Source organism: Trichoplax adhaerens, genomic scaffold, assembly GCF_000150275.1.
Source record: "Trichoplax adhaerens TRIADscaffold_2 genomic scaffold, whole genome shotgun sequence".
NCBI lineage: Eukaryota > Metazoa > Placozoa > Uniplacotomia > Trichoplacea > Trichoplacidae > Trichoplax > Trichoplax adhaerens.
Window position 1 is genome coordinate 9,028,977 of NW_002060944.1, and position 251,245 is coordinate 9,280,221.

General features: G+C 33.4%; 31 protein-coding genes across 31 annotated transcripts in view; 16 read left to right on the top strand and 15 right to left on the bottom strand.

Annotated features, from left to right (window-relative positions):
• The window catches only part of TRIADDRAFT_53920 (uncharacterized protein), a gene marked incomplete at both ends in the record, with an annotated part of 8,953 nt that extends 8,951 nt beyond the window's left edge, over positions 1-2 (top strand). Inside the window, one exon of the mRNA XM_002109632.1 lies at positions 1-2. This exon is cut by the window's left edge and continues 99 nt beyond it. Within this exon, the coding sequence (XP_002109668.1) occupies positions 1-2 (2 nt within the window).
• A 38,715-nt stretch (positions 3-38,717) lies between these two features.
• On the top strand, positions 38,718-43,257 carry TRIADDRAFT_53924 (uncharacterized protein; the record flags this gene model as incomplete). The annotated part of the gene is made up of 11 exons (XM_002109633.1): positions 38,718-38,789; positions 39,431-39,490; positions 39,664-39,747; positions 39,954-40,024; positions 40,274-40,412; positions 40,603-40,707; positions 40,867-41,025; positions 41,915-42,100; positions 42,620-42,799; positions 42,893-43,032; positions 43,176-43,257. 11 exons carry the CDS (start codon positions 38,718-38,720, stop codon positions 43,255-43,257), a joined length of 1,278 nt encoding a protein of 425 aa, XP_002109669.1.
• Positions 43,258-64,313: 21,056 nt separating this feature from the next.
• On the top strand, positions 64,314-68,880 carry TRIADDRAFT_53926 (uncharacterized protein; the record flags this gene model as incomplete). The annotated part of the gene is made up of 10 exons (XM_002109634.1): positions 64,314-64,556; positions 65,934-66,114; positions 66,691-66,869; positions 67,070-67,189; positions 67,370-67,478; positions 67,572-67,663; positions 67,888-67,962; positions 68,067-68,240; positions 68,441-68,635; positions 68,785-68,880. 10 exons carry the CDS (start codon positions 64,314-64,316, stop codon positions 68,878-68,880), a joined length of 1,464 nt encoding a protein of 487 aa, XP_002109670.1.
• Positions 68,881-75,674: 6,794 nt separating this feature from the next.
• TRIADDRAFT_53928 (uncharacterized protein) lies at positions 75,675-78,017 on the bottom strand (the record flags this gene model as incomplete). Its single annotated transcript, XM_002110151.1, has 5 exons — positions 75,675-75,868; positions 76,425-76,467; positions 76,639-76,748; positions 77,614-77,648; positions 77,908-78,017. 5 exons carry the CDS (start codon positions 78,015-78,017, stop codon positions 75,675-75,677), a joined length of 492 nt encoding a protein of 163 aa, XP_002110187.1.
• Positions 78,018-80,630: 2,613 nt separating this feature from the next.
• On the bottom strand, positions 80,631-81,713 carry TRIADDRAFT_53929 (uncharacterized protein; the record flags this gene model as incomplete). Its single annotated transcript, XM_002110152.1, has 1 exon — positions 80,631-81,713. One exon carries the CDS (start codon positions 81,711-81,713, stop codon positions 80,631-80,633), a length of 1,083 nt encoding a protein of 360 aa, XP_002110188.1.
• A 1,270-nt stretch (positions 81,714-82,983) lies between these two features.
• On the top strand, positions 82,984-88,609 carry TRIADDRAFT_53930 (uncharacterized protein; the record flags this gene model as incomplete). Its single annotated transcript, XM_002109635.1, has 20 exons — positions 82,984-82,998; positions 83,811-83,880; positions 83,972-84,003; positions 84,192-84,297; positions 84,837-84,960; positions 85,157-85,205; positions 85,334-85,381; positions 85,492-85,665; positions 85,876-85,961; positions 86,075-86,143; positions 86,261-86,456; positions 86,564-86,652; positions 86,825-86,902; positions 86,978-87,044; positions 87,140-87,190; positions 87,301-87,399; positions 87,482-87,637; positions 87,775-87,933; positions 88,182-88,356; positions 88,491-88,609. 20 exons carry the CDS (start codon positions 82,984-82,986, stop codon positions 88,607-88,609), a joined length of 1,962 nt encoding a protein of 653 aa, XP_002109671.1.
• A 5,420-nt stretch (positions 88,610-94,029) lies between these two features.
• Positions 94,030-96,878, top strand: TRIADDRAFT_21879 (uncharacterized protein; the record flags this gene model as incomplete). Its single annotated transcript, XM_002109636.1, has 3 exons — positions 94,030-94,105; positions 95,193-95,465; positions 95,533-96,878. Coding segments are annotated over 3 exons (1,695 nt in total), but the record flags the coding sequence as incomplete, so codon positions are not given.
• A 2,809-nt stretch (positions 96,879-99,687) lies between these two features.
• TRIADDRAFT_53932 (uncharacterized protein) lies at positions 99,688-107,234 on the top strand (the record flags this gene model as incomplete). Its single annotated transcript, XM_002109637.1, has 17 exons — positions 99,688-99,729; positions 99,920-100,078; positions 102,226-102,305; positions 102,624-102,739; positions 102,840-102,924; positions 103,161-103,242; positions 104,601-104,678; positions 104,972-105,091; positions 105,284-105,406; positions 105,559-105,627; positions 105,774-105,844; positions 106,105-106,189; positions 106,285-106,384; positions 106,516-106,559; positions 106,659-106,770; positions 106,902-107,009; positions 107,110-107,234. The coding sequence occupies 17 exons, from the start codon at positions 99,688-99,690 to the stop codon at positions 107,232-107,234; spliced, it is 1,599 nt and encodes a 532-aa protein (XP_002109673.1).
• A 1,589-nt stretch (positions 107,235-108,823) lies between these two features.
• On the bottom strand, positions 108,824-111,377 carry TRIADDRAFT_21659 (uncharacterized protein; the record flags this gene model as incomplete). Its single annotated transcript, XM_002110153.1, has 8 exons — positions 108,824-109,030; positions 109,137-109,243; positions 109,357-109,480; positions 109,570-109,623; positions 109,712-109,849; positions 109,997-110,124; positions 110,478-110,581; positions 111,295-111,377. 8 exons carry the CDS (start codon positions 111,375-111,377, stop codon positions 108,824-108,826), a joined length of 945 nt encoding a protein of 314 aa, XP_002110189.1.
• Positions 111,378-116,843: 5,466 nt separating this feature from the next.
• On the top strand, positions 116,844-118,028 carry TRIADDRAFT_53934 (uncharacterized protein; the record flags this gene model as incomplete). Its single annotated transcript, XM_002109638.1, has 1 exon — positions 116,844-118,028. One exon carries the CDS (start codon positions 116,844-116,846, stop codon positions 118,026-118,028), a length of 1,185 nt encoding a protein of 394 aa, XP_002109674.1.
• Positions 118,029-123,258: 5,230 nt separating this feature from the next.
• TRIADDRAFT_5186 (uncharacterized protein) lies at positions 123,259-123,888 on the top strand (the record flags this gene model as incomplete). Its single annotated transcript, XM_002109639.1, has 1 exon — positions 123,259-123,888. A coding segment is annotated over one exon (630 nt), but the record flags the coding sequence as incomplete, so codon positions are not given.
• A 2,965-nt stretch (positions 123,889-126,853) lies between these two features.
• On the top strand, positions 126,854-127,462 carry TRIADDRAFT_3790 (uncharacterized protein; the record flags this gene model as incomplete). The annotated part of the gene is made up of 1 exon (XM_002109640.1): positions 126,854-127,462. A coding segment is annotated over one exon (609 nt), but the record flags the coding sequence as incomplete, so codon positions are not given.
• Positions 127,463-128,377: 915 nt separating this feature from the next.
• Positions 128,378-133,479, bottom strand: TRIADDRAFT_53937 (uncharacterized protein; the record flags this gene model as incomplete). Its single annotated transcript, XM_002110154.1, has 10 exons — positions 128,378-128,541; positions 128,624-128,824; positions 128,907-129,143; positions 129,238-129,464; positions 129,568-129,709; positions 129,857-130,019; positions 130,190-130,288; positions 131,954-132,382; positions 132,995-133,037; positions 133,367-133,479. The coding sequence occupies 10 exons, from the start codon at positions 133,477-133,479 to the stop codon at positions 128,378-128,380; spliced, it is 1,818 nt and encodes a 605-aa protein (XP_002110190.1).
• A 526-nt stretch (positions 133,480-134,005) lies between these two features.
• Positions 134,006-136,876, top strand: TRIADDRAFT_63698 (expressed hypothetical protein; the record flags this gene model as incomplete). Its single annotated transcript, XM_002109641.1, has 9 exons — positions 134,006-134,061; positions 134,155-134,260; positions 134,772-134,852; positions 135,575-135,638; positions 135,849-135,941; positions 136,041-136,111; positions 136,207-136,294; positions 136,541-136,623; positions 136,705-136,876. The coding sequence occupies 9 exons, from the start codon at positions 134,006-134,008 to the stop codon at positions 136,744-136,746; spliced, it is 684 nt and encodes a 227-aa protein (XP_002109677.1). The 3' UTR covers positions 136,747-136,876.
• A 3,042-nt stretch (positions 136,877-139,918) lies between these two features.
• TRIADDRAFT_37276 (expressed hypothetical protein) lies at positions 139,919-141,400 on the top strand. The gene is made up of 6 exons (XM_002109642.1): positions 139,919-139,987; positions 140,108-140,169; positions 140,575-140,687; positions 140,846-140,923; positions 141,018-141,090; positions 141,276-141,400. Exons 1-6 carry the CDS (start codon positions 139,921-139,923, stop codon positions 141,360-141,362), a joined length of 480 nt encoding a protein of 159 aa, XP_002109678.1. The 5' UTR covers positions 139,919-139,920; the 3' UTR covers positions 141,363-141,400.
• A 568-nt stretch (positions 141,401-141,968) lies between these two features.
• Positions 141,969-146,833, bottom strand: TRIADDRAFT_63700 (uncharacterized protein; the record flags this gene model as incomplete). The annotated part of the gene is made up of 17 exons (XM_002110155.1): positions 141,969-142,144; positions 142,325-142,433; positions 142,594-142,710; positions 142,855-142,950; positions 143,034-143,105; positions 143,176-143,298; positions 143,413-143,450; positions 143,591-143,789; positions 143,875-144,054; positions 144,138-144,224; positions 144,311-144,434; positions 144,515-144,609; positions 144,716-144,764; positions 144,947-145,153; positions 145,428-145,537; positions 146,339-146,419; positions 146,816-146,833. 17 exons carry the CDS (start codon positions 146,831-146,833, stop codon positions 142,029-142,031), a joined length of 1,821 nt encoding a protein of 606 aa, XP_002110191.1. The 3' UTR covers positions 141,969-142,028.
• A 2,974-nt stretch (positions 146,834-149,807) lies between these two features.
• TRIADDRAFT_53941 (uncharacterized protein) lies at positions 149,808-154,433 on the bottom strand (the record flags this gene model as incomplete). The annotated part of the gene is made up of 13 exons (XM_002110156.1): positions 149,808-149,854; positions 150,581-150,605; positions 151,129-151,188; positions 151,340-151,639; positions 151,848-151,904; positions 152,022-152,136; positions 152,374-152,426; positions 152,703-152,761; positions 152,910-152,952; positions 153,074-153,181; positions 153,417-153,468; positions 153,622-153,706; positions 154,196-154,433. The coding sequence occupies 13 exons, from the start codon at positions 154,431-154,433 to the stop codon at positions 149,808-149,810; spliced, it is 1,242 nt and encodes a 413-aa protein (XP_002110192.1).
• Positions 154,434-158,789: 4,356 nt separating this feature from the next.
• Positions 158,790-161,263, top strand: TRIADDRAFT_53942 (uncharacterized protein; the record flags this gene model as incomplete). The annotated part of the gene is made up of 11 exons (XM_002109643.1): positions 158,790-158,887; positions 159,276-159,326; positions 159,444-159,520; positions 159,622-159,692; positions 160,066-160,186; positions 160,270-160,302; positions 160,391-160,512; positions 160,699-160,757; positions 160,849-160,909; positions 161,028-161,079; positions 161,193-161,263. 11 exons carry the CDS (start codon positions 158,790-158,792, stop codon positions 161,261-161,263), a joined length of 816 nt encoding a protein of 271 aa, XP_002109679.1.
• Positions 161,264-161,503: 240 nt separating this feature from the next.
• On the top strand, positions 161,504-163,906 carry TRIADDRAFT_53943 (uncharacterized protein; the record flags this gene model as incomplete). The annotated part of the gene is made up of 11 exons (XM_002109644.1): positions 161,504-161,512; positions 161,799-161,887; positions 161,969-162,220; positions 162,343-162,481; positions 162,547-162,588; positions 162,747-162,847; positions 162,947-163,025; positions 163,114-163,234; positions 163,332-163,410; positions 163,573-163,717; positions 163,820-163,906. 11 exons carry the CDS (start codon positions 161,504-161,506, stop codon positions 163,904-163,906), a joined length of 1,143 nt encoding a protein of 380 aa, XP_002109680.1.
• A 2,452-nt stretch (positions 163,907-166,358) lies between these two features.
• On the bottom strand, positions 166,359-167,507 carry TRIADDRAFT_53944 (uncharacterized protein; the record flags this gene model as incomplete). Its single annotated transcript, XM_002110157.1, has 3 exons — positions 166,359-166,384; positions 166,512-166,638; positions 167,247-167,507. 3 exons carry the CDS (start codon positions 167,505-167,507, stop codon positions 166,359-166,361), a joined length of 414 nt encoding a protein of 137 aa, XP_002110193.1.
• Positions 167,508-169,823: 2,316 nt separating this feature from the next.
• Positions 169,824-173,986, top strand: TRIADDRAFT_37279 (uncharacterized protein; the record flags this gene model as incomplete). The annotated part of the gene is made up of 10 exons (XM_002109645.1): positions 169,824-170,018; positions 171,953-172,108; positions 172,338-172,429; positions 172,536-172,597; positions 172,783-172,829; positions 172,904-173,002; positions 173,229-173,288; positions 173,366-173,426; positions 173,524-173,727; positions 173,814-173,986. The coding sequence occupies 10 exons, from the start codon at positions 169,824-169,826 to the stop codon at positions 173,984-173,986; spliced, it is 1,149 nt and encodes a 382-aa protein (XP_002109681.1).
• Positions 173,987-176,144: 2,158 nt separating this feature from the next.
• On the top strand, positions 176,145-179,302 carry TRIADDRAFT_21456 (uncharacterized protein; the record flags this gene model as incomplete). The annotated part of the gene is made up of 10 exons (XM_002109646.1): positions 176,145-176,321; positions 176,715-176,810; positions 177,017-177,074; positions 177,603-177,718; positions 177,797-177,872; positions 177,954-178,036; positions 178,218-178,355; positions 178,463-178,528; positions 178,702-178,765; positions 179,004-179,302. The coding sequence occupies 10 exons, from the start codon at positions 176,145-176,147 to the stop codon at positions 179,300-179,302; spliced, it is 1,173 nt and encodes a 390-aa protein (XP_002109682.1).
• A 1,692-nt stretch (positions 179,303-180,994) lies between these two features.
• On the bottom strand, positions 180,995-189,733 carry TRIADDRAFT_53947 (uncharacterized protein; the record flags this gene model as incomplete). The annotated part of the gene is made up of 19 exons (XM_002110158.1): positions 180,995-181,041; positions 181,200-181,294; positions 181,802-181,914; positions 182,051-182,115; positions 182,302-182,431; positions 182,760-182,864; positions 183,523-183,597; positions 183,685-183,789; positions 183,948-183,984; positions 184,296-184,352; positions 184,586-184,654; positions 184,787-184,902; positions 185,328-185,379; positions 185,495-185,658; positions 186,196-186,417; positions 186,878-186,946; positions 187,148-187,198; positions 187,592-187,679; positions 189,585-189,733. The coding sequence occupies 19 exons, from the start codon at positions 189,731-189,733 to the stop codon at positions 180,995-180,997; spliced, it is 1,809 nt and encodes a 602-aa protein (XP_002110194.1).
• An 8,527-nt stretch (positions 189,734-198,260) lies between these two features.
• TRIADDRAFT_53948 (uncharacterized protein) lies at positions 198,261-199,361 on the bottom strand (the record flags this gene model as incomplete). Its single annotated transcript, XM_002110159.1, has 6 exons — positions 198,261-198,325; positions 198,410-198,469; positions 198,594-198,657; positions 198,760-198,831; positions 198,994-199,028; positions 199,274-199,361. 6 exons carry the CDS (start codon positions 199,359-199,361, stop codon positions 198,261-198,263), a joined length of 384 nt encoding a protein of 127 aa, XP_002110195.1.
• A 2,454-nt stretch (positions 199,362-201,815) lies between these two features.
• Positions 201,816-203,228, top strand: TRIADDRAFT_20682 (uncharacterized protein; the record flags this gene model as incomplete). Its single annotated transcript, XM_002109647.1, has 1 exon — positions 201,816-203,228. The coding sequence occupies one exon, from the start codon at positions 201,816-201,818 to the stop codon at positions 203,226-203,228; it is 1,413 nt and encodes a 470-aa protein (XP_002109683.1).
• Positions 203,229-203,827: 599 nt separating this feature from the next.
• Positions 203,828-206,038, bottom strand: TRIADDRAFT_53950 (uncharacterized protein; the record flags this gene model as incomplete). Its single annotated transcript, XM_002110160.1, has 9 exons — positions 203,828-203,972; positions 204,046-204,147; positions 204,249-204,315; positions 204,422-204,525; positions 204,609-204,664; positions 204,929-205,024; positions 205,346-205,409; positions 205,538-205,708; positions 206,019-206,038. The coding sequence occupies 9 exons, from the start codon at positions 206,036-206,038 to the stop codon at positions 203,828-203,830; spliced, it is 825 nt and encodes a 274-aa protein (XP_002110196.1).
• A 2,265-nt stretch (positions 206,039-208,303) lies between these two features.
• Positions 208,304-219,378, bottom strand: TRIADDRAFT_53951 (uncharacterized protein; the record flags this gene model as incomplete). The annotated part of the gene is made up of 30 exons (XM_002110161.1): positions 208,304-208,333; positions 209,175-209,308; positions 209,422-209,524; positions 209,717-209,834; positions 209,959-210,156; positions 210,335-210,493; positions 210,574-210,613; positions 210,697-210,796; positions 211,284-211,349; positions 211,454-211,554; positions 211,677-211,734; positions 211,849-211,929; positions 212,057-212,108; positions 212,232-212,288; positions 212,390-212,433; positions 212,525-212,597; positions 212,672-212,769; positions 212,871-212,962; positions 213,034-213,256; positions 213,370-213,500; positions 213,673-213,799; positions 213,943-214,046; positions 214,182-214,266; positions 214,401-214,475; positions 214,553-214,630; positions 214,721-214,817; positions 215,075-215,250; positions 215,381-215,496; positions 215,660-215,782; positions 218,841-219,378. The coding sequence occupies 30 exons, from the start codon at positions 219,376-219,378 to the stop codon at positions 208,304-208,306; spliced, it is 3,477 nt and encodes a 1,158-aa protein (XP_002110197.1).
• A 5,075-nt stretch (positions 219,379-224,453) lies between these two features.
• Positions 224,454-228,989, bottom strand: TRIADDRAFT_53952 (uncharacterized protein; the record flags this gene model as incomplete). Its single annotated transcript, XM_002110162.1, has 11 exons — positions 224,454-224,730; positions 224,839-224,919; positions 225,115-225,168; positions 225,379-225,468; positions 225,631-225,710; positions 225,909-226,001; positions 226,262-226,351; positions 226,524-226,855; positions 226,980-227,580; positions 227,655-227,792; positions 228,912-228,989. The coding sequence occupies 11 exons, from the start codon at positions 228,987-228,989 to the stop codon at positions 224,454-224,456; spliced, it is 1,914 nt and encodes a 637-aa protein (XP_002110198.1).
• A 3,221-nt stretch (positions 228,990-232,210) lies between these two features.
• TRIADDRAFT_53953 (uncharacterized protein) lies at positions 232,211-233,855 on the bottom strand (the record flags this gene model as incomplete). The annotated part of the gene is made up of 2 exons (XM_002110163.1): positions 232,211-232,978; positions 233,808-233,855. The coding sequence occupies 2 exons, from the start codon at positions 233,853-233,855 to the stop codon at positions 232,211-232,213; spliced, it is 816 nt and encodes a 271-aa protein (XP_002110199.1).
• Positions 233,856-241,227: 7,372 nt separating this feature from the next.
• Positions 241,228-243,347, bottom strand: TRIADDRAFT_63702 (uncharacterized protein; the record flags this gene model as incomplete). Its single annotated transcript, XM_002110164.1, has 2 exons — positions 243,243-243,347; positions 241,228-242,001 (listed from the first exon to the last, which is right to left on the bottom strand). Exons 1-2 carry the CDS (start codon positions 243,294-243,296, stop codon positions 241,228-241,230), a joined length of 828 nt encoding a protein of 275 aa, XP_002110200.1. The 5' UTR covers positions 243,297-243,347.
• Positions 243,348-245,597: 2,250 nt separating this feature from the next.
• On the bottom strand, positions 245,598-246,141 carry TRIADDRAFT_21840 (uncharacterized protein; the record flags this gene model as incomplete). The annotated part of the gene is made up of 3 exons (XM_002110165.1): positions 245,598-245,771; positions 245,857-245,925; positions 246,043-246,141. Coding segments are annotated over 3 exons (342 nt in total), but the record flags the coding sequence as incomplete, so codon positions are not given.
• Between the last annotated feature and the right edge of the window lie 5,104 nt (positions 246,142-251,245).

Sequence of the window (251,245 nt, forward strand, 5' to 3'; positions counted from 1 at the left end):
AAAAACTAAACTTGCAATGATGAGCTCATCTTAAACATCGTATATTGCTAATATTAGACACCCTTTAGTTGTTACTGCTCGATATGGCAGTGTGACAGTGTTATATACTGTATTAGAGTAGAAATATCTATGTTAGGATAATTCTCTTAACCTATCCTTATTTAGTTAACTTCTAATTTGGATAAACTGTGTTTTAATATAGCACTGACTTTTTATGACAGTGACACTTATACATATACTGAAATTAATAGTTATAATAGGGAATGCAAATCATCTACTTACAGTTCGAATCATTGTGATTGTACCTTACTTATAGTAGATTGTAAATCATCGTGGAAATGTTCCGTGATAGGACATATCGTAATCTGACTATTGTGTATTAGTCATCAGATGTCTATGTTCGTAAATACTGATGTCTGCATTAAGGGAGCAGTAGCTAAAATTAATATCTAATTCAGTAAATGATTCCAAAGTTAATCGTACTAACTATGACTCATGAACTACTGAGGAAGAATATATAAATGCAGTATATCGTGTAATAAAGAAGATTCTCAAACTTAGTGTTTAACGTTAAATACGATACGTTTAAGTCTTTGTGTAGTCTGCTAGTAGAGCAAAAGTGTTTCTGATAGTGCAGATATCGTTCCTTGATACGTGGTTCAAGGAGTTGACTTATTGATCGTTTATTACGTTATCTTGTTGCAAAGCTGTTTTGTGACAGGCAGCCTTGCTAAAATATCGATTACTGATATTAGATACTATTGACTACTAACGATGGTTGATTATTCAAGTAGAAGACATCAGTCTACAATATTGTATTTATGAAGATATACTACACTTTGCTGAGTTATCCATTAGTGGAGGAGCAATTGTATCTTAACCAGGTAGACTCGTACTGAATGATCTAATAAGAATCTCTATCCATAATTTTTTCTATCAATCATTTAATTGCAACGGTAAGAAATCTTTGAGCAGTCAATAGATTAAACAAACTATATCTAATTACAATTCTGGATCCGTCATTTCTTTGCGTTTAAGATGCTTGCATATTAGATTTTTCATTTTGTTATGATTATGCAATGCTATCATATAATTAACTAATATATCAGCGTTATGCTTAAATGATGCTTATTAACGTCCATGTAGATTTACTTCTTCTCGATTCAATATAAAGTTGTGATTATGCGGAATCGATCCCTCTAGAAATTAATTTAGAAATTGCTAATTAATAAAGACGCTAAATAGTAGATGAATAAGTTTCACGGTACGAACTACCATGAAGAGTCAAATGACTAAATTTAGTGAGCTAACATTTATGTATGGCGATAACTATTAATGCCTTACAGTGTGAACCACGGTAGTTATTATTTCCTACAGTAAATTATGTTGCACTATAGTAAGAGTTCTCATTTAGTAACTGATGCTAATTGATTATAATTATAGTGCTATGTCTTGTGACACTTATCATTAATATTGCTAAGATATTCAATTATAGATGATAACATAAATAATTCTGTGAATGAACAAACTGTAGTCTAATTATCTGGAATCATTCTGTAAAGGTCTACGACTATAAATATCTCTGTATTAATTTAGCTGTCCAGTATAAATTATATTTCATAATCTTATGATAACTCATTCATGCTAGCTGCTGCCAAAGGGTATTTAAGCTCGGCAGATAGCTGAATAAAATCAAAATCCTTTAGTCGCTTAACGTAGAATCTAAGGCATCTAAATTCTTATGGGATAGTTAGGAGATACTGAATCCCGTAGACTTTAGCAATTTAAAGATTATTTTTACGATATCCTCGACATGAAGCTGGTTTGTGGCAATAATTCATACGTTAACCGGAGTATTTCGAGCAATTAGCCACTACCGCAATTAAACCGATAAATATTTATAGATAGATGCAAATAATCACTAGTATCCCAGGTTTCCCGTACAACACTTATTTAACAATAAAACTACAACATGCTTACTCATTCAAAGAGTGATTGTACTGGCTGAACACTTGAATAAACTCCTTTAAATCCTATCCAAACTTGGTCTAAAAGCTTCGATGAGATTAAAACTGCTTTCGGATTAGCTATTATACTAGTCTGTAGTGGCTTTCGCTAATTACTTTAGCAACGCGTGTTAAAGTTCTACAGTAATTTTGAAAGTCTGCGTAGCATAAATTATTCTGTTATAATTCATAAAGCAATTCGCGGTCGAGCTGACTAATTAGTGGATTAGCGAGTTAGTTGTTCTGAAAGTAACTTTTATGCCAGATTGAGGATTCGTGAAATAAAATTGCTGCAGTACTTATTTAAGAAGTAATTAGGGTACTGCAGCAGCTAAGCTAATTTGTCAATGGAGTTAAGAAGATTACTACAAAGTATCTAAAGCTCCAAGTAATAATTACGAGCAGTTGTTTTAGAATCACTGTATGTATTCGATACTAAGATAGCATACTTTATACTTAGAATGGTCTTGGATGTCAAGACCAAGCTTACAATAAAGTAATTTAAAGCTATGACTGTTGTAGGTGACTACGATATAACCGATCAAGAAATTCCAAAATTCGAAAAAAATTAGAACTTTAACAGACCTTTATACAAAGACAATCCACACAACCCTCTACAATAGATGAATACAGCTACTAGAAACAAATGCTACACAATCCAAATTTGCCTGCTTAAATACTTTTCGTATCATTTGCAGCTACAATCTGCATAGCAACTCTCTACCTTAATTTATACATCTATGCACATTATTATTAGTAACAACGTTTTGCGACCATCTATAATCGAATATGATTACTGCTGTGTTAATGTAGATATTAATTTAACCAGCTGAAGTACTATGAAATAGCCATATCCTAATACATGAGCTACATATCTATCTTCAATAGTGATTCAACATCCTACATTATACGCGTATGTTCATCTGCATTCTAATATATAATCTTCAGTTAAAGTCAATGACTATGTAATGAAAGTATCTCATAATTAACTATCGTAGTTAAACTAAGCTCAAAGGGAAGTGAAGTCTTTCCTCATATGAGGTCATCTTCGCAATTCTTGAATACATTTCGTTAAATCCATTTTGACAATATAATTAATTACAATCAGGCTAGAGTCATCAAACGGAATACTTTTCTAAAATAGAACATCATTATCTTCTACAATCCGAATCATCCTACTTAAAACATCACTATTCTTCTATTAATGTCCAGCACCATTTCCACTATTATAGTATATCATGTCAAATATAACTTGTACCACAACCAGCCAATTGGCTAATATTAGTCATCAACAACTTTTAATATACTGTAGTAGTAAACAATCATCTAATATTAGCATCGCGATAATATTTATTCTTAGTAACCTGACTATATCAAATAGAGCTAGCCTTGTAATCAAATATAGGATGCCTCGCTATAGATTATGAGCTAATAAATAAGACTTTTGAAAACATAGAAAGCTACTGTATTGTACATCATAATAAACTTGGCTAGTAATCTAAAATCCAACACTAAGTTACGTTACAGTGGTATGAATCTGTTATAGATTACTTAATATCGTACCCTAGCGTATTAATCTTAACTTTTAGATTTTAGTATTCTTGTTACAAGCAAATAATGATGATAAAGTCTATATGTTTTGAGTTTTAGGTCGACATTTTTGTTCGTTATCGACGATCGCTAAATCGCTGTTAAAATGTTTCGAAAGGCATTACATTATTAAACTAATCGAACTGTAGAAATATTTTACAGTATCAATGTCACAATTTCACTTCTGCAACAAGGTAACGTACAGTAAACGTCTATAAGTAGCTACTGACTTAAACGCCCTTATACTTAACGTTAAACACAAAGCAAAATACTGTAAAGATGAAACTTTTATTAGCAAAGATACATCTACAGCTTTTTACCACACCACTCAACTCAGATGTTCCCGTTTATATAGGAACCGTCTAATTTGTAAACAACAACAGTATTATTATTATACCTTACTAAAAGAAACATCTCGAACTGAGATGTTCCTTACATAGCTTTTCTATCAGTATATATTTTGAATCTCTTACTCATACTTAATCTTAATCTAAGCTCGTAGGTAGTCTAATTCAACTATCATCAACTAGAACTTGAATCATCTTACTGCTTTCTATCACACAATAACAATCAATATCAAATATGTAATGAACTATCACAAACAACATCCACGTTAAGGCATTACTTATCTTACCTAGCACTACAAATATGATTATTCTCCATACTAGCTACTACTGTACTTATTAAACTATCCTAATGACAAGGCAACACCGTAACAATCAACTATAGCAGAGAAATTCAGTATCTAAGTGTAGTAAAAGGACTAAAAGTAGAGTCCTTTCTAGTTTTTTTTGTATGTAATTAGTATTATTTTACTATGCAAAATACCTAGAAAGTGATAGTGTCTTTAAGTTTTACCCTGCCAAATCATCATGTCGCCATCTTTTCTTCTTCATTATTTTACAAGGTATTATATAGATTACTATAGAAGTAGCCCTATAGAGCAAATGCCTAATCTAAAGAAAGGGCGTTTGATCGTCTATTCAAATTGTAAAGAAATTTGACTTAGTAGCAAAACCCTATCCTTAGAGAAAGGGGATTTATAACATGACGATAAAGTACTGTAATGTAGTCTATGCTCGTACAGTTACAGTACAATCTGACGCTAAAACATCAACTGTCAATACTCGCGAATACTAAGCGATACTAATGTCAGAAAAGTAGTCGTAGTAGTCATATAAATTTTTTTGATAAGCGATTACTGTGATCTTCATAAAAAGCGAATTTTTCCGGATTTGTGTCCGATATAGTTTTCGGATTCTGGGACCGGTCGGGTTTGTGTCCGATATAATTTTCCTGTTTTGGAACCGGTCGGGTTTATTTTTAATTTATGTCTGAATTATAATTTTTCTGTTTTAATTTTTGGATTTTTGTTCATGAAAAATATCGTAAGAGTTGATTTTTGAGATTTGGACATTTTGTTACGAATTTGAAACTTTGGAATTTTATGACGTGACTTGAAGTCTCATTAGGAGATTTAGTGAGGAAAATAGAAAATAAGATGGAAATTGGCAGAGGTTGTGTTGATTGCTAGGTAGTTAGAATGTTGTTTTTATGACTAAATCTTGATGTTTAAAGGTTGATTTTTAGACTTTTATAGCGTATTAATGATAGAAATTATGTTAGAAATGAATTTTGATGTATTTTTATAGTTAGCTTGTTACTTTTATAGTGTTTTGTAAGGGAATCGTAAGGTAAATTGTGTCTGAACTTTGAATGATTTTTGTTTTCTTAAATGGTGCAAAGTAGTTTTCTAAAACGGATCTTAAGAGCGATTGGTTAGCAAATGTTTAGTTTTAAATACCTTTGACGGCTCTACGAAGCCTATAAATGATAGTGCAATTAGAAAATTTAGAGAGCGAGTAGAAGAAGATTTTATTTGAAGAACTTGTTGAATTTAAAAGGCCTTCGGGGTCGAATTGTCGTAAGTTAAAACGTTCTTCTTTTTGAAAGGTTGTTTGGTCGTTGACAGTTTTTAAGTCTGTCATTTATTTTAATAATACTTAAAGCTAAGTATTTGTAAGGTTGTTCGGTTTATACTTCTCTCCATTTTTGTTTTGAAATAAATTGTTGTTCGGTTATTTCCCCAAATTTTATTTGGTGTCAAAGTATTAGCGTTAAGTCGACCGGAGTGCAACGAAAGTAGAATCAAAGTTTGTTAAAGTTTCGTAGCTTGATCTCTACACTTTTTATTTCATTACATAAGAATGTGAAAGAGATTTGCGGTTAGATTAAATCTTTTTCCTTAATATGCATTTAGATATATTAATTATCGCCTATTGCATGCCATTGATCATGATCCTATTCATGTTACATTACTTATTGCTCTAATATATGCAAATAAATTATTAGTTTATGTTGCTTCAGTTAATTAATTGCCGTATATGTCATGTAGAGATTTAATGGAAAGTATTAAAGCTCAACAATCAAGCCTATCTGTCTCTCATCGTTTCCTCTACAAATTTGTTATCGATAATCTTATACACATTATCATCATTTTTAACCTACCAATCAGTCATTTGGCGCAGTAATTTACGGAATTCTGGGTTCCATCACGCTATTTTGATTCTATCACTATACTCGCATACGTATAAATAAGAAACGGTGAGCTTAAAGTTTATGAAATAATATACTCTGCTAGCAGTTAATTGATTCGATACTTACATTTTATCCTAACATATGATCTCAATCATATGTATAATCTATGGCAGTAATTCTTAATGCCTTCTGTACGATTTTTGGCTAATAAATACCCTTCACAGCAAGATCATTCGAAAATTATTTTAGTTATCAGTGAAAAATAATTAAGGATGACAATTAAACAGGTATGGAACGTAGTAAGAAATCTGAAATGTATTAAAATTAATGCTATCATTGTTACGCGTCTGTAACTGAATCTTATGCAATCTTACACATGAAATATGAAGAATATTAGGAGTATCTATCTGGAATAATTACTCCATAATTAGTTAGATCGGCTATTGCATTATGAAAGAATTTAAATAATAGTTATTTGACTAGAATAGTATTATATTCTTGCTACATCTATAGTAGCAATACTAATTGTAAATAATCGCGCAGTTATAAATTATTCATAAAGTTAAAATGGTGTGATTAAGTAGAACAATAAGCCCTAAGCAGCCATGATAAATGACTCATTTATTAATGAAATGAAATCATTAGTAACGATAGCAACTCCTTTCAAAGCAAGGTTACCGTAGTCTAACAGAATTGATATAGTGTGAACCGTATAAAGCACATATGCTATATGCTAAATTGATGAAATGCTATTGTCTCTTTCGTCACATTGAAAACTATTAAAGGGTGTCTCTGCTTGAATTAAATCAATTTTTCAAAATCTTCTCTTGAGAACTTTCAGCAAAAGCCAGTTTTACTACCTATACTGACTTTTAATTTGACTTAGCAAAGTACTGGATGATTCATTATGATTAAGCCAAAACTAGCAAGTGATGTTGAAAATAAATTTCAGCATAAAGTTGTTAGTAGTAGTAGTAGCAAAGTTATGGAATTAGAAACTATACCTGAGAAAGAGGATCGAAATTTCTTATCAAGCCCTCCAATTAAGTTAAAATTTTTTTCTAAGTTTAACAAAACTTATCCATCAACGTTAACGAGAATTACGACTAAAAATTTCGTCGATCCTGACTTGATCCCTCTTTACCAGGTTAGCCAAAATATACTGTCTATGATATCAGAATTTGTAAGCAAACAAAGTTACGCATCAAATGAGTCATTTTCATAGACTACCTATACGAGTAGTCATTAGAGACTGATAGTTATATATCTTACACTTGATATGGTAACTCCTCTAAACAATTATGAACTAATTTGCACTGAGATTTACAAATAATTTACAATTCATTTTCTGTATTTAAAATATGTTGGTAGTAATACGATAGCGAGCCACATAGCTTATTGCCTTTCTAAAACGCCTTTTGATGGATTTTTCGATGCTTTTCCTATCAATTAAGTATTTTATTCTACAGGATATTATTTATTCTATTACTTCAGCGACTGCAAGTATGATATTGATTTCTTTAAAAACTTATACTAATTATATGGTTAAATTCCTTTTGATTGGGAAATTACGAAATAGAATTTTATCGTAACACTTCAGCTCCCCAGCTACTATATTAAATTTTCAAGCCTAATAATGAACTCGACCTTGTTACATTCAAATATTTTAATTAACAAGCAATTATGAAGTATAAGAATTAGTATGAGCTTAAGCTTGAGATAAAATTAAAGATATTAAATCAACTCTACTGAAAGAAAGAGTCTCTTGTATATCTTATATCGATTCAGTCTTCGTTTTTCCCAATTAATCAACTAGTTTATTCTATAGGATATTGTTTCATTAATTCAATGGCTACAATCATGATATCAGTTTCTTTAGGAGCATATACTAGTTATATGTATAACTTTCTTTTGATTAGGAAATCACAAAATATAATCTTACCTATTCAGTCCTTTAGCTGCTATATTAAATTTCCAAGCTTGACAATAAACTCCAACTTGTTACTTTCAAACATTTTAATTACCTAGTAATTGCAGAATATTATAGCTTATATGAGCTTTAGCATAAGATAATGAAGTAAAGATAACAGATGAACATTACTTAAACAGCAATCTCTTGCACAGAAGAATAGTTTTTGAAAAATATGTTTCATAGACGAACGTTCTACATACACACACTAGAACGACACGAGAAACGAAATAGCTCTCTCAGTTTTCAATCTGTTAGCAATTAAGTCAATATTTCGTATAATCTTTGACTTTCTAATATTTAATATACCAGTGTTACAGTGTTATAGACAGTAATATCCAGATTATAGTGGAAATATATATACATACAGCATACTAAAAGTAGTAGTTAAATTTACAGAATCGAGAATAATCTTCTTACGTTATAAATCGCTATAATTTTAACGAACTTATGGTAGATTGTAGATTATCATGGAAATGTTCCGTAACAGGACATATCGTAATCTGACTATTTCGCAGTAGTCATTAGATATCTATATTTGTAAATATTGTTGTTTTCGTTAGGTAGCTGTAGATAAAATTAGCTTTTGATTCATTAGAAGGTTTCAATGTTAAATTAATATTACCAACTAGGATGTCTAATTATTGTAAAAGAGCATAAAAATGCTGTATATCATATAATAAAGAGAGTTCTTAAATTAGTGTCTAACGTAAAATACGAGGCGTCTAAGTCTTTGTGCAATCTACTAGTATAGGAAAAGTGGTCCTGATAGGGTAGACATTTCTCCCTGATATGAGGTTCAGGGAATCGCCTTATTGATCGAACATTACGATATCTTGTTACAGAGCTGTTTGTTAACAACCAGTAACTGATTACAATTATTTGAAATAATTACAATGATCACCTCTATCAAGTAAGGGATCTTATTGGAAAAGAGAATAACTAGAAATAATTGACTTGAAAGATTTACAAAGTACCAAATGTTCATTACTTTCATAAGTCACTGCCTCTAATGTAACAACAATCATTAAGTAAGCCATTTTTCATCAATCATAAAGGTTTAGTTTATGGAAAAAAGGGAATAGAATACGAAAATATAAGGCAGAATGATTTGCGGCCTATACGATATCATCAAATTTGACTCTATAAATCAATTCTTATCATTCTAATACTAAACCTCAAAGGCCTGATAAAACTGAAGATAGTAGAGATTATCTCAGTAGTTAATTACTTTTATAGAGATTAATAGAATTTTTTTATATTTTCTTTCATAATAACGAAATATTAATTTAAAATGTTTAACAACGCTGCTATTCATATAATGTTATCAGGCCTGTAAAACCGGAAATTCAGCAGAATTAGAAGATATTATTGGAAAAAAATACGAGCATAGACGTAAGACGTTCAAACTCGTTAATACTTTGGATGAACAACTTTTAACTCCTTTACATCATGCCACCGTCAATCAAAATCTTGATATCATGGCTTTTCTCCTCTCTAAAGGCGCTAGTAAATATAAATTAACTTTAAATAATTTTTAGTACTAGCATTTCAGTATTGTTAACTGTAATTTTAAAAATCCCATACGAATTTTTTATACTTTAGATATTAATGCTGTAGGCGGTAAGCTAAATAGAACTGCTCTGCTAATGGCAGTCAATTCTAATCAGTATGAAGCTGTCCGCCATCTACTGGATGAAAACGCAGATATTTTCGCTAAGGACAGTAACTATCAGCATGTCCTGCATCTTGCCGCTCAACAAGGCAATATTCCTATAACTCGAGTATGTAGCTAGCTAAAAAAATATCTATAGGTATAACTAAGCAGTGTTACATAATTCAATTCTGCACTACCATAAATATTGTATTCAAATGGTATTGAACTATATTGACTAATAATCGTAAAGTACCAGTACTAACGATAAGTTGACTTACTAGTTGATTTTCTGAAATTACTTTATAGCTTATCCTTGGTCACCTAAAGCAATTTGATCTATCCTTATTAAATACCTGTGATAACGAAGAAATGGTTCCGCTGCATTATGCAGCAGATCATTGCCATTTAGAAATTTGTCAGCTGTTGGTAAGATCTAAGTAATAATGGTTAAGATGATATCGTAATAGATTAAAATCTAAAGTTTTCAGAAGTTTTATTAAGCGTTTTTAACCTAACACTGCTTTCAAATGTAAGATTCAGCATGGAAGTGAAATATCACTTCAGGCCAAGGATGGCAGTACACCTTTACATTTAGCCGCTTATCGTAAACAAATCCATATTTCAAAGTTCTTATTATCCGTCGGTAATTATTACTCGACTAATCAATCGTGCATCATTTAATACCTTCAAACCATCAATTGACAGCTATATTTCTCTCTGCTTTATTCCTTTAGCAACTAAGCATAAAAATAATCATTTTGTGGATATTCGCGATAACGATGGTAAAACTGCTCTCTATATCGCTATTGAAATGAATCATTACGAGGTTATAACGCATTGCTAGTATTAATACATTATTAAACAACATATTTTAACTTATTAACATTTTCTGTGGAGTAAAATATTCAATAAATCAAACGTAAATGAATGGAATATGTTTCTTTATAGATGATAAAATTATGTCTGGATCATGGAGCTAGTCCAATACAAATACAAGATATGGAAAATTTGATGTTTCAGCAGGTGAACAAATCTTTATTATTCTCATGAAATTATTCATATTAGCATTCCTAATAAACGTATACCAGCTGTTGTTTTTTGGATTAACAATAAGCATTTTACTTTTATATTTTATATATCTAGGGCAAAACAAAGCCAATGCTACACCTTGCTGCTAATAATGGAAATATTGATATAGCCAAGTTACTTCTGAATCATGGCGCAAAAATAGATAGTCTAGACGAGGATAATTATACAGCAATGCATTATGCAGCCTTAGGAAACCATGCAGACATGATTACTTTCTTACATGAACAGGTAATAAAGTAAACACTCTACTGTACAAATAAAATAAAGCAAATATTCCAGGGAAAGATTGAACTTTTGCTATTTTCATTTTCATTACTTATAACTCAATAGATAGCAATTTAACTATCAAAATACAGATGAAGCAATATTCACTTATAAAAATTAATTACTTAAACTGTAAGAAACTACTCTTGACTTGTTTGTTGCCCATAAATATTTATTGATATAGAATGCGCAATGCGTATTTGTGTATGGGTTAGCTCAGAAAGTCATCCAATCATCTTTATAAATTTTACCTTTATTCCTGATTGCATGTTTGAAAGTATTCAGGAATAGTATCTCATTTCTAATTTATTCCATTCTTCTACCGGCATATGGTACAGTAAAGTCAATCATCCATAAATATTGCCATTTGAAACACGAATCGACCCTCATATTCGTTATATAACACAATATAGCTAGAATTTAGCTGTAGGGACGCTTCCAAATTTCTTTTAAATTTGGTATTAATATATGAAGATTTAATTATTTGCGGTATATTTGGTAGGAATGAGAATACGAATATTCCTTCACATATCTAGTATGAAAATATTCGCGATCTCAAGCTAGAAAAAGACCGAAATAATTATATTACAATTCAGCAAGTTAAATTCTAATGCAATAATCTATAATACATTATACAGGGTCTATTTTTGGATCATATCTGCAATAAAGGGACGACTCCGTTACTTTTATCCATCCAGAAGGGATACATTGAAGTATCTTGCAAACTATTAAATTTAGGTGCTAATATATCAGTGGTTGATACAGAAAAGAGGACATGCTTGCATTTCGCAATTTATTCTCCGGATACAAATATTTTGCAGATGCTGCTCAAGGTCAGTATTATTCCCTATGAGCTAGCTCTTAGCTTACTAATTTATTTTAAAAGACAAAAAATCATTTAACCAAAGACAAATTTCTTTTCATCATATTCTAGAATGGTGCTGCATCTCTTATTAATAATCAAGATAGTAAAGGCTATACTCCTTTTCTTGCATCAGTTCGTAATAGAGATTCAAAAGTTAGTCATATTCTAGGTGGAATCTTTCGGGCTAATCGAAATAATTTTATAGTGATATTGAATCCAAATTCTCTTTGATTCGTAATTATCAATTATCGTAGGTTATGAATCTACTACTTGATCATGGCGCAAATGCAGCCACGCTGAATAAAAATGGCGATAATTTTTTGCATCTCTCTGCTATCCATGATTGTCATCATCTAATCAAACAGTCAATAAAATTTGTTAAAACTACTATTAATGTTAAAAATAATGATGGAAAAACTCCATTACATATCGCTGCACGCCTAGGTTACAGTAAAACAGTCGAAGTTCTTCTAAGGTGTGGTGCTTACGTCAATACTTGGTGAGTATATCAAGAAAAATGCATCGTTTAAAATTTGTCAATAGATGTCAATATTTAAACTCTTTATAAATAAATTTTTCCTAAGTACAAATTGCTGCTTTTCAATTTTACAGTCATATCATATAGTAAGCTATAATTATGTTACCCATTTAATTCTAGTGACATTATGGGGAATACTCCATTGCATGATGCAGCAGAAGCCAATCAAATGGCCGTCGTCGAAACATTGATAGACCAGAAAGCAGCAGTTAATTACACGAATCGGAAATTGGTAAGTTTGCACACGACATAAAATTTATTCGTAATTCTTAATTACTTAAATTAAATATTTCATAAAAGTGAAATTACACCTAGTGACTCTCAATTCATTACTCACAGAAGACTATAAATTAATTAGAACTAAGCAGAAAGTTTTAAAACGAGATCAGCGTCAGATACTGAGAGCAACTAATTTCAAAATAGTGGCTAAAAATAACTTAAGATTTGTAATTTATCTCATACTAGTTAGATTGATAACAGCCTCATGCATGTACTGTATATAGAATATATTTAAATGATGTTAAAATAGCTACTAGATAAAATAATATTTGCTCGTTTTGTCTAGATATTTTTTAAGAACTCAGTGATTCCCTAATAACTAAGTTTCCTGATAAACTCTTTAATTAAATTCAACCAAATATAAACTTATAAGTCTTAAAACTTCAATCAATCGCATTTTATTATTTAAATTTCTCCAGCTTTACAGAAAGTATTGTTATCTAGAACTTACTAAAAAGGCTTTGTATTTGCAATTTAAAATAACATTTAAAATTTTTAATTATATTTTAAGTATTTACAAATCAATTACCTATTGACTTATTAGGAAACACCTCTACACTTGGCTTGTAAGCAAAATGCTCTTAACGCCGTCAAAATCTTGATAGCAAATCATGCAGATATTTCTATCACAAATACAGCTGGGCATACCTGCTTTAATATTGCTATTGAAAACAGTAACACAGAGGTGGCACTTGAAATGATAAACAGTGATAAGTAATTAATCTATCCTCCAAATTACTGCTAGAACATTATTATTTACACAATATCTCCTGCAACTAAAATATTCTGATCAAGTTTCTGCTATAACTTTGTTAACTGCACTAATTGACACATATAGTTGGAAGGCAGTTATGGAGCATCGAGGCGCTGATGGTTATACACCTATGAAACGTTTAATTGAAAAGATACCTGAAGCAGCACAAGTAAGATTGAATATCAAATACTAAATAGAGTATATACTATATCTCTGTTCATTCAATAGCCCAAAAATGATCAGATATAATTGTATACTGTATCTTTAGAATCAAAATCCTAACTATTTTTATAAGCTTTTACATCAAATACTTTTCAGGCGGTATTGGATCGATGCATAGTGCAGTCTAATCATTCCGAAACTCATCCTGATGCTTTTGTATGAATTTATGTATTTGTAAATGTATATATTAATTTTATGTATTGTTTTTCCATTTGATTTATAAAAACATATATTATAGCGAAGTTAATCAATGCAACTAATTTTAGTAAAGCCATTTATGACACTCAAGGATCTGATGATTTTACCAATATAGTACTGAAGTACATATAATTTATGTAATCATTTAGATCACATTCAATTATGAATATATTGAGTCTTCTCCAGAAAAAACTGAATTAAAAGAAGTTCAAGACAACTATTTAGCAATTTCGGTAAAAAGCCAAATGTTTTAAAATTGCAATAGTTAAAACCCGATAATATGAAACATAAAATCATAAATTTAGATTATTCTATCTAGTTTTCTTATATCTATGATAAATGCAAATGATTACTTATAACTTGATACAGTCGCAAATACCTTAGCTTCGAAATTTTAGTTTGTTAAAAATAATCAATGAGTTAGCGTCTATAATATTCGCTAACCCAATTTATTTTGTAAGCATTTAAATGCAAAGATATTAATATTAAAGATATATGTATGTAGTTCTTTATTCTAGATTATTAATCATTATAGCTGAAAAAGTAACAGTAGTAAATTAGTAAAGCATTAAATAGCAAATGATAGTTTTATGCATTTATAGATATTCAAGGCAGTTATTCTGTACCTTCTGTATAAATACCATACTCGTCCGAAAATTGCTTTATTTAGCTCACAATTTCTATGATAAATTTACAGACTATCCTGTGGCTTTTAAATATAGCGTTTAGGAACGTATAAAGATCAGTAATATTTAGTATTGGCAATCAAGAGTTATCGGCCCTTAATTAGAAAGGTTAAAGAAACAACTATAAAATCATAATTCATTCACTGCATTGCACATCAATGTAGTTAGACCAAATAGTATATTTACTTGCCTTTTCCTTAATTTCATGAAATCAAACCATTTAATTTTATAATTATTATGTATGTCAGCAAGGAAACAGATCTTATCAACATTAATAACTATTATTTTTCCTCAATAGAGTATGGTCGAATATAACCGAGATTCCCTGCTGTGTCATCCACTCATTATGGCATACAGAATGGATAAATGGTAAAAAAGTTGCCTTTTAATACAACAAAATTTCAATTGAATATTTCTACTGAAACTATTAATTTCATTTATAAACCTCTTACAGGAAAAATGGTATAGGTGCCACTTTCTACTTTCAAATACTCTTATATATCATTTTAATATCCGCATATGTAGTAACTATGGGAATTGACCTACTTTGCAATTCACCCAATGCAACAAACAACTCCTATCTGGTATTTGTTTACATCAAAAATAAAGATTATTTTATACATTAATGAGGATCTCTATTGATCACGTCCTTTCTTCCTATACAGAATCGCACATATATAAAAAAATTTATCTATTACAGATCTTTCGGAATAAAAATCAATAGCCCAATATAAGTTGCATTTATCTTTTCGTAGGATTGCAAAACGGTTCCTCCAGGAGTGGTCGAAGCTGCACCAATATTAGTCCTAACGTTTGGAGCAATTGTATTCACAACTCATAGTATCCACTTCTATTTAAGAGTAAGCAGTATAACATATTATTTACTCCACGATCATGATAAAATTTAGTTAATAATTTTTAGAGACCTGTATTAAAACAGAAAAAAAGAAAGTTATTTCAGTCGTTCAAATAAGAAATACATTTCAAAGTAATAAATTTTATGGCTTATAACTTTATTAAGCCTAATAAATATCTTGGAGCAATTCTCCAGTTTACTATATGTCTACGAGATACTAAGACTTAGAGATAAAAAGTTCAGGGATAAATTATATTAATTTTACAGTTCAAATTAAAATTGCATGAATATTTAGAAATATAAATATCTTTTATTATATTCTGATAGCATTTTAAATAGATTACAGATAATATTTTAACTTTTATGTCTAAGACTTGTTACATTTAAACCTCGTAGCCAATGGAGGCCCTGAAAAGTTCTTCTGTCAACATTGCTGAAACTATGATTGGGTTTTGTTCAGTTATATTTGGTATTTTATCGTTAGTCTTTGGTAGTAATATAATCAACTCACAGGCTGGTGCTTTACTTATATTTGCGTCATTAATGGTCATAATAGTTCAATTACAGAGGTAAATTTTAATTCCCTCTCATTTTTTGTTATAATTTCAAATAATGCAATCTGCATCCATGAAATGGCTATATCTTACTTTCAATGCCTTTATAACTAGAACATCACTTCTTGGTAATTATATTCTCATGTTTTTAACCGTCTTGAAGACGGTGTGTAAAGTCATGGTATTAGTTTTTATGATTCTCATCATATTTGGAGTATCTTTCCAGTTTGCGTTTAATGCTGCTGAAGTAAGTATACTATATAAATTATTAGATATTACTTAAATGACAAAATTTTAATTCTGATGATATAAAGAATAATAATGCTAATGCGTAAGCCACAATCAATCGATCAATAGGTTACTCCATTCAACGAACTGATTAGATCAGCTCTAAGTATCATAGTTATGTTCCTTGGAGAAATTAATTTCTTTGAGATATTTGAACCAAAACTTCGTGGACTACCAGCTGCTCATCTAATAGCTATAGGACTTTTACTAATTGCCTTTATTGTACTCCTGAATGTTACTCTTACCAACTTATTGGTAAGTTCGCTTCTATTTTACTTCTACATTGGACAAAAAATTTTCTGTCCTCTCTAAGTAAATCTTATAGCGTTCAATATTGTATTATAGCGCCTGAATTACGTAGTTTAACAAGTCATGAACTTTTTTATTTATTCCAGTCGCTTATGCTCAAAAAGGAATTAAATTTTGTGCAAGCTTTCAATTTAGTTTCTGACTGCATTTGAATAGTATCAAACAAGTAGGATTATGATGAAATTAAATTAGAAGCCCAAGTATAAATCTTCGGATCTTAATTTGTTCGTGACAAACATTGCTGTTGCATTTGAGTCAACAGCACAGCAAAATATAACCGAATGAGCTATAATTCCCGTATTATCATTTACTATAATCTTGAATAAGTAATACATAAATTAATTTTAACTAATGAAACTTAATTTAAAACACAACCATAAATTTTCTTATCTTAATCTAGTTTTGACAGGCATCACAAGTACATTTGCGTCAATAGCTTAGAATTTTATGTAAATTTCAAGCTAATCGTTACTTTATACTGTACTGTGACTGAGCTAGTGAAAAAGAGCAGGTGATAAGATTGAACTAATAACGGCAAAATTGAGCCGAATTAGACAACAATCCCGTAAGATCATTGGCTGTAATTTCTAATAAAAACACATAAATTAATTTGTAGCAAAACCAGAGTAAAGATTATTTTTCTTCCACTACCACTACAATAACTATTTTCAACTTAGAAACTACTTTACGACAGTGATCAACTAATCTAATACCACGTATTAAAATAATATATCCTTCATGCTACTAAAATTGCTTCTATACAACATATTAAATTAACTATTTTGAACTATTCCTTTAAAAAAAATTAGAGTCACAGAATTAAATTAAACAATCTTTTCTCTTTCTTTAAAAACAATAATTTTAACATCCCAGAATGAAATTGCACGGTCTTGGCTCTTTCTTAAAAAAAATAATTCAAAATTACAGAGTGAGAATACTTATCATTTGCTCTTTAATTTCTTTTAGACTGCTCTAGCTGTTGGCGATATCAACGAATTGCAGCAGACTGCTAAAACAAATGGTATTATCCATGCGTTGGTGCTAATTGATGAGGTGAATAAACATTCTCTAACATTCTTAAGAAAAAAACTCTACAAGCCGCTTAGTGTTTATCGGATTCAAGGACCGAAGGGTAAATTTAGAAATGTAAGCAGCGTAATATTTTTATTCAGACATATATCAATAAGTTTATATAGCCTATTGAGTTTCCTGATACATTCAATCCAAGGTACTGTACACACTGTAATACTCATAGTCATATTGTTACAAATGAAACTGTGTCAAGAGATATTCCTTCGATATTCTCCTAATTGATCCTAGCATAACTACCCGGATATTGTGCTTAAATTGTCAAATATTATTGTCTTATGCTAATTCTTTACAATTATTCTCGATAGTACTTATGGAGCAGCATGTCAGAAAGTGCAGCTCTTGTGAAATGTACTCAGGACAGATTTTCAACGATTCGAAATAAAAATCGTCCATTAAGCAAATTGCAATCAAATGATGAAGGAATTGCCTGCAACGATGTGTATGTAGACTGAACATAAATGAAATTCTTTCGGCATTAATTTATGTTCATTTTATCTAACTATGATTGATCTACATATTACCTTACATATATTAACATTAATATGAGATAAATTTTTAAAATTAGGCATGCGAAGCTGAACGAATCTATTTCTGAGCTAAAGCAGATGATAGATAACTTAAAGGCTAAGTTTGATGCTTTAGCAAGACCTTGAATGATTCTAACCAAGAAAATTTTAAAGCAACTACATTCATTGAAGCATGTACCGTACTTAGTGCATCTTATTTCTCGCAAAAAATTGTAAATATTTAGATAAATACATTGATGATATGAAATAATATATGCTTGTAAATCAATAAGTACATGACTCTACAAATTGGCGAGGACAAATGATGACTTTAATGTAGAAAATCAAATACATGCTAAGCTATTAATCCATTTCAATGATTTATTCATGTTTAAATTAAAATATATGAGCGAACATAAATGTACCAAACGCAAATTTTTTAATATTTTCATATTCCAGATCAATAATTTCATTATATGCCTCTTATTGATCCAGAAAGATGAGGCAAGTGCTCTTGATTCAAATTCCGTATTTTATCTTAATAAATTAGTGTTTTTGTTACGACAAAACCACTAAGAATATGAGATCAACGAAAACTATCTCTATTCTTTCTTTAAGCTACCTATCATAATTAGAAAAAAAACATGGAATATAAAAAACACTACAGTATCCGATTGCATTGCTAATATTATTTTTATTCTTGAAAGAATATGAGACCGATCAGAACCATCTCTAATTATTCTCTAAACTTTATATCATAATTAGAAAACAGAAATGACGTAGACAAACACTACTTATACAATGATGTATTCGACTGCAATACTAATACTGCTATTATCACTACATGACAATAAGCTATGTCATATTATTACTAACTATGTCATTATCCAAGCAATAAAAAATTGTTATTTCTGAAGCTATACTATAAATGGGTTGACTTTTAATTATACTAATGTTCCATAATATAGCCTAAGATAGTGGTTACAGTCTGTACTTAATGGTAGGACATCTATGGTCAGTGTCTAAGTTGTGCTGTAGGTAATTGTGGACGAGGAAAGACCTTAAGATATCTTCGCAGGTTTTATTTCACGTTGAAATTCTCAATTTATGACAAGAAGATTGAGTAGGACCAAGGATTAAGTGAAAGTATAATTACTTGAAAGACAGAAATAATTCTGAATAGAAGACTGCAACACTCATTTACAGTAATGATCTGCGTTCATTGTAAAGTAGATTTAAATTACAGTTATTTCTTCGCTTAATATCACAAACATCAATTTTTCACTTTAATTCTTTAGAAAAATAATCTTAAACATTACTATTATGATCTAGCTTTATAAATGCATATCAGGCAAAAGCAAGAGATCGCAACAATCTGTTACTACGGGTAATAACAACAATTATCTATCAGTATGCCGTATATTATACCCACAGCGTAAATTAAAATCATGTTATTCATGCGAGATGTTGATTTCGTTATAAAGCTACAGTAGCTGTTGAACTACCGATAACATTGAGATACCAATCACTGAAATTGTTCCTATTGAATGATTTAGATAATAATGTGACTGCTTAAGAATGTAACAAAATGAATTATTCATTATGATATCACAATGAGCTAATTAACTTTAACAATAATTATTAATGGTGACAATTACTTTATCTTTGCATTGGACTTATTTATTGTTCTGAAAAGTAAATTGCTATATCATATAAGATTGGGGTAATACTATAGTTGATTTCATCACATTTTTAGTCCTTTTAATATTCCTTACGGACCAAAGACGGACTGTTGTAAGCTGTGTTCTAAGGAGATTTTATTTAAGTTTGATTGCATCTGCTACTATTCTCTTTATTTTGAAGTCTGTATACGGCAATTTTCTTAGTAATAAATCATGATTAAGCCAATCTTATCAAGAAATAGCGAGGACAAATTATTCTATCGACGTGACGTTAGTTATAGAAACAATCGAAGTATGGAAATGGGAACTATACCCGAGCAAAGCAATAATTACACTTCATCAGCAAATCCTTTTAGCTCGAAATTTGTTGGAAAAATCAGAAAAACCTATCGACCAACCCTGTCTAGAACAGCGACAACTAACTTTGTCGATCCTGACATGCTACCACTATATCAGGTCTGTCTTAACTGAGTAATTATTAATTTAAAAGTATTTCAAGTACATGTAATCAATGCTCGTTTATTTCAGTCGTAATTTTTCGATTAATTAGACGATAATGGTAGAAAAAACATTTTCATATGGAATTTATCGTCTTATTTGAAGTCAAAGTTCTTTTCACAGTTCAGTTACCTTTTAACTCTTAATTGGAACTGTTTATATGCCTTAATTTGCGCTAGATTTTACCCTTTAAATTTTTTATAACATATCCTCTGACTGACTTATAAAGTAAAAATCCATCTAAAAAGTAAAATCCCACCAAGATGGCTTCTAACTACATAAAAAATAATTACGAGGGTTTATAGCCGATTTCTAACTCTATAATATTCTAAGAATTTAATAATCGGAAAGAAATACAGTTTTGTTAATTATAAATTTCTTTCAAAAGCCTTGATATCAGCCTAAATGAATAGATGGATTTCAGTGCGGTACTCAATTGAAGTCTAATTTTTAAGACTGTACAGTACTAGCAACGGCAATTATAAAAGTTTATATTCTTTACCTATCACTAAGAGTAGACAAGCTACTCTCTACAATATTTTGAAATGGTGTTTAACCTAAATTTGTTTCAGTTGCTAAGTTTTTGTGCTATGTAATTATACATTTGTTAGTAGATACTGTAGATAGAATTTATCAGTTTGGAGCTAACTGAGTTTGTAATGCTTATAGTTTACATTTGCACATAGCGATAAATATAATGGTCGTTTACTACATTCTATGCAGGAACGACTTTATAAACATAAACTTTTAGTTTAATAACCACTTACGTTATCTAATTTACTTAATAGATAAATCGAAGCGATCAGTCTGAATCCACTTCAGTTTTAACCCTGTCACTAGGAATTGACTGATAGTCCCCGTTTACTAGCTCAAAATATCAGATCATTTCTTCATCATAAATAAAGTTCAACTTAATTGAAAATACCGCCCTAAATATAGATTAAATAAAAATTTTTAATTTAATAATTATGCTATCTAGTCCATTTAATAGATAATTCGAGGCAATCATTCCGAATCCAATTTAGTTTCTGACCCTATCACAAGGAGTGGGATTAATAGTCAGGTTTTCCAGTCTAAAACATCAGATCTTTTCTCATGATATTGTTATATCAATGCAGGTCAATTTAACTGAAAAAATTGCCCAAACTACAGGTTATTGCCGTCGTGAGCGAATTCTAATGTCATTGCCACGCCTTGATAATTACATTAAACATCTGTCATTTACAGTGCAAGCAGTTTTTTTTATATCCTTCCGTATTGTTATTATTATTAATTAGTTCTAGTTCTAAAAGTACATATCTTTGACATATTCTATCGTTAACATTATCGAATTAAAACCACAAGTATTTCTTTGTTTCGATGATGATTATCACTCAGTATTCATTTATTTTGAAACCATTCTTAATAGCTTTAGCCTTTTAAATTTTATGAGAAAAGATAATCGATTTATTATTCTTAAAGTTCTAAAAGTCAACATTTAGCATGTACCTTGTCTTTTATGATTCTACATATAGCACGTACGTAACTGCGAACTTAAGTGATCCTTCTAAATTGAATCAACTTTAGCAGCATTCAATTAATTTTAAGACATTGATAATGATAGCGAGATAATATAAAAATTGTCAACAATTAGTAGATGTAATTAACTTCTATCCTTAATTAGTTAATCTGTGTCAGTAACATCCTTAATTAAAGTCATCAGTAGCTAGAAAATGGCTTTTGCATTTCGTTTTACACTTAATTTAAAACAAATGATAATAAACTTTACTTCTTTTCACGACGGTCAATTTCATTATCCTACCCTTGCTCCTTCATTTGAACCTTCATAATGGCTTGTTAACGTGATTAATCTTCAACTTTAAGACTTTTTGAAATCGATATGATCACACAGGCTTGTAAAATCGGGAATTCAGAAAAAGTAAGAGCAATTCTAGGCAGGAAATACAAGAAATCCGATCGAAAGACTAACAAACTCATTAACACCTTGGATGAACAGTTGTTAACTCCAATACATCATGCAACCATGAATCAACATATTGATATTATAACATATCTCTTATCCAAAGGCGCCAGTAAATTCTATATTTAATCAACGTTTATATGGTTCAGTAGACTTTCAATTTAGCCCTGTTGTCTATCTTAAATTAAAGAAATTTAATTATTTCAGATATTGATGCTATCGGTGGACAATTAAATAGAACACCTTTACTCATGGCAATCGAAGCAAATCAATCTAAAGCTGTCCGTCATCTACTCGATAGAAATGCAGATATTTTGGCCAAGGATTGCAATAATCAGCATGTGCTCCACCTTGCCGCTCAGCAAGGCAATATCCAAATAGCACAGGTAAGTAGCGTTCTCAAAAATTAAATATCGTCTGGTGGAGTGGCCTCCAACTAGATCAAATGGTCACTGAGCTATTACACCATGTTTTAATATCAAATACGAACATTAAAATGTATTTATTGCTCAATCTTATCGTCTAAGGTATAACTAAAAGATCTTTATGCCACACGTACCCTGTTTTTATTTTCTAGGCTATTCTTGATCACCTCAAACACTATGACATTTCCTTACTAAACGATGGTGATAATTATGACATGACGCCATTGCACTATGCGGTTGAAAATGGTCATTATGAGATTTGCCAGCTCTTGGTAAGTTGTTTATTAAATTAATAAGTACTCGCAAATAATCAATTCATTATATTGCAACTACATATAAGCAACACTTCGAAAAATTAAGCATAAAACTTCTTTCCTTCCTATGCAAGTTAAACTATAGATGCAGAATAGCACTGACTACTAAAGATGGGAGTACACCTTTACATTTGGCAGCCTATCGCAACGATATGCGTGTTTTAAGGCTATTGCTGTCTACTGGTAAAGTTCAATCAGACTCTATTCTTAATGACATCCAGTTATTAGCTATTTATTAATGCTAATTTCACCTAAATGTGATCTATAGCTTCGCAGCAAAATATTAAGAATTTTGTGGACATTCGAGACGATGACGGCAAAACTGCTCTCTATATTGCTGTCGAAATGAGCCATTACGAGGTTTGATTACGTCTATATCCAGTACGAAATATATTGATTTACTTACTCAAATATATCGTATCTTCTTTTCCGTTAAGGAATGTTTATCACAGCATCAATATCATCATTACGTAAATATTTATCAATAAATTTTTTTCAGATGGCGAAATTATGTCTCGATTATGGAGCAAGCACGGCACAAATTCAAAATATTACAAATTCAACATTTAAGCAAGTAAATATACTTTCAAGTCGATCATTAGTCGGAAATTTTCGATATTTTTGTTACACATTGCGTAACAATCCTTAACTAAACTGAAATGGATTGAATATGTAGACTATCCTTTGTCTTGTAATATAAAAATAGGGGAAAACGAAATCCATGCTACATATCGCGGCTATTAGCGGAAATATTGACATAGCCAAACTACTACTGAGTCATAAAGCACAAACTAATACTCTGGATGAAGATAACTACTCAGTGATGCACTATGCAACTTTAGGGAAAAGCAAAGATATGATTCAATTTTTGCATCAAGAGGTAAATGAGCATCTCTTAGGCTATTTTTAGGACTGTGCCGCAGGTGTTTACTAAATTTCGAAACCGGATCTATGCTTATCACTTGATTATACTTATATTTCGTAGGGTCTACCCTTAAATTGCGAAGGTCATGATGGCATGACTCCATTACTGCTATCAGTTCAGAAAGGATATGTCGAGGTCACTAACAAACTGCTAGACCTGGGAGTTGATATCACCGCAACCGATCATAATAACAAAAATTGCCTACATTACGCTACATATCATCAAAATAATGCAATTTTATGTACACTATTGAAGGTGATTCTCCATAAATTAATAGAATTAATGACCAGCGTACGAATTTTTCTAAGACTTTAAGGCATTCATCAGAATTTTATTTCTTTTTACCATAGAATGGCGCAATATCTCTTATTAACAATCAAGACTATGAAGGACATACTCCTTTGTTAACATCTATTCATAGAAGAGATATTAAGGTTAGCTACGTACCTAATCTGCAACAAGCAATTCAAATAGAAATGGAATCATACTTTGTCGGCTAAAATTTCATTGCCATCGATGTAGATCGTAAGAATTTTATTAGATCATGGGGCTGATACAGCCATTCCCAAGAACAACGGCGATACAATTTTGCACCTGGCAGCTATCCACAACAGTCATCATATCATTCAATCTGCAATAGACAGCCTTAAAACTACAGTGGATATTAAAAATAATGATGGAAAAACACCGTTGCATATTGCTGCACAATTAGGCCATCGAAAAATTGTGCAAATCCTTCTAGAATCAGGAGCATATGTCAATAACTGGTATATATTTCATAGCACTCTATTCATTTTTGCGGTAGTAAGCCTAATTTACTGAAAAATTATTGATTTTCTGCGGGCAGTAACTAATTTAAAACTCTATGAAAGTAGCCATGATGTTCAATAGACAATATCTATCCATTTAAACTTAGTGATACTACGGGAAATACTCCAGTCCATGACGCAGCGGAAAATGATCAGAAAGAGGTTATTGAGTTATTGATTCAACATAGAGCAGCCGTAAATTATACAAACCGGAAAAAGGTACAAATATTTGTTTTAGAACTGTAGCTCATTCGTAGTTTAAATGAACTAATTTATAAATATACAATTTTCGACTCCAGCAAATGCATTAATTTCTTTTGTTCAAGTCTATAATATGCTACAGATATTCAATCTAGTCTAGGAGTGCGTAATCGAAATTTTAGAAAATAATAGCGCTAGGCTACATAGTATCTTATAAAAAAATCTTCGATCACGTTATGCGTATTAGAATAGTAAAATTTGAATGCCTTATTAAGAATTTAAGGTTTCATTAGCTTTATTAATCACAAGCTCTATCTAGTGGCTCTTACATAGATATTTAGCTCAATCTAATTGTAGCAAAAAAGTTGTTTGTGATTACTATTAGATCATCGATAGAACGCTTCTCTTCGAATAGCTACTATATCCTAGCGCACGAATCTATATACTTAACATATAGCTAATCTTCTATTAATATCCAACAGAGTAAGTTATTAGGCAGTGGGGCATCTATATAACAACAATTTTTAAAATAATGTAATATAATTAAACACCTTATTCGATTATTAATTATCAGTAGTCAATAATAAATAATACTGATAATCAACATTTTCTAATTAAGCAATACCGTAATAGTAAATATTAGTAGCTCAACAACATCAAATATTGAGTACATTAGTACAGTGATAGTTGTAATTTTGTATAAAATAAATAGTCTGACGAACAATTACCCATGCTTTATGCCAGTTTCTTTAATAGTAGCAGATTCATTTTTGCCTTTCATTGTCATCAACAAGTTACTATTGCAGTAAGCTGTGCACTTACGGTGCACAGCAATTCTCCTGATTTAGCAGACCAATATCAGCAGAAGATGATTCATTTTTGACTTCAATTTTAATCAATCTATCTGTCATTTTAGGAAACTCCTTTACACTTAGCATGCAAGAAAAATGCTCTTAATGCCGTTAAAACTCTAATATCCAATAATGCGGACATTTCTATAACGGATTTTACTGGAAATACATGCTTCAACATTGCTATCGAGAACTGCAATACAGAAGTCGGACTTGAAATGATACGCAATCAGAAGTATGTAATAAATTATTTGCTTTACCGCCCTAATATCACCGTTCTTAATACCGAGCAATGTTGTTACCCTATTATTAAATTATGATACCGTAAGAAATAAATTCATACTAACTAAAAATTATCATTTTCTAATCTCACATTCTGTAACTCTTATTAAATTACTAAAGCTGGAGAGCAGTCATGGAGCATCGAGGTAGCGACGGGTATTTGCCGATGAAAAAGTTAATTGAAAAAACTCCTAAAGTAGCCGAAGTAAGAGAATAAAATATCATTAGATTTTGTAGCACTAATTTACTATTGCAATATTACCTAATATTACTACTATTGCCTGTACTTATTAAACACCTTTGCAAAGTAAATATGAAGACGTTTAAATAAGCGAAGAATCCAGCATTACTATGCACATGTAATCATTATCATGTTTGCCAATTAAGCGCCGAAAACTTTCATAACTATAGTCACAATTTAAGTTACAAGCAATCAAAGCAAACACTTCTCATAAAATTAAACAGCACTATTGTGCACATTTTATATATTATCATTATCCTGTTTGTCAATCAAGCGCCGAAAAATTTCTATAATTTTAGTCACAATTTAAGTTAGTACCAATTGAAGTAGAAACTTCTACTAAAATTAAATAGCACTATTATGTATACCCAATCATTATCATGTATTTATTTTCAGGCCGTGATGGATAGATGTGTTGTATTATCTAATCATTCTGAAAATCACCCTGACGCTTTCGTAAGAATTAGCTTTAAATAGATAAGTTTTAATTTGCATATCTTTAAAGTATGTAACCTATATTTTTACATCATTATTGAACTTCATACCTAGTTATAATAATAACCTCAAAATTACAGCTACTCTGAGAAAATTTTAATTATAGCACTTAAGTAATTTCACTTCAATTGATAGATCACATTCAATTATCAATACATCGAATCACCGCCTCAAAATTCTGAACTGAAGGAAATTAAAGATAAATATTTAGCAATTTCGGTAAAGAGATCTATGTCATTAGCCTTTCTCTCTGCTATTAATCGGGATTTAGTTTGCAGAAGCTTGTACATATTATTTCCAAATTTACAACACAATATTTCTATCAGGTTTTAAGTCATAACAGTTTTTCTATATTAAACAAATCTTTTCAATTTTAAGTTATCTTTTTCTATCTATCTAAGTGTGCATGAAAATAAAGTAACGTATCTTCTTAAATACTATACGGAGCCTATATTATCTTTTTAAAGCTATAATCGCTTTCTGCATTGGATAAATATTTCAATCTTAAATTATCTTTCTCTATCTATTTAATTATCAATGCAAAATGAAGCTAATTCTCATCTTAAACTATCTTATTTCTGTGTGATTAATTTTAACAGTTTGAATGTAGCTACCATATTACGGCCTTAGTAAGGCAGATTATATAACTTTTTATTATTCTAGCAGTTCTAGCTTAGTTTCCGATATATCTCATCTATAGTGTATCCATACCATACTAGACATCTATGTTTGTAACTTGACCTAATAATATGCAAACTATTTGGCTAAGAAAATAACTTATATTATTAGAGTATGGTTGAACATAGTCGTACTTCTCTACTATCTCACCCATTGACGATGGCATACAGGATGGACAAATGGTACTATAAAATGATTACTTATCAGCATTATTATAGTTATTTTAAGAAACTGTTTAAAACAAATACTCCAATTTTAGGAAAAACGGTATAGGCCTGGCTTTCTACTCCGAAATATTAATTTATTTTATATTAATATGCGGCTATGTCACAATCATGGGAATTGATCTGTTTTGCAATTCTTCAGAAAATACTACAAATAATGCATCGATGGTAATTTATGTAAAATTTTAAGTTGGCTCTATGGTTTTTCGGCATAAAAATATTAGTATATAGCGTACTAGTTAATTTATTATGAGAAAAAAACGTATTCGTAAGGTTCTTTGAGAATTAATTCATATACCTTTAACTTAAATAGGATTGTGAGGTAGTTCCAACGGGCATTATTAATGCGGCACCTGTAATAATACTGATTATAGGAGCATTGGTATTTATATTCCACTGTATTCACTTCTATATAAGAGTAAGTATTGAAAAACGATGGTAGTCATATAATTACAACATCCTTCAACACACAGCTAGTCTAATAATTCCAGTTTTATTAAAATTTGGTAGTTTTACTCTCTACTTGAAACGTAAATGTTAATATGATGATTCCAGATTTATTAAAATTTGGTTATTTTATTCTTTACTAGACTCAAAAATTAGCAAATATTAGTACGCTATAATTTCAGTTGCTACTGACCATAAATTTTAATAAATCGAATATTTTAAGTACAGATATAAATGTTCACATTTTAAATTTAAATCTTATTATTTTAGTACTCTAATATAGCATAAAAATTCATATCTTTAGCAATCATGTTTCTATCTCGGTTATACTTCATAGTAAATTAGATGTAGCTTTTGTATCACTTTATGTCTTCTAAGATGATATTCCTGCTACAATTATACGTATTATATAGCCAACAGAAGCTATTAAGAATGCATTTGTCAACCTCGAAGAAGCGATCATAGGACTTTGCTCGATTATATTTGGCATATTATCCTTAGTATTCGGCAGTAACGTGGTTAACTCTCAAGTGGGCGCTCTATTGGTATTTTTATCGTTGATGATTATCTTAGTCCAGTTACAGAGGTAAATATTGTAACTAATTAATAGTTTATTCAGACATCTTTTGATATCCATAATCTTCACAAGAATTCCTAATTTTAATGTACCGGCTTTCATGAATAGAACGAAATTTTTTGGACCGTACATCCTCATGTTTATCACAGTTTTCAAGACAGTAATCAAAGTTATGGTATTGGTTTTTCTCGCCCTTATTATATTTGGAATATCATTCCAATTTGCTTTTAATGCAGCCAAGGTAGGTTGAGCTGTTTAGTACTTCCATGATTGCTATTTTGCAAGAAATATACGAAAAAGCGATATCTAATGGCGATATTTTAATAGATTGCTCCATTTAATGAATTCATTACATCCTGCCTCAAGATTTTGGTTATGTTTCTTGGTGAAATTGATTTCTCTGCAAATTTTGGATCTAGAATTCAGGGATTACCCCCCGCTCAAGTGGTAGCGATAGCCCTGTTACTAATCGCTTTCGTTCTTATCGTCAACGTTACCCTAGCGAATTTACTAGTAAGTCGGTTCGATAAAATAACCGAATTTATAGAGCAGTATTTCATATCTATGAAAACATCTATATTACCATATAGCCTACCACACAACAAAGTATTCTAAAATTATCTGATTCAAGAACAGCAGTGACTAGAATAGACATATATGGAAATACATGATATTACTCAAGTATAATGATACAGGTGCAGAAAGAGTAAATACATATTCGTAAGATGGACACAGATCAATTGTAGGAGTGGAAATATCTCCTGCAGATTCCAAGAACATTTTTCAGCTTAACCAAAAAATTTCTCTTCATAATTAAGAACTGTGATACCTCTAATTTACTATAGAAATGGATCTTAGTGAATGACTAGGATAGCAGATAAGATACGATTTTGGGCTACCTTCCAGCTACATTCTTCATAGATTCCAATATTTTTTCAGCTTAACCCAAATATGTCTCTTTAAAATTAAGAGCTACTAATAATTTAGAAACAAGATCAATCCCGCAGAATACCATACGTAGTAAGAATCAGTATGATATAGGTTTCGAATTCCCTTGAAGCTTATTCCGCCAGCAAAACTACTCCAAAATTTAACTGAAAATATCCATTACATCATCATAATGTTTTATAAAATGAATTGGAAAACAAAGACTAAATCAATCCTATTCTTCTTCTACTTTCTCAGACTGCTCTTGCTGTCGGCGATATACATGCGTTACAGCAAACTGCTCAAATAACAGATATCATCCATGCGCTTGTATTAATAAGCGAAGTTAATTGCGAATTGCCACTAATTATAAGGAAAAAATTATACACACCTATAAGTGTTTACCGAATGCGAGGACCACGTGGCAAATTTAGACATGTATGTATGCGTATATTGTATATAGCATTTATACTCGTATACATATATGTATATCTGTATCATTTTTTAATATGGATACCAGGGAAATTTAATATGATATCCATGAGCATTAACCTTTACTAATTTCATTCCTAGAATTTGATATAGTAGTCTTCATACTGGTCAATAAAGCATTAGTAGACCGCAACAAACTTTTCATATAGTTCTTAATGCATTTTAGATACTATACAGTAAACATACAATCATAATTATAAATTTACAATCAGCATATACCATCATTGCAAAGTATAAGATTACGGAAAGTGTAAGGAGTCAATTTCTTAGTTAAACATAGTGCATTACATAAACTGCAATATCCTCAGACTGATAATGATTGTAACGCAATTTTGAAGGTTGTTAATCGGTACTTTAGTTATTTTTTACATTTATTCCAGTATATTTGGGAGAGTACTTCGCAGAGAGCAGCTCTTATAAAATGTGTCCAGGACAGACTTTCGCCAGTGCAAAATGAAAGTAACTTATCCTATGAACTTCAAATAAGCGCGAAAGATAAAGATTTACATAATTCGTACGTAAAACTAAGAGTAGATCCGGATTTATCGGAAAAAGTAACAGTAAAACATAGCTGATACTACTAGGCAAAGTTCCATCCATAAATAGCTTTCTAATGTTTTATAAAATATGCTGATAGCATTCCAGAATACCATGACCTTAGAAATGAATTTTCTTGTTTCAAATAGGAACGCAAAGCTGCACAAGTCAATCGCGGAACTAAAGCGGATGATAGAAAAAGTAAATGCTAAAGTTGATGCAATAACAGAATCTCAGACATAAAAAAGGACTTCAAGGCTCTAAAACAAAAGCGGAAATATTATCTGCCGATCAGATTACCTATAGTAAAAGTTTTACGATCGTAGTATCTTAACGGCCAGAATATATGATATTCTTTAAGAAATTTACATTCAATAAGCTAGAATAGACCGAATAGAACTCTTTAATACACTTACTATATGTACAATCTTCATAAATAATACCAATATTCAAATTTAGCTTTGTCATTAGTATACCATCATCAAGGTACCTTATTCATTAATTTGCCATGGATAACCATATCACTCCAATAATAATGTAATTTTCCTCAATTTTAATATTAGTAACGGTCGGTTTCATCGACCAATATAGCAATAATTACAGCCAAAACGAATGTTTAATCATAGCATTTAATTTTTTAAACTGTACTTTACTGAATGTGGTAACAAATAGTGATTAACGTTTTAAATATTCATTGAATTTTAAACTACCTAGAATCGCATTGTATTTATACTTAACTGCCAAAATCATTTACCGCTTCTTTAGCAGATTAAATTAAATTCTCTTAAAGCGTATAGCTTGAAAATAAATATCTAACCTTAGGTATAACAAACTATATTATTCATTCATAATGTAGGATTATAACAATTTGCATTCTCTCTAAATACGAGCACATTATGACGATTCAGGGTTGCATTAAAGGTTATTTAAAGATTATAAACTACAAACTGGTATCTGAAATAGTATTCTTTTATAATTTTTACGAATCCGAGAACTTTTCAATTTGCTTCTATATTAAACCGCTGGAGAATTCCGATTTTATTCAGCTATTTGCCGAGCTTAAACACCCTTCGGCAGCAGCTAGCATGATTGATCCATCATAAGATTATGAAATTTAATCCATATTGGATAGCTAAACTAATACAGAAATATTGATAATTATAGACATATACCGAATAATTCTAAATGAACAGACTACAGTATGTCTATTCAGTGAATTATTTATAGCATGATTTAACGTAATAAATAATAACTACCCTGATTTTTACTGTAAGCCATTAATATTTATCACCCAAGTAAGCGTTTATTCAGCTATTTATTCACGATAGTTCGTATCGTGACACCAATACAACTAATTAACTCATCAAGATTATCATGACAAGTCAAGGCCCAAGGCCTCTAAATCCTAACTATAATGCGAATTGTTACATAATACCCCGGAAATTAGTCTCATCTGTTACATTATCTATTATCGCTACTGTAACTGCTGTGCCATTATGACGTCAAAAAGAAGAAGAGGAAAAATTATTAAAAATATCCAATGCTATCAATCACAGTCGTTATAACGGTTAATTAAGATTGATTTATGTAATCATAATCACGGTATCTATCTAGTCAAGTGCAATGTTGTAATTTCTACCATCTGATTGTGCGCATTAATAATTATATATGTATTACCCATTGTATATCAGTCGTTAAGATAAAAGGGAATGCAAATTAATATTAGGCTTTAATTAATTCAATCAAGACATCTTCTTATATTTAATGGATCTTTAAATTGACCTTTTCTTTATAATCGAATTTTCGAAGGAGTTTGGACTCTTCGTTAACTGATGAAATAATTTCATTGTTGAATGTAACAAAATATCACCAGAATTGGCTTTCGTCTACATTTTGTTCCCTTCTTACCACTTAATAACTTTCAATCATAGTTTCGACACCGTACTAATCTAGTCACTTAAGAAATAATTTTGAAAGTCGTTAGCAATCAAAGTTTGATCAGTATAGGGCGTAAAATATCAGTCTAAGAGGTAGCCAAAAAAAAGTTCAAATTAAGAAATGATTCAGCCATATCTAGCAGAAGATGTCAAAGAGGCAGAAGTGGCAGATAAAAAACAAAAGAAAAAGAGTAAAGAAGAGAAAGATGTCGAATTACAAAGCCTAACAGACCAGAAAGAAAGTCGGTTTCAGCGGACTCCAATTTTATCCTTTAAATTTCTTCAAAGTCTCAGGGCGCCTACAACATCGATTGCTAGAAGAGCTTTCACAAGGAATAAAATTAATTCTGAAATGCTACGAGTTTATAAAGTAAGTTTTCCCCGTAGAAAGTAAACAATAGACATTGTCAGTGCATCATAAAACTATTGTAAGCCATCAGTTTCCTACAGGAGGGTAGAGTAATGATGCCATTGATGGCTATTTTAATGCATATTCGGCAATTATCAGCAATCTGTGAGATAGGTATACAAATCAATTACCACTATAACAATCTATAAAATTTAGCAGTCTTAATTAAAATATTTTCTTTACTGATCCTTTACGCTATAATGGTAACCAATACGAAAGTATCCTATTTTGGGCTAAATTATCAGTATTAAATTCATTTCCTGTATCAATACTTTACTAGATTTATGGCACTGGTTTAAGCGATATTATATCAGTAAATTCTGTGATTAATAATAAAGAACATGCAAAAATAAGCAGTATAATCGCATTTCATAATGATGTATAACCGAGATTAAAGTCGTATTGTCCTACTATGAATAAAGGTTTCTTCACTCTTAACTAGTTATGCAATGAATCCGATAATAATCTGCTATCATGATAGTTGTTCTTCAAGGTATGCCAACAATTCGGTCCTGTGACATAAATAGCAGAATGAAGAAATTTGATTTAAATCTATAACTATAAGACAGTTTAATCATATCTAGCAATAAATATGATTTTTGCTGCAATTAGTTCATGGCAATGAACTTTAGTCATTACTCACTTTGGAGTAGAATAGGAGCATATTCGCCTATTTTATTCTCGAGCGTTTTTCAAAGATCGTCAAACTAGCACATTTTTAATATTATTTAACCATTAATCACTTATAACTTCCATGCTTCCTTGTTTATTGTTATTACTATGATACTGGTAGTAGTTTAAAACACTGTTTGTCATAAACCAGCTTCGTGACAAAGATAACGTAAAACAAATCTCTAAATTACTATAGCCTCCGGGATTCAGTATCCCTTAACTACCTCACAAGAATTTAGACGTCTTTGATTCTACGTTAAAACAACTATACAATTGAGAACTGCTTTATTCAACTATCTGACGGGCTTATATACCCTTCTACAACAGCTAACATTCACGAGTCATCTTATAAAAATACTTAGGTGAGAACGTCTACTAACTAATTTTTCACAGTCGGACTACAATATGTTCATTCACAGAATCATTTCAGTACACAGTACAGCACAGCATTAAATTTACTGTAACACATTTATAATTAGAGTAATTCCTACTGTAAGTAACTAGTTGTAATATATTATCACTATATTACATTAACCAAATTTAGATGGCTATTTCTTCACGGTAGTTCGTACCGTGACACTCTTCCATCGATCTATTCAACAAGCAACTTTAAAAAGGTTGAGTTTACCGAAATTCTGTCCGATAACATAAGTAGCAGAATTAGGAGATTCAGCTTAAATCTATGAGAAAAAACACAGTTTAGGTAAATTAAAGACTAACAATAATTTTCCTATAATTATTTCATATCCATAGCTTTTAGTCATTGCATATTATGGAGTAGGATAGGAACGTATTTGAAAATATCATTCTCCAATATTTACCAAAAAAATTTAAACTAGCCCTTTCATGGTTTTTTTAAGTCTTGATTCAGTTATGATTTCAATGTTTGCTCGTTTATGGCTATTATTATGATCGTAATTTAAAAGTATTATACCCTATACATATTCAGTAAGTAACTTTAAAAAAGCTGAGTGATATCTTTCAATTCTTAACGAATGAAAATATATTATTTAAAATTTGTGATAGGCTTGCGAAACTGGAGATCTAGCAACCTTACAAAATATTATTGACGACAATTATGAAAAATGTGAAACCTACACAACGGAAATGATCAATTCCGCCGATGAAAATCTTTTGACTCCTTTACACTATGCCAGTATCAATAATCAAGTGGAAGTGATTACTTACTTGCTATCAAAAGGCGCAGGTATACGTTGATCATAGAATAAGCAGCATAAGTATTTGCGTCGACATAAGATACAAATTCCAATTACCTAATTAAACTTTCTGGCCGTAAATTAAACTAAGTTCTACTTTATTCATCCAATACCATTCAAAAAGAAATCGATGCTGTTGGTGGTAAATTAAATAGAACACCGTTGATGATGGCGATCCATCTCAATCATTACCAGGCTGTGTGTACATTACTAGATCATGAACCCGATGTTTGTGTAAAAGATAATCATTTCCAACAGATATTGCACATCGTAGCACAGCAGGGTAATGTTGAAACAGCAAAGGTTTGTTGCTATGCAACTTATAGTAATATGCCAACTTCAGTTTTAAAGTCCTACAACATTTCCAGTGATAAGTGTTTGAATTGATTGCGTTCTGTATCAGTCACGTTCTTTTCACAAATATCCTTAATTTTTTAAATAAGCGATGTGGAAAATGAAGTAACATTATTTTATCTCTGTAATCGAATTATAGCTCCTACTTCAATATTTAAAGGAATTGGCTATACAAGCATCATTCCTAGATGATGTAGATAATGAAAACATGACAGCTTTACATTATGCCTCAGACAAGTGTCATTATAATATCTGTACGCTACTAGTAAGTCGAGAGGAAAGATTGGATATAAATGAGCCATAGAGTGATTTTTAATTATAATTTAATGAAATTGGCGATCATCAATCTTATCTAGATTGAGCATGGATGCCAGCTTTCTTTGGCTGCGTTAGATGGATCTACGGCACTTCATTTAGCTGCATATCGGCAAGATGTGCGATTAGTACATCTATTCCTAAGTAAAGGTGATTTATATCTTAATAGTTTGTCTGACACTTTGATAAATTTTTATAAAATCAATTGCTTAATTTTAAAACTAATTCCAAATTTTTCAATAGCAAATAAGCGAGGAAAATCATCACTAATTAACTGCCAGGATAAAGATGGTAAAACAATATTGCAAATTGCAGTAGAAATGAACAACTATGAGGTATTTTTAATGCAAATGTGACTGTTGTTCTTTACTATCACAGCTAAATATAAGTGCTTTACTTAGTTTATAAAATATTGATCCAACTAAAGACCTAAAAATATTTATAAATTAGTATATGAAATCATTCTACAAAATTATAGATTGCTAAATTGTGCCTGAGCTATAACGCCGATCCAAACTTTCGCAATAGTGATGATTTCCAAACTTCCGATTTGGTATTAAATCGTTCTGATTTCTAAGTTAATCAAGTCCCCTACTTTCATCAACAAGTGCATCCCTATCTAATCAATCTTTACAAATTCAATATCAATTGCATAGAATACAGTAAGATCAGTCCTACATGTAGCCGCCATTAATGGGCAAATTGACTTGGTAGAACTACTTCTGCAGCATAAAATGCCCATAGACACCGTTGATAGCACAGGAAGAACAGCAATGCATGGAGCTGTTATAGGCAAGAATGTCGAAATGATTGACTTTCTTCATGCAAAGGTATTTATAAGATAGTGTAAAAGAACTCTATTGATGCCATTATTCAGCAACCATCTTTTGCAATCTCTCAATAATTAGTGTAATTTACCAATAAATTGTATTGCTTCAGATGAGTTTATAGTGTTGAGGGAATTCATTAATTTTACAGGACAATAAGTATGGTTTAATAGTGTCATCGAAGTGCATTGAATTAGAATTTATTTTAACTTTAACGTAGATACGAGTTGTTCTCCATAGCACATTAAAAGGTATGACATTATTGATTTAGTAGAGCGCCTACTGAGGCCACTGAAAGCAATATATACAAGCGAATGCTAGTACATATTACAAATAATTAATTAAACAATCTTTGCTAATCTGTTTAGTTACTCTATTCATTAAAGAGCTTATTTTTACTTAACTGATTTATCTTATTTGTTCTTAAAAAATCAATCGTCATTATTAGGGTCTTTACCTAGATTCGATATGCCAGCATGGTCTTACTCCATTGCTAACTGCAGTTAAGAAAGGATTCGCTGACATAACTAATAAACTATTAGAGCTTGGAGCAAATATTAAAGTTCTAGATAAGAATCAACAAACTTGTCTACACTATGCTATTCAGCATGAGGATTCTTCTATATTACAACTCTTACTAAAGGTGGGTAATTCTTCGCTCCATTAAAATGGATAATCCTGCATAAATAGGCAGCACTAGATTCTAACCACCCTTCAACATCTACATACTACGTACTCGTATATTTCATTTTAGAATGGTGCTAAGCAATTAATCAATTGTCACGATGATGAAGGAAATACCCCATTATTGACATCTGTTCACAGCAAGAATAGCAGGGTAGGCAAATTACCTTCTTTTACGATAGAATTCCAGCAGTATCAGCTATTACTATTCAGAATTTTCATTCGGAATAGCAATCTTAGAGCGATATAGCTTACTTGCAGTACAACAGTTCTTGATCAACGTCTTACCTTCTTGAAAATAGGCAATTGAAATCCTATTAAATAATGGGGCTAATTTAGCGATTGTTAACAATAATGGCGATGGATATCTGCACATCGCTGCTGCTAGAAATTTCCATAATCTCATCAAAACCTACTGTAATATTGGTAGCATTAACGTTAACGTTAAAAACAAAATTGCCAAAACGCCGCTCCATATTACTGCTGGTCTTGGCCATTTGAAAACCCTGCAGACTTTGCTTGATCTTGGAGCAGATGTTAATAACTGGTTAGTCTTCTTCTATCTAAATTAATTAATGAGAATAGTATTAGATGTCCATCAGAATCGGTAGCACATATTTAAAATCGTCTTCTTTCCGATATATCCAAATGCAGAAATTGAATAAAAATGATATAAAGCAGCTAATTTTGAACAACTATTATTTTAGTGATATTTTAGGAAATACCCCTCTGCATGAAGCCGCCAAAGCTAACCAAACCGAAATCGTTAAAATTTTGCTAAAGCAAGGCAGCTATGTCAATACAACCAATAGAAAAAGGGTATGTTAACTGCAATAGACTTTCCATTAGCTTTACTTAGGTAATCACTTTCTTATTCAATTCAATCTTATTGAACAGGAAACGCCTATTCATTTAGCTTGTGCTGAAAATGCAATCCAAGTAGTCCAGATTTTATTAGCAGCAAATGCTGATATATCTATCAAAAATTTAAGAAGCCAAACTTGCTTTAATACAGCAGTGGAAAATAATTGCAAAGAAGTAGCATTCCTATTGATCGAAGACAAGAGGTAAAAATTTTTTTAAAGTTACTGCTAATAGGCTCCACTGTAATAAATCGAAAACTATACCCTAATAAAATATACTAGCAAAACCCATGGAAATCTCACAGATTATATTATAATTTTAAGTTAATAGAATAATCTCATTATTATGATTTGATAATTGAGTTGATTCTAATGACAGTGGACAGTTCCAATTTTTAACGATTTACGCATCGATTCGCGTATATCTAGAATTATTTCCACCACACTCGATTTTACTAGGGTAGCTTCAATTTCGATTTTCGCTATGCTTGATATAAGAAACACTATAAAAATGATATTTTTCTTAACTAACCTCAAACTCTTCAATGCATTGAACAAATATTCATTCAAAGTGAACCCATAACTAAACGTAATATTTCAGATGGCAAACAGTGATGGATTGCCGCGGTGAAGATGGATATACACCCATGAAACAGCTAATAGAAAAGATGCCCGTAGTTGCTGAGGTAATGGAAGCAGGATAAATCTAAACACAGCAATTACAATTACTCGAATTCAGATATAGTTATGGTATATCGGTGGTCTAGGATAGCCAATAGAAATCGAATTCAACCTCTCTTTTCAAGTATAATTTCTAAGGATGCAAACAGTTTCACTAAAATATAGTCATAATTGGTCTTAAATGTTAGCATTTGGACTATTAAGTAATGCATGGATCTAATATATACTCTATAATTCTCCCAGTTTGCACGTTCAACCTACTTGACATAAATTCTATTTTTACATCCTTTCCGTCTAGTACAACAGTTTCGTTCTACTATTAAAAATTAATCTATCTTGAATGTTAATATTTTACTTTTAGTTTACGTCAAGATAAAATTTATTTTTATAATTTTTATATAGCACAACAGTCTCCTTCTACTATTAAAGATCAATCGGTCCTGAATATTAACATTTAGACTAATAAATAATGCACACATGCATTATATAGTCTACAATTTTTCAAGTTACCTCTAATTTACTTGACACCAAATCTATTTTACAATCTGTGGCCTAGTACAACAGCTTCATCCTGCTATTGCACTAACTCTTAATCGAAGCGGTAACAATATTTGGAATCTACTTATACGTATCATTTTTTAACTAGGCTGTTCTGGATCGATGTGTAATTTTATCAAATCATCCAAGAAATCATCCAGATTCCTTTGTAAGCTAACCTACCTACTGTAAATAGGTTTATACTAATATCTAATAATTTTCTTTTAGCCATTGAGATAACTGTTATGATACGAGGCTCCAATTATTATGCATCTTGATTAAAGCAAAAAATAAAATTGGCATGGAAATTGATATGTTGTATTATTTTTTAATCTACTCCAGGTTACTTTTAATTATAAATACATTGAATCGCCACCCCAAGAGACACAATTGCGAGAAGTTAAAGATTGCTACTTGTCCATTTCGGTAGGTTAATATAACCTATTCGTCAAATTTAATTTAGTATTCAAGAGATCGGCCACAGCATCACCTAATTTTAATTGATTATTGGATCAATAAATAAATGATGTCCAGCCTTAAATGATATTTTGACTAAGCAAACAACAAAATATCACTGTAAAGTTTAAGCCAATAGAGTAATGCTAATTGCATCCATTTTTTATACTCTTTAGAGTATGGTTGAATATAATCGTGAAAAATTATTTACTCATCCCTTAATCATGGCTTATCAGCGACATAAATGGTTCGTTACAATTAAACTGCATTTTAAATTACTGACACTATCCAGCAGACTATATAATATACCTAATCATCATATATAGCCATCGCTAGTTTACTTGAATAGTTTTATTTCCTCTAATGGTCAAGATACCGTAGCTACTTTATTAAATCTATGCCTATTCAGCAAATAATCTACCATTTATCTATAGTCTATTTCCCAGTATTGATTCAGGCAGAAATACTAAAATCATCTTGCTATTCTTAATCAAAGGAACAGCGGGCTAGGATTACGATTTTATATGGAATTAGTTAGCTACTTTATCATCGTTTCATTGTTTTCTATCGTTATGGGACTTGATCTAATCTGCAATACAAATAATAACGCAACTTATGTCAATAATTCATACTTGGTAAGAAATTAGAGAGAATAGTAATTATATTACCGAGTATTATATAACTTATATAGAGATAATGTCAAAACTATCTAGAGACAATATTCTCGTGACCAACCATTGCATTTGTGCTATTTAATTTAATCGCATCAGAGTTTCCAAATTAAAATGTTCAAAATTTTAAAATACTTCATCTTTTTGTTGATAGGATTGCAGAACTGTCCCGCAATCTGTAATCAGCAGCTCACCAGTGGTTATTGTAGTTCTTGGTTCCTTAGTTTTCATTGGTCATTTAATTGCTTTTTTGGCTCGTGTAAGCTATAAAATTCATCCTGATTTATATCTGCGAAAAGAATAGTATCTCTACTAAAGATTAATTTTTCAGCCGTTTCACTGTAGCTGTACTTCTATCTTCAATGAACATTTTTTTATCAAATTAAGTTTCTCCGTTACTACTTTAAAATTGTTATAGCCATACGAACGTATTAAAAATTTCTCCATCAACTTTATGGAAATGTTCATTGGGCTATTCTCCGTTGTTTTTGGCATACTAGCTATGGTTTACGGAAGCAATGTCATTAATTCGCAGCTAGGCGCTGTGCTAGTTTTTTTGGCATTAATGGTTATTGTCGTTAGTTTGCAGAGGTAGACAGTCCTATGAGTTGTAAATGCTAAAATTAAATATGTATAGCACTTGTAACATGTATTTGAAGACTAAAGTGAAATATATGTTGATATTACCTATTGACGATTACATTCTGCGTTCTAGAGCCGATTTTTTAGGTCAATATATTGTCATGTTCATAGCGGTGCTGAAAACTGTGCTCAAGGTCATGATTTTGGTCATGATTATTTTAATAATATTCGGTATTTCCTTCCAACTTGCCTTCAACGCAACAAATGTTAGTCATATCCATAACTTCTAAGCAAATTTCTGTATTATTTATAATTTACATGATTGCAATACAACATAAATTAAGTCGATAAACGTAGACAGATATTGAGTTTAATTCCGGTATGCGAGCTATCTCTAGGATAGTATTTGATACTGATCATATGGATAGCATAAGTTAAACCTAGGTAATTCTATATGCTTTTGGGAACCTTTTCAAATGTGATCTTAATATAAGTTTTACTAGTTTCTAGCCAAATTTATAAACTTTATCCGTTGTCATTACTCTAGCTAGTATTGCTCTAATAATTAATGTCGTGATCGCCTCATATCAGGCAATCCTATCTATACCGTAGTCTGTTTTTGTTATAATAAGCAACGTGAATGCAATCCACGTGCTTTAAAAATTTTCCTTATCAAGAGTTTACAATCAGAATGGGCTAAAGCATAAAATTTTACATAGCTATGGCCGTTTATTTAATATAGTGTGTAATTACAGTATGTGTCTGCATTAACATCACGGTATACTATGTCATTGACATAATTGCAATTCCATTCATTCTTACTAATAACATAGCATAACCTAGATCTTTGAAGTTTAAAACAATTTATATTATCAATCTACAAGATTGCTCCATTTAATGAAATTGTCACGGATTTCCTTGGCCTATTTGTCATGTTTACTGGAGAAATTAGTTTTTACGAAATATTCGCTCCAAAACTGCGTGGTTTACCAGCTGCACACCTGTTAGCACTAAGCTTTCTCCTGATAGCTTTTGTAGTCCTTCTAAATGTCACATTGGTAAATTTATTGGTTAGTAAAGTCCTGCTTGCAATATTGAATTGGCACGATTTATATCAGCATATGTAGCAACTTGCGAATCGATTTATAATCTAAACTTTGCAAGACTAATTTCAGTAACACGTTAAGTACTGCCAGTAAAAAATCAATAATCTTAGAGTGCACCTATTATCCATTAAATTATATAGCCTTTATCAAATTTGCTATCTATATGTCTATAAATAAGCAAGAAGCTTCTGCAAATGTTACTAATGCTAGCATTTAATACAAATCAGCGTGCTATTCCGTCTAATAACGTTAAAATTCTACTTGTAAAAATTTTACTATACTAAAATATATCCGTTGTCTATTAATTGCATAGCCTTTATTCGAATTTACCATTCTCACCACTATGACTTAAGCAAAAAGCTTCTTTGAATGTTACTGATAGTAGCTTTGTAACTTAAATTAGCATGCTATTACATGCTTTGCTATGCAGGATTTATTGATAACCGATGACTAAAATATAATTTCGCTTCTTTCACCCTATAGATTGGCTTAGCTGTCGGTGATATTCACGAACTACAAATGCGAGCTAATTGCTCCCGCATCATTAATCAACTTGTCATGATTTATGAAAAGAATAATGATGAGATCGATTATTTCAGAAAATCTCTCTACAAACCGATGTCAGTTTATCAAGTTCGTGGGCCAAAAGGAAAGTTACGAAATGTGGGTTATTCTAATATGCATCAAATACTTCAAATTATCATGCAAATTCTATTTTAATCTAGCTGACAAGGTCTTACACTATTTTTTATATAGTTTATTTGGAGAAACATATCAGGCAGAGCGTTGATTATAAAGCGCGTATTTGATCGAATTAAAGAAAAAGAAAGTAGCAAAGAAATGTCCTATGACTGCTCAGGAGATCATGACTATGACATGCATGACGCCTATTATGAGTAAGTTGTAGCATATCTACAAGCTAAAGCTAATTATAACAAATTTTAACTATACAAGAATTCATTCCAAATTAAACAGAAATTACATATTATTCACGTATGGACTTATTTTCATCAAATTTTAATTATTATTCTTACCTTAGACACAAGCAATTAAAGGAATCGATTACTGAATTAAAAAAGATGGTGCAATCCATTGCTGCTAAAGTTAATGCCGAAAATTAAAGAAAATACCTAGTACCTTATCTAAAGTTTTAAAATTTGTAAATACTCAAAGAAGCATTAAAAAATTTCCATATTTTTAACGATTACCAGGAATTAGCAAAAAAATGAAGTTGCAGTTATCTTTAGCACCGTGACAACATCATATTCGAAATAACTCTAAGCTAATGAAAGATACCGCCATATTGCGTATTATAATCTATATCTAAAAACTGGAATCAAAGCAGCTAGGGCAATAACGTGTTTGAATTATAAAATAAGCAAACACTGATGTTTGCTACTTTAGTAATTTAAGGTTATCAACTTTCACAGGCCTGTGAAATATTATATTCAATATTCTATATTACAAAGTTCCGGTTTAATATACAGTAAAAGGAATATTTTATTAATCATTGAGCAAAAGTTACGTATAAATTAATCAAAGATTTCAATCATAGCATCTACTTCTAGAATAGCTCTGAATATATATTCCAGTATAGAGAATGATACTACGCTACAAGCTCTACATATCTATCGAATAAAAATTTTAAACACGGCCACTAAAAAATAAATATTTTTGGGTGTTCAGATTTCCAAAATTAAATTATCCATGAATACTATACCTTCGATAGTTTATTTCCCACCTCTTGGCTATCACCTACTAATCTTTAATTACAATCCATAGAGACATCTACATATGATACGTTAGAATTTAGTCATTAATTGGTTATCATTTGATTTTTGCACCCACTTAAAAACAATTTATTAAGGTAATATATATATATAGTAGATGATGCAAACAAAGTATGACCATGATTGCACTACATGCGTAGGGAGCCTTAACTAGACTTTGATTTGATAGTTAGTAGTCTATATCAACATGTATACTTTGTTGGAAGAGGATACAATGAAGTAGTAGATTACTTGAGTACTTATTTAACACTAATTTGATTTACGGAGTCTTACATCAACGTATTTGTTATACTATAAATAAATTATTCGGCTGCATGGACTGTTTATTACGTTTTCTTTCCTTTCTATTACATATTTTTATATCTATAAGCCCGCTAGTAATAGTTTCGTATTCTCGTAGCGATCATTAAACTAAATGAGGTTTGCTTAAACCAATATTTAATCATTTTAAATGGTTATCCGAAAGTAAATATCTGTTTGGTGACAGGTTATAGGTGATACCAATCATTCAAAGTTCATCTAAATATACAGCTACGATGCCACTTTGAACCATTCATAAATTATGGATTCTAGGCAAAGGTAAACGATATTTTCTCCTTACCCCATACAGTAGAGTGTACATTGGTAGGAAACAACGACTCGTGTTCATATTTATTTATACAACAATAATTCGAACTTTCTTACACACCTAAATGTATCTAAAGTAATAAAACAATAAGAAATTAATATTCAAGAATGATTGGTCTCAGATGAATTGTGGTCGGATGGGTGCTTGCAAAGAAAACTTTCATCTTAAAGTGTATTAAGATTGTAATTGCCTGTTGTTTATACTAGCAATCAGATAGACTGCTATGATCTAGGTTATATTTATTGCTACAATCTTTATCTCTACATGTATTCTATCTCTAATAAATTAATTTAGTTGTAATAGTGACAGCGTTAATTATTTTATTTTACTTTACGATAGCTAACACGCTGCTCTACTGGAACTTTTTAGCACTTATAGTCTATAATAAAGAATCTATTTTCTTACTCAATGCACTGGTGCAAATCTCTAAGTAGCTGCTCAATTTACTTCCGCTGAATCATCAAACCATCCATCATACATCCATCCAATGATATACTTATGTACATGTGTTGATCCTCTTACCTTAATGAGTGCACGGGTTTACTTATCGTAAGCTGTTCCAACATTATTTGCCGGCCATTTTACCATCCAATATGATTCGATATCCCTCACTAAATCACCAAGATTCTCAAAAATTATACGCTATCAGACGAGATAGAAATAAAGTTTTGATAATCCAACCCAATCAACAACCGGACAAAATGATAGATGATAGCCAAGATGATGATGAGAATGATGAATTTACCGTTCAATATTCAATGCAGCCACAGTTGAATAAACCAAAAAAGTCAAACGTAATAAGTGCTTCGATTAAAACAGCATAGATTCAACAGTCCTACTAATCTATCAGGTAAGATAGGGAGTTTCCATTGATTAGTATATCCGGGCCTTAGTCTGTACAGCATCAAATTATAATTGATCCTATGCATATATATAATAAGTAAAATAAACTAGATAGTTTAGGTTGGGCTGACTGTATTCCTTTCTGTAATTATTGAAGTAAATTTATCTTTTCTTCTATAAGAGTCAGTAATTCAAAGGCAAACCTTCACATTTTCTCGCAGTACTTATTTCTAAACATCAAAATGTTGTGTAGTTTATTGACTTGCTTCCAACTCATACGCTTAAGGTGCTTTTAGTCAATAAAGTTTCTAATAATTTCCCATCCAATGCCTTCATGATTATAATCTATCCTAATTCGAGGGGAAAAACTCATTATTACAAACAAACTGATGACATACTAGTTTATCTCCTTACAATTCATTCTCGACTCCTAATAATTTAATAGTAAAGTATGATCATAAAAACTTTTAAACTGATTTATTCTCAAATCTAATGTTGATAGCCCAATACTATTAAATGAACCTCAATATGAAACTGCTCTATTTTTTCAAAATAAGTTGGAATTACTTCAATTTATTAATTTGTAAACCAGTACTTATGACTTAAAGTAAACCATAATCATGATCATAATGGATTTCATGCAGCTATAGACTTCTCAAGTATATAAGGCTAGCTTGTAATTTTATATACTAAAGTAGAATACATTCTGGTGAAAACTAATTTGATTTCCATCACATATCATGCTCATGATATTTTGTCTACTAAATCATTTATCTTTGTACACTATATAAAAAGCACAGTTACTTGTTGGAGAAGTACAATTAACACTTTATAAGCTTGTGTTATTAATAGCTTGAAGCACACTGGATTTAATTATTAATCCGCCCTATAAAAGTGAAAATTTTACTCATATATAATACCTAAAAGACAGGCTTTAACAATTTCTATTTTTAATTTATAAATATTGACTTGAGTTGCAAATTCTTTGATCACAGATAGGATACAAAGCCATGAAAATTATTTATCTGTATAACAACATCTAGATGATGCTTGAGAAAGTATAGTGAATTTTTGCACTTTGACTTATTTGATAACTTGAGCTGCCTCCTTTTAATAATAAATTACCTCTACAGAAGTGAAATTAGCTCATGTCGTCCAGGTCAAAATAACAGTTATTAAGAAAACGTAAACATACTAGTTTTTCAAGCTGTGTACCAAGAGCTTGAATTATATTTTATATTTGTAAATGAAGACAACATGCATGAAAATGATTGATTTATTCTTTTTAAACTATGTTATGAGCAAACAGGGATAATCCGACGTTTAATTTGATCAAACAAAAATCGAGAACTATTGCACCCCTCCTTACTACACTAAGATAGCATTTTATTTGAAACCTAAGCCTAAAAGGATAAAATTGTGAAAGGCAACCCATAAAATTAGACGTACTATATGGTTCTAATAACAGGTAGAAACTCTCTTACTTTAAGCCAGATTGACAAGTTCTCAATCATAATGGTAGGCTATTACAAAATAACAATTTTATTTCAGTAATTATATTAGATAATGACTTCATCGATGTCTACCTTATTTGATTATGAAATAAATCCGTATTGATCTAAAGTGGATGATAGTGCTATACTATGCGATTCTAATACCTAGTAGAAACTCTCTTAGTTTAATATAGATTAACAAGTTCTTAATCATAATTTTCGTAAACTAAGAAATAGCAAGCTCTATATTAGAAGATACGTACACATTTATCGTTGTCTAGCTTAGTTGAGGATAAAACTTCATATTTATCTAAAGGTGTATTTATAATAAATTAATTTTATACGAAAGCGATACTTGCTACATAATTTAAATTTAAATCTCAAATCCTATAATGTACTCAAGCTGTTTAGCTTACTGATATTATATTATAACTGGAAACTACAAGTAAGACTTAGCAAAGGAGAGCAGTGGCAACAAATGTTATCAAGAAGTGAATGAGTCATCAATTTACTATATAATCTAATAAAGTTTATAACGAATTCTTTAGGAAAATTTCAATGTGAAATATGAAAGTTAAATAACCATATGGCTACTGCTGATAAAAACATATGAATATGATAGATTCGATTCCTACATGATTTTTTATACTGATAATGACTCAAGTTGAAAACGCGGGTAGCATGCAATGTATCAAATATTTAAACTCGATTTTCATGTCATCTCAAACAGGTTTCAATGCAAGGTTAACTGTCAATCCTATTATGTACTGTGAATGGTCATATAATTTCATTAAGGATTTTTGGCGATCCAGTATAGAAGTGCAAATCTTTTATAATGCAAAAGAATTTCAATAGATTGTTCATTCAGATATTATGCATATCAGTAATTTCGTAATACAAAGTATACAATCCATTTGAAATTTCAAGATTCATTCTAACAGAATGGAGCTCTATATAGGTTAACCTAACCAATAATCATCTATATATTTCGTGTATGAGCTAAGAAATTTTTAGTTAGATCAAGAGAAAAGGAAGAACGTTAACGTAATATGAAAAATTAATATGATGTTTAGCGTATTAAATACACAAACGCTAGCATTTCATAGAAGTTAATATTTTAGCTATGAAATATTGTAGATAAGATTAGGAATTACCGTTTGGGAGCTACTCAATTATTTTTATGTATCAAAACGACCAATCAAGCATCTTATAGATATAAACAATCTGTTTGCTAATATATGTTCACCTAATAAGATATAGCATATCCCAATCTACGTAGTCTAATATGTATTAGAACCAGTTTAAACGGATTATGCAATCCCTCCTATACCATATAATTCACATTTCTATGGCAGATATCTATGAAATTATATTTAGAATTTTATTTCTGAAATATTTACTTTTTAAGCTTATAAATATTACACCAATTATAGAATGTTATTATAATGAAGCAATACATGCTTCGAGAATCCAGCATACGGTACTGGTGTGACAAAATATCGTTCGATGAATACTGTAAAATATTTTAAATACTATCCATTTTCTGACTTAAACGGTTTGTCTGCAATCTATGTAATCTACTACGAATTAGAGCCAGTTTAAACGGATTGCACAATCCCTGTGCCTTTGAGTTTAACATATTCATGCTAGCTATCCCATGAGTTGACATTAGAAATTTTATTTTTGAGACTTTTACTTTATAAGTTGACAAATACTACTTTAATTGTGTTACATTATTGGTTAAAGGGAAATATTAAATGTTATGACATTAGATTATACAGCACTGCCAGGGCAAAGCGTGAGCGTCGTTTAATAACCGTAAAATTTAAAATACATTTTCTGATACCAATAATATCCAATGACCTTATAAAATTTTAACTAAATTAAACTAGTCTAATTCATCACTGCTATCTGACTAGTCATATATTACACCCTTCGTAAGGTACCGATTTAAATCATGATCTCTATTGTAACATAAATGAAATAGATTTTAAAATTATCTTTACACATTCGGAAGTGACATCATAGAATAAAGTTCTCATAATTTAATATCATTCGATTACGTATCCATCAGTTTATTGCCTAAATTCGATTTATTCTGATCCACTGATGATTATTTAGGCTATGCCATCCTAATCGATTGTCATAATTATTAATAGACTGATTTAATTTCAGATTTTCTTATAGACTATTGCAAACACTGAGTAGTACTTATAATCTAGAATTTTGTTTGTTTATACTGATAGATAGGAGAACTAATCTGTCGAACATTGCTTACAACCTGTAAATGTAAATTTCGAGTAAGAAATCATTTTAGCATTCTTTTCAAATTTAAGCAGCAAGTAATGAATCAGTACGACGATTTTTAAGTAATAGCATCATGTAGACTAAAAAATTGCATGAATCTACGACTTAAATTGAAGAAAAAGAAATAACTCAAGGCAATTTCTGTAAATTATTGGCTATTCAGGGCATCGGTATCTTAATCTTCTATAGCACAACCTCAAACACCTTGAATTTGCAATTCTTCTATGTCATAATGACGTGTATTAATGGTTGCTATAGCAAATATGACGATAATATACCACCAAAGGAGATTCTAATCTTAAAACAATTAATCTAATCTCATGGGTAGGTAATTATATTTAACAATAAAGTAATTGTTGCTGACATGATTGTTATCAACATGTCAATTTTTATGCCTTTGTTGCTATAATAATTAACCATCAATTACGTTAGATAAATACGTATTATCATCGATGATACTAGTTCCGAAGGTTATTAATCCTATGCATATAACAAGTGGTAGCAAGGGCTGTTCAATATTGATTCTAACCGATCTGAAATCATAAATCACCTCTTATATAATTACTGATTTGTAGTATTATTTATGAACTTAAATCCTTTCAAGCAAAAGCACCACCACTACAGGCGTAATACTATATCATCACCAATATTTCTCATCGGATAAACAGACAGATTTCTGATGATCTTATAATGAATGGTCAATAGTAAAGTTCAAGGGAGAAGTGGATACTTTCTTAATTCTAATTACTTAGTCGATTGTACAACCAGACCATTTAACGAGACCTAAGATATATTTTGTGTCACACATTAGTTATTCAATAAGTTTTGTCTCAATTGGATCGTTTAAATTATAATTACATGAGATGATCAAGCCAATGAGAACTATCGACGAGGAATCTATCCATCATCGGTCGAGGAACGGCCTTACTAATGGTAAAAGAAACGCTTTTGAATTACAAACGACAGCAGAATCGATATCGAATCACTCCTCTATAGTGGATGATGTCGATATAAAAGTGCTTAAAAGTTCAAAAATTAAAAGAAATTTTCGAACAGGCTTTAGACGAGCATCTATCAGAAACAATTTACAAACCGAAATTCTTCCTGTACACCAGGCAAGTCATTTACATGTTACATTAATTTCTATTACCCAGGTGTTACGAGCTAGGAATAGCCCTAACACGCAACAAAGATTTGAGAGGGTGAGATCTACCCTTTACTACTGCTATTTGGAATACCAGACAGTTGGTATTCCAAGGCAGATAGAGTTTAACGTAGGGAGATCATCAAGACTTACTAGAAAATCACAATCTAATTTATTGTCGGCGAACTCGCCGTTTATATAGGTTTCGGACCTGAAACCGGTTTAGCTACACAAGTCACCTCGTCTATTAGAAATTAAACAAATTAATACCCTAAAAAGTTTCTATCTGTACAGATTAGATACAGTCTAATCCTATTAAATTTACTGTAAGCGTATTAAAATAATCAATGCTTATTATTAGTTTAACAGATACATATATATAGCTATCCTATTAAGACATTTTCTCTAAACTTAGGAATTGTACTTTGAACTTTAACAACTTGGAGGTGATAGATATAGTCGAGTTTAGCTGGTTGTCAACTACTATTTTAGTCTATTTAATCATAAATTAAGGATATCAACTGTTAACCACTAAAATTACAATTAAGGAGATCGCAAAACATTTCTGAGATATAAACATATATATAACGTAACATAGAAATAAAGTATACGTCACGAAGACTACTTTCGTGACACCAGCCTAGCTTATTATAATATCATCTTAAGTATTGCCAAGTTAACCTATGTAGAACCTGTATTATTTCTATTCTTACTTTAAACGAAAATGAACAAGTTGCAGCTCTATAGTTCAACGAGTTTTAAAGTCTTTTCGTCATGAAATGATAGCTATATAATTTTTCCTCTAACTTCCATAATTTGAATAGTATTACAGTTTTAGAAATAGATTTAATCCGTCTAATTGCGTCTACTATCGTCGAAAATATAATAGAGTTATCATTAAACCTTCTTGATCGCTGCGATCAACTAATGACAGGCTTTTACCTCTATTTTTAGGCTTGTACAAATGGAAGATTAAAAACTTTGCAGGAAATCTTAGACGAACACTTTGAATATGCAAAAAATTCAATCACTGACATTGTTAATACGATTGATGATAATTTAATGACCCCTTTACACTATGCCACCATACATGACCATATCGATGTCATGCAATATTTACTTTCCAAAGGAGCAGGTAAATCATTATTATAAGAAATTTTATATAGCACATTCAATTTTATTTCTTAATACTTCTAATTTCAATCACTAACGTAGCTTTGATCTTCAACTTGTAACCTATAAAATACACTAACGACCTTTTATTTCTTGGTTATGTTACATCATGTTGTAGACATTGATGCTCTTGGTGGTAGACTAGGTAGAACACCCATACTTGTAGGTACAGAGTTCAATCGAAAAAATGCCGTTCAAGAATTACTAAATCATGATCCTGATATGTCAATCAAAGACAGTAACGGTCAACAGATATTACATATTGTTGCACAGCAAGGAAATGTTGACTTAGCCAAGGTAAGCCTTAACTATCATGACAAATTAAAGCACTACTGTAGTATTTATACCCTATTCAGATAGGGTTATTCAATTCACTTTCTGGTTAAGAATTATATCTTATAAACTGTAAGCTAAGAAATAATTATTATTGCCCTATGTAGCCGTTATTCTACCAATTTCTATAAATTAATTTATTCATCCAAAATATCCAGTAACTAATTAACAGACCTTTTTACTTAGAATAATATCTCATTAATTTCTTAAACTTTTCCAGTATAGTTAGTTAGTAGTGCATAGCAGTAGAGTCTATAATAATGGCAAGCCTTAAATTTGATCTTGACATCATGAAGCGGCGGTAGTGATCAGAAAACTAATTTCTATGTACTGACCGACAACATCCATAGTCATTAGCTAAAGGATTCGGTTGTACAAATTGTAACAAGTATAGAATATTTCTACAGATATAGTAACATACAACAAACAAATTATACTTCGAAAACCACGATTTTTACTCTCTGTTAAAATAGTGCAAAATTAAAATAGAATCAACTAAAATAGTTACCGAACAAACTACCGTTTAGATCATGAAATTCGATCATTACCTTTTATAGCCCTATTTTCTCTTAATCATAGGAGCACTTTTATATTTTCAGATTATTCTACAAAAACTAGTAGAAAAAGGATTGGCATTTGTTAACGATATTGACGATGAGCATAAGTCTCCTATCCATTTTGCTGTTGACCATGGTCGGTTTGGGCTAACTGAACTACTGGTAAGATAGTTGTTATGATTCAATCTAAATCCTCAATCTATCTCCAACTCAAGCTACAATATGACCTAGAATTGCTAATCAACGTGAATTTATAATTAAAAAGATCCAACATGGTGCCCAATTATGTGTAGCAGCTGATGATGGAAGTACACCTCTTCATTTAGCAGCTTACCGCAAGGATTTACGAATAATGCGATTGCTTCTCGGAGCAGGTCTGTCATTACAATTTATTCGTTTCACCTAATTATTGCCCTACACTACAGTCATTCCACTTGTACCTTCGTAGTTATGTACCATATTAATGCAGTAGTTATAATGAAACTCATATTTCAGCATCTGATAATATCCTTAATCATTAAATAATCGCTTAAATTGAAGTCCTTCCTGTTACATTTTTAGAAAGTTTGATGATGCTAAAATTTTAATTATGCTAAATAAATTAATCATTCGAAAGCAATTGTTAAATTTAATTTAATCATAAACTACTAAACGATTTAGTAGATTATCCTTCAGTTCATCACTAGGTGACATTTCTACCATTATTAATGTCAAAGTAGTTGAGATTTTCCATCGAAGGACTTTCAAATTATGGCTAACAGAATTATATCGTTTTATTTTCAGCACTTTCATTAAACTTCTCTATTCTGATTCCACTTGATACATCATTAAATAGCATATTGCTTGATTCTAAGGACTAAATTTAAATTTTAAAGTGTATTTGTCTCAAAATCAGTAGATATAGCATAATAATACTTAAGCATATTGATATCTCGTTCTTACTTCTCATTTAGTCGAAAATCAAGGCAAAAAAGGCTATCTCAATATTTTCGACAACGAAGGCAAAACAGCATTACATATCGCAATAGAAATGAATCATCTTGAGGTAGCAAATTTGAATTATAATGAATTTCGAAGTGACTTTATAAACGATGTAGAAACTAAAGCTCTTAGGAATTCTTTAAATTTGTTTACTGATAATAAAAAGAGCTCAAAAATAGCAAATTCTCGATTTAATTAGCCAATAAACAGTAGATATTTCAACACTAGCAATATTCAGTCTAATAATTGAATTTTAATATCCAAATATTCGGAAGTGCAATTTTTTATATGTCTAGTTACAATTTCATGATCTCTTAAACTAGATGGTTAAACTATGCCTGAATTATGGGGCCAGCGTTATGCAAGAGGTAAAACATTGATTTCCTAGTTCAGTTTTCAATATTTAATTATATTAACCTTGCATGAATTGAACAGTATCTTAAACAGGAAATTGATAGCATGAAATATTTTATGTTAGAAAGCTAGAGTAATCAATTTCTGCGTTTATTATTTATAGAACAATTTAAAGCCATTGATCCATATAGCAGCTATCAATGGAAGTATAGAAATAGCAAAACTGCTTCTACAACATCATGTACAAGTTAGCGATCAAGATAATCGCGATAGAACTGCGTTGCATCATGCAGTACTTGGATACCAAACAGAAATGATTCAATTTTTGCATAGTGAGGTACTCTAATGTGCGAAATTTGATATATTATTTAGATCAAGACTTAGTAGTTAAGCCATACTAATGCTTTAGCCTTAAAACAATCCTATCGTTCTACCTAATTGGATGATGGAATAACAGAGATTCACCATTAAATGGTATAATAAATGCAAAATTTATTTTATTACATATTGTGCTTAGGGAGCTACTCTTGAAAGTTTGGACGAAGAGTGCAAAACGCCCTTTTTAACCGCTGTTGAGAACGGTTTTGTAAACGCCACTGTAGTATTACTGAACTTGGGAGCGAATATAAGTGCAACAGATAATAAAAACAGAAATTGCTTACATTATGCCTGCCGTCATCGAGATTCAACAATCTTAGCAGAACTATTCAAGGTATTTGAGATTATAAATTACAGATTATTTAGCCAAGCTGGCTATTACCATCGCTGTTCAATTTTATGTACTGATCCTATTCGCTTTAATAACTCTACTCTAGTATGGAGCGGCAAGTTCAATTAATTATCACGATTTTGAAGGCTGCACACCTCTTCTTGCTTCGGCATCTACAGGAGATTTACATGTAGGCTTGATCAACTGTTAAATCACAATCTCTTTGGCTCTAATATCAAATAAGTTAACTTGATGTAGCTTAGAGAATAATTTTTCGATATCTTCGCCAACATTGTTGTAACTGTTTCAGATTATTAATACTCTACTCGATAACGGTGCCAACTTGACAGCCGTCAATAAAGATGGGGATACTTTACTTCATCTTATCGCATCCAATAATGGTCATGAGTTAATAAAACCTGTGGTCAATTTAATGAATACCTCAATCAATATCAATAACGGGTACGGTAAAACGCCACTTCATCTTGCAGCACAAGCTGGTTATTTAAATACAGTTAGAATACTACTGAACTGTGGAGCCGATGTCAATAATAGGTATGAAAAACAACCGTTCAAAATAGCCCATAATGTTAAATAAAAATTTTTTAAAATGCATTCTCCATGAACGACAGTCCTTGAATCATGTTTAAGCACCATTTGTGTCCATATATGTATAATTAAAGATATTAAGGTAAATGATTAATTTATTTCGACTGTCAATAGTGATATATATGGCAATTCCGCACTGCATTATGCTGCAAAAGAGAATCGATCAGAAGTAATGAAATTATTAATTGAGCATCATTGCAATATCAACATTACCAACAGAAGAAGGGTAAGAATCTTCAAACTGTGAGACAGCTAGCATTTTATATGCGTTAATGACTTGTTGTATATCATCCCTAAAACAGCAAAATAAGTACCCACATTAAGGGAGTGCTTGTGACCATTTCAGTCTGAATAGTGTGATAAAACCTAAAATTTATTGCTCCATACTTATTATATACTTAGATTTCTAACTTTAGGAATTTTAACAGCTACTACTTGTAACAAGAGCGCTATATTACTATACGAGTATATACCAACTTGTATCAAAATTGGATACTATTTATTAGGATACACCTCTCCACTTAGCCAGTAAAGAAAATGCTCTAAGCGCTGTACGAATTCTTCTAACGGAAGACGTTAACGTTGCCATTAAAAATGTCAAACACCAGACTTGTTTAGACATGGCTATAGATTATGAAAATACCGATGTTGGCCTAGAATTGATTCGCGATAAAAGGTAAGACAAGCACATCATCATAAAATTTTTAGATATCTCTGCTATACCATACTAATGAAGCTTTTTGTTATGATGAATCTTCAATAATGAATATTCTAGGTGGCAAGAATTGATGGATAGTAACAACAAAATGGGTTATCGACCAATGAAACGTTTGATTGAGAAACTACCAGAAGTTGCACAGGTACTGAATTAATCAAATATAGTAAACTGTCAGAGGTACAATTTCGCTGCCATTTCATATAATCATATAACCATCAAATATTTGTATACTATATATGCTAATTACGAAATTTCATTAAATTAGGCGGTCATGGATCGCTGTGTAACGCGCTCAAATCATCCACCAGATCATCCTGATTCATTTGTAAGATCAAAATCTTATTCTTACCTTAATTTAATAATGAGCACCACATCTAGCTATCCAGATAGATATCTATATAGACATGGTTGTGTGATGTTATGATGTGGTATTATTGCTATCATTCAGTAGTGATAGTCCTATGAAACTTTACATATTTTAAGAATAAACATTGGAGACAGTAGATTAAATAGCCAAAGCAAAAAATTATAGCAAGGCATTATTAGGGATTTAGTGATGCCAATAGAATTTCTACTCCATGATATGCTCTATAGCCTAGGATGATTGGCATTAAGAATCTTAGCCTAAGAGCGTTAAATAATCTATCCCCAAATATGCAATAATAGTCGTACTGAAGCGTCTTCAGAAGCTATATTTTAATATCGCTTTTATCGTTTTTATACTAGGTCACTTTCAATTACAAATATCTTGAATCATCTCCACATGATCCAGAAAGCGTAGAAAGTCAAAAAAAATACCTTGCTGTCTCTGTAAGTACTGTGCAAATTCATGATAGCACTGACACATGCTGGTATTTCATTTGTATACTTTATTTGTAAGCTTAAATTGCAAAGTTGATTCAATAATGATTGGAATTGATTTCCAGAGCATGGTAGAACACAATCGAGCCGATCTTATCTTACATCCATTAACAGTAGCCTATCGAATGCATAAATGGTAACATCTACTAGCGTCAGCATTTAATTTTGCTAATGACTGGTTTATAATGAAAACTATTAACCTATATTGTTTCCTACAGTACTCACTCTATTTCATTCCATTATTTGATAGGAGAGGGCCATCTGGATTTTTATTCTATCTTCACATTTTTATTTACTTACTCATCGTAACTATATTCGTTACTGGACTTGCAATCGATTTATTATGTAATCCTACTGCCAACAGAACAGACAATGTTAGCGCATTAGTAAGTCAATCGAATAGAAACTACCGTATTTTAAAAGCATAGTAAGAATATAATTATGCACACCATGCAAAAAGTCCCAAAGTCGGAAATTATTCATATTTTTAAATCAAAGGATTTTACGGCATTTTGGAATTACAATACTAAATATGCATATACCTATAAAATGCGACTATTACGGTACTAGTGAAGAATACTGATCGTTTTACTTCTATTTTTAATAGTCCGGATGTGAGATTATTCCCGTCGATTTCGCCAGACAAACACCATTTATCACCTTAGCGATTGGCATAATCATTTTCGTAGCACATATCATTAGCTTCATATACACGGTAAATCTTTGGATATATGTAGAGAACTTAACATATCAACATCCATTTTAAAGGCAATTTAGAATTTCATCTTCAGTACCTCATATTTATTACAGGTTTTTAGTCTACTTAAATTAATATCGATACCAGATAGATTAGCCATCGTAATCATTTCTACATTAATGAACGCTATGAAAATTGAAATACAATTATCAACCTAATCCTAATTTTAGCCGCATTGCTATCTCTACGTTTACTTTTCATTTGGAAGGTACTGGTAGACGATCAAATTTGTTCCTAACAATCTCTGTTCTATCTACATTTTAGCCGTACGAATTTGTTAAGAAACTATCGTCAAATGTAATGGAAATGCTTATTGGTTTGGTGGCAGTAATTTTTGCAATTCTATCCTTAATTTACGGCTCAAACATAGTTAATGCGCAAGCGGGAGCCATTCTGGCATTTACAGCCATGTTGACGCTTATTTTAAACTTACAAAGGTAATCGATCGTCATGAATTTATTTTAAAATCGTATTTATGAAAGGTTAAACTATTTTAATAAATTTCAACTCGATTTATTTACATTTATTACAGCACAAAGATATTTGGCCAATATATTGTTATGTTTTTAGCAGTATTGAAAACTGTTTTACGCGTGATGGTATTAGTTATCATGGTCTTAGCAGTATTTGGTATATCATTTCAGTTTGCATTTAATGCTACACAGGTGCGTAAATTTGAATTATTTTACGCAATTAACAATTATAAATCTCTTTGAAAGTCGACAATTTTAACTGAGTAAACACTTTGTCGGCTCCATATGAGGTACAATGGACGTAAAATAATATGTAGAGGATCACCGTCTAAACTGAAATTGAATAATTTTGTCTACAAGATTATCCCTTTCTCCGAAGCCCTTACCGCCATACTTGGAATGTTTGTCATGTTCGTGGGAGAAATCAACTTTTATACTACTTTTGAGCCAAGAATGCGCACTTTAAGTCCTGGTCATTTGGTAGCCATTGCAATTCTTATCTTATCATTTATGATCGTGGTCAATATCACTCTATCCAATTTATTGGTAAAATGATAGTTATAATTTTTAGTACGTTATCTACGATCGTTCTACAATGCTTCGTCTATTTTAACATCATATCATCTTCATGAACATTTGTGATAGATTAATATTTCAAATAATTAATGATTAAGAAATTCTAATTATTCGTATTTCGCCGGCTTAATGATAGTAAGCAATCAAAGCCTATAATATCTTAGTTATAATGCAATTTATAAGCATTTAAATACAAAATACAATTTTATAAGTAAAATTCGGTTACTTCATGCCTGTATTACGTAAATTGATTTATAAGATTTCAGCTAGCTAAGGAACTTATTTGCATTTACATTCGAACAGATTGGCCTTGCCGTTGGAGATATTAACAAATTACAAAAGGACGCGGAATTAGCTAGTGTTACTCAAGAGCTTGTCATGATTTATGATTGTCACAACCTTATCCCTTTATTTTTAAGAAAAGCATATTATAAACCTATCCATGTCTTCAAGGGAACAGGACCACAAGGGAAATTAGCTAAAGTAAGTCCACCGATCTGTGCAGTTTATAAAATTCATGGCTTCGAAAATTTCTTGATCCAAGCTCGCCAAATTTCTATCCATAAACTGGATAACATTATCTGTAGTACTCCTGATGGTAGCTATTCTATCGTGATAGTTCTAAATCGATCAGGCTTTCTATTGTAACATTCTAAGGTTATCAAGCTTTTCGAAGTATTTTTTTAATGTTAACCTAGTTGATATTTAACTTTTAGGGTATTTTTTATTGTGATATTCTTAAATCCTTTTCTACTATTTTACAAAGCATTTCAAGATTACAGAAAACTTGTAATGTACCTTCGTAAACTGCAACACTTGCAATAAAATTTTCTTTAGTGTACACATCTTCCTCAATGGTTTTACGTCTATTCGATTTAATTAAATTGCAGTACTCTTTGTAAAATGGTTAATATTAATGTAGTTCTAAATTTCTCTTATTTTTAAGTTTAAGAGTTGTTTCACCGGCTAAAACCTATTTCGATTATATTTCTAATAGTATATGTGGTCTAGAAATTCACAACGAGCATCACTTCTTGACTGCGTTAAGGAACAGCTGACTAAAACTCATCACCAATATCAAAACTTAGCGCAAAATTTTTCTGAAGATAAAAAGTAAGTTTAATTATTAATGGACAATCTGATGTTGCCTCTCATATAAATTAATAGATCAGATGAAGAGCACTGTAATGCATTCTTCATGTATTCGTATATTTATAGTTTACGGTTCCTTAGATAATTCTACCATTCGACCAAGATTTGATCTTGATTATTGTAAATTTTGATACACGCAAAACCTTTAAACAATTATACTCAAAACTAGTTTCTATATAAATAATAATTGAGTAAAGCCGTAAGTTTAATTACACAATTTAAAATTACTAGATCCAGATTACTGTTTGACTAATTCTTTGCGACTCATGACAGACTATTTATCATTAATCTTTGATAGAATTAAAGTCTGTCCAAGATTATAAGTTTTTATCAATTATTATTTTAGAACTGCATCAGCTATGTATGATCTTGTTAAAGAATTAACAAAACAAAATGAAACTTTCAAAAAGGATAACGAATATCTTAAAGAAATGATTTATTCCATTGCTCAGAAAGTTAATGCCATATCACCTACCCAAGCACAACCCATTTTACCCGATGTGTGTTAATTATTTATTACTCTTGCCTTCTATAGGACACAAATTACCTTGACTTTATTATGTAATAAATCCAGTAAATATATTGTTACTCCAACACATAAATTATATCCATAAATTAAGCAAGTTACTCAATAAAAAATTAGACTATGTTGTTACAACCGGGATAAATTCTAGTATACTGAGAACTATTACAAAATAGAATAATATTGTAATTGCTACCTTTAACGGTGAACGTCGTTATATGATATGTGTGCAACCTACACTAAATATTGTATATAGATAGATATAGTTAGCATACAAAAAATACTCCCGATTTAAATTATTTCAGTATTTATTATGGCTGTAAAAGCGAACATTTAGTGGTTTATTAACTTTCACTAATCGTAGGAGGTGTCTCTAAATGTATATATCTATTTATTTACATTGCTCGCTACATGTTATCTATGTAATTACAATACACTTGTTAAGCGGATTGCTTTCCAAGTCTAATATAATACGGAATATGCATAGATCAATTTTATAACGCTTGGCGTATCCTCAATCATTCATAAGTTATGAGCTCGAATTTATATATTTATATTATTCTATAATCGCGAAATTGCCAGGTAATTCTTATAAACTATTTTCATGAGTTATCCATATTTATAACGATTACTTGCTGTAATATCTGATATTACTATTGCAATTATCATAAAATGTTAACGTTAATAAAGATTCGGATCATAATGATTAGTAAAATTATGGATAAAGAAACGTATTAGAACTACCACCAAAGATTTTTTAAAGATAGCAATTTCTATCTCAAGAGTTCATTATCGTTCTTATAGACAATGAATAACTAGAGTTTGCATTAGATCAATCGTTATTGAATAGTAACGAAATGACTACTTTAATTAGAGATAAAATTGAATACACAGAAATGTGAATAATCGCTTTGGTAACGTTGTGCTTATCCTTAATTTTTATAAGTTGTGAGCTCGAATTAATGTATTTATATTTTGTAATCGCGATATTGCCAAGCATTTGATACAACTTTTATGGTTAAAGTTATCCATATTTCTCACGATTAATTACTGTAATATCTGATCTTACTACTGCAAATATCATGTAACACTAACCCTAATAAATATCCTGACTACAATAATTAGTAAATATTATCCACCAAATGAACGTATTAGAAAGAACAGCAAATATTTTAAAGATAGCGACATCCGCCGTATCAAATGAGCCAGTTATCTTTCTTGTAAATAATGAATGATTAGATTCTACATTAGATGATTTAGCTATTACATGGTAACGAAATCATATTATTTAGAGACGAAATGGAATATACATTATCACTATTTCTTTAGTCTGCGGAGTTGTCCATAGAACTAGTTTACCAGGATTCTTATGTACTGTGGATCATACATTTGTAGTTCACTCTGAAAGTTTACCTACTGCATAACAGATTTGTAGTAAAGTGACTCTGCGCACTACTTTGGTGAACTATATTTGGCTAGTCTCCCCTAATTCAAGCGTTCACCACAGGATTTTTGAGGCTATTGCCAGGGGTAATAGCTCATCTACACCAATAAGGTTAATATTACTTTAGTTGTGAGGGAAGTGCGTAGTTTTATCAATGCAAATCAATGCAGAAAAGGAAGAACGAAAGAATCGATTTCACAGATCGGGGCCAGATGCTTATATAGCTTCGGGTCCGCTAGCTATGCGCTTGTACTTTTAAAAATATTGCAATTTTTATAAGCTTTACTCCAGAAGATTTAGACTATATGGCACAGTATGGGTTTAGGTCCTTACAAATAACATCCTTTAACAACATACTACTCATCCAGTAGTATGCTCGGAGCTCTGTGCATCCCTTCCTTGTTCATACCTCATGGTACTACATTCCTTCATTTTGGATGCAGCACCTAGCTACCATACAGAACCTCTCATCTCATATATAGCATACAATGCATCATTATTTTTTCTTATTTGTAACATTATGACTCCATTAATTCATTAATAACTCGGATGATTTGGTCCTTGTTGTCTGCACACAAACTAATCTAATCTATCAGGCTCCTCTACATAAATCTAATCTAATCTAATGGGCTCTTCTACAAGATCATAGAAATATTACTGTATATTTGCTCTATAAAATACTGTACAATCATCAATTTCTAGAAGACGTATCGATAAATTATCATGATTGTGGAATAAAATAGTATTCGACCGGGGTACACTATAGTTTCAGCTATCTCTCACGCTATATCTGCTATGCCTCCGTATATACAGATAAGAGAGAGAGCTAAGTTAGAAAAATGGTAAATTTAAAATAATCATCAAGTATTTGATCTCGATGGCACCCTAAAGGCAACAATTTACGTCCACTGCTTTCGAAAATAGACGATAATCTAATAAAATAATGCAAATAAGCTTACTAACTGCTAAAATATCGAGAAAGTTTTAATTTTTAATAATCCTATTGTAGTAAATAATGGCGTAAATTTGAACTACTGTTAAGCCAAGTTAAAGTAAATTCTCCTTCTTATGAAGAGTTCGTAATTAAATTCTCCTTATAGCGAAGGATTTATAACTCAATTCTTCTCTAGTTTCGGGTTTATACCGCAAATGAGGCAATTATTGAAGATGAGACAGCAGGAGAATGCATATCCATATAAAAATATTAAAATCAAATCAGTTCAAGCAGAATTAAATGTTCTGTGATTAATACTGCAGATGATATAAGCGTATATCATAGCTAATCTATACTACCTCCAGCAAGATGGTCCTAATTATACCATATTATTCTAGATTGAAGTTATGATTAGAATCTATAAATGGAGTGATCGTAGCAAAGGAGAGGCTCTATCTATTAAAAATCGATTTCACAATCACAGTAAATTTAATAACATGTTTTTCAGCTTACATAGATGAGATCTATTACGTAAAGGAAAAAGGAGAGAACAATTTTAATTCGAAATCATTAGATGTGGAAGTTTTATATAATTTATAATCGAACATGGATATAAGCTAACACTTCCTCAAGCCATTCACTGCTATAATGCTCAATACCGCATAAACCTTTCACAAAGGGCGTGTTTAGATCGATTTAAATGATATTAGAATTTGCTATCGTCCTACTTTAATTAAATAATTAGGAAAGATACGTATTATACATAACATAGCAGTGACTAGATTAAGCTCTTCAAAAAATCAATAGCAAGATCTAAATTTAAATTTGCATTTTCCATTAGTATCAAGACTGTAGCAACTACGCTTATTGTGATATTTGTCCTTTAATATTTGAAAGTTTAATTATAATAGATCACACTCTTTCTATTGTAACAGGATAGCAATGACGTCGTAGACACGGTGGCATTCTCATTAAAGTTACTAATTTATTTTTGACCTGCCTACTTGGTAATTGTGATTACTCCAGGTCCTACGGGTGACTATGTAATGAGAGCCTTAATCTTCTAGTTCCAATAAACGAAGCTTTAAAACAAGAAGAAATTCATCATTTTATTATAGCAGCACAATCCATAAACCATCACTATGGCTATTTCATTATGATGTAACAAGGAGACGATCATTGAACCTAATGAAATAATTAATACTGACATTAGTAATGACAAAAATAATGACAAAAATAGGCTAAGACAGCAGGGTTATCCAATTATCATAACAAAACGATCTATTCAATTGATGATCAATAAAAATTATTTACACCTACAAAATCTTCAATGTTCTTTAATAATACCATTATTTCATTCCAATAACCAATTTCGTCGGCTTATTAAATGCACGTAACCAACCACATTAACTTTAATTGTAAAATAAATTATCGAAGTAGTCGTTTGTCAACTCTATGATAAAAACTTTATATTTGTATGTTAATGTTATAATAAAATAACATTCTACGCTCGCCTTTATTGTTAACGTAATGATGTGCATTTGCATGAAAAGAATAACAGTAGGAATAACCCTGATTGATTCTTTAGCTTTAGGCAATTGATGAAAAGAATAGAAGGCTACGATGTATTTGGCCGTGACCTAAATTAAGAGCAGGTAATTAATTGATCTAATGTGTTACTTTACCGTCAGTAAGAAAAGAAAATCTAAGCCATGGTCTTGACTCAAACCTAATTCTCTTTCAATAATACTGATACTTCGATCTATTTGCATGAGAGATCTATTTTGTAGTGATTTAAATTAGACCAGCACAACGATCATGATGATCCAACCGTTGCCTAATGGCAGCGAAGAAACAGGCGATATCTCACTTAAAGTCGTCAGGAAAAATGATGATAAGATTTCAGAAAAAGCTGAAGAAAATGATTATGATTCTAGTGAAGTGTCATTCGATCCAAATTATATAAAATTTATCGCTACTCCACTCAAGAAATCTAGATCTACATTGAAAAGAGCAGCAACAAGAAATAATCTGAATATAGAAATATCACCAGTCTATAAGGTAAATTGGATTAAACTACAACGGTAACCACCTGTTTATCTATAATTTGAACGTAAATAATGATGGTGGAAGTTAATAACATTCTCAGAGTCATGTAAAATGATCGAGGTACCGTCTCAAATTTGCAAGAGAGTTACCCAAAGAGAGATATAGGATAATGACTAGCTATAAAAATAAAATCATGGTCAGTACACGGTAACTTCCACTCTATTCTTTCATTATACTCTTACTCCTGAAATAGGATTACTATCTTCCATAAAGCAATAATCGAGAATAAATTATCGTCGACGACGGAATAACAGCTTCAATTTGTTATACCTGTTATCGTTATTTGCTTCTTAACGTCTATCAATCTAACGAAGAAAATTTATAACCATGCCTTATGTATTTAAAAATTTTTCTTATGTCATTTGATCACTTCATATCTTGCCCATCATAAAGTTGATTAAATCCTAATATAGAATTTCTTATTCGTTAATATCGTACGTACATTACGATAATTGGAAAAGTACTTGAACTTAACTGGATTATGTTTGTAGCTTATTCCATAATTGAATAACTAAACTATGATGACTACATGAAAAAACTGTACGTTTATAGAAGCACAAGTGCTATATTTGTCACTAACTCAGTTTGTTAAATTAGACCTTAACAGACCTAGTAGAGAATAGTACCTTACATGTTCTACGCTAATGTATAGGCAAGGAAGCAAATAAAGTTTTCTTGGCTCAGGATTAATTGGAAAACAATATTAGTTAATATAAATATCGCTGTCGTGCGATGTTTATTCCCTAGGGTATATATCAAATGCGCTAACAATTATTTTGCCATGTGATAGATGACTTTTCTACCGATATTTGTATGCACCTGTTGATCTTTGTCTCAGATATATGTAATAGCCATTAGACATTTTAAACTATAAAAAAATACCTATAGTGATCCACTTCTAGCCTAGCTGCAAACATAAGAACGAATGAATTGCCTACTCTATCAAATCCTTCAATGTAAACTTAAGTCCTCTTCAGGAAATGAAAGCTTCCTTTTCTGTAGTAATCCGACTAAGGCAGAGAATTTCTTCTTTTTTGTCGTAAACATCATGGATTGATGCCAAATTATTCTAGTAAATAAAAGCTATCCTGATTATTCATTGGCTACTTACCACAGTGAATCAACGCATGGCCATGAAGTAAAATACATATCGCTATTTAATAGTCTCTCATATATTTTTCTTTGATTTATTTATAAAGCAAAAAGATTTTCTTTAAGCAATACGCATTATGGAAAAGAAACAGAAATTAAATTATTTAATATGTCATCATATCCAATTTGAAACAGCTTTCCAGGATTTGATTTTCACTCCATTGAATACTTTTTTAGGCATGTCAAGCAGGCGATTTACGAAATTTAAAAACATTCGTGAGGCAAGCGGACATAAAGTCGAAGGAGTTATCTGCCGATCTGGTCAATGTAGTAGATGAAAGTCTCTTTACACCATTACATTATGCCGCAATCCACAATCATGCTGATATATTGGCGTTTCTACTATCTAAAGGAGCAGGTAGATGTGCCTAATCTATCTTAAATTATAAGAGTAATGGAGTTTGCATGTGTTTTCAACTTTTTATTAATTCAAAAATAATAACGATAAATATAATCATATATATGTATACGTGTATATAAAACATGAAATATGATATTTACGGTGACGTACCAGTGTTTCTACTTTCTCATGAAGAAGATAAATATAGCTAGTCGATCTTAAATTGTGATACTAGTGGGTTCGGATGTATTTTAACTTTTATTAATTCAAAAATGATAACGCTTAATATAAACATATATATATATATATATACCTGTATATATAAAACACAAAATTATCTATTGTTGGTGTACTGGTGTTTCTACGATCTAATGGAGCAGGTAAGTAAGCCTAATCTATCTTAAGTTATATAGTATTGCTAATGTGGTTTATATCTATTTTCGATTTTTATTAATTTCTTTACCGAGTCATTGCTGCTATTTTACTTATAAATAAAGAAAGATACAAAACTTTCAATTTACTTATCGTAATACTGATAAGAATGCTAACTGTATCTTTTACCGTAGTCTTTTTGAATACTTTAACTTATGCTAGATATTGATGCAGTTGGAGGTTGCCTAAGTCGAACTCCTCTGCATATGGCTGTTGAAAATAACAGTTTGCAATCTATTCGAGAATTAATAAGTCGTGATGCTGATATGTTCATCACAGATGAGCACAATCAGCACGTTGTGCATATTGCGGCGATGCAGGGCAACACCGAAACGACTAAGGTAATAAATTTTAAATTTTAATAAGCTGCTGATATAATTATTCCATATTTAGTTAATTTCGATTATCACGCACAAATATCCACCAGTTAATACTTGATGCTTTCGAGCTATGCATTTACAATTAGATGCTGTTCGACTTTCAATTTTATCCTCAGTGGCGACACTATTTCATTTTAATTGGGTAAAAACTTCTTCTTCAGCTTATCCTTGAAAATCTGCAGCAGTACAGTTCGACTTTAATCAACGACGTCGATGATGAGAACATGACGGCCTTGCATCATGCAGCTGATCGATGCCACTACGGAGTTTGTCAGCTACTGGTAAGTTAAGATCTTTGAAGTAATAATTCTTCTAATGTATAATTTCTCTTTACTACAACCCCGTGTGGAGTATGTGATTATTAGATTTCATGATAAGTTGACTTTGCTAGATATTTTTGCCATATTAAAGTTCACGATATATAATTGCAATGTTTACTTAACTTTTTACGGTTTATACAGATAGAACATGGGGCAAAGCTAGCTGTGGTAGCTAATGAGGGCAGTACTTGTCTTCACTTAGCTGCATATCGTCTCGACCTAGGTATTATGGAGCTCTTGCTTAGGACAGGTTAGAAATCTCGGCCTAGTTTCCAATCTATATTCTTCAATCTTATTTTTGAATGCAATACAATTTTTCTGCTACTTCAAATTTGTAACATAGCTGAGAATCAAGGTATTAAGCAGTTCATTAATATGGGAGACAGCGACGGGAAAACGGTCCTAGAAATTGCCGTAGAATTAAATCACTTTGAGGTAATTGTAAGCGTTACCTACCTGGTGTAAGTATATCTGTAAAATAACTGCTATGGCATGATAGATGTTTATTTGATGTATTCGATGGACTTGGATCCAATATTAGTGTTCCTAGGCAGTTATTAGCAAGTTAACTCTTTCCTTAGCGTAATAGATCACTGTTTCGTTAATAAGATGTTCTAATATTAACTGAAAATGTCATTAATCACGTATTCAATTTACAGATGACACAATTATGCCTCACCTATGGGGCAGATCCAGCCGGGGACCCTATCAAGAGTGGTGATGGACCTCATCAGGTATGATGAACATACTGAATTTGTTAATATCCAAGTTAGAAACATGACGTATAAAAATAGAAACTTAATTGAGTTTTCTTTATTACATATGTGCTTATGTGTAGAGTCGATCCAAGTCGCTATTGCATATTGTAGCCATTAATGGCCATATTGAAATTGCAAAACTTCTTGTTCAATATGGAGTCTGTTTAGAGAGTGCAGATGATAAAGGTAGAACTGCAATGCATTTTGCAGCTTTAGGAAATCATCCTCATGTCATCCGATATTTGCATAAACAGGTGCTATTCAATATGCGTCTAAATCTATTTTATACTGCTGTTGTACATATAATATATATATACTATTTTTAATAAACTAGTATGTTCCTATCACGATAGCTTGATTGTACCAGCATAGCTAGTAGTAAGCAGATAAGATACTCTCTTTAACTCCTGTTTACTGTTATGAGATAAATATATTGCTGCTTTTTGAATTCTAGGGTCTGCACATTGATATTATGGATAAAAATAAAGTAACACCATTCCTTACAGCATTACAACGAGGCTACATAAATATGATAAGAACGTTGCTCAACCTAGGGGCCAACATTATGCATGCAGATATAAACAATCGCAACTGCTTACATTACGCTGTCAATCATCAAGACATTTCTCCATTGCAGCTGCTATTTGATGTAAGTCTAAATCCTTCTAAAGGATTAATTAAAGTACAGTAAACGAAGGCACTTACCTTCTGAATATCTATAGAGTTTAATTTTTTCATTCAAGCAGACTTGTTATATGTCTGACCCTTCATCATGTCTTTCTATTTTCAAAATATTAGCGAGGAGCAGTATCTGCTATCAATGACAAAGATCGTAATGGCGATACCCCCCTATTGGTCTGCATTCCTAATAGAAATGAACAAGTTAGCGCATAACATCAGTTTTTAAATGCTAAAGAAACTAGAATAAATATATTCCTTTTCACTAATACACCTATAACTGAGGCAATCTTTCCATAATTATACGTATATCAAATCGAGCAGGCTATCAACATGTTAATTAACTATGGCGCAGATGCAACATTAACAAACAAAGCTGGTGATACTTATTTACATATTGCCGCCGCTCATAATGGCTTCTCGTCGATCCGAACAATTTATAGCAAGCATAGCCTTAATACAAATACGAATAATTATAAAGGTATCACAGCCTTGCATATTGCAGCTCATCGTGGATATCATGAAACGGTTCAAACTTTGTTAGATATCGGAGCTGATGTCGATAACAAGTAAGATTCTAGTTAAAATCTATAAATTAGTTATTGTTACTTACGTCTGCTGTATTTAAGAACATGATTAGTAAAATATACGAGAATATCGTAAAAACATTTTTGCCTTACCCTTCCTGATACTATAATACATTTCGTAATTTGAAGCATCATATACATGCATATGTAACGGTTGGGTTTATCTAAATTTATTTGTATACTCTCTAGTGACATCTTTGGTAATACACCATTACATGGCGCTGCAGAAGAAAATAAAGTAGCAGTTATCAAATTACTAGTTAAGCAAAGTGCCGATATTAACGCTGTAAATAGGAAAAAGGTATATCAATATACGAATAATCTATTGAAATTATCTTAGCTTTACCAAATTTGTGAATTAAAACCAGTAAAGATTACTGAAACACTTTCAAGAGAATTGTTAAAGCTTAAAACGACAAGTAAGATTGATATTAATACAATGCATTTTATATACCCATAGAACACACCTTTGCATAGAGCATGCCAGAAAAATTCTCTAGATGCAGCTAAATGGTTATTGAATCATAATGCTGATATATCTAGGCGCAATATTAAAGGCCAAACTTGTCTTGATGTGGCTATAGAAAATGATCGCGTTGATATTGGATTAGCTATTATCAGCGATGACCGGTACATTGATAAATTTACATTTATAATGCTGCAATACATGAATAAGGTTTAATAAAGGAAATCGTAAAATCTTTCAATTATTATGGAGCTTATGATATCATTTCAACTGTATGTATATTATAATGTAATTAAAGTTGGCAGGCTGTGATGGACTGCCGCGGGCCAGACGGGTATACACCCATGAAACGATTAGTGGAAAAGATGCCTAAGGTTGCAGAGGTAAAAAGATTTTAACCTCGAATTTGTTGAATTACTAAATTAATAGCAAGTCCTATATATGGCGATTAAATATGTAATATATATATATATTGTAGTTTACCTATCTAATTATTCCATCCATGACAAAATAATGTTTCCTTATTTTATTTCCATACCTAATTTTTCTTGGCCTCCAACTCTAATTACAGGCTGTCATGGACCGTTGTGTAGTTCATTCCACCCATCCATCAAATCATCCAGATGCATTTGTAAGCATCTTTTTAGGGATGAAATTAAATCACTATTCTTGATTTTTTTATGAAAGTCATTCAATAAAAGTGACAGGTCAAATTACAATTATTAAACATTTCACTTTCCTTTCAGATTACCTTTAATTTCAAGTATATCGAATCATCACCTGAGCATGTTCATTTACAAGAAAATAAAGATAAATACTTAACTATCTCGGTAAATATTATTAGATGGTTTACATTAATCGCGTGCATCACAATAAAACATATTCTCATTTGCCATAACTATGCCAGATTAAATTAAAAACAAATTTATCATCAAAACTTTTCTCTCTACCCTTGTGAATGGAATGATAGTCTCGCTAGCTACTATTTAATTTTTTACTTCTTATAGAGTATGGTCGCATCAAATCGGAGTGAATTATTATCTCATCCATTAACAATGGCCTATCGAATGCAGAAATGGTATTATTTCTTCCCATGTTATTACACCAATACGATAAAATTAAACCTAGCAGAAAATGGTTAAATTCAACAGCTTCATCTTTTCGGCTAATATAAGTAGTGAAGGAGCTATTATGAAATAGGATAGCGCTTATCGGTTTCGTTTTGAAATAGATAAAAAGTTTCGTCTAATTATGAATTTAAAGTATCTCTGTGATTAAGTATGCAAGTGTACATACGAATGTATGAATATGTATTAGAAAAGTAAGAGACCTATAGTATACGATGCTATGGAACCTGTAAACCCGTATATTAATCTGATGAGTACTTCAAAGATTTAAATTTGATTAAATTAAGTATTGGACATGAATCTAACTGACTTAACAATTAATAATTTAACAATTTTAATAATCGATCAATAGTTTGTAGACAATATTTAATAGCATACGAGATGATATCAAATGAATTTTAGGATTAATTTTAAGTCTTCTATCTCATATGTGTCGAATAATTAGGAACGGTGGCATAGGTTTAGCGTATTACCTGAAACTTATCTTCTACATTATAATTGTTTCTATCTTTGTTTTGGCAATGGGGCTTGATATAATCTGCCATCCTTCGGCTAAAAAACGTATAAATAACACAATTATAGTAAGTAATATTTTATAACCGATTCAGATAGAGCGATTATTATCGTGAATAAGATGAAATGGCTAATTTTTCAACTATTCATTACAGGACTGTAGCTTTTTCTCGCGTACTTTCATCAACAATTCTTCTATAGTAGTTATGATTCTTGGATTTATGGTATTATTCGCTCACTTCATTTATATTTGGAGATGGGTAGGTCATTCGATTTCATCATTATTACGTTAACCATAATTCTAGCGAATTAACTTGATCTAAGATTTCTCGGAAAATGCCTTTCATAAAGCGTATTTTCATACAAAAGTGTAGTTTAAATATCACCGATTTACTTTTTATTGTAATCAATTAAGAAGTAAATCTTCCCTATGATTTTAGAAATATCATGACGAAATTCTGCAGTATTTAAATTTTATACCAATCAATAATTTTAGTGATTATATTTTATTTTATTGCCGCACTGTCTTCATGACTCATTGATTTATCCAACAACTTCGTAACAGTTATTTTTAACTATGATAGAACATAATATTGTTTCAATAATGTAATTTATCTTTTCATAAGCAAAAAATATATACTATTTTGGCACAGCATTATGATATTGACAAAAATTGTTTGCTAGTCAAAATTTAAAGTTTAAGATATCTTTTTCTTGATATCGCCGTATCATCCTTATGATTTCTAATCGGATTATTCGATATGCTTTATCCATCTATGATAATAGCTACTGTATTTTCTACCCTTACGAAATATTACTGTAGAAAGCGAAATTTTGTCACGCTGTCATAACTCTGCACAAACAATGTAAACAGCGATCTATTAGCAATTAACTTTTATGCCACTTATTATCTCGTATGTAGCATCGACATAGTTATTTCAAATCTAAGTACATTTAGATCTTAAGATATACCTATTTATGTTATTTAAATTTCTTTTTAGCCATTTGAATATTTAAAGAAACTATCAATCAATGGCATTGAAGTTATAATTGCCTTCTTAGCCATAATTGTTAGCATAATTTCCTTAACACGCCGACATAATACTGTCAACGAACAAGCGGGTGCTGTCTTGATATTCTTAACACAACTGGTTTTAATCGTAAATTTACAGAGGTAAAAGAAAATTATGCCTTATAATTAGACTTCTAATTTCTATTATTATATCTATACCATGATTTAAGACGCATTCATCACTATATAATTTCTTACTATTTGAACCTAGAGCTCATTTTTTTGGTAAATATGTCGTCATGTTTATATCCGTCCTCAAGACAGTTATAAAAGTCATGTTTCTTGTAGCCTTATTCCTATTTATTTTTATGATTTCATTCGTTATGGCTTTCAACATTAATGACGTAAGCTTTACTCTTACATAAATTAACATTAATATTTCAGCCATTTATTTCCATATTGAATATGTAAAAGTGTTATATAACAGTATATCGATCTATGAATATAAACTTAATGTAATATAAATTTAATTCCGTAATAATATCCTAATCTTTTCGGCAGACTGCTCCGTTCGCAACAATCTTCAATTCTGTTTTGAGTACAGTAGTGATGTTTTCAGGGGAAATCAATTTTAACAGTAACTTTCAATCTCCATCTCATAACTTACCTCCTGGCCAACTGGTATCCCTCGGATTACTCTTGATCGCTTTCATTGTTATCATGAATATTACATTGTCCAACTTACTGGTAATTCTTAACTCCTAGGCTTATATATTAAGGCCTATTACTAGAGAGGTTATAATATTCATTTACTACCTCATAAATGACAGTGCAATGTAAAAATATACGATAATAATATCTTTGTGCAAGCATACACGTATATTAGGCAGAACAAAATGGTCATTTTCTAGTAGTAATTATGTATTTAAACTGAAAATATGGTCGGCGTTCTCATCATAATTATATTAACGAAGTTGCTAAACTTTAAAACTCTTCCTTTTGTTCATTTCTCGTGTGTAGATCGGTCTAGCTGTCGGTGATATTCAAGAATTACAACAGCAAGCTGAATTAACGAGTATTGTTCATGACTTAGTCTTAATCTATGAGTATAACAATCAGTATCCTTTATTCATTCGAAAATGGCTGTACAGGCCCACGAGTATCATTAAAGCTTCTGGACCTGAAGGAAAATTTAAAAGAGTAAGATGTATCAAAATTAAATGAATTAGTATGAATAAGTTTTTTCATAGGTAATATCTTAATTCATAATTGATCTTCTTAAATCACAAGGAAATACAAATTTGGAGTTCTTTTAGAGAATTTGCAGTTTAAATTAGTCTGCTAATTTTAGGCCAATGGCAAAGACTTAGCTATTATTAGTGCCGCTACTTGGCAACTGCCTAGATTTCTAAGATGTGATCTTATACTATTACTATGACTTGAAGAGATTCCTTAATTAAGGACTTTTTTCCGTCTTCTCCATTAGTACGTATGGGAATCAGTTTCGGAAAGAGCAAAATTGTTATCCATCTTACGGCAGAAACGTATACACATTTGTAGTAATGAAGTGAAATCTGTTGCAGAGGAAAATAATCGCAGCTTACTAGATGAGTAAGTTACCATCATTTTGTCTAAATACCTGTGGATGATGAAAATAGAATATGACAATATATTTATAGGATTATCATTACTTATCCACTCCACATTTTCTGCTGATCCATATTGATAAAACAATTTATTGCCTTAATGATATGCGTTAATTAAATTGTAATATTGCTATGTATTCCATAATTGTCTGTAGTTGCGCTACTTGTTTATTTTAAATATGACCTCAAGTATGAATACTTCATTTATCGTACGGTAAAAGTTAGAAATGTTTGCTTGATAGTTGCTGTTGCCGATTCATAGAAGTTTATAATTTTTTCTTTACATCCACAGAATTACAGCATTGAAAGCTTCAGTTAAAGCTCTGACTGAACAAAACGAAATCACACAAAACAACAATGACTATCTCACAAAGATAATTCAAGCTATAGCAATCAAAGTGGATGCTTCTATAGCTGATTTAAAATAGTCCATAAATCTAAATAACTGATTAAACATTAGCTCAAATTATATCATTTTTTTGCATTATTTTGTTAGATCAACTTACAGTTTTAACTGAACAATGTCAATTAAGTTTATTTATTAGTACTTTGCGATATAATTGATTAAATATTCCGAGAGGGTAGTATACATTAAATATAGAATATTCCACATTTATTTAACAAATACGAAAATATCAGATAAGATGTTGCACAATTAATACTGGCTTACTAACCGAGGAAGGAAATTAAAATTTTCTTATAAGGAAATAATTTGCTATGGATTGTTGCCACACCATGTTGATGAAGTGTTTACTTTCTTTCCTATGAAAGTAGTTTATCCTTAATATTCTTTATCGATTTTTGGTATTACTTAATTTTTGCTATATTATTTGAGTTTTATCTCATTCTTATATAACGATGATAGCTCCTTTGTATATTTTACTTTTCGAGGATATGACTACATCAGAATAACTGAAACTAATCTCACAATTGTTGTATTAATTAATTCTAAGAAGTTATAATTAAAATTAACTTTCAATTACCACGTTTGAATCGATGTTTCCTTAAATTATTGTTGTCATCCTCAGTATTGCAGCCAGTATATAATAGTATCCAAAGAATGAAATATAATATATACAAGTAATATTAAGGATTCTTCTCAATGTAGGCTATACAAAGAATTTAAATTAATTAATTATAAGTACTTGTGGATTGTAGTATCATTAAACAACAAACACCTTGGGACATTCCGAATAAAAAGTGCGAAATGCTATTAGATCATTATAATAATTGCTTCCGCTATAATCTAGGCATTCTGGCAAAATCATAAGTTTATTGCACAGTAGAGGGTTATCTGCATTTCCGACGCGAATTAAGTCTCTTCCTCGATTCTTAAGGTTAATTTATTTTTATTCAATCTTTATCAGTTAGTATTCGAAAAATTCGAATAAAATAATGAAATTATTCATTAATGCCTTTACTTAAATTTTTTCCTATTTTAAATTAATGGAAATAATGAATTTACATCTTGATAAAATAGTGTACTTTTAAACAACTTTACTCGAATACCTAGAAATTTAGATTTATATGATAGGTGCTGTCATCCGAGCTATCAAGATCCATGAGGAAGATCGACTTATGACTACAATATTTTAGACAGGGGCGATATCATATACAGTAAGAGAGAAATAATTATAACAATACTACAATTTTACAATATTAATCAAATAAATCATGTATATTCCAAGCTGTTCTAGCATTATTAATGATTTCAATAAGATCATCGATCAGTACATTTGCATCTGTAACTTCTTTTTCTTTCTCTCCTTCACTTAACATATCGGCTTTTTCCGCTAGCTCTTTCTGATCTCTCTCAACTTCCGGTTCTGGCTTTGTACGTAAATAATCTGGTACTATAACGTACATATAAGTATCGTAAGTATTATAGATCAACATTCAGAGCTGTTATAATATGGTTGAAAGTGTAAACTGATTAGTAAAATAATAGTCCATTGGAATAAATAATCTACACTAATGAACGTTACCTACAGAATCATGCGGTTGAAGATTTAAAATAAATTGTGTAAACCAACTTAAAACTTTTGAAACACTAACAAGTGATCAAATGGTCTGCACATCAAAAATCATCTGTATACTCGTGCAAGCAACAACATTCTTATTATACTGTAAAAGGATCGGTGACTAGAACCGTCGATCTATTTGACTTTCTATCTAGCTACACTGTAGACTTTGATTAACAGTCATATCTAAAACGCAATTATCTCGCAACATTGAACTAATATACTGCACGTCTATGACACTGTATGTATGTATTCTATGATGAAAAGTATTTAGCGAACAGCCTTAAAATCGCATCTAAAATAGAAAGTCACCTATACTATACCGAATACAATTTATATCTTAAGTACGAAATAAAGGTTACCCAATGGAGATTAAACAACCACCTACCAATTTCGTGATCAAATGTCTGTATTCGATTCTTGGTGATTTCCTACGAATAGCAACAGAGATCATTTATGCAGTCCATATGTAAAAACTGTATCGTATATACTACAGTATTTCACTAAGACGCTAGATGATTTTGATGTAGTATTCTCATCAAAGTAGTATGGAAGTCTATTAAATCACTTTTATGCTTATAGTGCAGTGCTATTTAACATACCTGTAAATTGCTATCTGTTTCCTGACTGATTGTAAGCGGTAATAATATTAAATTATGTAATTGAGGTAGTTTTTCATTCCTCAGATGATTATTCAACATTGACATTTGTCCTGCAATAAAATGAATCTTGTCAATAAAAATCATACCATCTGTTTACGTAGCATTGAGCTCGAACATTTTTAATAGATACGATAGAATACAAAAAAGTGAGCATTAAAACGCGTATAGCAGATTACTGTATGAGAGTACAAGTGGATATTACATTCACACCGACAGAGTGCGATATGCACAAGCAACTAATATCAGGCATTTCTGAATAATAGTGAGAGGACAATTTTTATCAGTTAACAGTGATATTGCCTTGGATTAATTTACAACTAATAGAAATTTGTAGAGTAGATGGATAAGAGCATACTACATTTACTATCATCGTGCTAGATTTACTTAGACAATGCATAAAGAAGCATGAAGAAGTCTGGTATATCTCCTGACGTTCAACTCGATTTAGAATTCAATTTCTACGGTACATATCGTTATATCTGTTGAAGTTTTATCTTTTAATACTATTTGTAACAGCCATAAAGGAGTCTACAGAGGCCTGGTACCTCTACTAAAGTTCAACTCGATTTAGAATTCAATTTCTACGGTACATATCGCTATATCTGTTGAAATTTTATCTTTTAATACTATTTGTAACAGCCATAAAGGAGTCTACAGAGGCCTGGTACCTCTACTAAAGTTCAACTAGATCCAGAATTCAATTGCTATAGTATATCAAGTTATATCTATTGAAATTCTATCTTTCAATACTATTAGTAAGAGCAATAAAGGAGTCTACAGAGGCCTGGTATATCTACTGAAGTTGAACTGGATTTACAACTGAATTGCAACGGTATATTAAGTTATCGCTGTTGAAATTCTATCTTTCAATGTCATTGACTTGATAGCAAACTCGTCAATACACCGTCAACATACCTGCTATAAGGGCAAAATTATCCAACACCGTAGGCCTATAAAATTGAAATAGAAACAACACTCGATTAAGGAATGAATTGACCTTCAAAATTTCATCTTCAATACAGTAATTATTCATGGTTATCCTAAGCCAATAAGCAATATCCATCGCCAACTTCTTTATTCAGTTTGTCCCATGAATATTGGATACAAATGTAGTCAATGATGCTATCATGTGTGTGCGTATTGATCTGCATGTCTAGAATGGAAGATTGAAAAGTTACTGACCATAGGCTGTATCCCATTCCAACTTACCATTGAAGATTTTCATATTGTAAGCGATAGGTAAAGCTCTCTAAGCTTGCTTGTATATCGTCCAAGCGAGTACCAATACTTTGTTCAGTAAATTCTATTGATTTATCCATGTTTTGAGCGTTTTTAGACGTGATCTATCCAGTGCTTTTCCACGCCGTAATGGTAGAACAAATAAAAGACACCAGCAGCTAGTGATGAAAATCGACTCAACTTGGAGATTGCTACCTTAACACAGTGTATTCCAACTCAATCTACCGTAGTACTGCAATTGGCAAGCGTTCTAGTGCACTAGAATGCCTTCAAAACTGTTTTACCTCGATCAATTCGACGAATTAAAGAGGAATTGCAAGCCTTTAAGGATAGAAAAAGCGATGATTAATTTGGGATAGCGAATTGCAGCTTATTACTACCGTGTGTGCCCTGACAGCACTGGTCGTCGATGGTGGCAGTATAGGGAAATGGTTTTGGTCAAGGTCTCCACTTGCTACAACTAGCAGCGGCCATAGTTAGCCATAGTGGTGTGCGCAAAACACTGTCCGGGTAGAGTCTATTGACTCGAACTGTAGTATACTGTTGCATGTAGGACTGCAAGCTGTAGTCTATCACAATAGGCTTACAACCAGCACGAGATTGGAACCGCTCCGATCGCTTCTTTGCAGTTGAGGAAGGCCAATAAGACTTTTCATCTTCAATCAGCAAGGCAATCCTTTGCAAAGATTAAGAGGATTCCAATGGATTCAAGTAGAATGTGCTTGTGGAAGTGCAACTGAAGTCGATCTGAAGGATGCTGTTGTATGCAAGACTGCAAGTTATAGTCGATTGCAACAGGCTTATAACGGCCACTTGCATGCAGTAAGGGAGGTCAATATGACGCAGTTCATCAATATATTGAGCAAGGCAGGTGGCCCGAAAAGCAATTCTTGGCAAAGATGAAGAGGATTCAAGTAGAATGTGCTTGTGGAAGCGTAACTAGAGTCGAACTGAAGTATACTATTACATGCAGGACTGCAAGTTATAGTCGATCGCAATAGGCTTACAACAAACTCGAAGGGCTTTTATCACTCTATGCAGCAATATGGCGCGTATTCTTGAATATTGAGCAAAGCAATTGAACCGAAAAGCAATCCTTATGCAAAGATTGAGCGGGTTCAAATAGAATATGCTTGCCAAAGCGCAATTGGAGGCGAACTGAAGTATACTGTTACATGCAGGACTGTAAGTTTTAGTCGATCGCAACAGGCTTATAATAGCCACCAAACTCGAAGGGCTCCTATCATTTCTTTACAGTAAAGGAGGTCAATAGGACGCAATTCCTGAATATTTAGCTAGGCAATTGGCCCGAAAAGCAATCCTTTGCAAGGATTGCTTGGATTCAAGTAGAATGTGCTTACGGAAGCGCAACTGGAGTCTAACTGAAGAAGTTGTAGTCGATCGCAGCTGGCTTACAACAGCCACCAAACTCAAAGGGCTCCTATCACTTCTACAAGTATGCAGTAAAGTAAAGGAGGTCAATGTGACGTAATTCTTGAATATTAAGTTGGGCAATTGGCCTGAAAAGCAATCCTTTGCAAAGATAGAGCTGATTGAAATGGATGCAAGGATAAAATCGTGCAAGTATGTTAATGCACGCTTAATGTATAAATTATTATTATTATTAGTGTACACAGGCAGTAAAGCAGTATAGCAGTACAGTATACTTTAGTAGTAAACTGCTGAATGTCAATGTCATGCTTGGCGGTACAGCAACCCCTCTTGAGCGCTCAGAAAAGCTGACGACTTTATACGCGTTAAGGTCCTAAGGCATAGTTTCTAGGCAATTTCATCAACGAAAATATCACGCTACTTGTAAAGCAAGGCGAGGCTTTACTATGATGGAACTATTCGAATACTCCATAGTTAGTAGTCAGTACTGTAGTATACACTTTACGCGTAGGTAATAATGGAAATTGTTTGGTATACTAGTATAATTTACTATTTATCAAGAACGGAAATTTCAGCTACAAGCTTCAATCTATAGACAGTGAACATGGGAACGGATCTAAGAAATCCATATCAAACCGTAATAACACGTGATGACCATGAAATTATGTGATTCAACATTGAATACAACTAGATGAATATCGTTTGATATGCATTTCATAAAAGGAATTTAGGAAATGAAGAAAAGAAAATCGAATTTACACCTATACGTCGATATACATAACTAGAAATTTTAATACGTGTTTCACATAGATAGACAGTCTATACTGTAGAAGTAATATTGTATAGGGTATTTGCATATCTAGCATTTACTTAAAGTAGCCCTTATTGCAGCATGAAATGATATCTCGGATATTCAATTTATTCATCAGATTGATAAATACCGAATCATCAAGATTCAAACTTTGTCGAGTAAACACTACTACAAGATAGTTTTCTTAAATAATATAATTTGAGATTTTATAGTGTAAATCCAGCAAAATGTCTAAAATTGAACCATAACAATCGCAAATGGAATCCATTTAATGAACATTAAAGTTGCTTATTATATTATGCATACGTATATCTTGGGCCTGCCTCAACAATGTACAACATTAAGCACCTTCGTGTTCTGTTTACATGTTGATAATGCAATTGCTTACTTATCATTGATAGTATGCATGGAGGTATTCAATTTATGTACATCTTGGGAAGTGGATGATTGTGTACCGGCATTACCTCCTCATTTTGATATCATTGGCGTACTAAGGCGATGAAAGCGTCTTGGAGCTGAGATAATTGGACCACCACCGATTTAATTTATATTGATCTAATGCTTGATAAAATTCGTACCACCACAGTTGCATGATACCATCAATACTTGATAGCAAATTTTTTCGACCTAATATTATCGGTCTGGATGGCTGTGGTAATTTCCACGGCTTTTTATATTTACAACAGGCGAAATGATACGCCTTGATTGGAAAATAAACCATCCGACGGACATTATATGAATAAGGCAAAGGATCCCATTGATATCTTTTAGCAAAATATTGATACATTAAAACCTGATCATCGAGGCATTTCCAACTATAAAAGCTATTCCATAAAGCAATTAAATCATTGAATATCTTGATGGAAGGTTGAATGACTAACAAACCGGCATTAAAACATGGATCGATTATTCCAGGCCGAGCACAATAAGCCGCCATGAGTTCTTTATTGGTAGAAAGCGTTAAAAAGGAATCGAAATTACCAAGTAGTAAAAAATCTGGATCTAAGTAGACAATTCTAGAATAATTGATTAATTTCCAAGCATGAAATCGTGTATGAGTACCAAGAATTCCCGAATACTTTGGTAATTTTCTTTTATTACGATGATGTAAATACTGACAATCAAGATGTTGTACTTGCAATATTGAAAAGCCAACTGCTTGTAGAGCTTTTCGACTGTGATGGCTAACATTTGCAGTCACCAATGCCAACATCCTATGACAGCAAGAAAATTTTCGTAGACCATGGCCAAGTACTATAGCCGGTATAACATACTGATCATTGACCATTGCTGTTAACCACGTAAATTTTTCAGGGCATGTAGTACCTTGGGCTTGACATTGATCTTGATAATGTTGGCTTTCAGTACGATACAACTGCCAAAATTGATCAGCCATTAGATTATCTCTATTCAATCTGCGAGAAGGTTCTTGACTTATTAGTCGAATAATATGAGGAGGATAAGTCAATAGACAATAAATGATGAAAGCATGATGCCAATAAATGAGAAGCAAGCCAATGCCGACTGTTCCCAAAGCCCATTTGCCTTTCTTACCACGATAGCCTCTTCTCATCTTGTACCTAGTATTTCCATGCAATAATTCAGTTGGAATCCGTTGACAATCATGACAAAAGAATAGTGAAAAGAAGACTTTTACTATCCTACTCTGCAGTTTTCTCGATACTGTTGATGTTGTCTTGGCAAGGACAATCGATGGCTGCAGATCTGCCGGCATTTGAATAAACAATTGTTCATTTCAACTTGATGATTGTGACAGTGCTCATGCGTGATTTGAGTACAGACAGACAGACAGATACAGTCCTTGACCATTGTACACAGTAGCAACAGTACAGCATCGGACATGTCAAATGGTTGAAAGTCGTGGAGCTAAATAGTGTTGCCTTATACATTTATACTCAAGTTATGTCTTCCAATTTTGAAGAAATCTACTTTCAATTTGGCTCCAATTCCACGCTGACAGCTTGGTGCAACCTTGAGCAATTGTCAACGACAACTACTCAAGTAGCTCAACTTCATCAATCTACAACATGTACGGACAGACAGATAAGTCCTTTACCAGTGTACAGCACTGGACATATCCAATGGTTGAAAGTGGTTGAGCTAAATAGTCTTGCCTTCTACTCAAGTTAGGTCTTTCAATTTTGAAGAAATCTTCTTTCAATTTGACTCCAATTCCACGCAGACAGATCGGTGCAACCTTGAGCAATTGTAAATGACAAATACTCAACTTCATCCATCTACAACATGTACGGTCGGTCTAATCATGTTGCAAGTCACGACGCAATACCGCCGGTCTTAAGCTCTTATTACTGGCGCAGTATTGAAAACATTTTTGAATACAGAATAATAGTGTCAAGCAGGACCAGATCATGAAGGCCTTTATACTAGATCATTTCCTATCCATCGTGTTTCAATTTCCTTAACATTATTAGACTAGGTTCAGCATATTTATTGGGGAATTTATTTATTTATTTCAGCCATTGAATACGTCAACACTGGTGAAATGAAATTCACCAATGTACAGAATTACAACCTGAAAGCGTACAGTACGTACGGTAGCCATCTACAATACACAGGACCGCCAAAAATCAAGCTACAGCACAGTCCTGTGTGGTACTGTACGGTACAGTATATACTAATACTACTGTACCCTACGGTACTATGCTACAACGTAAGGGCGCCAGAAATAGCGTGTACTGTACAGTATTCAGAAAGGTATTCAACCAAACCGAACCGAACCGAACCTTCTCAGGTCTACTCTCGTTCCCTTGTTGATATAATAATAAAGCTCAAGGAATGAGCTATTGAGCTTGCTATCCACCATGGATTCTGATCAGGTAATTCATGTCTATTAATGTATCTTTTAAACGATTGCAAGGATTTATGGTCGCAGTGAACAACCTTTGCCTAATTGTGTGCTAAATGGATAGGATATCCTGCTTATTATCTACTGTCTGGTAGGGAATAGTCAACACTGCAAAATGATAACTTGTCATGCTTGTCAATAGAGTAGAAATGAATGATACCAATACAGTGAAGAGGGGAAAAGCATGTGTAGACAAGGCAATCGATATTCTTGTGTCATGAGCGATCGCTGACTACTATATTGCCAATCCACTGCTAATAGACTACGAGTGTACCAGGCATTCTAAGCCATTAAATGGAAAGTTCTTCCGATAGACAGTGAATTACATTGACAGCTACATTATTTCCATACAATTGTATTTTAAGTAAATTTGAAAGCCTCATAGATGACGACGACAGATTCAACTTGAATTATCCACAGTATACGAGTAGTATATCTTGTCTTGAATAGACATTGTTCATCTCTAGGTTTATTTTGACTCCATGGCTGTAGAATAACGGTAATTCAAAAGCATGGAAATAGTGTCAACGATGCAAACATCACATTAGCCATTGCTCGATTCTGCTGACTGCCCTACCTAGTCATCAAGAACTGCTGCCGATCAATAGCAATAGTGGACGAGTGTATCTTTCATGCTTTGGTCTTATACAGTTGCACGTAGAACATAAATAAGCAGTAAAATATCATCGTTTTGGCCACAATAATGCCCACTATAGGAATTGGTACAGCAAAAGTAGGGAAGTAATAGATCAATTGACATGACCATTTTATTGTTTTTTGAAGGTATCCGAAAACTCAGCAATGGCACAACCGTACCATAACGACGATGATTCTGGCCGAGAGTTAAGCGCAGGTATAATAGATGAAGGATAGATGAGTAGAAACGAATACGATCTTGATTGTTTTGAATCTGTCTGATTTCATGTATGCCACTATGCTCACAGAATATGGAAGCAGCCGTCAGGAAGATCATCAGGTCAGACAAAATTATCATCATGTTCAGTTAGCTATAGAAGATTGGCTATAGGTCTATCAATTATAAATTCCAATCTGAAATCGGTGCTTTTATTGCAAACAAATTTTGATATCTACAACAAGGATATCTTTGGAGTTATCAACATAGTTTGTTCTTGCTGATAATCGGAATGAATTCTATTTTAATAGCACCATGCAGATTTACAATGGAATAGCATTAATCGATCACTCCGTCATCATGGCTTGCAACCAATTTCTTTTCTATCGCAAGATTCTGTTGAAATACCATGCCAAAGTACGCACAAATGCTGATAAATTCTAATACCAACTGTTGATTTTATCATCCATACTTATGACCTTATCTTTATATAATCATCCAATGGTTTCATGTAGGTTCGACTTTATTTATTAATGTCATTCGTATGCAGATTCAGTCGTCGTATAAAAAATACATATTGGCAAAACAGTATGAAGTAGAAATCGAGTCATTTTTGTAGTATGCAACGCAGATACCGTCCGCGTAGTCTACTGTAAATTTCTGTAAACTACGATATTCAAAAAGTTCTTAGAGAGTACTATTTTGCATTTGTTTATATAGCTACCAGGAAGCAGAATGTAATGACAATAATACAGATCTTTGGTCTTTGTTTCCTACTTCATCAATTTTACTGATTGAAACGAGTACTACATCATATCCACCACATACACGTATACTGCAGAGATTACTACCTCCATGTGCTTCACTAATAATCATTACTCGAAACGTCGCCATAGACTATTGCTGTATCTTAAGATAACAACTGGATAGAACGCTAATGTTTCTTCCTCCATTAGATATCATTATTATGGATAATGCAATGTCAGCCATCTTAAGAAATAACTTATCAAGCCTGATGGACGATTGTGACAGACGTCAAGCACTGATACAAGAATTAATCACAACCACCAGCAATTTTCAGTGAGTTTAAAATCACACTTTTTATTCAACATGGGACTGTAAGAAGTACAGTAGATCAGTTTATGACTTGCAAATCAATGACATGGATACCTTCTTGAGTGATTAGCAGTAACGCTAACTCAAAGTCATTTGTCGATCCTGTGAATTCACTGTTGTAAAATCCATAAATACCAAGGCGTTGCTTTTTCCAAATTAGGGCTAAATCTCGTAATGACAATTCTAATACGGAAAAGCTACATATGGAGGTACTTATTTATTACTCGTAAATATAGCGACATTACCCATACTTTGGTAGATTATCCTAATCCTTCCGATCTTGATCAAATTATGAAATTGAAATGATGACTATTTTTCTAATAACTTTATCCTATAGATTACGCAATTGCGAATGCAGCTGGAGGATGAAAGAATAAAATTTAAGGTTAGTCATAACCCAAATATCCAAGCGTGTAGAAAGGGCTTCTACTACAAATTTTGAGGGTATTGACTTTCACTACCTTTTATACTGCATATATCGCGCGAACTATACAGGAAATCAATGAGGATAGAACATTAGAAATCCATCAGTATACTGATGAAATTGAGACTTTGCGTTTATCGAGGGATAATTATCATAGCAAATATTCTCAATTATTACGAAAGCTGCGACACAACGAGAAAGAATCAGATCAGTTGCGACAGCAGTATAATGATCTAATTGATAAAGTAATTGAACATTTCAATTTTATAGTTATAAATCTATATTTCAGTTAACTTCGTATTAAATTGCAATGATAACCTTATTCAATATGGATGCAGTATTTGTACATGGCTGCTATGTAATTTAAAAGTAACTAAGTGTGGAACTAATTTTTTACTATCGAAATCAATATAAAATGCTTGTGTTGACTAATAGCTTTCATATTTGATTTTAAGGAGGAGAAACGAATTGATCGCCACAATGAAATCTTTCGTTTAATCAAAAAGAAATCACCTCGGCTTTACAATGCTTTGGATCGAGCGTAAGTAGCATCTAAATACTTGGTCTTGTTATGCTTCATGATATAATAAACTCACTGAAAAGATTCACTTTGTAGTCATACGTCTATAATGTTAAATTCCAATAACGTTTTAGAACTTTGGAGATTATGGATGCGTATGAAAATGTTATTGAAAAGCTAAAAATGGAATTAGAAATTATGAGGTCTTACTCAATCTTGCAAGGCTTTAAAGCTAATAATAAGCAAATTGAAGCCAAACTGATAATCAACGCTAATTGACCTCATCGTATTTTGCAACTTCTGCTTTAATTTTAAAACAGAGCTGAAACTAATGAAGCAGACTCTAATCTCGTTGGTTTACGTACAGATATAGACGTTTTAAGTCATAGTAGTAATCCAAGGGCGGTGCTAGAAACCGGTGAAACAGCAGAAATCCAGGAGAAAGCTAATAAAATTACCCATCAAACGGTTGCAAAGCAGGAAAAGAAATTTAAGGAATTACAGCAAAAGTTAAAGGTAAGATCGTATATCGCAAATACTGTATATTCAATTACTTTACTGTAAGTGCTATTAGGATAATAAATAATCACTTTTCGACTATGTTACACTTGATTTATCAAAAGGCAGCAGATAAACAAATACACGAGTTGAAATCGCATTCTAAGAATCTCGATGTTGACAATGTCAGCATGAAAAGAGAGTTACAAGACAGGTTATACAGCAGCCACGGGATAACTGCTGCCATAAAACTACATAGGGCATTACAATTTCCTTAATAATTTCTACCCTACTACTATGTGGCTCCTGATATTACATTAGTGATTTTCATTTCCGATAAAATTAACTAAACTATTCATGTTTCTCGTTATCGAAACATCTTGTAGACCAAGCTTACGTGAATGGAATAAACTGAAGCGCCACGCTAATAAACTAGAAGAAATATTGCAGGAGAACGACATAAGGTAAAAATTTTCACGTCTACGGCAGATAATATTCATTTCCGTTGCATATTAAATTTAAAATAATCCGCAACATAGTATAAAGGATAGAAAGAAAAATCAACATACACAAGACACGGTAGAAGACACCAACCTACAAAATTTAGTAAGTGCTACCACGGTTGCAAATAATTTAAATTTATTACTTTATGGATTTAGTAATTATGCCCTAAATTAGTCAATTGAATATCTTATTTTAAGGAAAATCAAATCAATAAAATGTCTCTGCTTAAGTGCCGTGATAACATCAAGGTAGTTGCCAAAAATGTAAAGTGATACGTACGAAAGATAGTACGACTACGAATTAATGCTATGTTTTATACTGTAAATAATGTATCCCTCCGCCTATATTAAATATACAGAAAATCTGTACCTTTATGAAAATTGATGACTTTAACCGAATTTGGCCTCATCTAGATGGAATGGCATCTATTGCTGACACATATAGGCTTATGGATAAGGTAATAACTAGAACATGCTATCGCATGGTCGATTTATTTTTCACTGAATTAATAATTTAGAATGTTCTGCTCTTTTAAATAGCTAATCCGTGCTATCATCGAGCTTATAGCAGAAAGTGAATTACCGGATGTAAATGAAGGTATCCGGTTGCAGGGTCTTGATAACTTATGTGAGGAAAATTGGCATCACATTATACCTACTCTTAAAGCATGGATAAAGCAACTTCATGGTCTTCAGGTAGCTACACTCGACAAGTACAACATTCATATTTAGGATGTTCTTAAATTACGTGTCATGACGCTCATTTAGTCACATGCAATAATCTCTTACTTCTGTATCTTAATTTCGCTTTCCCTTTTAATTTGCTCTATCAGGAATTACAGCAGTCAATTAATCGCCTAGCTTCTACGCTGCTGCCATGGCAAAGAGACGATATCGATATATTTAAAGATAAAGCTTTAACAGTAACCGAAATTAATGCTGCTGTTGATGCCCTAACAAGACATGGCGAAGATAACGGAATCAACATTCAAGTTTGTATCATATATACCGTATTGCAATATTTGATTTTCTTTTTCGTACACTTAATGTACTACAGTATTTGCGATTTGTCGTGATCCGACATTTTAAGAAAAATACTGCTAACACCGCTACTGGATAATTACAATTGATTAATGCAACAATCGAGCTTCGAATAATCGTTTTTAAACTACAAATCAATGATAGCATTTGTCGTCTACTCTGACCTCTGATTTTGAGAAATGATTACTATTGATTTTAGGAATCAGAATCGGACCCTTCTCATCTAAAAATGCTGCAGACTGTGGTACAACATTTTCAAAAACTGTTTGACGTCAAAACTCTATCTGGTGTATTTACTAGAATGAACGATATATACGTTAAGTTAAATGAAACTTACAATATTTTACACTCCTTGAGAGAAACTTTAGGTTTAGGTAAGAGACTACGGTAGTTTATGAAAGTGCATATAGTACGCTCCTAGAGTAGCTTCTAGTAGTTCTGAAACGATCTCAAGTTTCCATTTTAATTACTAAATTCTTTTTACAATTTTTGTATTCAATTTGTACAGAAGAGAATTGCTTACCACGCACAATAGTTGCTGCAGTTTCGAAATTGGTTCAAATACATGATAATGCATCTTATAACCAGATACAAAAGCTACTGGGTGTAAATGACTTAAAAGAGTAAGCAGTAATAGAGATATACCTTGGTTGCATATTGTAATATGCAGCTGAGTAAATGCTCGCATCTAAATTTCGGCTTCTGATCATGTAATTAATAGAGTAATTTCCAGAATTAAACGATATGATAAATTTTTCCCTATTTTTGAAGCCATGGTGGAACAACTATTTATCATACTTGGTAAGCTTGTTTACTCAGCTTAATAATTTTTTGCGATTTTTAGCGAATAGCAAGCACTATGCTTTAAATTACTCCGTTTATATACTAGCATTAAGTATATTCATAAAAGTCTTTTTTATATTTCATATGTTATTTTACGGGAAGATGTTAACGATATCATGCAAATTGTTCCAGCTGTCAGACGCATAAAATTGCAAGTTTGACCGAGATTCATTTATTATACATCTGAATCTATCTTCCGGAAGGATAAAAATGTGATTGCACCGAGGCAAATTAACGTAGTAGAATGGCCAGATACATTTTAAACAATTTAAAATTGACTATATGAAAATAATGGAGCTTGAATCAACATGCAATAGAAACTTTCGATTATAGTATGGCACAACCGCCCTTGCTTGCTACCAACCGACATTATTCACTAAAGATACTTTTAATAAATAATTAGCATTAAAGGGAAGTAAATTCATTACATGAAGGGATAATATCCATGACTCAATGACTGATGATTGCTAGCGGCAACGGTAGTAAAATTACAATCACGTATCGCATTATTTACTTAGATTTATATGATAAATCAGAATTTTTAAATGAAGATATTTATTATGAGTTTCGAAGGCTTTTTCTTACTTTCCTGTATGTTTCACTAATATAATATATTAACTTCTTACGCTACGTAAAGTTACCCATAGCGTGATAGAGTTTCGTAATACATCTGAATTGCGACACCCTGATTCATCACTTAAAATCTCTATCTCTCTCTGTATATATACATATATACAAGTATGACAGGCGAATAAATGCCACTAATGCTGCTGTGAACGTTTAATATTTAAAGTAGTAAATATTTGCTATTACTTCATATAATATTGTGTAATGGAAGCAAAACAATAGTGTCTGCAATAAATCACTATCTACCTCTATCATAAACTATTTTACAATAAGAGACTTTTTTATTTATATTCTTAATAATTAAAAGGACATTTTGCAAGTACGGGATAATAGTTCGTTTCTATTAATTTTATTTTATCACAGCTGGTTCCGTCTGTAACTATCCGTATGATTACAATTATAGTTATCCAATTTCTTTAGTTGATTGCTTAGCATTGTTTTCTATCACTCACTCAATATAACTGGCTTGTTGATAGCGACAAGATATGTCTGCGTTCAGGTGAATTTAATGACAAGTTTGGCCAAATACCTGAATATGATAACAATAATGCCGCAGTTCGTCTATAGCACAAAAGGCTGGTCATAATTAGGGATGAGAAATTCATAGTTGCTACTTATCTCTGCTGCACTGCGTGATACCATTCTTTATCGTTGCCTAATGTTCTATACTAAATCATTTTTAATTATAAATGTTCTCTGTCTGTCGTCATGAAAATAATTGGCAAAACCGCTAACTCATAGTCGTTACTTACCGCCTCTGCACAACTTGACACTATTCTTGGTCATTGCTTAATGTGCTATACCAAATCATTTTTAATTGTAACTAACCTCTGTGTATAGCTGTGAAAATAAATTGACGAAAATCACTATTTGCATATGGCTAAGTACGACAATAACAATAACTGATGGGTTAGTTGGCTATAAACTCTTGCAATACTGTAAACGATTAATTCTCTGAAGGACAGCCTCTTATTAGTTGATTAGTCCGTAAAATGTTTAATAGTGGGCTTTACCTAATTTTTGGCAATATTTAGAAAAGAAGCGATCAAATTAGTCATTGCAGCTACGCAAGGAAACACTGCTGGAAGCCAATAATCTGTTAAATTGTGTAAATAGTTAAACATTATTACCTGGTTTACCGGCTGATCTTATCTTACAATGCTTTGAATCAAGTATAAGTAAATGATGATACATAAATTATTACCTCTTTCCCATCAGTACTAATTAAGGGCGGTGATAGCCGCTAGTTATTAAGCAATGCAGCTATGATTGAAATCAAATGAATTGGTTTATTTAAATTTAAAGGCTTCCAATTTTTGCAACACATCATTATTCTGTTTAATAATTGATAGTTGTTAGTTAGTCCTTAATTTGTCTATTCATCTTTTAGAACAACTGTATCACTAAGCTATAGATTATTATTAAGAATTGAATAATTCATGGTTTAGCATATTAAATCGCTGGGAAATTGCCGCCGAAATAAAGCTTGTGCAGTAAATTGTATTCTACTAATCCAGTATCATGTCCTATGTATGTAACTATACGCGTAAGAATAATTACATGCAATTACATAGTAGTGTGTATCACCAAGGTATCAGTAATGAAATTGCAACGACTTATTAAGTGCGAGATGAAGTATCAGCAAGTGCAGGTTATCCACGGTACTCTAAGTAAAATATTTTGTATGTACAGTAAATATAAAAGCATTATATACATATATATATATATATGTATGATGGACAAGCTAATTAAGGTAGTCTTACCCATTAATTAGCACTAATAACTGTTTTAACTGGTTGATATCCAGCCAGTTAGCTAACTAATTGATTACTCTACTTGGATTCCCAAATTCATGCTACGCGTAACAATGTTTTAGTCATTTGTGAGAAATTAACTCTTACTAGCAATGAAAAAGTGCCCACATTGAAGACTAAAGTATAGCGTTATATCCTCTGGTTGATTCATTTGCTTGGGAACGCCGTCGATGAGCCTACCGGTAGATTGCTTCAAGAGATTTGTACAGCTTTTAGTAATGAAAGATATTATCATACTTTTATGAGTCCATGATGCATCAGATAATAATTTATAATCTCATTGATCGCAGACTACAAACTGTGCAACCAAATTACCACAGTATATTATTCTGTGAAATGATACACTGATTAACTTGCATCTCTTCAATTCCGAAGGCTGATGCACTTTACCTAGCTAATACTGAATCATGCATTATCCTAAACATGAAGGCGTCGTACGAACGATTTTTATTGCACCGTGATTTTCAGAACTGTAATCATATCATTGAATTTGACACTTAGCATTTTTACTGAAACATTTTAAAGTTTTTAACTAAGGCGTATTAGCCAGGTAGAGGTGTAAGTCTAAGGTTAAGAATGATCTTATGAGCGGCTATTTTATGAATTAATTTTAATAACCACCTCCATTGCAGTACACAATAGGCTTCTACTCGTGATTTTTAGCAATTGTGTCAATTTCATCATTTGTAATAAATTGACTCATGAGATATTTGCCATATATCCACTATACATAACGGTACCGATATCATCAAAGAACTAAGGTTATTAACGATAAAACGAATCGTGTATTAACTTGCTCGCCAGGAGTCGCTAGTATCTATTTTTCGCTAATTTCCTTCTTGGCCTTAAATCAGCTGGTTATTTTTTTTTAAATATTATCGTCTTGTACACTTATGTTAGCCATGTTCAGTACATCGTATAGTATCAGAAATGATGAACCCAATTGAAAGAATTAAGCGCCACCTACAGGCTACAGTTGCAGCTGTTGTTTATCGCTATGGTAACATTGGGAAAAAGGAATCGCACGCCATTGTCCATCTCTACTAGTAATGGGTTCTACAAATAACTATTGTAATGATGATAGTGAGTACTGTATAATAATAATCAACTATTGTAATTCAATGCATACTGTACTATTCATATCAGCGTTTCTGGGAAAAGGATCTTAATTAGAAGGTCAGAATCTGAATAAGCATGCATGATCACCTTCTCGAACTCGCTTGGATAGTATATAGTCTTTCGTCTTCATTATTATTATGATCCCATTTCTGACTTGAGTACGATAGAGTCATATAGAAATTAGAAATATCAAAGGAAAATACATCAAATAACAAAAAATATTGTCTATAACCCTACTATAACCGTATCATCAGACGTCAATATGATGTTTAGTTGCATCATAGTTTAACTTTATTAGTAATTGGAAATAAAGTATTACGAAATTTGAAAATGGAGCTAGCCGCCCTTGCCTTCATTGAGTTGAGAGAAACCGGTTTGGCCGGTTTAATTATCACACTGTGCGCAGTCTGCTAGACTGACGATATCAACATTCCTTTGTCCGAGTTTTCTTTCATGGCTTACTGTACTGTACTTTACAGCATACAGTAGTACTGTATACTGTATACTGTACTGTAGAAAAGCGCGTACTCAACTAATGGAGTGGATCTTCTATAGTGTTATACAGTATACTGTACAGTACTGTATATGCATAGTCCTATACTGTCTATACAGTACAGTGTGCATCAAAGTATTTTATCGCTTTGAAAAGCATCAACCAGTGATCTTAATAAGTAAATACTGATTAAATCATTCCATTATAGCTTTACTGTATTTTTAAAGAAAAATATTGCCCGAAAGTGACAAAATGTTATGATACAGTACACCCTGTACTTTGCCATAGTCATCTAATACTGTGTACTGTATACTGGATACTGTGAAGCGGCAATTTGGATCCTTCATTCCACGTGAACGTGACGTCACGACGCCCGTTATCATCAAATGGGTTCCACGCGCTCGACTGGTAGTCTTGATGGTTAGTCTAATAACCTTAAATTAATAATAACTTAACCAGAAATGGACAATGGTGCTAATATTGGAGATCCTAGAAGGTCAATCAAATCCTTTACATACCGTACTATACTGTACCTACTAAGTACCGTACGGGTCCATACTGTACGCCTAGTAAATTAAATTGTCTAATTAGGAAAAAGTGCGTGCATTGCATTATACTGTACTGTAATTTGCTGTCCACGTGGTGCGGTGGCCTGATGAATCAACCCTTATAAATTGCTGGAATTTATTCAATTCACTTGCATTCATTGCAGCGTATGCTCGAGTTTTGCCTTGACCAAAAAGTAAAATTGTCTGTGCGCTTTTAGCCGTCCTTCAGATCAATTTTGGACTTTTTCAACTTTTCTGAATCCTGCAACCGCTACATCAAGACACAAATGGGAGTAAAGAGTGAAAGAAACGGCAGCGTTAATGCAACCAAGAAGCTTGAATTGAGCGACATCGAAATGAATAGCAATGTAGGTTAAATTTTCGATCAAAGGCCATACAATTGCCTTTTTTCTTTTTACTTTACTGCAGTACTAGCGATTGAGCGCGAAGTTAGTAGTGCTTTTCACAGTTGATTCATCTCTATGACATAAGATGACCAGTTTATTCTGCTACTTTCATCCTCTGTAATCTTTCGATAACATAGAAACTATTTTGACTTATCTTGTCGTGTAGGAAAAGCAACTTTCAGAAAAAGAAAAGTATTTTCAAGATGAGCAAAGTGAAGACTACGATCCTTGGCGCGCTCCTGAGCTCGTCGATAATTCACCGGCTTGGTCAGGTAAAAAGATGTAGAATTGTATAGCAAATATAGTACTATCACAAGAATAATTTTATAAGCGTCAATTGGGGATAAATGCTAGAAGATAACGCTACTTTTAGACTTAAGTGAAGCGCCATTGCTTAGTTGACACAGAAGAAAAAATCAAATTCGTTGTATTTGCCAACTTTCGTTTTTTATTAATTAAAAAGTACCACATAGCATTCACTATGAACTTAGCGGACCGTTTGTCGCCTGCCCACTCGTGAATTAAATATTCACTTTACTTCACGGGTGACGTTGCAGCGTATGAATTTTGAATGATCTCTTGTATGTTCTTAGTGACGCTAGTATTAAAAAGTAAGAAGTATTGCTGTACTGTACAGTGGACAGTCATACGTGCGGTACAGAACAGTAATTTAATATTCGGGTGTTGTGCGGATGTGGACATTTCATAGACAGTACAGTGCTGTACAATGGTAACAGTTAATTAATTAATTCTACTGTATACAGTATTGTACTGTACCGAAGTAGTAGTAGTAGTAGTAGTAGTACTATAGTAAAACACTAGTTGTGAATTTTGACGCCGCTACAGTACAGACAGACATTTTTACGCGCGTAAAATATCTCATTCAAGATGCCCTCAGATCATTTATTTCTACACAGTAATTTTAACGCAGACAACCTAGACAAGCAACCTATATTAGCATTATGCTTTTGGTACTACTACGAGACGTATTACATAAGTAATCAGGAAGACAAATACAACAGTTCATTAGTAAACCGTCGTCTACTTTTTTAAGATATCCAAGAACAATACCCCACCATAAAATTTGAAATGGTTGCTATAACAACTTTCGCTCACGTCATTCTGGGTTCGGAAAAGTATCGTAGAGTACAACATTTAGGCGCGAGTTTTTCAATTTATTTATAAAGTGTGGTAAACTTTTAAATGAAGCCAACGAATGCAATTGCCATTAGAATACAGTACAGTAGTATAATGTGGATAATGGAATACTGTCAGATTGTACAATTGCATACTTGTTTTCGGTATCTTATGGTAATTCCGTTAACGTCAAATTTTTTTAATCACACAATCTGGCGATAGAACTCAGCAATGTGCAAAGGATACAAAGAGTTTTGTTTTGGATTTTTCGTATCGCTGTCGTTTTGGGGTCGCTTTACCTATTCATCTGTTCTCTGAGTTTGCTGTCAGACTCTTTCAGACTTTTGGGAGGAAAGGCTGCTGGAGAAGCATTGGATTCAGAAGGAATTGTCTCAAATCCGATAGCAGGTTTGATGCTTGGCATTTTAGTTACGGTGCTGGTACAAAGCTCGTCAACCTCAACGTCTATTGTCGTAACCATGGTTGGTGCAGAAAGTAAGTTATACCTTTCTTCAAATATCGTATTGCCAGATACTTAAACAAATTTTGTATTGTATTTCAGTTCTTACAGTTAGCAACGCAATTCCTATCATCATGGGTGCAAACATAGGAACTTCTGTTACTAATACGATTGTATCACTGGCACAATCTCCCAATCGCGACGAGTTCCGCCGTGCATTTGGTGGCGCAACGGTTCATGACATGTTCAACTGGTTAAGTGTCATAGTTTTACTACCCATAGAAATTATCACTCACTATTTATATTGGTTGTCCCTTGCTCTAACTAGCGGTATCAAAGGAGACAGTAACGCGAAGCAAGATTTATTAAAGGCTCTCACGAGTCCTTTTACTAAGCTTATAATTCAGCTTGATAAAAACGTAATTACCAACATAGCCATTGGTCAGAAGGAGTACCTCAACAAAAGCCTAATCAAATCTAGTTGTGGTTCTGTGGTACGAATTGTTCCGATGAATGTTTCATCCTTAGTTAATGTTACCAATGAAACGAGTGGGGAAACTACGCTAGAAATGGTCTATGAATCTGTGAATGTTAGCCAAGCTGCTAAGAAGCATTGTAGATTCCTCTTCGCAAATACTGGCATGAGTGATCCCGTGATAGGGATTATCCTATTAATAGCCTCCGTTGTGCTCCTGTGTGTTTGTCTAATTCTCCTTGTAAAGTGCTTGCAATCCATGATGAAGGGTCATGTCGCAAAAATTATAAAGAAAACTATCAATGCAGATTTCCCTGGTAGATGGAGTGTTTTGACGGGCTATGTGTTTATGCTTGTGGGTGCTGGAGTAACAATCATCGTGCAGTCATCTTCCGTTTTCACGTCAACAATTACTCCTTTAGTCGGTATCGGAGTGATAGAATTAGATAGAATGTATCCGTTGACATTGGGTTCGAATATCGGTACTACAACAACTGGTGTTCTTGCTGCTTTAGCAACAAAGACAGGATTACATAATGCTATGCAAATCGCAATATGTCACCTGTTCTTTAATATTTCTGGAATTCTGGTCTGGTATCCGATACCATTTATGCGCAGAATACCGATAAAATTGGCAAAGTTTATGGGTAACACTACTGCCAAGTACCGTTGGTTCGCTGTTGCATACTTGGTCTTTATGTTTTTTATCATCCCCGGAGCCATTCTTGGACTATCCTTAGCCGGATGGTACGTTCTATTGGCCGTTGGTGGTCCTTTCCTACTCTTGCTTATCTTTATAGGTATAATAAATGTATTACAAAAGCGAAAACCCAATCTCCTACCCAAAGGCCTACAGTCTTGGGACTGGGCGCCAATTTGGTTAAGATCGCTCGAACCGTACGATAGAATATTCTCTAGAATATGTTGCTATTCGAAGCGTTCTAAACCAGAAGTTGTAGCATGTGAATTTTAAGAATGAGTGTTAAGAATTAGCACAATAAACGTTATGACACCATGTGTGAGAATTGCCTTTTTTGGTATTTAGGTTATTTATTAATTTTTATGTTGTCCAAACTTGAAACATCATATCTTATAGATAAATCGGATGATTGTTTTAATCATTTAGTTGTGATTGACATATATATATACATATAAACATATACAGTTAATTTAATTAACTATTGATATCGATAAACTATTAAACCTTGATGTGGTTGTATACTCGGTGCGTAAATTGCTTTACTATGTTTGGTAAAGGAAACTTAGCTCGAAACCTAGCTACGTCGTAATGAAAATTTATCTTATGTTGCCAAACGTTTATTATGTTAAATATCTAGAAATCATTGTCTTGATGCCTTTTTTTTTTTAAGATATTTAATATTGATCAGTAAATCTGAAATCAACAAAAATTTCGGTCATATGAATCGCAGTTATATCAGCATAGTTCATCGCATCAGTTCAATATAATCCCAAAATATATATGCAGTAGCGTATATACATATATAGCGTCGGCTGCTTATAAATTGAGTAGACGACGCTGTACGTACGAAATTGCGAGATTCTCGCATACTATACTACAATTAGAATCTATGGTCCATGAGATCAATATCTTACGGTATTTTTATACCAGTTTTGTACAATGACCGTAAGCAGTCGGTTGTCCGGAAATAATGCTTTCCAAATGCTCTTGCTTACTGAAACGATATTCAAATGTAAATTGTATTTTTTAACTTTTAGTAACAATAAAACTTTCATGCATTGTAATTCATTGTTGTGGTAATCGTGTAACAATTGCAGTGTCTTCAAGTAGACGCATAGTTCTCAAGTTACACTGCGTTCACATTATATCAGCAGGGTGGTTGCCTATACCGAATACTTATTGTAGATCAATCTGGATAAAGTTTATGTAGAATCTTTTCACATAGCTCCATGCTATTTTATACACGTATGCATTATGCCCATCTTGAATATATTAACTTTATTAAACATACAATACTTCAGTACAGTAGTAGTGTTGATTAAATGAACATTTAAGTCATGCACTGTTCATGTGAACTTACAGTTCTGTAGTTATTAATTATTATTAATTAAATAATATCTGAAGGCGATCTGGCCAGGCTCAAGCGACAAATACTATACTATACACTTACGTTAAAACGAGTATAAATGACCACCTTCATATAAAATTGTACAGCAAATCCTTAAGCAGTAATTATTGTAAATTTAAAGACCATACGAATAAGGCATCAAAATAGTACACTAAATGGTGTAGTAGATCATCTACTGTAAGAGCGATTTAATAATTGAAGCCTTTTACTTCGTAATGTAAGTGTACAGTACAATACTGTAATAAAAGATTGGTTAGACCTGAATTTTCTTTTGGCATGGATGCCGTATGGTCTCCTACTGTACACTGAGTGTGCAGTATGTTGCCCATTTCTCATCTCCCCAATACAGGCCAAAGCCTAAGTAGCATCAGCAGGATATCATATACAGATTAATGTAACGAGTTATTTTTCTAATTCTGCAAAGCATATCGACGGCTGAAGCATTTAAATGTTGTAACTAGGACTAGGTTCAAAGTCTAAAATCTCTTGGTTCAGCTATCAAGCTGCGTACATACGTCTATTCAATTCGTACAACTTAGTTTGGGTAACACTAGAAAAGATCAGACAAAATGGAGAGTAAGAAGTAGAAACTGTTAGTACTTAATTCTAGACTTCTGACGTCAGTGACTTTAATTGCATTGCACGAAAAGCTGATTCTGTGATCTGTAATGTATGAAATTTAGAACACTTTGGAGACAGTTAACCGGCAACGTACTGTCAAATTTACAATTTTTTGTGTCAAGCAAAGGCGTAGTGCTTGGCCAATACAGTAGCTCTCGGCAATTTTGAACATTCTCACTCTGATAAGATACCGTTGAAGGTATCTTAGGGTGAAAATAATAACCTCTTACGGTATCTCGGAATGTGAATGCTGCTGAATCCATCCAGACCACTGCACAACAGTACAAATAAATATTCGTTTACGCGTATTATTGTACTGTAATTACAAAAAAAAAATTCTACGGCGCTATGACATCAATCTTGTCAAGACAGTTACAGTACCGGACATGTACAGTACTGTAAGTACTGCATCTCTTCAGAAAGGTCAGCTGGAATGCTACAGTACAGTATACTGCTGTTTTGGCATAGTTTTTCTTCAAATGCACAAGTCTGGTAGATGTAGCACTGTGTCAGTAGTCATGGCTATTTTTCTTTACCGTCGAGTCATGGGCTACTCTAAAATTTGATTTCAATCCCTCGCGGGAGTGCCCTTCCCGTCGTGAATAACAAGGAAGTTGCAAAAAATGTACAGTACAGTACGTTTCTTCTAATGTACTGTACTGTATAGTACTATAAAACTCAGGTGTACAGTACTGTACAGTGTACAGTACAGTACTGTACTGTACAGTACGCAAGCACATTCAGTACTGCCCCTTACAGTACAGTACAGTATACTGTAGTACGTTCAGTTTGTACTGTACAGTACAGTACATTGAAAATGACCAATGAAATACTGTACAGTATTGTGTGCTGCCACCAGGTGGCGATGATCGTCACGTTTCAATACGGAACGCCTGCAGTACTACAGTACAGTACAGTACAGTACACTGTACTATGCACTCTGTGAACTCTACAGTACTGTACTGTATACTGTACTATGGACTACTAGGCCACAGTCAATAGCATTTACGGTCATTCTAACACCAAAAATTGAATGGTAAGGAACCCAGCAGAATGGCCAGTTTTCTGAAAACTACTCGATCCCTCGGCAATTTGGTAGGACAACAGATGATGTTCATGATGAGCTAGTATCACTTACAATTAATTGTTTAAGCTAGTGACACTGTTCATTTTTATATTTAAAATGGCAGATGACTAAAATCTTATGTTACTTTATTTTTAAAAACAAATTTGCTGACCAACATTTTCTTTTAATCCATTTAAACTCGTCGGACGCTTTCTGCAGCCAGCCCAAGTGCGAAGTATCCTATTTGCCCGCGGACTACCTGTTCGTACAGCTTGGACTGGGTTACAGTCTATTTCAGAAGATGACCCAGAACTGTTTGATATCATTCGTAGAGAAAAATCACGCCAGAGAGGAGATTTGGAATTGATTGCTTCGGAGGTATGATAGCGTCTAAATTTTCAAAACTCAGCCTGGACAACGTTCAAATCCACATGACACATGAGATGCAGTGATAGCTACGGTGCTGTACTGTACTGTGCCGTACTTTGACATGAAATCTCGAAAATCAACAATGACTGAGCCAGCTAAGCAATGTGAGATAGAGTCAACCTAAAACGATGTAATTTGCATTGCTAGCTTGGGCATTATGAAGTGAAATATTTTGTGATTTATCTTTTAAAATTGGTTAATTAATTATAGTATGTTCAAAGCACTACTTTACACTGAAAGGCACTGTAATCATTAATGAATGTGCAGTTGGCTATCATTTGCTTACCATAGTACAATATATTATATATTAAATTGCCATATTTATCATGAACATTCTTATTCGTTAGATAACATCGGCGATAACTTTATTTTAATTTATAGTCACTTAATTAATCGCTGTCAAATGCGACTAGTTTATTTCAGAAATCAATGCACAATGTATCGAAGGGATCCACACTTTCTGTGTTTACGCCTTTTATATTAGTTTTACTGAATCTACACACGCACTGTCTAATACTCGTACAGTACATAGAATTGTTAGGAAAATTTGTTTACCTCCTAATACGGTGTGCGAATGTTTCTGTTAGGCAGTGGACAAGTAGACTGTCCATTCCAATGGACAGTTTGAACAGCTTTGGTTGTTAATAGTGTGAGCAACTACGAAAGAGCATATCTTTCTCTCTTTACTGTAATACAAGTCACTGTAGTACTTTTCATGTGACAAAGTCTAGGCTAAAATTATATAATTCAGCGGCACGTCGCCAGCATCTAACGATCAAATGCCGCTGGTCGTTCAGTTACAGGTTTTGTACAGAAAAGGCATCACTTGTAGCAGTGACACGCCGATCATGTAGAGGTAGCTTTATGTATCATCATACTCTTGCTAACGCTTAGTCCTAAATTAATGTTATAGATGTACGAGTATATACAGTATTCCAATCGATTTAGATTGTGCTTTAAGCCGCTGTGGTGCCGTCAGTAATTATTAAATGTGTACATGCACGGACAATCAGCGAAATGCAATAATTACGCTATTCCTATTACTACTGCAATACTGGTAAATGGATAAAACCCTTCACTTTGTACATTAAGTTAATCATAGCAGTAGTTTTACCAGCCTGATTGCCATGGAGCAGTGGAACAGACAAAGATTTTTAGCTGACTCTTGATTTTTACAATGACTGGTTAAGGCCAGGGTCGGCAATGATATAGAAATATTAATTTACAACCTGTTGCTTTATTTGAATAGCAAATTAATTAATTCATGGCATTAACTACTATTGAAACCCTGATATTTGTAATGTGTAAGTTGCAATTACAAAAATCGTGATAAAATTTCCTTATAAACCGATATGCTGGAAGCAAGCGTAACGTACAGCTGCACACCTTCCTAAATCACGATTAATTTTAGTAACTACTAAGGTAACTTTTAAAATATGAACGTAATGGTGCAGTAATCAGACTGCAGCGTTTTCTGATTAATTCTATATCAGCATAGCTTTAGTGTAGAACCGAATCTTCGGCAGATGTATGCAAATGTTTAGCACATGCACACCAATTTTTTGAATGCACAATCCTGATGGATTTATGCTGTATTTCATACGGCACGTGTTTCGATGCCGGCCGTAAATAATACAGTTATACCAGCTGTCCAGGGACGCCCTTACCACGGAGCTATGTTCTGAGGACCTCTAGTTTATATAACGCTGTCTAGCGTTAAAGTAGCCCCTCCCTTAATTTTTGCCTTATTGTTATACAGACTGCAGTCCGCTGTACAAATACGAGCACAGTACATTACTGTTAGTACGGTGCCGAACGCACTATTGCAATTACTAATTCGCCAAAGAAGATACAGAATGTTGCTATTACAGAAAAATTATGTTGTACATGTTGTGAAACGAATGTTGATGAGAATTTTTTACTACTTACACCAACGTAAATGCACCTAGACCTGATGCTTTCGCAACTTCCTAAACAACAATTGATGTTGACAGAGAATATAGTGTTCTGTACAGTGTTTAACTGTATTATATGATATTATTGACCGATCACCATAATGATGTTCTAGTAATAATTTTTATTACTATTTAATGAAGAATTTCACTAGTCGGGCTGTCATGAATGCTCTTGGATCCTGCTTGACCAATAAATACTCGGAAGGATATCCTGGCCAAAGGTAAGTTTGTATGTAATAAATAAATACAACTGTACTACAGTACTTGTAATCAGCTACAGCATTTGTTGTGTGTAGATGGAAGCTTCGAAATTAGTTATATGCATTTTATTACAACATTAATTTCGAGATAAAATGTATGTTATTTTTGTATACGTTTACTGTTTCGCCTGTTGAAATTATTATTTTACGTTCTAAAAGTACTTCGATTGGCTATAAATTAACAACATTAGATTACTGTAATGTATCATACATCAATTACTATGTACATTAAGTGATTAAAGCTTAGACTAATTATTAATAACAAATTATCTAATATAGATATTATGGTGGAAATCAGTGCATTGACGAGATTGAACTTATGTGCCAACGTCGTGCTTTGGAAGCGTACGACCTTGATCCAGAAAAATGGGGAGTTAACGTGCAACCATATTCAGGTAATAGCACCCATAAAGTAACCTCATATAAAGAAGCTATCTATTCTATCGTATTCGTTCATCATTTAACTGACAATATGTTTGCTTCATGAAAACTCAGGGTCACCTGGCAACTTTGCAGTCTACACTGGTTTATTAAAGCCTCATAGTAGAGTTATGGGTCTCGATTTACCTGATGGTGGACAGTAAGTCGTAACCTTTAACGTTAGTTTACGTGAATTATCTAGTGCACATCTTATGGATCTATTTGAGATGATATTTCTCATATTTTGATCAATAGTTACTAATAACATCGTAAATGTAGTAGTACAATAGATTAACATAAGATAATATGACATTTTGTTAACACATCGAACGCTCATTCCATAATCTACTTCGTATGGTTATATTTAGTTAACTTGTAATTTTAAAACCTTTACAGTTTAACTCATGGATTTATGTCAGGAAAAGTCAGAATCTCTGCAACGTCAATTTACTTTGAATCATTGGCTTATCATTCCCACGTAAGTATGATTACTTAAGTTCTTTTCAGTCTGATATAGAATGGCTCACGATAATGAAGTTATCAATTACTGAATCTTCATACTGCGCGACTGTATAATTTATATAATCGATCTGTCATAATATCAAAATCTTTTTCTATTCAAGCAACTCTTTACTTCGAGAAATAGTTAGATTATCCAACTTTTATATGTAATTCTTGCAAGTAGTCAGAAGTAAAAGGCGGTAAATGGTAAGAAGGCGTGCCATCATCTTCAGCATACTACACTTACAGTAAAATACTTTCTTCAACAATACCTATCTTAGTCACTTGTTAATTATTAAGCACATGAAATGCTACACGATGCAGATACCGCTTAAATTTAGTGAGGGTCTGATTATATTACGTATATATTAGCTAAAAGAAGAGAACATAAATTAGATAAATGAAGCGAGTAACGATTTTTCACAATAGTACCGACTAAATCATATGCTACTTTGGTTACAAACGAATGTAAGAAAAGATAATCTGCATACTAGGTCCATTAAACAACTTTTGTATATTAAGAAATATAACAAGTTAAATTAATTCTATCTGATGATGGAGTGGGCCCCGTAATGATTAGGTATTTACTATTAGTTGAAATCTGGTCGTTATAAATGTTTTCTACTGCATACAAGTAAACGCTGATGTATTTCGCTCCGTTAGATGAATATCAACGGCAATGTGGGTGTTATATTATCAGCAGTATTTAGTTGCTGATTTCTTCAATATTTTTCGATCTCATGAATTTAACACTGGTCATTAATATGAAAATAGTTTTAAGATCTCTTACGCCTGCGTCAGCTCTTCACTGAGACACCATTGTCAGTTTACAGTTTTACTTAAAAATTATGTCTGCAGCGTATCTGCTGAATCTCTTCTCTGATCTACGGTAACCAATTATCGCTATAAAGTAATTGCTGATATCAAAAAGTATTTGCAGCGCTACAATGAGTTACAATTATAATCTATATTAACTCTAGTCTAGTGAATAAAATGTTTTAGGAAAGCTCAGACAATTTTTTTTGTCCTTTTCCTCATTCCTACTGCTGGTATTGAGTAACTCGGACCAATTTAAATAAATTGACGGCAGACCTGCAGAAAGCATCTGTCTGTCCTGTATAGTGTACAGTACCTTACTCTATCCACTGTCCAACTGTATACAGTACTATAGTGATGGCGGCATTTCTATCTAATTTGCATAAATCCCATAATAGAAGAAATAGTACCAAAGCCACTATATAAATCCAATCGAACTTGCAAAGTGAGTGAGTTAGGTTAGAAGCTCGCTGTAGGGGCTACATTCGAGTGCTCTTGTACTGATCAATCATGATACAGATGCACAATTCGCCCTTGGGAAGGTCTGAGACCAAGGTCGCTTTACGTCTTCCAGACGAAGGCCGCTGTAACAGGCGGGTGGGTCACCAGAAATTGGCTTGATGGAGTTTATATCGGTCCAAGACACTACAAGGGATTTATCTCTTTAGTGGAGGCCATGAACTTGCATCATAGTTGAAAAAAGACTCACGACCAGCTGAATGAGTTCAATTAGCGAGGTGGCACTTATGTGTTCTAACTCAATTCAGACTACTCTCTGACCTAGCTCGCGTCTTTTTATCGCTAGTAGAACTTGGTATACTATCGGAATTTTATTCTTAATTTTGCAGTACAGACATTGAAATATTTCAATCGCCTGGATTGATCTGTAGATTTACGCACTAGATAATCATCACTCTGTAATAGCTAAAAATGGAAACCCTGCATGTAGAAGGTATTTACATCGTCGACGTAATAATATTGATATGATTGGAATAAGGATGTACGCAAAGGTGTCTTTGTAAATTCTATGCTATCAGAATAATATCATGATGTTTGTTTAAAGAGCCTCTGGTATTCCCGTAAAACCAAGGCTGAATTCAAAAATAGACTAAAAGCCATTTTACTAATGATCATCTATTTAGTATTTTAATGGTTGATACTAGATCCATGATAACTATCGATGTATTTTATAACTATTCTAGCCGGATACTGGAGAGGTTGACTACGACGCATTACAAAAGCAAGCGAAAGCATTTGTACCAGAAATGATTATCGCAGGAACCAGTGCCTATTCCAGATTGTTGGACTATCAAAAATTTCGCGAGGTACCGGCTTCTAAAGTAGATAGAATCACTTAGTTATAGTAACATGTTTATATCAAATAGAATCTTTTATTGTTTAATGTACTTGAAAAGATTCGTCAATGTTATGATTACGTAAGCGTTGTAATTAATTTTTGTTAACTTTCTCTCCCTAGATATGTAACGATGTCAAGGCAATTCTCATGGCCGATATGGCACATATTAGCGGCCTTGTTGCAGCTAAGGTATCTCAAGAATATTCTATAGTATCAACATATAGCGTGGAAGTCTCATTGCTTTATCATTATAATCATAGAGAATCTTTTTGAGCTTTCAAAAGTTCGAATGCGTTTCTTACTCTAAGTCAATATTCGTGAAAATGTATTTGTAGGTTGTCCCTAGTCCTTTTGAATATGCTGACGTTGTAACAACTACTACTCATAAAACCCTCCGGGGCCCAAGGTAATAAGCCCTTAATGCTTTCAGTTTGATTCGAAGTGACATCATGTATTCAATTAACATTCCAAATTGATAGATCTGGAATCATTTTCTACCGCCGCGGTGTGAAGGGGGTCGATAAGAAAGGAAATGATATCCTTAAGGAATATTGACTTAGTATTAATAATTATGTTACGTGATAAAGTTGCTGTATCAGACAGGAAGCAGCTTTATAATTGAAGAATTCCTTGACCAAGTTTAAAAATTAAGTATGATTATGAAAGCAAGATCAATAAAGCTGTCTTTCCCGGTCTGCAAGGAGGTCCTCACAACAACGTCATAGCTGGTGTTGCAATCGCTCTGAGACAGGTTAAGTCCCATGAATCAGGACAACAACTACAAATGTGTATACTGAATGGTGACCTTATGACTTGTTTATAACAATATCATTGTTTTAATTGCAGGCTAAAACTCCAGAATTTGTTGAATACCAGAAACAAGTATTAAAGAATTGTAAAGCCATGGCAAATGCCTTGCTTAATAAAGGATACACACTTATTTCAGGTAGGCAAAATTATTAATAGCTACTGTTTTTCTCCATTTTATATGCATGTACATTGTACATTGTTTAGTAAATTAGTTTATGATTTCTTCTATGCAACATTTTGTAACTTTGCAAGTTATTTTAATTTAAGGTGGTACGGATAATCACCTTATTTTGGTCGACTTAAGACCAAAGGTATGTCTGTCTTTTGCCTTTCGTTAAGTAAAATCAATGGGATGACTTCAGTTCAAACGTCTAATAAGTTTTATTGATAATATGATTTTAAAAATCTAGGGAGTAGACGGATCCAGAACAGAAAGGGTTCTTGAACTTGTCAATATTTCAACGAATAAGAATACTTGCCCTGGTGATAAAAGCGCCCTATTTCCTGGCGGAATGAGACTCGGTAAAAATTATAGCATCAAATTATTGCTTTATTTGTACAAGCTACTGGTAATCATCATTTAATACTTTTATTCATTGATCTGACTAGTGGCTTAGCTTAGTGTTGACACGGATTTTTGACAACTCTTCTAGGAACACCAGCGTTGACATCGAGAGACTTTAAGGAAAAGGACTTTGAACAAGTTGTGGAATTCATTGAGCGTGGCGTACAGATTACTTATGAAGCAAAGCAAAAAACCGGTTTGTATTTATCTTCACCAATAGGATTTGCTACTGCATGTGAAACCTGATTTCTATATTGCCGTTTTTAGTATGTAATTGCTTTTGTATTGCTGTTCAGGTACCCTGAAAGAATTCAAGGAGTTCGTTATCAGTGACCCTGATATTACTGCAAAAATTAGTGCTCTTCGTCAAGAAGTGAAAGAGTTTGCTGAGCAATTTCCTATGCCTGGTCAAGATTACTAACGTAATATGTTTACCATTACTATAGCAATGTTGATTTCATATTCGCTTACTTGTTTTGACAATGCAAGTGTACAACTTCATACATATTGCATGTTGTAATTATGTGATGGCATTACGTTTGTAATGTACGCATCATGATAGGATAGATTTTATTTCGCATGTCTTTTTATTATCAGTTATCAATGTATTCTTTAAATTGACTTTGCTTTGCAATGTCTTTCACTAAATTTTAAAATTAATAAACGGAGCTCACTACCTTGTTGTTTGTAGCTTATTTCATGAGCATAATATGAACTGAGTTTGATAGTATGGCTATGTCCGTAATTACAAAGTGCTAAAATCTTCTATTACGTATTGAAATATCTTGCAAGTTTATTGTATGGGTTGTAAAACTTTCCCGCCTAGTGAAAATTGTACATCATGCAGACTCTTGTGAGGTAATTGCTTTTACTTCTTGGGTATTATAATTACGTAGACAGACGTATGTCTAAATATATATACTGATAGTATTGATAGTTTAGTTTCGCACCTACCGATAGTACACTAGTATCGTAAAGACATGCCTGATCGTACAAGATTCTGTCGCAAGCCGTCATGATGTATATAGTGTGGCATACGAGTTTAGGCTGTAGCTAATCACTATCATTAATAGTAAAATGTATAAGATTCTGTCGCAAGCCGTCTTGATGTATACTGTATAGTGTGGCATGCGGAGTTTAGGCTGTAGCTAATCACTATCATTAATAGTAAAATGTACAAGATTCTGTCGTAAGCCGTCTTGATGTATACTGTATAGTGTGGCATGCGAATTTAGGCCGTAGCTAATCAATATCATTAATAGTAAAAAAGTTTAAAGTGTACTGTACTACTACGCTATTACTGTATATCTACACTTTAACAGGAGAGCAGTATTTATCATATACAGTAATGCCATACACCTTGACTATCAGTAACAAGTTTATTTATTTGAGGAAACTTTTTCGTAAAAACAGCCATAGACGCGTATTAATAATTAATCTAGCAGGAAAACTTGAAATTTAGTCAACAAACCAGTTGATTAACCTTTTCATGACGATCTTTCTTTATTGTGATTATTATTGTTTAGTAGGGTTATAACAGTCATCCATAATAGAATAATTTTAAACACGTATAGTCAACATGCATTTATAGTGTATCCTTGAGAATTATTCATCATAGAAATTTCTATTGTCTTAGTTGTTTTATATAAACATAAAAACATTTTGAATTGCTACTGCACTATCACAGGGTTCAAGTCCTAGCTCTGGATTTTAAATTCAATATAGCTGATATCAATCTTTGAACACCTTACCTTAATCTGTAATCGTAAGAGTTTAGAAATAATATTTGTATCTCCAAGCATTATCCAAGTAACTCTTTCTATCGTACAATATACAGCATTAAATCCATCAAAAGACTACAATTCTTGGCATGATACAAAAGAGATGTTGATCAATGCATTAATGTATTGCTCCAAAAGTAGTCATCCAATTTAAATCATTTCCAAAGTTTGAAAGATAAATTTTTATACAGAATCATAATTCAATAATTGGTTTGTCTGATTGGTAAAATCATTTCAGAATCGGAGTTTTTTTTTTGCCGAAAAAGGCATCCGCGAACAGTCCTGCAAAGACGAGCAATACTCCAATCCATTGTTGCGTAACCAATTTATTTGAAAATATAATAACGGAAAATAAAATAGTAAAGAACTTTCTGGTGGTAGTAATTAGGGCACAGGTTAACGGTCCAAATGCAGAAATACACTCAAAGATAAAACTCTACGGTAATAATAGAAAAAACGTCAACATTGTAACGATTATAATAACCGTGATTGAGGAATATGAAAATTGAAATTTTATTCAAGATGATAAAAAAAATTTTTACCTGTCCAATTGCGCTAGTAATGCAGAACCCAAGAACGTACCAGTACAAAGATGGATGACGTGAACAAAATGAGATAAATTCCAACCCATCACCAAATGATACCATGACTAATAATAATAATATAGTTATAAGTTAGGTTAAGCTGTGAAACTGAGAAGTTTGTATTGGCTAATAATGAAAATTGTAGACATGAGTCCAATTTGATTGATGAACGACTTACTAAGTAATAAGATGGTAGAATAAAAATTGGTATGATACATCATCTCGTAACCGCCAACATTTGCCCTAGCTCTCATTTTGTCTTGAATAGCACCAGTAATTCCATCTGACGCTAATGATATTAGCTAAGAACAAAATTGATACAGAGTTTAATAGCTTTTTCTTAATTTATAGAGCGGCACTACAACTATTCAGGTTGGAAATAAGGCCTTACTAGTAATAATTCTCCAATGCCGAAATTGGCTTTAAATGTATGTTCAGATCTCTGCTTAGGAAATTACAAAGAAAGAGCAATGTCAAATGTACGTAGATATCGCACATAGAATAGCTAGCATACTCGTAAGGTATTCACCTACCGTCTTGTAAAGCATAAAGACTACAATTCCAAAGACAATAAGGAGAACAGATAAGTATTTCGTTAAGGAATATCGTTTTCCTCCAATTAAAGCCCCAAGTATCATGACAGGAATTGGTTTGCATGCTTTTCCCAAAACCTAATGATTTATATCAAGTTCATATTATCTTATGGACTGACTAATCATCACAACGGTAAAACTCATGATTAAAATCATTACTCTATGTATACTATTGCTATCAACTGTACATCGTATTCTTTTGAAAATGTAGCCATGTTCAATTACCTGTTCGGGATAGTTTATGAATATTAAAGCCTTATTACTAGCTGTCATGGCTCCAATATATGTCAAAGATAGCATGAAATACCAGTGCGAAGGCGTTTCGCTACTCGTCTTTCCAGCAAGCTGTACACCTAAGAGTTATTGCATCCAAGAACATCCAAATAGAAGCACTTTATTATACACATGAAAGATGAGTTACTTTTATCCTACTGATTTTAGTAGCCTTGAACCGCTAAAATGGGTGCATCATTCAACTACTAACATCAATGATTGTCTTTACGTGGCAAGTACAGTATACAAATGTTCTACCCTATCAGGAGTTGATTTATGTTATTGGAACGTCTTATTGATGAATTACCGATTGAAGTACGAACAATATCAGAAATAGTACTAATCTTCTCTCTGATATTGCGTTCAATATTGATTACAGTAAGCTCCTACAGAGCAAGTTTATTTATTCAATTCATTCATTCAATTAGCTTACCGACACGAGCAATGAGCAAATTAGCCAAGCATTGGAGAGCCACTAAAGAGGTTGAAAATGTAAATTTATCTGTAGTACCATCGATGCTAAATTTGCCACGAGTACTGTTATAAAAAATAGAAGCAATTTTTTTGAGTTAGGATCCAGTGTAACAAGACACTAACTATTCTCTATGGTTTATCACCGTTTGTAATCATCTCATTGGAAAAGCATACGACAAACGACTCGTTCAATTGAAGACGACGGGTTTTGGTCACGATTGACTACTAACTAAATTACCTTGAGCCGTGATCGTACAGTAGATCAACATGTCCATTGACTGCATTGTACAGACAAGAATTGTAAAATAACATGGATGTCTTTACTCTATCATGGATTAGTAAAATGAGTGCATTGATCAAGCATGTAGGAAGATCAATGAATAGCAAATGCAAGCGGAGGCCATCATTAGCACAGCACGATAGTATCAGTCAGTGATTGAATTTGATGGTGTTACTATGCCTATTGGGTAGGATGGATTTTCAGGGGTGGATCATTCATTTCCTGAATGGATGCAATATCTATCGTGCCAAGACAAGAGTGGGAATTGATCCGAGTGTGTCTATCTGACTCTCGTTACTAAAAAAATGAGCTTAAGCGATGCTAATAATCCTTCTTTATTACATGTACTGTCTACATCTAGCGATCATTCAATGCGATAGGGCAGTGTCTCATTTTAAATAGAGTGATGACCGCAGACAAGAAATCAAAAGAGGCCAAATAGAACTAGCAGACGATCAAGTATGGATGCTTGGTCATGCAGGTGATGTTGACTTACATTTTCTCTTGAGCGATGCCATAAAAAAAATAACTAATAAATATTCCTGATGCACAGAAGAATAATTTAGTTGATTTTCTCATCATGAAATGATTGCTTGTCGATGATCCAATCGAGTACTATAGTACATCCAACGATGGTTGCAAACCGCCTACAATAAGTTGATGAATGATTGGAGCAATAGTCCAGTCAAGACTGTAAGTGATTCCTATTCAACTGTTACCGATGGCAATCAATCTGCTTGTCGATTTGACAATTTTAATCGCGCATCGATAATCCACTGCTGCAATTCTTCAATTTCTTGAGCCAGTCTGTTGTCATAATATGACCTCGAGTATTGATTGAATGTCGGCTGGTTTTAAAAGGCCTCTCGTACCAGAGCCGTGCGTTCCTTGCGACTGGCATACTGGCGCCGACTACATACGCAATCAGCCATGGAACTGCATACATAACTCTGTTGGTGAAAGTGATCAACGCCAGCACAGAGGAATGTCAGCCAGTCAGTAGAAACTACATACCGTAGACTACAGTACTGTACACTCTACACTCTGCAGGACTGCCATGGGTCACGTGGTATCACCACCAAAGCGTGGCAAGCTCCGATTGGCTTCGGATCCTTTGGTCCATCGTGTCCTTCTTCTCGTTCTGTCCGAGACTGCAACTCTAGACGTTGGACAGACAACTGGCCCGAGAAAGCTGTTCATGCATCATAATAGAGATTATTGATTTTTATACCGTCACACAGTGTCCTGGTTCTCATCCTTTCCGAAACTGCAACTCTGGACATTAGACAACACGCCGGAGAACTTGTATACAGTAGAATGTATCATCAAATTGATTGATTCTATTGTCATACGGTGTCCTGGTCTTCGTTCTGTCCGAGACTGCGAATCTGGACATGGGACAGCACACCCGAGGACCTGTCATGGAATGTACAGTGTACAGTACAGTAAGGGTTAGCATACACTGTACACTGTACACTGTGGGATTTAGAATTGACAATGTCACACAGTGTCCGTCCGAGACTGCCAATCTGGACATTGGACAACACGCTCGAGAACCTGTAATACGGTATCTGAGATTCTATACTGTCACACTATGTCCTGGCCTCGTCCTGTCCGAGAATCCAAATCTGCATATTGGACAACACGCCCGAGAACCTGTAAGGTATCATACAGTAGAATGGATACCGTCGTTGGAAGAGTCCAAGTATTTCCATACGATTGTAGGACTACTTGCAAAATAGCATCCGCTTTGCCCCGTCTACTTTCTCTCTCTCTTTCTTGACGCTAATCGCCGATTAAATAGTAAGAGAGAGGAGTAGGAGACGGTGGAAAAAAGGGCAACAGTTGAGTGCAGTAGTCTTTGACGATTGTAAAGTAAAATCCATACAGACTGGATCTTACCATTAGCACCCCCCCAACAATCGAAAACGCCATGCTTGTACTCTGTAGTACAGAGGCCCAATGTCACCACCGTAGTTGTGTCGTGTCTACTGATGGAAAAGGGTTTAGCCATAGTGTAGACCTTCATGAATGAATGAGGTCTTGAAAATTCAATTTTGAAGGCATTTACTTTCTAATTTGACTCAAGTTTGACCAATACCTGATCACTACAACCTTGAACAATTGAATACGTAAACTACAGCAAGTGAGGGTGCGGGACGACGTCAGGGACTTGGTACTTCCTCTTTCATGGAGGTCTTCTCCTTCCTCAACGTACCTTAAAACGATCATGGCGGATATGTCTGCAATATCCATTCATTTTATGCTGTATTGAATAGTACTGTAAGCGTCAATGCCTAGTGGAGTATACCGAAAATCCATTTAGTACAAGTATGTGCCAATATGCTGCTCAAGCGATTACTCCGACGGAAGACCTTGTAAATTTCCACGCTAGTCCATTTGTAGCAGAATAACTCCATCAATCTGCAAGTAAGAGCGATACTGTCTTCAATACTTTCCATAGAAGAAGAAGTACTGGACTAGAAAAAGGACAATTTTATCCTAAAATCTCCAACAACACTGCCATAATATGGAGACATGGAATGTCTAGTATGCAATAGTAAATGATATCGGAGTTGTTGAGTTCGACAGTTGGGATATACGCGTAGATATTAGGGGTAGACTCATTCAGGCGACATGAATTCATTAGAATAAATGAACAGTCAGTTCATGATAGCGTTATCCTCAACTTCTAATACAGATGGCCATCCTAATTAATGTATTAATCAACTATAAAATGATCTCGCAGCGTGTGATGAATGAGCGCACTACTCGGCACAAGTTGAAGAAAGTAGCAATCGCGAGCCGCTTCCGTAATATTTCAACATCCAATTGCATAGTCCTCTCTGCCTATTTTAATCATTTGTACTTACACATAAATCAACAAATACTGTGGCAGCGTTATGCTACTAATGAGGTCTAGTTACTTGAAGAAAAAAAGGATGGAAATGGATAGCAATCTCATGCGCTTAAAGTTCCAAAACTGATTCCACAAGTAACGAAGGAAATGGCAAACTTGCACCGGTTCTACAATATCCTAAGATTAAATTGTAGAGCACAGCCGGACTACTTTAATCATTCCTATTTACAAACATGTACAATTGTACATTAGCTAATTATACTGTACTTCAGCAACACTACAAAACAGTAATCTGCAATTAAATTAGAACGCTATTACTATTGTTGGACAACTCTCTTGGTTAAAAGTTGACCAGAACAGCATCAGCAACATTACAATCGTAAAAGAATATAGCAATCTTAAACTTGTTCTATAAAATTCTAAAATTAATTTGTGTCGTGCAGTTGGGCTACTCTGACTGTGATCATTTTTGTTGGCATGCAGATCAGTCAATGCTCTAGCAGCCTCAAGATTGTGCATAAATGATTAAGTTAAACCATAACACCATTGCTATTGACTCATCCTCAGTTGCTAAAAAAAAGGAGAATCTCGCTAGTCAAGCCTGATTGCATCTCCAATCCGTTCCATAATATTCTAATTTTAAAATAAGTTGTTTAGTTTAATGGAATCATTTTAACTAGCTGATATTTTTAAATTCATAGATACACCAATGGCACGCGGCTTCGCTTCTTGTTTATTTTTTCAAGTAGCCCACTCAAATTCAAACTACGAATACGTTAATTTTAGGCAAAAACTTTGCCTTTTTAAAACTTACTATAGCTAACTTGTTTCAAATCATGAGAAATTACTACATCACGGTTAATGAAGAAGACCATTCAACTCGATAGTTACCAAGATATAAAACTATAGAAAGTACGTGATACCTTTTCATTCCTGTCGAGCTAGTATGCGATAAAAATAAATCATGCCTAGTTTCCAAGCACTTCAGTAAGACCTTCTCTCCAATTAAACAACCTGCGAATGAAAGTATCCTACACAATAAGAATAATCATATGTTTGCAAAATTAGCGCTACTACTGCACAGTGCATTCTTCTAAAGAACTACCGAATTTTGCAACTTTCAAGTCGATATCCATAGCACATATGTTGTTGAAGACGGTCTCCACTCTACTTTTCTACCTATTGGCTTCTACTCTCCACTATGGTGCTTCAGTGGGTAAAATGATAATAAAAAAAATAAACTAATATTGCTTTCTGCTTTACATTTTTTATTGCAATATTGTGCCTGCAACACTACAACGTAATGAAATTGATGTTTATTTTGTATCTATGTGTATGTTCAGACACGAAAGACATTGTTCCATTATTCACCAGACATGCGAGAATGAAACGAAAAAGTATTTCTACTTCGGCACATATAAACAGCCTACAAAAATCATATTATGAAATCGATAGAATCAGGCAAAGTAAAACTCCGATCAAATCTCAATCTCGTCAAGATAAAGACTCAAAAGTCGATAGGCAAAGTATGAAAGGAATAGAGGCGCCTATGCCTGCCTTACTAGAACCGCAAGATGATACTAAACCTAATACGTCTTCTATCATTGCAATTAAAAGCCAAGAATTTGCATTGACCAATGATCTCAATTTTAGTCAAACAGAACTTTATAATCTTTCTTTTGCTACTATAAGCAGTGCTAGAAATGTAACAAATCAAATGCCATCAGAAGTAGCATTAGCCATCGTTGCTACAGTTTCTGCTTCATTAGCGATTCTATGCCTTTGTTTGTTGCCCAGCGTAAGATATCGAATCAACAGATGCTGCATGGCATTTAGTCTTAGCAAGCCTCCAAGCAGAAATCATCCAACAGAAATCCACCCATCAGCACCACCGGGTAGTTATCGTAGCCAGCAGAGACGCCAACGTCGTCCATGGCCTTCCAATGGCACAGGACCAACGTGGTTGACTGGATTCAGTTTTACTAAAATGACTACATTCGTAAGATTTTATACACGTAGAGATTAATAATTTTGTGGTTTTGACCTGTATTAACAATTCGCTATTAGCTTACAACAGCGACGAAATCATCTCAAGCTAGAGTAATCTCCTGTACGCAACTTTCTTAAGGTTAAGATGCCTATTTACTCTTGCTTAAAATTCATGACCAGCTACTACTATTTCACTTAGCACAAGCTGGTAAGTGATGATACGTTACGGATAAAATTTGTATAAATTCAATAGCAATATGCTCGTCTATTCGCGTTTCTTGACACGAAAATGGCAGCAAACCTTTGTTCTATGTAATTATACGAGTATTGGTGAATGTGAGACCTGTATTTATACCACAGTAAAATATGAATAAATAGCATTGCTAAAACGAGTACTACAAGGGATATGCAAAATTTTGACTTATCCGATAAAAACTGGATAAACCAGATTGTAATGACTTTGAACTTTTCTATTCGTTATTAATAGTAGGAGTAAGAATAAATGTAAAACTGTCTATATTTCGCCTGCAACAGATCATACCCAACATCCATATATAGAATTGTTTCCTTCGACAATTCTTTTTTGCTAGCACTATTTTTAGCTATATATATATATATAATAACAATAATAATAATAAACCTTTTAAGATCCCTTATTAATCGTAATCATAGCAAGGAAAAAGCCCTGCAACTAAATATCGAAGTACATCACTAATCTTCCGTCTATTGAATAAATAATAGCAATACCGGAGGATTACACTTTGAATTCCATTAGTAGAATTCCAATTTATTTGGTAATATTATATTGCTATACATTCTATAAACGAATAGTATGATCATAATATCGCTAATCATGGATATCGTTGATATATCGTACATTATTCCATAGTAAGCGTCTCTTGTGAAGCAGTGACTATTTTAGTTAAAGTGGAAGAAATCAGTCAAATACTCTTACCGAAATCATCTGCAATTAAAGTTGCAACATGTTTACGATATCCTTCACAAACAACTATTCCTATCAATACTGTATTAGTTTTTATCAAGAAACATCATCACTAGCAAAGACATCTTGGCCATTCCTTAATGATTTCTATACATTGAAAAAAGAGTTGTGTTGATATTTTAGTGTTCCTGATTTTAGAACTTCAAGTTTTATTCTTGTCAAAGCCTTTATCACATGAAAAAGTAAAAGCACCATGGGGAAACCTAATCACAGCGATAAAGCCTCCTCTGAAAGCTGCAAAAGCCAAAAGCACACTATGAAAACTAACAACATAATCAAACAGCATAACAAGCAGGCGAAAAGGTATCATAATGCATTTCGTAATCAATTAATACATCATGGTGGGAAAATTGTAGATTCAGCTCTATCGGTTTTAGCAAACCAACATGCTAGTCGTAAAAGATACTCAGAACCGGCTCAGTTAGGTTGGAGCGATTGGGAGAAATTAGATTTCGCCTATTTTCAGTTTCTCAAACAATATAAATTGGTCAAGCGGATCCATACCAATGCAAAATACACCATTTCTCTATATAAATTCAATCAACTTCGCGTTACTGTCAAACATATTACCAATCCAGGTCGGCATGATCAACTTCTTCTATGGCAACGGCTACAAGATGAATATAAACTATTAAAAGATTTTAATCATCCCAATATTATGCAAGTAAACGATTGGTATAAGACTAAATCAGACTATATGATTCTCATGCCAGTTATGCATCTTAATTTAATTCAATACTTACTACAACGTCGGGCATTAGTACCGGAAAATGATGTTAAAACTATCATAGCACAAGTTCTTCATGGTCTTCAGTATCTTCATTCTCAGCGCTATATTCATTGTAATATTCGACCTTGTAATATCGTCTTTTCTAGGTCTAATACTCTTCAATTAGTTCTTTGTGGTTTTACATCGGCTGTCTATCTACCTGCAATTGCTCATTCAATCTCCGATAGCCAATGCAGTAAACACATCATTGATCATAAGGCACCAATAGATATACAAGATTTTAACTATTGTGCTCCAGAACTCTTTCAGTTACATGCTTCCTATAATTTTTCAACGGATTGCTGGAGTGTTGGTGTTCTGTTGTATAGGCTACTTTTCAATATGTTACCTTTCGTATGGAATGATGATAATATTGCGCATGCAAACAATTATTATATGCAAAGAATGCAGACCATTTTCCAAACGCCACAAGGCGAAAAGCTACCTCTACGCTGTCGAAATTTAATAGTAAACTTGTTGAATCTAGATGTTACGCGACGGTGGAAAGTTTCCAAAGCACTGGAAAATGAATGGCTAAATGATCATCCAAGTAACATTGCAATGGTTGCTGGCAATAAGAGTGATGATCCAGTTGATGTCGAGTCTTAACGTGCATGGTAGAAGATGATTTTCATCAAGCAATATTGAATCTTACTTGCGGCAGTAAATAAATACTTTTTTCTTACATGTGTCTTGATTAGAATGCACTCGAATTAATAACGTATTTCATTACTTACTATAAATATTATAATTAGAAAATGCTACTCTAAAGGATTTAAGCGCATAAATATTTTTCCATAAGTGGCTCCTTAACAAATCGTGCAGTATTTAGATTGCATATGCGATCAGTGAATTCCCAGCTTACTGGTTCGAGATCTTCTTTCATAGCGATTAATAGACTATTAGTTTTATTATAATGTTTCGACCTTAGATCTTGCATTAGCTTATAGTTAGAGGATAACAAAGAAATTATGCGTATGCTTATTGAATCATGAACTTAATTTGTAAGATTGTCTTATTGAACTTATTATTTCCCTAATTAAACCTACGAACATCGTTTGAATCATTATAAGAAGAAAATTGGCTGTCGTATGAAAATTTTACTCCAGTAAAATGTTTTGTGAAATGATTTTGATGTTCTTCAGTACTTATTTGCTGCGAGTATTGTGCGGTTGCTGAACTCAGCCTGGCTGCAAGTCTAATTGCAAAGCACAAAACTGCTTTAATGATCTTCAGTTCTCATTTACCACAAGTATTATACGATAGCTAAACTCCGGCTAGCTATAAGTCTAATAGCAAAGCACAGAACTACTTTCATTTAATTTACTTTCTAGTATATTGGCATATCTTATTAAAAGTTTTTCAGTACTTCGCTTCCGCCATTACTGCACGATTACACTTGGCTGGTAACTCGAAGCCTAATTTCTTTCTGCTGTACTGACCTAATTTCATCAGACTTATTCTATAGTAATGGCGGATCTCCTTTAAAAGCTTTTCAATCTGCTACACTGAGCTACATTCACCAGACTTGTTCTATGGTAATGGCACATCTCTTTCGAATGTTTTTTTAGTCGATTATCTAGCTCGAAATGGAAATACATTGTGCTGTGCTGAGCTACTTTTATCAGACTTATAGTAATAGTGTGTCTGTATAGGGCCTATATGTCGAAATATAATTGCAAACTGTTGCACTGAGCTACTTTCAGCTTGTTCAACAGTAAAATCATCTCTCTCAAAAGATATTCCAGGTACTTATACGCCACTATTATTGCACATTTCTTCAACTGATGGCTCGAAATCTAGCAAATTTTAAGCTACTTTCATCGGACTTATTCTTTAAATAACAATATTTCTCTTTCAAAGGATTTTAGCTGGAAATCTAATTTCAAAGAGCTGCATACAATTACTTTCATCAAGTATGCTCTATAATAATGGCGTATCTCTTTAAAATTTTTCCCAGCGTAGGCACCATTATATTATTATACATGGACTACCTAGCTGATAGTTGCAAATCTAATTACAAACTGCTGTGCTAGAGAATTTTTTCTTTTCGGACTTCTTCTACAAGTACTAGTAGTACTTTCGCATCGATTGGAAAAGGTTTTCAATAGATTCGTTTATACGCAGGACAGTTTATGCACAAGATTTTCAGTCCTTGTACGCCACATTATTACACAATTGCCTTGTTAATGGCTGTAAATTTAGTTAAAAAGTGCTGTACCGGACTATTTTCATCAGACTAGTTCCATAGTAATGATGTATCCCTTCAAAATGATAGGATGGAATAGAAATAGCTTCCTTATTCCTTACAGTCATGAGATCTACACTACTTTGCTAATTGTCTATTATAATTATTGAACGAAACAACACTAATCTTCTGAGTAAACTTTACTATGTATTATTACGACTTTTATCCTCCAAATAGAAAAGTTTCAAATTATCTGTCATAAAGTTAGCAGTAGTCCCATTCGAGAACCATTGTCGCCTTCTCTCTTTCGTTAAATGAGTACTAATAGCGGGCACTTATGAAAACAATCTCAATATGATCAGTAGTTTCTATTCTATTACATAACATTGCGACTCTTCTCTTCCAACTTATTTATAGTTTAGCACTTCCTACCGTTATATTCACATTTTCGTTTTTTTTCTACCTGGAACTGGTTACTTTCTTTTAGTACATTGAACACTAGCTATCTTTCATAAATTTAATTATGGTAATATGACAAGAATGAGTTTTACTAGAATTCAGCTTAATTTCAAACCGTTATGGTGGTCATTAACGTAAAACTACGGAGGGCAATAGTAAATGTACTGCAGACTGCTATTATGTTACATGCAAGTAGAAAAAATATTGCTAGATAGATTCATGTGTATTAGTTAGCAAACAGATGGGACTGGATATAGTGATAGTATTTCAATAAATATAAATAAATATATTTTAATATATATATTTTGACGTCGCAGTAATACAGTAATAGACAGGGAAAACCTTGACCGAAGCGAATAAAGAGGCATAAATTATTGTTCAAAACAAGATGTACTCGCGCATAAAAAGAAATCTTGATTTCCTTTTTTTTACCATCCAAAATTATTAGCGTGGATTCAGGCCTCCCCTATCTGCTATCGTATAAGATACACTAAGTTTAATCTTGTTATTTATATTTCCATCTAACTTACCCCCAACGGGCTTATTCACTATCCCGTTGCACTTTAATTTTCTCTAGCTATTCTCCGTTAGCAGCAAGAGGAAGAATCTCAAGATCGTGTATATCCGATTGCTCTTTTCTCTACCTAGAATTGTTTACTGTCAAACGATCTCACTAACATGATTGGATGAAAACAAGTTTGCGAGTGTTTAGCTCCTATTTCAATTTTTCGCCGTATTATACTCTTCCTTTCTTCTACTAGTTGTTGATCATTGGCTTTATGCTGTATACATCGGTATTGGAAACCACAGAAAATTTTCCAATTACAGGATTGGCTGCTGCAAAAGCTACAACTCCATCGAACTACAGGACTACAAGATGGAGCGATCACATTTCATCTATTACAGCAAATCACTCCAATTTAGCTATCCTAGACAACCTCTTCAGTATTGTTCTCGCTATTGGCTCTTAGATGGATGAAAGAAAAAATTAAACGAGTTCTGTGTTACCTTCTTGAAAATGGACAACAAAAAACAAAGAAATTATAAAATGATATTTAAAGGGGCCGAATAGATCCAACCGTTGTGTCGTTGTCGATCCGATCAGAAATTAGTTGTACTGTTACAACTTTAATTAATCAGATATTTAAAGGGGTCGAAAAGATCCAAACCTTGCCGTTGTCTATCCGATCAGAAGTTAGTACTGTTACAACTTTAATTAATCAGATATTTAAAGGGGTTGAATAGATCCAAATCTTGTCGTTGTCTATCCGATCAGAAGTTAGTACTGTTACAACTTTAATTAATCAGATATTTAAAGGGGTCGAATAGATCCAAATCTTGTCGTTGTCTATCCGATCAGAAGTTAGTGGTACTGTACTGTTACAACTTTAATTAATCATAGATAGAATGGTCAACGGAAAGAAAGTACATGAAGGTACAATTGCAGCCTTGATGCTATTACAGTCAATGTTGCTTTATCTCTTCATTTACGTCAATGGTTGATGAAAAGGAACATTAACATGGATGGCATTGATCAAGGGATAGGTTACAACAAAAACCTTCCGGTTTGAGGAAGTTACGCATTGTATTTGACTGTATGATCTACGCGTAGGTTCGGAATACAATTTCAATCTTTCGATATAGTAGAAAACTATTTGGACTAGACTGCAATCCATAGGATAGCAAAGTAATTAGTAAAGCGAGAGAGATTCTATAATTACTGGTAGATAGGTTGCGGACTGATGGCTGGAGACGGACTTGGATGATGTTATTGCTTCTTCTCTCTACGGCAGTCTATGGCCTATCCAATGAATTAATTAATTATTCAATCATCATGAATACTGTCCAAATTCTCATAACATAATGACATAAGACGATTATTAAATCAAACAAATCATCATTCTACATTATCGTCTCCAATTTCTATTGACTACCACTGTGATGGTAATTGTGAGTTAAAGATGTACAAAAGGCGAAGACTAAAAGTGGGAGCCATTCTACCTAAACAAGGCAGCCTTCTATTTGACTGACAACTCAAAGTCTACAGTAGAAATTGTACGACGGCGGAAAACTTGTTCTTTTTTTCCTTCATTTTGGACTACTCTCTTCTAGAAATAAACAAGTCCATCGCCAAAGTAATCCGATTAATGAATACTTTATGACAGAAGTAAAGTCCAGTAAGATCCAGACGGTAGTGGTCTTCCCTTCCAAAAATGGGCGTTAGTATTATGCCGATGGCAGCAATAATGATGAAAAAACACCGTAAAAGGTGACAAAATACGTCATAAAATTCCTGTTTTACGTCTGGACTACTTTTATCAATGAATTCCAAATTAACGCGTGAAAATTGGTGACGTCAAATCCTTCCATTCTAGCCACGCTTTTGCAGCCTGTGAAAAGATTCCTAGCGTTCAACTACATAGCAAGGAGAACATTTCCATTTTCATCAGTTCAACGGTCTTCGACTTGCTTGTAAGTATTGCATTTCTATTCTCAAATTGGTCGTAGCCATGTATAGAATTCGTGTCCATGTATAGTACAGTGGTAGTAGATACTGTTGATGACGGCTATTTAATCAACAATATTCTTATTTTGGTCTTTTCTAGAGCTGGCAATACCATCTCTTCAACACCATATAGGAGAATATTTACATTTTTCTCAGTTTAGCCGTCTTCAACTTGCTTGTACTGTAAGTATTGCCTTTCGATGATCAGATTGATCGTAGCCATAGCTGTAGAATTGGTGCCGATATCGTAGGAACTGTTGATGATGGCGATTTAATCAACAGTTTTTCTTTTCTTGGTCGTTTTAATCAACAGCTCTCTTTTCTTGATCCATTGGAAAATGGGAAAGATAGCTGGAAGTTTTAAAGATCGAAATGAATTGCGCTATATTCAACATTATCGACAAAAATATACCAGGTATGGATTGTCGCCGCAACATACCACGTTAATGGGCATCAAAGCGGCCAGCAAAAGTAGACAATCGTGTGTTTATAGCCATGACGAATTGTGGAATCGATTTGATGGCCAATATTGGCAATTTCGACGTGATTACCATTCACAAGTAACACTTATTAAGGGACCGGTTTTCTGGGTTACTAGAGCCATACACCGCGATGAAGTGGTGGCGATTAAACATTTAGGTTTTGCTTGGGATGACTTGGCAAGGCCAAGAAAAGAATTTCTTGCACGCCTTCAACATGAATATACAATTCTTCGAAGCCTTCAACATGATAATATCATCAAGGCACTGGATTTAGTTGTCACCAAGAAAGAATCCTTTCTTATTCTACCTCTCATGCAAGGTCAAGATTTATTCTATAGGCTAGGTCAATATGATCACCATATTATGCCGGAAAATGAGGCAAAAATGATTTTATGGCAAATATTACAAGCCACGCAATACCTTCATCATCACAACATTATCCATAGGGATATAAAACTAGAAAATGTACTACTTGCCCGACCGAATTCGTTATCGTTGGTCTTGTGTGATTTTGAATCGTCTACTTACATCCAACCTGAGCAAGAATTAGATGAATTTCGGGTTGGAACACTCATTAATCGAGCTCCAGAAATCATCAATGAGCTCTCTTATAGTTTTCCCGTTGATTGCTGGTGTATAGGTATCATCATGTATGAATTACTCCTTGGCCATCCACCATTTTTCATCGATAGAATTGGCAATCGACAAAGTACTATGAAACGCAGCCACTGGATGGTTCTATTAGCCAAGACATGTGGAGAATTACTAGGTAAATTGTTAATGATTGATCCTGCTCGAAGGATGAAAGCTTCTCAAGCTCTGCAACATCCATGGTTTGAGCAAGTTGCAAATGGTGACTTGAAATTAGAATAGGCATAACTGATGAGAGGTTAAAACCTTGTCATATCAAAGTATAGATTAGGAGAGTCAGATTGTTTCTGATCATTTTGTGAAACGAGTAAAATTAAAATATCATTGCACATAACGAACAAGAATAAGGGAAAGTTAATGGCCTTAATTATGTCAATAAAGGCAGCACTGTTCCCCTTTGACTTTTAAATAAGATTATTAATAATAATAAAGTTGTACTCAATTGATATAAAAAGAAATTCCAACATAAAGTTCATTCTATGTGATTGCACGAAGTGAAGACTTTATAGCATTACTTATACAGACATGACTTTGCCACGATTGATTTTGCGTTTGCTTTTAAAGATCGCCAGGAAAAAGATTACAGGCGATGTTGAGTAGCTTTACACCTCCATTTTCGTTTTATTAGTCATTCTCGAGAGTTGAAAAAATTATTCCTGAGTACGATGCCCTTGTAGAATGCGGTTATTTTCAATTCCGTTTGCTAATCTGTCTGGAGAAGGTTGATTGAGACAAACTAGATTACAAATATAAATTTTATGTAATTTTATTTGTTCTCAATGGCAGACTTCTTATGTCTATGGAAAGTTGTTTGGTTATATTCCAACTCTTTGATTGGGATCAGCATGGATGTCCGACTGCAACAATGTTGTATTAAGTAATTTATGATTTCTCGATCCGTGGATATCCATGTTGATCTCTTTGATTATAGTAAATCAGAATTGTGCTTAAATTTGTAAGTTACGTTATAATGAGATAATGATCCATGTTATATCTGAGCAAATATTAGTATAAGCACTTAGGCATATTTTCTATATTAAATTAAATCTTAAATACCTTAACGAAAATTTCAGACGCAATCAATACGATCACCGTTTTAAGGCCAAATCGATTCTTCTCGTTAAGATAGACGTCAAGTTTTTCTTAGAATTGACATTTTCATCTTTGATTCGATTTCTTTTAAATATTGGGTTTAGTACCTAGAACTGTTTCTAGATTAAATTTCACTTCGAGCAAATTTTAGGCGACATTAACGGCCATCGTTCTATCATCAAATCGATTCTTAGCGTTAAGATAGACATCCATTTTTCTTATCTTAGAATCGACTTTTACTTTTACTTTTTACTTTTTACTTTGTTCACAACTGACGGATCCTTACGCAGTCGGAATTGCAAATATGCAATATCAGATTATAGATAGATTTTGGAAGAGGTAGTTCACGTCAAGTAAATGCCAAAACGTTGATTACTTTATTTTTTCCTATTCGAAAATTCTTCAGCAGTTACACACACACACACACAAAATAAAATACGTGAAAGAAGCCAAAAGGTAGATTCTCTTCATTGAGGAGATAGTTCACATTTAGCTTTTGGGAGCAGTAGCTATATTTTCTTAGCAATGATTTTAATAGCTTGACCATGAGCAAGTCTTCCACTGGATGATATTTTATTCTAACAAATGATAGCCAAGTTAGGATATCGATATGTTTCTGAAAAAAGACACTGACTATCGTACGTTTACATACAACTTGCATTTAGTAGTTTATTCGATGATTAAGCGATGATACTTAGTTGCAATATCCATATCTTACACTTCGTCAATGCACACTTGCGGAAAATTGGAATATGGAGATATTAGTATCATTAAGATACTAACAGGCATGTCAATTGCCTGGCTAATTCTGTTACATCAGTGGGATTGTTCTACCGAGGCAACATAAATATTATTAATCTTCGACGAATACTTACAGAAAATTATGAATCAGGAGATATTAGTATCATTAAGATATCGATAGGCTTGCCAATTATCTGGATAGTTCTTCTACATCAGTGGGATTACTGCGGATAGATTGTAAAGTTTAATCTTCCTTGCATTTTTAAATTCATCATACACAGTACACGGAGATGTTTAGCTATCGTAATCTGATCCAGATTCGTGTATCAAAACGTTAGCTGTCTGTATGATTTTGAATCGAATTTCTTGGATAATTCCGTAGAAGAAAGATGTAGAAAGACTTTCATCGTATCCGTATGTCAATATTGACGCAATTAAGCAATGTGGTACCTTGCTTAATTTATAGCTTGAAAATAACTAGTAGCAACTATGAATAGAAGCCATTATGACGCACTTTCTGCTCATCTCGAGAGTCACATTGCTAAATTGAGATTAGAATTTCCAGTAATTGCCGTTCTAAATTTAGTACCCACTGTAAATGGTATTGGATAGTGATAGAATTAAATACTAGAATATCCAATGCATCACCCAAATTTCCTTATTAAGAAATAAATGCAGGATTTCATTAAGGAACAGATAAAATCATTGACTGTACAGTATATTGTAGCCGAGTTAGGTCATAGCAAAAGCGGCATATTTAAATTAGCTCTTGATAGTATTAATTTTACTTATCTAGAATCTTCAAGTGTCGAAGATATATAAAGGAAAGGTGCGAATGTACACCCAGAAAGTTAGGCTAACGCTTGCATGAAGGAAGATTGTGTGAGAAAAGAATATTCGCTTTCATCGATCGCAAATGAGTGTCAATATAATAGACTATATTGGCAGGGACATTTACCTTGATGGCACTGTAGAAATAAGTATCAATCAACAACTACCTAGTAGTCCTATTTATAGTTGCCAAGAGTTTACGAATATCGATGAGCTAGGAAAGAAGGAAAAGATGTCATCCAGTGATGAAAAATTCTATAGTCAATCAATGGCATCAAGTAGTATAGAAACAATTTCACCGCGTTCACAAAGCTATGAACTCGAAGAAGAAGAAGATACGGGAACGGCTATGAAAGTGATCCATAGAGCTTCCAGTGGTATCTCCATTACTGTCGCTTATGAAAATCAAAAATATTATGCTGTTAAAGAGCAGCGTAAAGTTCATAGATTGCAAAATCCTTGGATTGCTAAATCATTAAAGCAAGAAATTGATGTCTTGCAATCTCTTAATCATCGTAACATTATTAAAATTATCCGTGGCGAGGAAGATGATCACATCATTCGCATGGTTATGCCTTACCTAGAAGGTGGCGATTTACGTGATCGATTGGAGCAATGTATTGGTAGTGTTATGTCAGAGATGCAAGCGAAACCGATTATAATTCAAGTTTTAAATGGGGTTGCATATTTACATCGCAATAATATTATCCATCGTGATCTGAAGCCAGAAAATATACTCTATTTTACTAAGAAAGGATCAGAGTTGGTAATTAGTGATTTTGATTTAGCGGTACGTGTTGAAAATGATCATCAGCAATTTTTTTACCCTGTTGGAACTGAAGGTTATTTGGCAGCAGAAATGCTTAACGGAATGTCTTACTGCTTCCCTGTAGACTGTTGGATGGTCGGTGTTATGCTGTTTGAGGTCCTTTTGGATAAGTTACCATTTGAAAATGGCGATTCAATATATGAAAATGACCTTTGGAAGAATTTATTAACTAGGGATTGCCAAAATTTTATCGATCGTCTACTAGAACCGGATCCCAACTTACGGATGACTGCTCGTGAAGCATTGCATCACCCTTGGTTGCGAAAGAATTATATCCACGGGTATATCACTAATTGATAAAAATCTCCTTACTATAGACATTTCAAACAAGTGATCACTTGGTAAAGATTGATGTTTTATACTGCCAAAGGAAATCATGTAAATTATGTACACATTTGCAATTTTTATTGCTACCAATTTGTAACGTAATTATTAAAGTAAATGATCCTTTTTTTAGATATATATATATATATATATATATTAAAAATTAATTCAGTAAACGTGTAATTGATAATTGCCACAAAATTAGCAATATTAAGTCAAAATATTGTGTGACTGTGATACATCATCAACTGACTTGGAATCGGCTTGTGCATTGAAACTTGATGTGCAAAACTATGATATTATTCAATTATCTAGTCCAGTCATCAAAAGTAATTTATAATCTAATTCACAATAGCGGTTAGGTGATCATTTGTAACAAGGCAGTGCTGACGATTATTATCATCAGGATAAGTTAACAAAAGCATTTTAAAGTACTTTGCCATACTGTAATTCAATCTGGAGACTTATCGATTATACCAGCTAAGAATATCAGCTACGACCAGCATTCAAACATTTGACTAGTTGTCAAATAGAAGCTCGTTCAACATTATATACCAATAATTGCAATAATATTTCGGTGAAATAGTAATAATGTGAATTTTACCAAGCACAAATACTATACAAATTGTCTGGTTATTAACTAGTCCAATGAATTAAATCATAAATTAGGGAAGGATAAATTTTGAAATCAATAACAAAAATAAAACTATATTCAAAATTGGATGACATCAATTTTTGCCAACATACATACAATACACATATACGGAAGGAAAGTAGGCAAATGAAACGACACAATCCTATTATACAGGTGTTGTAACAGGCCACTTCTGCTGTAAAATTCAGTCCATTCTTTCATTAGTCTAAAGGCTCCACATAATTGCCAGGAAATTTGCCTACTTTACCCTTTAGAGATCCTTCAAACCAACCGTCCATATTTTCCTTGATAACGTATATTACGTCACCGTCATCAATATTGAGTTCATCGCTTCTCTGTTGTCTATAGTCGTACATTGCTCGCACTAATAGTTTAAATAATGAACGAAGGAAATATGAACTTCTCCTTTACACTATTTTCTTATGGATAAATCAATATTATCTTACCTTTCCTAATGTACTGAGTTGGGATCCATTCAACTTCTACATTAGTATCATTGGATTCAAGTGCAGGAGGGGGTGGAACGGGTATCTCATCGTCATCGTCTATATCTAAAGGAGGCGGTGGAGGAATATCAAAATCGTCATCTTCAGGTATTATTGGAGGAGGAGGAGGTATTCCTATGTCATCAGCTGGCGGTGGAAAGTCTGTATCAACGTAACAAGGCAATCAATACAGCGTTGCAATTGCGATAATGAATCCATCATTGAAAGTAATACGTATGCTTACCAACAAAGTCTTCATCGGCTGGTGGTGGTAAGTCCTTCTGACTTATTAACGCATGGAACGATTGTGATTGGGGTTGCGACTGGGGCTTCGATTGGGCCATTGGTTGGGGCTGTGGCGGCGGTGCAACATCTTCATGCTTCTCCTCTGATGCCAATCTAAATATACTAACTGGTTTCCTCTTATTCGATCCAAACGTCGAAGTAGAATCGGTTGATGATTGAGAGTTTAAACTTTCGCCTAAAAATAAAAGCCACAACGATTCAATTCAATTGATTCCACGCCTGGATCGATCAACCCATGAATAGAAAATGGTGTCAATTATATTACTTACTGGATATGGCTCTCAGATTTGATGGAGGGTGAGAAGTTTTTTCTTGTATCCTTTTAGTTTGAACAACAGACACAGTTCCACTAGAAGTACCCGATTGAACCGATTTTATAGAGGATGACCGACTTTGTCTAGGCGATTCATTAATTTCTGAGCTAGTACTGCTAACTGGTTGAGAGGTATTACTGTTCACAGAGGATAAACTTCCCGATTTAGGTACGCTGCCTCGCCTATACTCGCCCATTCAATATGTTGTCAATATACTTGTCATATTATTGTATATGAGTAGAATAAATCTTGGCTAATTTACCAAGAAGACAACGTAATACATACCGTATGGAGGTATTCCCTGTTTCCATGGATCCGTTGATAGATCGCGTTGTCGAACTAACGCTACCTTGTCTGTTAAATTTCGGCTGTAGTGATTCTGCTCGCTTACCACGTACTTGTCCAACTTTTGATTTTGCACCTTGACCTAGATCATTTGAAAAAGATGGAAGCCAATATTGTTCAACTTGGATTATGCCATAATTTAGACATATAATCATCCTCCAGTCTATGTTGAAAATAAATGTGCTATGTTGCTAGCTTAACTACCCTAAATGTGGTCGATACTACTCACCAACATCATCCAAGCTATTGAAATCAATGGCTTTACGGGTGTACCGTTGTGTCTTAGTCTTATCCTTGATTATTGTTTTCTTGGATTTACGAACTGGTTCAACGGAAACGCCAAGTGCTTCAAATTGTTGTAAAGCAACTTTATCATTGTGGATGTCTATGGCCTAAGTACGCGTATGAGCAGAGCGAAAAGCAAGTGTTAGCAACTAACTATATCGTAGATAATTTTAGTGGAAAAACAAAGATTAACGGCATACTGGTAACGATAAGATCGTAGGAAGGGGCACTTTGTCACAGGTCTGGAGAAATTTCTGTTATTTTCGAGGTTTATTACCTTGTATAATTGCAATTGGTTATGACCCTTAACTGCAAATAATGAACTAACAGCAGAGAATACGCTATGATTGATGGCTGTTATTCCTTTTACTAATGACTAGTCATTAGTGTGGATGAATTGATCATTTGGTGTTCATTTGGTATGTCTTGATATTTAGTCTATTTCCTACTCCTGATACGTGTCGCAGTGTTTGTCAAGAATTAATGGATTAATATAGTAGAAAAAGAATTTAATTACTTAAACTAGCCATCGAGTAATAATCCTAGGTAAGAAGGTATACGTTGCGTGTTTTGCTAGTGCACCTATAATTCAACGATGGTATTCCGTCTTCACCTATCGTTCTCAATAAATCAGCAACATGTAGTTGATTTTGACTTTTTCAGACCCAGTTTTAAAGCATTCCTTGAAGTACTAGTGTATCCATGATTTTATCATGTAAAAAGACCTGCAGCTATCATTCGTCAATATGATTGTCGAAAATTTTCATAACCCCTTCAATGTTATTCTCGATACTATGCTAAAAATTTGGAAACCTGTTCAAAAACATCTTCACCACGAATCTATGTATATATATATGTCTCATAGAAGACCAACAACGCCGGCAATCTACGTTTATTCAAGTGATTGTTGACATAAAATCTGTATCAGGGAACACCGATATCGATGGGACGCGTAGTTGATGCAATTGGCCATGATGAAAGTAAAGATAGTTTCAATTGGCCTTGGATAGGGTAAATAAATTAAATATCAGATTACTTTGAAATGATGATCATTACTACTGAAACAATAAAATATCTACTCTATGACTTATCCAAAGCGATTCATTAAATAAATAGCCAATCCTTCTAACAGATTACTACGCGTATGATGGTTTCTAGGATCCATCCAAGCCCATCCATTAAATAATATAATCATCTCATTCTAAACGCATTACTTAGATTGTTTAAAATGATCATCACTACTACTGAAACAACAAAGTATCGACTCTATGATTTATCGATTTATGCAAGGCGATCTATGCATTGGAAATGAAAAATGCTCTAGGACATCTCTTAAATTAATTAATACGAAAGTGTAGAAAGTAACTATTGCAATCGAAATGCCGTTGGAGCACTTGGTATAGCTCATTTTTTTGGGGGGGAGGGGGATTAAATACTGTCTATCCATGTATGATCGAACAGTAGGAATTTGTCCATGTTGATGGAGTATTGATGGCATGTCATGATTGAATAATAATTTATGGACGTTGTTGGTATACAGTCATAAAGCATGGATCAATTCAAGGCTCCATCGAGTTTAGGCAGGACAAATCGAAAAATGGTCGTCAAAAGGAAAATAAGACCGGCCATCCAGTACAGCATGTTGTCTAGAATAACTTATGGATCGGTCTAATAGAATCATCAACGAGTAGCGTGGAATTGTCAACGTTGGGTAGTAGTATTATTGGACACGTTTCAATGAGGGTTTAGAATCAATATTTAAACGGGGCAAGACATGGACATCAAATCAAGGCAATCGATGCTGTACGCGTAGGATGACATTGACCATCGCAAGATGTCAAGGATGATGTTGTTTTCATCCTCATATCCATAGTAAGCCTAGATTGATAGCAATACACTACAAAACTAGTCATGGCATCAGAAGGTGTAAATCGATGGAGATTGCCTGTTGACTAAAATGGATAAGGGACCCAAATTGGACTAAAAAGTGGAGAAGGAGAGCGTCAACAAAGTTGAATGAAGATTATCGGTTGGATTTTACCTGATTGAGAATATTCATTCGCGATTCTAAAGATTCAATTTGTTCTTTCTGCTGATCGACCATGGTTAACATTTTATTGCCCAATTGGCCAATATGCTGGATGACTTGATTGAGCGAATTGGCAACAATTTTCTTGGCCGCATCGAAATGTTGAGCGCGCTTATTGACTTGAGTAAAATAAGCATGTTCGAGACCACCTGCCTTTTCCAGTAGTTCGTTCTCTCGGCTGCGTAAATCTTTCATTAACGACCCTAATTGCTCTTTATACGGTTGAATAGATAAGGCTTTACTTTGAGCAGCCTCATCGCTTGACGATTCTCCACCAGTTTTGTCCATAGGCTTGCTAATGACAGTCAAAACAGGCCAAAATGGAGCTAAAAATTGAAAACGATTTGACGATTTTCTCTCTCCAACCACAACAGATCTCAGCTAGCAGCAATAACAGACTTGCGCACAGCCGCGCTCAAACGCCTTTTGTTTTTTCTCTTGGTTGGGCCCTGCCACTAGCCGATAGGACTCTATAGAAATTAGTGTCTAATATGGATGTTTTGATACACAGAATAGACGATTGCTTTCCGTCCTTCCGGCTTGTCGGGGTGGAACTACGCCCTGGATGCCATGGTGCAACCATTGGACTTTGGACACCGCTGCTCAGTCTTAACTCTACTACGTGATGGACTGTATGGTACAGTAGACAGGAAACGCAACAGACCTTTTTACTCAGTACTAGCACCAATCTGGACATCGTGCATCAGACGGACAGATTTTTTTGCAACCCAGAAGGGCGAAATCTCCCAAAATCACTTGCTTACAGTAGGATCGATCTTCAGTATCTATTTTTCTTCATCACTTCGACTCATTTAAAAAGAGTAGTACTAATATAAAATCAATTTTAATCCTGGCTTACTTAAGAAGAATAAGTGAATTACAAAATCGAGTATCCGCTTGATAACATGATCGCGTCAAGTGGACATCGCACATCAGACGGACAGACTTCTTGGTTGAACAGAAGGCTTAAATCTCGAAGAATCAGTTACTTACAGTAGGATCGATCTTCAGCATCTCTTTTTCTTCATCATTTCTGCTGATTTAAAAAGAGTAGAACTTGAATAGAATCAATTTTTTAACCCTTGCTTAGATGCGAAGAATAAGTGAATTACAAAATCGAATATCCGCTTGATAACCTGATCGATATCGTACGATATCAGACGGACAGACTTCTTGATGGGGCAGAAGGCCCAAATCTTGAAAAATCAGTTACAGTAGGATCGATCTTCATCACTTTTATCATTTTAAAAAGAGTAGAAATTAAAATAGAATCAATTTGAATCCTTGCTTAGTTTAGAAGAATAAGTGAATTATAAAATGGAGTATCCACTTGATGGCATGATAGCGTTTGCAATAGTATCCTACAAGATGAAGCCGAAATGTCCGATCGTCCGAGTCAAGTGTCCAGTGTTCAGTCCAGGTGTATCTGGCACCGGATTGGAAGTCGGTGTACCGCATCTAGCATTGGAGCAGTCCATGTCTCGTCCCGTCCGAGTTTCTCCGTTTATGATACTGTACAGTGTATAGTATGCAGTGCTGTCTACGCAATATATCGACCGGATAATTAGTCTAGCAACTCGGAAATCCCTGACTCAAATGTATCGAGGACTATTAGAAAAAATTCCTTTTTCTAGTAGTCCTTAGTTGTGTACAGTACATTGGAGATGATAAAATTGGCTACTGTCATAACTAGTCATAACGAAGTGGTAAGTCAGAAACACCATCTTGACGAGATGAGGCGGAAACGTCTGTCCGTCCAAGCGTGGTCCGTTCACGTCTTCTACAGGACAGTAATCCACGACTGACACTCAACGTGGACGTGTGTACAAGCGAGCTGTGACTCTCCTGTTAGCCTGACGTACACTGTACAGTATAACGTCACTAGGAGTGAAGCACTGGGTGACTCATTCAAACTGGACCACGACCCTACTGTAACTTTCAACTTGTTTACTGCGGCTGTCCGCTAACCCAGTTGATGACGTCATAGTAGCTTGCGCCTCCAATATGGCTATCAATAAAACTTACGCTGATGGCCAACTTAAATTGTTGGTCGGGGAAACGTAAGTGGTTGGGCAATATCTTCACTAGCATGCCAATTTGTATGCGTCGATTTATGCATGAGTCTTTGATGTTGAATTAAATCTTTTTTTTAGCATTCTCCTCAATTATAAAGGAGTCGAACTAACCTTGGATGGCACTCACCTTCCCAAGGAGTTCCATGGCAATCATAAAGGTGTCGGCTATTTATCCAATTACCGGGTAAGTCGAATGATGGAAAGGATATCTGTTGCATCAATGACAAAGTCAGCTAGCCATGATCACCAAGTTGTTGTATGGATAGTCCGCATTGAAAGACATTTCATGACTGTAGACTGTAATACAGGACTGGCGACCGTATTGTTGATCAAAACGATCATCTTTTAAATATACAGTACTGTCCAAGTGCCGTAGTTCTTCTACAGAGCAGGAGAACAACATAGCCATGCTAGACCTGCTTCGCCAAAGCATCAAAACTACAGTAGGATAAGCATGCCTACAAGAGATTGCGTTACAATACAGGACTGACTATCTTATTGCTAATAGAAATGATTACCTCAAGTAAAACTGCCATAGTTCTTATACATACTGTAAGGAGAGGACAACAATCACTCAGTTGTTCTACATCTAGAAAAGCATCCTTACACAGTATGATAGAAGCGTCTCAGCAAGACAATGCACACTAAATCCAACTGCCTAATGCTATCGTTATTCTCTTCTACTTGATATCTAGATTATTTTTGCCACAAGTATGAAATCAAACGATCATTTAAGATCGATAGCAATGCCATTTAATTGCTTACGTAATGTTGAGGTAACTTGGACTTACAGCATTGACATGCGAGAGTATTTGATCGTAGGTTAACACAGTTGACAATGATGATACTGCAGTCATTTATTACATGTGCCATGGAATAGTATCATCATGTTCCTCCAGCAGGCTATTATGTTACCTACATTTAAAATTATTATCAATGAATCAAAAGTATAAAATCATTTCTATTCTCATGAACCATTTCCATTGATCAGTATAATGGTTTTACTTGGCTATAGCGTACCGTAGCATCATGTAGTAGTTGATAATCTACTATAGTAAACAAAGTCATAAACATGTACGATTCCAATCATTTGGACATCTTCAATTTTACCATATTACGTTCATCTTTACCATTGATCCAAATAGGACAAAAGTAGTTCATGAAGGTGTTTACCGTTGCGAAAGTGACAATAATTACAGTATCATAGCTGACTGACTGTCAATTGCACACTATATTCTATAGTCAGTCTAATTAATAAAACAAGTAAGATCACTGTCAATACTGTATCGATCCATTTACAGCATGTTATAAGATGATTCTTTTACTGCTGAAAATGAATCTTTCATCATGATTCAAGTCAAGATAGCAACTCTATCCATCCAATTTAAAATCTGTTTAATGTACTATAAAGAAGACTCTCGTATAGATATTGGTAGTTATCAACCACTTTCGAGTATTGCATTCAATGACTGATTTTACTTTATAACTGTATAAACAGTTAAAACAACCGATATTTGGATCAAATCATTTACGAGGAACCTGTATTCCGGATCAAGAAGAGAGTATGTATTTACTACTTTGAACCTTATGCAGTACTTTCTATTGTTGCCAACCTATCCAAAAATGTAGATTGATTTTGTCTTGCAAGTAAATGTTGCTTATACTCGGTAGTACTTTCCACAATTGTAGACTAACTTTGCTAGAAAATGACAATAATGATTATTAGACACTATTGCACCCTACTTATGTTGTTGCTCTTTATTTCAAAATAGCCGCATTTCGAGATTCGTTAGATTTCAAGATGTACTTTACATCCGGAGGAGCTATTGAATTTGGAACCATGTATACGAGGATGGTTCGCGGAGGTTCGTCATCGATAGTTACCGACATATTCTTGCCTTACAATCATGTCCATTTGAATATCACTTATAAAGTGACATTGAATGAATAAATTCGATTTACAGGTGGCACTGTAGCCGCACCGCAACTGTCTGCGATATCTCCAGCAGTATTAGCTCAGGCACAAGCAGCATATGTATGTAGTACACTAAATTCTATCCATTCATCAAAAGAGCTTCAAACTGCTTATACCTTGTGTGATCGATAATGCGTTGCATTGATTTTTCGTAGGGTCCTCGCGGTGGATGCCAATATGTTTATTATCAAGGTGGGGCGACAGCGCCTACAATGAACGCTTATCCTCCACCTCCGAATGCAGGTACTAAAATAAGAATTAATAGACTGGCCATTTTCACATCCGCCTTGTACTACTGGAAATGCGAGTGTGAACTTGGCTATTGTCAGTTTTCATCGTAGATAAGTGCAATATCGCCATCATGATGGCTAATTGAACCATGTAGTCATAGCAGAGATTGATTCCTCTAATGTCTGTTTTACTCAGCTATTTGAAGATGGAAATTACTCTTAAACTATTGCGTGTATTGACTATCTTACTGTTCTATAGCAGCAATGCCAAATGCCGCAACTGCATATTATTCTCCGTCCAATCCAAACAACCTCTACGCACCAACTCAGGGCATGCCGGCAGTAAGTGTCATTAAAATTGATTACACAGCATGGAAATTTTTCTCATTGAATCAACGATCGTTTCGTCCGTATTAAATGTAGAATCCGCCTGCTTACTCAGAAACTGAAAAGAAAAAAGAGTAACAAAGTAATTGAACTCTTCTTTTGAAACGCCATGATAAACGCTGATTGATTTCTTGATAGCAGTAGGTCCGTATGGTTTAGAGATGTAAATACCATTTCACATGATGAAGTAACACAAGATGCCTTTATCAAATGCATAATTAGGATTAAAATAATGCAAAGTATGTGCCTCTTAGATATCTATTTAACCTATACGCATACCTGATGTGTGATTTACAAAATCCTAAAAGTATACAGTATTCTTATTTTAAATATCTTCACTTGTCTCCTCGCAGCCGTTTGGTAAGACTTTACCGCACAATTAGCACAACGCGTTTTATCTACTATACTGATATGATGACAACGAATATAAATCAGCGCGCACCATGTAGGGTTGTCTTTCTCGTTGTCTATATTTACTCATATAATGCCAATTTGCTCACAAATAAGGATGTATAATATTGTATTTTGGAATGATAGTAATATATGCGAAGCTAACGGAGGGTTTTTATTACTTTTCGAGCTAATATCAAAATAGTGTTGCTTTAGATTACTCGAAGAGTATTTTAATTTGTCCATTTGATGTTCAAGCGCTGCACTTGAACCACTTCGTCATTGTCAGATAGCTACTGTAGACCTGTACTACAGTTAGCGTTCCGTTGGATCAGAGTAGCAGTATAATGACACATTTCTCTCAGTTAAATTGACTTCTTTGCTTATGATATCGTCTAAAGTATGACTAAAATTGAATAAATGGAACGCAGATGTAACATCGAGATGTGTTTTTCCCATTGTGTCACGATTAACATGAATACCAGGATGTGAATTAGCCGGTACTAATTCAAATTTACGGCTATCGCTACATATTCCGGATCTTCTACTACTATTCATTCTATTTCACTGGCAATTGATTACAGTTAGTATTGATCGTAGATAGCGTACGATTGCAGATAAATGGTACAGTTAAAATGATGAGGAAATATTTGGAGTATACTATACGACCATTTCGTGTCTATCTCTCTTTTTACTACTGTATTCATACTACCATCGTAGGGCCATTTTGTATATACGTCCATTGAATAGAAGGGTATCTAATGAGTTTAAAGATTAATTATTATTGACCTAGTCTTCAAAAATTAACGTGTAATTCATTCATTTACGAATCAATTTCAGAGCTAGTCATGAAAGTATCAGTACTGTAAATAGACTAACAAAAAAAGAGAAATTGTACGGATTCCTAAATGTCCCATTGGCATAATCATGACTGTATGCTGTACTGGCAGTACTGGGTATTATGTCCGCCAGAAAAGAATCCGCGGAAATCACTCAATATCAGTGCAATCATTCTGAATTTTGACTGAGATGACTATTCGTATACTGTAGTACACTTACTACAGCATGTACTGTATTCCATCCTATTTAGATGCCATACACTGATCAAATTATATCGAAAGATAGTTGTGCCGAGTTCGTAAATTGATTTTCATCATTTGTGAATGCTATATTGAAATCGAAAATGCTTGCACTCGGAATCCTGTTTTACAACTCCAGTAGAAGAATATTTCGATTTGAACTACTAGTACTGTATTGTATTGACTATGGAGGTGTTGTAAATCACTCGCTGAGTCATGGAAAGTGGACACGGTAGTAATTTCTAGTGCTGTTTTTACACAAGTCGATGACTGAGTTAGGAACTACTCAACCATTTTCTCCCTATATTCCTCACTGCCCCTTAGCCAAACTCTGTTCTTCCATACTGTTCCTGTTACTGCCGCTACTCATACAAAAAACTCCTTTCTCTGGGTGAGTAACGGCATGGAAAGAACAGACATTTCATCTCGTCTAAAATATTTATGCCAAATACTGTTCTACTATTACGGATCAGCTTACACGGACGATTTAAATATTGTAATAAAAGCAGCTTTTTATCTTAAGTTCATAGGTCTAACTTTATTATGGTTTAGTAAACTTATGCAGAATAAGACATAGTCTGCCGCATTACATAAGCTATCTTATTGATCTAAAATTCTGCTTGGAAAAAGCCTCTATAAGATCATCAATGTGATTGAAATTAGTACCAATGATTTAGAAAACCGACACGGGCAAGATCCAGACTAAGTCGTCATTTTTCGACATTGACGATCTCCCATTGATTTACTGTAATTAATTAATAATCAAAAAATCTCCATCCGTCTGAGGGAGGATCAGTCCAGGTCTTCTTTGCTACGAGTCCATGAGTGTTTTACACCACAGTTCAATACTGTCCGTTACAATAAAAAGTCCATCCGTCTGAGAGAGAGGACTGGTTCAGGACTCCAGCCTCTAGGTCTTCTTCTAGGCGTCCATGAATGTTACACCACAGTTCGATACTGTCCGTTACAGTAAAAAAGTCCATCCGTCTGAGAGTGGACTAGTGCAGGTCTTCTTCTAGGAGTCCATGACTGTGTTACTCAGAACTTCCACCACAGCTCAGTACTGTCCGTTAAAATAGAATAAAATACTACAATAAAATAAAAAAATATAGTGGCATATCGTTAATTTTGCCTAAAATAAAATAAAGACTAAATTACTGTTTTGCCACTGTATAGTTTCATAATTACTAATATGCCATTGGAAATTTCAGTAATTTACTAATATGCCATTATAGTCATGAAAAAGTCCATCCGTCTGAGGGAGGACTGGTCCAAGTCTTCTTTGTAGGATTCTATAACTGTGTTCCACTCAACTTCCACCACAGCTCAGTACAGTACTGTCCGTTAAAATAAAAAAAGTCCATCCGTCTGAGGGAGGACCGGTCCAAGTCTTCTTTGTAGGATTCTATGACTATGTTCCACTCAACTTCCACCACAGCTCAGTACAGTACTGTCCATTAAAATAAAAAAAAGTCCATCCGTCTGAGGGAGGACCGGTCCAGGTCTCACAGTCCACTACTGGACCAGAATGCCGTATCTCCCTGGCGTCCACGTGATCAACTCATTTACATACACCACATGACATGAGCAGAAAAATCGACTTGCTGGAGTTTTCGACGATCTCTTCGTTGTATAGTAACTTGTGTAGAGGATAGGAACTAGTCGAGCTAAAAGGTAAAATGCTTTCTCCTTGTCTTTTCTGACTATTTTATGCTTAAAATGATGATTTCATGTTGCTGGTGATTCACTTAAACATTCATTTTACCCTTTGATCATTAAATAGATGGGGAAAACTCACGGTTATCGTCGCGGAACACGTTATATGTTCTCTGCCGCTTTCAGGAAACGCGGTATGAGCTAGTAGTGGTCAACATGGCGATCCATGAATGTGTTATACTAGAATAGAAAGACGATTGATAGTTGACATGATCTTGTTCATAATAAGACTAATTGAACTTAAATCCTTTTAGGCGTCATTCCACTCTCTACGTATTTGAAAACGTACAAAGTTGGCGATATCGTAGATATCAAGGTATGTTCTTTTTTCACCCATAGTCTTGATATAGCAGATAGACGCGATACATGTACTATAGTCTTAAAAAGAGTACTGGCGTCTTGGCTGTTGAAAGGAATCGTGCGCTTCCTTAAGTCCTGTTCCTTTCCGATAATTTACTCGAGTTTTAGTTTAGCCAGTACTCACCAGTAATCAAGGATCGTATATTGTACACTTTAGTCTTAGTAGTAGAGTTGGGGTTTAGCCAGTGCTCATGAGTAATCAATCATCGGACAGTATACTGTACACTACGCTTTAGTCTTCTTACTTTTTGAATAATCAACAGGCTAATCTACTGGAGAGAGCATTAGACTCCCCCAACTATTACTGACGGAAGCAACAGCAGCCGTAATAATACTAAATATGATGGATTGCTTGTTATAGGGAAAAGGTTCCGTCCAACTTGGTATGCCACATAAATGCTATCATGGTAAAACTGGCCGTGTATTCAATGTTACTAAGCGCGCTGTTGGTGTCATCGTCAATAAGCAAGTCAGGTAAGATTGACAAGATTGCTAGCTATTAGCTAGCAAGCTATGCATACCATTTCACTTGTCGACAGAAACGCAAAAGTCTACACTCAGTCAAAACTATCTTTTCGTGTTAATGGAAGATAAATGTGCAATACAATTAACCTCTATTCGCTCTTCTTTAGAAATCGCATTATGCCCAAGAGGATCAATGTTCGTATCGAGCACATTAGTCATTCCAAATGTCGCGATGACTTTTTACGGTAAAATACGACGTCATGCCTGTATGCTTGTATGGACAGTATAGTCAATGCATTGCATCTTGATGAATTTTTAATGCTTGTGTATTGATATTAGTCGTGTAAAAGAGAACGAACGCTTAAGAAAGGATGCAGCTGCGAAAGGAGAAAGAGTTGACCTTAAGCGTAAGGTAAGCTAGTCAATGCGCAATAGAAAAGGATGTTAATCATACGTCTGCTAAAAGTATACTTTGAAAGTAGAGACTCTTGTGTCAGTGGATCAATTACTGTCGCCCAGTTAAACGATAACATGGATTTATATTATCATCTCAAAGTGTACGTTATCAACTAAACATGCTGTTATTGCTTGCTGTAGCCTAAAGCCCCTAAAGGAGCACAAACGGTTATCGCAGAATCCGAACCTGAAGTTCTTCGAGCTCTTCCTTATCAATTTATTGCATAAACTTGATCCATGAACTAATTCAATAAATATTCAATTACTTAAAACTTTTTATTGTTTGTTCTGAATTAGCAAATGCACACTTGATTGCAGAATCAGTGTGCAGCCTAGTTTTAATCTCCAGATTATACTTTGGCCATGGCATTTTAGTAATTTCTTTACAGTTGGTATTAGTAGATTTTAATCCGTAAAAATTGCATATACCGTCATAGTTTGGCAAACAAACAGCAAAACAAGGTTGCATTAAGCCGGGCTTAGCCTTACATTTGGAAACGCAAGACTAATAGCACAATTTGTTATTTCCATATCCAATTTTATCTAACCCGCTACCATTTAATACACATTCTAAGTCACTGTAGCAACGGTTGCACTTAATTAATTATATTACCAAGTGCAAACGATTGAATGTTACGTACTTAGGTTAGGAAATCAGTTGTAGTTGCATACAATATTATACAAACATATCCTAGCAACTAACTCGGTGTGCGGAACAATTGAAGACCGTATAAATTTCGAAAATACAAAGTCAATACTAGCTCAGCCTGATGACTCACTGCATACGAGAAATTTTTATAACATTAGTAGGAGTAAATAAGCTACAACCATTACCAACTATATTCGACTGAGGCTTAGCACTGTATAGTAAAGGCTAGTCGTTGGTGAACTTCATCATGATCTAGGCAAGTTGCACATTTCACAGGCTTCGTCATTACGAGCATTTATGAATGTGCAATGCTGACACGACCAAGATGTAGCTGCCTTCGGGAGATTATCTTGTGGAGGACCTATCCATTTTAAAAGTTGCGAATAAAGTCTTAGTGATTATGATGAAAACTGCACATAACTAGCAGGTAAACTAATCGACATACAACACAGTAGATATGCATACGTAGAAAATAGTACGAGAAGTGAGTCCTCGCTACTTTTACAATACATCGTATTTCCTATAATGGTTCAAAACTCACCATTAGCTTTCATTAGTTGTTCTACCGTTTGCCACGCTTTACTTCTTTTAAAATGTATAGCTTCTAAAGCAGATTCTTGTTTTACTGCCGTTGCAAGAGGTTGCAAATCCTGTAAGAATTAATATAAGATTGTTAAAAGTAGGTCGACCGCACATTATGCTACCCAATATACGTATGAAAATTTTACAAACATACAGATGGTTTACCACACAATAAATCATTACACTCAGCCGGATCAGTCGACATTTTTATTACAAACGGCTATATACCTCTAATTTTATTATTTCCGTTTTTACCAAATAAGTAAGGAAGTGGAAATCGGAAGCCATTTCCAAAAATTTACCATCCATATGTTGCTCGGCATACTTTGCTAGAACATTAAAGTTCTAAAGGGGGTAAAAGGTAACCATCAGGTAGCAAATAGTAATAGCTTTCAGTAATATACACAGTACAAACTTGCAATCTGTACTATTCAATGAGTTGACATTAGTACTATCTATAAAGTTGGCAAAAGACATTACAGCAATTACCTGTGGTTGACCGATATTATCTCTATTTTCAATAGGAAATTGATCATCTAATTTATCCAATAGGAACTTCATATTCTTAGGGAATCCATTAGGAACCTGAGATATGTCAATTACAGTTGTAATAAATCAACTATAGAGCATCATCGATAATATAAAAATACGTTAGTAAGATGCCTTACATCAATTAATAAATATTCGACAGGTAAAGGCCTTCCTAACGCTAATTTTTCATTGTTATATTCATCTTTCATCTGTTAAAAATAGACGTCTTTCACAACGCAGACACTATTTTTCATCTGTATTGAACGTTTATTTGCAAACCTTATAAAATACATCAGGAACATATTGAATATTTGTTGAATTTCTCACATACGCCAGTGTTGGATCATCTCTAGTAGGTACTAAGCAATTATCACGAACCAAGGACATACATTGATTTGAAACCTATTATAAATAAATTGATTCACTATTCAACAACGCATCATCTACGTATCTCTATTTTATGGAATATAAATAAACCAAATTTGTCACTGAGATTTATAATCAGTCACTACCTACCTGATAACCATGTATGTCAATGGAATCATTGCAGTCACCTATTTGATCGAACGAAAGCGTTTACGATTGTCATAAAATGAAATACATGTCGCAAAAGTTTTAAACCAACAGCTGGGCACCAGGTAGTTGTAAAATTGCACACAACTATTCAAATTACATAAATCTTAAATCTCATTACCTGACACTATCACTGTTACAAATTTTGAACCAAAGTATTTGTCCCTTGCATACTTGCACGGATTAGGATGAGCATTTTGGAAAGCGGCAGCCATGATACATTCTTCAGCCGACATTAGATGCATATCGACACCTCTAGTATGCTGTACCGTTCCTTTATGCACATCTTTAGGTAACAGGTCTGTTACAATCCAGCCAACCTTATTTTAATCAAATTATCCTTAGTTAAAAATAGTCGTCAAACTTTCAGTGACTCATAGCAAGCGTTTGTTATGCGATTGAAACCTTTCTTAATCCTAATATCTTAGCGACTGCATCAACGGTATCCGCTTGTGCGTCTTCCAGTAATTGAATAGAATTCTTAGTATTCTTTTGTGGGGGTTCATAGATGGCAACAACCACCGTTTTAATGCCTAATGGTACGTCTTTATGAGGATCGTAATATCCGTAAAGATATCCTAATCGCTTTTTTGTTTTAAGAAAGTTACAAAGGTTACAGGCGATGACTTATCCAAAAGTGGTAAGATAATCACTTTCAAAATTCTTACTTGACAGCCACAACTTCTCCAGTAATTTAAAAAATTCTCCATAATTTTAGAATTTTGAAACATTACATAGTCTATATGTCGATAACTCTACAAAGCCAATAAAATCAGTACAGTTATGAGTTCGTTCCATTTTAATAATTAATCAAACGTATAAATGCCCATCATTGACGAACTTGTCTATTCAGAGTAATGGCGTTAGGTTGGCATTTTGTACAGATACCATTAGGCCATGGTGGATGTTCTTTACAACCAGGCGTAATTGTGCATACGACATTCTCCAACATGGTAAATTTTCCCCTGTGGTAATCATTGTATTTTGTCAAATTTACTCAGTAAGTTTATCATTTGATACAGAAATAGAAGTAGGGAATATTTACTTGTCGACACCAGATCGAAGCTTTCTGATGTAAGAATGAAATGATAAATGTTTGATCGGCGGTTCTAGCTTGCTTAAATATTCTTCATCAAAAGGCTAGTAATAAAATTAGAAAACATATTGAATTAATTAACTTAGGACGTTAATATTGTCATTTATATCATAGAATACATGCATTTTTCATTTTTAATGCAGTACATACTTCTAAAGGTGAGCAGTGAATGCACTTTCCCATTGGACCATGTCGGCATCTAGTAGTTTATAAGGTAAGAATAATTTCTTAATCTATTATTCAGTATTATACACAAGTGTATTCTATGCGAAAAAATAATACAGATATGTTTCTTTCTTATTCTGTAAAGGGATAGCTGATTCGTTTACGTATGCTATCAACCAATGTTGCACTAAATTTACACATAATGTTTTAGCTTACAACTGTGGGTGCCTTTTTCGATGAATTAGTCCGTCCTCTTTACTTAATAAGATATCAACTTCGTCCTGTAAAACTTCAGAATTGCCAAACAAAGTAGTTGTGTTGTTAACAGCAGCTGCAGCTGAGTCTGTAGTATCCATACATTCGTCTGGATCCATAGAAGAACAAGCAGCTGGTTCTTCGTGTAATAATAATAGGTCGCCATGCCTAAGATTAGAGACAAATTGATAACGTTTAAAGCTGTTGCATGGACAAAAGCATCCTCGTTTTCAGGTGATTTTTGTTGTTATCTGTACTGAGGGTTATTAACTAGCTAAATAAGTTGCATGAATGCTGTAATAGCGTAAGTTGTAAAGAATGTTCTAATCTATACGATCCATGGATTAATGCCTGGATAGGAGATATATGACTACAACTTGTGCAAGGTAGTGAATAATAATGGCAGGCTTTAATAATTATTGTCGGTAGTACGAGTATTTACTTTATGCCAATCGAAGTCAAGGTTTTCCTAGAATTTGCAATTCGATGGTTTTTCTGACGATCTTTATATAAGGACCAGCCCACAGTTGATAAATTGAGACTATTTCTGACCTAAGTAGATAAAATAGAGGAATTGTTGTAAATGTTGAATTTAAGACTTGGCTATAACGACGTATTGCTATATTCAGGCGTTAGCACTGTAAGAGGACGGACGACCACGTTGACCATCATTGAAAGGCTTTTATTTTATTAATTTAATTGAATTGGCAGGTTAAACTGGCGTAATGCCATCACTTGTACTTGGTTGGTGCTTTGCAGTACTTAATTTTGATACGCGTCCATAATGGACACTAGACTATGTTATACAATCTACAGTACAGTAAGCTAAATTAATTCTTGCATTCATCAAGTTGAAACGTTTGATATATAACGTGTTGGATCAGAATGATTGCCATCGCAGTCAGCCTGCTGATATAGACGTATTTAGGTACAATTTACTTAGCAATGGCTCGCACGCTAGTCAATGAAAGTTGGACAGTTTCATGTTCAATCGAGTGAGCCTACGATCTTAATGGTGACCAAAATCAAGATGGAAAATTTTGATAGCAGTTTATGTGTTGAGGTATCAAGGAATGGCTGGATAGTAAGAAACTATTTCATACCGCATGGAATGGCAATAACGTTATAATCATTTAAGGAATATTTGCATTTTCTTAAGGTCGCTATTAAGAGGATGCTGAGGCTGGACCGTCAACATGCACGCTTTAGAGCCGTGTAAATCAACTAACATAACTGATTGACGTTGCAGTAGCTAACTTGACTGTTGATTGTCAATACACGGCTACAAGAATCTCTTCGAGTAGCAGCAGATTGTAATTGGATTCTACGTCAAAGAGTAACATTCTTTCTTACCTCATTTAAGAAATGACCAACACTGGAAGTCGGTGGAATCTGAATACGTTTGGTGCCTTCCTTCGACTGTATTCTGACAATCTATGGATAATAGCATTGGAATGGAATAACTTAATACGCGGGTACAGTCTCCTGTAGGAAATGTTATTTTTTCAGTTCTACAGCATGCTACTTTCAAGAAGTGATGAAATAGTAGTCAAACTTTGATCAATTTACTATCCAGACTAGCATCAATAATGTTACAACATCGCTCTGCATTGGTATAACATGATGTAATCCTACAATCAATGGATCAATGCAACGTTGAAGTCTACTTGTATGCATGCCTATGATAGAATTGCAGTCATTCCTGTACTATAAGGTGATTTTACCGGCGCTACCTATGCTGATGATAATAGCCAGTCATTGGTGTTGTGTATTGATGATGACTAAGTAACTATTGAGGTAGTTCTCTGCAGTATCGTTGATCTGACTTACAATAGAATTTTGCGCCATAACGATAGCCAACGATGGAATGGAGAAAGTCGTGCTATGGCAGTATAATCTTGTCCACAAGGGGAAGAAACAGGTGGAATACGATAGCAAAGGAAGCGCAAGAATGTCTCTTTGTTGCTGGATTGCAAGCCTACTGTTGTCGTCCCTTTCCAAGCGCAATCCGTCAGCTACAATAGCGTTCAATCAATCAATTGGAATAAGTTTCTTGCTGGTGTTACTACTACAGGCCAAATCAAGTTGGAAAATGAGCAAAGAACTTGATGGAGCAGCCAAGTGTTGCAGTGGATACAACTGCAATCAATCAATCGTTGATCAATTTCTTATTTCCTTTTGCTTGCGGTATATTCTTTTCTGCTCGTCCGTATAATGTCTTCTAGGGGTTTCCACTGCAGTTTTGTACTCGATTGTGAACCAGTACAGGGTACGGACCGGACCGGATCGGGACGGCACCGGTACCGTAGTGTGTCGCACGAGTCCCTAGTACTGAACGTTGTCGTCCTATCGACTAGCGAGCGACAACGGTACCGTAGTGTCAAACATCAGTCCGGTACGGAATCGTCACGGTGACGTGTGCTGATTGATGGTGACGCAAACAATCGGCTGCGCTAATAGAAATAGCTTAAGGGTAAACGCGATCATACGACAGGACCAACGAGTCTGTACTAGACCTGACTGCTGGTCAAGGATGAAAACCTTCTTGATTACTGTACTCAGTACTGTACACTCTGCACTCTAGACTGTACAGTCTACAGAACAGTATGTCCGCCATTTTTCGGCGTATAAATTAGCGGACATCAAACACTTTTTCTTTCCTATTTTTATACAAAATATACATCAATCGATACAGGAAGAGTTCAACCACAACATTTCACCATTCAAATGAACGGAAAACGTCAAACTCCTTCACAATTATTAGTGAAAGTACCAAAAGATTTACAGTACAAAGTAAAACATGGGTTTTTTAGATCGATACGATCCATTGTCATTGTCAGATGGATTTTAGATGGCTTTCACTCAGTAAGTCAAGTGGAAACGCCAGAAAAAATAGAAAGCCTGCACTTTTGGGGGGCTCTGGCATCCACTTCCTATTCCACTCTCTCTCCATTTCGGATGGTAGAGTACCTTGAAAAGAAATCGAGAATAAACTGCCAGGTTCATTTTGTACTTTATGATACTGTACACATACAGTGGCAGAAACGTTGCCATAGTATTCGATAGCAGTAAACCATTATCCCATACAACTGTATCACGCTTGACTACTGTACGGGTCAGTATGTTACATCGGAAAGGCTTGCCAGGGAGCGGACAATGTCTGGACGGAAACCGGATGCAATAATCCATATTGCTATGTCAACTTCCCATTTCGAACATTCAATGACGAGGTAAATACTTTCCAAAAATGGAGCATTTTGCTGCATGGATACTTGAACTAGCAGTCAATCTTAGAATTAAGCTCTTACTATTTCCAATCCATGACTACCAATGATCATGGTGGTACAAGTAGGGGATCAAGTAGGTTGTTTTTTGGCAACGATGATTGAAAATATCGGCCAAATGCTAACCAAAATGGCCTACCGGAATAATGTACACTACTTATGTAATCTACTATGATAAAGGATGCATTTTTAGAATAATCAAGGACTTTAATTGACCCTTTTCAATTAAAGGCATGGGTAATTCTACTAATGCTCTATAATTATGGAATGCAATTCAACTCAATTACCATCGTATCGGATGCTCATATAAAGTAATTTATGCAAAATGGCGAGCGATCATTAGGAGCTACTATAGAGTACATACTGTACGTCAATCCGCGTATGTAAATCACTCAGATAGAGCAGCTAATGCCAAAATCTCAACACAACGATCAAATAGTTGTCTGTTGAAATAAAATACTGTGGTAGAGGGGCGAGTAGACAAGCTCTGTACCTCACAACTAGCCCAAGCATATGTAGAATCGGAGATGTACTGCATCAGTCCTGCCAAGAGTTGGTAAAAGTCAAAATCATTCATCACCATTCTCACTATACTGTACAGGTATTACAGTGCATTTGTGACCTCTACGATTCTGACGGTGATTTTATTGTAGAGTTAAATGCACAGATTGTCAAATGAAGCATGTAGTAACATAGTAGTAACTTACAACAACTCGGACAGACACAAAAATCTTATTTTAGATTTCAACCTACAGTTGTGTGGTAATAGATGGCTAGAGAAACCACGCAACACTTGTGTAAAAATTAGAGAGATTTATAAATAAATAAATATACTTTATTTCTCGCTTCATATTGCGCAGCCAACGAGCTGTAGCGCTATGGCATACTGTTCATATTTCATAGCATACCAAAGGATGATAAACATATGGTAACCGTCAGCTTAAAAAGCACTTCTGGGAATAAGTATCAGTAGAATAGAGCAATGGAATGCCAGTATTCGTGATGCATTTCTACTCTTATAGTCACGCCAGATCGATCGCGCTAGACAACCAAGGAATAGTGACTGTATTCGTACATTTTGTAATTTTTCCATTATTAATACTGTACAAGAGAAATGTATTTTTCTCTCTACTGTACTGAACATAATTTTAAGACTATAAATGACACGAGCTTATATGCATAATAAGAATAAATCAAAACCTAGCTTAAAAGATGAAAAAGCAAGAAAGAAGGAGCAACTATCGTATTTCATATGATACAAGAATCATCATTTTTAACGACGAGAAGGAATATACGCGTATAGTCACTGAGCTACGCAAGAAATACTTGGCAATATGATTCATTTATCATCATCTTTTATTGAATAGCATCCACAGTGAATTAACTGTATGATCATGAAACGCCAATTTATCCTACTAACATTGGTTATTAGCATAAATTTAGGCTCGAATTGAGTGCAAATATAAGGAATTTAGTTATTGCAAGAAATTGTTCGAAATTGGCATAAAGTTAATTAGTCTTAATTTGTAGCAATAATTTCATACTTGCACGAGATCAAATGGAACGGTATTTTTATACTGTATTTCTATAGCAAATTGAAATATAATAATAATATTAAATCATTCGAGGGTGATACAAATACTTTGCATACCAGGGTTTCCTTTCGTAACTATTTCGTAGTACATTGACTACTTCCGGTATTAAGAAAAGATTATAAAAATGATTGATGAAAGGGAAAAAAAAATTACTATCTTAGCAAAGCCAATAAAGAAATGTAAACCATTTAATTATAATAGTTAAGTACGCGCTGAATGAGGCGTAACTTAAAAATTCTTGGAGTGAATAATAGCAGGCATTTATCAATATTGCCAAGTTACCACCAGAAAGAGATCCGGTGCGATATCATTTCTAATTAAATTCATTTGAGCATCAGATGTCCTTAAAACAGTTGCAGTACGAGTAACTCTGGAAAGAATACTATATTGACCATCATGGCATTATAGGATAAAGCAACAACAGTACTTATTTTCCTAGACGTAAAAAGGGATTCAATTTCTTGCATGTCAACATTATATATATATCAAATACGTCAAGAGTGTTATATATCTGCGACTGTAACATTACATTAATATTAAGTGTATTGGTGCTAATTTAAAAAGCTACACAGACCAACAAGTTCGTGAAAATCCTTCCACTAGATAAAAAAGCAGAATAAAATATTATAACGCTACCTAAGCATCATTTGATGACGATCACGCAAGTAAGAGTTCATTTCTACATATATTAGCGGTGATAAATACTTATCGCATACCTAAATAGCCAAGTAATGCCTTAGCCTGTTGAAAAATAATAATGATTGAATAAATATTAACATGGTTCTTTACTAATCTTTCGAAAATATTGAAAAATTTAGCTTATATCATGATACAAGTCAAATCCACGTATAGAGTTTTGACTAGATTATTTACCATTTCTTCAGATACGGCTTTAAATACATGGCAAGTAAAATTTTTTGATATGGTACATGTTGTGTCTCTGTCAGTGTATATACGTATACATCAAGTTAAGGGCATAAAAATGAAGTTAGTTAAACAAAAATGTTGCACCATTTACCCAGCAATAAACGCAAAGAGGCCCGGATGGTACGTTAGTCGACCACATGATGAAATCTCCGTATAAGAAAAGCGCAGGACAGGCTTAAAAATTGTAAAGTGAAAAGCTTTATCACTTACTTTATATTGCACAATAAACAAGTTTCCTGCAAATATATCTGTTGCATTATTTCAACTTATACGAGATGCTTCGTAACGTTAGATTAACTTCAATGGCTTAAAAATAAATAAAAACTATAATACTTACCTCATTGCTGGATTTACTTCTTGCTGTTAGATATCCTTCATTAAGTTCAATTGAAACCGGCTGTCAATGGAAAAGAATAATAGCTTGTAGATAGATTACTGATATAATATTTGCATGATGGTAATAATCACCACGCTCTACTCATAAGATCGATCTGCAATGGCTTTGGCTGGGCTAATTAAACAACTTAAGATTATTTATAAAAGCCTACCGTATCTGGTTTCTGTTGATTGATTACTTCCTTAATTCCTTCTTCAATATAGGCCTTATCACCTTTATTCCCCATATTTGTACTTCCTACATAGACGACTGAGAAAAGATTGCCATCATCCGGAGCTTGTACTGGTGTTTCATCTAAGCTAGGTAACGGGCAACATTCACCATTTGCATCTGGTATTTGCTGAGATTTGGATTTAGGAATCTCTTGGCCGACAACCAAATTATCGCTTTTGAAAATTTGATCTAGTCGACGAGTGATTGGATCAAAGGGCATTCCATTGGATAAATTTTTCTGTTGATATAATAACCAATAATCTTTAATATCATCAACCATAAAACTTTTATCTACTATCCAGACGATATTAGTATTAAAATTAAAATAATCGGGCTATTACTAATTTGGTCTTCGAGGCGAGAAATTCACTTACTATAATATATCTACAAGCAGAAAATTGCAGTAAATAGTATAGCGTTTTACAATTAGTAATTTTACTACCAACCTTGATAATAAGAATTGGAATACTTTGATCTTGATACTTTCGTAGAATTGAATTAATCTGAAATAGTATACAACTATTTTGATAAGTATGTTTGCTTCATTCCAGTTGATACCATTTAATCCTACTTGTTTCTATTTAGTAAATGTAATAGCTACTTGCCGTTCCAACTCTGACCATATAAAGGCTTTCACCGAAAACTTGATCTAATATATCTCCGGGTTCTATACCGGTGTCAGATGCTGGTGATTGCGGCTGAATTTTAACTACAACAGCACGGTTATCTATATGTCTAAAATATAATCCATAAAAGAAATTTCATAAGATACCTTTGTGATCAAATAAACATGAATACAAAGTATTTTAACAACGGCAAATCTAAAGTTCATGATCTAGCATGTAATGTAATATCACAATAATTATTGCTTGTAGACGATAGAAATTTTTGGTTAGTGGAGGGTTATAATTATTCATAAATAAATATTTGATGACGACGTATTCCATGAGTAACTACAAGTGCTTTAATTACCTGACTAAAATTCCGATATCGGTAGAGTAAGGCAATTGAACTAATTTTTGCACCTATGTGAAAAAACAGATATTTTTAAATCTTATTTAAAATTATTCTTTTAGCTAATAAAATTGTAGGATACTGACAAATCAAGATATAAATGTTAACTGTCTGTTATCACAATAAGCACTAATTTTTTGCTAAAATATGTCTTATATTTACAGGAATTATCCAACTTTCATCCAGGAAGCTAACATTCTAAAATGAGAGTGATAATTAACACGCATTACGTATTATCTAAATAACAACTGAATTCAAAATGATCAAATATAGTAAATTTGACTTACAGCTAGTGTGAGATCAAACGTCATGTCAGATACTTGATTCAGTATGTCTAATAAATTTTCTAAATAGAATAATATTCTCCTTTAATTATTCATATCTAGTAGGGATACCACTTACTACTGACAGATATAGCAGTGCCTCGTAATAATGATATGGTTCAAATTATAGTCATGCAGAAAGAAGAAATCTATTGTAACTGCAGTGCTTACGTCTAACTGAATGGGATAAAAGGATTGAATCAGGTTCATACCACTGAAAGTAAAAATTAATCAAAGTTAACATTTTCATTGAAAGATTTCAGAAGAAGAGAATGTAAGTGATGGTGTTTTGTACAACTAGATATTTGTTAGAACAAATCACCAATTTTGCCTACCGATGTTACAAGAGTACTATCCGCTATAGTCTGGACAACATTAGCTAGTAATCCTTTCGTCAGTGCTAAACGAATGAAAGCTCGACCGCGACCTTGATAAGTTTTTAACTAAGTATAGAATTATAAAATGTGTGAAATGTTCGTTCAACAAATTGAGATTATGATTTATGGATTAATACTGGTTAATTCTAAAACAGTATTCTAAAATTGAGTTTTCTATTCTTAGAGCGATATTACTGCCAAGTATGATCTTAATATAAAAAATTGATTATAGTATAGCGGTCTGTAGAATAATTTAAGTCTCTTTTAAAAAGATTGTTGTAATCAATTTTCATGTACTTACCTTATTGCACCTTTTTATACGTTCAGTAATGTCATCAAAAAACTTTGATAAACTAAGTCATGAGATAAATCAGAGCTTAAAACAATATCATTAAAAAACTTGATAAACTGCTTTATGAAAGAAATCAGAGTACAGTTGTACATTAGATTATTTACTCTTAAAAATTACTAACATAGCTGGTAAACAAAACTGTTGTACTACTTACTGTCGACTGTTACAATGCTTGGATAAAGTTAAAAATAATTGCCATATTTCAAGTTTGCTAACGCCAAATAAGGATCGACGTGATGCTACATTAAAGATTGAAATGAGTTAGATATATTCAATATTTACTGTGCCTATACATGTATAACATAACTGAAATTTTAAAATCTGATCTAACTTGTCATAACCAGTGATAAACAAACAATGAAACTCTGCCTCATTATGGGGCATCTCAGTTCGTAGACAAACAAACTAATCATTACTACCACATTTAAAAAAGTATGGGTCTAGAATAATTTTACGTACATTATTGTAGATGGCAGAGTTTTGATATTATCGTTTGCAATCTTTATGAGTAAACCATTAGTGACTGAAATAGACTACCTGGCTAACTATCATATGCAGTATATAGCAGAACTAAGCCTAACTTAAAATTGCTAAATACCGCATGTACAATCGTAACTATACAACATGTTATATCACTGGTTGGTATTCAATCGCTATGTATAAATCATAGCACAAATAAGCAGATAAATAATAGAATTACAGTCAACAAGCAAAAATTGCCATACTACCTTTAAGTCGACAAAGCAGAACTTCTTCAAGGCGGTTACAAAATAGGGGAAGGTGTCCATTTTGATCGGTAATGATTACACTACTTTTATCTTCACTTTCCCACGATCGACATAATTCTCGCCATGAAGCTAAATTACGAAGAGAATAAGAATTATTATTACATTCCGGCAAACAAAGATGTGATTGCTGTCCACATTTACGTCGTCTAGGAGATTCTAAGAGTACATCGGTTTCCATTTGAATACAAACATTTTACACTTTGCATGAAAAAACAGTTGAAGAACGGTAAACTTCATTGCGGGCTGATAATGTCATGTACAGCTTAATGAAAAAAACGATTCATGGCTGATTGCTGATCCGATACATCGCCTGCTGATGTTTACGATATAGTAGACATAATTCTTATCACGGCCATATCAATAGAGCGTACGTATACGAATTTACTAATCGTTGGCAAAATAACCTACAATTTTATAGACTATCGTTTCAGGAAGGGTAAAGATTGCTTATGCATGATCACATACCGCTTAATATAGTAATCAAATATACTGTAAACGTAGTGGCATAACTGCGAAACCCGGAGGCAAAGATATAGAGTGCCGTTATGATTTGTTGACGATACCGTCTTGATTGAAATTGTTGTTGAAAGTCTCAACAGAGAAACATCACTGATGAAGAGAGTGAAATTTATTGCCGCTGTGGATCCTACTGTACGTTTGATTCATTGGAATGGGTCCTAACTCCATCATCTTGATCAGAGGAAGTTACTACTACGGGTCTTCTTTTAGTAGTCCATGCTACTACGTATAGTTCTACCTGAGTTTGGATTGCTGCTCGCTGCTGGACATTAACTTTTCCCGTAGGAACAGACTTCAAATAGAAAGTGTCAATTGTAACTACTGTAATCCTATCGTCATTGACGCTATCAATTCTTAACATTACAACTTTGTAATTAGGAATTGCAATTGTTACAAAGTTCCTTGCTTGGTTAATCTGGCACAGGATGATGACATAACATCATCGAAAACTACTATGGATCAGTCTACAATTGGAACTGTATTACAGTTGGAAGAGAAGTCTTCCACTCAAATCTGAGCGCTTACGCTTGATGATTATGGATCAAGAAATGAATCGTTGCTTTCCAATAGAAACAGTTTTCTAACTTGTGTTCATGGTATCATCAACAGAATTAAAATAAATAACGTTGCTATCAAGTCAATATACTGGTAATTTAGACAAGATACATGTATTATTCTATTGAGATCTTGAATGCTTAGTCAATTCAATTTTTTGATTGTCTAAATTCAATTTAGGATATTGTCACGCGAACCTTGACGAGAGCTTTAGCTGCTGAAGCAATGGATGCCAAGTAGAAAACACCTAAGATAGGTAGATTGTACTCGCAATCGATACAACTATAAGATACGCCTAGATCAATATTTTACTCGTCTGCATTTTATCTTTTTAATTAATCAATACACGTATTGGCGGTATTGCCGATTGATTGATTATACGAGTAATTACTACATTTCCCTTTAGCCATTAATATCCAATTATACAGGAGACAATGCTGATATTGCTAGGCTTTATAGCGAGATAGTGTTCACATTTCAGAGTTTAGGATAACTTTTTTTGTATGATAGAAAATCTTGAGCTATGAAATTGTAGGAGAATGGGTCAATTTCAATCTCCAATCACTGAACAATATTCCGCAAGCTTTCATGAATTATTTTGATTATACGGGTATACGAATATTGCACTTGTATACGTATTTGCTAATTATAATGATCCTAATGAAAGTGATTGAAGTAATACAAACAACAGCCAAATCAGGTTGAAAGTCACAAAATGGAGGCAATATTATTCCATCTAGTCTATTTTTTTTATAGCCATGAACATTATTTAAAGGTGGCTGTTCCCTTTTTAAGCGCTTTGTATCATAGTAGAATCAGAGACTCTTAAGTTAAAACCCTCCTATTCCACTTTCCAATTTTAAAGGGAAATTGAGATGAGGGCGGTGTAGCAGTATCGGCTGAGTTTGTATCATTTTGGCAAGTGGAAAAGGGTGTAGTAGTCTCTAGTAAAATGTATAGTATTTGTAAAAGCAAGCAAATTTATTTAGCATTAGAGATGATGATGCGATAAGATAAAATTATTAAAAATTTTATTATCTATTTATTGATTTTTGACCTTTTGATCTTGGGGAAAGTTGTTACGATTACACTTAACGCACTACGGCATTGTTGACTGTATTTTTAAGTCGATTTATGATCGAATAATCCATGCAGGAGACGGATTCAATAAGGTCAATTTAGGTCTACATTGAGGATCTCCATCGATCTCCAGTAGATCCAATTATCATCCTACGATGGAATGATTGATGAGATATGGAAAAATGGCGAGGATCGACGGCTGAAAGTGAGTAACTTATCGCGATGTTACTGTTGCCTTCATAGACAGCGGGTGATCAGCAAGACATTTTTTAGGCCTGCACCGCATATTCTTGAACTCGCTTCAAGGGGGACTCAAGTCTATCGATCGTATCCGATCGCCTTTCAACTTTGGCCCCAATGAAGGATCAACATGGCCGATGATTATCGCCACGATCGGCCTGTGCAAACACGAGCTAAATAATAAATTAACACCTACCTTCGAAACGGCTAACAATATTGATCGGTGTACCCATAACAATCCTTAAGTCGAGCTACAACAATCTGCTAGTAAATTCCAATCAATCACCATGACTTGCTATCATCACGATGGAGGAAATCATGCCAACTTTTATGCATATCGTTGGACTAGTATTGCCGTAGCATGAAAACTACCTATTATCGCTATCATCGATACTGCCTACGGTAGCTGTTGATATGATTCGATGACAAATAATCAATCACGAATAGCAATCAGGCCCAGTGGCTTAGCCATATGTTTAGTTAATGACGAAATCTTCGTGGGTAATCATTTTGCCTTGTCCTAGTTGTCGTCTACTAACTGAAACTGCAGCGACGATTACATGGTGTAGACTGCGATTCGGAGTGAATGGTTCTGTAGTGAGATGCGAAATAATCATCGCATTGACGTTGTATTCAAAATTCTTATTCTTCATCGCTCTATATGGAGTCTACTAGTACAAGCTACTGACACAAACACTGTATAGTCGAGGCAGTCTGTATTTATTGCTGGCTGCATCTTTGTAGATCGATTTGTGCTGCTTACAGGATAAAATGGACTCGAATTGGGAAAGGCTTCTTGATGAACAACAAGTGGGAAAATTAGTGAATATACAGCATAATTAATCTCAAGTTAACTTCTCGTTGGACGACATTGCAGCAACTGGTTCACGATGCCATGGACAACTGGACCTGCCACTGTCCTCGGATGGACGGACTTTTCATACCAGAGAAGGCTAAAAATGTGGAAAAATAGTTACTCAGTACAGATCTTTCGTCTTTGTTTTCTAAATCACTCGTATTAATTTGAATAACATTCATGATCTGATTGAACTGCTTCTAAGCAGAACTTAGTAGCAGGCAATGGAATGCATTGGAATATTACTTCATTTAGAAAAAATCAGTCCATTCAAAATCGACTATCTGCCTATTTGTCATAAAGGAGTGTTTGCCATAATTGATCGACCGAAGTAGGCCAAGTGTCTGTCCGTCCAAAGGAGTTCCAGGTATTTTTCTAGTAGTCTATATAACTACGCCAACTTGGTAGCAAGTACTCCATATGTTCCTGGAGTTAGAAGGACGGTATAGTCTTCTAGTCACGGTTAGAACAGTACCCTATACAATGGAACTTACTAATCGTACATGCGCATACTGAATGATTGAAGTGTTTGCCACAATTTATCGACCCAAGTAGGCCAAGTGTCTGTCCGTCCAGAGGAGTTTCCAGGTATTTCAATACCTTTATGATCTATATCACATACAGTATACTATGACGACGCCAACTTGGTAGCAAGTACTCTATGTGTTCCTGGAGTTACAACGACAGTATAGTCTTTTAGTCACGGTTAGAACAGTACCCTATACAATGAAGCTTACTAAATCGTACATGCGCATACTGAAGGATTCTATGAATACAGTACTTGTACTGTAGAGTACAGTGTACAGTACAGACCTTTAGAGTCTCTAGTGTGCAATATGCTGTAGTGCTGGTTGATACGGTTGGAAAGTTCCAACCATAATTCCTATACAAACCCTAGTAAAGATTTCGCGACTTTTCTACAGTAATATGCGGCGTTATGCGCACGAGCAATGCCCATAAACTCATTCCACGGTCTCTAGTCTCCACCAGCTGTACTGATTCATTGATTGAGGCGTTGAGAGGTGACCTGACCTAAGCAAAATGGCGATTGCCATGGTAGCACTAACTTGAGACTGCAGAGAAATCAACTCTCATGTTGTTGCAATTTCAACACAGCGTTTACCTACTTCATTGATGGTCCATTAAATCCTTCAAAGTGAAGCCATTTCTCTCCAACTCTAGGCAAGGCATTTCAGTGGTGTCACAAGATTGCACTAGTAGCTCATCTTTTCTTCAATGATATTCAAGCAATTATCCAGGAAATTGAGTAGGATATCAAAATCAATGTCTGCCTCCAAGCTAAATAAAGTATATCTTCAAATCTTGGGTAACGGTAGCAAAGATGCTCCTGCTTCTTTCCTACTCTTTACGGAAAATCAAAGGTATCAAGTCTACCTGATGGATTGATTTAGAATAGGATAGCCTTGAACGTTATTGATGCGAGCATCTAATATCACTACTTGCCAACTTGCAAAGTTCATATAAAATCGAACCAGTAGCGAAAACAAGTTGATGTTAATTTCCATTCTGAATAATCCAATTAAAAAAAGCACATCTCGGAAATGCTCATTATTGCACTTGAATAGTTTTAGTGGATACTGATAAATATGCAAGCTTACTCTAGACTTTGATATCGATGACGATAGGCGCTAATACTCGTATTTGAAGAAGAAAATGATTCATTCATTTTACACACCCAAACTGCATCTCTATTTTACGCTAATGTCACCTCGATCACATCCTAATATACGCTTATCGACGATATTTTAGGTATCTATTTAATTGCGGTGCAGGTATACAAAGAATAATCAATCGAAATCGGTAAGATGGACGATAGACTGCAATTGCATCAATTGGAATTTACAGATCATAGGAGTGATGATCAATTCTAAATCAATCATCGTAGCATACATGAAATAATGCTTAAATTTGACGTAGGATTAAGATCCATCCGTTAAAGCTAAGAAATATTTTTATGACTCGTGCTGATTTCAATGCGGTTGGCGGCTTACCAGGTAAATCGTAATAGCACTCTTTCTACCTGATATCTTGATGACATGTCATACCGTTTTGCATCAATACTAATAGCTATGATAATACCATGACCGATGCATAGGCCTCGCGCTTACCATTAATGAAGAAGATGATATTAAAACCCCGATCAATTTATGGGGACCGCCCAGTCTCGTGAGTTGTTTTCTTATACAAGCAATAGCGATCTTAGTAATTGGTATTTGTTTTCAAATCATGTTTTCAACAACTTGCAGGAAGCCTACATTAATGCCACTAGGTTTTACATTTTCCATCAAAAACTGAACTTCAGTATGTCCGATATCATTTTCATTTATTATTATCTTTGAATAAGATTAACAATATGAATAGTATGCCTTTACCAAGCTTTACTATTAAATGAACGTATATTGATTTGTTAAAGATGCCCATAATCCTGATTATACGTACTATTCGTATATTCAATAAGTTTACATCATGTGATTATTAGAGTAACAATCACCAGCGTAAAAAGTTCGGCAATCTGTTTGACGATCTTAATTGATTACAGTCAGTGAATGTTCCAGTAACCTGGACTTTCAATCTTGCACTCTTAGGGCATTTAACATTTACTAATGATACACCCTATTTTCAAGATGAAAACATCAAGTTATGGCCTGTTGTTATTGATGGTTAGTTGTTGATATTCAAATTAGCCTACATCTTTTATTGATATACGAGTAATTTGTGCAATCTATTCTAAAATTTTTACTAGATGTGGGCTCATCACTTTATGAGACTTCCGAAGGTAACGTATATTTTAAGTATCAAAAGTGATAATCTGACATAGTCATAGTTAGGTGTACCTTTAAAGGATCAAATTGAACATCATCCAGATTCCGAGGCATCAATGAATAAAAATAAAAAAATGAAAGTTTCCGAAGAAAGATTTCCTACATCTCATGTTTATAATTATCAAAATCCTCAGCAACCTACCATTATTAGCTACATCTGTCAGGTTATAGTTTATTAATGGTTAAGAATGGATCTATTTGTTACCTAACATAAGCCACTTATTATTCTTCAATACATTAGTATTTTACTTCGGCTATGACAAATGGTATTATAAATCGATGATACAAAGCTATAGCAATTTATTATATTTCTAAATAATGGTCGTCTTATTTCTCCATCTTTAATTCAGCTTTCACAATTACCAGGAAAATTTTTGAACGATAAAGCTGAAGCATTAGGTGTACCTAAGTATGCATTAGCTAGCTTATATGAATGGTTTCAATGCACACTTTTACTACAGAAATAAATAATTTAATCGAAAATAATTGTCCATAAACAGCAACAAATTGAGAAAATCGCTGATAATGGGACAAACTATTACTCTCCGGAATGGCACTGTGGTAATTCTATAGTTATCATTGATACCTCCAACATGTAGCATTCTTTTAAGAACAAAATATTAAAGATTTGCGCATTAGATTTTAATAGGCTGTATAACTTGCAAATGATCATACTTAGGTAAGGCCAGAAGACTGTGTAGGCCCACAAGAGCCAGGAATGGTATTTATGAGTATGTTAATATTTGAAATATTTTTGTAAAATGTTTACTATATAAAAAAAAAATAATTAAGTATTGCCACTAGCTATTACTATTGCATAAAAACATTTTTGTAACATCCTTAGTCATTCATTGCCCAACTCTGGATCATATCCCTCAACTGGTTGGTTGTAATCGTTTTGAAAGGTATAACTAAGTTGAATAAAATAATCAGATGCGCACTTGTGACCAAATGTTCAATTTATTGCCTTACAGTTATTTTACTAATGGCGAAAATCAACAACCAGAATTGATGTTGCATATCTGTCCAATGAATGTGATAGAAAATACCGCATACTTGGACTGGACTAAAAAGTATATTTGCTAATGTAGATTTCTATAAAAACCTGTACAAAAACGGAAATTACTAATAATGACAACAAATTATATCTATAAAATGGCTAAAGTAAGTAAATACTTCAAATTTTCTTACTATAACTAGATTTGGTCCAAACACGAAGCATTTGGTATTAAATTCAGATGTATGCGGTGGAGTAACACCAATTATCTCTGAAGAAAGCTATCACAAATTACATGCTTTAAGTTCAGAAATTTTTCCACTGCTGAAATATAACAAATTAAGACCCGTAATTATGAGACTGCTTGTATTATTCAATTTCAGTACCTACTATCATACAGTTGCATTACTGATTTATTAGCGTTAACAAAAATGCTGTTACCGATTGTATAAGGTTGACAAGAAAGTGCCAAATAACTGGATAATTACCGATACTTTATTAACGTATCATTTCAGACCACGCAGTCTTATGGGTTTCGACAGGTCTGAGATTTTTTGCTTTATCGCTGCACCTTATTGATCTTTCGACTTGTGCAACTAACGTCAATTTTAATTATTCGATAGGTCAAAGATTTTGCAAGAAACGAACGTAAATTCGATTGTGGAAAAGATTAATAATCGAATGGATATCAAAAATGCTATACAATTTAGTAATCAAGACATTTTGGATAGAGAGAATCGTACACTATCTGTTAAAGCTACATCACCTGTACAACGCAATCTTATTGGCAGGCACGGTGAAATTGTATTTCTCGGTACCGGCTCCTGCTATCCATCGAAATATAGAAATGTCTCCTCCATTTTGTTACGTCTAAAGTTGGTCTAGTGTGCATAGCGTAAAATCATTTTAATTAACTACTTAATTAATTTTTAAAATAACGTAAATGACGATTTTAATCAATTGAAATTTGAAATTATAAAATTATTATTCCAATTAGTAAGAATAGCTGCATGTTAATGGATTGTGGCGAGGGTACGTTTGGGCAATTATATCGACACTATGGTAGCGAACTAAGCGATATCTTGCGACAGCTGAAATTTATCTTCATATCCCATATGCACGCTGACCATCATCAGGTATTAAATAAATATGAATTGATTAATGCTATAATTGATTAAATTACGACTACCTTTCTATTTAGGGTATCGTTGAAGTATTACTGGAGCATAAACGGGCTACTCAGGTTAAATTTTACATAACTAATATGTTATTCCTCATCGGCACTCGTAAATACTTGTATTCATGGCAAAAGATTACTGTCTGTCGATCTCTTATATCTAACTTTCCTACTAGTCTAAGAAAAGAACCTGATTAGCAACTAAATTACGCATTACTATTTAGAGTACCGATGGATATTATTCACCTCTTTATGTTATTGGACCATGGGCAATAAACAAGTTCTTAAACGAATATAATTCGTATTTTGAAAGTGTACAATGGAGGTAACTAGATACTGATTACCATTTCCTTTATCGTTAATTGTTGACCTAATATGAAAAACAAACTTGCTGCTGCATACTTATACTCTTGTTGTATTTTAGATTTATGTCAGCCACAGAATTCTTTAAGGAAGTTTGTGTATTTAGTGATGTAGTAAAAACCGAATTAGGCATTATAAAAGTTAGGAAAATCATGATTTAATTAATCTTTGTAGCAGGCCATGCTTTATCCTATTGCAAGAAATAACCGATTACTCTTATATTGTTAGCTGAAAACCGTTTATGCAGATCACTGTAAAGGAGCTTTTTGCATAGCTCTAACACACAGAGAAGGCTGGAAGCTAGCTTATTCAGGCGATACCCAACCAAGTTCTAAATTTGTTGAAATTGGTTCATATCTACCAATAACTTTTTCGTTTCATTAAAATGAGAAGTTCTTGTAATATAAAGTGCTCATTGTTATGTAATTAATGCCTACATCTAATAGGTAAGGATGCAGACGTATTAATACATGAAGCCACTTTCGAAGATGATTTAGTCGATGAAGCCAGAAGTAGAAAGCACAGGTTAATTTTTTATTTCAAGTCTTTACTATAAAAATTTTTTCACCATTCTTAAATTAAAAATTATGGTTACTCTGATTAATTATGTATACTCGTATTCTTATTTCTTAAAATGCATTATGAATGCTTGCTATTTACCTAATTCAATTCGATCCTATTCTATAGCACGACATCCGAAGCAATTGAAATTGGTGTTAAAATGAATGCAAAATTTACCATTCTTACGCATTTCAGCCAACGGTATCCTAAAATTCCAGCTTTTAGTGAGAATTATAGCGATCGAACTGGAATCGCTTATGACCACATGACGGTAACCGCAGTAATTTTATTACTCTTTTACGTGTTAAACTATTTGAGACTGCCGTATTGTTGTTGATGATGTTAACGTTACCTGTATACAAATTTTGATTAGGTAAACTCTGAAAGTATCCTTTTCCTACCAAGATTACTAAAACCTCTTAATATAATTTTTAAAGAGGAAGAAGAAATAGAAGACTAATTTCCATTATGTGAAAATAGTTATCAACTAGTTTACATGTCGTAAAAATAAAACTTAAAGGCCAATTTGTTTAAAAATTGCCCAGCAATACTGTATTAACGAACCAAAGCAATCAAAACTTTATTGTTACTGAAAATAGATTGTTATTACTTACAGCTGCTAATATCGATTATTACGCTACTAACAGGTATAATTATCATTTTCTAAGGCAAAATAAATTTTTTATGATAGCACGTAATAAGTAACGAGACACTTTTTTAAGGAAGGTTTGAGTTATTAAGAAATAGCTAATTTCTAACTCAGATTGTACCAATGCAGTATGCAAAAAATGGATAATAACGTTGATGGACAACATTCGCATCGGTGAAACATTTACAAAAATGCTATTCAAGAAAATTTACTAAGCATAGTCGGCATAGAATACCTTAAACGGAATAAATTAAATTTTAAGACATGGCTACAATAGTTTTCGATAAGGAATACATGCTTATGAATATATAAAATTTGATCATACTACTATAGATTTCCTTTTTTAACGCTGTCACCATCTACGGTACTAATTGTAAACTATAGAAATTGAAAAGAAACAGTGGGTATTATGGGCTTTAAAATTTTTCATAATGAGACCACTGACTATAACTAATAGCTGTTATTAACTGTAACGACATTTGTGGTTTTAATTCATTTCTCATGCATGCGAGTTATAAAAATTTAGATAGAATGTAATTAAATTACTCAAACTTGTTTGTTACGATAAAGCCAATAGCTGCAAGACATCATATTGATTCGTTGACGTAGTCATGAAGTCAATTTTGCTATCGACGAGTCTGGTGTCTGGTAGTGTCTAGACTCTGACTATTTGTCCATGTCAGCTTCGTGCAGGGTAGGTTGTATAGCTTCATGATTATCGTCATAAGACTTATATAAGAGCTACAGCAAGAACTGACTTGAGCGTATTAGATAAACAACAATCATATTAATTCCGATTTTGGTAATCGTAGACAAATTGGAGTCGATTGGAATTAGAATTGTTTTTACTAATAACAAGATTGTATTACCATTTTAAAAATGGCGTTTTGCCAGATCTCTACGTCAGAAAATACAACTCAGATACCAGGTTAATATACGTAAATGGGTCTGTTTTACTAAGGGCGTTGCTGAGACACTCTATTAAATGTTGGACGTCAAGTTACTAATACAGTACAGTCATCTAGCAGATTCCTCATAAGCACTTCAAATTTACAGATTACTTGCTCGCTAGTTTATATCATGCCTCATTTTTGAATAATAAAATGAATACTATTATAGATATTGTTGTACGATTACTATAATTGAAAAAGCGGTACTCATTCGATGTTATCAACTCTTGTACTAATCTCACATAACGCAATATTTATTAATGTAGATTTAACGTAGACTGAAATATACCGCGCTCGATAAACACTGTAATATGAATATTACTACTGCACTGTAGCAATTCTTAAACACTGTATTTTTGTATCCCGTTGTGCTCATCTGTATCAATTCCTTATGTTTTGTTGATACCTTGTAAGAGCGTAGTCCTATGTTGCAAGGATATCAATAAATAAATAAATAAATAAACAAGCCACGTTACAGTGTCTTCAGGTTTACAGTACTAATGTTTCTAAATTTGCTAGACTGACAGAGCGACTCTATTCGAACTTGATTGAGAGAAATGTAACCTACAGTAACTCTATTAGGTCTTTTAATACTGTATACTAAAACAGCGTATATATAGTAACAATAGAGAATTTACCGGTTTATATAGGTAGAAATGTGAATTACCACCACTAGCCACAATCAGGATAGTTGGACAATTGCTATTAATTCTCATTTTATTTAATTAGCAGATGAATAATTTCAAACTTGATTAGAAAAGTGAAGGGTCCGATTTCAATAAATTTTTCTTTGTAATCGTGATTACAAAAAGGCAATATTAGATTGCTGCTGTACAGTATACACAGTATCAATCTATTTCACACCAGAAATTGAATAAAAGTAAATGTGAAGGTAATTGTCGTTGTCTAGCGATCAAAATACTAGAGTACTTTATCGTAGAACAAATAGAACTGTCTTTAATAATCAACATAAAGCAGTAGTTGTAGTATTTGTAAAATAATTGTGTTGATAGCTTACAGTTATCAACCTCACTACAGCCTAGTTTTCATGCAATTTATTCAGCTTAGGATCCTTAAAGTCTCTAAAAGTCTCTTATATTGTGGCGATTTCACAGTTTCTTGTACTGCAAAATATTGTAATAAATTGGTAGATTAATATCTTGGCAGACTTTGTAACATGCACATAGAGTGTAAATTTACTATTAGGTAATTAATTATAACTGTGCATAAAAACTTTTGGCAATAAAGTGCTTATGACGACGTAAATCCACACGTTAAACTATGACTATTCTAATCAAATACGTAAGCTAGAGTTATGAGGCTATTGAACAAGTCAAGGCTAGTAAAGTTAGTAAAGATTCATTAATAAATTAAATTAAATTTTTTATAGTAAAGTAAGCCATTGAGATTCGTATAACGTAAAGTACAATATCAATGCGCTTAATCTATTACTTGATTGCAATTACCTTTAGAAACATCAACGGAATCAGCTTGATCCATTCTTTCTTTAGCAAATTTTAGAGTGGTATCTCTTGCTGAGCCACGCAGGCCTTGCATGTATTTTATCAAGGTTTTAAAATCACTTTCACTAACCTAAAACACATTTATTAATGTATTCGTTACTCTCCTTTATAATTCAATTTACATCATATTAGTCAATTTCAACGACACATACTCAATTACTGTATAGAAGCACAGTGCAGTATTAATTATAATTAACCTAGTGATGATACGAGTATAATTTTAGAGCTCATGACCGCTTTACTGCTGTACTGTACTGTATACAAGTTGGACACAATCATCATCATGCTACCTGTACGCGTAAATGGATAATGATTTCTCTACTGTCTATAAAGACAATTAGGCTGTGGCATTATTGCAGACTGTAGCTCTGGAACAAGCTATTCAGAAACTATATAGTACCTACAAAGCTGGCATTGACTAGAATATGCCATTTCCATAAACTATGCATATCGTCCATTGCACAGTGGAACATGATGATCGAGATGAATTAATGGAAAAAATGACTATAAATCTCTTACAGTCAATCAACTACAGTAGTATCATTTTGATAATCTTCCATATGTAAATCGATGGAAATGCACTATGATTTGCGTCTAGAGGCTAGAGTAGCTTTAAAAATGTTGAGGATATCCATTGGTCTATACCGCGTACTCGTCAGTCTGCAAATAGTCCTTTACCTTACTGACATCCATCATATTTTTCAGTAACCAAACTTGCCTATTCTTTTTAAATGACCAATTGGATCGATCATCTTGCCATTTTCTTAGATAATCTATAGCAGGATGGGTATCATTGCCGGTCGTAGTATCCTGTAATTTTGGATCAGGGACGGAGGCATTTTCTGTAGATGCCAGACCTTTCTGATTAAGCTTATTCTTTGCTTTGCTCTTCCTCGACTTGTTCTTCTTATTCTTCTTCTTCTTATTATTGGTTTTCATCTTGTCCTCTATGCAATTGTGTACCGTATTAGACAGTATCAATACAACGATTGCATTCACAACAGCTTAATCCTCCTTGGTTTTAATTGCAGTCTTTGCAAAAGATAGAAGAGCCAATTGAATTATTATTGCTTGGCTGCAGCCATTCTGCATCTTGCCATTTCAGCTAGTCTCGGTTTCATTTGGTCAGAAGCAGAGTCAGCAGTCTCAGGACTGTGTCGACAGCCTATAGTGTCTTCGACGATTTGCATTCTCATACAATACATCAACATCTTGATCAGTGTATCCTACACTGTACTCCACCGGGCCATGGATGAAGCGAGTCCTTTTTGTCTGTCAGTCTGCACGTTAACTACAGTACACTGGACGGTCTACAGTCTATAGTACTGTGCCGTACAGTACACTGTACTGTAGTCTCCGACTGTTCTTGTTGGTCAACTCCTCAGCCTACAGTACGTTGTACTGTACAGTACTGTAGGTCTATCAGCAGAGCCAGTCCATTTGTCTGTCAGTCTATGCCCAATGCAGTACCCATAGCGTACTGTCCAGACTTGTTGGTCAACCCCTTAAAAAGAAAAGAAGCCTACTGTACAATGTACTGTACATACTGTAACTCTAGAGACCGGTCCCTACTCCATGTACTGTACTGTAGGTCCATCAGTGGAGAGTCCATCTGTCTGTCAGCCTACCCCCAATACAATGGACAATTGAACAGTCCACAGTCTATAGTACTGTACTTACCTTAGCGTACTGTAGCCTCCCACTGTGCTTGTTGGTCAACCCCGAAACCTATCCATGTCAATAAACGGCATGAAAATACACCATACAATACGGGATCCATTGACAATCGCCATACTGTACGTGTTGACGTTGTCCAAGACGTCAGCACTAGTATAGTGTACAGTATGGTTATGTAGCAAGGGGGTGGGTATCATTTTCAGTACTGTAGTGATTCTATCGTTGACGTCATTGTGATGTTGTGATAAGCTGAAACAACCGCCTCAAGGGGCATCGATCATGTCAATATTCTCTCTTAACAATGTCGACAGAAACATCGGAATTACAACAACTGTAAAATAATACCTCCCATTAAAATAATAGTGCAAACTCAAGGTAAATGAGAGTGCTGTAAGGTGCAGTAGATTATTTTCCAACGGTAGACTGTCGGCTTGTGTACAGTGTACAGCATGAATCTACAGCAAATTGTCATGTCCTGTTTAACTTCAATACAGTACAATTGGAGTTTCATAAAAGGAAAAGTGCGTATCTTGTACATTTCCAAGTCTGCATTTATTCTAGTAATGGATGAGTAGGTCTTGATGTTATTTTAAACACATGATCTTTACAGTATAATTCAAAAGGAAGATTCCATAGTGTTGTTTTTGTAACCCACCGTACATCGACGCTGTAGCAAGTTGGTATTCAAGCGTAGTCTGCATCGCCTGTGCCTTGAAGTATTCAATGAAAAAAAAAAAAAGAAAACAATTTTCTCCCATACAACTATGTGATTGTACAGTATTGGAATACTGTCCCTACGTCGTTGCTGCTACTTAGCCAATGGCTATAACGAGTCGTCAGAATTGTTGAATTACCCGTGTATACTGTAGCTCACAAGTTGGTTGAATCTATGCTAGTAGTATGCTAGTAGTAATCTACTACAGGATGGAATCACTATGTAATCAAGTGACACTGTTAATTTATCTTATTGTAATGCTTGTCGAAAATGTTGGAAGTAAACCGTTAGTTAATTAATTTTAATTTGTTGCATGGAGGTAGGAAAGGATCCATTGTTGATCGTTCTAGTGTACACTGTCCAGTACACAGTATACAGTACTGTAGATTGTTGATTTTGGTTGATGATTAGCCTGACTCCACTACAGTACCGAGTGCAGTAGGCTACAGTACGTCGTCTACAGTCAGTAGCACTGTACACTGTACACTAGGGTAACAATGGAAATTGAGACGTTTAGACGCTTGGCCAGTTTTCGTGTTTGGACGTTAAATACACATCGAGACAACCGACGCCAAGTCCTGACGTCCATATGTCCCATGTGCTGTATAGGACTGTACAGTGTACAGTACCAAGCTGCTGGCTCGGAGGACTGTAGACTAGTGGACACACCGTAGACTAATAGGTACTCAGCGTTGAGCGAGTATTACAGTACTGTGTATAGTGGTGCAGCGCACATTTCAGTACTGCACCTACTAGTCAACCATTTAAACCGACCACTGTACTGTACTGTACTGTAAAGTTGCAATTTTTTAACACTCCTCCGCCTCCAATTCTGTACAGTAGGGCTCTGGACTGATCGCAAAATGGCCAAGCCGTCCACGATCTCTTTCAGCGGTACTGAAGCAGATACCGACGCCGAAAGTTTACGACAATGTGAGAGATATGTAGAAGAACACAACCTACAAGCTGTCTTAAAGGAGAGCATAGTACAACTTTGCATATCGCAACCGAACAACCCTTTCAGCTTTTTGCGAGACCACTTTGAGAATTTATCGATGGTAAGTGGTTACCATCACAATGTTTTCCAAGCACTGTTGAACAATAGTTCAATGCAAATGACACACTATTCTATCCTCAGTCGTGGAATAAATTGGACATTTTTCCAACAATGTGTAGTGTTGAACTTGTAGTACAACAGTTATCTCTGTTTAGTCCATGTTAGCATAGGCAACGCTGCAGCATCATCCTCTTTTCAAACTAGAAAGTTGTATTGAATTCTTGACTTTGTACAAATTCCAACATTGATGTTTGTCTGTTGTCACTTGAATGTGTATGATACCCTACTATCCACAGCGTAAGTTATACCACAGTAGCGATGCATTGCCTATCCAGTAAGTATATTGCTGTTTGCTGCGAGTATCGTCGACAGCCTTGTTAGGTATTTGCTTCGTTGAAGCCAACGTCAATCGACGATACATACATCGACCAACCGCGACTTTCATCCAACCAAGTGGATGGTATTTCATCGCATCCTTACCAAGCATTCTATGTAATAATATTGTCTATCAATGGTGCACATCGCAAGAGGCAAAGAGAGAGAGAGAAGGCACACACATGTACATCCAAGTCTACTACTTCAACTCTACCTATGACCGATTCAATTCCCCTTGTAGAATGGACATAGTCACTGACCAGTCGCGTGGAGGCGTTAAAGTGTAAAATAATGACTGAATTTATCCTTGACAACAGTTGAAAATCATCCGATTGCAACGTCGATAATGTCAATTCTACAACAGCCAATCGTTGATTCAATCTTCAACCCATCAATCCTACTGTATAAGCCAACATTGATGGCGATTTCTCCCTTAATGGAAGCAATTTATTCAGCCCAGTTTTTGTCTTCAAAGCCAGATGAATTCTACAAGGCATTGAAAAATGATGATTCTAGCCATGGTTGTCGCAAGTCGATACAACAAGCTATTGCACGATAACATGATTCAGTACCTAATCCAATGGATCCACGCTGTCTGATACTGTACTGTAGGCTAGACTTGCAGTGAGCGTTTCGACGCGTTGAACAGCCTCGCATCAGATCATTGCAACTTGGCCGGTGTAAATCGATAGACTATACCATACAATAGTAACAGTCATATGTTAACACCGCAAAGTGGCGTCTCTTTTCTCCCCCCCCTTGTACAGTCCCAACTTTCACTGACTTGGACTGTACGCTACAGTACTATACACTGTGTACATGACGTTGTCCAGGTCGTGGCTGACTGCAATCAACTGTATGATACAGTACTCAAGCTGTCCTCTACTAGAACGGGAACTACAGTCAAGAAACTTCAATACCTACAGTCAAAAGACTCACATCCACTCTACACTACTCAAGATGCTGCAGCGCCCAAAGGTGTCACATCTCACAATGACTCTCAATACAGACATGTCACCATAGATACAGTACGTACCACTCGACTATTGTCAACAGGACAATGGAATAGGCTGGAGAGGACGGATGGAACGCCTGTTGACAGTCAGCTAGAAGATGCATTACAAATGGAATGGACAGCATCGGTCATAACATTTCTTGCTCAATTCAACCACTGTAGCCACTTGCATCCTCCAATGGCCCTTAATTTACCCTTAGCCATCAGTAAAGAGACAACATGACATTCAAGAAAAAATAGAAACCATCGGATTGCAGTTTGAGTTCATTTTTCATCTCTATTGTCATACGTTAGGCCTAGCAAATAGCATACAATACTCTTGTCAAGTTCGCATGATTACAGTGATTGTTCCCTTTATAATGTTGAAATGTCTGTTTTACTTGATATACTGTCAAGTAGAATACGACAGTACCACGACGATGGGAGAAAGTACTACGCTTAGCGATGACTGGACGTATTATTTTTTTTCTCATTCTTCCCCCTTCAACGCATACAAATGATTATTTGTTATTATTCTTCTTTTTTTAAAGGACTATAATGAAAAGAAAAAGAAGCAATTACAAGGGCAGTCTAGCAGTGAAGACAGCAAAGATAGAGATGAAGAACCAACTACAGAACCAGCTTCAACTGGTAGGAGACGAAGAGGTGGTGTTAGTGGTGCTGTAATTAACGAAGATGATGCTGCAACATATGTTAAGAAGGTATACCTTAGTGCTGTAGATAGAGGTTGTACATAGAGAATTTCTTATCGCTTATACAATCCAATAGCGCAAACTAGCGTCGATTGTAAGCGTGATGGATACGACATTACTCTACACACGCTTGTACCCATGTAGCGCATATTCAGTATAACTCTTGGTAGGAAGATCAAAATCTCTACCACGTATATAAATCATGGCTGATCATATTGTCAATTGTAATAAACCTTAGGTTGTACCCAAAGACTTTAAGACCATGCAAGCTTTATCAAAAGCGATAGAAAAGAATATCTTATTTTCACATCTGGATGATAACGAAAGAAGGTCACTATGCAATAGCGATAATTGATACCGAACCTTGTCTTATGCTCTTTTTTCAATGATAATACCGTTTCAATATTAGCTGACAATGGACTTTGTTCTTAAACAGTGATATTTTTGACGCTATGTTTCCATGTGAAAGTAAGCCTGGTGACATCATCATCAGACAAGGTCTGCTCGCATAGCTACATTCCAACCTAGAATAAAAATGAAATCTTTCAAATACTCATTATACTATTACTACGATCATGGCATAATAGAAATGCCCTTTTCCAAGACTACTTTCTGTTTTTTCAATTTTCCGTTACTGTCTATACCGAACGAACTGAACTGATTTCATTGTTCATACGTATTAGGTGATGAGGGCGACAATTTCTACATAATGGATTCTGGAGAAGTTGATGTAAGTGATTTTATCTACTTGTGTTAAATGAGATAATTGATCAATGTAGTTTATTAAATCGGTGGTGTTTGTAGGTTTATGTCGGTGACAAATTGGTTGCTACTTTGGGTGATATGGCAAGCTTTGGTGAATTAGCATTGATTTATGGAACACCTAGAGCTGCTACCATTAAGGTAAATTGCGTAAAGGAACAATAGTAACTTTTAGCTATCACCTAAAGTGCATTGCTAGTAAGCTTCTTTCTAGTTTAACTACGATGAGTTGTTTAATAACCGAGTAGTGGAATGAAGCGATATATTCTGATGCTGTTATAAACCTAATGATAGGGATATTTTTCTACCTATGCAATCCGCAACTTTGACTAACTTGATGCATTGGACAATATTATTATTTATATAGGCTAAGACTGAATGCAAATTATGGGCAATTGATAGCGACAGTTATCGTCATATCCTCATGGTAACAATTGGCTGATAATATTTCAATTTGCCTCGGCGTTGGCATAAATGATAACTGATATATTATTATGTCATTAGGGAAGTACAATGCGAAAGAGGAAATTATATGAATCCTTCTTAGAGAAAGTTTCCATTTTAGGTACTTTTGAACAACAACATTATTTGTAGTTGATTGTCAAGCTGCTTGATTTAGTAGCTAGATTCAATTGATCTAATTATCTCATGTACAATATTAGAATCTTTGGATCAATGGGAACGTCTCACTGTAGCAGACTCTTTAGAACCTGCACAGTTTGAAGAAAACGAGATTGTTATCCAACAAGGTGATCCTGGCGAAGATTTCTTTATTATTTTAGAAGGAAAAGCCGTTGTACTACAACGAAAACCAGGTGATACTGAATACGTCGAAGTTGGAGAGTTAGGACCGTCAGACTACTTTGGTATGATTGATTGAATTTTCTAAAGTGCTTTTATTTCCAATATCGATTCAATGCTAACTAGAGGCTGTGGCTATTGATCACCCTAGGTGAAATTGCTCTTTTATTGAAACGACCACGTGCAGCTACAGTTAAAGCAGCAAGCACCCTGAAATGTGTCAAACTGGATAGAGCAAGATTTGAACGTGTTCTTGGCCCTTGTGGAGATATTCTTAAGCGCAACATTGAAAAATATAATAGTTATGTATCACTCTTTGTGTAGATCATTGAAGATCATAGCATTTTTCTTTCATTAATGCACTGTCTAATTACTGAAATTACCAGGCTACTGTTAAGTACTGCATTCTGGTCGGTATGATTTAAAATTTGTAAGATTTTTAAGTAGTGATGCTATCGCGAAGAAGCAATGCGTTTGGTGCTGGCTGTCCAAAGCTGTGTACTAATAAGAAACTTGATATTAAGTTCGAAGTTATACTCCTTGTCTCTGTTGAACATTCATAACGTAGCACCAGATAGCTTAGTCAATACTGGTTCACGTCTTATTTAAGAGAAATACACCGCTGTACGAAATCAGTGCGCTGTCTTTCAATGAAGTTTGTGCTTGTGGCTACTTTTACTACAACCAGTAAGTAGTACTTTACATTAATTCTGAGCTACCAATTGTTTTAGCTGTTACATAACTCTTTTACTGTAATACAAGGTATAATGGTATATTCTTACTGCTATTATTCTCGACGTACTTTGATTAAAGCGAAAGCTTGGTCATCTTACATGAATCGTGTCAATAAAAGTTTTATAGTTTGAATCGAACAGTTATGCCTTCTTCTATAATTGATGTTATTGTGTGCTCGTAAAATTGGAGATAAGGCAAAATGCAATACAAGAAGAAGGAATTCATTTGGAGTTTGTATTCTGCCTTTGCGTTTCGAAACACGTTAAGCTTTGTTGTATGCATATTCATAATCACTGTGCGCCCCACGTTACTTTGTCCAACTGTCTTACGAATTTGTATTCATTGCACTGGTATATTATATCTAACTCGAGATTGTAATCTTAACGATCATCTGATTCTCATGAATGATATTTGATATCGTGAAGTTAATGCAGTGTAGTCCAATATAATTCGATCAAAACTGAATGTGATGAAAGCAATCACAATGTCCTACAAAACGATCTACTGTATTATGCACGTATGGTAAATGTAGAGACTTTTCAATTATTTTTTACCCTTACACGTATATTCAAAAAATCGAGAAACCCCTGGTAAAAGTTGCTCTTCGCCTATCATTTGGCACGAGATCGATTGAAGACAATTCTTAATCAATCTGTTGAAGGTGGTATTCTTTCCTTGCTGCCAGTAACGCAGTAGTAAGCTTCTAAAGTGATAAAGACCTATCGCTGAAGACTTATAAAGTTTAATTTTCTTATACATCATACGCATACTTGATTCAGTTGAACTTTATGCACCATGACTGTTAGCACAGATACGAGTGCATAAGTATCGCTTTAGTAGACTAATGATGACGGTAATTGAATCCATCTTGACGATTCCAGCCTTCTCGTTACCTTTTGTACCACAGAACTGGATTTTAGAGCGAACTGACAGCATCAATGGGCATATTAAAGATGGCAAACTATCATTTCTATCATCCACAAGACTGAATCGACACTCTTACAGCATGTGCAGACCCTAAAGATGAGAGAATTCCTAGTTAATATCATTCACAGAACGAAAACTGACGAATTTACTAGCCTAAAGATGAGGCTTTATACATTCTGTACAGTGTACACTACATATACAGCACTAGTTCATGACTCATTCCAATAAACGGGAACATAATTTGCTCAAAGTAATCTGTTCAAAGAAAAATTTACAGCTAAATCATCTTCGATGCAGCTTCCTAAACTCTCCATTAAGCTTACACAAGACTCTTTGTGTTAGAATTTTGTGTGGTAGGGTTATTCGTCTTCAGAATTGCAGATGCACGGAAAAGACGGACTTTGCGACTTACAATTCCACTAACGCCAACTGCTAATACTAGTACTGTGCTATAGCCGCTGCCATTATGCTCGAACAGTATATTATATTCACTATGCAATAATATAATCACGAAGAGAGGGAAGGCATTTACTCATAATTAATTTATTTATTACTGATGGATGGTTTGATAAACGATAGATAGTACTATCAAATCCTCTTAAGCTAATGAAGAACAACATTGCAGCAACTATAACATCCAACGCTATAGCATACAGTTATTAAAACGCATCAATCTTTGCTGAGAATACGCTTATACGTTCTCGTATAGTAAACAACAGTCACGAACTTGAATCGAAAGGTACTGCAGGTTCTACATTAATCATTTTACAACTTTATTTAACTTGATTAGCTGTAGTAGTTCTCCTCTTACAAGCTGAAGATGGATACTGCATTGAGTCATTTTGCTGCCACTATTAAGTCTTGTGTTATTGTCGGTGGTGGTGGTTATTTGGGAAATAAATTAGCGGCGTCTTTAGAAAGTTTTGGATGTGATGTCAGACTCTTCGATAAATCAACATCAGCCGCTATATATTCCAAATCATCGCCTTTCATTCAAGTAAGTCCAGCATAAATCTTGCTATAGCATGACAGTAGTTCTTCTTTAATTAAACTATATTCAAATTTTCTTGACTATCGATTCATCCTATAAATACTTTATAAGTTTATTAGTAGATATTTATCAACATTGCTATAGAATCGACGATGTTGAGAAATGACTTGTCTACCAGTATTTAGCACTCAAGAGGAGAAAGAAGTCGATAAATAATTTATAGACGAGTATATAGTATATTAAATGAAATTTAAATACTACGCAACTAATGAATAATTTATCAATTAATCATTTCGATCTTGCTATCAAAATGAGTCTTTATATTTTAGTAATAAGGGGAAATCATTGATGTAATCATTGATGCATTTCTATCCGTTTAATTAAACTTTTAACTTCTAGGGAGATGTTAGAAATTACCATGAATTAAAAGAATCTTTCAAAGGTGTAGATTGTGTATTTCATGTAGCATCATATGGGATGTCAGGAAGAGAACAGGTAAAAGCTAAAACCTTACTAGGATATTGAATTACTTTAGTGTAATGATTTTCGATAATTACAGTATAATTACAGTATATGTTATAGTTTGTAGTGTAGCTCTGTCTGTCTTAATAAAATAACTGTTGATTAAAGTTAAGAACCCATATCTACATTCAGTTTCTCCATTGAATAACAAAATTGACTTGATATGCTTCCTATCTTAGCTAAATAAGAAATTGATCGAAGAAGTGAATATCGATGGCACAAATAACAGCATTAACGGTATGTTGTGTATAAACAAGAAGGTCTTTCTATCTGCTGCAAATCGAAGCTACCTTATGTTAAATTTAAACGACACAATGAAATGATTGCCCTACAACATAGTACTACACTTAACCAATAGTGCTAATAGCATACCAGCCACTACTTAAAATTCATCTAAAATCGGGTCTAGCCGCTGAAATGGGGAATATTTAATACTCAAATATGCTTTTATACTGCTATTCAGTATTTAATGGTAGACTACTGTAGACGTAAAGTCTAATTATAACCTTTCTTGGATCTCAATTTCCAGTATCGTCTCGTGCTACAATAGTCTACGCTAGGTCTATAACTAAACTAACTATGTAGTTGTCTTCAATTGCCGTGATATCCTACAAGGCCTATATCTAACACCATACTTAATAATGCTTTATATTTGGTAAAATGCTGCATAGTGTTAACAGCCATTTACTTTTTTATGTATTCCTAACCCACTTTATAATTCTTGATTGGTAATTGTAAATCTATTGCATTACTATTCCATTTTAGCGTGCATAGAAGCAAATGTCAAATATCTTGTTTATACTAGTACTACTAATGTGGTTTTTGGCGGTCAGCCGATAATAAATGGGGATGAAAGTTTACCATATTTTCCGCTAGAAAAAGTAAGAAGATAATATCATAAATGCAATACATGAGTTTATCAATATACAGTAATCATGAATCCTTACTATACCTTTTAGCACTGCGATTATTACTCAAAGACTAAATCTATAGCTGAGCAAGCAATCCTCAAAGCTAATGGATCTGAAACTGCAAGTATGAAGATTTTTAGCTAACTGTCCATTAACATACGTATAACCAGTATAGTAAACTAACAAAAGGCACAAAATACTTTAGATGGAAATCGCTTGTTAACTTGTGCAATTAGACCCGCTGGAATATATGGAGAGGAAGAACAGAGACATATGCCTCGCATTATGGTAAGATATTTATCAATAACCTTAATAAATCTTTAAGAGTATTTTTGTGTAAAGTAAAACATCTATGTAGAACCAGTCAATCTGGTTAAATGAATTAAATAATGTAAACTTAGTAAATTTAAACCTACATTTAACCTATTTTCAACGAATTTTAATCCGAATTATTCTTAATTAATAACAGAAATTAATCCAGAATGGACTCTTTTCCTTCAAGATTGGACCTCAATCTAACTTGGTAGAATTTGTCCACGTTGATAATTTAGTTAAAGCTCATGAACTTGCCGCGATTGGCTTAAGCAGCAAAAAGAACCATATAGCGGTATGAGCTAAACAGTTCAAATTGCTCATCGACATATTTGATTATGAAATATTATGCGACTCTAAAGAATATATTAGACCGTTATCCTTGGATTTTTTGCATTATAGGCAGGAAGTTGTTATTTCATTTCTGATGGATGTCCGATCAATAACTTTGAATTTTTCCGTCCAATGGTATGATGATAACCACAGTTCTTAATAATTGTAACCAAATATTAATTAAATGTAATATATATATATAATTAAATTTTATTTCATAGGGCATCTACTAACGTTTTAATAAATAATATTGAGCTTTATTCCTGTTCTACATTGACTCAGTTAAATTAACATTTCCTTGCTTGTAGTTTGAAGGACTCGGTTACAAGTTTCCTATTATCACATTACCTGTTAGCGTTATGTATTATATTGGTAAGATAATGAGAAGATGATAATTGTTATGGCGTCATATAATGATTAGGCGATAAGTAATTAGAAATATTTCTTAACAATTATCAATATAGAGGATGTTAATTTAGTGTACGGTCAACAATTTATATGTTCCCAAAAAGTATCAGATGGAATATTTAACATAACAGTATACAGGAACTCAATAGGATCTTTTTCCATAAGCAATAATAAAAACATTATATTGCTTTTTTTATTATAGCTTTTATAATTGAACTAATTCATGCCTTTGTTGGACGTTATATCATCAATTTTCAACCGTTAATTACACGAGCTGAGGTCTATAAAACTGGTGTGACGCACTACTTTAAATTAGACAAAGCTAAAAAGGAACTTGGTTACAAGCCAGAAAAGAGAAATTTAAATCAAATTGTTAGGGATTATAAGCTAAAAGGATACGCAAGGCAGGGAAAATCTCTATTGATGATAGTGCTATGGTACATAGCAGTTTGTTTAATCGTACTAATTCTTCTTTCCAGTTTTATTACTGGCATAAATTAAGACGGTAATAAATATTTTATTGCATCGTTTCCTTTTCAATTAGCTTACTTTAAATTCATCCATTTTAAACAATATGAACACGTTACTTGAGACATTACTTGGAAACTGCAGTATTTTACTGTTAATTGTGTATTTAAGCCAGGTTTATCTTAGTGATAGCTTTAATCCATCTCACTTGTTAACATAGAAATGAAATTAATGACCGTGTATTACATGGACATTTCTTTTTCTTATTCCTGTAAATTGACGCTATGAGTTGACCTACGTGATCTACACAAAGATTAACTTTTCTAATTTTGCTTTAATACTAAAGCTTGTTCAGCACATTATGGTAACATTTGACGAAATATGTGTAAGAAATTTAACACCGTATTAGATATATATACGGTATAACATACCATACTAATATTGATAATCGTTAAGATTAACTTTAGCAAGAGTAGTGCTGCTTTCCGTTTTTAGCTGTATTCACCGGCTCGTAAAACACTTGTTGAATACTAGAAAAATTGAATTTCCAGATATATAAATTTCATGCATGGTATCCTCATTACATGCTTTTGCTATTTACGTCAATATCATTGTATTAAAATAATAATTTGACCTTTACTACTGTCAATTTGCTATTCAAACCTGATAGGCCGATTGTATTTTCTCAACTTGTAGACTTGATTATCATTAACAAAAATGTGTGGTGTCTTTAGTATTAAAAATTATCGATTTAAATTACTTCGATACTGTTATATTACAGTTCCTAGTCGCTATTTTCTGCATCTTGTTTGTTATCAATATTTTCAAGTTTTTTGTCTTCAATCCAAGACATCTCATAAGGGAAATTGCACTAACATCTTTTATCAAATTTTCGTATGCATAAGTAAGGAGACTTTTGTAAGCAGTTTATCTGCTTGGCTAATACAGTGTGTTATTTAAACGTTTATAAGCCGAAAATTTGAAGAATTATGTTTTATCCTTTACCTGGTAATCAATAAATATTATATTAATTCGTTGATATCAAACAAGAAGGGTAACAATTCATGTAACAATGGGTGCTCATATATTACAAAAATATAATGCTCTATGATTAATGCTCTTTATTTTAAAAAAGTTAAAAGCAACATCTTTAAACAGCAATTAACATACCAAACCTTCAATACAGTAATAATGAAATAGCAATATTAAAAGAGTACTGTAGCATAAGAAATTACTTATCGGCGATTATAAATTATACAAGTTATAGTTTTAAATAATGCTCGACAGGTGTTGACATAAAAATGATTTGTAAAATTTAAACTTAAAATCTAGAAAATTAACCTATAACTAATAGTAAAAGCATGAAATTAGTTTATCGCCTTACTGTACAATCTGAATAAGGATTAAACGATGAATTAAAATATGAATCTCTGCTTGACTGCCATAGTTGCTGTTCGACTTGCAATTAGAATTGTAAATGTGATCTATCAGTAAATATCATATATTATACTGCTTAACTATTGCAGTTTAGTAATGATCCTTATTCCAGTTTTCAGCCATATCTTTGTAGTGTTCGAGTTTGGTCATTAATAATGATAAAAAGCAAGTCGAATCGATTGGTGCTAAATGGTAGATATTTCCTAAATGAGCTAATTATCTTGGGTTTAATGATATATAAAGAGTCCCAGAAAACCAATCAACTGAAGTTAAATGTCGAATTTTAGGCTATACCGATAGAATCGGGAATGAGGTATCGTATCCAACAAGGATTTCTAGTTGGTAAATAAAAAGACTACTTAAATTACCAGTATAAACCTTAATTAAAATAAGACTTATGATTGCTCTGGGTTATATATCTCATGTGGTAACGTAAAAGTCGGAAATGTGAAGGCTATTAGCATTATTGTAATATAAGCATATGACGTCAAACCTGATTTATGCTTCTTTCGATATCGCATTAAATCTGCTATTGGTATTTGTTTCGGACATAAAATACTTGAATTAAGCCTTCCGTCAATTAAAATCCTTGAAAATTAAATGGTATCAGAAAAAATTTCATGTTTTTGCATAGAAATCAACTGACGATAAGAGAGCATAGAAAGAATTCATACGAATCTATCCATGTTATAGTCGATTGCGACCCAGAGCATTGAATGGGTTTGGGCCAATGTATATCACTATTTTCTAATCCAACATTGAGAGCAAGCAATGAAAATCATAGCTGATATTGTTTCGATATTAATAACTTCATAATATGGCTATCGATTGTTCAACTTTAACAGAGATAAAATTTACAGTTGGTTAGGAAAATATATTATTTACCATCAGTATAAGGAATCGTTATTGCACCCGGCACTTGCTGACTGAATCTGATTAAACATTTACGTGGTTGATTTCTCAAGCTTTCTTCTACATCACTTCTGCTAATAAATCCTACAATATGCCTTCAAATATTTGAAAGTGAATACATAAAAGTGTATTCATTGTTATTGCATTTTTTAAACTTCAAAATTTCAATAGCAGTATACTTACTCATCTTGCCACATGCGAAGAAGTGAATTTTCAGGCTTAGCTAGAACCTCTAAACACGTAAAGATCCATTCACCAACACTGCATGACTTATTTTTATTGCCTAGTTTTGTTAACTATTATTAAGGAAGAAAATGTTCTTAATTACAAAATATATGGATCTTTCTAATTATTGTTACTAAATTGCCTATACAAGCTATTCATAACATTTATAACATTATTATCTGGTATGATGACAGTCAGAATACTAACGTAATGAAAATCGTCCCATGAGATGAAGTCTTCATTTCTGCTATAACTAGTATGAATTTCTCTACCTATAAAGAAAAAAGAAGCGATTAACGTTTAGTCTTAGCGAATTTACAATCTACCTTACCACTATTTCATAATAGCAATAGCGTAAGAATTTAAAGCGTTAAGTCATCCGCTAGATATTAATTACGCTATCTTAAATTTTTAGTTTGATAAATTAAATTTTAAAATCAATATGCCTGTTATTAAACTCTTTAAGAAGTCTAAGTTGGCTGGCGTTAAGGGTTTGCCAAGACGACGTTTAAATTCGCATTGTAAAATTTCTTCAAGTTGCGCAAACGTAATTTTCTCTTCATGTTTAAGACAATTAATATCAATTGTCTGCATGGTAGAAAATTAAATTTAGAAATCAATGATTAAAAAATTATATTGAAGAATTTATTTCATTTATAACTTGATAATCCTATCATTCTAATTTAAGTCCTTAAAGTCAAACTTTAACATAGGCAAGGAAATTAGTTGAATAGTTATATTGTGAAATTTCCTAATTTTTAATTTCTTGAACTAGTCTATATTTCAGACAATAAACATCTATTTTCTATAAAGTAATGAAATCATTATAGGTCAGTAATGCTTGCGGATGTAAATTATTTTGCAACATAGATATTTACACTAATGATCTTAAGCTGTATGCTAGTTATTCTCGTACATCAACATCATCCAAGAAGTAATTATCCCAAGCCAATGTCGACTGAGCTTTCGCATTTTGAGCTCTTCCAGTTCGAAATACAAATGGTAAAGTCCTGCATTCAAGCTAGATTAACCACAGTAAATAAATTGTAAGGGTAATTAATGAAGGAATAAGTTGCAATACAGAGACATAGTGATATTACTACATGATAACTACTATTTCGAAAGCAAGGCAAGATTACAGCTAAAGTTCAAGCAATTGCAATTATCTTTATATCATACTTCTAGCCTTATGCGCTTATAATATTATTAAATCATAACTGAATTACAGGCTTGGATAATTCATCTTAACCGTATATCCATTTTAAAGTTTTATGTTGTATTACAAGATCACTTCTGAATTATGATAAACGTCGATTTAGATTAATATCCTGCTTCAAGTTTTAATGAGTACTGCTCGTATAAACCACTATAATTTATCATGGCATCGTGCTGTAACATCATATTTGAAACTACCACCAGTTTTACTTATCTTTATAACCTACTTTAAGTTTGATATAAATCTTAGATATGTACATGAAATTTATCGATCTGTATATCCTATTTCTAGACTTATTTCGCGTTATAAAATGAAATTTGAGTTATAAATTGCTTTAATTTAGTTATACACGTATGATTCATACTTTGGGTTATTATGCAAACAATATAAAATTATATTTTTAAGAACAAAAATATCAACAGAATTTAACATTATTTCTAACTTTATTCGAAGCATTATTTACCGTTATATTTACATTCTTAATCGTGGTGATGTTGCAATGAAAGCCCAGCTGGTAACGAAAATCAGTTACATAGCCCTAATTAATGTGGATTTTTAAAATTCATAGAATGCATCATTTTAGAAATCGGAAAAACATATTTTGGCATGGTCATTTAAAAGTTACCCCGGATTGATTTCCTCTGGATGCTTTATTGAGTTTAATTTTGATATCTGAAACAAGAAGTTCTCCACGATCGCCATTTTGATATTGTTCCTTTTGCATCCTTGGCTACATAATTCAATACCGAACTATTATTACAATCTCCAATAATACCAATGACGCATTTAAATATACATCACCTATCATTTTAAACTATAGTTTTGCCTGTAATTCGGCCTGAATTACTGTAGAATGTATATTTCGAAACAGAGTTCATCAAAACTTACCAGTATCTTATATTGATCGCGATGTTGATCAGTAAATCTTAAAATATAATCGATCCGATCAATAGAATTAAAAATGTCGGTAATTGAAATTAGAATCACGGCTATAGCTATATTGACTGCTAACATAGGATATTATAAGTGATACTGAATAGTAGTAAGACTATTTCTCGATTAATCAAGTGCTTATTCAAAAAATGACAATCTCGACATAAATAATATAAAATGACTTGGATATGTAAAAGATACGGCTATTACTTAAGGCAGCCTAAATCAACTGGCCATAATGCTATTACTAATTTAAATATCAATAAGCCATTTAGCAAAAATGTACATTTCGTCGTAACCTACCCTATATAATGAGCAGCAACTCCACTTACTTCTTTTACATAATTATCAGCTAAAAGCCTATAAGAATTAGTATTTACATTAAAAGCTGTGACAGTTGATTGTAATAAAGGTTGATAGATATTTAATCTAACATGGACCAATATTTAATTACTATTTAGCTAAGTACAGTACCTCATACTGAGCACTAACTAGTCAAAAAGAGTCCTCATTTAGGTAATAGATCAGAAAATACTTGTATTTTCTAGCCGCTTTTTATTTAACTACATTACTAGCTAAAAAGAATAGCTTACACTAGTTTACAGGTGATTGTACCATCTACTTTAGGAGCAGGGAAACATTGAATCATGACGAAAAATGATCTAGAATAAAACCATTAGTAATAGAACGCTACTTAAAAATTTAGCAATTAATTCAATGGCTGAGATTCTATAATAGCAGCTAGTACAACAAGAAGAGATTAATAGCGATTGATGGCATTACTAAAATCATACCGACGTAGCAATTCATTTTTCATTTGAAGGAGGCCTTTAGTGTATTCATAGCAGAAATTTAGCTGAAGCTCCAAAGCAAGACCATATGAATTTAAAGTACTTATGACGGTAGTGGTCTATAAGAAATAATAGCGATACTTAAATCGTAATTAGATAAATTCTTCGTACAATACGATCCTGTCACGTTCTGTAATAGTTACATAATTAGTATGTTACCTTCTTTCTATATATGGTTAAATATCACGATGTTATTATCACGTCATGCATATATAGATGTAGTTATGGTACTATATTAAGCTTATCTATATATGTATTCTCATGTTGCCATATTCGGTATGATATCCTATTTGTAATGTCTAAACTAGGGAACCTGCTCAATGTTTGCATACAGTAGATTAACGAAATCACTTATCAGATATTTAATAGTAGCTTTTCTCGTATCTTCCGTCATCGAAATTAATTCTTGAAGAGAAGCAGGATTGACTGGGTCATTTAAGTGTCTCAATGCATAGTAAAGGAGTTTAATTAAGGCTAAGCTTACCTCCTGTATTAACTCAATCATGCTATCTTGTAACTGCATCAAAGCTATAAGCCTAGGTTTATTCAAGGGTGTTCATGCAATATAAGAAAAACATTGTTCAATTAATGTCGATGCTAAAGGATTATTACATAGATGTCTCTAATTACATCAGATGGAAATAGAAATACCTATATCGAATTGCTCGAAGAGCATCTGTTGATGCTATCGGAAAAGTTGATACATCTGAATGTAATCGCGTTCGCCTTTTCCAAGCTTTAATATTCTCTAGCACTTCTTGTTGAGGTTGATTAATACACTTATGAATCATTTCTTGATGAAGCGATACAGCAGACTATCGTTCGCATACATTAATATGCAGCAAACAGTATTAAAAATTGAGAAAATTAATAAACAGTAACATCATTTTCAGATTTAGTAACTAGAAATGAAATATTATTGTATGCTATAAGATTTATATAAGCAAGTAAAATTATTAACCCTATTTTTATTTTTCTAGCATACAAGTATAAAAGTATCCGAAGTGTGCTTAGAATTACGCATAGATGCGATGAGATTGAATAACATGGAAAACTTTCACTATCTACGCATACATAATGAGTTATTCCCGTCAAATCTATTGTTGGTTAGCAAACTAAGATTGCAATTAAGTCAAGATTGCTTATTTTCAACATATGACTAGCTCACTGAGAATATATTGAACAAGTTACTATTTACAGTAGCGAAAAGAGCTGCAGACAGATTTACTGAATAGATGGAATCGTAGAAATAGATTTCGTCTTATTCCAGTTATGCGATAAGTAGTCATGAGAACATTCTTATTTGTATTTGCTTTTTATGGTATAACGAACGATGCAAAAATTTTACTCACCACGACTAACTTATTGAAGAGATCTTTTAATGAAGGATCAGCTAGTATTAGTTTTGGATCACACAGAGAATGAGTTCTCTCATATTGGAGATAAGAAGCTTCCGATTGAGAATATTGAGAAAAAAGTGATGAAGTTTGGTAATGGATAATCTTTAGTGTGATATAGTGCTTATAAAAATGAGCAATTTCGTCAAGACTGTCACAATTCACATCCCTTGACTCCTGTTACCCGGAAAAATCAGAGAAAAACAGTTCAATGTTGATCTATGGTCAATACAGAATATTGAATCCGTCTCTAAAATTGGAAAGCTGTTGAATACGCTGTAATAAGTCTTGGTGTTAAGCCGGTATGAAAATCCTATATCACCGCTTGATTTTGCCCATCTAGTTAGGCACATAGGATATTACGTGTATATTACTTCGACTTGAGACGATAGAAATTTTTATGGATGCTTCTATACTGCCTTTAAATTCTATACGATTATCTGTCTCTGTATTTGAAGTAATCTTATAATCCGGATATGAATACTGAAAATATTTATAATATATTGCGATTCCTGTTTAATCGTGATTGCATTTTACAATTTGCGTATCTTGGATAGCAACTAATAAAATTGAGCTCTTTTATGGTTTTTAAACCTCTATTTGTATCCTTAGATACTTTCATTCATATTGGGCTTACATATTCACCAGTGTCAATTTGTTCACTGCATCTTCGGATAGCCGGTAATGTGTGATTGCCTAAGTCTCTCTGAAATTAATTTTGCGATTTATTTTAATAGCGCATAAAGATCAATTCTGTAAAATTTTCCTTTAGAAAACAGTAGCCGTAATTGCTCATTTTGCTGCATTACGAAGCAAAATATGAAACTAAAAGTTTGATTGTTCCAAAATTTGGCTTATATAATGCACATGTAAGCAAGTATCAATAACTAGTTGGTATTAATATTACCTTAATTTCCAATAGCCATGCTTCAAGATGCAACACTTGAATTTCTCCATGCTATGATAGTCAGAATTGATAAAGACAATCCTTTAGTTTGCTATAACTTGACGATGAAGGTTAAATTAAATCTATGATAAATGTAAAAAGCTGCAATAGCATATGAAACTATTTTTTTAAATCTATATTGAATTATTTACGTCATGTTCTCAACGTGTAAGCAAATATCACGTCATAAAAATATAAATTTAAAATTTCTAGTTTTCTAGGCTGTTGTTCACGGGGATATTTAGAAAACTCTAAAATTAAATTTACGATTACTATAGCCTATCTAATCATTTTTGTAGCCGCTTTATTATATGATTTTGAAGTTAATTTAGTATAAATTACAGGTTTAAACCATGAGCTTCATTTTATGTACATTATTAAAGCAACACTCAGGCCGTTTCTAACCTGGATCATGGAGCTGCTGATTTTATCAATCGCATGTAGCAGAACTGTTGAGAGCCAAATTTTAATTTTAGCTTTATCAGAATCGTACCTAGAATTCAATCACAAAAAGGCTGTAAGGTGCCGTATTAATTATATAAAGCATAGAAAAGAGTTTATAGTTCATATTAAAAAGTCGCATAAATTACGCACTATTGTTATATAGATTAGGAATGTTTTTTCGCTTAACAGTAACTAAAGTATTTCGTTACCTCTCCCAATGTAGACTATCAGATGTTGTCGATTAATAAGAATATTTAAATGAGATTTTGAAAACTGACGCCAAATTATTTTAACTGAAATACTACAACTATAATTTCGCATATAAAGAACAAGATAAGGAGAAATAAAGCGACTATCTAATTTTTTAAATACGGCTTAAGGATTCTTTAAGGTAAAAAAATATGAAATTATTTTAAAAGACAAGTTTAAGAGCAATAAGGATATTTTTTCCTTTTTATAGGCGATAGCATTTAAGAATGTAAGTGACTAGTTCTTAATTGTTTTTTACTGTAAAATCATAAATGCTGAAGTTTTAATTCCCATTATCTTGCTAAATAAAATTAATTGACAAAGTGAATGTGTCCGTAATCCGCTTAGAAGAATTAAAAATATTAAAATAAACTGAAGTTGAAGATAAACATACAGCCATCGGAAATATCTATTTCTTTTAGCCTATTGAAGGAGTGCTTTAGAATTCGGTTAATGACTAGTTTAATTTTGGTCAGCGCACTTTGACTGAAAGGGTATATTTCCGAATACTTTATTCAGTCCAATTACATCGTCTTGTAGAAGAAATAATTAACTGTAACCAATTACAAAGAGTTTTTAATATACGCGTATCTTAGTCATTATGCTCGCTGACAAAAATATTTTGATTAAGAGTTTGAGCACTGCAGGTGGTATAGCTTTGCCGATCATAATTAAAAGCTATTTTTCCGAAATAAATAAATTTGTTTGTCTGTAATCAATTGTCCGGTATGGCGCAATTAAAAGAGTGCGGCAGAGTTCAGTTAATGACTAGTTTAATTTTAGCAAGTGCGCTTTGATTATATACGATAGTGTAACTACTATAGTTTTCTTCCAAATACGCTTGTTTAATTAATAGCGTATACCGTATCGGTCGATGAAAAGTCATATCTCTGTTTAACTTATTTTGGAATTAGAGAGAATTTGCTTGGAAAATTCTGAAATAGCTTTGTTTCGGTTTTGCTGCAGTTGTCTGAACTATTAAAATTTACGGTAAATTTAATCAAAAGTGCAATTACTAAAAATTAAGTTTTCCTTCGATATGGTCAATCAAAATCAAGGATAGTTATTTTTAAGTTATGGAATAAAATTACGGTTATCTATTGCTTATTATTATTCAAGGGAATACAGATGCTAATTTTAAAGTTTCTTAATATCCAATATAATTTCATTATTAGATTATTAGGCTTTGGAAATAAGTAGAAAAACAAAAAAGTATAACCGATAGAAATCTTTAAATGGAGGATTAATCTGTCTAGCAGAAAGTATCTGATTATGGCTTGTGCTTATATTTCGTCGGTGAAAATTAAATCAATAATAGTTATTTTAATGTAAATACTTAGAGTGTAACAAGCATTTAAATTAGGAGTTAAGTTTGATGACAGGTACCAGCAATTTTTTACTGAGAATGGAAAAAACTCTAAATAGAGTACTGCGTATTAAGATTTTTGTATGTCGGTGCTAGTTGAACGAAATAACACAAATTAATTTTCTTAGAGAACTGATTTTATCTACTTGTATCCAAATCGAGGGATAATTAGGATAGTTAAGTAAATAATGAATAAACTACTTTTACCGTGAATTTTACTACGCTCAAGTAAAATTAATGTTTGCAATACTGACAAAACCAATTCTGGACTTAATCGTAATGAAAAAAGTTTATGCTAATAAATATTCTACAAAAATGGAATCTAATGCAATTACTTACGTATAAAGTGAAGGAGAAGAATGCTGAAACCATAGTAAAACTGCTTCCCTGTCTTGCTGAGTTGCTATTTCGTTAAAATTAGCAGCAAAATCCTCAAGAAATTTGTAGATACAAGATAGGAAATGAATGATACGAATTGGTATTTCCATCATCCCGCACACCTTCAATTAAATCAATTGAATCAGTCGTCTACCTTATATAAGGACTTGGATATATATTTATTTGCTAGTTGATGTTAACCTATTTCTTTCTTTATTCTATTGTAGCAAAATTTAATTGAAATGACAACTATTGTTTAACTTATGCCTTCAGGGCAATAAAAGTGAGTATCGATCGGTGACATTCCTTAACTTACTATATGATAGTCATTCAAGTCTATAAGGTATGTCAGTCCTAAATTGAATCTTTTCAATATTATTTAGATAATTTTATTGTATAGTTAAGAGTGATTAAATAAAAGCGCCGCTTAATAGCAACAGTTTTATTAGAATTGAAAGTACTGCAATAAATAGGAGTGTAGAACAAACAGGTTAGATTAAAGTATCCCATATCGAGATTAAGTAAGATTACGACGTAATATCGAGATTGGTGTCTAAAAGGATATAGATAATCGTAATCTAATGATACCAATTGGGAAAAGAATTCCATGACATGACAATGATTGTCAATTTTAGGTGAATAAAATCTTTCTAGCATCATTTGGGAAGTTGTAAAATAATCAACATATACGGAAGTAGCTATCATAAATGAGAGGATATAAATATAGAGAAATTTTACCACGTGTTCGTGATTGTTTACTATTAGAGCCAATTAACAATCAATTGATTATTCAATATATGCCTATATTTGTATTACAATATGAAGTTTTCTATTGGCTTACTAAGGAAATAGCAAGAAGGCCAAGATGCCGTTGGACTTGCTAGCTCGGAATAATTACATCAGTTAAGCCTAGTCGGATGAGTAGTGCTGAACTTATGGCGATAATATGAGATCAGCGTTGGACTAGGTCGATTTTACAATGGAGATTCATAGGAATAATCCTTCGGCTCTATTCTACCGGCAAATGGAGTAATTAGTTGATAGCTGTTTGCGTACAACTGGGTTAACCTGTAGTAGAGCTGTATGCTGCTGCATAAGCTTGCATACAGCAAGAGGTATTGAAATGCGTGGGAAACTTTTTTTTATGCCGAAAAGTTTTAGATAACAGCGAACATCAATCCTAAATTTTGTTTTAAACCGCTTCTTGAAGTTCTGATCATGTAGCATAGTATAGGCCGTCTAAAAGCTCTCTATTCTATATCTAATGTATCCGCCATCACTATAGTGATCGCTCATCCTTCTTTGCCGGAATCGAAAGAAATTTTAAGAACATTAAAGCTTATTCGACGCCATAATATTGTTTACTCTAAGATTGTTTGTTAGTAATCTGGATTGACTTAATCCATGTACTAACTAAGTATGAAAGTAGTAAAGATCAGTTTACGTTAGCATTTAGTTTCGTCAGTTTAATTTAGATTTATACTCTCGTAATTATTATGCATAAAATTTCAATTAGTGAACTGTACTATCAATGCTCGTATATCGAATATTGAAAACCATAAGCATAGTATAACCTTAATCAGTTCCTTAAGGTGCCAGAATTATGATGCGTTCATAATTACACCGAAATAATCTATTACCTCAAATCCTATCAAATACAAGTTGCAACATGAATTGGAGTCGTGTGTTGACTTATTAGCAATAAATACGAGCACATCTAATGAATTAGCAATAGTCCGTAACTAATATAGCATGGAACATTAATGAAAATAATCGAAAATCATGACTTCCGATTAAGTCAAAAAGTGTCGTAATAAAAATAACGGTACGATTATTGTCGCTTGAAGAGGTTGGTGCTACTGATTGTAAAGTTATACGAGTATCCCAAGTTTAATTTTAACGTTTAGAATGCACTCGGAAATGATTTACTTTCTATCTTATTATCCATGTAATAGCGTTGCCAAGAAGTCATATAGAATGAATAATTGTAGCTAGGATAATAAAATAAATATTGATATAGAAAAAAATATTATAAACAAGAGCATTTTAATGTCGGTTTTCTGCTTTAATCTTGCCGAGTTGATTCTTCTCGAGCTTTACATGTTTATAGCGGCTACCATAATTTCTTTTCCGCTAGAATCTAACCAATGAAGGAAGGTATGGCAAAAATTACTAAGAGTTTAAATAGAATAGTTACCTCTGGTACATAATAAATATTGGTATAATAAAAAAATGTTAAAAGAGACTGGCGATATTTTTAATATGAGCTTTATATTACAGTCTTATGGAGTTGATCTTCCCGATATTTGCCTTTCTGTAGTAACTGTTATAGTTTCTTTCTGGAAAAGATTTAGTAAGTGAGAGTACAACAAGCATGGTGAAAATTCATATAATGAATAGCTACCCGCGTATCTGACGCAAAATAGGTATAGGAATAGTAGAAATTATTAGAAGAGACGGAAGGATATTTTAATGTCAATATTATAGTCTTGTTGAGTAGATCCTTTCCAATAGTTGTATTACTACCGCAGTTATTGTATTTTCGTTTCAATAGAATCGAATAAGCAAAGGTACAACAAATATTGCGTCGAGCTTGTACAGAACAACAATACGTGTATCTAGTACGAAATAAATATTGGTATAAAAAAAATAGTAAAAGAGATTAAAAGGTATTTTAATAGGAATTATCAATCCTTGACACTTCTATCTCTGTTGTCAACTAACTGTAAAATCTTTCTTGATATTCTCGATAGGGTCTAATAATTATATTTAAGGTTACAGTAAATATCGCAAAGAGGCTACCAAGAATGAATAAATATTTGCTGCTCTATATCTAGCGATAAATAAGTATTTGTAGAATAAGATATATTGGAAGAGATTGATCGAGATTTTAATATAAATTTTCCATGATTATCTTTGCTGAGTTAATCATTTCTGGCATTGGTATCTCTTTAACGATTACTTTAGTATCATTCGCGAGAGGATCTAATTAGTGAGGAAATATTAAGCTTTGAGAAGAATTTGTATAGAATAAATGACTACCGTATATTTAGGACAAAATTAAATATTAGTATAGTAAAAACATGGAAAGAGATTAGACGATACTTGAATAAATTTATATTGATTATGATCTTATTCAGCTGGTTCTTTCTGATATTGCATCTCTATAGCGATTATCGTGATTTCTTCATAGACAGAATCGAATAGACGAGGGTACAATAGTGAACGCAAAGTAGGATTTCGTTCACAGTATCTAGGTGCTGAGCTGCCCGAAAGGATAAGCGTTAAGGAGAAAATAGAGGAAATAGTTTGCTTGATCCATTAGCAGTTCCAATAACGCTTAAATTAATCTATAACTTGTTTAATGGAACACTTTTCTGCTAGCTCCATGTTTCGTCAACTGTATGGCATTCCACAATTTTAATTATCGTTGTAGTAGCCGAAGTCTTCAACGAGTCTCTACTTTGAAGATATCTTCCTGTACTACTATTGAACTGTATATTATTTTTTGAGTTAAACAATTAATCTTTGCTCATATGTATGCCAGCAAAGGGGTAAAGTAAGCTTAAACTCGCTAAGTCAACGTTAGTTCTGTAAACACTGTAGCTATCCAGACTTGGCTTTTGCTCATTAATCTTTACTTTGAATAATTAATGAACGTTGTTTATTGCGCTGAAATCATAGCGCAATCTTAAGTTTTCTGAATCTTTGCTCATATAAGCGTATAAAACTTAAAAAATAGAAAGATAGGCGTCGATTAGGACTAGTCTATTTCGTCTTAGCCAGACGAATGTTGATGGCTACCGCATTCAACTTTAACGCATTCGTTTCGGCTTTGAATCTACTATATTCATGAAATGATTGACATTTTTAACCCAGTATGTTGGTCAGATGTGCTTGTATGTAGGCAATAAAATACGTATAGAGTAAAGCCTGCATTAATTAAAATGGCGACTTTCTGTCTTGCCAATAAAGAACTTTTTCACCATTAAATTTACTTAATTGGAGGATTTAATTCATTTGCTAAAGTAGATGTACAGTCTTACAATCTAACCTCCAAATGGGTGATGTATTTTGTGTGTGAGTTATGCACCAAAAATAATTTTTTGTTCACTTTAGTTTATTAACCTTAAAATAAAATTCGTTCGTTTACTAAAGCGCTTGTAAAGTCTTACAAATAATACAGTTAGATTTCATTTTAATTTTAATTAGATTCTATGTTTTCATCTTAATTCCTACATTACAGTATGTCTATGTAATTGGATGTATTCATAAACTATTCGCTTCTTGATCATGAACTACTGGTAAGGGATCGTCAGAAATAAATCCTATGTCTATGGACTTGTAGTACTACTTACATCATTCCATTGGATGCATTTATAGACTATTCGTGCCTTGATCATGGACTACGAGTAGAAAACAGTCTAAAAATAAATTTTATTACTTTTCACTTGCAGTGATGCCACTTAAAATGATTTCATTGGATGTATTTATAAACTATTTGTGTCCCGAGTCTCTCGACCATAGACTATCAATAAAAGACCTGTCTTCTTCTGATGGCCCATGCCTTAACGGACTTCATTTTTTTACTTGCTTATCTGAATAAAATAGCTTGGCGTAAAGAAATTATTAAAGTTGTGATTGGAATAGTGTCATATAAAAAATCAGTAAATCGATTGATCAGTCATAGCTCAGTGGTTTTACCAAACCTCTCAAAGGTAAAGTGGAGTTAAAATTCATTTTTGATACCGTTTACCCCCTTTTTTTCTGGTAAAAGTTTCTTTAAATAATTTATCTTATTGATCACAGTAAACTGAAAAGATTAGCATAGAAAATTTCAATCAGTTTTTTAATTTCCTTACAGTAAAAATAGATTCTCAATTTATGGAAGAGTTTAATTTATTTTCTATAAAATGGAAAAGATTCTCTCGCTTTGTAAAGCCAATTTGCATATTGTCTATTTTGGAGAAACTCTTGACGTAAAAACTTATTCACACTATATTGAAGAGAAAATAGTTTTTAGTAAGCGGATACTTGTGGCTACTGGCGTCACAAACAATCGATTGCTATAGCATATTTACTTTCGACACCTTTAATAATTAACCCTTAAGGATAACAATAATATTTGATTTCATTTTATACTTGCTGATGGCTAATAAATTTGCGATTTCCGTTTCATTTACGGGTAAATGACGGCACGATTAATTAATTTTTCGATGTCATAACGAAAATAAATTACAAAATCAGAACATCAATAAAATTCATCGGCAATGAAAAGTCGAAAAACGATGCTGCTTGATTTTATTTATAAAAACACAATTCCAGGAGTGATCGAGAGGACTATGCAAAATGATTGATTTAAATGGCCAAGGTTTTCATCGCGCTAGGCTTCGGCCACGGATTTATGCCGTACGAGAATTATGGATAGTCATTTTAGGTACAGTATATTAAATTGAAATCAGGTCCCATCAACGAGAAGTAATTATAATTCATATTTTGCGCTCATTTTTATGACTAGTATAAGTAATAATAGCAAGTGTGGACTCGTTTTAAGAGTAACTAGAAGACAGCATGAAGGATAAGCCTTGCATCTTCCCAAAAATATTCTTCAAAATATTCATAACGAAAGATAGCGGACGATATCTATCGAAAATGAGGGAGATACTTTTAAGCAAGTAGTTGAATCGGAAGGTTTCTATCGCGTATTTATGCCTTAAAGGTTTATCTTGCAATAATTCTATAATTCTATTTTAGGTTACAAATAACAACCAATTCATCAGAATAGATTCAATATTAGTCAGCATTGAACAATTTTATTGCCCAAGGTTATACGCTTTAAACCGAAAGTTTCAATCTTAATCTTTCTCAAAACATCTTAAGAAACTTTTACAATAATCCTTCCTATTACGCCTATGGCAGGCGCCATATTGTATAGATAGAAATACGCGATTGCGGAAATAGGCAGATTTAAGGGGTTGCTCTTTATTCATTCCATATTCTCGCATGCCACTGTACGATAGCCATTCTATACCTTACTTCGAAACGAATGCGTTTTCGCAAGAGTTGAATTTAAAGAATATATTATGACCGTGATCAAGTTTCTGAAGGTGCTAAAATACAATTTCTTTGATAATTAGTTAGCACTTCATGCCGAGTTGTTCCTCCGTAATTAAAATTTTCTCCGTCATCCTTGCTACATTTTTCCTATCGAAATAGCTTTAGAAGTGCAGCCGTTATAGTATCCAGAAATACTCACTCTTCCTCTGCTTTATTACTACCGGGATTGCCTTAAATTTATTTTAGAATAAATCAAAAGACCGATATAGTGGTTCTTACTAAATTAATTGCGTTGAGGCTTCTTTTAGGATGAATTAAAAGGATTTAGTAGTTCTTACTACATGCATAGACTGCCTCAGAGCTTTTAGTTGAGTTAAAGAAAGATTAAATAGTTTTTACTTCCTAGCTTGCCTTAGAGCTTTTAAAATGAACTAAAGAAAGATTAAATAGCTTTTACTTCCTAGTTTGCCTTAGAGCTTTTAAAATGAACTAAAGAAAGATTTAATAGTTCTTACTTCCTAGATTGTCTGAGAATTTTTAGAATAAACAAACGGAAGATTTAGTAGTTCTTCCTAGATTGCCTTAGAGTTTTCGAAATCACTAAAGTAAGATTTAATAGTTCTTGCTACTTGGATAGCCTTAGGATTTTTAGAAATAACTAAAGAAAGATTAAGAGTTTTTACTATATAGATTGCCTTCGTGTTTTATACTGAAAGAAAGATTGAATAGTCTTTGCTACTTAAATCGCATTTGAGTGATTTTAGAATGAACTTAAGAACGATTTTGATAGTCCTTACTACTTTGATAGCCTTTGAGTTATTTTAGAAGAAACTAAAGAAAGATTTTGATAGTCCTTACTACTACTTTGATAGCTTATGAGTTATTTTGGAATAAAGTAAAAGAAAAGCTTGGTAATCATTTCAGAATGAACTACAGAAAAATTTAGTAATCCTAACTACTTTGATTTACTTTTAAGTTATTTTGAAATGAAGTAAAAGAAAAACTTGGTAATCATTTCAGAATGTACTACAGAAAAATTTAGTAATCCTAACTACTTTGATTTACTTTTAAGTTATTTTGGAATGAAGTATAAGAAAAACTTGGAAATCATTTCAGAATATGCTACAGAAAAAATTTAGCAATCCTAACTACTTTGATTTACTTTTGAGTTATTTTAGAATAAAATAAAAGACTTAGTGTAGCCCTTATTACTTAGATCGCTTTTGAGTTATTTTAGGATGAGCTAAAAGAAAAACTTGGTAATCTTTTTAGAATGAAGTAAAGAAAGAATGAGTAGTCCTAACTGCTTAGATGGCTTCTGAATTTATTTTAGACTTTATCGTCTTTGAGTTACTTTAGGCTTAGTAGCCTTCTACTTGGATTTTCTTTGAGTATTTTGGGAATGAAATTTGATAATTTCAAAATTTTTAATTGGAACGGTTGTGGATTAGTATCATGGAAATACTCATTTTTGCTCTACTATTACCTATTACCGGATACTACTGAAAAGGAGCATGTAGGAGTTGCTTTTAAGCTGAAATTCCGATGCTCTGCCATTTTAAATACAGTACAAGGAGAGTTTACAGAACGATACACGTGGAGACATACAGGCTGATTTATAACTATTTTTGCAATTAGTCTGCGTTACGTCAATGCAATTTTCTTTTCGTTCCACGTATGCGAAAGAGACGGAGATGCTGCATTTTGAAGATGGCAAAATTGCTATTCTTATTTCTTCAGTAATTCAATAATACGCGCATAGTTATTCATCTACATACGATGCAGTGATATTGTCGTAGCTACCAGTATGTTATTTTACTATTTATGCAGATCGAATGAAAAGTATTATGCCTATAATGTTGGAAAATAATTATCGATAGTTTATTCTTACGGAATTTTAGTAATAAGAGGCTAAGCTTTCATGCTGTGAGACCTCAACAGTTCGATATTATTAATAGCACGTAGATGTACTAAAGCCATTTGCTAGTATAATATGGTTTTAATTTTGTAGGTATAAATATATTTAAAGCAGCGTTATTATACAAGAGTAATCGAGTACTGCAACATTTTATAACCGTAACTACCGATTGAAAATGATTCCATTAGAAACATAATCCCTGCCGCTTTACCATGGACTCATTATTACGGTAGTCATCCATGGCTTTCGATTTTATCATTGAATACACAGCATATACAGTACAAGATACAAGGTGCAGTCCATATGAAGTAGAAAGTCAGAGGATAGTAATAGGCAAGTTATAAAATTGATCAAAACGGAAGCTATACTAAAAATTTAGAGTAGCTGAGCCACGACTAGTGGAATGGATCCATTGATGAAATCGACAAATGCGGAAAGCGCAGTGATTCAAGTTTACTCGTCAGTGAGTTTCATCGGTATCTAACACTGATATTCTACCCTAGCATAACCGTCCACTTCATCTTGATAGCTGTTGCTTAGGATAATAATCTAATTTTGTGGAAACACTTACAGTGACCATAAATACAGCATGAATCAGTACTACCAATACATTTGAGAATAAAAATTTGTAAAAGTATACAAGAAAACTGTCCGAAAATGGCTTATTCATTGTTGGCTTCTTCATCAACTTCCGTAAGCGTTGGTGCTTTATAATTAGGTAGTAGCCCTAAGTAAAAGAAGTGATTTTAAAATATTCAACTGAGTAAAACATGGTCTCATTTGGAATTGAAAGTAGTCGTTGTTGACCAACCTTCAGCCCTAGAGCGTTTAATCGCTTTTAGAACTTTGCGATGTTGCTTTGCACATAAACCTACATCCAGTGTTAGAAGTGGTGATTAGCTATTGCAATACTCAATCTAGTAACATGGTTAAAAAGAAAGGATTGTAATTTAGGATGAAATGACTACAAAGATTGATTGGGGAGTGATATTTACCTGTTTTTCGTTTTCCATAAATCCTACCTTCATCCGATATAAATTGCTTCAACAATAAGACATCCTAAAGATAAATTAATAATAAAAAGGATTGATTTGTTTCATGCTGTCTCTCCAATTGGTTTCTTTCTTTTTTTTCCATCAAAATTGAAGGTTCTAGTATTACCTTATATCCGAAGTTTTTAATGTTATTACGACAAATTGGACAGCCATGATTTTGCATTTTCTCTCTCGTTTCCTTAAGGAAGAATATAAAAATAGATCGATTAACTCAAGCCTTGATAACTTTGATATCATGCTTGGCCAAATGGTCAATCCCATGTTGGTCTATTTCTTTTCTCATACACGAACAAGCATCCATTTATTGTTTCTATATATCACATTAAAGTATAACGCATACTTGTGGTAGCTTTTTGAAAGTGGTTACAGACCGAGCTGAAATTGAAAAATAATTCAGTCATTAAGAATTTTGCATATGTATTGCATACACTGCTACATCTCCATACTCTTGATGTTAACAATCATTAATTCATATCATGCAGTCATTGAGTGATTCTTTCAAGATTCCCCCAAAAAGCTCTATTCACTCAATGCATCCTGAATTGATTGTGCACAGGATGTAGACTGCAATACAAAATTTTATTTTAGCATTTCAGAGTTTGCAATAACGATTGCCTTACCTTGAAGGAATTGATTTACATGAGGAATATTGCTATTGACTTTTGGCCATTGATTGCAGATGTCGTTGATGGCCGATCTCATCGCCATTCGGGCATAGCTAAGCATTGTGGTAGAGAGATGAAATGGAGGAGCTATCACGCTATCTATTAGGCTCAATCTTGCGATAGTATGTATTACTATCGAGATCTTGAATGTTATTATAACCAGTGAAGAATGCAATGGAGTTGGAAAGCAAATTGTCTTCACAACTTGAACGGCAGCAAAACCCACTTGGAGGCTGCAGCGCGTCTTGACCTGGCTTAAACTGTATTGCTGCAACGCTGCAACGTACAGCATGAGCCAGTTGGGCACTGGAGCAGAATCTTGTCTAGGGCCAGCAATCGCATGGAATATTACAGACAGACGTGTGGATGGACAGCGCGAGGTCCGGCTTTGTAGTAAACAGTACAGTGTCCATTAAATTCATAAAACTACACTCAACACTATGTACTGTTCAGTACTGTTAGTGTACGGTAGTCAGAACATGACGTCACGACCGTAACGGATGGAACACTAGAAGGAAACCAGTTTTATTCTAGTGGTCCATGAGTTCTCCATACGTTTCTGTGAACTGGACCAGGCCCGGAACGGAACCTTCAATCGAAATTAATTAATTAACCTTTTAAATGCTTTACTATGGCAACGTAACGTGACCATCACTGTTTTTTTTTATTAATTAATCGAACTACTATAATGAGTTCATTAATTAATTAAATGATGGAAAGTAAAACACTGAATACCTCTTGTCATGGACTACTAGATTAATGGAATATCTTTATTCATCTAGTGGTCCATGGCTACACAGTGTCATTGGTGATTTTACATCGGTGAAAAGTGAACAAGTGAATCTTCCAGCTATCTGCTTCAACATTCACATGTCCACTTTTTCTTTCGCTTCAGTTACAGTACTGAGAGACGGAGATCGGAATCCTCTCTGTCTCGATCATGCCTGTGGTTGTAGTTCCCTCCTCTCTCTCTCTCTTTGATTTACTTAGGCCAATAAAGCTTCTTTTTTGGGAGAACAACTGTGTCTCTTGTCGACAGTCTGAAAGCCAGAGCATCAATACAGCAACGTAGAACTACACGACAGCAGATCTATTGTAAAGGTCTATTCCTTTCCGTGTTGAACGCTCCGCTAACGTTGGTATCCGGTTGGAAACCAGTGATGCTATTAGCAACAGCTGTTAACATCGCCACTAGCTAGTATCGTCGTATTTATTTACCTCCATAGTAGTCAAACGATTCAAGCCACGCTGCATAATAAGCGTTAACAGGACAGCACTAGCGCAAGTACTTGTGTACAGAACGCGATTGCTAAATCCTGCTACACTCCATGCTTTTACCAATAAAGGAAAGCATCAAGATGCGTATACCAGCCCTTTATTTGTTTACTATTCGTTAACTCCGTCGATTATTGCAGCTTCTGCACTAGTGCAAGTACTTGTGTATAGAACGCGAATGCTAAATCCTACTACACTCCATGCTTTTACCAGTAATGGAAAGCATCGAGATGCGTATGCGAGCGCCTTATTAGTTTGCTTTTCCTCCAAAGCGTCGACTACAGCTAGTACTTGTGTACAGAACGCGAATGCTAAATCCTACTACACTCCATGCTTTTACCAGTAAAGGAAAGCATCGAGATGCGTATGCGAGCGCCTTATTAGTTTGCTTTTCCTCCAAAGCGTCGACTACAGCTAGTACTTGTGTACAGAACGCGAATGCTAAATCCTACTACACTCCATGCTTTTACCAGTAAAGGAAAGCATCGAGATGCGTATGCGAGCGCCTTATTAGTTTGCTGTTCCTCCAAAGCGTCGACTACAGCTAGTACTTGTGTACAGAACGCGAATGCTAAATCCTACTACACTCCATGCTTTTACCAGTAAAGGAAAGCATCGAGATGCGTATGCGAGCGCCTTATTAGTTTGCTTTTCCTCCAAAGCGTCGACTACTGCTTCTACTGTTGAGCCCAAGCTGTGCCAGCTCGGATCGATTCAAGTTACAACCAGTGTTTAACACTCGTTAAAACCGGTGTTAACACTGGTTAACACTCGTTAAAACCGGTGTTAACACTGGTTAACACCGGTTTTACCGCTTGGTACGGTCCGATACGATACGGTTCGTTTTGCTTTCGACTAGAAATGAAGTCCGGGACTGGACTACAGTGTACAGTGTACAGTGTACAGTACCCTTAGACATCCTTTAACTGGGTCTCATTGTACTGTACGGTACAGTACACCATCGGCAATCCGATCAAAGCCGCGACGTCCAGTTGTTCCTTTTCTCATTGGCAATTTCAGGCGGCGATTTATTCTTTTGCTACATCATCTCGATCCTATCGCCAAAGGATACTACGCCTTCAATTAATAACAAATCATATTGATATTATTAGGGTATTAGTGCAGCAGAGATTCTCACTTTGGAAAGGGCATTCACTGCCGTCTGGGCCTGTAGAATATTGATCCAGTGATACTTACTGTACAGTACAATAAATCATCGACAATGGCTGATAATTATCAATTCGATAGCAGTTTAAAGAATTCTCTTCAAGAGGAAGATCCTGAAATCTATCACTTAATCTGCAAAGAGAAAAAACGCCAAAGGCTTGGTTTAGAATTGATTGCGTCAGAAAATTACGCTAGTCGAGCGACATTACAAGCATTGGGATCGTGTCTCAATAATAAATATTCTGAAGGCTATCCTGGGGCTCGTTATTATAGTGGCACACAAGTCGTCGATGACATTGAGTTGTTATGCCAACGTCGAGCTCTTGAATTATTTGGATTAGATCGTGAACAGTGGGGCGTTAATGTACAACCTTATTCTGGCTCACCGGCTAATTTTGCTGTTTATACCGCATTATTACAACCTCATGATCGAATCATGGGCTTAGATTTACCCGATGGTGGCCATTTAACCCATGGCTACATGAACGATACTAAGCGTATTTCAGCTTCGTCCATTTATTTCGAGTCCATGCCATACAAGATCAATCCTACCACAGGTTTAATCGATTACGATCAATTGGAAGCCAATGCAAAATTATTTAGGCCTAAATTAATTATTGCTGGGATTAGTAGTTATTGTCGCCATCTCGATTATGCCCGTATACGACAAATTGCTGACCAACAAAAGGCATACGTTCTATCGGATATGGCCCATGTCAGTGGCCTTGTTGCCGCCAAACTTGCCCCTACTCCTTTCCAATATTCTGATGTGGTTACAACCACCACACATAAGACACTACGTGGACCCCGTTCTGCATTGATTTTCTACCGTAAAGGAATACGCCATCATGATCAATCTGGCCAGCCGATCTATTACGATTTGCAAGATAAAATCAATTTTGCTGTCTTTCCAGCATTACAAGGTGGGCCACATAATCATGCCATTGCCGCTGTCGCTGTCGCTTTAAAAGAAGCTCAATCGGATAAATTTATACAATATCAAAAACAAGTGTTAAGTAATTGTCAAACATTATCCGATGGTTTAATCGCACTTGGCTATACATTAGTCACCGGTGGTAGTGACAATCATTTAATTTTACTCGATTTAAGACCACAAAAATTAAATGGTGCCCGTGCTGTTGAAGTATTTGAAAGAGTCCACATTAGTGCTAACAAGAACACCTGCCCTGGCGATAAAAATGCCTTAATACCCAGTGGTATTCGTTTTGGAACTCCAGCTTTAACCAGTCGTGGATTGAGTTGTCAGGATATGGTGAAAATAGTACAATTTATCCATCGTGCTTTGCAAATTGCAATTGATGCCACTAGTACTGTTGCGGGGAAATCCATTAAAGACTATAAAGCTACCCTTGATCAGGAAGAGTATCAAGCAAAGATACAACAACTAGCAGAAGAAGTACTCGAGTTTTCTAGCCAATTCCCAACACCTGGTTCTGATGTCATATAACACGTATTGTCGGACTTTCATTTGAATCGTCGTTCTAGGACACAGGAGTCTGAAAACTGGTTGAAAAATATCAGCCTCCAAAGTCATATAGATAATGTTGCGCGCATTCTTTTCTAGCGTGCATATGTCAATAGTACATCGTTTAGTTTCTAATGATGTTCATTCATACCATGCTTTCATGTTCTTATTGATAAATAAGCAATCAATATTGGTCAATCTATTGATAGATGAAATTGCCCTCAAGCTGTATACTCGTAGGCCATCAAAGTGTATTTAAATTCTTAATTATATTATTATTATTTTTATTGTTGAAATACTTAGTAGCATGGTAAGAAATACATAAAATAAAATTTTGCTTTTGCACTCAGTGCCAATAAAACAATTTTGAGTATAATTTCTTGATTTTACTAGTCGAATTACATATTGGGGTATTGCCAATCTTATACAGACGAAAATGATGCAGTACAATTTCAAATAAAAATCAATCTTATCCACTGATACAATACAACAGGCTACGGCATAAACAGTTATGAAATTCTCCCCCAGCTTTAGTATATGATATCTGCGGTAAATTATTTAGTAATTGGTCCTGGTAATGTTTAGCTAACGACCGGAATTTCCATATCGTCAAACGAATAAAATGTAATGTCGCCATTCTCATTTAGAGCCCATTTTAGCGGTACAGCTTCACAGAGATTAATTAATTTGGCTATGCAACTACTATCAGGGAATGGGTCATCGTACCTGAAATGCGTACATCTATTTTTCAATAATGAGTCTTAAATTTGTTTATGGGACACAGATTGCAAAATTTTACCTAGAAACTTTGACTGCGATATTTGGGAGGCCAAAGTTTACTTTCTTAAAATTGGCATTTGGCAAATATACATCGAAATCGATGGTGTCTTCCATCTTGGACCTACATTGAGTAAATAGATAATAGCAAAGTCATACAAAAATAATGGGTAAAAGACTATCCTCCATTCAATATTAACAAAGTGGCTTCCGGCTAAAAGTTACCCTGACTTTGTAGTAACTTCTTCCATTTTTGTAGATTTAACAACTTGTAACTTGTTTAAGATTTTATCTGCCAGTTCAAAAATAAGTAAAAATGACCAACTTATCCTTTATTGAACAGCACTTTTCACATCATGCTCTCAAGAAATTGAACGACTTAAGAATGTCTTTCATACCTGTTGTTTCTGCATCCATAGGAGTAACTAATGGGATTGGATAATCTTCTGTCACATCATGATCGGGTTGTAATTTTGATTTAGTTTCTTTATTCACTTTGAACCTATGATGCAAAAATGCAAAAATTTCTTGATGCAAATCATCCTTAAAAAAAAGGATATCATCATCTCTTGCTATATATCTAACCTAGCAGGTAGATGTCGTTTGACGATAAATCCTAGGCGTAGTAGGTGGCAATAAACCTATAAGAGATGCAAATGATAATATGCATAGAGTCAAATTGAGAATCTTTGCCACATAGCGATCTTAAAATATATACTAACATCTGATACTTAAAGCGAAATAATATGGCTGACGGTAAACGCTGGAATAGCATATTTAATCTGACATTTATACTCTACAAAATTTGACAATATAAGGTTCTTGATAGGAGCTATGAATCGAGTAGTCCTACTATCATTAAAATAAGTGTTATCGCAATTACATAAAAAGCAAAGCCATCGTACCTGATACTTATAAATTGGAAAGGTCTTTGATAAAATTATGCTATAAGCTTCCTGTAGTGATAATGGCAATCCCTTATAGTATAACTCCAGAGCTCCCTTAAACATCGATATAATCAAAATTGGTACAGAGACATTCATTAAATTACAAGATCTACGTCATACAAGTATGAGAATTGCAGTCAATGTTTCTACTACTTGGCTCCTGCATAAATCGATTGTAATCTAGTTTTGGGTTATTAGGTTATTAATGACAGTCTTTACAATTTCTATGAGATAAACGGCTTCCTCCGGCTGCAAAATTTCAATCTCTCCTTTCGGAAACCCAAAATAATTCCAATGACTTCCCTGAACAAGTAGAAAACGCAAAAATCATTCTAAATGGCAAGTAATACAATGCGGGATAAAGCAAATTTGAACCTTCTTGTAATGGATCTCAGCCACCAATGTCTGATCATTCCATTCTCCTCGTGATAAGTGAGACCTATTAACATACGTAAGACAACACTTATACCTTTTTGGCAGTAATTCAATCCATGACTACTTAGTCTTTATACTCACAATACTAATGACGTAACGGTATCTCAATATTGACCAAACTATACGACTTACAACTTCGCAAGTCTCTCTTCAGTTAAAATGTCTTCTATTTGATCTTGTTTCTTTTCTATTAATTTCTTTTCACGTTGACTTCCTGTAGCTTCCATTCGTTTCTTACCTCTGACAGGTAGTCTATTGGAGTCTAGACGTCGTTTAGCTCCTAATTTCAACAATTCGTCCGGTCTAGAACATTGTAAATAGAGTGCGTTTATTCAGAGAAATAATTTGTCTTTTTGCACCTTTTTGAGGCAGAGTTGTAGCTTAAAGTACTGTAATACAACCAAATTTATATTTTCGTTCTAATTTAAAGTAGAATAGAACAACTCTACAAGATGTCCACAAATGCCCATATTCTACAATTGATGATACTGCATGGCAGCATGGAATCAAAGCATACAGCAATAATGCGACGAATGGTGTCAATGTGTCTTATGCAGATCTAAAATAAAATGCTGCGAAATAATAACTTCTGATTGTATTCGGTTTAACTTACGTTTTGAAATGGGGATGCATAACCAAGACTTTTATTTCTTATGTGATCTTGTAGATACGAATTCTAAAATCTGATCAGTATGAGATAGATTAAATAAGAAATGGTGACGAGTTTATCTATCCAATTGCAATAGAATGTCTGAATTGTAGTAAAGCAACAATGTTGCAATACGAAACTGTCTTGGTAAAGTCAAATGCTGTTTAATGATAATCTTACAGGTTGCATGTCAATTTTAATTTTAGGACTCTCATCCTAAGGTCTGTAGACGATACTACGAGATACAAGCATTGAAAAATTGCAGAGGCTATCATAATATCGCAATAAAGGAGACGATAGCAACCGATGGATATTCCATGTTTCTATATACTCTTGATGATGCCAAGGTTAACGATTACTATCTGGAACATAATGCAAACTACTGTACTCAGTTCTTTCTTCTTTGCATACAGTTGAACTATAGACTCTATTGAATTTTGGTTAGTTATAGGATTCTCTACACTTGAACGGCATTACAGGTTCTATTCACAAGTTAACTTGGCTATTCTATCGATCAGAATGGCAAGGTTTCCCGTAAGTACTGTGTTGTACATGCATGATTAATTTCATTGCAAGATCATTCGCATGATACGAGTACCTCCAGTTGAATTTCACATCACGGCGAATGAATAGATTAGGCTCTATACTGATGATATATTACCATTAATTTATTCTACTGCCATCCATAGCTAGATCAGTATGCTTATAAGGCCTACAAGTTGAACATTTTAGGAATCATCAATCTCCATCTTGGCATCTTTTTAATCACTGAACTGTCCTAATGCTAAAAGAGCTAATTCATTCTCCATCTCTATCGAAAATGCAGCATTACAATCAGTATTTCTATTCCATTACCGTGAAATTGAGCAAGTCAAATTGGTTCTGCAAAGTCAGAATTACCAATAGATGATATCAATTCTTATGAATACGTTAATATAACAGGAATAGTGGAGAAAAAGCCTAAAAACCTCCAAAGGATGTCCAACTTCAGCGTTGACTAGGCATCGGTTTGCAGGCCGTATGAGCAACAACGCTTGCTATTGATAGCAACAGCCATCTATGCTCTATAAAGTGCTCATTGATACAGTAGCGTATGATACACTACCCTATTGCTGGTGGCTCCCGACAGAGCACTGTATCTCCAATACATCCAGTAACTTATGAGCGCATACATGATATCCAAGCCTATAATAATCAATATACTGAAATAACTTATCGCTCTATTAGACGTCTTGATCTGCTGGCAGCTAAGAGAGAACATCCAATATGTCCATGGAACTGGAGATGGCAGTCTTGCCGCCATCTCCAGATCTTACTCTAGTATAGGCTTCCATTGAATCCATTAGATGATTTAGTAATCAAAAGCGATAGCTAATCTCTCCTCTGGCATAGTGGATTCATCTATATCGAAAAAGAAATGAGATTATCGACTGCCTAAGAGTTAGAAAGTATCCTCTGTGAGGACGGTATAGGATCGCAATGGAATGTCCAGTCAATCATTATTCCTCTCCAATCATTCAGTTCGAGAAGTTATTTTGATGAAGTAGCATCCATTAAACTCAAATCCATTATACCGTACTCACAGGAAAAATCCAATGTTAGCATGACTAATTAGAGTTTATTATAGTTGATGATCGACTGCCTAAGAGGTAGAAAGCATCCTCTGTGAGGAAGGTATAGGATCGCAATGGAATGTCCAGTCAATCATTATTCCTCTCCAATCATTCAGTTCGAGAAGCTATTTTGATGAAGTAGCATCCATTAAACTCAAATCCATTCTACTCACAGGAAAAATCCAATGTTAGCATGACTAATTAGAGTTTATTATAGTTGATGATCGACTGCCTAAGAGGTAGAAAACATCCTCTGTGAGGACGGTAAAGGATCGCAATGGAATGTCCAGTCAATCATTCAGTTCGAGAAGCTATTTTGATGAAGTAGCATCCATTAAACTCAAATCCATTATACTCACAGGAAAAATCCAATGTTAGCATGACTGATTAGAGTTTATTATACTTAATGATCGACTATAAACGATAGCTACTATTCATTTTCACTATCGACACTGGAATATATGTTGTGTTAATGAATCAAAACTTCAAGGAATGGTAAATCAAACCTTTGCATTATAAAATATCAATCATGAATAAGTCATCCAAAAACGGCTATCCAATATCCATTAACAACTCGTACAATTATTAGAATTAATCCATTTGGTACCCGATTACAGCAATATTATCATGAATTAATTAATCACCCACAAGAGATAAACAAATAATCTAAAATTGAAATTGAGAATACATATAAAATTTTCTTCTTACAAATCGTCAATACACAAGAAAGATAGAAAAATGATGATCGAGATACAAGTCATAACCAAACATTGATATATACAAATAATTTTTTGCCACCTTCATTCTTTCTATACCAACTAAAAGATTTCTTCTAACAGTAGTAAAACTAAAAATGTATATCGTTGCCCGCACTCAATCATAATAATGAAACGGGTAATAAGCTCTGCCATAGGGACATTTGCTTGATAAAAATGACAAATATTGCAATGAAATATATATTTTCAGTAGTATTATTAAAAGAATAATGAGACCCTAGATACATATTTTAAAATACAGATATAGCTACAGTAACAGGGATATAAATTAGCAATACAATCAATGATATTTATAGGGACATTGTCTGACTTTGATACAGTCGATATTGAGGGGAAATTTGTAACCGACAAAGTCAGGTAGTCATTTCTTAATTTGGTATTCGTTTGGATATATAAAACCTCTTGATAAATTTTAAAAAGAAACTAACAATCCTGGGATATCTATAATACTATTATCAATATAAATACTTATCCCATTGCATAAATAACCAAAGGTATAATATAAAGTATATCACTATAGGACTAAATTCAAATATCGCTAACGGAACCTTTCTTGCTTCCAGAGCCATTCGATATGGTAGGAGAAGGAGACTATATATCACATGAAGAGAAGTTAGAGATCGATCTCATTCCATATAGGTAGAAAATGAATTTGAATGAATAGATAGAAAGAAATATAATAGCAGTCATGTAGTAAAACAGGATAAAATCGATTCGTTAAGAAGACTTACGATAATTTCAGTCAATCGACGTGGAATATGCAATCTATATCCACGATATTCGCCAAGAAAACAACCAGCTTTAGGCGAAGCAGCAATCGCTGTTACTGTTTCTCCAACACGAATTACTTTCCAAGGTAAATCGTCTATAGTACAGGTTTAAAGAAATGGAAATTAGAGGGATAGCAATTTCGTGATATTACGCATGGAAAATTGAAATTTCTTTCTAGCGCGAGTGATTTATCGTCATAGCATTTACCATGTCGGAAAGGCTGTCTCATTATTCTTGTTTGAGGAAACTCTATTCTAGAGTTGCCAATAACAGCATAAGGCCTAGATTGAGGTATACTCGGTGGTGTAGCCTAGAATGACATAATTAAAGAAGAATTTATAAATAGGATACATTGTTGCTAGATGAAACTTAAAAGTTCCAAAAATATAGTTAGGATTAAAATTTCCTGTTCAAAATAGGCTCTTACCATGGAATAAAATAAAATTTGACTATATACCAATAACGATTTATAAATGCTATTCTAGGAATAGTGGACACTTACCGCGTTGAAACCATATAATTCACAAGTTTTCTGGATAACATCTTCATCACATATTACCACATTGCCATTCGGTGTAGTAGGAGAATTTGGTACAGGATGGCGAGTATTATCTCCGTCACTATTAGAAGAACAGCATTGAAATAGTTTCATGATTGATTAAAATTGTCACAAAATGGGAAGTTATATCCATAATAAGCACCGAATAACTTAAAAATAATATCGAAAGTATTTCATCAATCTACCTAAGTGATGATTGCCTTGTCTTCGATTTCGAATTATTAAGAAGACTTCTCCGAGATTTATTTCTCATCTCTTGGCTACTTTTCATCTTCTTATATGCTTTTCTGCAAATGTACATCCTTACTAACGCTTGGATAATGACTGTGGCTTGCTCACGTAAGATATTTCTCATGTATTCCAAGTATTGCATTGCATCTTCACTATAAAATGCAATAAATATACAAGTTTAAATTTACACCTAAAAATGGCATTGTTGCCAACACCTTTCTTTCTTTTAACGACCTAATAGTGGCGTAATATCATATTTAAAACTGTCCCTTTTTTTTCCCCAAAAGTATTACTCAAATTTTATTAATTATAGTAATAATGTGGATGTACCTCAGAAAAACGAAGTTATCGCCAACGGCCCAGTTTACATTTTCACTGGATAGCTTTGATTGATCCAGTCTCTCAAGGAAAATATTTAAAATTGCTTCACATAAATGTCTCGAATTTTCAACACCTCCATCGGGATTATTGGAACAGAAGCATCGATAGCTGCGGAAGTAGAACAAGAATATTGTTAATTACGATATCAATTAATAATATCATGTTGCTAATCATCATAGCTGCATTACCGGCTAATGAACGTTAGTAGTGGCAATTGATATGGCAGACCTGTAATCATGATTAAAGTAACAATGAAATAAGGATGGATAGATCAGGATCCAAGGAGAAAAATCAAAGTATGATGATAATACCTGATGTCATTAAATTTAATGTTTCTAGTACTTCCAAAGCACGCAATTGTCGAGCCACAGTGACTCGATCAAATACGTTAGGAACTTCATTGGTATTCGTCTAGAAAGTTTATTGATATTTCCGTACGATTAAAATTAAATCATAGCTAAACGTTTGCGTTAAAGACACAAATTGCGAGCTTTCATCATACAAATTAGGATTAAATTTTATGTTCGTCCGAAAAGGTAATAACTGATATATTAAGATATATATGAGTTATAGCTAACTATTTATATTAAAGCTAATTTGAGAGCTTTCATTACAAAATTAGAACTATCCTTTAACATCAGTCTAAAAAGATAATATACGTTTATATACAGAAAATTAAGTAATAGCTAAGTAATCTATTAAGGTTAGAATTTACCAGTGTTCATCATAAAACTACGACTATATTTTAAGATCAATATCAAGGCAATAGTCAATCTATATGTAAAAGTTGAGTTATACCGGAACATTTGTATTTACGTTGAAATTTATTAGCTATCATAGCAAGTTAGAACAAATTTGTCCTAGCTGATAATTAAAATTATGATTAAGGATTACTTACTCTAATACATCTGATAAAGTAAGAATCAGCTTCAGCTGCCATTTTTAATAAATTATCAATCTGCAACTGTTATAAGTAAACCAAAAGATTAATTTAATATCAATGAAATACGCATATATTAATATTCGTATAAAGCTGCTCTTAGACTTTTTAGACATCTAAGTCTGTACCTGGAAATCTTGTAGGAAAGTTCTTCGATAATCGGTAGTATCATTGCTATCAGAAGAACTCGAAGTTATTCTATGTGAATTTGCTGGAAGGCCTCCATTTCCTATATAGTTTGATAGAACAAATTGTGACCAAGGTTATCTATTCTCAATGACTTACTGACATAAAGTACGAAAATTGCCAAGATGGCACCAATTCAAGTTATTAAGCAAAATCTTTCCGTACCTCTACTTGATCTTAGGTCTTGCGAAAACAGATGCGTTAAAAAGTCAAATGAACAATTCTAACACAAAAACAGCACGGAAAGTATAATTATTAACGGCCGCTATATTATATCGTCTTCGCTATAACGAGAAGTATCAGTATAAATTGCTTCAGGATATTAATTAAAACCTACTTGTGATCGAAAGATGGAAATAACATCATCACTGATGATATCTCTGTTGGACGTTATAAGATCAGAGGAATCATATAAAACCTAATATCCATTGATAGATTGAATTAGTACGGTATTGAAGGTAGTTAAAATAATGTATTTTACATCAGTAATTTAGAGGCAAGAATAAGGCTAAGGATGAAAATATAACATAGGAACAGTAGCTTACATCACCATGGTGATGTATGATACCAAATTCTGAGTCCGATTGCTTGGAAAACCTAAAAATATTATCCGAAATATCATCTTTAATCCATTTAAAAATCTTAATGGTTAAGTACTATGTCAGTCTGTCCTTCTAAAAATACACGCTTACATTAATTTAAGTTGATTATAGTACTAACCAGCAATTATCGTCATGTTCGGCTTTAATTTTGTTTATGAATGTTTCCGTGTCCCCTCTAAGAAATAAAATTTGGTTATTATATTAATTTGAGACATAAGTAAATTTTAAATCAGTGTTAATGTTGTGATCAGAATGACCATTGAATATTCAGACTACCTAGGATTGAGGCATTCCTGATTCAAAATGGACAAGATGCCAATCTATTAATAAATTTATAAGGAAAATGATTTAGTAGAACGATAGGCATATAGGAAAAGATAGCGCTAAAAAGAAAGGGCTAAAATAGCGTACTGGGCTTATTAATAATTCAATGCAGGGCGTATTGTTGACGTAGCCGAGGTCAATTTCCATTCCAATATCGTTTCTACATCAATTTGAAGAAAGTTATCAAATCGTTGTTGCATTTACTAAAACGATTAGCAATGTCTTCCATCCTACCTGAAGGCATCGGCAGTGCTTTCAAAAAGATGAGTATTATAAAAGTGTTGAATTGTTTCTGAGCAAAAGTTGATGCAAAGTTGTTCAAGTCTATTGGTCTGTAACCGACAGTAATTGATATGCACGAATAATTAGTCTATCAAGGCATTTCGACATTATCTATTTGAAGAGTTATCCCGCTGAATTGCAAAATCCTTACGTTAGTAATTTCAAATCCATACATGTCCAAAATTCCTAGTGATCCAGTACAACCTTTCAGAAGATTTGATTGCTTCTTCAGGTCTGTACTCGCTGTTCATGGAATCAATACGAGCTATGTTAGCTATCCTAGTTAAAACAAGCGAAAATACATCTAGACTTACGAAATCGTTTAAAATGCGAATGTTCATTCGGGTTCTTATTCGACTCTGAAGCATCTTTGGGCTCTGTAGAGCTAACTGACGAACCAGCGCTGTCCGATGATAATGAAGAAGCATTTTTGGTTTGGGTTGCATGGCCTCGTAGCAGTAAATTAACTCGTCTTATAATGGCTGACAACATTCTTGCATATAATGTCATAGCCAATGCATTACAGGCTGCTTTTGACTAGTAAATAAAATTAAATTCTCTTATTAGTATCTTAAGGACTGCAAGAACTTGTAGAATCAGCTAAAGGCCATTTTTCAAGGGAAGAACTACTCAATGTAGATTATACGTACAACTTCTGGCGTATTTAATGAACGAACTGGTTGGCCTCGTATAAGTTTAGTTCTTGTAGTTAAACATCGAAATAAAGAAATGCCTGAAACTCCCAAATTTCTCGCGGCTGATTTAACTTCCGTAGACGACCCTTTTTCACAAAAATGAAAGTGAGAAAATGATATTATTTCATGTTTAGCCAAGGTGTTTATTACCATCGCTTTGAAATGTGATTGTTAAGTAATCCTTAGTGCTAAGGTAGCATTGGTGGATTGTTATATTATAGTACAGTAATTTACTGTAGGGTTAAAAGTTATTTTTACCATTACTACCAGATGATTTATGATCCTTTTCATCTGGGTCAGAAAATTGGACGTTGCCAAGGAGGAGAATAGCAGCTAAGATATGAACCACATCAGTAAACTTTATTCCCAATAATGACAAAGCAGCCTAATGGTAGCAATAAAAATATTTTATTATATGATCGTAGAGAATTTATATGATAAAATATTGCATAAAAATAGAAGGAAGAAGTAATTTAAAGCTGTTATAGGCATAAAGATCAAAATAGGAGTATAAGGGATCACGGTTACCTTCCATTTATTAAAGGCTAATTTATTTGGATTCAACTCCTCAAAATCCTTCGATGACAAATAAGCTAAATTTCGCGTTGTATAGCCTTGTAAATAAAATTTTACTACAGATAGAAAATTGAAAAGATGGAGAATACTCAAAATGAAAGCGTTCTTATTATTAACCACTTCATGTAACTTTAAGCAAACTAAAATAGCCAAAAGCATTAATCATTTTCCATTAATTCTTAAATGCTTACCTTTCTCTTCCTGAGATAATCCTGACAGCAAATGATAAAATATATGATAATTTCCTTCGCCTTTCAAGGTTGCAGTTATGCGTGTCTTCCAAGAGAGATTAAAAAATGAGTTCAACTTTCATTATATTAAAAAGCGTTGAATAAAATTGATATTGGCGTGTGATATTTTTAGTCAACGTTACAATTTTTAGCCTGGAAAATTGGAATATATTCCCTAACCTGATCCAACGAAACATAGGTCAGTTTTCCACTGACAATTAGTCCTTCCGAAAATGCAATTTCAGTAAAGTAGCCCTATGTTACCAGATAGACAAATTACAATTTAATAAGGTTAGAAATTGAAATGAAATAAGGATGATAATTGTACTCACAACTCGACTTGAGTCCAAATTTGTATCAACTTTAGCTGTAGTTAACGGAGCTAAGGCGGTAATTGCCGCTGCAACGTTCTTTTCAAATTATAAAGGAAATAAATGTTTTAGAAAATTAGGAAAATCGAGTATTAAAATTGCCATCATGACAGTAAATTGCTATCATACTTTGTACATTTCGCTGGATAAACCTCCACCAACGTGCTCGAAAAACATCTTGGTCATTAATCTTGAGGTAAATGTTTTACCACTGCCACTTTCGCCACTTCAATTGATGAAAAGAAATTTGTTATGATCACATACACGCTCTTACATCGGTAAACGTACCAATATAGAAATAAATAATTTTATCAAATACTATGTGATATAAGATCTACTGAAGGCATATTAAAATTTCACAAAATTTCTACTATTGCATCAACCCATTTGATATGCTTACTAACTACTCTAATGAAATTTAGAAGTATTGCAATCGTATCTAGTTTATACTAATGTAGGTAACTAAAATTATAGCAATATTACCTAAGAATAATAACTTGGGGCCGTTTTGTTTCTTGTAATCGACGACTCGCTTCATAAATAATATTTAATAAGTAGGGATAATCTTTACTAACAGGCGAATCTGAAGTTAACCAATGTAAATCACGTCCATTTTTCCAGTAGCCGTTTAAGGCAATTAAGACTGGTCCTATCCGACACTAATCGATTGATGAAAGAAATAAAGAAGTAGGTCAATTTCGAGACGATCAGATAGGCATTATTTGTATCAAGCCTGGCTGGTAAATTTAACGATAAGGGCTTTGCTTTAGAGGCTCTACAGCTACTTACATGTAATTCTTTTGCTTTCAGCCTCATATGAAGCATTTTGATTACCGCATCTTCCGTGTGAGGTCCTGGCATATGTATTAAGTCATCTACCAGCGATTTGGTTTGCTCATTTTGGTCTATAATTATAAAATTTAGAGTATCCTTTTATTTTCTGTATTTTTATAGATATAGAAATAACCAAGAAAGTTCTCGATATCACCATTAAACAACATGTTTGCTTTCTTAAAGACTCAAATGATATAAAAGATGAAGTTCGCGACAGATTTATGAAATACGAACCTGTTACCGATGTTTCCCAGTTATATTCAGCATTATAATCAACCACTAACGATTTAATCGATGATATCATTTCTTCAATACTATTTAATTCCTTGAAAATTGTTGTACATTCCGTTTCTGAAGCTGAAGAAAAGAATCAAGGTATGGTAAGTTTATTAAGAGGTATTTCAGCGCAGCTAATGAAATTGATAAATAGCGAAGGCGATTTGAAAAAAATTTAACAGTTTTACAGCGATGATCTAGAGTAAAGTTATAACTGTAGCAGTTACACATCCATAATTTTACTTCGTGAATAGTCTACATCCTTAAAGTTGGGCAACAAAATATAACTGTATCTTGGTAGAAGTTGTTAAAAGTTGCGGTTTTTCTAACCGCAATAAAAAGTGAGGCACCAGTAAATATTCAATTCCGTACATAAATATTCCATTCACTATAATCAGTCAATCTGAAGACCAGTATACTTTTCTATTTTTCAGTTCTTAAACTTGCATAAATGTATGGATTAAATCTTATTAAATGTCCTTCAGCATTATTCACAAAAATAATTATGGATAATAAATAACATTTGATAGATGTCCTTGCATCCCATATTGTCATCGTTGAAAATTTGTCTACAACTATTACTACTTTTAACAGTGGAAACTGATTCACCGATGCTTTATTTTTATTTTTATTGATTAATGTATAATTTGAATTTTCGGCAATTTCAAAGTCTAATAATTCTATGATTAGTCGAGTAATTTTAAAATAAACGATGTAAAACACAACTTGCGGTAATAATATAACAATTAGCAACAAAAACTTTATTTGAATTCTTTGGATCTCAAAATGTTACATCTTAAAAAATTGTGTGCATCCTTTATAAATTGTTGACAGTGATGAATGATTTATTAATATCTAATTTGTGTCATAAAGTCATTTTAAACTATCGATAATTCTATGAACAGTGGATTAGTCTCAGAATAAACTCCATAAACCGGAACTATTTTTGCAATAGCAGTCAGTCCATTATCTGCCCTGTGGGTCTTTTCGATTAGAATCAATTTTAAGACATGTAGATTATTTACCGTAACTGTTAGACAGATATTGGACTATATTGGTTAGCGATTGGATATATCTGACGGATAATCCCAAGCCTAGATACATTGACCCTAATTTCGAATATACTAATGTGTGAAGAAATATTGAATTTCTTGTCGATGCTTCCTGTATAGTATCTATTACGCAAAAAGATGCTAATAACGTTTTAATTCTTACTTTATCTCAACTAATGGTGTAAGTTGAGCTTCTAAGAAAAATTAAAATACTGATATAGTATAGAATCTTGACTTTATTGCATCCAAGTGTAATCTTTATCATTATATTCTATTTTCACAGCACAGTGCTAGCGCCTATCTCGCAATTTACGGATCAAAACTATTGGCCTCGTTAAGCACCATCGTTAAGTTTAGATCATTACGATTAAAAAATTATCATCAGTATATTAAATCAGTTTCAAATTGAGGACAGCCTACTATGTGCCTGCTTACAGTATCTAGAGTTACGTCAATTACAATGTTTTATAGAGGCTTTAACCGCCAAGTTGTAGAATAATCTATCATTAGTGATTTCAGTATAATCATGTCATTCTACAGTATATCATAGACCATCTATTCATTATCAATAAAGAAGCAAACTCTTCCGATCGACTCAATTTAGCGAATACGATTTTGTAATCAAATGGTATTAGCTATCGCATTAGAAATTAAAGTTCTACATCTTTGACTTATTATAATTTATTGTAGATGAATGAAGAGGCTTGCTTTTAATACATGGATAGACAGAGTAAGGATTGAATTAATCCCCTAAAACGCGACTTATGTACGTGATGATAAGCAGCATTGCTTGAAAAATTTAGCCTTCACGGTATCAGGAAATAGCTTGAAAGTAATATTTAGTCGTTCTACTCTTACTACATTCTTCAGCTAAAAAATGGCAGAGAACCGTGACTACTTTGCCATCGATACTTGGATAAAAACTCCATTGCCGGCATACGTCATGTCTATCAACGAAGGAATACTATTGAATATAAAGTACGTAACAAATATCTTGGAAGCACACTGTATTCGGTATTTCTGCTCTTTACTACTTTCCATCACGATTAACGAATAAAGCAACGAAAGAATACTATTAAGTGCGTGATGGATGTCTCGCAAGCTTTTCCGGCCTCGATAAAGAAATCACGAAAGACGTTTGATCTACGCATATTATATTTGATCAAGTCCAACATCTAGCAAATGAACGATGAAATTTTGAAACGATTTGTAGTAGCTCTACAATTGGATTTATTGAAATTCTACTAGAAAGAGAGGAAGAAATCAAAATCTATTTCTATCCCTCGCCATTTTACACTCTGTAATGGCTACTGGTGTCAAGCAAATTAAAAAATGTTGATAAGATTAATAAATGAATGATTTATCTTCTATTCTGTCAAAACTTAATTACATCAAATTTGATCTGAAAGAATGGATAGATAGAGTTTACCTTGAGATACTATTATTATTTTGATGAGGCTGCCGTATGTGGCAGTTGGCACAACAGGAAACTACGTTCAAATCAATTAACTAAACTGTATGGGGTAAGGTGATAGACTGCAGAGTTTAAGACCTCCTGTTAGCCATGATGAACAAAGAGCGACAAATACATGGCGATTTCATGGCAAAATGAAGAAATATTATAATAAAGAACTGTCGAATTGAGTCATAATAACGGCGATCAACTGCTATGATTGAATTAAGTTTTTTGTAAGACTTTTGATCGAAAATTTAAATGTCTTATTTCTAGACTCCATTTTGTTAAGTAAACAATCTTGTCATCCAATTGCTACGTAGGTTAATAAAAGTATAAGGGCAAAGTCTCGATTCTATGGAAATTTCTAACGCTAAGTTGAAAAAACGCTGGATATAATCAAAATCAAACATTAAAATAAGGGGAAAACACAGTGATAGGAAAGAAGAAGCGTTTAAAATAGACTCTTCTAAAACTCTTTCTATCATGTCGATCAAGATTGCGGTAGTTTGTTTTAGTCAATGTTATGATAAATTGCATTGATGATGACATCAAAATTCAATATGGTCAATAATAAAGAAGGTTGTAAGGCCACCTACGATCAATGTTGGGGTGTTATGACTGATAATCTTACCAGTTGCTTCGTCAGAAGATGCTCCTCCATTAAGACGTAGTTTTTCCTTGCATTCGTCTTGTAATTTTGCAAATTTCTTGCGTAAAATTACCAATTGATGAATTAAATTGACGATATCGCTACCGTTATTAACCGTTATTAAGTCATTATTCTCATGATGTGAATCCGATGGACGTCCATGATTTGTTGTATGATTGGGTAGGGAATCTTTGGTAGAGCGACGATTAAGATTGATAATTTCATGATGAGAAGATGATTTTTGTCGCTTTGTTGAATTAGAATTAGATGGAGTATTATTTTCCCGGTCTGGTGATTCTTGTTGACGTCTATTTTCTATCCTTTTCTGACGCGAATTTCCATCATGACGATGATTAACTATCGGTGTCGTATCACCATGGGGGTGATGTCCATTTTCTTGATAGCTTTTACTACGGCTGCCATGATGATTAGCATTACTTGTAGGACTATTGACATTACCTACGGTAGTGTGTTGGGCGTTGGTTTGTTGTCGACTTTTAACAGCTTGAAGACTCGCCATATTTTTTAAATTATAGATTCTATAGTTTAGTAAAGGTGGATAATTAAATTTAATGAATTTTGATTACCGATGGTCTCATTTCTTTTTCTATTGCAGTTGTCCTCAACCTTAATCTATAGAACAATATCGTGGATATTAATAGATGAAATGGATCCCAAAATGATACGAAATAAAACCAATAATATTATTCTTGATCGATGTTAAAACGATGAAGTTCAAGAGTGGAAAATACACCAAATCGGTTAGATCAACGTAATTAATCGTTTTTTCTCCTGCCCCCTTTTCCTCTCTATAAATTGATAGTTATTAACTTGCTCAACCTTGATCAATATGTTGACTCTAGACTACGGCAATCATGAATCATTCAGTTGAAATTTAGCGTTTCCTTGTTAACTAAACAATCAACATCTAATCTAAATCGATTAATTATTTCCTCGATGGCGATAACCAAAACATCACTACCACCATATTATTGCATCATGGACGATGGCTCTAAGTCGATAATGGATTCGATAGGAGAATAGATCACACTAGCTTCCAACTAGATTGTATCGTTAGTCTTGATCAATCGATGAAAAAATAACAAGCCTTTAGTTCTAATGTATTATTCATGTGTTGTATTTGGCTTGGATGCAGTGATCACTGTTGAATATTAATTACTTTTTGTCTCCGCCTCAAAGTTCCAGGAAATCACAGTAGTAAAGTGTCGAGTGTATCAATGCAAAGGATAGCAAATTGTATCGTGATAGTCGGACATCGCGGCAATTCGGCATGGACGGAAATGATTACTTTACAGCACAATCAGGATATTGTATGCAAGTGTTTGGTATAGAGAATTACTCGAGTAGACACCGATGCATTTTAGTTTTAGTATAATATCCTCCCTGGTGTTCTATAGACGGAGAAACACGCTAAGAGTTTATGCAACATAGGCTTCTTCTCCTTGTCTGGTTGTCCAGTCCGCCATAGATGTCGAAGTGCAATCGAGATGATGGTATACTAATTCCGTGACTAGATAAGATTAGTAATCCTCATGAAAGGAAATCTTTCTTCCTAGACGTAGAAAAATGATCTAGGGAGGATTAGATGGGATAAAAAAGGTTAAAATAAGTACTGATAGGCCTATATGAATGATACAAATGGATCAACAATTTCAACGTAGCAAAGCAAAATAGTCTATAGAATATGCAAATAGGCAACGACCTCAGTGTTTACTTACAATTATTGATTCTTGTTAGCTTCGGTTGAAATTCAGACCTTATTTTATCAACCGTAGAAAATAGCTTATTGACGCTTATAAACACGGTGTCATAGCCTTGGAGACATAAAATTCGCTTTTATCAAACTGACTCTTATTAGGAGCTAGGAGTATTCATGTTGGACTACAACTTTGATTTTAGAAGATCTATGTCCTTCTCAAATACGCTCGTTCCAATTGATGGATTAATATCTTGCTCGTTAGTATTTATTTTAAAGTATGCGGTTTGTATGTGTATTTAGACCCTTTTAGCTTGTGTACTCAATAGCAAGAAAGCCCCGGAACATTGTTAACTTGTAAAGACTACGAACAAATTCATTGGCAGTTCGTCCGATAACAAGCTATAAAAGGGTACCATATCCTTTCTAATGGCAGAAAATAGTAATTTTGATCCAATACGAATGCAGATTATTGCCGACGGTATCTGCAGTTCCAATTTTAAAATGAAATGAATATGTAGGGGTAATTTGAGTGGCGACATTATTTCTGTAAAATAAGATCTGGTGATGCTGTATTATTAATTATACCTAATTAACTTAATAATCATTCAAAAGAAAATTTTCTTATCAGGTCATCATATCAAGAAGTCATGACTATGATCATGATTATTATTCATATATTATAGCAATAGGAAAGGTACTAAGCTCTACGACAGATATCGTCTCGTATAGATACCGTAAAGTTTTAGGAACTTCCTACTGTGAGATTTAACTCTACATCCTTGCTCCGCATTGGTCTACAGTTTGATATTAATCTACAATTGGATGATGTAGAATGATTGACAACATGCTCCTTTTAGCCGCAAATACATTCTATACTTATATTAAAAGTAGAGTACCGTAATTTACTTCTTTCTTTCCATCTGAATTACATCTTGTAGTCTATTTTACAATGAATAATAACCTCGCTGATCCATCGCGTTAATTACTTTACATATTCGCTTATGATTACAACTATTCTGTAAAGCCATGATAACACCTATGGACAGGAAGATTTGATGTATCCTATCGATCGACAATGATTAATATTAGTTTATTCATGGGTTCATTTTGGCCTTCCATGATCTAATTCATTATCAGTTATTCTTAGCCATCCTCGCGTTATTTAGCGTATTTCATCGTGCGCATTACAAGGCAAAACAACACGCTAGCATTGTATATATATATCTTGCGATATAAGACGCTACTTTTCTTTCTACTTAATAAAAGTAATACTAAATAGATTGGTGTTTATCCAGTTATACGAGAGATTAGGCCGATATTACGTATAGCTAGATGACGCTATAGCGATAATTAAAAATGGCAAAATAATGAGTAAAGTTGTCAACATCAAATGAAGCAATAATTTATATTGTTCCGCTAATGTATTGAATAATTTACATTTAATACTATCATTCTTAATTTAACTTGATAATAAATAATCTTTATGTTTTCTTTTGATGATAAAATACAATACAAATCAAGAGTCGTCTAGTTGTACAGCCATCGACTATTGTCTTCGTCTCTCCACTTGTAATTTTATTTTAACAGAATAACAATAAAATGACAAAGCCATTACAATATGTGTGGCATCGTTGCTAGTTTGTAAACCATCTGCGGAATGATGTTGTCATGTAGGCTGTATCCCACGCCAAGAGGAAATGGCCAAATAAATAATAATCCACTGTCTGCATTAGTGTATTAATGAATAAAAATAGAAAAAAATAAAAGATTGTCAATTAAAATACTACCATGTCTCGGTAGATCGCTTACGCGCGAAATACTTTCAATGATTTAGTAAAAATGTTCTATTTAAAATGAATATAGACTATACAATATATCAATAATTTAATGCTTTTGATTCAGGACTAATCATGATAAAAGGAATCGATTTTTACCTTTAAGATAATATAGGCTTGATTATTCGATAGTCCGTTCTGGTGGGTTGACATTTGTTTCTATATGCTTTTAAGGATGATATTCAAGGTAAACTTGAATATGATAAAATATCATGTAGGTATTAGAAGTGCTATTAAACTAACAGAATGGCTCTATTGAGTAATAATAGGATTCAATCTATTGACTTGAAGAATTTATCGGTCGAATTAACTAGTCTTAAAGGCAGATTAAAATATCATGGATCACTGATACATAGAGGTATGATGAATAAAACACTATTGAGACTTGCATGAAGCAATCCGCTATTGAGTAACAATGGAATTTAGTTTGTTCATCTGTTTACTCCGATATTCCAACGTCTAATTTATCATTTTGTAGTTAACTATTATGCAAGGCAGATAGTAATGTGATGAATCATCGATGTACAGCATATCTCGCAATAGGCAAAATTGAAATTAATTGCAAAGTCTATCCAGAAATAAGCCCTGGCCAGTTTATTAATTGGCTTGAATAATTTATCGATCCAATTGACTACCAGTCTTTACTTAAGATAGAATGTGATGTCATGAAGCGCTAAAAAGACGTTATAATGCTCACTATTAATACTGTCGGTATTGCTTAGCTCTTTCAAGTTATGATAGAACTCAATCAGAAAATACTTTACTTCAATTTTTTGTCGATTTAATTTACTATTACTCAAAGCAGATTATAATGTTATTAATCATCAATTGATGTCTTTTAATTAGCATCATTATGGTTAATAGTCAATTTCTATACGGAAATAATATAACGAACAATGCACCGAAATTAAATAGAATAAATTGCTTGTTTACAGTGGTAGAAGGAAATCAGCTGATCCTCAAATCAGTTCATTTAAATACTAGTTTGAAAGTAAGATACCGGAATAAATTAATGAACACTTATTCTAATTTCTGACACATTTAAATCTAAAATATATCGAAGGAGGTACAGAAATGAGTTTTTGGACGGATTAATGTACGTACATTAAAGGTTTTGGCGAATTAATTTCTTTGGGCAATGATTTTATATAAATACGTAATTAATTAAACCAAGCAAGACTTTTGCCGCTAATCCATAGTTAAAATGCAGACTATAACATAAATCTTGATAAAATATTTGTTAGGGTAACAGTAGTTTAATGCGATAGCATGCGGATCATAACGCTTTCAATCATCATAGAACTTGTACTATTATATCTATAGGAACTTTGTAATAGTCAGCACTAGATATTTTCCTATTTACCGACACATATTTAATTTCTTTTGCAAGTAACGTATACCAGTATAATAAAATTACGATATAGGCACGCATCCATGACTTGTTGGTCAAATCAAACGAATGTATCAAGTTGAAATAAACTTTATTTGCAACGTACAGTAGCATACTAATTATGCGACATCACTTCTCTAATAATAAGAAACGCATTCCACAACAGTTAGATTCGCATTACAATATTCAAATGTGAGATTAGTCATTGGTAACAGATTACCAAACAACGATGGCAAAGGATTTCGAAATATATAAATTTATGTGTGTATATGTACAAAGATTGCAAATACAAATATAAAATGGTTGAGCAATATGGCTATTTAAACATACAGATAGCCTAGCATTTAATTAGAAGGATGACTCTGGCAGTGAAAATCACTTTTCTGTATGTATCAATGAATAAATTTTGACGAGTAAAAAATTGGATAATATTTAAATATGTACAATTACAGTAAACGCAACTCAAAGATAGGGATTTTTCGCAACTAAGCATACTTTGTGTCATATAATAGCTATATGTATCTCTCATGAGTACCTAAAGACTGGTAGCAAAATAATTAGCAATAAGAATTACTAAGGGGTCATGTTATAAATAAACAGGTCGATTAATTAGCGTTACAAAATGAATGCTTAATAAATTAAAACTATTCTTAGATCTTCTTGGAAATATTTCGCGCCAGTGGTATAGCTCCGCCATAATTAGTCTTTTTAGGAAATTTAGAATTTAAGTTCTTCGGCGTGCCTTTTTTTCTTGAATAGGGTGAAACAGTCTTTGGTGACTGATCGAGTTTATTTCGCCTTAAAAATTCACTACTTAGAGTAACACGGTCAGCAACACTCTTTTTGTTGTATCCACGCTCTATGATGGCCGACGCAGGACGAGATTTCTTTAATTGTACAGGATCCGATTCTAAATGACGTTTATGTCTAAGTTTTATAGAAGGCAAAGATAACGTAGAAAATCAGCATAAAAGATATTGCAATAAACAATTGAATGAAATAACCTAAATAATTCAAACATTTCATGGAACATACCCTAAATCTAATATTACAGTAGGGGATCGATTATGTTGCGATGCACGAGCTACATTTGGAGTGTTACTAGAGCCAAAAATTCTAATAGTAACATGACCATAGCAAAGGAATAGATTATTGCGGATTGATAAGTACTTAACAAAATGATGTCATAAAGACAAATCTACAGAGTGCTCATTTTTATACACAAAGCGATATAGATCAAATAGTGTAAAGTAATCAACACAGCAGGCTCGTAGTTTTTAATTTTTCAAAGTGTGCCACAAATTCACTCACCTTTTATTACCACGAAGATAAGGCGATTGAACACTTTGCTCAGGCTGAGGAAAACTATTTCGGTTACAAGAAAGTCATTAAGGGAGAATACAATGATTGACATAAAGATTTTGAATAAACTGAATAGTAAAACTATACATAAGAAGACAGAAAGAAACCCATACACATTTTGTTGTAAACAAGTGAATATACGACTGATAAAGCAGTCTAATGGTAAGTAGGATAAAACGTGTGTGAAAATAGATAAAAGCCTACTTTTCTAACCTCGTTAAAATTTTTGATTTTTCTTTCTTAGAACTTTCAGTTGTTTTATTGCTACTGTTGCTTATGCAGTCAAGGAAGAATTGATTAAATCTACGTATGTGAAATGAGCAGCATTGGTATAATACATGTATACGTGTATAGCAGATCTAATGAATTTATAAGTTCTGCAAAGTTTGACTTGATAGCGTGAGCAGTGGAACTTGTGTACACGTTCTAAAAGTTGTATCAAGATAAAGTTCAGGATACGCAGACTTCAGACGTCTGTTAAGAGATATTCGCGTTGCTCGACTTAGACCCAATGGCTTACTCTTCGCTGACGACTGTCGAGAATTCTGTTGAAACGAGTTTAACAGCGTTTAGAGCCTTACTGATTACATTTACTAACTTTAATACTAGCAATTTTCCCGTTTGCAGTAAGAATATCAAATAAATAGCGAAACTATTGTAATCATTAGCAAATCTCCTGCGAATAATTTATTAAATGTTAAAATTACAACATCCACGTTGTCATAATACAGATCAAAACCAACCTTGGTTAATCTATCATTTGCAATTATGTTCATCCGTACGTGCGAAGGAGCCGATATAAAGATATCATTTAGTGAATACCGAGCGGCTTTAAGCTAAAAAATCCACAGAATGAGAGAAGCAGTCATCTCAACTGCCGTTACGTTGTAAGAATCTATGCTTGTATAGAATTATAATATAGTACTTGCGAAAGGATTCGCTCCCTGAATGTAAAGTCTCGAATAGATGAACGCGTATTGCCTACGTCATCTTTTAAGCTATGCAAGACGAGGTTCGAATCCTACATTAATATAAAGGACTTAGTGGAGCAATACTATATTCAGGTAAGGTCTGTTATATGCTGTAATAGAGTTACCTTAATGGTTTGAATGATAGCTTGCACTCTTTCCGTTCGAATCAATAAACGTGTCAAGAATCCCTTCGCTATAGCTGATACCTTATCAAACTGCGAGAGAAAATTATTCAGATTACGCTGACAACCAATAAAATATTAACACGTAAATCATTATCCGCGTCTTCACACTTTAGTTTGTAGACATAATCTACAAGTATTCAACGATTCAGTAATCTCTCTTACATACGCAAATATCTACATACGAAGAAAACTAATCTCTTACGTTGATATCATGAAGTTCCATCCAAGCCCGTATTGGAGCAATTTGCTCTTTACTAATCGTTTCGGATGAAAAATCATTTCTCATTGGCACGGTCTCAATGCTATCATCAGTATCGAATGGATCCATACTATCGTCAAATATGTATTGAGGTCTGGCAATTACAATGCGACTGGGAGAGGCCCTTTTAATTTCATATGACGACCGAATTTTAGCATCATCGACATCATCCACACTCTGAGGATTTTCAATAGGTTCAACAACTTGATCCATATTTAATCGACGTCTGCTAGGTGGTCGATCTTCACTAAATGCCTGTAACACTGTAGAATCGTCTACAGTAATTTATAACACATGTTAAAAGTTTCCGTATACTTTCCCTTGACAACTGTTGTATTTTATCGGTCAGACAATGCAATCTTTTTCAAAATATAATCTTAGCACAGTATACGTGTCTACCTGACGATGCTACGCTTTCGTTATTGTCCTCTTGTGTCGGTGAATGGTAAATATCTTTATTTGGCGGACTGTAGTTTCTTAGACTGGTAAATTGGAAATTATCAACAGTTGGCATTTTCAAAGATGTACTATCACCTGTTTCAGGAGCGCGAGTGTGATGACTACCAAGGTTCTTTACAGATAGGATTTCATCCTTGATAGCTTCTTCCTGATCGCTTGGTTGTGGTGTTTGTAATGAATGCTGACTAAACTCTTTAATTAAATCCTCAACTAGTCCGGTATCGCTACTAGAATCAGCGTTTGTCTCGTTTAATTCTGTATCGTTACTAGCTAAATGTTCCTCTTTTTTGGGTGTTGCATTATCCTTTTCAGATATTCTGAAGCTGTTATCATTTTCAATGTTACTTGAACTAGTGTTAGTCTCTAATGGAAATTCTTCGAGATAAGTTTCCGATTTTTTGTCGTTATTACTTTTTCTGCTATGATCAGCGCTGACGTGGTTAACGTTGTTTATGCTGAGTACTGCCGAATCTTGTTCAGAAGGTTGTTTTGGATTCGATTCAGATACTTGCTCTAACTTTTGACGATTTCTTTTTTTCTCCTATGGAGCAGTGGAAACAGGAATGAGAAAGATTCGGTCATAAGATTAATGATCAATTTGGTAAGATGTCATACCTCTAACACTTTCATTTTCATGTCTATATCCTGAAGTAATTGTTTATGCTTTGCTTTCTTGGCATCCTCAAGTTTCTTTTGCCGAGCAATCGCCATGGCTTTATATTTAGCAATTTCATTCTTATAATTATCATCGACCTGTGCATGATTTGGATTAAATTAATGTTTTATTAAGGAATACGAAGCAGAATCGAAATTGGGATGTTAATTTCAATCACACTGCAGAGGTAAACTACCCGCACTTTAATCAAATTTATACAAAATTTCTACGTTTAGGATCAAATACCAAGCACATCCCAAGTCCTAAAGCAACATGGTTGTTTGAATTAAGAATCACAGTCCCTTTTACTGTACACCGATTGATTAATCATCCATACAAGGAGTTATCGCTATACGTAACTATACTAAGATCAAAATTATTCAAGGACTACTAGACATTTTAGCAGGTATTTCAAATTTTTCAATAATTCGTAACAAAGATTTATTTATCTATTTTGAGGTAGTGCACTTCCTTAACCTCCTGATCGAATGAAGACTAACCATTTCAAACCATCGGAAAAGTAAACACGAGTAATACGAATATAAATATTATGCATTATAATCAATCAATCACGGTAGAGAATTTAGTTGATGCAATTCTTGTATTAATCTTTGATTCGTCTATGCGATATTACAAGTTTAAGCAGCCATACTATAGTCAATTTTTATAATTTGCTATATCTCTCTATTAGCCCTTCTTGCTGCCAATCGACGATGACTATTTTACCTTACCAATTCTCTCGGGTTGAGTCTATTGGGATTTTATTATGCAAACTGGCAGATTGATAAAGGTATTTGAGACTTGCGTGAAGCTACACTACAATAACTGCATTCTAATTTCCTAACTGTGAATCAAGCTTAAAAATTTCATTCCTTACTCTTGTCGATGTTGTTGTGTATAGAAACATGATAGGCCTTGCCTATCCTACTAGTATTTAGTCTATCATGATCATCACTGGTATACCAGTAATCATCTCGACGATCAGTTCCAATGGATGGGTAGTCATAAAACTGACGTCAGCTAATGGAGGATTACGACGGCACGATTTGATTGAATGATTCTACCGCAATTATATCCATGAGTACTATTAGGGCAATTGGTAGGCAAAATACGACACAGGACTCGTCCAGAATCAGGTCTGCTGGTCTTCTTGGATCAGGTTTAAGGTAGGATCGAATCAATTGCAAAGTGTAAACAGTACCTGAAGTGGAACTTACCCTGACTGGCAAAATAGGTCTGCCATTGATGCGAATACAAGAAGTTGGAAAATCTTCCTGAGCAGTTCTACTTTCCATTATGCTTATTTCGTCCAGTTTTCCACTCAATTTACAAAGTTAAGAACGTAAAACAGGCATTACTGTCGATTCTTAGGGTTGAATTGATTTGTTGGGCAAGATCACATTAGGCTTGCCGCCATGATGGGCATTTGCAAATTTTTGAAATCTTGATCTGGTCCTGTACGGTACGGTAACAGTCCATTGCCGTACTGTACGGTACGGTACAAACCGTACAGTACAAGATACTGTGTTATAGTCTACCGACTACAGTACGTACTGTAGGATCGCTCAGGTAAAGGCTACAAGAGACGTTGGGGACGAATGATACTTATGCGCTAGTTAAGTCATCAATGTACAGTATGGAGCTAAGCTGCAGTTGGGAATTCTCTATGGTCAATGCCGATGATCGGTACCAGTAGTACCCAGGTGCGACGTCAGTCTAAACAAGGATAAGGTACCAAATGGCTAAAAGTGATACGGGGTATAGTATGGAATACAGTGCGCATCGATGACAAGGATTTTGACAAAATTGCCAGGCCAGGCAGATTCCACTTTGGGTGATTGGAAAAATCATTTCCTCCATGCAAATATTGATTTTCTTTGAGCAATAGTTGAATAATTTGGTCGTAAATTTGGGGTTTTAGGCTCATTGAAAGTGCCTAATAAGAAGAATTAGCATTACTTTTCTTATACAACTTCTATTAGTAGAGATAGACCGCTTTAATGCGGAGTATTTCCCTGCCAATATCTCGCAATTGGCGAGAAAATCGCCATTTTAGATGCATTTGAACACGCATTGTCTATCATCCTACTACTTTGAAATCATTTTGCTCTACAGTTGAAAGAATTTAATCGACAATGTTACTTGTTCTCGTTCTATAGATATGCTATCTCTATATTATCTTACTACAAGCCGAAAATTTGTAAGAAGGAAAATTATAACTACAGTGATCAAATGAGACACTGCAGGCTTACTGCTAGGCCGATCTTCGACATCGACCGATGGCACGATTCTAAATTATTCAATTATAAAATTTAGATATACGCGTACTGTAGAGTCCTTTAATGGAGTGAAAATGCAACCTAAACCCCAATCAAATTGTTGATTTTCCAACCCGAAATGAAAAAAATCGCTATACAAACACTGTATCATCACAGAAATTTTTAACCCGAATCCTACCCTCGAATCGGGTTCGAGTCGGGCTTCCGGTTGACTTTTAAGAACACTGGCGTACAGTATATTCCTATTATTGATTACTCTAAATACCGACGATCTCCCCTAGCATCAAGAGGCTGCAATATATTGCTATATCTATATTGCTAGACATAACGGAAACCAAACTGGATTGAAAAAAAATGGACCAATTTAAAGTAAATCGATATAAACACAAATTAATTACAGCATTAGTACACAGATATTAATAATGGACAAGTACTCTGTTATCTATCAAAAACATGTAAGGCATCCTAGATAAATCATCATCAGTACATTCCTGGATAAGTTATCTAAAATGAAATATATTACGACTGCTATACTTTACTGTATAAGCACTTTTGCAGCATACCTGTATAATTCATGGATGCCTGTAATACTTAACGTATAGATTACCATTAATTCTAATTATATTTATTATGAGAACATACAGTATTACAGTATGAACTAGTAGATTATTCTACAAGATGTTGCTGTTGCTCGTGTTGTTAATCCATCTATGTCGGTCTATCACAATTTTGAATATAAATTAGCAGCATAACTTATTAAAACTCAGCATACTCTCTGTTTCGTATACTGTACGTGGATTCGGTCTTCTTGTCCGTTTCATTTTAATAGATTGATACTCACGACCAATAACTATCTCAACATCCAATTGATCGAACTTGACATCGAAATAAATATTATTAAACGTAAATTAAAGCTTAAATTTCCATCTTCCATCTTGAGCATCCTTTTACTGAATAGGATATTGCAATACTGCATATTGCATACTATAATTAATCTTTTACAATAGGAACAATGCTTAATAGGATGCCTTCCCACTCCAAAATTAACGAAAACTTGATATATTAATCAAACTACGCAAATAGATTTTCAAGAACGAAAATGAAATATATCCGATTGCAGTGTACTAATCTACACAACTCAAGGAGCATTGCACTACTTGGTTTATACTGCTCTCGCAAACTCGGGATTAAAATATTAAAAAGATGTATGAAAAATAAATCGTTGACAATGCCGCCAATTAGTCCGTCAATTCTACAATTTTAAAATCGCCATCTTGATATTTTTTCTATATGGCTCGTTTGAATAAATATCTTATTGCACGGATTAGCTTAGTTTTGATATTATCATAGAGAGAATAGACATAATTGCATGGTTGCGTAGCTGGAGTTAATTTATTGGATAAATGATTCTCGAATTACATAGGAAAATCGATCGATGTAGATATTAGTAATATAGCGGAATAATTATAGAATCTACCATATAGTTTTCTTACATCACTACGCAGGAGTTAAATATGCTAGCAGTCCTATAGGTTTGCTATCTATGACAGATAATATTATAATTTACCTTTGTACGTATCGAAATAGCCACCAAATACTAAATTTTATCGATGAACAGAGCTAATAGCAATTGATCTATTTATTTGAAATCATTTATGATGGATCAGAATGACTATAACTGACTTACTATAAAGCTCATTATAATTGATATCTACGTATGCTCTATTAATTAAGGCATCTTTTCACAAAGAGTTATAGTATTTTATGAATTCATGTATTTCAACTAATTTTCAATAAATTATCAAATTAGACCTGCTATGGAGCTCTACGGAATAGATGTCTATGAAAGATGATCTACTTCCAGCAACTGTTACTACTGTTTATATCTAAATGGCTTATGTTTATCGAATTTGTGGATAATCAGAACTAAAGAATGACTTCTCTCTATTTACTTGAAACTAATCTATTTCAATCAGAATTTACCAAATTAGTTCTGCTATAGCATTGGCTAGAGCTGACATTGATGACAACGAAGGACTTTAATACTTATTGAGCTTATTTGTATCGGTTATCCATTAAATTATTAATGTTATGCTTTGGAGCTTTGATTTACAACAGAATCTAATATACGAGTACTATTGATAATCTAAAAACTAAAATTGAAAGATTGATTTACAAGCCCATATAACGGTGTACATAAGAAGGAGCTAAAGCTGGGCTGATGTAAAGTAATTGGATTAATAAATAGGTGGGGCAGTACTGCCTAACCACCAACTGGTAATCGATCCATCCGCGCCAGAACAAGAGAAATCTTTTGTACATTTATTATAGCTACCAAATAGATTAGCTGTTGCTGGTGCTCCAGGTGGATAATCGCTTACTCCACATGCTGTTACTTTAGCTGGTTCTGACACGAGGAGTAGATCATGCTTATCACAGTATGATTTGCTTTCATCAACGCTCATATGCAAATGGATATCATTACGACTAAATACTGGAATTGATTTAGCGCTAAAAGAAGCTCCAAAGACGTTTCCGCTAACGCTTAAGCAATTGTCGGAAGCTAATGTTAGCCAAGCACTTTCGAAAAATAAACGTTTACTATTTTGATCAAGGGTGCCCTTGATATAGTCATGGCCAACCGACGATGATTGGAATTGATTTGGATTAATAACTACATTGCAAGAAGACATGAACATCGTCGATTTCGAAGCAAGATATTCCATACGGGCTTTGGATAAACGATATAAATCAAGAGGAAATACAGATGAAGACGTATCTTCGTTAACAGCTGTGTCAATTGCAAAGCTGGCTGCAATTTTAGAATGAAGTGAATTGGTCTTATTGAATGATTCAATTAAAGTATAGATATCCAGTCCATCGTAATAGCACAAGACGTTATATGGCTGATCGTTAACATCATAGACTGTCTTCTGAGCAACTTTGCTTCCTGCTTGGGGGAAATCAACGCAGGATCTGGCTTTAAAAGTTGCAGCGTTAACACACTAAAAAGTCATAATGGTAAGCATAATTAAAGCGAATGTTGGTGGTCGTAAAAATAGTTCACATAAAATATTAATAAAATTTTGAATTTAGTATAGAGTAAATGCTAGTCTTTTGATGCTACTAGCAGATATTCACTAAATTAGTAATACTTAACAAATGCTATCGTAACCAATCTGATAGCAATATTATGTGCTAAACCTTAGAGATTCCTTTATTCAATTACAATTTTTAATTAATAATATATGCTAATATCCTTTCCATCGTCTTGGTTTAATAAAAATAGCAAACAAGTCAGGTTTAACCTTGTTTTGACTATAGATATTCCGACAGTAATATTTATACTAGCTAATAAAGGAAAAAATTATCTAATTTATTCAAATACTATGTAGTAATATCTATTAAAAAAATGTTGCTTAAAAAGAGATCAACCGCGGGACTTTAGTGCCCAAGCTATTTCCTGTGTAAGGTAATGGAAGTATACGCATATAAGTAGAAATATCGGTAAAAATATACGCTGATTAAAATCTGTCAGTAGTTGAAATATTTTGCATTAGATCTATATTGCAAAGCAGTTTGATTCTATTCGCTAGCAATCTTTTTCTATGGGAACAAATTAAAAGTTCTAAATTACAGTATTTTCATCCACTGTTTAAATTACACGAGTGATAAAAGATTTCAAGTGAAAAATTGTACTAAAAGAACGATACGTTATCAATGATTGAGATCTACTACAAGATATCTCAAAGGATAGCTGAAAAGTAATGGATTAGCATAGTTAATGATCGAGAATTGAAATCAAGGATAAAAAAATTGTAATAATAAACTTACACTGCATAAGAAAAGAGTCAAGAAGATGTTAGTAGCTAATTTGATCATGTTAGATTCAAATTCTTGGAATAAGATTTCAGGTAAGTTGATGGATAGTTGAGAATTTATGTACAAGGAATCAATGGATTGATGATACCTCAAATCAAAATTCTAATGATACTTTACTGGTAATTTGTGCTGCAGAAATAATTTAAAAAGAGGTTGGATTGCACTTTTGTAGTAATTTCGAACTCTATACAAATTAAACACAATCCATAATGAATGATATCGTCCAACATTATCATGACATCTAACCCTGGCCTTATGTTGACAATTACAATTTCATTTATTATTAACATTGTCTAGCGTGACGAGATCAAAAAATATCCTAATATACTGTAAATAAATAAAATCTCGATCTATTTTAGTTACGTTATTTATCTAGCCTATTCAATCGGTACTGATTACATTGCATCAGATATAGAGGAGTCCATTTAATGTCGCTTACAAATTTTTTCCATAAACTGATTGCTTTTTTCATAAATTTGTGCAATTAATTCCAATTTAAAGAGTCAATTTATATGCAAGAGGAAATGGATTATCGATTTAAATAAATAAATAAGACATTAATGTCATTGATTTATTAGCTAATCCGCAGTATAATTCAATTTAGGTCATCATTATTTCACAATGACAGGATACAAGTGGATACATGATTGCATAAAGGCAATTAATTTTTAAACTAAATAGATTAACAAGTAAATATGCGGTAGGTACATATACTATATAAATTTTTACGTATATCTAACGCATTGTTTAATTTTGTTACTAAGCTGTCTCAGGAGAATTTGGAGCTAGATTATATTCGTAATATGTGCATGAAATAGACTTAATAATCTAAGACCGATAATCTTTTAAGCACTAAATTTAATATTGAGATCATCATAATTCTTATACGGTAGCTAACAGGCTAATTCTTAGTAAAGAGTTTCTTTAACGAGCTAATACCTATTCTATCTTTTTGTACGTTTAATATTTATTAAACTATAATGATAGTAAGGCGTTTTTTTGCCATGAATAAGCAGAATCTTTTATGTTATAATTTGATTTTAGAATAGAGCTGGAAGCAATAATTGTTACAGGTGGAAACTTGAACCATCAGTAAAACTAACAAATCCGATCAGACTGAGTATTTAGTATCCAAAATCCAGACAATGTGTTGACGAGAGTGAGCTCAGTCGATCCTTGGATGAATAGCAAACATTCCCTTCCTTAAACTCCTACTTAGTCTTATCTATTTTCGAGTATTATCTTATTTCCTCTCACTGAGATGTATGAATGAGAAACAATCATAAAAATGAAATAATCAACAATTCTAAGAATTTTAGAATACATCCAACAATAAAATTGGCAGTAGTACATTAAACTTGATTACTTTATTAAATTTGCAGTAGATAATTTCTATAATAAACTCTCTGTTAGAATTAGAGTAACAGCTGGAGAGCTGAATTGTTGTATGTGAATCTAGTTTGCGCAGGTGTTGCATTGATTTATCCTTATAACATCCAACTAAACAGGCTCAATCAGATTTGTATCATTGACATTTGCTATAATTATTAGCAAATATTTATAATCATATAATTATCTATACGAATAGATACCCATAATTCTTTAGTTGTACTTCTCCTTAAAGGTAGATCAATTAAGGTCTATTCATTAGCTTGTAAATATCAAAAATATCTATTGGATTTCCTTAGCCTACAAGCGAAATAAGTCTGGATTTGATAGATCCAGGTGAAGTTCTTATCCTTATTTGAATAATTTTGACATTTACAAGGGATTTTACTATAAATGACTTCAGCTATTTTCCTATAGAAAAAGCATTAGAAATGCTGTAAGCTAACTTCTCAGCTATACTTGAAGCCATTCTATGATATTATTTTTGAAGCCAACGTCGAGATAATTTCAAGATAAAGATGTGTTGCAAAACAAATATTTGCTGAAAGCTTAGAGATACAGATGGTACAGTATTTGATAAAAATTATCTTTTCATGAAACAAATGCAGATTAACATGGTCAACAGCTTTGGCCGATGATTTTTACATTTAATTGTGGCCTTAAAGTAAATGAGAAACGTTGATGCAAATCATTTCATTTATTGCTAGCTATATGAGGAATATGCTTGCTTAACTGCCGTGAAAGTATTAATATTCATAAAATTATTTCAAAGTAACCAGGTTATTTGAATTTACTTAGATGTTGCAGATGCTAATAATTGATTGGAATTGAAAAGAATTACATCATTATCGTTGTATATAATCTAGCAGAAGCCGCTTTAATTAAACTACAGTAATCCTGTTAGTGCTATTTGAATTTTATCAATGATAATTTAATTGAGTAAGAATTTCACTTAGAATTCATTATAGGATCAAATTTGTAACATAGAAGCCAAAATTTAATTATTTTTCTCATAAACTTTTTGACTGCATTTTAAAGTAGTCGTGTAAACAAGAAGATATCCATTGCTCTATCTGGAGGTATTGCAAATACTCAAATCAGGATTAAGTAATATTTTTGGTGAGCAATAGTTATGAAAGAACTAGTACAGCTAGTTAATTCACCTTATTTAAGAAATTCTCTATCGAAGCCTTTGCCACTTCTTATAGTTCAGTATAGACATGGAGAGCTTAATGATTGATCTGGTTTAAATTTAAAAATATCGCTCAGAACAGGAATTTTATTGATGGTATCAAGATCAGTGAAATTTCTATTTTGAGCATACATTCGCTTATACATAAGATGACTTGCAATAAAGATTACAGAGGTAGATATTGGCTAATGTTAAGCAACAGTGCATCCAAATAATTTACTTGTGCCTCAAGTTCTGGCTGTCGATATCTAAAAGCTATAATTTAATTGTCTTTAATTACTTTAACGATAAAATTTATAAAATAAATAGTAATAGCTTGTTTTTTATCTAATTTCGTCAACATGAATTTCATTCTAGCTTTTTTGTATGGGTTATTAGCATGCATAGCAATGTATCTTATAACATATCTGATACCCTACTGAACAACGTAACAACGATGGGTAGAAAAGTCATAAACGAAATTGAATGGCAATTAATTATGAGATAGAAGCAATCTGATAGTAAACGGAGACTATTTTGTATTATTTTATTCGCTGACGATTTAGAAGTAGTATGTTATAAGTAAAATTAATTTATTGGGTTCCTAAGATAATTGGAGTGTTAGTTTAATGTCTTTTATCTGCAAATGGATATGCTAGCATATCTAAGTATTTGCTGCTATGCACGTAAGTGTAGCTGATGGAAATGGTGTGTAGTATATCACCTCTGTAAATAATTCTTACGGAACTAGCAAATTCTTCTCTTAACTATTATCATACAAGCGTAAACTATAGTTCAGTATGGCCTAGAACCTTGGTAAAATAGTATCAGTACAAAACTTGTAGAGTTATGTAACAGCTAATTTCCATATGCCATTTATGTTTAATAACGAGAGTTTATCTACCACGATTGATTCTTAATAGCTAATCAATTTTGAAGTAAATACAATTTTGATTAAATATGTAAAAGTTATGAGATAGAAAGCTTTAAAATGCCAGAGTCTTGACTAACACAAAATTTCATCAATTTACAAACTTAACTTAGAATTTATTTAATGTTATACTACATACGGGTTTCCTTATCGTTACTACAGTATCAGTATTAGGGGGGGGGCATGATGGATTAAAGTTACGATAAACCGAATAAAAACCAAAAAATTATTAACAGTAGCTAATTCATACGTTTTATTCGAAGTGTTATAATCCTAATACGAATTCAAAGTTAACTCTTAAGAATACCAAAGCGAAAGCCACAATATGTAAAAATGATCAACCAATCACAAAAATTCAAAGAATAGCATGAATAGGCAAATGTTTGCTAATAATTTGAATGAAACTGAAATTTTTCATGTTTAGTATTTGTAAATTTTGATTTTTTCTCATGCTATGGCCGGAAAATACTGCTCTGATTTCAGCTATTTTTCAATTCCGGTTATTAGCCCAGATAGTTTACTCATTTATTTTAGCTAATTGAATTATTGAACCGGATATGATCTTTACATATGCACGTTTTATGTTATCTTTCATTTCTCAAGCAATTAATAATGACTTGATGACATCTGTTAACAAGATTTTTTGTATTCTCTTTTTCTTATGGCTTCATCTTAGTAATATGAGAAAAATAATCAATTTCTTCAAAATGAATATTGGGTGTGTTACAACAAAGCTGCGAAATTAATTCCTAAATCCAATTTAACTACAACAATGAGAATATGATCTTAAAAACTTTAGTTCACTTCCAGGTTAATCATCCATCCTACAAAATTAACCTTATTATGAGATTGCACTCAGTAAAATTGTAAAAAATTCAATTTTTAATCATCATGATGAGTAGTTTTAATTATTAATTTTACATGCTGACAGGTATGTATTCATCGTCCCGTAAAATTAGTAATGGGCAACAGATGGTAGTATCTCTTTGGTTGGATGAATTATAGAACTTCGGTCTTGCTCACAATTTATCCTCTTCTACCTTTAAATCATTGCTGACTTAGATATATTCCCGTACGATACTATGGCAATTTATCAAGTTGACCAATATTAATCTCTAACTACACTTTTAATGTCAGATGGGTTGGGCTTAAATCCGAACTAGGTTAATCTTGGCAATCTAGAACTATAGCTGAAGTAATACTACTTATGTTTGTATTTAGGGCGTATGGTGGAGCCGGGCAAATTATGTTACATTATGAGATTATTATCTCCTAACTATCAGTTCCATGTGTTTAATTCCAATAATGAAGATTTAAAGTACTGTCAACGTAGAGTCAGTTATTACAAGCGTGACCTATTACCATAATTTATTGTTGATGATGATAGTGGCTTATCCTTGAATGTTAAGTCATTAATTACTAGTTTGGTCTTCCCCTTTCAATTCTATAAAATATTATCAGTCACCATATCCTAATTAAATCTCATTAGGAAATGATCGTGAATAATCGTGACTCCGCTGTTAAAAAATTTACAATTGTTGTCATATCAGAATTATCTATATAGCTCACGAGAACTAGACCATTGATCCGTTGCTTTTATCTATGATAAAGTCACGCGAATAGATTTGTATTATTTAGTCTAACATTAATCCCGTTCCTGGTATATGGCTCTCTCTAATTCACAATTACGACAAATATTTTTAGAATTACTTTTGATTTTGTGCCTGTTGTTTATATCCTTTCAGAATCATTTATAGATAGGTTGATGATATAAAGTGCCTTCTCATTATGCACGTGAACTCCCTATAACTTCAAAATCTACCTCCGCTTTGGCTATATCACGCGAGTTCTTGCAAAGTAAATTATATCAAATTGATGTTTGTTCTTGACCTTTTCTTTTTCGTTCTACTTTGACTCAACTGATTTGATACTATGGCTAAATAAGTATTCTATGGGTCTAAAATAGCAGCAGCTCTAAATTTCTACTTTTCCTAGTTTTCTTGTTCATTATTCATGGCATAGAGATGCGGCTACATAACATAATTAAGATGTGAAAGAAGTAGCTTTTATATTGCAAATATAACAAGATACCGATCTAATCTTCTATGGTGTATCCGGATATGCCCTACTTTAAATTAAGTTTGAAACGCAGCTGTTGCAAAGGCTATTAAAACTGGGCAAGTCTGATAGTGTTATATAACTATGTACATAAGTAGTTTAACTTAAACATTGGGTACTTGAGAGGATAAAATATGAAACAACACTAGTTTAATCATGGTGCATCTTTTTTCTGCCATAAGTTAGTAACTTATCCCTCTTCTATCGCTTTTAGTTAGTTTTTATACGCTGTTCAGTAGCAGACTAAGTTTGAAATAAATTATTACTATCATATCACTAAAATTACTTCTAATACACCTTTAGCGTTTCGTTGAGTAAGAGTATATTCTACTCAATAAATAATATTAGCGGAATATGATTCAATAATATCATTGAAGCGTAAAAAATTTGAGAATAGAATTACGGAACTACCTTAATTAAAAAATCGGATGAAATGCTAGACCTTTTGCTTCTACTCTATAATCTATATTGATTTTAGTACTGGCTGATAAAATGCAATTGGCGTGAGCAAGCTGACCGATATAGATCGAGGATACAATATTGTGTATATATAAATATAGAAATACAGTAACAGCATTTTCTAATATCTTTAATGAAACTAATCGAATTTCTAGTTACATCAATAGCATTTATATCATAGTAGAGGAGCTTATTAGGTTGCAACGTGTCAAGATTATGTTGTTTCACTCGAAAGTAATAAAGTAAAGGGAATTCTATGTTCTTATTTCTCAATCTTCTACATTTCTTAAAAATTTTGACAATGTGCTACAGAACCGTAGTGCATTGAATTACCGTAGGTAGTCTAGGATACATCAGCAAGCAGTTGAGGAAACTGAAGAAGGTACAAGTGGTTCTTTAGATTTAGATAGAATTCAAATTTTAAGAATCTTGTTCTTAGCATTAGGAAATAAGCCGATCATATCTAGAACTCAAATTTCCCACGCTCATGGACTTATGATAAGATTGGATCATATTCAGTTAATTATAGTTATCAGATCTCCTCAGGATCTGAGGTATACGCCCATATTTCCGCCGTGTTTAGTTGCCTACAGCGATTTAATGGAACGCTGAGAAATTCGAACCCGTTGGAAGTTATAAGCCCTTTTTAACGGTTTAAAGTTTTATTTACGTAGTAAATCACACATTTGCACAGTATTGCTTTCTTATCAATACTATGGGATGATTGAATTAACTATGTATCTTTTAAAGTTGATGATATTGAAATCTATATCATGAGTCTATTGAGAAGTCATTGCTATGCTATACCCATGGCTATTAATAAAATAAAATAATCTAAATGGGTAGAATGAATTGAAATGATAGTCTTATTTTTCTACTTCAGAAGTTACGATAATTACTATAATAAATATCAGTAAATAAATAGTAACTAAAGCTAAACGCTAGAATAGGTCTTTATAGCATGGATTTTCGTTGAAAATGATAATAATTTAATCGTTTTTTAAAGAAGCACAATCTAGACTAATAGAAGCAGAATAATTAAAACTAATAGAATATAACAGTATTATTCTAGTTCCTACATCATTTACCAATACTAGTCAGATCAAATTAAATCATCTAACTATGGCATCGCAACGATACCAACTAGTTTTAACGATATCTTCTAATAAAATGACCGTCAAGGCTATTAATATTATGACATTAAACAGCAAATAGTTGCTCTTATAGGCATTCATGAAGACAAATTTAAGTCTAGCAGCAACTTTATTCCATTTAAGTCATAATTTAATTCAATAATCATTTATTTAGCTGGTTCCAGGCATAGGTGCACCAAGCCACCATGTGGTAATAGAATTATCATTTTTAGCGCAAGCAAATTGCGATGTGCATTTGTTATAGGAACCAAAGACATTGACTGATGCAGGTGCATTAGGTGGATAATCTCGAACACCACACTGTGCCGAATCAACTGGATTAGTGATGAAATTGAAGTTATGCTTGCCGCACAAATCTGTCGATTCGTCGATGCTAGAATGGAAATGGACATTTGATTTGCTGTAAAATGGTATTGATTTATCGTCAAAGTATTCTCCAAATAGCATACCACGAACAGTCATGCAATTATTAATACCATTATGAACAAATGCTGTATCAAAGAGTAGCTTTCGACTATCAGCATTGAGAGAACTGATAATATAATCAGTACCTACTGATAGAGGATTAAAGGTGTTGTTTGGATTTGTTATAACATCACAAGAAGACCAAATAAATGTTGATCGATCTGCTAAATATTTCATACGGTCTTTAGATAATCGATATAAGTCGATAGGGAATGCCTTATTATCGGCAACATCTTGATTAACGGGATTATCAACAGAAAAACTGGCGGCTATATTGGCATCTAATGAATTGGTCTTATTAAAAGACTCAATCATAGTATAGACATCAACTCCTTGATATACGCATAAGACGTTGTAGGGTTGATCATTGCCATCATAAATGACTCTTCGTACGACTGGTGTTCCTTTCGCTGAGAAATCAGCACAACTTCTTTTTAAAGGTTGTGCGGCACCATCGACCTAAAATAGTATAAATCGAAATTTAAAGATCAAGTAAATATCATCAGATTGCGCTTTTTTTATCGTACTGAATTATACGAATAAAATATATAGAATAAAATCATCGTTGTGACATTTATAGACGCTAAGCTTAGTCAAATGCAACAAATAGTCCGATATTAAGATCTTTTGCAATTTGCGATGTTGTAATCCTTGTATAATGACATAGAGTTATAATATAATTGTAAGGTATCTGAATTTGACAACTAGGTTTTATTGAATATTTAATACTTTTAATTTAAGGTCGATCACTTATAAATTAATGGTTCACGAATTTTTTTTTCTGAAGGCTGTTGTATTCAATTTATCGAGTAAAAATTGAACTTTAAAACAATTATGGTAAAACATTGCCCTAAAAGTTCCCTAATGATTCGTAAATATGTCGAAAAATTGAGATACGAGTATAATTGATATTGCAGTACATAGCAATAATTTTTACACTTTTATTAAACATCAGCTGGCAAATTGCATAGAAAATTAAAATAGTCTAATCAGGTGATTGTAAGAGCAACTGTTAAACTTGACTCTAATTGAACGGAATTTATCACACTTGATTTGATTTGAAAATTTTTCTTGCAGGAAAAACATCGGTATAACGTATCACTGAACTGTAACCACTATATACCATGATAAGTTATTAATCTCAGTATAAAAGGTTAATAGTTCTTAATCGGTATACGCTCCAGATATTCAGGACTTGATATTTTCTAATAAGTATTTAGGTGTTTATTGCAAGATAGTGTACGAAACAACGGCTCTCTGTAATATTTCATTTGCTAATTTGAGTTATTGATCCTAACTAGAACAAATAGACTCCATTCAAGTCTGATGAGCTAAGTTACAAAATTATACGCCAAACTGTTCAAAATCGACTGTCTCATTTATTTAAAGTAACTATTTAATGTTCTAAAAGTATCAAAATTTAGAAATGGTATTTATTAATATATCATTGTACACTCTATTTTCTTTCCTGTTACCTACAGGCTATTTAAATGTTTACATTGCTTTTAAGGATCGAATTTAAGCGAATAAATCGGATTTTAAGTGTTCTAGTTCTAATTAATATTATCATTCCATCTTAAAATAGAATTTTAAATTGCAATATCAATGTTATAAAGCTCTATAATATCCTAGGTATCGTTTCTGAATTAAATATGCTTTTTCCAAAATTATTTTAAAATACATGAATCGAATTTTCTTACATTGGAGAAGAATATAATCAGGCAGATGATCGCGGTCGTTAAGTATTTCTGCATTTCTACAGCCGATACCAATTAGCTGTAACCAGTAAGTGCAACTAATGATAGTTTTTTCTAATGCTCTACTAGTCTATATTATCACAACTGAACAGCTTGCTTCCAGCAGTTAGCTTTTATATTACAGTAGAATACGCGTATGTTTATCTATAAAAATTTCAATCAATGACTAAATTATTGTTATAATGAAAAGGCACCACATCTGGAAAGCGAGCACTCAATATAGTACATAGATAGATATTATATCGAGACTTATTTCCTTCCTTTATTAAATTAGGTAAACGCATTAGCAGACGACTAAATATAATAACATTGAAAGTTAATCATTTTATCTATTCGTATATTTACAGTCCCATAATTTAATATTGACCTTGATATAAACCTATCAAAGCATGGGTAAACCCATCCCGTCTACGATTATTCACGCTAAATTGTATATAGGAAAATAAAAGATTGGACAACATATGGTGTCTAGATTTCCTTTGGGTTTCTTTTTACCTACAGATGGCGTACCATTATCACGAGCCGGTGTTATTCTGGTCACGCTTAATCTAGGCAAGGAAATCGTAATAACTTAATGATTCAAAACAAATACTGTGCGATTAATTTTGGAGATGGAGGGAGAATCTTTGCCTTTCGAGCTATTTAGCTAGAATAAGGTTTACAGTGAATGAATTTGTAGTTAATTAAAGTTGGATGTTGCACAACAGTACATTCATTTCTATTTTATTGTTGCTAAAAAGGTTAGTATAAATAGGATGAAGTGGTAAGTCTGAAATACGGTACGTCGACAATGTTGTAGAATTTGAGTGAAATTCACTAGTTTTGGAGTGCCTGGCGGAAGTCTTTTATTTATTTTAATAAACGGGCACGTTCATACTGATTGTCAAGAAAAGGTTGACTTAGGAAGCCTGATGATTCTCCTTAAATTAGCTTTTATTGATTGATTAATGGAGATAGTACAATTAAACCTGTTATCATGACAGCCTCCAAATATATATTGTAAACACCCTTCGCCAAACAACCCTAACGAAAAGCCACTACAATGGCACTTTAATCAATAACAACACCAAAATAAATTTTACTTACGGATGTATAAATCTGCCAAATAAGGTACTAAATTATGTCTATAACGTCACAGTAATTATAATCTTCTCAATTAATATCCATGATAGAAAATTGTTATTAGTCACAACATTATCTAAGAGCATAAATGAAAACGAAGAACAATATCGGTATACTACAGTATAGTACATTAATCAATACTAAAAATGAGGTTACTAATAGTAGGTCCAGCTATAAATACAAGATAGTACACATATAGTTTGTGGCGTATACGATAACACCATCATTATATGCAGCATATAAATATCTATTTACATATATTATCATAAAAGAATATGGTCTCAAATTAAGTTGTATTAATTTCATATTCAATTACAAAGTAATTTGTTGCAAATCGCGTTTTTGCTATTAAATCATGTGTAAATGCTACACCATTATCATACACATTTCATGTATTAGTCAGAAGATCATAAAAATGGAACATGTGTTGCTGATATAACATCCGATAGAGTCACTTATTGATCGGTGCAAGTGTGAGCTCATCAAAGTCAGGTAATTGAAATGTCATCAATGCAATTGTCTCATGCAGTAAAGAAGAAATTTTAAGGCCGTATAATATCAGTGTAATTAAGACAAAATGAACTCAATTCAATATTTAGATTAATCTTGAGATTTTTCATCCAAGGCTAGTCAATACATTATGCGTTTGTTTTGTGTCAATATAGGTCTCATCCTTACTAATGATCACATTGTTTTCGCGTAGAAATTTAATGCAACCATCTTTATTGCAGTATCCTAATTCTTCCATTACTTTCACGACAGGAATTTGAGGGCGATAACTGTAAGATTCCAGTATTTTAAAAATAAATGGTAGTAAAAACAATATTTAAAATATTTCTATACCTTGCTTTAAAAAAGTACCCTACAACAATGCTTAAATGCAAATATTGACAAAAACTTACGCTTTACAAATTATTTTTAGAGCCAGTAGTCTTTCTCTATCGACAAACATATCTATTAAATACCCCGTCATTAATGGTGCTTTTAGGTACAATTTAAAAAATCTATGATAATTGGATAACTCCCAAGCGGATCGAACTGCTAAGGCGTATTTTATCACCGATTCCTTTTTTACTGAATCAGATAGAAGTGACAAAACAGAACTTATCTGTACGTAAGATTAAGGATTATAATATATTATTACTGACTTATTGTAATTTAAGCATCAATATATTGTTATTGGTGTAAGAAATATTTTTGATTATGACAAAAAAGGATATCTAAAGATTTTTTGGTAAACAAGTAATAGATTATTCTATAGGCAGTAAATTCCATTACGCTTCCTTCAATTGCATCGGCATACAGGGATATTAATTGTGTCTGACATTGATTAAACTCTTCATGGTCTCCCTAAATCGAACCAAGAATTTATCAGGTTACTTATAGCCACAGTAGTGTACATACAGTAAAGACTTCGATATTCTAATTTTATTACCTTTTCTAAAGCAATCCTTGCGTGATTTTCATATACTGTAACAGTAAACGCATCACGAATACATTGTACCTATAAAATTAAATATCACAATAAGCAAATAGTTAATCGAGCGTAGACATAATGATGGTTGTTTACTAACAATTGTAATCTTAAAAGCAATTTTGTCACCAAAACGCGCAAAGTTACCGTAAGATCTTGTCGTATTGATTTCAGTTGTTCGCAGGCATATACGTAGTCATGATTTTCTTTCCATTTTGCTTTGACGTGCTGTAGGGATTTTCTTAATATAGAAATAGGTCTTACAGTGGAAGGATCCGGAGCCTTGTTAATTTAAGAAATAATGGATGTTAGAATAACATGAAAAAATAGTGGATGTTGTAATCCATGCTTATGAAATCAAGTTACCGTAGTCAATCGTAAATATTGTTTTTCAATATCGGCACAAGTGCCAACAATTGCAAAATCATTCCAATTGACTTCCTCTTCATTATGATTAATCTATAAAAATGAGCATTGTACTTAAATTCCCTTCAAGGAGGTAAACAATTTAATTCTGTTATTCCAAGTATAGTAAATTTAAATGACGTACACGCTGAAAATTTGGCGCTTTGTTAGGTTTTTGAAATCTTTTTCCTCTTTCTTCTTTACGTTGATCGTTCCCGAGGTTCTTGGTAAACATCGGACTAATTCGAAAATCAATGAAAAAATAATGCCCGTATTAAGCATAGTTCGAATTTGCATATCCAGCTTTAAATTGCTACCATTATCTCCGCTCTTATACACTATTATAGTCATACTACATACTTATTCGGTAAGGGTGCTGCTTTCCTGTTAGCATTCTTGCCTTTCCTTTTCTTTTTCCCTGAAGCTTCCAATGGAATAAATTCTTCTGAATTACGAGCAACAGGCTTTTCGCGATTATCACCAAGTCTACCACGTAATCGATCTGATAGGGAAGATTGGCTTTCAGCATTATTTTCCTTTTTGAGATTATCGCTCCTAGACTCAAGATCCCATCGAGACGGAGGACGTTTTCTTTTTTGTTTGTTCTGCTGGCTAGATAGTTATAGATGCATGAGTTAGTAGAGCTTATACATCTGGATATTGTAAAACTAAAACGATTTCATTTAATTGTAAATTACAGAGGTAACGGTTCATTGTCCCAGTTCGTTGACCAAGCTGTTCCATCTTGAAATTTTTTCGATAATGTGTTTTTCAAAAATTTTTCAACTACATCTTTATCCCTTTCGTCCTGGCATTGCTTGAAAGCCCGATGGATATAATCACTGTAAAATAGATGGTATAAGTTTTAATTCTTTTCATCGAAAATTTGTCTACTTTCGTTTACCAACAAACAACTTTGCAAGAATTAGGATAAAAGTGTACAATATACATAATATATTTTCAATTAATATCATATTACCGTAGCGGAGGAGGCCACTTACTGGATTGCAATGTTGTCCAATGAAACAGTTTTAACAAATGATGGGAGTTAAAAATGTTAGTACAGACTTCAATCTTAAGACTGATTAATTTATTCAAACGAATTTGAAATTAGCGCAAATTTTGGAGGGAAGGAAAAGACAATATCTTTTTGTTTTGGTGTTGGAATTGTTACCTGGCATCCATTGCACTATCATTTGAATTTGATTCTTGATTTTTCGTATTGGCAGAAGATGAAAATGCTTCATCATCGTCAACTGGCCGAAAGGCGGCAGGAGCAGGATTTAGTGGTTTTTTCGTTACGATGTTAAACTTGTGTTTGACAGTATAAGCAGGCGCCGTATTTACATTACCTAAAAATGTTATGATAAATTGAAGATCAGGTTATCCGATTGCGGATTTTAAAAAGGGTATAGTTCAACAGAAATAGTGGTTTTTGTGGATCTATTTGATGTAGTCTATTCATCCATGTAGAAAGTTATCATGGTATATATCGTATATATATAATAGGCCAAAGGACTAGCGTGTTCAAATCAAAGACACAATTTCGAAAGTTGATCTTACTTTTGACCGGAGTGGTACGATTTTGATCAGGTGGGATCGAAGGAGAACCAAATCGGGGCAATTTAGGACTTGGCAGATTAGGTCTAACGTTAGGTCGAGTTGTATTAGGTCTAATGACATTTGCAATTGGGGGATTTCTTGCTTGGCTAGGTGTATTGCTTTCGACAGTCCTGTTTTGCATGTTATTGGTAGGAGCTGTAGATTTAGAAATTGTTGAGGATAAATTTGAAGTCGGACGAGGTAGTCTCATGGGTGGCACATTTGGCGGCTAGCCATGAAAGGCGAAGATGATTGATTATGATTAGTACAAGAGAGACACATCTTCAAATGATATCTAATTTGTCATCTCACAACAATATAAATTTGCAATGAATCTTTACAGATTATAGAGGGTAAATTCTTACCATTTGATAAAATGGTGTCGAAGTATATGGGCTATATGTTGTGTAATTACCATATACTCCATACCTTGATGAATATAATCAAATGGGCAAGATTAATGGAATTTCAAAAGCGCTATAGCAATTGTGCAAGCATATTAATATTACGTATACTGCAGCATAAAAGTAATATTCACAAGTATAGATTCAAATACATAAGTTACTATTGAAAAGGCGACCACATTTGATCTACGTCATTTTCTCCATCTAGGATACTCAATTACTACAGTTAAGGTCGTGAATTTATGACTTACATGTATTTTCTGTACAGATGTCAAAGTTAACGAGAAAGCAATAACAAGAAAAGATTTTATTGGGATAAGATCTTGTCCTCTATACTGCATTTAGATCGTTGGAAGTGACAAGATATGACATCACGATAGTTTTGCTAATTCTACCGGCTTACTTACCCTGAATATTGCATTTGATACTGAGGTACTTGATAGTAAGATTGCTGTGGATTGGCAGGCTGCTGTGATTTACTATTCGCAACACTACTCGTTGTTGTGGAAGTAGATGAACTAGAAGTATTAATATTAGCTGCTTGCAGAGCTTTTCTAGCCTTTTCCCATTCTGGATTTTCAGTCGATGCTGTTGTGGTATTGGTAGTAGACTGAGTTGATGTCGTTGTATTACTACTACCATATTGATAAGTTTGAGACCTGCAAGTTTAATATCGCAAAATAGCGTCGTTAATATACCATTGATTGTACTTCACTAGCATGATCATTCGGTTAATACGAATGATATGGACTTATCGAAGGATAGAAATGACTTTGAATCACTGCTACAGGATAAATAATGGATGATTCTAATGAATTCTTATTAAATTAACTAACGCATTTGCCATCAAGTGAAGCTGACCGCAATCCTATCGTGGTCAAGATTATTATATTAGGAGCAATTAACGCTGATTCAATATAATATTGTCAATTCAAGTGGAAATGTGTGAATCATGCTCATGGCAATAGCTTCTCTAACAGGAAATTCAATAGCCGTTAAGTCGAGTTTTGTAATCATTTCCTATTTAATTGAGTTGACCTGGTGACTAGAGGAGAACTATTGATATAATCGATTATATCCATTCTCAGTTTAACTGGCATTAGCCAAGACTTACCATTGAGAAGTAGCCGCTGGATTATTCGCATTCCAGCCACCTGACCACATCTTAAGGCTATGATCACCGTAACAAGTAACTGCTTTGACTAAATGATTTGGTCAATTGTAATACAATTTCAAAACTGAATTGAAGTTTGTATAGAGAAAAGATGAGTAAACGAAGGAGAATTAACTGCTAGCACGTTTTTGATCTGTTGCTGTAATGATCGTTGAAAAGTTGCAATAATACTATTTCAAAATGGCAAAACGATGATGGCATGAATAATGGGTTAGTCTTCTATTGCATCATGAGGTAATCAACCTGTCGTCAATGATGGTTTTGCGTAGTCTAAGATAAAGAAGTGAAAGAAAGGATCAACACGATTGAAATTGGACTTTTTCCACTATCACTCGTATCGAGCATGGGATCTTGACTTTTGAGATAGCTGCTAAGAGTTTGGTTTGCCCTTTTCCACTTGCAGTTGACGATCATTCATTTGCCAGCAGCTGTAGTGCTGGTCTTACTCTTGGATGTCCCTTTTGTGGTAAGATCGATTGGCTTAAGATAGCCAATGCAAGTTCACGATCGATTCTACACCAAGAGGATCAAGTTAATCAATAGAATGGAGGAGAATAGTGTGATTTCAATGATGTATAGCAAGGAGAATCTGCAATTTACCTGCAGGAAATGCAATCCACTTTCAGCTGCAATGATCAATATTGTGTGGCTGGCGATCAACTGAATGATTCTTCATGGCGTTTCTCTTACCACGCGTTGGAATACTATTTAGTATAAGCGTCTTGGGTCCTGTATCAGACAGTGATGACAAAGGCTTTTGATCTCGTCTTTTTCCTAGACTAGTGCAACTAGAACGCATGCGCGAACTGCACTAGGCGATGGGGTGTTCGTTGAGGATGGACGGACGCTCTCTCTCTCTCTCTCTCTCTTCAGCCTAGTGACTGTTTTAGCAATGACTTCGAGTACTGTACTGTACTGTAGTCTACAGTATGTGCATGGTCAACATGGTACATGGCAGAAAGTTGGAGAGGAAGAAATTCTTTTTTTCTCTTTTACAAGCCCTGACCATGTCATACCTGAACATCGTGTACATGTAAATATGTACCTGATCGATTTATACCCTTTATGTTCGCTGGTCCATGGACCTCGACAACGGCTACTCAATCAAAATGGTACGCGGTAGCATTTTGATTGAGTAATCCTTGACCTCTACACTGAATCTACAGTACTGTAATATTGACTAGGCCAAACTGGAGAGTACTGTACATTGTACAGGGTACAATCACTGTCCTAAATTCTCAGTATGGTTGGTAGAATGGTATCTTCTGTATTTCTAGAGTTCCATATTCCGTTCCATTCAGCTATTATGACTTTTGTGTGCTTATGGACTCTATTATAGACAGTGGAAGAGCATTTTTGAAGATGTATTTTATATACTGCAGTCGCATTAGCTTCATAGAATAGTAGATTGCCACATCCATCCTCCCTCTATTCCATCTTGGTACAGTATCGATCCTTTTCAGACGGATGTCCGTCCATCCAACATTAGCGTAAGATATGGCTATGCTGAACTTTCAGTACAGTACTGTACTGTACTGAAAGCGTTGTTACCAAGGAGACCAGTCCGTAGCCACTTCTATTGCGGCCCATTTTGTGTGAATTTGGCAGTACTGTGCTGTACAATAGTGGTAGATCGTTGTAAGTAGTAAGTACAGTAAAGTGAGTAGAGTGAATATCGCGCATTCTGACAGGTCTATCAAATGGTAATACTATCTGTTAAATGAGCACATTATCGTAAACCGTTAGCAAAGCGACGGGAGTTGCA

Excerpts from the sequence above, each read along its gene's own strand:
- TRIADDRAFT_37276 (XM_002109642.1), top strand. The coding sequence starts at position 139,921 with ATGGGGAAAACTCACGGTTATCGTCGCGGAACACGTTATATGTTCTCT. Across the intron at positions 140,170-140,574 it reads GCGATATCGTAGATATCAAG|GGAAAAGGTTCCGTCCAACT; the intron begins GTATGTTCTTTT and ends TGCTTGTTATAG. Across the intron at positions 141,091-141,275 it reads GAGTTGACCTTAAGCGTAAG|CCTAAAGCCCCTAAAGGAGC; the intron begins GTAAGCTAGTCA and ends TGCTTGCTGTAG.